At 40.5% G+C, this 243,793-nt stretch overlaps 8 protein-coding genes and 1 non-coding gene across 16 annotated transcripts; 3 read left to right on the forward strand and 6 right to left on the reverse strand.

The window, feature by feature from the left end:
• Positions 1-13,370: 13,370 nt before the first annotated feature.
• On the forward strand, positions 13,371-63,545 carry SLC7A10 (solute carrier family 7 member 10). Its single transcript, XM_067302892.1, has 11 exons — positions 13,371-13,473; positions 43,603-43,807; positions 53,020-53,171; positions 53,932-54,057; positions 55,153-55,306; positions 57,090-57,213; positions 57,309-57,412; positions 58,534-58,630; positions 61,515-61,664; positions 62,132-62,309; positions 63,418-63,545. The coding sequence occupies exons 1-11, from the start codon at positions 13,371-13,373 to the stop codon at positions 63,543-63,545; spliced, it is 1,521 nt and encodes a 506-aa protein (XP_067158993.1).
• An 8,130-nt stretch (positions 63,546-71,675) lies between these two features.
• LRP3 (LDL receptor related protein 3) lies at positions 71,676-99,177 on the reverse strand. Of its 3 annotated transcripts, XM_067302499.1 has the most exons (7): positions 99,075-99,177; positions 93,924-93,971; positions 87,682-87,820; positions 78,475-78,683; positions 77,109-78,195; positions 76,013-76,145; positions 71,676-75,485 (listed from the first exon to the last, which is right to left on the reverse strand). In XM_067302499.1, exons 1-7 carry the CDS (start codon positions 99,139-99,141, stop codon positions 74,652-74,654), a joined length of 2,517 nt encoding a protein of 838 aa, XP_067158600.1. In that variant the 5' UTR covers positions 99,142-99,177; the 3' UTR covers positions 71,676-74,651. The 3 variants fall into 3 exon arrangements, with proteins under 3 accessions (XP_067158600.1, XP_067158601.1, XP_067158602.1); XM_067302500.1 differs by lacking the exon at positions 93,924-93,971 and having other exon boundaries at positions 99,075-99,171; XM_067302501.1 differs by lacking the exons at positions 87,682-87,820; positions 93,924-93,971; positions 99,075-99,177 and adding an exon at positions 85,306-85,682.
• A 22,153-nt stretch (positions 99,178-121,330) lies between these two features.
• On the reverse strand, positions 121,331-121,404 carry TRNAT-AGU (transfer RNA threonine (anticodon AGU)). The gene has a single exon. It is a non-coding gene; the product is annotated as a tRNA-Thr (tRNA).
• Positions 121,405-124,802: 3,398 nt separating this feature from the next.
• WDR88 (WD repeat domain 88) lies at positions 124,803-141,364 on the reverse strand. Its single transcript, XM_067302893.1, has 11 exons — positions 141,251-141,364; positions 140,397-140,507; positions 137,159-137,247; positions 135,248-135,308; positions 134,602-134,740; positions 133,507-133,636; positions 130,999-131,183; positions 129,507-129,589; positions 126,936-127,004; positions 126,439-126,531; positions 124,803-124,977 (listed from the first exon to the last, which is right to left on the reverse strand). Exons 1-11 carry the CDS (start codon positions 141,362-141,364, stop codon positions 124,840-124,842), a joined length of 1,212 nt encoding a protein of 403 aa, XP_067158994.1. The 3' UTR covers positions 124,803-124,839.
• Positions 141,365-142,014: 650 nt separating this feature from the next.
• Positions 142,015-158,161, reverse strand: GPATCH1 (G-patch domain containing 1). Of its 2 annotated transcripts, none has more exons than XM_067302503.1 (20): positions 158,066-158,161; positions 154,944-155,078; positions 154,568-154,653; positions 153,936-154,096; positions 153,547-153,644; positions 153,315-153,373; positions 152,725-152,970; positions 151,738-151,885; positions 150,900-150,979; positions 149,555-149,759; positions 148,899-149,183; positions 148,354-148,532; positions 147,950-148,077; positions 147,498-147,631; positions 146,992-147,161; positions 146,070-146,271; positions 144,886-144,996; positions 144,291-144,415; positions 143,818-143,963; positions 142,015-142,603 (listed from the first exon to the last, which is right to left on the reverse strand). In XM_067302503.1, the coding sequence occupies exons 1-20, from the start codon at positions 158,139-158,141 to the stop codon at positions 142,582-142,584; spliced, it is 2,796 nt and encodes a 931-aa protein (XP_067158604.1). In that variant the 5' UTR covers positions 158,142-158,161; the 3' UTR covers positions 142,015-142,581. The 2 variants fall into 2 exon arrangements, with proteins under 2 accessions (XP_067158604.1, XP_067158603.1); XM_067302502.1 differs by having other exon boundaries at positions 148,354-148,535.
• Positions 158,162-163,973: 5,812 nt separating this feature from the next.
• RHPN2 (rhophilin Rho GTPase binding protein 2) lies at positions 163,974-194,446 on the forward strand. Of its 2 annotated transcripts, XM_067302505.1 has the most exons (15): positions 163,974-164,043; positions 173,535-173,650; positions 176,584-176,712; positions 179,709-179,784; positions 181,802-181,879; positions 182,566-182,690; positions 183,648-183,814; positions 186,120-186,307; positions 187,633-187,789; positions 188,240-188,359; positions 188,458-188,652; positions 190,078-190,154; positions 190,865-191,011; positions 191,872-192,027; positions 193,378-194,446. In XM_067302505.1, the coding sequence occupies exons 1-15, from the start codon at positions 163,975-163,977 to the stop codon at positions 193,627-193,629; spliced, it is 2,052 nt and encodes a 683-aa protein (XP_067158606.1). In that variant the 5' UTR covers position 163,974; the 3' UTR covers positions 193,630-194,446. The 2 variants fall into 2 exon arrangements, with proteins under 2 accessions (XP_067158606.1, XP_067158607.1); XM_067302506.1 differs by lacking the exon at positions 191,872-192,027.
• Positions 194,447-195,705: 1,259 nt separating this feature from the next.
• On the reverse strand, positions 195,706-200,939 carry FAAP24 (FA core complex associated protein 24). Of its 3 annotated transcripts, none has more exons than XM_067302509.1 (5): positions 200,851-200,939; positions 200,128-200,279; positions 199,297-199,346; positions 198,832-198,984; positions 195,706-198,232 (listed from the first exon to the last, which is right to left on the reverse strand). In XM_067302509.1, the coding sequence occupies exons 2-5, from the start codon at positions 200,237-200,239 to the stop codon at positions 197,984-197,986; spliced, it is 564 nt and encodes a 187-aa protein (XP_067158610.1). In that variant the 5' UTR covers positions 200,240-200,279; positions 200,851-200,939; the 3' UTR covers positions 195,706-197,983. The 3 variants fall into 3 exon arrangements, with proteins under 3 accessions (XP_067158610.1, XP_067158609.1, XP_067158608.1); XM_067302508.1 differs by having other exon boundaries at positions 199,297-199,349; XM_067302507.1 differs by having other exon boundaries at positions 199,297-199,436.
• A 203-nt stretch (positions 200,940-201,142) lies between these two features.
• CEP89 (centrosomal protein 89) lies at positions 201,143-242,224 on the forward strand. Of its 2 annotated transcripts, none has more exons than XM_013941111.2 (19): positions 201,143-201,272; positions 202,973-203,079; positions 203,885-204,040; positions 204,680-204,884; positions 207,306-207,411; positions 210,019-210,047; positions 211,291-211,345; positions 212,758-212,976; positions 213,447-213,589; positions 213,961-214,011; positions 215,742-215,825; positions 216,842-216,945; positions 218,662-218,777; positions 219,564-219,744; positions 220,680-220,847; positions 221,558-221,699; positions 223,832-223,921; positions 233,440-233,609; positions 241,229-242,224. In XM_013941111.2, exons 1-19 carry the CDS (start codon positions 201,234-201,236, stop codon positions 241,464-241,466), a joined length of 2,403 nt encoding a protein of 800 aa, XP_013796565.2. In that variant the 5' UTR covers positions 201,143-201,233; the 3' UTR covers positions 241,467-242,224. The 2 variants fall into 2 exon arrangements, with proteins under 2 accessions (XP_013796565.2, XP_013796566.2); XM_013941112.2 differs by lacking the exon at positions 241,229-242,224 and adding an exon at positions 226,762-226,894 and having other exon boundaries at positions 233,440-233,502.
• LOC136992866 (E3 ubiquitin-protein ligase RNF182-like) lies at positions 228,752-229,474 on the reverse strand. Its single transcript, XM_067302822.1, has one exon. It carries the CDS (start codon positions 229,472-229,474, stop codon positions 228,752-228,754), a length of 723 nt encoding a protein of 240 aa, XP_067158923.1.
• Positions 242,225-243,793: the final 1,569 nt, after the last annotated feature.

Here is a 243,793-nt window from a genome sequence, read left to right on the forward strand (position 1 = left end):
TGCCATTTGCAAGAAGCCCCTAGTCAAACAAAACCACTACCTAGGTCCATGTACACTTTGCCCATGTAAGGTAGAACGTGCATGAGAGATGGTAGGTCCCTGGGAGGAATGGGCAGGAAAGGCATATATGAAGATAGAAAATACTGTGACTAGAGACAAGCAGAAGTGAAATGCTAGTCTTTAGCTGCTGCAAAGTATTGGTAGTACTTAGTATTAGGTACCAAAAAGAACACACAGATGTATGCTGGTTCTTAATCCTTGGAGAACATCTAACTATGCCCTTTAAGACTTCAGGCGACTGAGCATCCTGAAATCCATGCGCTATGTGGTGCCATCAGCAATCAGTGATGAGTGAGCAAAGAGTAATAGGAAAGCAGGTGTATTCAGCCATGGCAACACACAGGTCTTCACCCAGCGTGCTTGGTTTTGGCCTTCTGCACATACCTGCAATTGCTCCACTGACACAATCACCAGTATTTCAAACAATTATCCTTGCTCCCTTTCCTTCAAGAGCTCATCCAAGCAATTGTCAAGGAAGAGAAGCAGATGTTGTTTGTGAATCAGAGGAGACTAACCAAGCCTAATAAGGAAGTGCAGCATTCAGCTACGGCCAAGTTAAGCAAGGTTCTTTGATTTGTCACTGGCTTCCCCAAAGATCTTCTCTGAGCTCGGACTGAACAGCCAACTCAGGTAGAAAAACACCTATTTGCCTGAGTTCTCAGCAGCTCCCTGAGCTATTCCTGAAACGCTTCAGGACTTGACTCAACAATCTGAGACTTTCCAGCTGAAAATAATCTATGTGCCACAGTCTGACTGCAATTCCAGTTCAACAAAGCACTAAAGCACATGCTTCATTAAGAACACTTGCAGAACAGTCTGTTCTCCTATAATTCACAGGTGACACAAAGTCTAGATTATCACTATTTTCAACCCTATACGCCATGCAATGCTGGACTTCTGTGCCTCAGTGCTTTAGAACTGGCTGCAATTGAAGACATTGCTCTTTTGAGCAAGATTTCTGAAGAAAATAAGGCCATGTTATAGGTGTGTCTGGCTGTCCACCTCTTCCAAATCTGAAAGAGGGATGGAGGTTTGCAGACAGGAACCAGAGGGTATGTAAGCACATATGCAGAGGGCCAAAGAAGGACACCAGGCAGAGCACTGAAAGGACACAGAAAGAAGGAACCAGAATTAGTGAGCTGCAGGACACAAAGGCATCCTGCAGCAATGTAGGTTTGTTGTGTAGCAGCTGGGAATACTACTGGAAGGGAGGCAAGTGAGAATATGAGCAGAGGGTGAGCTCCAGATTCTGGTCCCCCTCTCTGTCAGAGACACGGACTTTCATCAGCTTTCAAATTCCCTTTGCATTTCCTTAAACATGATGTGCAGACAGCAATTGAATACCAACACCTGGCTTAAACTGCATCTTTCCAAGAGGTTGATGCATTCACATGAAGGATGATTGGCCAAATGCACACACACAGAGGGAAGCCCAGCTGCTTTCCAACATATTCTCCTTCTCTATTGGCAAGCTGCTCCAGAAAGAAGAAACATGCTGCTTAGGAGAATCTTCTGCTTCTACTTGCGTTTGTGCAGGCTGCTCCCTGTCTGCATTGAGGGTCCTCTGCACTCTCAGTAACCCTACGGAGAGGTGCAGCCAGAAAATCTCACCGCACCCACCCGCCTCCTGAATTTTGTCAGGCAACACCCGAAGAGCCTAACCCCTTTCTAGGCAAAAGGGCAAGTAGGAGAAAAATGTGATGCTATCATCAAAAATGTTTGGGATGATGCAGTGCACAGCAAATCCCCTAACCCTGAGATGATATTGTCAAAGCCTAACATAAAGAAACAGCCTCCTGTCCCTCCTCCACTTGAAAAAGCCCACCAGTGATAATACCGAAGTATAATACAATACAGAATGAGACTGTAAGTCTCAGGGCAGATTGCAATGGGAAGGAAACATCTCTTTTAGAGATAGGCAACCAGGTCCAGAGAGGTAAGAAACTTGTCCAGGTTTACAGCAAGTACCAGTGTCTGAGCGTCGCTCACTGTAACCCGGTCTGGGGCACATAGCAGATGTGAGCAAATAGGCTCACTGGGAATTCTGCATACCTCTAGCATCCCTGCTCCCATGCAGCTTTTCTCTAAACAAAAATTATTTTGACTGGAAACCATCTGAGGCTGGCAGGCTGTAAATGGCCACCCAATACTGAAAGAAAATCATCAGTACTGCTGCAGTGCTCTTAAAGTCTCTATTCTTCGAGCAGTGCAAGGCAAGGAAGGTTTGGTGGAACTGGTCTAGCGCATGCAAGTGGGACAGATGCATAGCAGTATCCATACCTCCCTCTTGCTCTGCCTTGTGTGCGAGCAAAGCTTGAAAGTAACCCAGTCCTGTTCTGTCTGAGAGCATCTGTACCCTGCAGCAATCAGAAAGGAGGGGTGAATGGATGACATGATGTACTTGCGAGAGCCTGTCATCTCTGTCTCAGCAAATTTTGGGGCCTGAGTTTGTAATTAGCGGGGAAGCCAAGCCCAGATTTTAACCTCCTTGCAGCTCTGAGTTTTCCCTATTTACCAAGGAACATTATTTAATAAAAATTATTTCAGCAGGTTTACAGTGTAGTTTCTGTGAACTCTTTTAATAGGTAAGTACTGGAGGGGATGCATATGAACTCTAAGCACAATGCACTGGTTATTACTTAAATCAAATATACATTTCTGTCTCTAAGACAGCTCTGTATCTTGTGTGCAGATGAGCTCTTGGCTAAGACTGAGGATAATCTTATTTGTGGTCCTCTGTTGAGCCATTCACTCATGCATTAAATGAAAAACATTATGCACGTTCCAACTTTGTCACTCTTCTCAAAAACTATAGTATTGTACAGATAAGAAATGCTATCTGTTTCTTACTAGTCTATGATACAAAAGACATGCCATGCCACCTTATTAGCAAGAAAGTAAAAAAAGATTTTTTGTATTTTGAAGACTGTTATCTAACCCAGTATGCCAGACTGGTTTCCTCATTCTCTGAAGTACACAACAAAATAAGATTTTGCAAAGGACTCTCAACCCCAAGCCATTCACAGCATGCCTGTGAAGCACGTTGTGCACCTCCATCGGACATATTCAGGTGTATCAGTCCCATCCACGCTGAACAGGCAGGGAATACACCTTTGCAAGAAGATACTAACTAGCAGCTGAGATGTGACAGCTTATCACTCCTCCACTGGAATGGGCTACGGGAGTGCACCTTGTCCTTCTCAGGAAAAGCCAACAGGCTAATGTAAAGCCTCTCACCCAGGGCATGCAGTTCAGAAGCCATTTAGAAAGTTGTTCCTTACTGTTTCTCAGCTGTTAGTTAACACCTTCCAGCTGAGACCCAGTAAATGGCTGCGTAAGCACTTCTAGTCAGTTCTAGGGCAAAGCCAAACAAGTTGGTTCAAACCACTGCCAGGTGGCTCAGCTAACTTGTTTGGTTTTGTCCTGGAAGAGTCAGGAGTGCTCACAGGTCAGGAAGAGCTGAGAGGGAGCTCCAAACTCGTGGATGAAAGGAGCTAACAGATACCTCAAGCATTAGTCCTTTCAGGGCAAAGCCTGATACCTAAAAGACAGGAGGCAGTGGTCTGCTATATTGTGTCTCAGTGGTAAGTCTTTAGACTGACAGCCTTGAGCTCTGGGCAACTTTCCCTGGCAGCTGACTTATCCCCTGGCAAGCACAGAGCTGCTCTGCCCTGGTGTCTTCAGCGCAGGCCCACAGCACACTGACACAGCCGTGCCCTGGGCTGCTGTAGAAAGCAGAGTCCAGGCTACGCTGCCCAAACCGCTGCAGCAGTCCCCCGAGCGCTCAGCAGGAGCACAGCCACCAGACCCCAACTGCAGCCACGACGACTTTGTAATGTGATCGAAAGGACGCAGCGTGTATGTAGTACCAATACGTATGGTTTCAAGCAACCTAAATGCAACCAGAAACAGAATTCCAGAGCTAATGCCATTAGTAGAACTAATGTTACTAGAAGCCTTTAGAAAAGACTGTATCTTTTCTATGGATAACAGTGATAACATCTGGCCTGATCTGAGAACAACCTCCATCTAAATTATAACTCGGCCATACTCAGACTGGGAGAACACATGGCAGAATGATCCCCAGTCCTCTGCTCTTCCTATCCTGCCTTTTCATTCATCTGCTACAGACACACAAGTAAACTGCATGACAACACTGAATGTGTTCCAGCCACCCTCACAGAAATGACTCCCTTGATGGCATACTCCATAAAACTGCGTTTTGCAGAAATAAACTGAAGGATTTTTAGATTTTTTTTAAAGATTATGTGAACTCAAACCTATTTCAACAAGACTTCACAGTCTTCATCATGAAGACTTTTTACTGCTATAGTAATTTTAATTTTAAGCTAATAGGCCAAACTTTGAGAAACATGTATTTAAAATAATCAGCATAGGAGGCAACTGCGAGCACTTTGACTTAAAAATATTGAGTTACAGGACCAGATTGCCATCTACTGGGCTTCTCAGAGAATGACAAGAGCTCACAGAAATAAAGGATGATTAGAGTCGTGGTTTTCGTGTCTGATAGGGAAATTGTTTCAGTGGATAAAGGGGAAGTGTTAGATATGATCTAGTTTCCTTTAGAAACTAGAGCTTTTGACTCTGCTTAATGTGTCATGCTCAAAAGAAAGATAAGGAAATAAGAGCCAAGTGATAATTATCATAAGATACGTGTGTAACTGTTTAAAAAAATCCCTCTCAAAAAATAGTTATTCACAATGAACTGACAAACTGTAAAGAAAATTTCAAGGTGAGTTCCCTGGCATTTATCCAGGGCCCGATACGACTCACTATTTTGAGTGACCAGAGACTAAGAATTTGTGAGTGCACCTCAGCTGAGAGTAATTGCAAACACAGAAGCAGGGAGGAATCAAATTCAGGATGATCTCAACTGACTGATGCAAGATCAGGAAGACTAAATTCAACCAAATAAGTGGTCCATGAAGAAAGGAGGGATCCAAACACAGATGCAGAATGGGGAAGGACAGGGTAGGTAGCAATGCAGATGGAAAAGGATCTGAAGGGACTTTTCCTTCTGCAAAGGATGTAGAACAGGCCACAGTGAACCTCAAACTGAAAACCTGAGTCAAAAGCACAACATTATCACAAAAAAGGCAAGTCCCAAGCTGGGAGAAATGTCACTTTTAAGAAGTGGAGGTGATTATTTGATTATTTCAATCTAGCTAGCAGTTGCAATGAGTTAGGTTCAATTCTATGCACAGTTTAAGGCACCATCTTCAGAAACTGAAGCCAGTCTAGGTAAAAGCAACAAGAACAAGATTTAGAAAGCATGTCCCTTGAGGAAGAACAGAAGAAATAGGCTTTTTTGAATCTATAAAATATGAGACTAAAAAAAGTGTTCTAGCAAACTAGAGCAAACTAGAAATAGTTCAGAAAAAATAAAGGTCAGTTTCCCAGTGACCACTAAGGAAGACAAGACAGGATTATGTTAATTTCAACAAACAAAATTTAGATTGACCACTAAGAAAAGCTTTGTTACAGTGGTGAAATGCTAAAAAAAAATACTACAGAGTTGTCAGAGATCTTTAAAAAAAAATCATAAAACAAGCACTTGCTCTGAACTTGGTTATCCTTTGAGGTCTCTTTCACCACTGCTTTTCTATCTACTCTGAAAAACACACCAATTGTACAGGTACTTAACTGAAAACAGTTTCTTTCAATAACCCTGGCACTACAAACCTCATTCATCCACAATCTAGAAACAGCTCTTTACATAATCTGCTTATACTCCAGCTCCTCACAAGCTATGATGAATATGTTTTGAAGGGGTATTACAATTTGAACATACTATGGCCCATTTCATACAGCTGCAAATTTAGAAATGTGGAGATTTTACACAAATATCTAAGTGTCCAGCAGTGCATACTTGATATATAATTCACCTAAAAGACAGCAAGTACTCCGGTCACCAGAATCTAAAGATGAAAGCCTGCTGCACAAAGTGAGTTGCATGTGCAGTGAAATATCAGGCTGGCCCTGATTCTTCTCTACATTGCTAAAACACTGTCCTTTTGTAGGGGCTGTGGAGGGAGTTATTCACACTAAGTGAGCCTCCACTGGGTACAGGCCCACATCCCTCCTAGAGGAGCTCCAAATACAGTGATATTGCCTGAAGTATCCCTGAACTTCCTAAATTATGGGATTCAAGCTTCTAAATCTTGCACAGGACCATGAAAGAGTGCAAACAGTCAGCCCAGACAGGAGACCTACGAAGGCTCTTCCTGATATCCAAGGAATACAGTATCTTGCAAAAGTCAGAAAACAAACTTGTCGAATCTAACACAGATGAGAGGGCTTTGCAGAAGGCCTGATTCTCCTGCTTTTCCCACGATCACACCCAGGCCCTGTTCAGCAAGCCACTGGAACACACTCTTAAAGCTCAACCCACTTATAAGCCACTCTTGTAAGCCTGCAGATCACTATGTAGTGCTAACTCCAGCTCTCGGTTACAGTCCTGCCCCTTACCGAAGTGAAAGGGACCCTTCCCAGGAACTTTAAACAAGAGGAAGAGACAATCAAATGTTCTATTACAAACACAGACCTCCTGCTGCCTTACTGCATCCTATGGGATGTTTTTGGTTCAAGGGGGTTGCTGGATTTCCACATAAAGCCCTGTGTTCCCAGCACCCACACTAACCCTTATGGAAGTCTCCGCTTACTCTCTGGCACACCGTGTTTGAATTGGGCAGCAGAGCAGTGCTTTGTAAGGGCGGTGCACTGCCTGGTGTGAATCATCTTCATACCTGCCGATAGAGAACGCCCCATGCATTCTGGTTACTCAGCCCTCATTCTATCATTTAAAAAGGTACAAAGATAATAGGATGCCATTTAATTTTTATAAAGAAAATTGTAATAATCAGAGGATGATAAAAACAAAAGCAATCAAATATATTAGTAAGCTTATATTTAACCATAGGAATTTTCCTTATCTGCTTCAGATGCTTAGCTAGTTTGCACAAACTAATTAGCCTCTTTGACCTGTTCCAGAACTGGAACACACTTGGAGGAACCTCCTTCCTATTGCCATTATTGCAGAGGGCGATCAGAGCTTCCCAAAAAAGCCACTCTTGACAATTTACTCCTTCACTGGACTAGAAGAAAATATTCTGTCTTCCCTTTTCAAGTTCACATGTCCCCCATTTCCTTGTTTAGTTACTGGGGAGTCACACAGGAGTCACACGCTAATGTAGCTTCCTCTACTACAGCTTTCTGAAAACACAGAGGTACAATATCATATGCTACCAGAAACACAAAACACATCAGTTTTTCCCCCCAGTCCCAGACTGAACATGATAGAACAAGGTGATGGAGAATGGGATGTTTTCACCAAGTACCTGCTCCTCCAGCACCTGACAATATTTAGGGTTGCCTGCTGGGACCCACTCATTAATCCAATTTAACTGGAAAGGCTTCATATGGTTCCCTCCCATTGATGTCATCCTTTGCCTCCCAGTAGAAGGCCTTTCTTCCTGCTTGTATTACTGCTCTTAATCCTAACGAGCTACAATTCACTGTCCTACTACACAAAGGTGCTGAGGCACAAAGTGACAGCATTTGTATGGCAGTGGGATCCCACATCCCCAACTCAGCCATCAGCTGTGGGGCTGGCCAAATCCCTCTAACACGGACTTGGGACAGAGCACATCTGTAAGCACAGTTCATATGACAGCCTCCCCACTTCGTATGGACGTAACAGGTTCTGCATAGACACTATTCAATATGGCAAACTTTACTCTCAAGTTTATTATCAATTAAAAATCACTTTACAATAACAATCCCATTGCTCCTCAAATTGCCTTTTGCTAAATCAGCCAGCCCACTGCTTTGTTTAAAGATACAGTATAAAATAGTTTATCCTTCCAAGTAACAAATTGCCAACTCTTCTTTACACTGACCTCATTAAATTTAAAGTTGAATTATGTTTCTTTAACAACTATTTTCAGCAACAGACATGGTCTATTTTATTTTTGTAGGGATGCTTATCTTTTAAGACAATAACAATTTTTTTGGGGGGGGGAATACAAAAATGGAGCAAGCCTAGAAAGATCTCTGCTGTCATGGACAATCTTTACATTTCTTTAACCTACCTCTCTTCCCATATGCTTCGCATATACTAAATATTAATGACCGTATTCATCTGAAAGCTGAGTAGCAGCATCCCTTCTTAACTGGCATATTAAATACCCTTTATTATTTCTTCCCAAAATGCAATAACAAAACTGGCACTGTTTGCCTTTTTTAAGAGAGCAGAAGTAGCAATGAATGAAATAACTGGTCCCAACAACTTTATTAATTTCTGTACATTTCAGAACATTGAGAAAATGAGGACAAAAATAGCAACAAAAGAGAACACATGCAAGCTTCATTGCATCCTCTCTGTGCAGTTGCTATGCAGCAATTGCCTTCCTACAAAGAACTTTGGCTTTTTTGCTTACTAACATTTCGTCATTCAAGTAGATACAGTATGTTCAGATCCAAAACAATTTAAAAGAAGTCTTTGCTCTGAGGAGCTGTCTCAGATAACTACTAATTAGAAGGTACATGCCCTCTGACTTGCCCGTTTTGGAGCTATATTAACCATAGGACAGAATATGTAACGTAAATAAGCAGCCAACACTACCACAAAAAGAAAAGAAAAATATCCTCTCTTCACCCTCATGCAAAAAACAGTGAAACCGGCAGGCACTCAGCCTAAAAAAAAGAAAAAAAAAAGAACTTTTTTTTGGCAGCTAATGTGGGCAATCCTTTGTCACTGCTGTCTTTTCCAACAGGTTTCAGACCCACTACTGTTTTACACTCCTGTGTTTTGCTATGGATATGTGCATATCAAAAGCTCATGTTGTAAACTACCACCTGCTTTCTCCTTAAGCAAAAGCAAAAACAGCCGATATTTTGGAAAGGGAAGTCATTTCTTATGCACACACTGGAAAAAAGTAGTAGTGAATTAATATTCTTAATATGGATTTAGATAAAGAATTTATCCTCTTTCCTGGGTAATGACATGAGAAAATAAAGTATTCTGCCAAGGACCAAGACTACACTCCTAAACTAACCTTGGGTATGCCGCAACCTTTTTCTTAAGGTGAAACAGTAGTTTCTAATGCAGCCCTCCAGAACAAGCCTGTTCAGCTTTGATAACAGTTACCAGCATGGGTTTCCTGGCTGTATCTGCTCACCTGTAGCCATTATCCCACACATCATGTGCTCAGTCTCACACGGCAGAGAGAGACTGCACTGCCGCTGCACAGCAGTCATCCTCAGCCTCCGCCACCAACACAGCTGCATCCAGCCCTGCTAGCCCACTCCATTTATTACCCATGCTACTTAATAATTAAGCTAAACTTCTTACAGGCTTACTGCCTGCACTAGGAAGTACATTCTGGCAAACACCACAAATAAGCACCTATTCAAAAAAATGCTGCGCACACTGAGAAGAGGACAACGTCATATATCTTTTCTTCATCTCCCAGGGCAAGGGTACAGCTCCCTTCAAATGGACATCTGTAAGATCCCTGCTCAAGAAAACTTTTTGCTTGGTGTTGACATTCTTCAGAACAACCAGATTTGCTCTGCCATTGATGGAAACCTGAACAAAGTAGTCTTGGTGCCAGCCAGCACTCTCAAACTTCTCTGCTGCCCCTTGGGTGACCTACAGAGACAGCTTTCAGCAGGTCCAGCGGGCAGCCCAGGGGCTGGGTCCCACCTTAGGGTGCCGCTGTCAAGGCCCAGGGAGCACACGCTACCCCGCAGCCGAGGGCCTCCTCTTGTTTCTGGGAACAGCCTCGCACAAAGGCAAGGGCACGGATGCTGCCCGTGAGGGTTCTGGTCCTGAAACCGGAAGGTGTGATACAGAATATCCTGGCTGCGACACAGTTGGATGTGCCAATTCATTAACGTTTCTGCTCCAAAAAGTTTCCCTGGAATGGTGCGGAGATTTCACCCCCGAGGTTTTCCTGCGCCATCGCTGTTCTTTTAGCCTCGTTCAAAACGCACCATATGTGAGACCGGATGGGATGACAGAATGCTCTTAGGGTTCCTCTGCTTGTAAGGGTTATCACGGTTATTAGCTACCTCTCCTTAGGAAACGGTCTAGTGTTTTTCTGTTAGTTTTTTTTTTATTATTATTAGTAAAATAGTTGAAAACAAATAAAATTGCACAGTTGTGCTTCACAGCTTTTAGCAAGAAGGAACAATTACAGAACAAGGTATTTATGTCAGCAGGGAGCATGCACACATGCAGGAATATTTCTCATTTTCTTTGGCAAGAGCCCCTGAACTAGTCAGAATGTACAAAAAAAATCCTGCAGCTACAGCAGAGCAGAGTTGAGGAAGATTATTAATTAAATTCTAGTATTCATTTTCATCATCTCACAACCAGCATCCACTGTTTCCTGCTAATCAAAGTAAGAAGGCTGACCACGATTATCTACTGCGCAAAGCCACAAAGTTTATACACATACTTCAGAGCAAACCAACATTTCTACCACGGCAAAAGAAACAACTCAGTAAAGCATTATCCTTCTACACGGTCATTCATTTAACAGATTTTGTGGTTGTTCTGTTATGGTTAATTGATCCTAACTTTCACTAGGCTCTTAAAACCCAGTAACACAGTTAGTAACACCATGTAGTTCCAGTGGTTCTTGATTTTTGTACTTTCTTTGATGAACATCTTTTTTTTCTCTTAGCTTTAACAAAATCAATAGACTGTCATAGCTGAGTTTGCACAAAGTTAATCTAATAATGTGTATGTAAGCCTGCCATGTACAGATTGACTTTCAGAGATGCTGGAAATTCTTAGTTGCTACCAGTGGAAAGTACAGCTCTGAAATGACCATTTAAACCACCTAGAAGAAACACCTAAAACAACAGCCTGCTTCAGAACATCTGAACCTTCGTTTCTAGTCTTCACATTTTCCCATCTATAAAATGAGAACAGTAATACTGTTTAGAGTTCAGAACGTAGTTCTTCTTGTAAAATGCTTCCTTATAAAAAATACATGAGAATTCAATAAAAGCATCGTTTAGAGGTAGTTAATGAGGCAGTTCATTTAGAAACTACAATTCTACAGAGCAACAGATCAATTTAGAAAACAAGTCTCAGCCTCTGAAAATCAATAAGCCTCCCTATAGCAGCAGCAGCAGTACAAAGCAGCTTTATAAAGTAAAATCATTTACAATTATCGGCTTTGTAGAACAGTCCACTGATCTCCTCAAATGACTCCTCAGTTTTCAGGTCACACTTGTCATTCTAAAGTCAAACAAAATCAGACTGAAGTCACCACAGAAGCCTCCCATCTTTCTTAACGGAGGTCTTGCAATCCAAGAATTTCCTTTTCCCACTGACATCACCACACCACGTCCAACTTCTGCTACCGGCCTGGTTGTCCCACTGACGCATGCTAGCTCCTTCCCACGCCTCCCGATGCCAGACACTCTTCCACCTATTCACTTTCAGAACAGGCCACCCATAGGGGAGTCCTCCCTCAGGCCGGCAGGGCCCACACACTGAACGCAGACTGCTCACAGGGAGGTCTTCGTCTTGATTCACACGCAAGGAACTGGACCAGGGATTTCATCAGTAAATCCTCGGCGGTTCCAGTGTGAACTGAAGAGCCTAGACTCCCAAGCTAGGATTTAACTTTCCGTTTTCATCTGAGAGCAGAGAAGACATCATCCATCAACACTCAGTGAATGCAGTTTGTTCACAGAGCAAACAGATTTGTGAATGACTGTGTGACATTATTTCCTTACCTTTACCTTGGCATTCCTGTGTTCGCGCTGGAATGGAGCAGCCCGGTACTCACATATTTACCCTCAATTCCTGTGCGAGAAAATGAAATAATAAATATTTCCTTAAGTTTGCCAGCATAGGACTACAATCGCAGCTTATCAACCGCGAGCAGCCCAGAGCCCGCACCGCAGGGCACCTCGGGTGGCTGGCAGGGCTGGCGGGGGAAGGCCACCACCAGAAGGTGCCAGTGGAGCTCTTGCACACATGGGCGTTTTACAGTTCAGAGAGCAGGTTTGAAAGAAAGGGGGCAGGAGGAAGGAAGAGACGGTCAAGAAAAGCAAAGGTAGAAGCCAGGCATTTAACAGTTTCTAGTATTACCCTACTGATTTTAACTATGCTTGCTTGGCCACACCCTGCCAGCGCCGATTATACAAAATCAGAGGTTTTTTTCCTTTAAATCACTGCATTGTCACATCTAGCAAAACACACAGTTCATGGACTGCTACTAAGAAGATTCATGTGAAGTCAGAGCTGTGAACCCCATGGGCCCTAGAACGAGTAAGGTCTCAAAAGTCATCAAAAATCAGCTGCGGGTACACAAGTCCCTTTGTGCAGTGGTGGCAGACTCTCTGTTGTCTGACACACTAAAGATGTTAAATACATAATATATGTTATCTTCGGTGTCATTAACACTAAATTACTGCTTTGTGTTGCGCAGGGATTTATTTTTTGTTCAACAGTTCATAACGCTATTCAGGCACGCCATACCTCAAGCAGACTAGCAGTTCATTTACCGTGCACAATATATGCAAGCAAATGCGTGCATCAGCAATACCTCTGCATCACAGAAAAAGGCGCCTCGCGCCCCCCCGCCCCGCGCGCACCTCCCCGCCCTGACACGCGCCTCGCGCCCCCCCGCCCCGTGCACCTCCCCGCCCTGACACGCGCCTCGCGCCCCCCCTCCGCCCCGCGCGCACCTCCCCGCCCTGACACGCGCCTCGCGCCCCCCCGCCCCGCGCGCACCTCCCCGCCCTGACACGCGCCTCGCGCCCCCCCCCCGCCCCGCGCGCACCTCCCCGCCCTGACACGCGCCTCGCGCCCCCCCCCCGCCCCGCGCGCACCTCCCCGCCCTGACACGCGCCTCGCGCCCCCCCGCCCCGCGCGCACCTCCCCGCCCTGACACGCGCCTCGCGCCCCCCCGCCCCGCGCGCACCTCCCCGCCCTGACACGCGCCTCGCGCCCCCCCTCCGCCCCGCGCGCACCTCCCCGCCCTGACACGCGCCTCGCGCCCCCCCTCCGCCCCGCGCGCACCTCCCCGCCCTGACACGCGCCTCGCGCCCCCCCTCCGCCCCGCGCGCACCTCCCCGCCCTGACACGCCCTGACACGCGCCCCGCGCGCGGCGGTGACCGGCCGGGCAAGGCAGGGAAGGGCAGGGCAGGGAAGGGCAGGGCAGGGCAGGGCGGGGCAGGGCAGGGCCCCGGGTGGGGGGCGGCGCATGCGCGCGGCCGCGGGCGGGCGGGCGGCGCGGCGGCAGAGCGGCGGCGGGCAGCGATGGCCGGCGGGGACGGCGAGCAGCGCGGCGCGCCCGGCGGCCCCGCGCGGGTGGCGCTGAAGAAGGAGATCGGGCTGGTCAGCGCCTGTGCCATCATCATCGGTAAGGGGCGGCGCGGGACCTAACGGCCTCGCACGGCTGTCGAGCTTTAAAATGTATGTGTGTATATATCTATATCTATAGATATATCACGTCGGGCGCGTGTGGGGTCAAACGAAATCTAAGTTCTAAGGCGAAGTTCCTGCAGCAGCACCTGAAAGATTACCGGCTGTTTTTGCCTCAGGCACGGCGTCTCGGCCCGCAGTACATTGGATAGAGGAGGCGAGGACAGCGGCGCGCTGCTCCCTGCAGCGCACAGCCCTGCTCGAGCGGGGCAGGTGCTCTGTTGTTAAATCCCGGGACCGAGAAAACACAAATAAAAGCCCCCTTCCTCCAGTCGCTCAGCTGACTACGAAATCACAAGATTTTCTAAAATGGGATTTTTCTGTGCCTGGGCCCCCATGGCCTTTTCAGCTCTTAAGGCTTATTCAGGTTTTTTATTTCTTAAGCTTTCCCTGAACTCATGCAGGCTAAAAAAAGTTCTTCTTTTGTTTGAAATTGGGGTTCCTCAAAGGGAAGTTGGTAGCTTGGGCCCTCAGAAAGCCACCGAATGTCACGGGACTGGCACAAACCTCTGGTTTGTGTCTCTGAACCACCAGCCTGTGCAGCTGGGACCGTTTCTCAGGCTTCTATCTGCAGTAATAGAGTCTAAATTGACTTTAGGGCATCTACATCACCTGTTAGTTCTAGTTTTAGATAACTATGGCTTAAAACTTGGACCCAGCTTTTTTCAAATCCTTTCCCAGGTCAATCAGCCATATCGACTTGCAACAGAATATTTGCAACATGTTACAAGCAGAATAAATATATAACACTTGTATGAACTAAATCCTGTAAAACATCCTCTCATCTAGTCAAAGACAGACATTTGAGTAGCGAAAAATACTGACATTTACGAGAAATTCTAGTACTGTCAAGCCATTTAAGTATTAGATTATCTGCATTGCCAAAGAAAGCTTAGAAATTCTGCTGCAAATTCCCCTATATTTTGGTAAAAGAAGTTTGAAAAACAACGCTAACATCCTGTTAGGTCTGGGTTTGATTTTTGTGTATGCGCATGTGGGTGGGTATGTGAAATTACATCACATATCACAAAATCTTCCGTAGTAAGAAGTAACATATAGTAATAGCAGTGGCTTTGTAGATGATGCCACTACATAGAACGTGGTGGCCTGTAAACTGCGGACACTGTAAAGTATACAAAATTGGCTTGAAAGCCATTATTGAGCAAGTTAAATGAGAAGTCTTACTTAAGACTCTCAGCAGAAAACTGCCTGTTAACCTGAATTAATATTAGGCAACCAGTTAGTTCGCAAATTTTCTGTATGATAAAATCTAACATCTAAGTGGGAAGACTTTTTTCCAAATGATTGAATATGGGGAAAAATGGGTGCAGTGTCACATACTTTGCACTGATGACAGAACAGGATTCTCACATGGGCCATCATGCATTATCTGTTTGTATCTATTATTTTTTCCTTCAAATGTTAAGATATCAAATGCCAGTTTGTTCCATGTCAAAGTCATGTTGCCTGAAAATGTTAACAAAAAAAATCACCTTTGAAAGAAATCTCTTCTTACTCTGCACATGAGTTAAGAGGAGAATATGCCCTCTATTCTTCACTGAATGTTTTTGGACATCGTCATTGTTCAAACAGCATATAAAAACGCTGCAGATGCAGAAAACGTAAGAGGATATTTTTGCATTGTTTATCAAATAGATTTAGTTTGATGCTGTTAATCTGTAAGCATTACACCAAATTTTATGTTTTAGCTGACTGTTCTACAATTCTAATGATTACAGGATAGATATAGAGGATAATAATCTTCTAGTAATTAGTAACAGGCAGAGGGAACATGAGGGAGTATTTGGAAAATAGGTGAATATGAGACTATAAATATGTTATTAATAAGCTTGTGGTTGCCTTCTATATACTAATTCTGATTGTTTAAAATAAAGCATTATGTGATTTGCAATTGGAGGGAAGAAAAATCAGATTGCTTTCTGAGTGCTCCCTAGCATGATGAAATGAAGTGAAAGAATAGGCTCTGAGGTGTGAACACTGTTATCTGGTATACTTGAGAGTATTCCAATAATTCCATGGTCTCTCAGTATTTCATAATCCATTATAGCCCCATGAAATTTCACAATTGCGTCTGAGGGAAAGAGAATTATCTAGATACAAATATATCACTTCATCCAGCTTAAACATTGCTGTCTTCTGGCTGTTTGAGCTAAAGGAGGCGCTCCTGCATGAACCAGGTACACGTACCAGTTTGAGGATCAGCTCCAACTCTGTTACGTGACAAGAGAGACAGACACCCATCCTGACAGCTACTCTGCAACACCCAAGTCCTGTGCTAATTCCCTGCAAAATAGCTGTTCCTTTTCTATCTTCTTTCTACCTGTTGAATTATAGGACAATTTTCTTACAACTTTTACAACTGAGATATTTGTTGATACAATGAAAATTTTTATGTCATCATAATAGACTCACAAGACATCCTTTCAAATTTAGATCCTCCCTTTATAGATGTTTGAAAGGCTTTGCCCTAAGAAATACCAGTTCACATAACAAAAAATATTCAAAAATAAAAGTATACAATACATCAAATTAGGAATATAAGGCTGCCTATCCTAGTTCCATCCCATAGGACAGCCTCCCTATTTTCCCCAGCTTCTTCCCTAACTTTCTTATGTCACTTAAGACTGTCGTAACCTTAACTTTTTTCTTCTTTTTAATTGCATTCAAACAAGGGTACTCAGAGAAGAAGGCTCCAAAGGTTGTTTCATGTTGAAATAGAAAACTCCTTTCTGGGTATCCTAATATAAGTTCAGATACTAAATACAAAAACTTTCTGTTCTGATGCTTAATGACTGTAAAACCGAACACTGTGTTTAGTAGTAGTAACAAGTCTTTCTGGCAGTTTCTCTCTGCTACAGAGTTTTGGAAAGTGCCTGAGACTCACTGTAGGAGCACCCAAACTGTTCAGTCTTAAACATGGTCACATACAGGGAAAACAAATCTCTTACAGACTCCAGCTGTTAATAACTTTCTAATGCACTCTATGCTGAAAATTAAGCTTGCCAATACGCAGATGAAATGATACAGCTTAAAAAGCAGTAACACATTGTCTGCTAAATAACTTACGGATACTATGTAATTGCTTGAAAAAACAATTAGTATTTATTTAGCAGACAGACAAATCTAAGTGCAGTATTTAATTTGACAGTTATTTTATGTGTGTTCTACATAGCTGCTTATATATCTTTTGTAGAGCTCCATATGCAATGACCGTAATTACACACATATCTTTTCTATAAACACAGGTATATGAGCCATACAAAAAATTCTTATTTTGTGTCTTCAATGAGAGCTTTGCCTGTGTAGACTAAAAACAAAGCTCTATAACTTGGCTCTGCGTAATTTCTACCACATTCCACTGTTCTTTAGGAAAGTGCAAGAATTAGAAACACCAGCCTGATTAACATCTGATACCAGCCTGATACTTTTGGTCTGAATAACAAAATTCACATTCTTGCATTAGAAATGTGCATGCAACTTTATGCACAAATCACATGTATAACTTGTGGTACAAATTGAGAAGTTTTATATAAAACAAACAAAATATAAACATCTCTTAAAACATTTGTTCACTCAGCTTCCCACCTGTAAAAATTGCACGAAAGAAGCTATAGAGCCACACTCACATTTTGGTAATGTCTGTTGTATACATGGGAATGATTTTACATCAGGCTGTGTTACACCCATTAGAAAACCTACAGATTGAGCCACAACAAAATGTGTCAGCTAGAACTAAATAAATCTCCTTCTGTTGCTGAGCACAGGCTATCAAGTTATCTGGGTCAATTGATTTTGTGTTGCTTAAACAATGCTTAGAGAAAAAATTCTGCTTGCATGTAAGCTTGGTATAAGATCCCCTTATAAACAAGTTCCCAGTTCAAAGCCCTCCCACAGTGATATCAAAATTGTTATCAGATGGCCTGTGAACAATATGTTAAGTTATTGCTACGTACTTTCCACAATGCATGTGTCCACATCACCCACAAAACGCCACACACCACTTTCTTCCATAGCTAGCTTTAGTCAGACTCCTTATTGATGGTCTCAGCAGAAAGAACAAAACCTCAAAAGCCCCCTCATGTTGGAGATGGCTCCTTATGTCAGGATTGTCCTAATATGTAGCGCAAATATTGTTCCCTTGATGGATTATCATGATCTGGATAAACAAATTATTTCATTGGTTATTATTACACCTGCCTGACCTGGCATTCATTTACAAACAGTTCTGGATACATCCACAGGGAAGTCTTCATTTGCCTGAGTAGTATCACTTCCAAGGATAGCGCTTCTGAGATACCACCAAGTTCAGAGGTGTAATTGCACTAGATATGATTTTTTTCCTCCTTGCCATTCATAGAAAACTCTTTTTACCAGCCTTTTTGCATGTGGATTCACTCTCTTCTTGCAACTGTCTTTTGTCATTCTAACACACCCTACATCCCACAGGCAGTCTTTATAGACAGAAACCTACTACAGGATTCCTTAGCCTGCTATTTTAACAAAACACTAGTGAAGGAGAACACGTGGATTGAAAATAGTTTTCATACTCATGTTTCTCATAAAAAGACAAGAGCTCAAGTGAAAAATGGGTATGTATTAACACCAGCTACTTGCAGAGTCCTCTCCCATCATCTTTCATATACTACAATTGCTTAAGGAGACTGATTATTGGTCATTTAATCAGCTGACATACTCTCAGGTTCACCACTTGATAAAGTAATGTACTGAATGATTAGGAGCTCATTCCTAGACAGGCCAAATGGACATTACTGGAGTAGTATCCATGTTACAGAACTGTAGCAGAAAGAAAGATATATAAGAAAGAAAAAAGAAACCCATAATTCTTAGATGATTTCTTCCATAATTACTCAAGATCATGGAAAACAATGGTGTTGCAGCAAAAATCTGTTCTCTCTCTGATCTGTGTGTGAGCATTTCACTTTTATAGCCAGCTGAAATTTCAGGACACTTTTGTTCACTGATTCGTGACAGTAATGTAGATTTCCTCAGTGGTTCTCTCAAGGAAAAAAAAAATCATTTCTGAAAAGAGTCTTCCTTATCTCTGTTATGCACCCGGCTAACTACTATTTTGAGCATTCTGTCCCACATGGCATTTGCTGGCGTGGCACACAATGTATTTCCACAAACATGATTACATTTTTCCAGGACAATAGGACAGATCCAATTTTGGTCTGTAGAGAAACATAATTTGACATCTTGTTCTTTTCTAAACTCAAATTATGTTCAAATAAAGGCAGTAGTCAATTTTTGTTCAAGATAAATACTGTCTTCTTTAGTAGTGAGAAAACACAAAGACACTTTTGTGGCATTTGTAAAGATTTTTTTCATACAATCCAGAGTCAGTTTCATGTTCAGTTTTACTGAACATTAAATACCCAGGTTCTGTGTACAAAAAAGCTGATAGGTGTCTGTAATTTGGAATGATACCCATTGTGAAAAAGGCATTCACTGCTGAAAAAGATCAGACCCTACATTTTGAAAGAAAAATCTAGGAACACCCATCCGAAATGTGTTGTGCAAGTTACATTTATGTATCCCTGTTCTCCCAAACCCATTTTAGGGTGATACCATGTTCTAGTGTCCTTCATGGCTGTGCCAACATGCAGATATCCATCAGCATCATTTGGAGTTGATACTCACCTGAGTTTAGGGAACTGAAAACATGCTGCAGTTTCACTTGCAAGTAAAACCATGACAAAGTTCTAATTAAGCTTGATAAAATTCTAGGGAGATTGTGCAGCTTCTTTGGGCTAGAGGCTTCCCTCTGAGACTGATTTCACAGGGAGCAGGGTTGGGGGGGGGGGGTTGTAATTAGAGATTCCTTGCAGCAAAGAAGAAGAAAAAAACTACTCTATGTTTTTCTTAATCGAGTCTTGCAGTACATAGAAAGCAGTTTTGTTTGTCCACTGATGTGCCTTTCTGCCACAGTCAGTTTCTATTCAGGAGAATTCATCATGTGAAGTGCCACATGTACCATACAAAGAACAAGAGCCAAAACAGCAGCAAAAAACAAAGTAAGAAATGTTAAGATGAACAATACTTCCCATATGATCTTCAGAAACAGCAAAAAGACATAAGGAAGATGGGGGTGGGGGGACCTCAGTTTGTATTTTATAAAATTGGTGATACTTAAGTAAAATTTGTGACATTGTAATATGGTTCTGTTTCCAGGTTATTAACTGGCAGGTATGGTTTGATTTGTTGTTGGGTTTTTTTTCTTTGTTCTTCTCAAAAAGTGGAAAATTCTGATTAGGTAGAACACAAGCACTCCAATCAGAAGGCTGAAGCAATGGGCTTTCTATCATGGACATCAGCAGTTCAGATACCCTGAAACAAACTTTCCTTCTTCCTTGATAGACGAAGAAACAAAGGTAGCATCCTTCAGTAGTGTCTTACTCCTGATCCGGCAGTACAGTGCCTGCTTTCAGTAGTGCCATAAATCTCCACTCGTGTTCTCTTTTCCTGTGCCTTGCAGCTCATTTCCTTCTAGCATAATGTAGCCTTTTCTGTTGAGAAAGTCTTTTCTGCTTTGGCAGGCTCACAGCAAACAGAAATGGTTTGGTAGAGGTTTAGCTTTTTTGTGTTTGGAGCTTTTTGTGTGCCAAACTTTTCCTTTCAAGCCCCCCTTTCTTGTTGGAGTTGGTGGGGGGAGCGTTTTCAACTAGCTGCCACACTTTTTTGTCATCTTGATTGCAGCATGATAAAATGAGAAGGCATTTGTCAGAACTGAAGTGCTCCAAATATAAAACATCCTAACAGTGTTTTTTCTGCTGGTTCTGAAAAAAAAAAAAAAAAAAAAAAACAGACGTCTTCCAAAGAATTATTTAGCAGCTGCTCCACAATGAAGAATGGGGAGCCAGCAATGCAGCATGGAGTGAACATCTCAACATCCTATTTCCTTTTTAGATGCCTGTATTCCTCTCTGTATAGCAAGAAAGGGTAGAGAATACACAAGCCCTGCTCTCTTGCAGAGTAAAGCTGTATGTAATAGTAAATACATTTCTTCGCGTATCAGCCTCAACAGAATCTCTTTATTCATTATTGGCTTACTTTCCTGAAGTGTTCTTCTGGCACTGGCCTCTGCAAGTCAGGATAGAAAAGCAAGATTAGATGAGTGATGTCTACAAAATTGTTCCCATTTCAGAAACTTGTAGGTTCCATTTTTCTGATTTCAGGGTAATGGATGGCCCAGTCAAGTGTTAGTGTGAGCAGATTAAATTCCTGCTCCTGAACGTGGTCCATCATCTCTTTGGGTCAGGAGAGACAAATTCCACAGGATCCCAAAGTAAGGAAGGTGGAGAGGAATATACTGGGAATGTTTAAGCCTGAGGAAGTTCCATATCATTCAGTAACGGAATAAGCCCCTGGGCTGAATTGGTCCAATTCATGTAACACTAGAATAGTACCAAACTTATGGAAAAATAAATAATAATAAACAATCTTTAGATATGGAAAAGTTTTAGGGTTTTTTTTTTTGATTCTTAAATACCATTGTAATCACATGTCAGACATGGGGCTTCATAATGAATGGTATAAAACATAGCATTATAAATCAGTAAGACTTCAGAAGGGTTACTTATGACTCCAAGAAATAGGTCACTGATTGGATGAGTGGCAGTTTTTCTGCTTTGAAGAACAATAGCCCTTTCATCACTTACATGGAGCCACATAATCTAGATCAGACCAAACATCTTAATATAATAAACCACAAAAATTATGTTTAAATAATATGAGGACCTTATTTAGACTCACAAAAGCCAGGAAAATCAAATTAAGGGAGAAATCTCATTCTCTGATTGAATACACTGGGTCAGAGAACTAAAATCAATAATATCATATGATCTGTGACAACGCATGTCACAAGGCTGCCCATCACAAAACCTCTAATTCACCTGTGATGCTAGACAAGCTGCTGACAATGCTGCATTAACTGTGGGTCAGGTAATCACACAGGGATGAGCGGTAAGGCTAGAAAAAGCTGCCTTTCTTTTCTAGCTCTCTTTAGTCAGTATCAAGATGTATTCAGACAACAGAGAACAGAACACGAGCTCTAATGCTGAAACATTTTCTTTGTAAGTTGAGCAGTTTTTCAAAAAAGTCATTGCACTTGGATACATACCTGTGTGCATGATATAATAAGCTACTGGTTTGACAGGAAAAAGCATCATTAGTTGGCTAGTCTCTCGTGGTTCCTAAGTGTCTTCCCTCTTTTTGCTGTTATATTGCACAATCATCATGAGACAGTGAGACAATTATTAGTATATGTGATGGTCTTTCAATAGTCCCATATTTTGCTGTGAGATCACTCACTCCTGCTATGGCCCCACAAGGAAGGTTTGTGAATCCAGAAGAATATTCTTGCCTCCCCTCCAACCCATGCCTTGGTACGGCTCAATATGTGCTTCTCCATAAGCTTGGAGATAATGACTGTCAAGGAATATGAAGACTTGGGGCTTTAAGCTGTATGCTTTTATATCATAAAAATTAATCCTTGTGTAAAGCCCAAGGGATCCATTTTTCCTAGGGAGTAGCAAGGAATGGACCAAGAAGAATGAAAACAAGGGGTTGAGTTCGCTTTTTGAATTATTTTCAGAATTCCTTAACAGCTCTCCTGAGAGCTTAATGGACAGGGGGTTGTTTGCTTGTTTTTAACGGAGGGTCATCTCAAACTATATTTCATTTCCCTTTCCTCCCAAGTTGTTTTTTCTCTGCCCAGATTTTGTCCTGTTTTGATAACAGACTTACTTCCTGCATAGTCAGAGGTTCAAGCCTTGTTTTATTCATTATTTAAAACTACGTAGACAGTCCATGAAAGGGAGACCAAACCATTTCAGAAAAGGTGTTCTAGGACTCCATAAACACTAAAGAACAAAATGAATTAATAATTTTGGAAATAAATAGTGCTATTGATAGCTGATAATCCTCCTAAATGTGAAGAGTGTGGGGGAGGAGTTTTTTGCTTTGGTTTTGTTTTTGGAAACACTAGTGCTGAACTTGGACTCTGGTAAATGCTTCTAAGTTTCATTGTTTCCGATATTCAGTCTGAAAGCTTAAAAAGCTATACATTTTAAAGACATAAATAATCAGCTCTTTTTATAAGTGTCATGAAAATAGTAATAGCATTATGTAGTACAAGAGAGCAGAAAGTATCCAAGCTTGTTAAGCTTCCAAACACTGTACTTAGACTCAAGTCTATTAGAATAGCTGAATCAGTATTTTTAAGAATAAGGGAAAGGAGTAATTGATTCTGGGTGGTGTCCTCACATGCCCAGCCTTCCACTTGGAAGGGATTTCTATTTTTATGATAGAATTAAAATATTTGGAATAAAAAAAAAAAAAAGCTGACAAACTGCTTTTTTGTACTACTGCTAGTAGATCTTGCTGTAATAAAGCAATTTCTTATGCTAAACTCTGCCAGAGACCAGTAGGACACAACATCTACGTGTTTGTTCATTGTGGATACGGCTAGTTACTTAGCAACGCATTAGGGTTTAAGCAGACTATTACAAAAGGTACCAAAATCCTGTACGTATTATAAGAATGTACAGAAGGAATGCCTCCCCTTTAGCGCGCCCAGGCTCCCGATGGAAGATTAAAGACCCTTTTTGTAATGGGTGCCGAGTTCCTCAAATCTTACTGAAGTCAAGGAGAGCTGAAGACTTCACTGCTTCATGGGATCAGGCCCTAAATTAAATTAAAGCAGCTATGTATGAAGCACATTAATCCTTTATTACCCAAATAAATGAATGCAGAGTGGCAGTCATATTTCAGTGAAATTGTGTGAATAGACTGCACTGTATTTTGGTTGCACAGCCTACTGGAGAGCTAGAGGGAACAAGTATAATCTGTTCTTATTATTTAAAGTTAGAGGGGGCCAGTCTCACACAGTCCTTTTACCACAAATCTAATAACAATAATGCTTGCCATTGATAAAACGATTCCAGGGGACACGAGCTGTTGAGCCAGCCAGGCTGCCCTTTGCAGCAGCAGCCACCGTTCTCTGTACTCCAGAGACAAGGATGCCGATGCACGAAGGCTGAGACACAAAGGTGGCACTTCAGGCCACCAACTCACAGGTCCTATCTGAAGGCAGGGGTCTGCGAAAACATCATGTTTTGAAATCCATATGTTTCCCTTTGTGGCCTCACAGCCTTCTGATATAAGAACATCTCTGTTAAAAGGTTTAGCTGCTCAAAAGCACCAGAACTAAATAACCCCCAAACCAATGACAAAAAGTCTGTAAAGTGACATTTATAATGAACCTGCTTCAAGTGGCAGAGGGTTATTGTTGCAGATGACTAGTAGAGAAGGAAACAAGGCAAATCAAACATCTCCAGTCTGTGGCAAAAATGGAACAGAAAACATCTTGCAACGAGGGTCCTATACATTGCTATAGGAGGGGTGTTCAGGTCTGTTAATCTGATTTTTGCAGTACTAGCTAATTGAGTTCCATGTTTCTGTGTGCTTGTAAACAAGTTTTTCCATCAGAGGGAAGGAATGAAACATTTTGATGAAATTTTGAGAACAAAACCCCTTCAGCTGTTTTGGAGATGTGAATTGGCAAATATTTTTTAAAAGTTATAACTACCTATTTGATATGAAAAAGACAGCTTGAGCAAAGGTGACCTATACAGCTAGTCAACTGCTTAGGCCAACCTAATGTATAGAGACATCAATGAGCAACATGAAGTCTAAGTCTGAAGATACTTAGTTTCAAAAGTAGTCAAAGTATTTGACAGTGTAGGATTCATATGCACAAAAAATTTATGTAGTAATGTTGCTAACTTCTGAGATCATATTACAAAATGCCTGGCATTTTTCTTAAATTCACAGCTCTTAGATTTTAAGAAACCCAAGAAAATCTCATGTTTGTTTGGAGAATCAAGAAGTGTTGTAAATTTCTAGTTCTTGCTAATAAAATTATCTAAATGTACTTTTAAAAATAAGAGATTTAAAAATAAAGTCAAACGTTAGCATCTGATTTCTGAATACCTGAGGATAGCAACATAGCAGTGTTAGTAATGCCTGCACAAGTGTGTGCTAAGGTGATGACTATTTGTAAGTCTCATCTAAACTCAGGTTGAGCTAGTTACTAAAGTGCACTTAAAATTAGGTACAAGCTTCAAGTCAAATATCATTGCACAATAGTTGTGCACACTCCAGGAAGCATACTTAAATACTATTTTTTTGCTTTTAAATTCCATCTAAGTTCATTGACATTAATTAAGCATATCTTTGTATTCTTTGCTGAAAGAGAGACAAAGCCACTTAAAGATGTAATGATACTGTGCTTAAAAAATTAACTACACCAGGATTTGCTAACAGAAGTTTACATTCTTCTCCTTTGTTTGCATCTGGTTGTAAACTGGAGAGGCTGAATGATTTCCAATCAAGGATCTGTGAAACCTGCAAGTGCAGCAAACTTTGCTGTAGCAAAGAGCTCGTGTCATGTATACACCTGCATCCAAAATGAGGTTCTTGTAAGATCCTGGGCAATGGCAGTAGAGCTTAAAGGAGATTCTTACTCATCCTCTCATCCCAGTAATGTAAGTTGAGATACAACACACAACAGTCAGTCTGTTTGGATGGTTTTATTATTGCTGCTATTTTTAGATTCCTTTGTTTTAATTATTTATTGCCTGGAATTTTGATTTAGCAAGGCACTTTCAACATTTAACTCTTTTCTGTTCAAGACAATATTGAAAACTAGACTTTACTTTAAAGTTAAGTTTAACATGTTTAAATTCCCATGATATACCTTCAGAGATTAAGGATCAAGTAATGTCTAGATTAGAGATGCTCTTAGTGGATCCCAGGTTATTATGTTGTAGCAAGTTTTTAGATGTTATGTAAGCACTGTCCAAAATTCACTAACTGGCCTCTAAGTCTGGAGCACGCTTTTGCAGGGTTTATCTTTGTGGGGTCTGAGCAGAAGGCATAAAACCTGCTACTTTGGGGGGGGGGGGGGGGGAAATCAGTTTTATCTCATTCAAAGCTGAGCAAGTCGATTCAAGTTGCATCTTTTCTCCAGACTTGTTTGTTCTTGTAATGTCCTGCCATGAATCATCACACTTACCTTGGTTGCAGAGCCCTGGGATAAATAAGGCTCATGCATGTGTTCTAGTAGGGCATTTTGCATGCCAGTGCTAAAGGTTAAAAAGGCCCAAATGTATATACAAAGATGAAATTTTTAATCCAGAGTGTTTCTTTTGCTAAATATTGCATTAAAGGAGGAACATTTCTCCTTGCAAAAAGCTCCAGAATGCCACCCTGCCAGGTAAGCAGGGAGGTACTTTAGCAGGACTGGGGAGCAAAATGGGGACCAGAACAGCTTCCAGGCTGGTTTCTTCTGCTAGAGCCTAGATTTGCTTAACTGTTCCTTCTGTGCATTTGCATCAGTGTACTCTGCAACTCTTGAAGTTGCATACTGCCATTTCATTGCATCTTTCTAATTAGGCAAAGGGTGGTACTTCCATGAGGGCTAAACTTTCAGGAACAGACAGGATGAAACTTTCGTGCTGTGCAGCAGTTGCTGATAAATTTCCCAGACTCTTCAATTAATCTGTTTACCATGCTCATTCACAATGAGCAAGAACACAGATAGAAGAAAAAAAAAAAAAAAAAAACACACAGCATTTTCCATGACAAATTATGCTCCAAAGATGGTACAAGTATCCCTGCCATTGGACTGTGTAGTACTGAAGAATTTGGGCTGGCAAAAAGTTGTATTTGTCATAGTGTCCTTGTCTGACCCATAGTATTCCCCATCACAGCCAAAGTCTTTGGCTAAGTTATTAAAACTAGGTTGGTGAATTTTAGAGCAGCATTTTACAATTGCTTTTGTACTCGATACCAGTGCAGGTGAGGCAGGCACTGTGAGAGCTCCCTGGAGGCAGGGCTGTCACTTGCAGGATTCCCCAGCTGAAAGGACAAGCCCAGTATCAGTTTTATGGGCTGGTGTCTGCCCCTTAAGCCACTCCAGGAGGACCTCACTCTGCTATCAGTTGCTTTCCTTAAAATCAGGGTTTATCTGGTAGTAATCACTCAGACAGTGTCCTAGACAACCCCCACCTCCTCCAGCATGCTTGCAGGGAGAGCATTAGGAATTGTGAACTTCTATGTTGGAGAGACCTAATGACACATTTCTGCTATTTATGTTGAGGATGTTGAGGTCTAGAGCATGACAAAAGAACAGGTGTAGGACAGATAACAAGGGCTAATACAGCCTAAGGCTGCACTGTTTCATACAGCACACAGATAAGAGAGCACAGCACTGCACACTGCAACCAAGGGATTTTTAGGAACACTAGAGAGGGGTTCCTATATATCCCATCTGGAGCAGTGACATGTAGGCTTGGCATTCAGTTTCTCCCTGGAAATTATTGGAAGGGAGGAAGCCTTCCCTACCGCCATGGAAACACTTTCCTTTGAGGGTGACACTAGCTCCTTTATGCAGTCAACTCACACAGTCACCAGGGAAGCTCAAGCCCCAGTGCCCTCAGCCCCCCCAAACCGTGTCAGTGGTGATGCCACAGGACCCACCAGAGAGGGCTGCCAGACTGCCCTGCAGAGTCACCCTCATCTTCACCTGGCAGCACTGCCCTACCACGATTCCTGCTCAAGGTGCCTGCTCCCAGGGAAGCAAGCGGAAAAGGAAGGTGCAAGACGAACCCCAGCAAAGCTAGCTGGTAGCAAGCCCCCTACAGACACGCAGCCCTGCTGCTGTATATGCCACTTTCAGTCTGACAGTGTGCTGGGGGTGGCTCATTGTTACTCCATTGAGAAAATACCAAGGAAAACTCCTCTTAGTCCGTAGGAGGAAGCTTACCCCAGTCTCTGTCTTATCTGTGATATTCACTGCAGTACATACAAAAGGGCATGGGAAGCTGAGGTTTGCTCTCCATGGTAATGAAATGCAGCCTGCATAACCTAACACTGGCAAGAGCAGAGGGAGAACAAGTCAAAAGTTAAGGAAGTAGAGCAATCAGACCAAGTACAAGAGTCAGAACAGAGGAACAGGAAATAAAGCCATGGACTGTATGCCTGAAAAGAGCAGCTTTTTGCGGCTGGTGAAAGGATTAGGAGAATAAAAAGAGTTCCTAATTTAGAACAAAAAAATTGTATCATACAGACTTAAACTTCTCCTTTGACATAAACACATTGCAGTAGTGTTACTCAAAACTGAGTAAAACCATGCATTAGCAGTACATCCATCTTCTTTATTATTTCACATGCTCCTAAGAGGCACCGTCTCCACCTCACCATCCATCTACGTTAGTGCAGGTCTGTTGTCTACAAAAAAAGTCATCTAAACATTTGGTCTCTGTGCAGAGAAGCCAGGAGGTATTAATGCAGATGGGCATCAGCACTGACTGATGGGGACAAAGGCATGTCTCCATCCAGGCGCTAAACTCAGCCCTGCATGCAGAATATGCAGATTTGTATATTGATGTATCATATGTATGTGTGTGTGCCCACATACATACTCATGAGAAATATCAAATGATCCTTGCAAACCAGAGAATGTAATCAAAAATAGTTTTCAATGGTGTTTTTGATTAAGAGATCATTTGTCTGTAAGTACTATATTAATAACATCCAGCATCACATCTTTTGCCATGAGGTCACCAGTACCGATGTGTCCTTCCTACAGTGAAGTCAGTATCTGTCATTCTAGCCTCCTTTTAATGTTACTCATTGCAGATTATTTGGTTAAGATCATGTTACCAAAACAGAAATTCAGGACAAACTTCCTCAAGGAAGTTTTTATTTAGCCTTCTATTATACAAGAAAAGTTATTGACAAATTAGTGATAATTTTACAGAGAGAAGATAAAAGAGCATCCCCTTTCAGAGAGCTGGACATTTTAACCAGCCACATTCTCTTTTTAAGTTACTGGGTACCTTGGCAGAGGTTGAACTATTAATGCTCTGAGCAGTGGTCAGCCTTGTATGATAAGAAGCAGCCTTCACATAAACAGCAAAATCCTAGGATCCCATACATGCACCTACTGCTTTTCTAAGGCTGCTTTCCACTGCTAGTGGAAAATCGCTCCAGATTAATAGTCTTTACTAAACAGTTATTCAGACTGCAGTGTGTAAAAGCACAGCTCCTGATACAGCTTTAGCCAGAGCCCAACATGCAGTTTGCTACTTCTAAGAAGCTTTCAGATGGCCCCAAGCGTACTAAAGGTAACCAGATGCTCCACTCTTTCGCACGTGCGTTGCATGGAGGCCTGGGGAAGGGATTCAGAGGTGCTCAGTGGCACCCAGGAAGCCTCCCTGCCACACAGAGCCCTGTTTTCAGGAGAACTCAACCCTGAGCACATTGTTTTAAAGACTGAGGTTAGAAGTTTTCACAAGTTTGCTTTGATGGCTCTTCTCTAGGGTGTGAGCTTTGTATCTAATTGCAACACAGTTGTCTAATACACATCAAAATCACCACAACACAGTCTTCACATGCAAGTAGCATCCATTTGCTATTTCTGCTCATCAGTCATCTCTTTGAAATAAATCAGTCTGACTTTTTTTTAAAATATCAAAGATAACAAGAAAATAGAGGTTCTTCCCTCTCAAGGGAAAGATACATACAACAGTCTTGCAAACAGGCTGGTTCTAATAACACCTGGGAAAGCAATAAACCAAAAATATGACAGCCACTAACATGATAATATTCATTAAAATCCAAGTTAGGAATGATATTCTAGCCACACTGCAACTCCCTGAATTATCTAAATAATTCCATGCATTAAAATGCTTTTAATTCCCCGATTTTTCCCCTATCGATGTCACAGCTTGATTTTTACCTTTTTACCTCCATTTGTAAGCTCCTTCAAGAGTTAGGTAACAGCACGGACATGTACCTTCATCTGTACAGAAATAGAGGTTATGCATTTGCAAGCCTGAAGAGGGCAGTTTTGGCTGGGAGACGGGTACGCAGCGCTGGGAGAGGGCAGCTGGTGGTCCCTCTGCTCCTGACCCTCACTGGAGCTGTGCAGAGCAATGTCCCAGGTCCAGGGGCACAGCTCTGGGGGTGCCAGGGCCCCGAGCTGCTGCCAGGACTGCAGGCACCCTTGTTTTCAGGAGAAAAGAGGGAACAGGGGGAAAATTAGGGCTCCAGAGCACCCACATGCAGACCTGCTTCAGCAGCCAGGGCCAGACAACATCCTCAGCTTCCCAGCTGGCAGCAAGACCCTGCTGCGGGCACCCCAGCTCCACGTTGGCTGTAGCTGCCACTCCTCCCCAACACCCTCGAGCCCTTCTCTGGAGGGCTGACCTGTATTAGAAAGCACCAGATGACTATTTTGAGGATAGCAAGGGGCTATCCTTGCTAGTGTAATACCCGTCACACTGGCTATCGGGCTACCATCTAACAAAAAGGCAGTCTCCAGCCCAGTTTATCGTTTGAGTGATTTAGACCCCAAATTTGTCTCACAAGGTCTCTATTCCTCTGCTTGCAGCCCGTAACGTACCCTGGGCGCTCCCAGCCCCATCCTCCTTCATGTTCCCCATGTTCCCCCAAAAGCCTCGGGAAGAGTCCAGGCCTCGACAGACTTTTGCTCTTTCCTGAAGTTTCTCATTTTCAGACTCGGCACACAAGCCAGTCATCTCTCCCGCCCTGCCACAGTGCAGGCGGGTATAGGAGTTACTGTTAAAGGACTGGGCAGTAGGCTGCGATGAGAGACAGAAATGATCCTCTTAAATAGGCTTTATTCTTAGCTAGATTAATATACAACAATGTTCTTAGGGTTTTTACATTCATTAAAGGATTTTTTTTTCTTAAGTGAAACAGTCTTCCAGGAAAACTGAGCCTGACTTATGAGAGATTGTAGTTGTTGCTTTGACGAAGGGAAAATGTAATACTATAATCACCAAGCATCCTCAAATATAAGAATTAAAGTATATTGATAAGTCTTCATAGCATCTTGTGCAATACCAAAGTCTAACCATAGTACTAAAGCAGACTAGCACACTGTACATAAGACTTCATCAAGTATTATTACTAAAGTTATGGCTGAAATACTTACTTGCCTTTCAGAACTCAGTTTTTTTTTTTTTTATTTTAACCACACCTTCATTCATAGAAAAACCTGGTTCTTGAAATTCTCATTGACTAGACCTGTATTTTTGTGCTCAAAAGGCAAGTATCTTCTTTATAAATCTGTGATATGTCAAAGAAAGCACTTTTGTCTGTATTTTAAGTAGCCTAATTTTAAAAAACTTTAGGATTGGGTGTAGCATAATCAGATTATAAATTCTTAACCTAGTAAAATCCACTTGGAATGCTGGAATTACAGTTTATAATGACTGGTCATGTTCTTACTTGCTAAGAATTTTAACATAAATATTTGAACTGAAGTCAGATTTTAAGATCATTTAATTTTGTTAAATACCAATCCCAGTAGATGTTAAATTATCATTGTTATTTTTATAGCCATTTTTCAGTTTTTTCCCTCTACAAGCATATTAGCAGAGGAGCCATAATTTATCTTCCACTGGTGCAGTGGTCATATTTTTACTCGCATAAGAAATTAAATGGCTATTATTTTAATGCCAAGCTCCACAGATTCTTTTATCCTTCATCCGTTCTTAATTAGAGTTTTCTGAATGCTATTTAAAAGCGAAGAAGTTCAAGGCCATTACATGAAATATCTAAAACACTGCCACATAACCCCTAGTCAAGCCTCAATGTAAGCTTAAAAAAAAAAAAAAAAAAGCACTTAGAGTGTTCACTAAGCCTATTCTTAATTCAGCAGAGTCCCTGTATTCCAGTAAGTTTATAAGCCCGAAAGCTTTGTTGACTAAGAACTTGTAACCTACCCTTTGTATTTTAATGGAGGGGGGGCTTGCAGTCTCTCATACTAAAGGCTACACCGGGGCACGGGCTGGAGGCCACCCTGCGAATGCCTGCCCTGTTAAGCACCCAGCAGAGCTTTGGCTCATTCAGCGGTCCCGCTCCCGGAAGCGCTGTGCAGGGCTTGGGAAAGCACGGCCCATGCAAGCAGCCCAGGCGAGGACCCGGCGTTAGCTGTGCTGACACATGCTACCCATGCCTGTGTCCTTATTTAACCCTTATTAGCCTTTATTTACAGGAGTTAAGGCAGGCAGTGCGACTGCCCGTGCTGTGACAGCACTTCCAATTAGCACCAAAACTACAAGCTATGCACATTACTTCTTGGCTGGCTTTGCAGGTGTGTCATGTCCCAAGTCTACAAGCAGATACTGATAATCAAAACTGGTCACTAGTTTTCCTCCATTATGAGTGCTTAACTCCTGAAAGCCAATTAAGAACTGGCATAATTAGCTGGACTGGAGGCAGCTTAGTTTAGCAGCTTTCTGCTAAGTAAATGAAGAAATACCTGCCTTGAGTTGCATCATTGTCACTGTTGGCATAACTTACTTCACATTTAATTTGGATTTAAACAATTTGTAAAGCATGATTCCTTTCAACTAGGACTTTTAAGCAGAAATCCAAAATCTTTACAGCATTCCATATTCAAGTAAAATATATTTATTGCTTCACAGGAATAATGCAAAAGGTTCAGCACTTGTTTATAAGAGAGCTGTTTTAAGCAATGTCCTAGGCTGTCTTTCTGCTGGACTGAGCAATGTCTACCTAGATGCAGGAGCCCTGAGAAAATGGGCAAGCTTTTGATTATTCCTCCGTTTATAGCTATCAGTGAAAACCATCTCCATAGACTGTTAAGGATACAGCATACCACTATATCAAAAAAATGAACCCAAATTGACGAAGTGGGTTGGTCTCAAACATTTTATAAAAATCTCATTTTTTTAGGACTCCATAAAAGAATAACTAGCAATGACATTCTACAAGACTGCGTTTCCATTCCCCACATCAGCACTGAGAAAGGATATTAGACACGCCTTTTGTAGTGGAACCAAGACATACACTTGTACCATCTGTTACAACAGCAGGAATGTAACACGCAATAGACAGTTGGGGAATATAATTCTTAATGGTGTTGACTACGTTTGAGGAGAAAATGCCACTTCTGAAATTCCTATTTGGATTGAATAAGTGTGGGACACACCTTAGCAATGAAGCGAAGGAAGCACCACACCTGGGTAACGCAGCTTTTCACCATGGCAGAGCTACCCGCCAGATAATGCCATCATACGTCCCAAATTCGCCACTTCAGAACCTACAGCGCGCCCCAGACACTGCGTTACCTATGTCTAGCTCAGAATATATCCTCCTGCTGATCATAAACGGGACTGGGTGAAAGAACGAGCCTGGCACGATTTGTGCTCGTGAACACGCCATATACAGTTTTCAAAGAACACTGCCTGCCGCAATCCTTCACAGAACAACTAGTCCCACAGTGATTTATGTGACAGCAGCAAGAAAAGAGTGCAGAATTTCTTATCTGTTAATATTTCACTTTTTAGGGGAAAGGATTGCTTATACAAATTTCTGGTCCATATTACAGACCCATTTATAATTTCAGATGTATAATGTGTATCTTTAATGAAAAGCACAAACAGTAAAAAGGAATGAGTGATATTTTCTTTGCTAACCATACAGGAAATTGCTTGGCTTTATCAGAAATATGGTCTCTAAGTACAATCAGTGAGCCCATTTCTAAAGAATTTCTAAATACTTTCAACAGGCTGCAAGATTCATTATTTTTTTTACAGTCTACATGGATTGTGTGCTACAGATAATAAAAGATGCCCTAAGGACTTTGCATTCTAAGTGAATGCATAAAGTATTACCAGATCCCTTTATTTTATCATAAGCACCATGATATTTTTGCGTTTTCCTTCAAAATGCAGTTCATGTGCTTTAATGAGAATTCAGCTTTTGTTTAAAAAAATGAATTTCAACCCCCATAGTTGCTTTTAAAAACATCAAAACCTGGCCTCAAATGCACTCTCTAATGGTTCAAAAGCCAGAGGCAAATTAAAAACACTATATTTTTCAATAAAAAATACCACATGCCCTAATTTTCAAGTCTGGATCATGATTCTTGAATGGTTCAGGCCTGCAAGAGGTGTTTGCCTAAGAGCAAGAGTTAACACTACACATGCGAGAGTGCTTGTTGAGGAAACCCAACCAAGAGGAGGTCTCAATGTCAGAACTGCAAGCAAAGGGCCCAAGTGGAACAGAGGGCTGTTTGAATACAGGACTGAAAGTTTGGAAGGACAGGGTTTTCAGCACTTGGTTCAGCAAGAAAATCTGGTGTAGGATCCACTTCCGCTGCCCCACTGGAGACAGAACTTGACTGGTATCAGAGCCTGAACCAGTTGCAAAGCTAGAAGCTAGTTTTAGTTTTCTTCCGCGTGGTATTGCGGCAGTAACATAAAACATAGTCCAGAAATCAGCCCATGATGAACACGGAAAGAATGCCCTCCTGCACATAGGCAAATACCACCAAAGTCACAGGACACCAAAAGCATTAACATGCCGGTTTAAAATCTGGCCTGGGCAACGCCCTTAGCGCACTAGTGATATCCACTCGGTAACAATTCATTTCACCTTTCGCAAGAAACCCGTTATTATCCAGTATCAATTAGTCCCCAAGGCAGGAGCTGCAGAGTGCGGGGCTCCTGCTGCACTACAATAGCTCTTTGTTCTGACAAAGCCCCCTGGGGCTCTGTGGCACCAGCACGTGTAATTGTTCACGGTCGCTCTCGTCATTCGGTTTATGAATGTGTTTACAGAGGACACAACCTGAGCACCAATATCGAGAAAAATCCCCTACAGTGGATAACAGCACTGCATACAAAGTGTAGCTGGTAAAAGATTTGTTATATATTTAAAAACAGACCTGACACAAATTCCTATATTATATTTTTCATCTGTATCCTATGATCTGATATGCTCTTCACTGCCAGTTGCAGCAATATGCACTCTCCCATAGGCGGCACATCATTTTATCATCTCTTATAACATCTAGGTGTTTGTTGCTTTTTTTCTTTCATGATAATTCTTGAAGTTGTATCATTCCATGAGAATCTCAGCTTTTGTTTAAAGAGAAAAGTATGTTACCAACCTTCATGGTCTTCTGCAAAGTCTTCAAGATATGAACAATGACAGCTTAAAAAAAAATTACAACACAGAAGGCAAGTAAGATAGCCTGTAATATACCATTTTGAAGATCTTATGATTTTTAATCCCGTATCATGACTTTTTTGACAGTACTGAGAGTGGTTTCAATATCCCAGAAAAATGGGAAAGGAGAAGGGGAGGGGGGGGAAGAAAGAAAAAAAAAAAAAAAAAAAGCAGCTATGTCTTTTCACCCCTCCAGTCTACTAACATGTCTTGGAAGCACTGTGGTGTGAGTGAAAGCACCCCAGGGGCTGAGCGAAATTGTGCAACGAGAAATTCTGGAGCAGATCACCCAAGGTCTCACTGACTTTGGCAGTACTACAGGGGTCATCTTTTCATATAAATGAGCAGCTCTTGAGCAATTTTATGGGCCAATTTCTCTAAGTTATTAAGAACAAAAAGGCTTTTCTTTAACAGCAAGCAGACATAGCTGTGAGGTCTACCTTTCTCCTCTCCCCCATCAGAGGGCATTGTCATTGTGAGTAAACACAAAGTCACAGAATTTGTCAAGTTCAGGGCTCACAAATATCTCGTTTACAAACTCTTGACTGAGTAGAGCAGAAAGAGAATTTCATTCCAAAGGTCAGCATTTCTTACAGGGTCTCTTTTCAAGGCTTTTGGATGCCACAGAATATAGTGTTGTTTCAAAAACTGTTTCTGTCCTATAGAAAACTGATAGTTGTTTAAGGTTAAGAATTTGAGAGGGCTGAGCAAGTGATTGTCTTTGTTCCTGCTTTAACAACAAAAAAAAAACCCACACACAAACACACTCACAAATTACCATGTTCTTTTTCTCAATTAAAAAAAAAAATCTGTTCATGCTGTTTACTCCTTACTTGAAATTGTAATCATTTTTTGGTACACCATCCTCAGTTATGCTTGAGGGGTTGATAATGTCACTAAAGAACAAAGAATAGGACCTTATGAAGCTTCAATAAATAAGCAATTTTGTTTTCCCCTCCTTATATGGAAATGGTCCAAATGGTCCAAAGAGGCTTTGGAATTACCCCCAAATTGTTCTGCCCTGCCCCAGGAAGACAAGAGGGAGAGCAGACAAGCAGTCAGGCTCTAAGCACTGATCTGGAGCCCGGCTGACCCATGTTCACGTCTATCTTCCACTGCAAGAATTATGTTCGAGTCAAGGTAAAAATCCTAAGAAAGCCAAGGCAATTATCACATGAGGGAACAGGTCCAATAATGGACTTGGCTTGCTGATTTATATAAGAATTATGAGCTCTCTCAGCCTCAGTAAGGTTTTTAACTAGAGAGAGGCAAGAACACGTTTTTATTTGGTAGCCAAGACCAAGCCTCTGTGCTCTTCTCTACCTTAAGCAGATAGTGCCAGTCACAGGGACAGTGGAAGACTAGATGCCACGGACATTAAGGAAGGCACCCAGGTATGGTGTTGAGTATCCAGGATAGATGCCAGATATGTCAAACATTATTTTATACCTCTCCGAAAGAGGAGTATATGTTATACATACATATTAGGTTACACATACATATGCGTGCATCTTACACACTTGCATACAAACTATAAAGGCAACCAAAAAAAAAAAAATCTTTAGTCCATGGCAATTTTCCTGTTGTTTTGAATGACAGCAGAAGCACGCACACTGCGCATGTTGAAGGTGTCCCTTATATGCAATCTCATCACTGCATAATATCAGGAAAAGCTAAGAATAGTTCCTTTGCCATGGCTGCTACAGTAACGCATGTACTACCCTGAACAGAACAGCTTAACAAAAATACCACATTGTAATAGTCTTCTGATAATGCCCACTTTGACATTGTTTGTCCATTCTGCATAGGTTACGCCTGCTACTTCCTGCAGCGTTGCTCAGAGACTGCAGAAAGTCCTTTGGTTGTTGCATCTTTCCCTTAGATTTCACCTCCTAGCTGTTCATGCCCATTTGGTCATCTTCTTCACCCATGATAACATATCTGTGGGTAAAGCCTTCCTTTCAGGTGTGCCATATAAACCCAGCATCTCTCCGGAGGTGCAGTCCCAGCTCTGCTGCAGCGTGACAGCAGAGCCAGGCCAGCCCCCAGGATCAGGCTCATGCCCGGCATGTGGAGATGAACTTGAGTTCACTGTCAAGCTCCTCCTCCCTCGGCACAATCACTAGCCCATTTTCATGCTGCTCAACCTTCATCTGTCCTCTGCTTTCATAGGTGGTATAACACATTGAGTACCCAAAGCATGCTTGGGGTGCATGGTGCCACAGTAAAGTATATACCCACCTATCTTGCCCGAGTAGTTGTGCTGCGTAAATACATCAATCCCTGCTTAGTCTTGATCTGAAGGTGGCAAAAATGCTGCCCACATAAGAAGTTTGTATGCCATCCCTTTTAGTTTAGGTCCTGTTTACTGTGGTTACTTAGCAGTGATTTGTTGGAATGGGTCATACAACTTTCTCTGGTAACTCCCAGCTCACATCTGCCAGGCGGGGTCAGGGCTGTATTGTTACAAACAGGAATTTATATGCATTGTTCTAGAGAGCCTGTTCAGTATCATCTTTATAAAACATGGCCGTGGCCTGAAGATACACAGTTCAAGTGGTAGTTTCTTTTAGGTTCAAATAAGCAGTTCCATAGCAAGAAATTCTAGTCAAGGCCATGAAAGAATAGAGATAGTGACCATTTACAAGAAATTCATTTTTTCCCCATGTATTCACATCTGGCAAGAAAAATAAATTTAGTGAATATCGAGAGTACCATCACTAATAAAGCTGAAACAAATTTTTTACCACATAGTGAGCACAGGAATGAGAATCTCCCTGAGCCAATTTCTTTCTTACTAGAGTTGTTCTCCAGATTCCCTCCAGTGCCTGCTAAGCAGGGTTTGCTTTAAAATACCTATTTATAGGTAAAGCATTTGCCTTACTACTTGATCTTCTGATCTAAGAACTTACACTAAAAAATGCGACACCGCTAAGATTCTGCTGCTCATCAGGAAGTTTTTGACATCTAATTTTCTTTGACTATCTCAGTCTCTCTACCATATCTATTTTTAAATATGTCCTACACTGAGTGAAGTGAAGGTACTTCCCAGGCACGTTGCCACATTCATGGCATGCTTCCATAAGAACATTTTGTTGTCAGAATGGGCGTAGGACTTCCACTCCTGCTGGTACGGCTTTTGCACATGTTGCAAGAGCAAAATAAGAGGAAATTCATAATGAGTTTGGAGGAGAATTTTGCATTGTAACAGTCTCGCTCACAAAGGACATGAGATTTTTAAATATGATGGATTGTTTAATTTAAGCAAGGAATTCTATGAGCGTTTGTATGGAAGGAATACCCAGAAAACAGCCTGTTCCCTCTCTTGTCCTGTCCCTTCGACCAGTTACTTAAAGATAATGCTTTCTGGGTGTAACTAAAAAGTCATGGACTAGCCATTTCCAGTTGAATAGGGTCTTGCACATGAAGAGGACTGGTTTGGCAGTCGTGTCATAACAGGAGGTTGTTATTCTAAGATACGCTGCACCACATGCCCACACACGTGCCTCCCCGCCGCTCTTTGGGGTTGCGAGAAGAGCGACACTCACACCCCTGCGCTCAGTGCTTTCTGCCATCAAGTGCCCGGGCACTCTGCATCCCTAGAGAAGGGCATCACTAACCTGAAGCATGGAGAGATTCAGGGCCTCGAAGTCCAATGCAAGTGTCTAAAAACTGTACCAATCCGTTGAGTTTGCCTCTTGCTCCCTGGCTCCTGCACCAAGGGCTGACCATGCTGCTCTGCAACCACTGCTGCTTCTCTCTCCATTGCCCCCCTCTTCCAGTCCATCCACCGGCCCGTGCGTTACACCAAAATAGCTGAGCAGGAAAAGGCAGGCAGGCTGCAAGGCAGCTCGCACCTCCCTCGCCCAGCACAGGTCTCTGAAAAGACATCACTGCCTTTCACACTGCACTCTGCACATTTGCTTCTTTTTAAAAGAAAAAAAAAAAAAATTCTCCTCCTCTGTTTTGCTTCCAGATCAGTTTGAAGGATATAATGCTGTGTTTGGATTTTCTACATGTACTGACATAATGAAATGGTGACAGATAAGTGAGGGAGTGGAAGCTCTTACAGAGAGCTTGCTGAACGAAGGATATTTTCATCTTCTGTTTGCTACCAAAAATAGCAGCGAACCTGAGCTAAGGTAAAAACACCGAGCACGAAGAGAAGGCACATGAAGAGTCAGGGGGCTCATTTATAGGTTATTTTGTATTTGAATGATGTTTGTTTGATACTAAGGTTGCCAAAACAGGAATACCATCCCATTCCAAGGAGGAAATTAGAACCTAAAGATATGTCCTAAATTCAATATACTTCCCAAAAATACCATCAGCTCCTTCCAAAATTGCATCATTTTCAGGTACATTGATCTGTGAAAAATAGAAATAGGTATCTGTGCTGGCTGGTGTTGGATAATTTTTTTCCACATATCCTTTATAACTTAAGGCTTTCCTTCATATGTATGAATAGCATTGTTACAACTGCAGTACATGGTATTACTAGAGTGTTTGTCAAGACAGTTTTTAAGTTCCTTAAACAGTTATTTCCTTTTCAGCTTAACTTGAACGGGGCACAACTGGCTTTCCAGAAAAGCTCGATCATTTTTAATATGCTGCAACTTTTCAGTCACCAGTAGAAACTATGAATGAAGTTTAGAAACATAAATTTTATAGACTATTGTATATGCTTTAGCAATACACTAACTTCTCATCTATCTCTCTGGAAGATTTTACCACTCTTTTCCAGTTGTGCAGCTTCCCAGCAAGGAAGGCCCAGAACAAATCTATTAACACTGTGAGTAATATTGTGCGACTCATTTGGGTCGAAACACAACCATCCAGAACAAGTTGCAATGATTAATGCTGTAGCAGTGATTAGGACTGCCTGTGCTATTTCAGCCAAAGACAGACTGTATGTATTGAATTTTACCGTTTTTCTAGTATGACCTAGGCACTGAGGGCGGCCTGCTGTGGAAGCCGGCCCCAGCCCCCGCAGCCAATACAGCCCCTTGCTGCCCACACACCCGATGCCTCACCGAGGCAGCTCACCAGGAGCAGCCCACCAGCCTTTTGTTTAAGAGACACAGGAAAAAATATATATATATTGCCTGTCAGGCAAGGAAAAAGATTAAATCAGCATGGAAAAGAAAGCCATTTCCTTGCAGACATCACAGGAGGAGCAGAATTACCTAATGCTGGAAAAACCACCAATTCCAAAACTTCCACTGAAACTCAGACCCAGAGAAACCAGGCTGGGAAGGACAACTGAGCCCAACTGCCTGCTCAGCATGAGATCAGACGTGCCTGCAGCCACCCCGTCAGACAGTTGTCCAGCCTTAACCAGAGCATCTCGAGGCTCCCCAGCCATCCCACAGGAGCCTCTGCCACGGCTCACCAGGTCTCACCACCACAGAAATTTCCCCAAGCTCTACCCTCCACCTCCTGTGTCAGTTTAAGCCAGTTATTTCTGGCTTAATCTTATCTCTGCAGCATGGACATAAAAACACCCCCCCACACAGTTTATTCCCTTCTTCCTTGCAAATATTTTCTGTATATTTGGAGACTCTTCTTCCCTTGTTCGCCCCCCACCTAGACTAGACAACCCTAGTCCCTCACTCTGTCCTACATGAGGTTTTCTGGTCTCTGGACTAGAGTGAGCGCATCGTGGCCGGCCTTGCCGGCTCCCCACTGCCACTGCTCTGTCTGCAAAGACCTTTGCTCCCTAGGAAGAGAGAGCCTGCCTTGCCTTCGGCCTTTCTGCCTGCTTGCAGTAGGATCGCCACCATTACCAGGCTGTGCACATAACCATACCTCCTTCTCTAGTGCAATCCTCACTCTTTGGAGGGGGAAAGAAAGGAAAATTGAGGCAGGAAGAGCTGGGGTTTTTGCATTTCCCCTGCAAATTTCCCTGCTTCTAATCATGTTGTCCTATTTGTTCCTGTTTCTTCTTACGGGATCCACGGTGCTGAGAAGGGGCTCCCTGAGCCTGCACGCGGCTCTTGCTCAGAGGGGTTGCTTGCAGGGCTGTCCCCCTCCTGGCTGGCCCTCTTCCCCTGGAAAGAGCCTTTTGTAAGTTAATTAGGTATCTGCTGTCCTGGGCTGAAGAGTCAGCCAGAAGCTTAAAGTTAACCAGATTTCTCTATAGTATCATCTCTTTTGGGCAATCCAGTCTGTTGTTACAACAGGATGTGTTTTGGAAGGTCATGACATCATCAAAAATTCAAGTGATGAAATTCTGTTTTCAATAATCTGTGTTCTTATTGTCTGCATGTTTATTTACCCCTCAAAACAGCAGCATGTTAAGTTCTTTTTCTTGAGGAAGCAAGAACATGAATTTTAGAAGACTACTTTTAGTTTTACAACCCAGTGAAAATTGTGCTAGGGTATAAAGCAAAAGGAGACCCTTATATAGCATTCTTGCCTACCTCTACTCTGTTTCTCTGCACACACAGCTCCCTTCTGAATACAAACATGCTCCTGCCTTGGATTTTGCCACTTTTTAAATGAGACAGTGTGAGATTACCTTCTCCTAACAATTACCTTCTCCTAACTGTACTGCACCTGCGGGGAACGGTGCCACATGCAATGCGAGGGCCCAATTCATCACCAGCACAGAGGCACCCCACAGCTTGTGCTCCACAGAGGGTGTCATCTGCTGGGAGAGCATTTAAGAGCAGATTCAATATTGTTACAGGAAAAGACCAGCCAATTATAGAAGTTGCTTGCTGAGTCCTTTAACAATACGCTAGAAAGACAGATATATATATATATATATTTTTTTTTACATGGCTTTCAGGCACCATATACGATTTAACAATCTCGCTTTAAGCGCATTATCAAGATTCTGCTGATATTTAGTGTGTTTCTTAAAGTTACAGCTGTGAATCTCTGCTTTCATCTAGAAAGAAAATGGTTATAGCCTTTTTCTGTCTGTTGAAGGATTCTTAAAAAGGTGAACATAGGCTTCCTAAAAGCTTAATAGTTAAAATGAAAAGTTTAAAAAGAGTGGGGTTTTTTGGTTTTTTTGGTTTTTTTAAGTGTCATGATTTTTTAAATTTATTTCACAACTCATAGGGGTGTCTGCCACAATTTCTTTAATCTGTATCAATATTTCCTTCCTGCTGAGCTTGGACAACATTACTTTAAACCACTACACATCCAATTAAACTGCCTGGGGGAGCACTTTGTTTGACTTCGTTCAACTGCGATATCAAAAAGACTGCTTTTATACCCAACATAGGGCTAGTAAGGAGCAGTGCCCTTTCACACGCTAAGAGGTCAGCAAACAGAAGAGGCACAACATGCCTCCAGCCATCTCATCCCAGGAACGTGTCTTTATTGCATCATTTAGTCAGGTGCTTTGGTTTGCCACTGCAATGCAACACCACCCCTCATGTCCCCAGGGAACAGGTCGCATGTGGCCGCAGCCCCCGGAGCACAGGCTGCTTTGCTGCGCCAGCAGCCAGGCCCCAGCCGGGACGGGCTCCAGCCAGGACGGGCTCAGGCACGGCCTCCGCAGCTGCTCAGCCCTCCCTGCCTTCCTGCAATGCAGCCGCCTGCTTATCACTTGCAGCGAGGGGTCTATCTTCCACCTTCATTTCAAACCACAGATAGAGCATCTGCTTCAACATACGTGCTGCAAACACATAGCTACATCCGAGCACAGCTACATCAGAGCAGCTCAGTGATCTGCGCTTTCTGAAGCTGCTTTAAGAAACAGGAGGGCAGAGTTAGAGCCATAAATGTAGCAGAGTTTGCTTATGGAAGAGGCTATACATCACAGGTGGAAAAGCATTTCTTAACCAGAGGGGAAGATGAGAACTTAGATTTGATGAGACACAAGGGGGAAGGCTGCAGAAAAGTCAGTCTTGATGAGGATACTTGCCAGCTGCCAGCACCCAATGGTTTTTGCAACCACATTGATAAAAAGTGCAGTTCAACATAGACTGGAAGTTAGCCAGCTTGGTTAATACTGACTCACACAGGAAGAAAGCCCTCAGCAGGGTCCCACAACAAGGGTCTTCATGTCTTTTGGGGACTGACTGGAGGAGTACTACATAGGTATTGCTCAAAAACCCCAAGTCTGACAAAGATTTCTCCCTCCCAAATCTGACCAGCCACGAGGCTCAGAGACCAGTTTCTGCTGACCAGGAAGGCAGACCAGGCCTGGCTTCACAGGAGAGAGGAACATTTGCATTAACCAGCTTCCCCCCCCACCATGCCCAGCATGGCCTCAGCTCACATATGTATCTAGCAAAATTACTAGGACAAAGCCCACCTTGTCTGATATTTTAGTTAGACCACACTATCCATTTGCGATCTGTGGACAATGACTAAACAGTACATATTACAAATATAATTTTAATGGATTTTTAATATTTTGGACTTCAAGGGGACTTTCCTCAAGCACAAGCTTGAATCTGCCCTCATGGCAACTTTTTTTCCCCCCACCCCACAAGCACAATCTTAAATCTGCCCTTGTGGCTAGAGCTCCTCTTGGCCACAGATAACATATATACAGATAACACTATATTCTTTTGGACTCCCCTCCTCCCTGAAGATGGGCCTTATCTTGTTCAGATTCCTCTTAGGAAGAAATTAAATAATCTTCATTATAAACACAACATTTCTAACTCCCTTGGATACAATATGTGGTCCTATCAGGTGACATTAGGTAGTTCTGCAGCTGTTTGAATTCATGCCACAGAACCACTTCTTATAAACACAGATGTTATAAACACAGACGTTCAACAGCTTCTTCAAGTGCTGCAGCAGATCTGAGTACACACTTGTGTTACTTGATTTCTGATAAACTGAAACATTTTCCCTAGGGCTTAATCAGATAAAGTACAACCACACAAAACCTCAAAGAGCTTAAAAAAATGAATAAATAAAAAAAATATGCATTTCTTGCTTTCTTTCACCTCACTGCAAAACTTTTTTTTTATTCCAGGTAACATTATTGGTTCTGGAATCTTTATTTCACCAAAAGGAGTTTTGGAGCACACCGGCTCGGTGGGACTTGCGCTCATTATTTGGGTGCTCGGAGGAGGGATCGCTGCTCTTGGATCGTTATGTTATGCTGAACTAGGAGTAACTATCCCTAAATCAGGAGGGGATTATTCCTATGTCACAGAGATTTTCGGTGGGTTAGCTGGGTAAGTGCCATATCTCTTAACAGTCATTTGAAAACATGTTTATATTAAATATTTAGTGAGAAAAAGACATCTAATTCAGAAATGAAAGGGAGCATTTGTCAATAAAGTGCTTTCATAAAGTCATCATTTCTACTTGCACTAAAAATACCCAATTGCCCCTATGTAAGGCTCCTGATTCTGCCTTTTCAATGAGAGCAGCAGATTTTCACTCACTGCTCCGACTCAATAAAATCAATGATAGGAAAGAATAATGCTAGAAATGATGCTGTGCCAGGGTAATGTTCTTGCATGTGTGCCACGAATTATTAGTACCTGGTATTTGAGGAGCTTCACACATCAGGGAGGTGAGACTAGGGCTACTTGCCATAAACCAAAGCCCTCTTTTAACTATCAGTACAAAAGGCAGCAAATATTTCTCTGGCGTTACATTGCTTGATCTTCCTACATGAGAGTACAGAAAATCATTCAAGAGCCAAATCTGCCTACAGAAGTGTCCCGGGTTTACAGTGCTGGCCTGCAGCACTGGTTCATTTACCACAATGTATAAAATAACATTGTGGCATAAATACAAAGAGGGGGGACCCTTACTCAGGAAACAATTTCTCTTTGAAAATACTGCTACCAGTAGTGTGGCAAAGGGAGAAGGGACAAGTGAGAAGAGGTCTCCATTTTATATTTTACTGCATGTTTTATTGTACATTTGACAAGAAAAAAAATTAATCCGCTGACCTCTATTCATAACTCAGTAGAGAAGCACCTAGACGTTTTAGCCAACTTAGTCATTTGCAAGTAAACAGGCTGTGCAATGTGTTGGTCTTATTTGTGGGGGGAAAAAAGCACAATAAGTGAAAACCAGAAGCAGGACGCAGGGGGAGGATATTCATTCTCATCTGATAAAACAGACTGGTAACAACTCAGCCAGGCGCTGCGCTAGCGAAACGGTGGCAGGAGCAATGCAAGCAGGCTCTGGTGCACCTTTCCCATGGGCCGTCCCCCTCTTCTTGTGCTTGCCGTGTTTCGTCAGGGCTACCCCAACACCTTTCCTCTGAGTCCAGGCAGCATCAGAAAGTACACCACATGATGAGGTACCTTTCTGGCGCTTATCAGATTTAGGCTGTTACATTATATTCATTTTCATAAAAGTTCATGTTTCTTCAGACAAAGGAATCGCTCTTCTAAACTCTGTCCTGCTTTGCATAAAATAATTACACTGTCATCACAGCACAGACTAAGGGAATAAAAACATTGACTCCATTAACTTAACTGAAACTTCGGCTTGTCTTTCCCGAGACTTTGCTTGAGCTCGTTTTCCCGTCAGGGAGCAGGCTGCAGAGACACGCGTGCACCAGAAAGCGCAGCTTCTGCTCAGCGTAATAATGCAAAAACAGCTTTGCATCCAGTACAACTTCAACTTTTTTTGGCAAAGCCAAGGCAACGCTGTTTTTACGCAAAGCGCGCACGGCCACAGCATCACCCCTTGACCTCCCAAGCCCCAGCACTGCTGCACAGAAGCCGGCTGCCATGGCAGGGCCCTTGCTCCCCAGACACCCCTGCTGTCGCAAGGGGTCAGCAGCTTGCCTGCCCGCCGTTTTCCTCCAGACAGGGTCTCTGAGCAAGGCCCGGAAAAGAGGAAAGAGCACAAACTTCTGCAGACAAACAGAAGTGCTGCCCCACAAGTATGACTGTGAAGGAGACCAGAAAGTCAGTTTTCACCATCACAGTTTCACAAAAACAAATGAATTTTGCTTTCTAGGATAGAAGGAAAGACAAGTAAAAATCAAGTAAAATTAATCCTGGATTTAGTTGTTCCTCAGCTCACTCTGCCATATTCAGAGAATTTGCATTGCACCAGAGTGTCAAGCTATACACTTACTATGAAAAATGTACTTCTGCTTGTTGATCACTGCACATCATTCATCTGGGAACAGAACAACTGTCATCTCCCTAAGCAGAGGGCTCTGTCTTCCCTGACTGTAGGTTGGGTTGGGGGTTTTTTTGTTTTGTTTTTTTAACAAGACTTGCACTGCACAAGCAGCATCAGAAAAGTATGACCTTGCCATCTGAAGAAGAAAAATGCTCTAATTCTTTACTTCCAAAAATGACTTTATCTTTACTCCCAAGAGAATAAAACAATGTTGTAAGTAGGACAAAGGGTTGCCTTAGACAAGCAGCTTTCAGGTATGTTTTGGGATAACTGTTAATTTAAAAGGAATTCAGAAAGCTCTCTTTGGGCGAGGAAGGATCAATGACTTTTTTCTGAGAGATGGTTTCAATAAAGTAAGGCTGGGATTACACCCTGCTGCTCTTTGCTAAACGACCACCTAAAGCCTGCAGCTTTTGGGAACGTTTACAAGTATTTTCAGTTTTCTACTTCAAACGTGCACATTCCTCCATCAGTACCTTTATACCCAGGTCTTTGAGCTGAAAGCAGCAGCTTAGGAAGCCTCCCCTAATAAAAAGAAACACTCCATCCTCCAAAAGCTCAATTTTCTCTTCTGATTTATCCTCACTACAGGAAAGACTATCAAATTTAGCATGCCAAATGATTTTCTGAAAAGTTTTCCCAATGGCAAGTCGGGGTGGTTTGCCCTATTAACAGGGATGGTTTTTATTACAGGAGCAGGTGATGCACCTACCCAGACCCAGACCTTTCCTCTTTCACTTACCTCAACAGTCGAGCCCCTGCCCCATCCCCTCCACCCCTGCCACAAATCCTCCCTAGTTATGACATTTTCCTGTGTCAGGTATAAGAAACATTGATGCACTGGTTGATCGTAACAACCATTACAGTACTACAGGTCCCAGTTACTGACTGTGTAGATACTTGATTGCTTAAATTAAAAAAAGAAAAAAAAACACACAACCAACACACACACAACCAAAAGTTGCAACACCACTCAGGGTAATGTAAGAACATGAACTGAAAAAGCAGGATAGAACCATTTCCTGACCCAACACACTTCAAGTTTTGGCTGCAGAACAACAGCTGCGTCTCGAATCTGATTACAATAACAATTAAGGTAAAACTAACTGAAGTTTTAACAAATGTGCCAAAATCAGCAACTGCCACAGCAGCTAAACATCACCAGAACCATAGTAAAAGTTATTTATGATAGCAGCTGGGTTGGGAAGCAAAAAAGCAGTTGGATTTTATATTTCAAGGGGACTGTCCACCCAAATTTCCTGAAACACTTTTCATACAACAACAACAAAAAAATCTTAAATTCGAACAGATCATGGAAGCACTCCAGCCATTCCATAACGCTGAGGCAGAGACAGAAAGGTTAAATAACCAAAGACACAGTCAGCTTTGCAGCTCAGCTCTAGGAAATGAAGCTTGGGATGCAAGTCAGCTGCAAAAAATCTCTGATTTCATCTTCCAGCTCTCCTACGCCTCATCAACAGACCACACACAGCAGCCCCAGCCACGGAGATGCACTCTTCTCTCCTTTCCCCCTCCTTCTCCATTAAAACATTTTCAAATGTCGATAAAACCTCCTGGGGCAGGAGGCAAAGATTTTCAGACACCAGGAAGAGGGAGGCGTGCAGCCTTCACCAGCTCTCTGTGGAGAGGGGACCCTTGCCTTTGCCACTCATAGTGCTCTTTAAAAGCTTCCCGCCGGCGTGGGACGCCCAGAGGGAGTGAGACGCAGCCTCCTCCAGCTGCAATCACAGCCGTGGTCTCATCTCAAAGCAGACTCGGGACACAGGTATCAGCACAACTGACTGTATAGTTAATTCTGGATTTGGAAATCATTCTCAAAGAAAGGTTTCCTTAGAAATAGCAAAATGTCAGATGCATCTCTGAGCACAAGTTGCTGAAGAAATTAGCAGGGTGAGAGAGGCAGGCAGAGATTTTGGGGCTTGCCAAACGCTGCGAGAGGCAGCAGCGCCCAGCAGCTGTCCCAGGGCTGAGGCTGGCCGCTGGCCAGAGGAGAGGGCAGTTTGCTCAGCCACGAAGGAGGCAGCAGGCAGCACCGGAGAGGAGATCACAGCTAAGTCCTAGGAATGGTTTCCAGGACAAACGGGAGCTGGAGACACAGCCAGGGCGTGCAGGTGCGGATGTCCCTCCACGCTGGCCTTCCTTCAGCCCCACACAGACCACAGAGGCCATAAGAAGTCAGCAAGTGCTCAGAAACGGGAGGGCGAGGCAGAGCTAGAGATGCTCCAGCCACTTACGCTTCTGTCGGATGAGTGACATTTAAGCTCCTGACAAATGCTCTGGTTAAAACAAAACACACACACTGTTTATCCATAATTGCAGAAATTCCTACTTCAAAATAAAAAGAACTTCAAGGAAGGAGTCAAACGCCCATTCATGGCAGCAATGCCAGCTGGAACATCCCACCTGGGTTTTCAGACACTTGGGTTGCCTTTTGTTTCTAAAGGAAAAAAAGGCCACACAAACCCACAAGAACATTGCTCGGACTTACAGGTCTATTTACAGTCTTCACCCAACTTTTTGCTGTTGTTGGGCAACTCCTTTTCAGGGAGCACAGTTGGAAGAGACAGAGGAAATTCAGCATGTTCATCCAGAATATCAGAACCTTTGGGGTTAAATTGAGCATTACCAAAAGGCAAACTGAGTTAGAGCAGCCAAGAAAAATGCACAACTAAGTAATAACATGTCTGGTAACACCGTAGCTATGAAAAGAACATGAAAAGCAGTGGAGGAGTCTATGGTTGAGAGAAATGATAATCTAGACCTTTTCCCAAAACTAAATGAAGTACCCCTCGCTTTTCAATAAAGATGCAAATGCCAAACATGGACACAGAAGTGGGATTTGCGAGAAGAACAAGGCACTGGCACTTGTGTGACAACCCAGGCCAGGGACCAACAACCCCACTGGGAACCCTTAACAGGGCACCCAAAATCATCACTGAAAGCAGCAGAGATGGTGAAAGTAAGCATGATTATCGTGCAGAACTGACATAGTGCCTACCTCAAATACGGGACACTGGCTAGGGAAGGAAACCCCGACAGCTCCCAGCCCTTAGATAGCAGGCAGGCCAGGAGCAAATTCAGAGGGACAGATCTTGTATCCAGCAGCAGACTTCTCGCTTTTATTTTCATTTAGAAATCATCTGTGTTTTAAATAGCATTTGTATACAAGCAGACTAACTGTAGGGAATTTATCATGTCCTGTGCTGCTGGAGCAGAGTAATTGCATGCAGTGTATTTGCATACATATGGATTTTCATGTTTCTACAGGTCATAAAAAGAACATTACCCAAAATAGTAAATAATAGGCTTAATATGTGTCTTTGCAGAAGAGAATGAATAAGTTTAGCTTCATGAAAAACTCACTAGTGCATTTCTGATAAATACAACTTTCTTCTGAACGCTCAGTAATAACATTGCAACTAATGTAGCTGTTTTTTTCCCAGCAATGATTGATGACTGGACATATCATGTTCTTAACATGAATCATAAGTATTGAAGTCAGCAGAGAGCTCAAACCCAAAGCTTTGATAAATGTCACCCCAGACTGCAAGTAACACGAGTCAAGTGCACTTGTATATTCCCATTTTTTCATGCTGCGAAGTCTGAAGTTTTCAAAAACAATAATTCTTTCAGCAATGTGGGATAATGTTAATAATAATGTAATTTCTTTGAAGTAGTTCAGCTTTTTCTGCCGTAAGATGAACTGTAGTACAGTTTCTATTTCAAACTGTTTGCTTTTGTTAATGATGCCCAAGCACAGCACACACTGACTTTCTATTTTTACAAGCCACTTTGATTCCATGTTAGCTTATATATAATGCAAGATGCTCTTTGGAGCACAGGCACAACCCAAATATAGGTTAGAGAACTGTTTGTACCAAATCCACTAGACTGACTCTTTTCAAGATCCAAATCACACTATGCTGCTCGTTTCTTTCCCCAGCTGAGGAATTAGCTCACAGAGGTATTTGCATAAATCCAGCTTCGATCTGGGATGACCCACATTTCCGGTGAAAGTCACACCTGCCTAAAAGCAGCAAGTCCCACAACAGATTGTCACTTATTCCAGAGTGTTTCTAAAATGGGGGGGGGGGGGTAATTAGAGACATTATCTAAAGAACATTCAAATTGATGGGAATATAACCATTAACTTCAATGGACTTTGGATCAGACTCAACACTGAAAAATGCTGCAGAGACCTTCAGCGAGCAGACATTTACACTCATTACACATGCCACGGTTTGCTCCAAAAAAATACCCACAGAGGTCGTCTTACTGGCCCTTTTGCCATTACAAGCTCCAAACAAACTCCAGCACACTCGGACTTCCTGAGCATAAACAAGCATCACGGGGATCCTCTTCACCCGAGCACAGAGGGGAACGGTTGTGTCTCCTTTTTCTCTACTCTCAGCTGTCTCGAGCCTTTTTCTAAAGGCCCGATTGCCTCGTGGCCAGCAACAAAAGATTTAACTTCTCAGATTCTTCTAGTGCTGCAAGGTACTGAGCAATACTGAAAGCTTATCAGACAGGGTTCAGCTCCCAACACCCTCAGTTACCCCGGTCAGCCCTCAGGAGACCAGTTCCCTCACTTTCTACTTAAATAGCTGGCCAGTAACTAAGCGCGCAGCATGACTGACACTTGTCTGCTTCACACCCAGCTGTGGCTTTCCAGCAATGGTTGGACGCCCTCTGCAAGACATCCTCGTGTCGGGGACTGGCAAGGAAACAAAGCGCACCTGGAGCCATTGGGTTTGCCACGTGATTTATCAAGTTATGGATACCACTGATAGCACAGACATACGAAACCCAACTATGTCCATAAGAAGTTTCAGTTCTGTGTCACTTCAGTCAATTCTGGCTGATTTGAAACAGTTATTCTCTGCTAGGTAAACCATACTCTAAGTCTTTCTGCAAAACATATGATAAAAGGTGGGATTTTAAAAGCAAAGACCTCCTAGAAGGCTCAGGGCATTTGGCTCATCACAGGATTAACTCCTGCCTGCCAACCGCAGTAGACTCCACACAAGAGTAAATATCCCTGGCCGGAGGGGCTGTCGGCTCAGGGTCCGGCCTCCACAGCAGCTGGCAGCATGTGCCTAGGGCAAAGCACCCGAGCAAGGCACCCATGTGGCAGCATTTCCCTGCCACCAGCAGCAGTGATGCCAGTGACCAACACCAGTATCTTCTCCTCGAAGCTAGGCTTCAGCTGAAACTTACTGTAAGAAAAAAGCCTAAATCTTAGGCAAGCTCTCCTTTTTGTTTCAATGTGACCTCTTGTTTGAGCTTCCTGCTTGGTAACGTAACTGTGTTATCCTCTGCTAAAGTTCTGCATTTACTTTAATTGGTATTATCAATCCTGCATGGATTCCAATTCAGCACAAAACAAATTGACTATCAGAAGTCTACTGAATTATTCACATTTCCATTAAACTGTGTTTTACCAGATACTAACTTTAATGCACCTTGTATTACAACATAGAAGCAAATGCCAACTTTGCCTGAAATATTCTTTTCAGAATCATTCTCCTGACTGTTTTTATCTGACTGCATTTCTCTGATCTGTATAAACTCTGTCAGAAGCAGATAAAACTCACAGAAAAGGACTAGCGGGGTCTGCACGCACCATCTCCACCTCACACATGGGTGCAGGTCTGCCACAATTGCCCCCAGCTGGCCTGCAATCAAATAGAGCACACAGCTGGGGCTGTTTGAGGGCACCAAGGTCTGAACTTAAAGTCACAAAACACCACCAAAATCTTAACTCTATCAAAAAAGAATTATTTCAGTCTTTTAGTCACATTAGTCTTCAGCAACTGAACCCTGCGGGGCCCTGTGTTTTGTACTCAACTCCTCCAGCCCCCTGACTCCTGCCCTGGGGTCTTCAGAGCTACCAAAAGTGGTGACTGGCAGTAAACAGCACAGCAGCAGTCAGTCACCTGGGGAAACTTTGCTAAACCATAAATAAAAACATTAGAAGCCAAAGAAAGGCATCACTCAAAAAAGTAAAAAGAAGGAGAAAACATTGCATTTAAGGAAAAAAAAAAAGTGCCATTTGGGAAGGTAACCAACTCTTGCATCATGTCAAACAATTCTCCAAATTAACTCTATAGTAGTTAAGTAATTAATAAGCAAAAGCAAACATCAAATTTCCCCATACTTCTCAGAAACAACATAGGCAAGCAAAGCAACAAGGCTGAAGAACACTCACCAGCCAGGAAGAGGAGCACACCACCACAGCCACATCACCCCAGGCCAAGCTAACTCCAAAGGAGCACACTCGCCCCTTGGCCAAATTTAAGGGGCCAGCCCCCAAAAGGCACGCTGGCCACGAGCAGCCTTCGGGAGGGCAACCTGGGATGGGGAAGGCTGAGCATAACCTGCACATTACGTTATTTTATTTGGCAGTGTCGATTTCTGATCCTCATTAGTGCTGTGCATCATGCACACTACATGTGTGCGGACCTATGAATGAAGGGGGGTGCATACATGTATATATATGTATATACATATACACATATCTCTGTGTACGTGTGTAAGGCAAGAAGCATTTCACTTTCTTGCAACAGCTGCTTCCCACCACAGAAATGATAATATTTTAGAAGGAAACCAGAGTATTTTAAAACACTAAGTCCATTGCTACTCTTAGGAGAGAGGTGTTTTCGCCTTTTCACCAAGTGAGGACCCAAGAAAACTCACACTTTGTGTCTGCAAGAACACCTCACCTGTGACACCAGTTCTGAGCCGCAGCTGGAGTCAGGAGCACGGCTGGGCTGTGTCCAGTGCCCACAGTGCAGCGTCAGAGCTGTGGTGGGCGAGAGGTGGCCCCATGCCCAGCGGCAGGCGCTGCCCTCCATCGCTCAAATCTTCCTGCGATTGCCCCCTTGCACAGCACCGTAACCGCAGGGCCTGCTGGGCGCTGCGGGAGCACGTCCATCCTGTGGCAGCAGCTACCCTACGGAGACACTTGCAATTTGACATGCAAAACTAAATCAAAATGTTCCCAATGGTAATCATCCCCGCTGTTCAATGTATTGCTAAACTGTGCTTGGCTTAAAAATGTTTAATTTAAAATCCAAGCTGCACTGGGAATAGAAGAAAAAGGATGAGGAGAGGCACAAGAAAGTGATGGCTTAGGGGTGACCTGGACAACAGCTCTGGCCTGGGACCGTGTGAGCGGGCACGGCTGCAGCACAGCTGGGTGGCACCTGCGGCACATCCGTTTGGCACCTGCAGCACTGCTCTCTGGTGCTTTCTCCTGTGTTTCCAGGTTTTTGCTGCTCTGGAGCGCGGTGCTGATCATGTACCCCACCAGCCTGGCTGTCATTGCGTTGACATTTTCAAACTACGTCCTGCAGCCTGTGTTCCCAAACTGCATCCCGCCCTATAATGCCTCCAGGATCCTCTCCATGGTGTGTTTATGTGAGTATTTACTTCTTGAGCATGCAAAGTTTGGTTTGTTTTCACCTGGGATCAGCCAAGCAGCGAGCTAGGACCAATTCCTGCGTGGGACGGACAGATGGTCACAGCTGTGATGCCGGCAGGAAGCTCCCGGTGCCAATTTCCCCTGGCGGGTTCCCATGCAAAGGACAAGCCAGGGATGGACCGCAGCCCCTCATGAGCACATGGGGACACTCAGCCCCTTCCCCTCTCCCTGCGTGCTCGGCCCCACACACGGGCTTGTGGCATCAGGGCCTCGCGCAGCCTGCCGCCTGGCGTGGGTCACTGCCCAGCGTTTCAGCTATTCCTGGGCTTTGCTACATTCGCAAATGGGAGCGTGTAGGAAGTGCAAAACGCCACCAGTTCTGAATTAATTACTTGGGGAGCTAGCAAGAGCGAATCAGAGCTAAAAGGAATTAAGACTTTCACCGTTTCCCCGGAGAAGCCAGAAATCCCTCCATGCAACTGGCACTTTGAACATTAATCAGGCACATTTGATAGAGCTGGGGGGAAGGCCTGAATGGCAGAGCACAGAAATGGGAAAAGCTGGTGACTGTAAGGATGCCTCTCTGCAGCTGGAAATTTCTTAGGAAAAAGGAATTTTCCCTCTCACATTTGGTCATGGCCAGCCTAGAGCTCCCTGTAGAAATGTATGTGTCAGTCTATGTATTTTGATGCTTTTAATGTGTGTTCTTAAATAAACATAATTTCATTTCACTGAACTCAGTCTTTTGCTCTCCAGTACTCCTGACCTGGGTGAACGGCTCCAGCGTGCGATGGGCAACTCGCATTCAGGATATATTCACCGCGGGAAAACTGCTAGCCCTGGCCCTTATCATTACTGTGGGCTTCATACAGATCTTTAAAGGTATTCTGCAACACAGACAGCTTTAACACTGCTACGGCACTGTTGACGTACTTGACTTTGCCAGACCCAGCGTGCTCACCACACTGCTTTCCACCTATATAAACCAACGAGAACGAACCCAGGATTTCCGGCCGGGTACTCAGAGGGAGGGGGGTGCAGGCTGGCTCCCCCAGCCCCCAAAAAGCCACTGCTACCCACACCGGGCACACCCAACCCGGCCAAAAACTCACAATAAAAGGATAAAGGATTTCTTCCAAGTACAGGTGCAACCAAGATGTATCCTATAGGTGATTACAGGATACAGAGTCAGCAAAGAGATGAGACAATAGAGAAATCAGCTGTATCCTCCCTATACGAGCTACTTTCTGGGCTGCATTGCTGTTTCTGATCAAACACAGGACTGCACTGGCAAGCTGGAAATATTGCAGTAGACTTGCAGAAAATTCGTGATCAGTTGCAAGGTCCTCAAATTTTAAAGTGCTCTGGGTGTACATTGAATAAATGATATTGGGTACAGTTCAAGACAACACCTGGCTCATTTTAGGCACAGGAATAGTTCAATTTCCTTCAAAAAGTCACTTAGAAAATTAAAAACAGGCAAAAAAAAAGCCTTGCTGATTCATCAACTTGATGAAAAGCACGGAACACAAAAGGCTCATGATGTTTTTATCATGTAGATGATGAGTCATATAAAGAAAGATGAAATATGACATTTACAGGAAAGCAGAAAACTTGTTTTCTCAATGATAAGAGTCCCACAGTTTTGACAAATCACCCAGCCCCACAGATATTTTATTTTTCAGTATTTCTACTAAACAACACAAAACTCTTGTAAAGGAAAACTGCATTAAAAGTAGCTAGGACTTTGCAGCTTCAAGGAGCCATTTTCCGACAGTGACCATTGGTGCGGGGTCCAGGCTGGGGGAGTCAGTGAAGCCCACTGTGGTGCGGGAACGAAGAACACAAAGTCACTAATCTACGTTAGCAAGCATCAGGCAGAAAAAGAGAGTTTTCCTGTCTTATTTCCCGGTGTCTCTGGTAGGTAGCGGTGCTCTGAAGGGGAGGCGTAACCTCTTGCTTGTGCTCTGTGCGCAGGAAACTACGAGGAACTGACACCAAGCAACGCGTTCAATTTTTGGATGACTCCATCAGTGGGGCATTTAGCCTTAGCTTTCCTTCAAGGATCCTTCGCGTTCAGTGGCTGGAACTTCTTGAACTATGTGACAGAAGAATTAGTTGATCCCCGCAGGCAAGTATCTGTTTCCATGTGATCCAAACACTTCTGAAGCGCTGAGATGCTGGAGCCATCTGTTAATATCATTCATTTAATAAGCTGTGACAATACTGTTATGTGTCTATAGGAAAGGAGTCTAAAGGAGAGAGAACTTTTTCAATTAAACCCAGATAACAGCTAACTTAAAGAAAGACCACACTAAAATTAAGAATATATTGTACAAAGCATTAACTGAGTCAGAACAGCCCAGGGACTGAGCGTAATCCTTACGGCACTATCAAATTATATATTGCTTCTATAGTAGAAAATTAGCCATTGAGGAGATACCATACAAATATGTGTAAGGAGAGTCACTGCCTGCTATTAGAAAAAGGTTGAATTATACTGGAAGTGGTTTTGGTTTTTCACCCAAAGGGAATCTTGCACAAGCACCTGAAGGAGCAGATCAGACAGTCACTGCGCAGTGTCAGGTGGCCGTCCCGGCCACGTCCCACTTTTAGGACACATTTTGAAGCTGCCGCTGCCGCCGCCTGCAGCACAGCTGCCAGCGTCCCTCTGCTGGGGCCATCAGCAGTGGGCTGGCTGGTGATAACGTACCCGGCCATGGGCTCTGAAATGATTTATCACCAGCAGGCTGGAAAAGCCTGAGGGAGAGCGATTTTTAGTTTAGTAAAGCAAAGCTCAAATGTTTCAAAATTTCTGAGATGATAAAGTAGAATGATGAATGCCACAAGCAGCTCCTGGAGCTTCAGTTATTTCTGGGCATTCAGTGCACACAGCAATTAAACAAGGAGAATTTAAGATATTAAGCAGCCTGGATGGAAATGAATTAAAGCTGCAGTCTTCCAAGCAGCGCTACATGTGCCTTCACACAAATGGGTGGTAAAGTGTTCACACGTATGACACTGTGCATGTCCAGAAACCTTGGGGTTAAGAAAGAGTGGTAATGTGTTCCCTCAATAAAACACCAACATTTTAATGGACTGCGCGACTTCAAAACTGAATAATGAAAAGTTACCACTTAAATAAGGCATACATTGCTTCAATTGAGAAATAAAAAAGAATGAATGGACTTTTTTATTTTTTCAGCCTTTGAGGGGAAAGTAAAATATAAAAAGGTAACTAAATAACCAAAAAAAAAATTCCATTTTTACTAAATCACTTCAAAATCAAACAGGTTATAATACATATTTATTAATGTTTTCCTTATCTGACACATATATTAAAAACTGTTACTGCTTTGAATACAGAACTGTCTAAGTGTTCACTTCCAAAAAAGATCCCCAGATTGGAGATTAAGTACATTTTTAGTACTGTAAATTACTGTGGCGCGACACAGCTGAATGAGATTTACGGTACCTGACTGGCCAAGGCAGTGGCCTGGGCGACAGGAGCCGATTCCTTTTCAGAGCAGATGAAGATGAAGCAAAACAAGGCATTTCACTCCACAGCTGGTGTCCGTCCATAGCGCTATTGAGAAATGGCTTTTTCAGTTTTAAGTAACATGCTACCCTGAATCCAAATTCCCAACCCAATGTAAGCTTGTGGTATCTTTTGTCATACGGAGCGACACTCTCCAGACATGAAGTTTTGTGACAGTTTTAGCCTTCCTGAAACTGCTCTGAGTCAAACTGCCATCCAAAGCAGACGCAAAAGCAATGCTCTCGTTTAGTAGCTGCACGAGAAACAGCAGATTAAACTACCCGGGTGGAGAAGCGTCCCCAGGCTGTGCCAGGCTGTTGAGCTCTAGTTGTGTTTGACTGTAAGTTCTTATCTACCCTCCTAATTCTTTTATTAGGAACCTACCTCGTGCCATATTCATATCCATCCCATTGGTGACATTTGTGTATACGTTCACCAACATTGCATATTTCACTGCCATGTCACCCCAAGAGCTCTTGTCCTCCAACGCTGTGGCGGTAGTAAGTAAAACATTCCCTGGATGTCTAAAATACACTTTGATTTCAGTTCTGTGCTTTGCAGTATATTTCAGTTTCTCTGCCTTCTGTTGCTTTAGACATTTGGTGAAAAGTTACTGGGCTATTTTTCCTGGGTTATGCCAGTCTCAGTGGCCCTATCTACATTTGGAGGAATAAATGGATACCTTTTTACCTCATCAAGGTTAGATGGAGTACAATTTTATGAACATTATCTAATTTGGGGAGGGGCTGTTTTAATTTAATTTGCTAAAGAAATGCTAGCTAGACATTTTGGATGTTATAGAACATGACATCATGGTTGGGCATGTTGGATACATTCAGTTACGAATTGCTCTGTTTCAATCAGCAAATGTAATATTGCAGAACTGCAAATGTAATTGCAGAATCTCTTGCAAAACAACCCTTATGAGCTACTGAAGGTGTCTGCAGATGTGGAATAATTTGCAGCGAGAGTCAAACGCTGCTTTAAAATGCAACCAAAGTAATTCTACATCAATAAAGTTGCAGTAGCTACAAGCTAAGCTACACTGAGCTCAAAAAGGAGTTACAGGGCCAGGTTCTGTTCCCAATTACAGACACATCATTCTGGCACTGGAAAAATCCCTCTCAGGCAAGGTGTTTTGAGTGCACACTGCTGATAGTGTGACTAGAAGTCTATTTATATTAATTGACCCATCTGGAGTTAATGAAAAAGTTCTACATTTTTTTGAGGAAACCATCCAACTCTTAAGTACCTTGGGAAAGTCATTTATCTTCACACTTTCGCAAGTGTTGTGAGATGCAACAAATCTGAGTGCATATGTAACAGGCTATGCATTTAAAGATAAAATCTTAAGGCATGTTAAACCTTAGCCAAAACCCTTTTGACCCTGGAAATATTTTCGATTACACTTTTTATGCCTTAGCTACATAGGGTTGATCACCTCACAGCCTTGCTGTGCTTACCCTGCCCTGGATAATGAGGCCGTTCCAGTGACAGGGACGGGACAGATTTCTGTCTGCAGCCTCAGCGGCGATTAGGCATTGAAGACCAGCTGATTTCACAGATTACGTTAGCAGTTAGAGGCCTAGCATGCTCAAGGGTCTAGTTTAAATAACTTATGCCAGGTTTCCCAGGAAGTCTGTAGCGGAAATATGAAATGAATTGTGGTGTCCCCGGGCTCATGCCAGCATCTAGCAACCGCATCTTCCAAGATGCTCGTTGGTTTCTTTGGAAGATTAAGGTTAGAGAACACGTACAACTAGATAGCAACGTGGCTGCTGCCTGTATGGTGGATTTAGCATTCCCGCTCTTCTTTGCAGGCTGTGTTTCTCCGGAGCCCGTGAAGGCCACTTGCCCAGCCTGCTTGCCATGATCCACGTGGAGCACTGCACGCCCATCCCGGCCCTCCTTGTGTGTGTAAGTGCCCGCACACCACTTGCCCCACGCGGGACAGGCACTCCAGGAGATCCCGTGCCTGGGGCAGTAGAGCCGGAAAAGCCTCACAGGCCAGGCAGCTCCAGGAGATCCCACACCCCGGGCAGTGGAGCCGGGAAAGCCTCGTGGGCCGGGCCGCCATGGAAGAGGCACCACATGGACCAGGGCTCCTGCCGGATGCTCTGCTAAGCTGCTCCCCGCAGAGGCATTCATCAGCCTTTAAGTAATCTGCCTCGCTCCTAAGCGCCCTTGTGATGCCTCACAGAAGCTGTTACTTGAAACAGAGGTTTACATGCTTTTACCAAGAGTGTAGTTAGAGTAGGTGACGTTTCACACGCTATAGCATAAAAAGCATTGAAGAGGAAGGCAGCTCCTGATGCTCCAGGCGCTGCCCGCACGGCGTAAGTGAGGAAATTCCCCCAGGGCATTTGGCTGAAATCCGGGCTCCATCAAGCCGGGTTTGCCCTGAGTTGGGACCAGCGAGGACCTGGCCCCAGCCGCACTACAAAGGTGCCTGTTTACACGACTCTCCCAGCGCTTGCAGCAATTTCGGCACAATATGCCCAGACTTAATTTCACAAAATAATAACCCCTCTGTACGTTCGACTTCTAGACAAAGCAACGCCACAGCTGCCATCCCCGTGGCATCCCCAGGGCTTGGTGCCCAAGCCCCCAAATGCAGCCCCTTGCCCGCGTGGCGATGGGGGGAGCGTGCAGCCCCTCTGCCCGGCACGCACAGACGCCTCCGCGGGGGCCGCTGCGGGCAGCCCGGCTCGGGCACCGCGGGCCTTAGAAACACACCGGCTCAAATAACACGCTGAGTTTCAGCGGCTGCTTCGCTGCGAAACAGCCGCAACACGAGCAGGCTCCCTGTGCCGAGCGGGCCTGATAAATCAGGCATATGCCTGCTCAAAACGCTTTCCTTAAATTACAGTGCAAATTATAGAACCAACACTGCATATTAATTAATCACTTGAAGGTATTTTAATGCATTTCAGTATAACAAATGCTGCTGTGAAATATTAATTTCTTAACAAATAGAAATATAAAAATAATATACTGCAAACAGTTATGATAGCGAATTAGGTCAGACTTTAGGCAAACCTAATTAATACATCAGGTTCTTTTTTGTTTTCTAATGAATCACCCTAGCTTTTGCATGAAGAAAGGTGTTTTTTTGTGCAGGAAGAAAGGCCTTTTCAGCATCCCCAGTGAGTCCTGTATTTTTACTGATCCTCTCAAAAAATCAAAGCTCCAAGATAAAATGTAAAATAAACAGACTCAGCCCATCTAACCGTATTTCATGATGGGAGGTACTAACAGCAGGTGCTCAGTGGCTTTTAGGAGGCCGCAGGGGCTGCCCAGTGGCCGGGCCGGGCGGTCGGAGGGGGAAGCCGCACGCTCCCCTGCAGCCTCGCAGTGCTGCAGCGCGACGCCCGCACGGCGTGCGGCTTCGACGCAGCAGCGTTGCCTGCGCTGAGCGTCTTTGCTACCCAACCTGCCAGTGGCAGGAAAGGGTCGCGTGCATTCGTAACGCTGTGCATCTTTCGGGGGGAAAGCAGGGAAATGCGGTATGTGACACTGATGTAAAACCCTGTCCTAATTTAAATGAATTTTGCAGTGGGACTGTGCAAGATGTTGAAACCCCCCAAGCCTGTGAGGGTTGTTATAGGCACAGCTAATTAAGAGAAAGGGGCAGGAACAAAAAGAGAGCCTGGAGAAACACGGAGGCAAACAGTGCGAGCTCTCGGGAGTGGTTCGGACACGTCTCTGCGGGGCTCTGGCCACCAGCACGCGGCGTGCATGGCACCGTTGCAATAGCCCCCGTGGGGCCGTGCAGCCTGCCAGCCCGGCCCGGCTGCCCGGCACCCGCAGGGCAGCCCCTCCACCCTGAGCCGCCTCGCGGACTCTGCCAGAAGTCGAGCAAGTACAAAAAAGCGAGCTCACGCACGGAAATGCCCACCGCCCGCCTGCCGCTCCCCTGCACTACTCGTGCTCAGAAGATTGACAAGCTGGGTCGTCCGCAGCACCAGCCTTCGGCCGGCGGGGAAAGGGTGAAGCTTTCCTCCTTTATAACACACAGGGCACCTGGAACAAAGCAGCGCACTAACCGCTAAGTGGCAGTCTGCGAGAAATCCCTCTTTTCTGATGACAGACAACCTGAACTTTGCCCTAAGTCCTCATCGTAGGGTTGAGCAGCTTTCAAAATGCATAACAAACTGGTGGAGGAAGCCACCAAAAGCCAATGCCGTGAGCGTTTTGTGTGCGGGCAGCACAGGGAAGTCACTGCTGGCTTTACAGGGAAAGCGCGGACAACTATGGGTCCTGGGGGGATTTGGGGGCGAGATTTCAGGCACCAGGTTGGGAAGAGCCTGTTGCCGAGAATGAAGCGCCCGCCCCGTCCTGCAGCCGCCGGCGGGACGCGGTGCTCGAGGGTCACGTCCCGAGGGCGGCAGCTGAGCCCACGTTCACAGCCTGCGCAGGGGAACCCCCGAGGCCCCTGAAAAGCGAGCCAGCACCGTTTGCCAGCAGCAAGGGCAGCTCTGCGCATCGGCACCGCCACCACGGCGCGACCGCAGCTCGCAGATCCGCTTGGAGCAGCGCTTTCGAGGCATTTTCCATAAATAAGTCCATTGATCTCTGACTTTGGCACTATCAGAATAACCCAGAGTCTCCAGTCAGCCCCAGACCTCTCTGGCACAGTTTGGGTAGAAAACAGAACCACAGGAGGCAACAGAAACACCCAGCAGGGGCCATAAATAAAAGGAGTTTAACTGCCTTTTGCCTTTTTTTTGGTTGGTTTTATTGCTTTTAAGCTACCTTTGCTACTAATGACTCAAATAAGGATATGCTTCTCTCTTTACAGTGTTTGGCCACTCTAATCATCATGCTTGTTGGAGACACATACACGTTAATTAACTATGTGTCGTTTATTAACTACCTCTGCTACGGAGTGACAATTATAGGCCTGATTGTGTTACGCTGGAAGAAACCCAAGATCTTCAGACCTATCAAGGTGAAAACATTGAAGCTAAACATTTTGGTTCCGATAACAGTGTGAAGGGTGGGACAGTCACAGCAAGTCCTCTGTCCGATTTTGAAGAACTGTTTATTTTTGTACCTAGTGGTGATGTTTTAAGGTCTCAAGCAACATCCCAAAGTGCCATCAGTATAAAAGCAAGATACAAAGACAGACCCTGGCTAAAAGTAAGATTGCCGGGATGGATGGAAGGGAAGACAGAGGCGGAGGGAAGTGAGGCATGCAGGGAGACAGGATTAAAATTGCGCCCAAGTCCCTCAAGTTTTGGTTGTCTTCTGCCCTTAATTGTGATGGTTTAAGGCTAGCGCTTTCGGATAGGCAAGAGCCCCGGCGGTGCAGGTCTGCTGCCGCCCGTCCCATCCCGCCGCGGGCAGCCCCGGGGCGCCAGCCGGCCGCCGCGACCGCCCTGCCCAGCTCTGCTCTGCTCTGCTCTCTCCTCGCAGGTGAACCTCCTCATCCCGGCCACTTACCTGGCATTTTGGGCTTTTCTGTTGATCTTCAGCTTATACTCGGAGCCTGTCGTCTGTGGCGTTGGACTCATTATCATTTTAACTGGAGTGCCAGTGTTTTTTCTCGGAGTCTACTGGAGAAACAAACCAAAGTGTGTAAATAGGCTAATAGGTAAGCGCACACTGCGATTCCTCACTGCGGGTTGTTCATGAGTATGTAGGGGTTCGTCTTAACTCTGATGCCTGCAGCACTAAAAGAGGCAGCGAATTACCTTGAGCAAGGCTGACCACTGCTGACACTAATATACAACTTCCCTTTCAAGCATTGTACGAGGCTCTAGCGCCAGCTACGCGGGAAAACACTCCAGCCAGAACGATCGCTGCCAGCGCTGCCCGCGTTACGGAGGACTTGTGTTTCCCTGCCTGGCTCGCAATTCAGAGCCGTCAGGCGGACGCAGGTGGCTCAGTCGACCCCCTCCCTGGAACCGGGGGGTTTTGTTTTTACGGCTGCGTGGCATGTTCATTTGGGCAACCGCTTTCCTCATTTCATGGCATCTTCTGCTTCCTGTCCTGACCCTGCACATCTTCCCTTTCCTTCGGCTTACTCGTTGCCGCCTCAATCACCAGGCACACGCACAGGAGCAGAGCTTTAAGCATGCAAAGCCTAAATGAGCTATCACAAAAAGAATAATAAATGACACACGCACTCTGCTACCCTCCTCTGCCCTGCTTTTCTTCCAGTACGCTGCAAGCATATCCCCTCGCGTAACGGCAGTCCCTGCGCGGCATGATAAATGACTTGACGCTCAGAAGATAAGAAAGCCTTACTTTATCACTTGGCACGCAAAATCAAAATTGCGCACGAGGTTTTTATGCTTCAGTTGCGTTCGGGTTTTAATTGCTCTGCTCTCAGGCTAAGCACTTTGAGAGAGGCCGTCTCCCGTCCCTGCCTCCCGGGGACCCCCGGGGCGCTGAGCCCGTCCGCGCGGGCTGGGCAGGGCGGCCGAGCGGTGCTGCGCACGGACCAGCATTGCCAAGGGCGGACGGGGCCAACGGCCAGCACAGTCCTTCCTAAAGCTGTCCAATTTTAAGCTGCCCGTGCTTTGACTTGCAAACGCTCCTCTGTCACTTAAGGGAAGCAAATACGGTGAGGCGGGGTGCACCAGGGGCCCGGCCGCGCCAGCGCGCAGCTGCTCACGTATTGCACCTTCTAGCGTTGCGCTTGGGTTTAGGAGAGCTCAGGCAATCGCATTAACCACCCGCACGTTTGCTCTTCCCAGAGTCCATGACGTGCTGGGGACAGAAGCTGTGTTTTGTGGTCTACCCTCAGGGGGGAGTCGCGGAAGAGGACGATCTGCCTTCGGCCCGCTCGCAGCAGCCGCGCAGCGAGACGGCCACGAGGAAATAATGAAGCATCTCCGAGGCTCAAGGAGCTTCTTGTTTACATGCTGATTTTTGCAAAAAAAAGTTTTTCTGGAAAAAAAATGTTTTTAGAGATCCAATAGTGAAGCCCATAAAATGAGCTACGTCCTTTATGGCATCTGTAGCTTTTAGTTTTTCCCTAAAAAAAAAAAAAAAGAAAAGAAAGAAAAGAAAAATAAAATATAAAATAAGGCGCTGGTTGTTTTTTTCTGACAGCGTACTTGCTCAGCAGGGAAAAGCAGCACAGATTCAGCTCAGAAATACTGACCAAGCTGCCAGCAGGGTCTGTCAGAGACACACAAACCCAGGCGTTTCGAAACTAGGGCAGCCTCCTGTCGGGAAATCCAAATGGAGAAACGCAGAGACAGAGAGGGGACGCTGGACGCCGTGCCAGCACGAGGACTCCCGGTGCTGCCGCGGGGGGTGAACCCCCAGCCGGCACGTGCGATTCCAAAGGTACGGTCCCAAAGATCATGTCTCCACGTATTGCAAAGAGCAAAATTGCAGCTAGTCTAAGCATCTGCAAACTGAGCTCCTAAAGCGGATGGGGTAATCCCTCGGAGCAGGGACGCCCGGGGCACACGTTAGGAGTAAAACGCACGATGTCACCTCTCCGATTGTTCAGACATCATCCAGTGACATAAACCAAAAAAAAAAAAGTAGTAGTAACAAAGTCTCAAGAAACTTCATTTTTGAAATATTTTTGCAGACGAGGAATTGGGTATCAAGAATGTAGAACCTCATGACAATAACGAGAACCGTTTCTGTGAAGCTCAGCACAAATCAGTTGTCAGCGGGGAGAAGGAAAGAAATGTCCTGGGTTTTGTAACGGGTACAGCAGCGGGAACTGGAAGGAGAAAAAGGAACAAAGCCTGACATATTTCTCTTTTTCACTAGTGTGTCAGGCGACGCTTCACATTTCTTTGAAGACAAATCCTGCATTTCAAGTATGTTCAGTGAAGTAACAAGACTAAATCATTCTCACATCAGATGCTCTTTAGAAGGTGTTTTGCATATTTTATTTGTGGCAAACTGATAAAAAAAAATCTAGTTCATTATTTAGTTAATTCACAGAGATCTGCTGTTGTAGCAATATGGCTGTTTTCATACCAAAGAATCTTTTGAAAATATAAAATCACAGACAAGCTCTAGGCAGTATTTTGAATAACTACTATTCTGCTGCAACTTTTGAAAATGCAGACTATCAAATTCAGTAGCCTTGGCAACAGCCATGTGAATTTAATTTTAAAACTATTTTTCTGTATATTACAGGCCTTGGTACAAAAACTAAGGGTTCATTAATCTCTTAGTTTGTCAAGTACCATACTCTTGACAATACATTTAAGATTAGACTCAAAATATGGTGCCAGTTCAAGGAAAGCATCTTTCCAATAGAATTCATTATTTAGAAGTATCTTTATTTTTAAGTATCTATCCATCTCTCTTCAAACTCTCAGATGGTACATACTAAAAAGAAGCACAATTTACCCTCTTATCTTTGTATAAAGCTGTTAATCATAAGAGATTAAAATGTATATTTAGCTAAAGAAAAAAGTGTGTTGCTTGGGTGTATATATGCACACATTTAAAGAGAGATTCCACATTTTAAATAATGTTATGAATATGTAAAGTTTGCTAATGAAAGTCACATATATTCAGTCATTTTTTTAATTGACTGCACACCCATCACATTTATACCATTACCCAGACAGTTCACCTGTGTCCGAGGCGCTCATGGCTGAGTCTCTTACTTTCCGTAGTTTAAAATCCACTTCCTGCGGTATAATTTCTAGCAGCTTAATTTCTCCAATAACTTTATTATCTAGTGGGCAAATTAAATGTAGTATAGCACCAGCAATAATGATTGTTTTCAGAATTGCCAAACCTTGGTGTGGTTTTACTTTTGTTTGTTTAAACAATGACGCTGTGGAAATCAGCCAGCACTGAGACTTTGCAGAGTTCTTGAGACAACACATCTGTATTGTAACGAGAAAGGTAACAACAACAACAACAACAACAGTAACAATGATATACTATAACTGCTGCCATGCCTTTCCTTGGGTTTTGTTTAAGAAAATCAAAAACAGAATTAAAGGACCAATTGCCTCATAGCTGTTAACTGTTTTTGGCTCAAGTTTTCCCTGATTGTACTTTCATGCTTTGAAATAATCAACATTTGGCCTTAAATCAGAAGGCTGAATTTAGAACAGAATGGTTTAGCAGAGCTCAGCTCTGAGTTATCTACCATTCCCTGAAAGCTGTTCCAAGATGTCTTATTTCATTTTTAGAAGCAGCTTCATCTGTGCTTCCAGCATCACATAAATTATTTTTTAAAGGCTTTGCAGAAGTTAGTTCCTAATATATACAGTTTCTAATCATAGAAATCAGTGTGCAGAACCAGAAAGATAATTTTGTATGCTAAATGAAATGTAGCAGCATGCTCAACCCTGTGTATGTATGATTATTCCAAAAGATGAAGCAAAAGGCCCAAAGGAGACATACTTGCTATCATTTTAAAGCTCACCGAATAAAAGAAAAACTCAGCAGTTGGTACGACAAGTATGTCAAGAACCTTGTGCTATTTGATAGAGAAAAGCAAGTAGCTTCCAAAAGAAAGGTTGTGCTCTTTGAGACCCTGTAATTTTGATGGACTTGCTATAGTGATTAAAACACTCCTTGATTTTTCTTCCTGCAGCATTTCAGCTTTCCTTTTACTGACATATAAATCACGATAACCTGCACATAAATTCTTCTGCTCTGAAGGAGAAACCTTAAGGCAAAGAGAATGATGCACGGCCTGTACCTCAGCTGCAACAAATGCACGCACTTCTTACCTTACCACTGTCTGTTTCTGGACCCGAGTGACCCACGCGTGTTTTTATTCAACAGTATGGTTTCACAGTCATCTTCGTACAAAATGAATTAAAGCTACCTAGCAAAACTGGTAGGAAAAGTGGTGTTAAAAATGGCAGTTTAAACAAAGCTTTAAAATCAATGCAATGTATATAATCAATGCAATGCAGTTATATATAATATACTATTATATTCATATAGTTGCATATATACTTAAAATATTACAGACTATAATGCAGAAACATACTCTGTGCTGTTTATTCTTTTAGCACCAGCAATAGTACAGCATTCAGAGAATTGAACGGTGGAAAAAGAGACAATCCAAGCACTTACAAGAGTATAAGAAACCTTTAACTAAGCTTTACAGGCTTGGAAGTCAATAAAAGATGTATCTGATTATTATGACAGGCGTCATCACAGTGTGCAGGGCGCCCGCAGGAGACGGTGGTGCCGGTGGGCTGCACACGGCACGGCACGGCACGGCACGGCACGGCACAGAGCAGGCGGGCAGCCCCTCTCCCAGGTGAGACACCCTCCAGCGGGGAACAGCAGGTGGGAAAGCACAGGGACAAGGAGGCAAAGTCGGCCCGCGAAACGGTCACTGCTGGCCCAGCCACCGTCAAGCGGTGTCATAAACCTGAGAAAGAAACGGGCCGTTTTCAGTTCACACCCGTACCCAGACCGGGAGAGTTTGACCTCACAGGGTCAAGGTGAGAGACCCAGACAAGTTCAAAGCTTTCAGCTAATTCAGAAAGCGTGAACGAGTCGCTGCACGTTTAATGTTACACACGCAACGAGTTGAGCTGGAAGTACCGTTACAAAAACATATTCAAAAATACGCCAACGAGATTTCCTTGGCCAGGCTAAATCACACGTGAAAGCACAAACCAGGCCAGCCTGGGACTACGGAAGCGCCTGCGGGCCCGCGCGCCGCCTGGGGCCGGCGGGGAGGTGGGGCGCTGGCGCCCGCCGACACGGCTGCTGCGCCGGTAAGCGCCGCCGCCGGGGCAGCCCGCCTCTCCGCACTGAGCGTCCGGAGCTGGTAGAGCCGATGAGCGCCGGCGAGTCCGACCCCCGGCCGAACACGCAGCAAGCCCGAGGCGGCTCCGGCCCGGTGCCCCTGCCCCGCGCTGGCGGTCTCCCTGCAAGGGCTGCGCTCCCGCGGAGCGGGCCGCCGGCGACCCTCGCAGCGGGCGTCCTGCAGCCCCAGGGCGGCTGCGGGGGCCCCGCGCGCCGCTGCACCCACCCGGGGAGCGGCACCGGGGAGCAGCCCCTGCTCGGCGAGCCCGCCGCAGCCCGCGCCAGCGCGGTGAGCAAGGCGGGAGGGCGGCTGCCGCCGGGAACCATCCGGGCCCGGCCGTGCGGCCACGCGCAGCGGCTCCGCGGGAGCGGGCAGGGTGCAGACCCCCCTCCACCCAGGGACCCGGCGCTGGAGAGCGGTCACTCGTCCTAGCTGAGGATCTGCCTCTTCTGCATGAGCGGCGTGCGTACCCCAACCGCCACACCAACATCAACCTGTCTTCGAGACCGCCCAGCTTGAGTTGTGCAACGCCGCAATAAACACTCCTTTGGGGAAACAAACTGCCGTTGCCTTCACTTTCCCCGAAGCGGCGCGGAGCTGAGCCCGGGCCATCCCCACGAGGTTGTTTACGTCCCCTAATGAAGCCCAAGCACCGCAGCTCTTGCAGACTCTCTGCCTTCAGTTTTCCAGAAAATCATATTTCCCTCGTAATTACCTTCAAATCTATGAAACTAGCAATATGCGATTTAACAGCAACTTCTCGCTAACGTTTTCTGTGAGTTGTCGCACAGCAACGTATGCACAGTGCAGCTCCCTGCAAAATCCTGCAACTTGTGGGGGGGTTTAAATGCTCACCAGGAAAATTAGACTACATGGCGTAAGGAGTCCTGTTTCCACAGTCTGTAATTTTTGACTTCCAGTTGAGTTTAGGCTGCTCAGACCCACATCTGCAGCCAAAAAAAGGAAAAAAGCAAGCAAACCTACACCCAGACGCCAGGCAAACAGATCAGCATTCACACCTTCAGCAGACGGCGTCTGCGCGCGCCACGCATCACAGCAGGCACGAGGTTAGGGGCCCTGCAGGCAGTTCAGCGAGCGGTCGCACGTGAAGGCGAGCGGCGGGGGGCGGGCAGGTACCGCCGGACCGGGCGCTCCCGCCGCAGCTCGGGGCGTTATCCCGAAACCAACCACACGCGGGACACCCGAAGCACATCTACGTCAACGCGGCCCGTTCAAGCAAGCCCAGCCCTGCTAACGGCGATGACGTTGTGCCCGGCTTCCTCCGGGCCGGGTTTGTCCCTGGAATTGCGGTTTCCCAGGTCCTTAGCAGTGGTTGTTGCCGACCCCCGCCGCTGCCGCGGCGCCCGCGAGGCATCGCTCAGCGACGTGCCGCGCGCCGCTGCGTCCCTTCGGCACGTTCCCCTGCGTTCGCCCTTCACACGCCACGTGCCGCATCTGCTCGCGTTCACCCTGCGGCGAGCGGCGTTTCCACCAGCACACGGCTCGGCACGAGGCTTCGGGCGCCCGCGCGGAGCCCTTCCTGCCCGGCCTGCTCCCGCTCGTCCCTCGCACGGCGCGGCCTCGGGGAGCCTGCGCCCTCCCGGCACGCTCGGCCCCGCGCGGCCAGCACGGCGCCACGCGTCCCTCCGTCCGGGAGCTCCGGCAGCGCCCTGCCCGGCGCCTCTCGCTGCGGCCGGCTCGGCGCCCGGACCCGTCTCGGCGGCCGTCAGCGACCCACCGCGCCGGCGGCGTCTCTGCCGTGCTTTCAGCGTGCGGGATTCAATGCACGGGCTGCGGAAACGCGAAGTCACAGCCCTGTCGGTCTGCGTGGCTGCTACTACCCTTTTTATCTGCCATCAGAACCTTAGCAGCACAAACTGTAAATTATCTTTAGGTGAGAAACAAAAAAAAAGAAAGAACAAACGCGCTGTCTGCATCACAAATAATTTCCAGAGGACGCTGTCAAAGCATTTCTCATTTTTCACTCTCTCATTTGTGAATTTTTGAAACCTCAAAAACAAAACACATTTGCTTTCTGGCTCTTTTGCTCCAACCACAAAATGACAAGGAGTTAGCAGCTGTTGAGCTGCTGAGGAGTTTTTTAAGACATATTAAAGCATGTCGCAAGTGAAAACATTAAAAAAAGGGGGGGGGGGTTTAATCTCGTTCAGAAGCGCGTTTTTCTGAAGCCGCAGCGTTGTGCTCGGCGTGCCGCCCTGGAAGCCCCCGCGCCAGGGAGCTCACCAGCGCAGTCCCCAGCTGTCCGCAAGGGCAAAGCCTCCTTTTTTAAACCTTCTCCTCTCCTTCCACAACACCCGAGTCAGCGCTCTAACACCAGCTACGTGGGAAACAGTCTTTCCTGCGCTTGGACAAATGAAAACGGCAAATCCAAGAAAAAGGATTAAGAACAGGCCAAGAGAAGTGGTTTGTATTAGAGGCCCAAATGTATTTTTTCTTAAAGACAAGAGATAGCAAAAGAAGGGGGGGCAATTGCAAAGCCATACACAGCAGAAAATGTGTAGAATAAAGAGAGAATAAAATATAAACTTCTTCTACTCGCATCAGCCTTGGTGGTCATTTACCCTCTGCAGCCAAGAACCCAACAGCCAGAACCTGAAAGGAGAGGAACGACTTATTTAACAGAATTTGCAATGTTACCGGGCTGACAAGTGATACGAGATGAGGTTTGCTGCCGGCAGGATTCAGGTCACGGGCACATATCCACCTGCATTGGATTTTAAATCCTAACAACTGCGTGGGAGCTTAAAGCTATTTCCTGTGAAGACCAAAAGTCTTAAATAAGCAAAAGCAGTTCTTTCTCTCTCAAACAGAAGAAAAAAAAGCCCGATCAGAAAACACACAATTCCCCCAAGCTGCTCCACTGGCTCCCCGGGTTTTCCCAAGGCACCCGCCGCGCTGCCCCGGCTGCCGACGGGCGCTGCTGCCGGCACGCGGGCGTCGTTCGTCACCACCTCCGCGTCCGGGCGCCGTCTGGGCCTCGCGGACACCAGCGCCAGGCTACGGCAGCCGCGTCGGCGCGGCAAACGCTTCCGTGCGAGGCCGGGAGGGGCGACCCCGCCAGCAAGCCGTGTCCTCCCTCCGCCGTGGCTGCGGACAGCGTGGGGGGCCGCAGTCGCAAGGACGGACGCTCCCAGGTCCACAGAGCAAACCTCCGCCACCAAAGGCAGCTCGGCCCCAGCGCCCCGCCGAGCAGGGCAGAGCCGAGCGCCTTCGCCGGGAAGACGTGAGCCCAGAGGGGAGAGGGCGGCAGCAAAGCGAGCATCGCCCCACGCGCGACCGAGGGGCGGCCGTACCTCGCGCCTAGGCGCTTCGCTCCAGCGCTGCTGCCCGCCGGCTGCGGGAGGCGCGTGCACGCCTTTTTAAGGCGCTCGCACGCGAGGGGGAGTTGCCTGGGGTAGGACTTCGCATCTGCTATTAGGAGGGGTAAGTACACGCAGGGGGGTATCTGCAGGCCTACGTGCGAACCCACGCAGAACTCCAGCTCCCAGCAGAAAGCACAGCCAAGAACATCTTCCATGCCTCCGTCTACGTACTTAGCCAGGGCCCGGCGCTCAGAGGCGGGGTGGAACGAGGACGGCACAAGTACGCTTCGGGCACCTTTGAGCTTTGGTGCAGAGTGACGGTCAGTGACTCATGGCCTCTCAGCATGTGAAATTTTATTAAAAATTAATAACGAGATCAAGAGCAAAGTATGACGATGCCCAGCATCTTACTTGCTTAGTATCACTGTCCAGGAACCAGAAAACACTGGTGACCATTATGCCATACCCAAACCATATATCTGTACATACATTATGGCAAAATGTTCTATTTTGATCAATATATATAACATGTAAATAAAAAGCAAAGCAGAAAACAGAAGGAAAAAAGTTCACATTTAAGGAAGATTACAGAGTCATACACAAACTGGAAGATGACAACTCGAACACAGAAACATCCCAAATGCTTTAACAGCAGTAAGAGAAACATCCATGAGTCGGTTTTCCCTTGATGCTGCCTAGGAGCTTCCATTCTTCTTAAATTAAGGAAAAGTTTAGGGATTCTTCTTTATTCGGGGGGGGGGGGGGTTGGCAGGTTTTTCAGATTGTTTGCACAGGAGGGTGTTGTAGCACACGCGCACACACACACACACACACACACAATTTTCCTGAAATATTTTTCTTTCTGTCCATGAAAAGCTTTAAAGAACACAAAAGTATTATTAAAGTGACATAAAAATAAGAACTTTAACAAGTTTTATTAGCTGATTGACTTTAGGTCATATAGTCATTAAAAGGGGATGATATTTTCCACTCTCAATCTGAGCAAAGAAATCTTAACAATGAAATTTTCCTGTTTACATTTCTGGCACAGCAGCAGTTTTCCCCAATATTTTTTTAGAAGTTCTGAATCTAAGGAGACAACTAACATGAAACAGAAGATCAGGTGATCTTCAAGGAAGGATGCTTCACTGTTTAATGCTCAGAAGCTGGAGAAGGGTAGACATCACAAGGCAGACCTCAGGCTTTCCTTCCGGTACCGGCATTGCACGACACTAATGCACAGTGGGTCTGTGCCCACGGCACACGCACAGATTTCTGCTGCAAAACCAACAGCAACTGGGTGACTCCTCACTCTAAGGAACAGGCGTGGGGAGGCAGGAGAGAGTATTTTATTGCAGAATACAAAAGTTACGTGCTTACAAAAAGCATCAGACATCTCTCTCATTTATGCAGGGCTAGAAATTTCCATAGTGAGGGCTGTGAACATTTCTGTACACAAGCACCAAATTTTCATTAACCTGGATCTGTTTAAGTTTCTAAAGTAAAACCTTCTGAGATTTCCATTGAGTTACCAAATGGATCTGTACACAAAATACGTATATGTAAGAAATTATGTGAAGTTACACATTTTAAACTAAAATACAGTGTTAACTATCTAGAGCTGTACCCAAAATATAACAGCATTTTGAAGCACATATTTCAATTTTAAGAGCCTTACAGTAGTGATAATAATTTAAGGCATAGTATGATCAAAATGATTTTATTATAGAAATACATTTCTGTAACAGAACTAAATATACACTTATTTATAAGGTCCTTCATATCTGCACAATATTAACCTTGAAATATAATCTTCCTTCCAATTAAGTTTACTATTTTATAAATACAATTCTATGCATTTAAAATTACCTTTAGACAAAAAAAAAAAAAAAAAAAAAAAAAGACACTAAAAACTGTAGCCTTAGACACAAGCAGCCCTGGCAGTGTAATGACTACAGTACTTGAACTTTCAAAGGTGGAATGTACCTAAAATGTTTACAAAGTAAAATCTCTCTTAAAACTACACTTCCTTTGATGCAATGAATCCTGATCACAAAAACACTTGGAAAAAAATGAGTGAGCAGTATTTATTTCATGTAACTACGACTCTTATCCATCACACATTTTGCCACAACCCCTTCCTGCTATTAATGCTCTTAAAGAATTTGAATCTTCTGCTGCTGGAACACACACTATGAAAGCAATTTGCATCTGAAGAAAAAAGAAAAAAAATCAATTTAGTGTAATTCTTCCGAATTACATTTTGGTAAAGCCAAAGGCCTATTCCTTGCTCTTTGTAAGGAGCTCCCAAAGGGAGATCCAGTAAAAGACGCAGGACAAAAACACAGCCCATTTAAAGGAATAACCTCTCTGACTGACGTCAGCTTACGGCTCGGTGCGAAAGCCCATTTCCCGTGACGCCCGCGAGGGCCGTGGCCAGCAGAGCCCAGCTCCGCAGATGACGAATCCTCCAGTTTTACGAGTCCCATTAAGAGCTTCAGGCAGCCCGAACTCCTGCAGCACCAGAGCGGCTTCAGAGCACCGAGACCGTTGCAGAGGAGCAACGTCATTAACCTCCTTGCCGATTTCTGTATGCAGCATTTTAGTTTGCCGCTGCGTCCCAGGGAAATTAAAGCAGAGTCCCCATTACAACATGGCCAAAAGTGAATTAACGGCAGAGCCCCATCCGCCGCAGCGGGGCCAAGTATCACACAGCAGCATCCTGCCATTCTGCACTGAGGCACTCTTCTTCCAGCTAAACAACTTGCTTGCTTTTAATTACACTCTAAAAACCAAAAAGGCACCTGTTTACATTGAAGTGTTGCAAAGTCCACACAGTGTCAGCTTAAAGAAAAAAAATCGCACTGATCTATTTCAGTTAAAAAAAAAAAGCTGTTAAAAAAGCTGATTTATAGATCTGCACTCAGGTAGCAGATTATATTTCAAAATAAAGTATGAGTCTGATCCTGACAGTTACCAAGTGCTCAGTGCTTCCCGCCAAAGGGAGCTGCGAAGCCTCAGTATCCTTCAGGGCACACACAAAGTGGTATAGTCATAAAAGTCCCTGAAAAAAGAAGTGAAGAGGGAAAAAAAAGGGGAGGGAGAAAGTAAATAATACCTCAACCTTCACAACATCACTATGAAAATAATATACCATATGAAATATAAAAAAGAAATATTGCTGCAAATGGGGTTCAATGCACTCCACTTATACTGAACACAGATAATCTCTTATTACAAAGTTATAGCAGATAAGAAACCTGATTTCATTCTGCATATTCTATAAAGAAACTTTGGTAATAGTGGATGCTTCAAGGTACATACGGCCATCAATATTTCTGAGGGGAGGAAAGGAAGGGAGCGATTTCTGTAAGAGAAAAAGAGGAAGCTACAAGGATTTTATTTCCTTCTGAATAATTTTTAATGAAAATTATTAAATTTTAATTAAATTATGATGTCTGAAAAGACAGCAATACTTTATTTCTAGTTTAGTACTCATAATCACAATGATTGGTGCCTACCCCAGGATCCAACAGGGTTCTAACTGCAGTAAGACCACTCTGAAATGCAAAGAAACAAATTCCCTGAATGCAAAGTGAATAAATGCATGGAAGAAGTAACAGAGGATGGAGATGCCTCCGAACTGCAATAACACATTCTTGCTCTCCTAGCCCCTGATATCACCTACTGGCCTATTTCTGCCCCACTGGAGTTTCAGGAATAGCAACAAAGACAAAAGCTTGTCCCGTTTAGTCTCGTATTGTACTCCCTGGGGAATTAAAGCACACTGGTTTTAACAGACAGAGTCGAGAGCACAGACTTACCACCAACAGTCAAAGTGCACTGTCATATAACAATGGAGTTACAAAATCTACAGGGCTGGAACAAAATTTTATTAGCAAACAAGTAAAGATTCATCATCACTGGTATTGATTTCTGAGAGGGGAGTAGAGGACTCTAACATTGGCACTTCCACAGAATGGCAACAAGCCGCATGAATACCCAAAGGCTCCTCCCGATAGGAGTTAGGGCAACATCGGTTTTGTCCATCCACTTCGATATGAACATTCACAGGGCTGTCTGAATAAGCAGACTCCCACTTTTTTAAGGGTAACCTACATGGCTCTTCACTCAATGGATGACTTCTACTTAAACTACTGCCCTCTGGGACAGTCCTTCTGGATGCTGACCCTCCATGGATCGTTTCTGCAACACTTTCAGACAAAGGATCTCTGAAAGCCTTTCCTGAATCCACTTTGCTGGACTGTTTAGGCTCACTGCTAGAGGTCTCAGCACCTAAAGATTTATCAGTGTGTCCAGTCTCAGGCTCTGCATATGCAGCTGTGCAAGTACTAGATAAGACATCAGAGGGCGATGGTTCTGTGATTTCAGTCTCTGGCTGCAAGCTGCTACATCCAGCTTCTTGTAGGCCCCTGGCCTGGCCAAGGGCATCTGCCTCTAAATTAGGTCCTTCGGGGGAAGGTGGAGGACTCCGAACAGTCCCGTCAGCACGGCTGACGATTCCATCAGCGTGGTTGATGATGCCATCACCCAGGGTAGTCTGGGAAGTGCGGGCAGGTGTCAAGAGCGGGATCTGTCCTCTCACTCGTGGCCGGTGGAAGAGCCTGTTCCAGAGCCTTCCTAAGCGCCTTCGAGATGAGCTCCGTCTTGACGAGTGACGTCTCATCTGTCTCCTCATGGCTGTTCGAATATTCTGCAGCACAGAAGCCTGTAATATAGATATAACAAACTATAATTTCATATGAATTTAAAAGACTTCCCCTAAAGCCTGTTCTCTCCACTAATTTCTCTGTTTTACCAGAATCCTTAACCTTAATCCATCAACTTCCCTGTTAAATGCCTATTTTCTAATAAACTAGCTGCCAAAGACACTCTGCCCCTACCAAAACCCTTACCCTACCCATACCTCTACTCTTAAAGGGTTTTCTTTGAGTTTAACCTCTACTTGTCTGCCCAGCAAGATGCCCCACTGGTCCTATCTGATCACCACTAAAGAACCAGACTATAGAGCACTGAGTCTTCTGTCATCAGCAACACATCTAATGTGTTCAAAAGTAGCCACAACACTAAGATAAATAACTGTGGTTCTTCAACCCAAAGTAAAACATAATTTTTTTTATAGAACAACTTCCATAACACAATTTCACTACTAAAAGCATACAGTTCCAGATTGTCTTTATCTAATTTATAGTAGTTTGGCTGCCCATAGGTTCATTTGGACTCATGTCTCCATACTTGCGATGCATTGTACACAGGGAAGTCTTCAACTGGTGGGATAAGTCCTTGTGCGATCAGCTGCCCATAGGAAGGTGGAGCTTCCCGCCGCACAAACTCTGCCTCTAGTCGTGTCATCTGGGTCTCAAACGCTCTGGAAACAGAACCAGAGGTTTTTTTTTAAAAAAAAAAAAAATAAGCGAGAGAAATAACAGTCATTTTGTCCTGCTTTTCCTACATTAATGTAACAAAAGCAGTGCAGAGGAATTCAAGTAACAAGAAAAAGACACACCCTCAAGTAGGCCCAGTGAAAAATCTTATCACAAAGATGCTAAAATATGTAAAAGGAGTAAGAATAAAGGGTAAGTGTCAAGGAGTCAAACCAGCAAGCTCTTTGGTGCAGTTCCAACTTGGATTCTGTGGTTATGAAAGTTTTTCCAGTCTGGTTCTAGCTTAGGCCAGTAACAGCATTAACTTGTTCAGCAAGGATCCGAAGGTTATTTTTGGAAAATACAACATTAAGAACTGGAAAGAATCACACAACAGGGGCAGGCCTGCAGCTGCAGAGAGCTTCAGCTTTCCTGCCAGAAGCCAGGCACCAGCAAGGTTCCCAGCACAGCACTGCAGCTTTTTCTAGCTCCCTAGTCAGTCAGATTTGATCCAGGAGAGGATGTAAAGCACACTGTGCTGAAAACACAAATAGGCAGAAGCATGGCAGAGTGCTAGTGGATACGATAAGAGACAGGCGTCAGAAAGTCCCTTACCACTTTCTCCCAAAGGGCAAACCCATGCTTGCACAAACATTCAAAACACAGGCACAGAAACACACACGCAATCTACACAGCAAGGCCAGTGAGACTGGGGGACCGAGGTCAGAGCTCACACTGAGGGGCCCAGCAAATACTTACAACGCAGCATTAGCAGCAACACACACGAGAGCTGACATTCCACTACTTCTGAAAAACTAGATTACTCTTCTCCAAGCCCAGTGCAGTAACTATTTAACTGTCATCAATTCCTTGGATTAATTTCACTGTATTACCCAAATTCTCTTGGATAATATATTTAAATAAATAAAAGTCTCAGCTATTAAACATCATAGGAGTAAGATATTTACCTGTATTCCCTGGTCCTTAGAGAATATAACTTAAATGCACAGCCCAGTGCTATCACCAGCAGCAAGCCACACACGAGACTCCCAATCAGAGCAGCTGTGATGACCTTCCTGGGAACGATCACCAGACAGTTATGTTCATCGCTTCCATCCTGGCAGTCTTCTTGGCCATCGCAACGCCAAGTCTCAAAGATGCACAGATTTGTACCACAATGGAAGTTTCCTGGCTGGCAAGTAAAGCAGTTTTTTTCATCTGAGCCATCTGGGCAGTTCTTTTGGTTATTACATCGGTCAAGTATTGAGTAACAAAGCCCACTGTTTCCTTCACATGGGTATTCATTCTTCTGGCAAGCGGGACAGTTCTCCTCGTCCTTGCCATTTGGACAGTGCCACCAGCCATCGCAATGCTGCTTATCTGTGAAACATTCCTCATCACTTCCACAGGGGTGTTCCCAAGGAAGGCAATATCCTTTCACTTGATAGGTTGCATTGAACCCATGGCCAGTACTCTTGGAACGGGCATGATATGAGACAGTGAGTTGGCCCTTTGAAGACTCCACACTCACTGAATGTCTGTTGTTGTGATATGAAAATGTTTGCATTAATTTATCACCTCTCTCTCCGATGCCATCATACACCTTTACATAGTCATTGTAGCCTAACTGTAAATCAAGCTGCAACAGAACATGTCGATTATCCTGTGTGTCCACGTACCATGTGCAACGAAGGTCTGATCTGCTGTGATCAGCACGGAATAAATCTGGCGAAGCAAAAGACCCATAAAAATTACCCAGCCTTCTACCACAAGAAAGATCAGGACAATTATCTTCATCTGAACCATCACTGCAGTCCTTGACTGAATTACATCTCAGCTCATTCATCAAGCACTTGGTGGAATGGGCTACACTACACTGGAATGTTCCTGAGGGACAGATGCTGGATTGAGGCTCTGTTGGAGGGACAGTGCAGTTTCTCTCATCTGAGTTATCCCCACACTCATCCATGGAATTACACTTCCAAGTACTGGGAATACACTTTCCATTTGCACAGCGGAATTCATCTGACTGGCAAACAGCCTGACCTATTTTTCCTGTGAAAGAGGGGGAGAGGAGAAAAGTCAGTATTGAAACTTTCAGAAACATCCAATGCCACATTTTAAATGTCTACTCCTCTGTGTGTCACAATTCAATCTGTCAGGCCAGTATACTTCAGGAATACTGAAATAAAGCCAAGTGGAAAAAATGTCAATGTTACCATGGCTAACACCTTACAGTCATCAAGACAGGCACAAGACCCTTGTCAACAAATACTGTCTCCTGGTTTTGCCAGAGAGAGTATTAGTGAAGCCAATGAAACTGTAAGATTTTACCTCTAATATAAGAAAGGCGAAATCCCTGAGCCTGTCCTGAGCTTGATGCATCAGAGTGAAAAAATATCCAAACATGATCCCTTGCAGAAATGAAAGATGGAGGTATGGAAGATCCACACACTTTGTACTCCTCCCTCTTGGAAGATGGGCCAATCATCAACCAGTCTACTGCACATTTCTGAGAGTCTTCCAAATCAAAGTTCTTAAAACTGTTAGGAACAAAAGAAAACACAAGTAACAGAGAGAACACATCTAGAACAAAGCCAAACAGAGAAAAAGCAAGCTTTAACAGTTGACTTTCTGCACCAAGCAATACTGACATAAAGAGATCACATTCAAAGATAATGAAACACCTACAGTACCTTGGGTACATGTAAACACACCAGTCAAGTTTCCCCACTTTGGAAAAGCACCCATCTCACAGGCATGAACAGTATGCCAAATAACTCCAAAAGCTGAAGAGATGATCCTTCCTTCACTCAAAGCTCTTAAACAAAACTGCTTCCCAAAACACAGACATAAGTAAAAGCACAAATTCCAGTACACATTATGCAGAAGGCAGATTAAATGATTTCTTTTCCAACATTAAAAATTATGAATTTATGGAAGGGGAGGGGAGACTCCTGTCTCGGGGTGGGGGAGGGATGGGGGAACATAACAAAAAGCAAGAGGGAGCAGTGCAAAGACTCCTCAGGGGATCAAAAAGTAAGACAAAATTGGTTCTTCAAGCTATGGATAGGTGGGGAGAGGACAAGAGGAGATGAGGACAGCAAGGAGTGGAAATGGAACCACAAAATCTCTCAAACACTATTATTTTTAATTGAAAGGCTAAAATATTCCCTTCCTGGGAATGCAAGTGCAGAGTAAACAAATCTACAACCTTTTACAGTCAAACATCCAGCCTTTCCACTGGCTCAAACCCAATGGCTACTCAGTAGTAGCTTACCTAGGGCAAAGAGGTGCCCAAATTGTTTGCAGGACACTGAACACAACCAAATGATACCCATAACCTGTAGCTCAGGAACCATATAGCGTATTTGTTCAGTCTGATTACACAGATTAGATTTGCATTCAGTAATCTGCAATGACAATAGCCACGCACAGAGAAGCATGTCTCACTATGAAAGGGCACATTATCCAGGACACTTAGAAATATATTTTGGTCCTCTTCCACATAATGCAGCTGTACAAACAAGCGTGTTAGAAGTTTTTGTGTACTCCACACAAACACTTGGAGAGAATTTTCAGAAAGGTTGAAATACTCCTACGAAATAGAGGCCACCTTCCACAAAGAACTTCACACAAACAAAAGAGAGGAATTCTATGAAAAAGATAAATGTAAAGATAATTTTCTGATCTCACAGTATAGTTACAAAAGGCTGTAAAAGCCTGCCAGATCTTTCCCTTTGAAGGTGAAAGGGAAAGAGCAGCAAATACGTAAAGCAGCCAATTCATTTAAACAGGAGTTCTAACCTGCACATACCTGTAGGTTCTGCCAAACATATTGGCTTAAAAACTGTCTTAAACAGCAAGAGGGCACTAAAAGTGTTAAGTTAAAATGAAAATTGAGACATGTCCAACAACATATGTAGCGAATGAAGGCACGGACTCGAGAAGTGATGCATCTTGAGACCTTTACTGTTTGTTTCTGAGCATATTTATACTAAAAAACTAGCTGCTTCAGCAGTTTTACAGACACACTTTGCTAAGCCAGTCATCATGCAGATTATGTCACAGGTAGCCAATCATTACACCGATCACGCACGCAGCGGTCATGCCTTGTACCTTGCTACTTGTTTAGAAAAGCTGTCTTGCCCTTAACCTTGGTTCCCACTGGCTTCTGCTGGTTTATCTGTACTTTCTCAGGATGTATCATTCCCAGCTGCAGCGGTGTCCTTGGGTATGTTTATCTGAGGCTCCTGTTGAGACTCCTTGTCTGAGCTGGTAACAGTTCCTTCCAACTTAACCCTGTCATGACCCTCCACAAACATATGTGCAGGCAAGAACAATCCACTCAAAAGATGTCATTCCTCTATTCTCTCTCGCTCCCATCATGCTGTATGTATCTCACCAACTAAGAAGAAACATTCCTGTAGTGATGTATGTGGGAATAAGTGAGAGAACTTTGCTTTAAGTGATCTCATCAAGCTTCTGAAATGAACAGATTTTTTTCAAGAAGCTCCAAATGACTTCATAATCAGGATGAAAAAATTAAAGCATTCAGCTATATAAAGATAAACCAAAGAGTATCTCTGTCCCAGGTGTTCTGCAAAAAAACTTTTTAATGACCAGGAAAATGTATGAGCAGCCACTAAAACATGAAAAGGAATTACATAGAGCAGCAGTAATAAATTATTGGCAGAGTGTCAACTCTTGCAAGAGATCTGAGACAGCATTACTGAGCTACCGTGTTGGGTTTGCTTTCTGTAACTCACTTTGGCACCAGAATCAAAAAGGGTTTCTATCATCTACTCGGAGGATTATTTGTAGGGTTTTCTTGTCATAAAGACTTTTTGGATAAGCATTAGAATTATCTACCTGCCCAGCAACAAATTTTGTAAGAAAAGGGAACAGTCGCTCTATCAAGAAATGGAAACTGAGAGTTTGGGGGGAAAAAAAAATTCAACTAGAAAAACCATCTGGCTTGTGCGAGACAGATGAGATCACTTACTAGATCTTTTGATCTCTTACTTCTACTGTTATTTTACATACACCAGGAACAACCTTAAAGAACTGAACAATTTGTTCTCCTGTCCTTCCGAGTTGTCAGCACTCCAGCGGTGTCACGGCCCACCCACTCTCCCCACTCCACTGAAAAAAGCTACTATTGTCTATCACGTAAATAATTCACACATCAATATCGTTACGTAACACAGGCTGTAGACATCTAGGGGGAGAATTTCTCTCTCTAATAAGCTGTCTGCACCTTATATTAAAATGCATTTATTTCTAGAAAAAAGAAAAAGGTTAAATGCTTTCAAGATGCACACGGAGTACAGAAAAGGCAGCTACACTCACTTGTCTTGTTTTCAAACTCTTCAGCAGATGATAGGGATATATATGCAGAGCCTGCACTTGCATATAATTAACACTATCTTCTACTTGCACATTGAGAACTTCATAGAGTACATCACTAATAAAGGGTTTTGGGGGGTTATTATAAAGGGTTTGGATGAGGAAGAAGCTTTAGTCCTACTTTCCAAAGCAGAAGCACAGGCTCAGAGAGAATAATGGATTTTCCCCAGCGTCACTCGTAGATCTGGAACAGACTCAGCACAGAATCCCAAACTTCAACTCAAAACTCCAAGCTTTAGTCACAAACCAACTGAGTACACGGCCATTGAAACAGCATATACTTGCAAGGAAGCATCATCTTTGAAAGCCTCCCTGCAAACACTAGGACACCTTTACTGAAACAAGTGCCTTTGTATTAGAAAAAGGCAATACAGAATATTCACAAAAATGAACTCCTTTTTTAATAAGCATCTTAATCACATACCAGTGCCTGGAAGTTTGAAACACCACTGAATAAACACAATTTCTCTGAAATATGGATGTCCTAGTTTTGATTTAAAGTTTTTATACCCAATAGATACCACAGCAGTTATAAAAATTTCTTCTTCTAAGGGCAAAACCAAAAACAAAGCAATTTCGTTCTTTCATGCAACCTATAATCAACAGACATTTTAAACAAATTTTGCTTTGATTAAGGCATTGTCACTTCATAGCAATTCTTCCTGAGCCTTCCTGTTAAGTTATATTGTCTCCAACAGAAGCAAATTTTGTTCCATGTAAATTGATAGCGATTTCACTCCAGACCAAAAACATTATATATATTTGAACAAGGTGTCAAGCATCTTCACCACACAAAACACTCCTTTATAACAAAATACTAAACAACATGTATACATGTGTGTATATATAATTATTTTTTGCTTTATAATGCATTTTCAAAAACAAGGGTTTATGTAAGAAATATTTCTGCCATATTAACCTGGCCTTAAATAGCCCACTGATTTATTTTACCCAAGAGTTCAGAATAGTGTGTTCAACCTCTGCTATTTCACTTCTTTCATCTCCTGTAATTAGATCTAGTGTGGCTGTTACAGTCTTCTGAAGAACAATTTAATCCTGCTACCCACAAAACAGAACATGGGGAAATTTACTTGTTCAGTTGAACTGTCTCAAACTGGTATGCAAGTTTTTCTGTCCAAAGCATTAGCCCAGTAGCTGAACGATTGATCGTATAAAGTAGAAGTAAGGGAGAAAGCCTTGTGCGCCTACTGCTTGTAGGACTGTATAAACACCTTCCAAACACTCTTTGGAGATGGACTGAATAACGCCTGCAGGTATGGTTCTTGAGGGAGATCTCGGGCACTTTATAGGCAAAAGTCATAGCGTTTTGGGGGATTAAAACAAGGAAGAGAATCAAGTCACAGTGAAGCAGAGAGTACCAGGGGACTGCGTCACGCATACCTCACACAATACTTGACAGTCCCAGGGTATTTTTAAACAGTTTGGGTATGGAACTGCTGGGGTCTGGGGAGAAAAGTGAGAGGAGGCAGAGAGGCTGCTGGTAGAGAAAAGGGTGTCTTGCTCTGCCACCACCCTGCGGTGTCCGAGGGACCACAACGTAGGCCCCGAGGTCTGCCTCACCATGGAGACTGCAGCGCGCAGCGGCACTACAACTCCAGCCTTTACGTGCCTCAAATACCAGTTTCCCCATCGCACCTTGACTGCTCCTTGGGACGCAAACGAGCCCTCTGCTCGCGAGCTTCACTTACACAGCAACACACCTCTGCCCTGGCATCTTATCAGTCGAAAAATGAAGGGAAGGAGAAGTTAGCTTTCCTGAAGACTTTTTTCTGCTCTCCAGGCAAAGCCCAGCCGTAGCTCAGAGGAGAAGGAGAGGAGGGGCACTGAGGCACTAACCTGCAAGAGTCAAACGCTGGTACTGCAAGGTGCAACACCCATCGCTAATACATGTAACACCCTTTAAAACGCTTTGGCCCTCAGGATGTTCTCCCTCCTACCCACAGATCTCTAGCACAATGTAAGAATAGAGGAGGAGACCGGTGTAACAGAACAAAATCATCAGACCAAATTTTTCAGATTCTGAATACTTTTGGAAGAATCAGAAGTATTAACTCCAGTTATCATCCTTCTGAAATGTCTCTTTTGCAGCTAATTGTTAAAAAAAAAAATATTGCATACAAAAATACATGAATAGCGTATTAGGTACTGGGAACATTCAAATTCTGAGGATCAAAACAACTAAATGTGAGCCGAAAAATGCAGCACTAAATCTGTTTCTACAAAATTCTGGTAAGATCATCTAATGTTTGTCAGTGGTATGATCCTGGAAAAAGGTTACTTCCAGTACTGAGAAGGACTCCAGGGAGCTCCCTGCGAATTAGAGCATTGGCTACATATCATCTCCTGCCTCTAAGATTACTCAAATGAAGCAACAGTGGCGTACAATGACATTTTCCTACTGACTTTCTAGTATTTGCATGCTGCTGGAAAGAACTTCATTAGACCAGCTTATCACAGATACTCGTATTCACTGCTGTAACTATGAAAAAAACGTGCTACCTGCAGAACTAATGCTTAGCAGAGCTAAGCTTTTTGCCATCTGCACTGGCAGGAGCAATAGCAGCTAGAAAAGGTTAGTTCTATAAATAATGCTGGGAATTCCCTACAAGCCTCTTAAAGTAATTTAGGCACAAACAACTACAGATTAAAGCACAAAAATATGCATTCTTAATAACTGGAAAAGAACAAACAGGAGATGATAATGAAAGCAAACAAGAAATAGTAATCTGTTGGAGGCCCAGCTGATGTAAAAGTTGAATGAAAGGAAGTAAATAAATAAATAAGTGTCCAATTTGGCCCTCTAAACTCATTAAAAAATTGGAGAACAAATATTATGGGTAGATCAGTAAAGCACAGCCCCAAAATAAAACAGACCAGCCAATTAAGCAAGAGAAGTCACATCTATTTGCCAGCCTCTCACAGCAAGTGCAGACTGTGAACAACTGATGACTTAATTGGCTCATTAAAAACTTCTGCTTAACCACTGAAGCACAAGGACCTGGAAGTCGGGAAATCTATTCTATTCCCAGCTCCCAAGCACCAGCTAACTTTGTAACCTTAGGCAAGAGACGCACAGTCCATTTTTCAAAAGCTGAGCACGCAACTCTGAATAAAATAAATGGCAGTTATGAGTTTTTCCAGTCAATGTCAAGTTTTGAAACACTCTGAGTTCAGTAAAGATGGTCTGAAGCAGTCCCTTTAATTTGTCATATAACGTACTAGCAAGCCTTTACATGAACAGTCCTAAGTTTTGCACAGAATTTTAAGCTCAGATGGAATCTGAAAAAAAATTTTTTTCAAAGCCAATGACAGGCCACTTCACTAAAGTCAATGAAGGCAATTCCCCTACCCTCAATCCATAAGAAACAGCCTGAGGGTCACTAAGGAAGCAGTAATCATTTTCACTACCCTAGCCTGAATTCTGAAAATGGAGAACATTTTACTCACAGTCCCATAACTTCCTATAATAAAATGCAGTTTAACTTCTGCCCATGTCATGGTTAATTACAACAAACAGCTAACAGGACCTGCTAAACAAAGAGATCTTGATCTTCTCTCATAAGGAAACATACTCATATAAAGCTATGAAGGATGGTACAAAGGCAGTTACTGCACATCCCATCTTTATCTGATCTTACGGGATTTTTATGCAGCTCTCTGAAAACAGGCATAAAAATAGAGAAAATGAGAGCGAAAACAAGTAATTTCCATAGCAATAATTAATAGACTGGCTACCTGAATCCAGAATGACACAACATAATCCTGGAGAACTCATGTCCAGTAGCTAGCCACTTGTGCCCAGGTCTCAACAGCATGATTCTGGCAAGCAAACAAACTTAGAAGAAAGTACTGAAACATACATAGTTAATGGAGAGGCATAGGCAAGAAGAAAATATATTTCCTTTTTTTGTGAAATCTGCCCCAAGGATTTCTAAAAAGTAAACTATAAAGCAAAACAGTAAGCATGGAAGTGTGAGGTCATGAAGAAAATCTGTACAGACATATGAGAGGTAGATATTAAAACAAAGCTTCTAAAGGACATGCCCACAGGAGACAGTATCTTTCATCCAAACATAGATCTGGACACTGTTCCGTGGAAAGCTGCTGAATAATAGGTTTATAAAAAATCACTACCAACTGCAGTTTTTCTAGAAATCAAAACTACTTTCAATTGCAACTTTATCCCTTAATGACTCTTCCTGTATCCCAAATATGCGACTTACATAATATTGCTGTCTTGCTGTCAATGAGAATTCAAGATCAAAGGAAATGCATTCAGTGTAACATAACACAATTTTTTTTTTACCTTTCAAAATCCAGATCTTATCGTAAGAACTAATTGTGTTTGATTTTCCTAGGAAAAAAAGAAATAAGCTACTCTTTTTTTGCCCCATCAGCAAATTGTTAGGATAAGCAGCATCCTCAACAGTTAAGAGGAAAAAACGTTCGCATTTGAACTCCATCTCCCAGTCTGCCTGTATCATGCTGGCCTGGGCAAGTCAGCTGCCTCCCTTACGTCCCTGGCTTTACAAGGGCCTACAACCCTCTGAACGGTGTTGGGCACCTAAAGAAATCCTCAGATGCTGTAACACTTTGCATTTCATATATCACTGGAGTGAGTCATTCCAAGTGCATTTATAGTCAGAAATGTAACACCACAACACATCTGCTACCCATAAGCCAAACAACTCCCTAGGATGTAAACACATAGCTGCCATTGTCTGCATGCGTGTATGAGAGCAGGATACGGCTGTGTGTATCCAGCAAGAGAAAACAAACTCTTTAAAAAGAAATCTTTCAAAATCATTTTGCTATGCACGTCTCCAAACTGTATACACACATTATTACCAGTTTCCTCATCCTGCTTTCCCTCATTTCTTCAGGCTCTGTTACACTTGCGTTTGCAGAGGAGAATCCTAATTCTAACCAGGAGCTCCGAGATGATTTCATAGCATAAACTGCAGAGCTATTCTCAAGAGCAAAGTTCTGCATCTCATTTATGTGCCTCCTCAGAGTTTCCAACAATCTCTGCTTGGAAACCAATTCCCCAAGTCCAGTACAGTTTAATGGGGTTTAAAAGCACCTTTCTATTTATGGATCTCAAATGCTGGCAGGTATCTGCTTCCTTACTCTTGATGAGTAGTTCCTATTTTGAACAATGGACGAAGAAGCCCTCCTATTATTCCATCTGTGGCAGATTTGTTTTTAATTGCAGAGCATCTGCAGCTGAAGAGGTTTGCAGTCTTTTTAAGCAGCTGAGCAAAGAATGAGCAGATGGTGTCAAATACAACAGTACTAAAAACAAAACAAAAAAACCTTTCCTAGTTTTTTTTTTATTTTTTAAATAAGCAATTCTTGGTCTGAGGACACTACTATGATTAGCCCAAAGAGATTATGCACATTCACAGTATGTTGATATTATAGCCCAAAATTCTTATCAAACCTTTTAGAATATATTATAGTCTTTTCTGAATTGTATTTTCATAGAAAGGGCTGAAATTGTGCCACAAATTATAACTATTATTTAATTCTGTGAAAACAAAATATTTAGCAAAAAAAGCATGTGTTTTGGTTGACAAGTAACAATAAGCAATGATTATCTTCATCTATCAATTAAACATAGCACCATTTCAAGACATTATAGACAAAGCCATTTTTGCTTTAAGAATCTTAAGTAACCCAACTGAATATAGGCTACTTCAGGTTTTATAGCCTTCACCCATTCCTATTTACAGGCAACGAAGAGAATGAAGCCTATTTAATGTGAGGAAATATATCACTGTTTCCCAACCCCTCATCTATCAGAAGCGGATAAAATCTCACATAGGTAATGTGAAGATAAATATATTAAAAGACTACAAGTGACTTACACGTATAATAATGGATGTCAGAAGTAACCTACAGAACATGCTGGAACATTTCTAAAATGAGAGGAGTGCCCAACCTGCAATCATGCTTCAGCATAATCGCCTTCAACTTCCTGCGTTCAACCAGTCTACCTTCAGGTAGCTCTGACAGATGGCTTCATACTGGTATATCAGATAACAACTCACATTTTGTTTCATTTCAGCAAAGCAAGCCTTTATCTCCACAGAACATCACGAACCATACCTAATTGTTATCATGTCTCCACGATCTCCTTGAATGTACCAGCTGCAGTTTACAGCTGGAGGATAGTTTAGTGGCCAGGAGGGGCTGTAGATGACTCCCCGTCTCTCTGTGTGCTGTTCCAGTTCTCCACTGCAAGCAGCTGTTAACGAGGAGGGAAAAAATATTACTGTTAATGCTTTGCCTAATCAACAATTCACGTTAGCTACAAGAGCTTTCATCAATTTCTGGGGATTGCAGACAAATGAGAGTCAATAATTTTATCCTCTTACTGCTTTCTTTCCTGCCCTGGTTTTTAATTAAGACACCTGCTTTAAGTGTAGGTAAGCATAACCTGCATTTCAATCCCGGATCAATCAATAACCTTGCATGAATCCACCAAAGGCTACAATCAATAATACTGCACAGATCTGCCAAGAGCACGTAATACAAAAATCCTTCTAACCAGCTTTCCAAAGCCTGGGTATGTCACTCAGCAAATGGAGGAGATCCATACTCAGTGTAAAGTATCCAGAAGCTTATTTTGCTATAATACATTCCTGGATAGTTGCTCATTCTCCTAACCATATCACAAACCTGAAGAATTTTTAAATAGTTTAAAAAAAGATCTCCAACAAAAAAGGAACAATAAGTCCAGTAAGCTGGACTTCGATGTCACATGTTTTCATTGAAAATTATTAAGTATTCCAAATTCCTTCTGAACTCCACAGATAAATTTTCCAGGGGAAGGAGCAAACAGGGCTAAATAAAGCTCAGTATTTTCAAAGCACTTTCAGATCTTTCTATGGACAATAGAAGGGTAATTAAAGACAAAACAGAATACTTATAATTTGCAATTAACCAATTTGAAAATGAAAGTGAAATGTTCCAAGGACAAATGGGAAAGCTGTTCTGATGGGAAAACGTACTCTCAGTAGACTACAAGAGGGGAAATTCTGTGTAATGCAATAGCTACTCTGAACATTCTCCAAAAATATTTTTAAAACTATTTTTAAAACAAACAACTATTTAGAGCCTCACTTGTGGATCACAGCAGAATTTTCCAATTTTTCATAAAAGCTTAATTTCTCATAGCTTCAAAAGGTGGCAAAGAGAAAAAAGGATGCCTTATATCTCAAGTTTCTTCATATACATATACGTTCAAGTACACTGCACTATAAATCACAGACTTAGAGTACTGCTTGAAACGTAGCCACACAAACGCATCATTTCCAAATCAAATCAGACTTGGCTGCACGGGAGGGATGGGGTGCGGAAGCGCCAGCAAAGCTGCCTGGCTGCAGCCAGGCCAGGTGACGTGCTGCCTGCATGGGGCCTGGCCAGGGCTGGGGCCGGCTCAGCACCCCCCATCACTGAGTCCGGGCCTGGCGCTATTCAGTTTGTTCACGGTAAGCACTTCTGAAGTGAGAGCCACAGGAATATGAAAAGCATTAGATGAGTAACTTACCTGAGGCAAAACATATAAAAAGCCATTATTTTCACCCTCCAAATAGGGCATTCCACTGAAACATATGTACATAGTTCCTACTAGTTTCAAAGGCCACAAAAACATACAGAGTACATGAATACATGAAAATATCTATTTTTCAAACAAGTATTTTGCAGCAAAGAAGTTACAAAACCAAGAAAATCTCCATTGTCACGTTTGGAAAGAGAGGCTCCACACTGGACACTAGCAAAACCCTGGACTACAGGAACAATTACAGAGTTATAAAAGCAAAAGTAAGACCCACAGGACTTTTCAGCTATAGTTCTCCATTAATTTCATTATATACACCAAATCACCTGACTTGCATCTTTCGATGTACTCCTCCACACACTTACCACTGCATAAAGGTATCACAGCAGCATAAGAGGACCCTGAGCTAACAACTACAAAAAAGGAACCTGGTAAGACTGTATTTCCTAACTGCCAGATTAATAAATTTTTTCAATGGGAAAGAAAGCAGGCACAAAGCAAACGGAGCAAACACGCCATACAGCACGATCCAGAGGCTTCCACCAACAGCATGGCAAATGTTTCTGTTCCTTTTGTATCAACTACTGTTCTGGATTAAAAATACCTTTTTGACAGTACATGTATTAGAATAGACAACAAAATGATAATTATGCAAAGCTTATTTTAGCTTCCGTTCTGAGAAAGTCACATTGACACACTGGTGACTCCACATCATCACTTTTACTCACACATTCCTCACTGTGGTTAAGCAGAAACTTTATTTTCCCAAATAATTGTTTTTCAGGTTTAGGAAGTATTTACAAAAATCCTGAGCAACAGTTATTTGAAGTATTCCAGCTTTTTGAAGCAAGATCACTAGCAGCTTTTCTTCTGCAATAATATATAGCTGCTAGTTTGTAAGCAGTGGATCTGATACAACATGACAGTTCAGTTTCTCAGGGAGAAATACTATTTCTTATTAACATTGCACACCTGCTATTAGCATCTTTAGTACATGGAGAGCGCAACGGACAGAAGAAAAGATTTTTCATTTTAACAGCAAAATAGTAGCTGTGAAAATCTAAGGGCACAAGCAAGGTAAGGCCTGTACTGATATTGTATGCCATTGCAGGCAGTTCTTGCAATGTTAGTTGTTTTCAATACTTTTCGATGGCTTCACCCTTCTGTCACACAACGTGCGTTTCTGACTTAGCCTATCCAAAACTAAAAGGGCAACTGCTTTGCTCTTACAAAGGCTCCTAACTTGAATGGACCACAAATCTTAACTCGTATTACCAAAACATACTTACACTACTTTAAGGGTATGTCCATAGCCCTCTAAACCTATTGTGACAAACTGGCGGGGGGAGAGGAAGGAAACTGCTATTGTGTTTACCCAAACCTCACTTATCTGCCATATGCTTTTGACGCCTTTCATTTCCCATCAGTGCTCATTACTATGGTTTTTGCACGTCAACAGATCTGCTTCCTCATCAGTCATCTCCTCCTCCTTCCTCCTTGTGACAACTGACCGAGGGCTGTGCGCTAACCAAGGTGAAGTATTCAAGTGCTGCTTTTCAGCAGCCGTTCTTTCACCTACTTAAACAACAATTCTTTTTTTTGGAAAGAAAAACCTACCCTGAACAGAGCCCTCAGTGCTGGGAGCAAAACAGAAAAAGCACATTAGGGCACAAATCCATATCGTTGGGGTTTCAGTGGCAGCAAAGCATTCCCAACTCCCTTCCCGGCTCCTCGGGCCGCTCTCACCCCACGGCACCCCACTCCTCGGCTGCGGCAACAAACAGCTGCCCACAAAGTTCGCAGACCCACCGAACAGGGACGTGGCTGCAACTAGGTCAGCGAACGAGCATGGTTAAGCGCTGCCTCGCACAAAACACGAGATGCATTTCCTCCAGACACCGCACTGTGGAACCGGGGCAGAAACTGCTGAAGCTGGTACTATAGCCCAAGCTCCACACCACGAAACTGCACCCCTCCACCGTATCAAATGCCTTCCAGGCAGCACTTCTTATGCGGAAGAGAGACAGTCAGAAGGCTCAGTACAGTACAGAGATGCATGCATATAACATTGTGTTATTAAGTTAGGCTTCAGCATGACAGGATGTTTCCTTAAGGAAAACAAACAAATGCCTTTTCAAATCACCAAAACATCTGAAGTAAATCTCTAAACAAAAAGGCGCAATCCTGGATTCCTCACAAGGCCTCATCAGAGACAATTCAACAATCTTTTTTTTCAACAGTTGTTCTACCACTGTTTTTCCTACAGCCTTTCTGCACAAAGAGTGAAAATACAACTTAGTAAAAGCCCAAAACAGCTTACATTTTCTACGTTTAGGATTATTGAAGCAGCATAACATAAGAGAATGCCAATCCCTAGATTGGCAAAACAACACACAGACCAACAAAAAATCTTATTTTCTGAGATGCCATATTTAAAAACAGATAAATCCTGAAGACAGATTAATAATGATTACTTTATAGCTTAAAACACAAAAACCCTTTAAACAAATGCCAAGAGGTTTGAGTTCAGAGAGTTTCTGTCAAGCAGACACAAATCTTAATGAGACTCCTTCTGTAATAATCAAGTGTCTGGTGGGTTCCTTCTACTGTAAAGAGCAGTTGATTCCCCCCACCAGTTAAATACGTCACAAATACTTGCTACTAAAAACTTGCAAGGGAGTTTGCAGAACAGTGCATCAATAGGTGTTACTCCTATTTTTGCAAGAGGTCCAGCTCTACCAAAGGACAGGACAGTTTGCACTGGGGGCACTAAACTGTGCAGCAATAAATTTTAAGATGATCCCAGCATAAATCCTGCAGTTTCGCACCCTTCTGCAATACCCCAGGGTCTGTTCCAGGCGCAAGGGACACATCTCAACCATCTGCTCCAAGATGAGGGATGGTTTGCACCTGCCACAAGGAACTTTCTTCCAAAACTCAATGCTTGGCAGCATATATTTTCTCAGCAGGGTAGGCAGGAAACTCTTCCTAGTTCCCTGAAATGCTCCCTCAATGCACACATTGCTTAATGCAGACTCCTTACATCAGTGGAGAAAAAGGACTTTGCAAGGGCTCCCCCTCACTTTATCTAGTTCAACAGCAGGCTGTTTCTGTCCCCATATCAGAGCGAGCAAACGCCCAGCCCAAGGGCTCAACCTGCTAATCGGACAGAGCCCCAGTTAGCTAGCGCTTCGCTGGATCGACAGGCTGAACTGGCTCGCTGAGCAAGGGGAAAGGGGGACACGGCGAGAAGACCTCTTCCTTTCAGCAGCAGCAGTTTCTCCAGCTTGAAGTGCTGGCACAAATACAGCGGAGGTGGTGGCCTTCCCTGCGTTCTCCAGAACTCGTTATTTCTGCTATTGCTAGCTTTCTGAAAAGAAACCACACTCTACCTTATCGTAAAGATCAACTCTGTAATGAGCTGCTCTGCCAGGACGTGTTTAGGAGAGCAGGCATTCCTCCCAACTTTTATCAGGGCTCTTTAAGTCACACCTCTTGCAAAACGATTCCTGCCAGGGTCATCTGCCTTACAAATGCCTTATCCTAACGTGTAATACAGAGGTAAGAGAAGCTACACATGAACCACACTATTGCTGTGACCTTTTATGATCATTTTCCCCCCATTCTAGTTACACTGTCAAGAGACAGAGCAACTCAAAGGCGTATCAAGACAAGAAAACATGAAGGCTACCATACTCCAAGGTTTTCCACAGATTTGAAAGAATAAAAGCAAAATGTTTCATCTATCTCTTCCTGTTTCTAGCAAAAAACAGCATTAGAAAGCAGCAGAGCCAACTGGATGGAGTGTTATATATTTCAGACTAAAGTAGTATCACCAGTCTAAGCTAGCCACTGTATAATCACTCAAGTTACACTTAGTATACTCGTATACCATACAGCCAACGGATGCCAAGCTCTATCAAAAGCCGAAGAATCATTCAGACAGAACACTGACTAGGACATAGATTACAGTCTGGATTTTTTCCAATAAAAGAATTGAAATACAATGTTAAAAACAACACGTGTCCTAAGTGGTTCATCCAAACTTCCCCTAAGCTTAATTTAGGGAAGTTACCTAATCATAAAATTACTACCCTTTCCTGATTTAAATCTCTCAAAACCCCATGTTGACTTGAAAGCTCAAAGTCCCACATTAATCAACCCACTGACTTAGAATTATTTTTGTGTTTTCCCATCTCCTTTTCTCCTCTGTCTTCCATATTTGGTTATTCTGTTTTAATTTAAAAGTTGTGACCTCTTCGGGCAGAAAGTAAGTCTATCAATGTGACTGTAGATTGACAGGCACAAGGGGGCCCTTAACACTAAGGGGACCTCACACCCTGATTACAACGTCACAATAGAGCAAGCAAGTAACGGCACTGCTATAGACGAGGAAACTACACTAAGTGCTGCAATTCTGGTTGCATTTCCACTTTGACATTCATGAGACATTTTTAACATTCCAGTTTTAGCTCCCCCTGGGAATGGGCCACTGTCCCCGGCTTGACATTCCCAGGCACATTTCCTAGACACAGATTTTTCTCCTGAACGTATCAGCATGTACTAAGACCTTAACCTCAAGCTTACATTTTTTTTTCTAGCACAGTGATATTCATGGAGTCTAATAACCCCAGGAAGATTTAAAGTTCTGAACTTCCTAAAATGTCACTGTTACTCTCTTTCTCAAGCAAAGGTCACACAGTATTATTTAAAGATGTCTTCAGGTGGGGAAAAAAGCAACAACTTCAAAAGAACAATAAACATAAATAAGAAAAATATGTCTTACCTAACGAGGTGACAGCACTTTCTATTTTCCCAGTTAGGAAGAGATTCACTGTGTAAAGACAGAAAAATAATGCTCATACAGATTGCATTGGTATAAGGAGGCAGTTAGTAGTTAACCATTCCTAAGCATTTGCCATGGCGCTAATATAAATGATTTGCATTCTTCCAACAAGAACCTTGCTTATCCACACCGACAATTCACATAATCAACTATCATCCTTCACTGCAGCTATAAAAAAGCCAACACAGAATGTACCTGACAATACCTGTCAAATACGCTACCAAGAGAACCAGCTGCCAATCTACTCTAAATTGTCTTCTGTGGGTTTTTTTTTTAATTGGGGAAGACAGAAAAACAATTACGCTAAAACATTCATAATCACAGCCAGTCACTTTACCTGCTTAAACACTGGAAAATAATTATTGAGATTATTATCTCCAAATATCTCTTCTCTGAATAAAGCAAAGTTTGCTTCTCCCAGGTAAATGTCACCTTGAAAAGAAACTGCAAAACCTAACAGGATTAACTTGACTAATCAAAAGCAATGAAGTTTTCAAAAGGGTCCACTGGTAAAATCAAAGCAGGATGAGGAGATGCTGCAAAACACTTACAAATTAGTCTCCAAATACTCTTCATTTTCTCAGAAGTCTCCTCTCACAGCATATACCCATGGGAGTGATCTGATAAGAGTTGCTATTGCCAAAAAAAATATTTCTCCTATGCCATCATTACTTCGGAGGTCAATGTAATATGTATTTCCATATTAGTTTCCTTGTATAGTCTTTAAGGCACTTCTCTAATGGTTAAAGTGTGTTTCACTAACTGCTCTTATTTTTAGCAGTGTTCTATAATCTACACAGACAGCCTAATAATAACATGAGAAATGTTAAATTAAAAAGGTCTAAAAAAAACTTAATTTACAACATCCCAGGCAAACACCCACTTTGGCTTAATTTTGCATGTGTTAAATCCTAAATCTTTTTATAGCAAATCTGTCACAGCAAGCATTTAATAATTAAAAAAAAAAAAATTAAAGATGAACAATAGGAGAAAAGAGGAAGAGAAACTGTCCCTGTTCCCAACGGTCACTGGGGACGCTGCTCACTATTAACACTATTTATATACAACAGCAGCACGTATGAATGCAGGCCACTGCCTTAGACACTGTCCAAACACTACAAAACACTGACCCTTGCTCCAACCACCTTCTGGGATAATTTAAACTAGCACACACACACACACAAAAAAAAATACCTAGCACTAAAGGGGTGGAAACAGAAATGCTAAAAACAATTCCTTTGGTTTTCAGCTTGCCAGTTTGAGCCCAGTCACAGTTTTCAGTCACTTCTGGATCTGAACTTTTACCAAATCCTTGCAACTCAGATGCCTTCAGCAGTCTTTGAGTGACTTACATCTAGATGTTCCCAGTTTGGACTTCTTCCTTCCTGAAGCCACATGTCCAAGAGCTAAATATAGACTCCGATTTCAGCACACATACAGGCTGCTAAGCACCTCAGGCTGAGACCAGGCCCTCCAAATCAAAGCAAACACCGTTCCTGACATCACTAATACAGAAAATTCGAATTACTGACTTCAGGATATTACCACAGATGGAAGGGGAACAACTTTGGCTCCCTCTAAACAGTTGCAGGGTTGAACTTTTTAGTAATGTTCGAGGGAAGGAGGGCAACTGCATGACAGCGCGTGCATGCTGTGGCTTGAGAAGAAACAGGCTTGGTCTGCAGAGCTATGTTAACAAGCATTATTATGAAGGATCTGAAGAGCACCGATACTGTTACATAATTAATGTACAGAACTGCTGCCACATAATAACAACATGCTCTGCACTTAGTTATTTCACAGCACCACGTGCTCTGACTGGTCAGTGGGTCAGCCCACTTCAGAACAATGCTGGAGTCCTTCACCAGGAAACAGCTCGGATGCAAAAGTTGGTTCTGTGAACCATTTCTTTGCGACAAAGCAGCATATCCATATTAGAGAAATCTTGGATAACAGCAAAAAAGGCAACACAAAATCTTCTCACACAATATTAAAGCGCCACTATTCCTGTAACCATAGTAATTTAGTCATAAAGACTAAAAAGAAATTAACTTGTGATTAAGTCACAAATTTGATTTTAAGAAAATTAAAATATTTTATTTTGCTCCAAAGGAAAGTACACAAACATACTCTACATAACTATTATCACCATAACTTAAAGGATTGTTTGAAGATGCATTGCATGGAAACATCTGGGTCTTTTACTGTCACATTACAACCTTTCTTCATGTTTCCTACCTGAAATCTTCCAAACAGTCATAACAGACCCCTAACTCCTACGCAGGGGTTACCGCGCGTGTCTGACTAAAGGCCCATGTGTCCTTTAAAAGGCAATCACAGCGTGAAGACAAGGGGAGCGAGAGAGAGGAACGAGCTGACTCAGAGCCACATTACTTTCTTCCGAGGACTCTCAAACAGTCTTGGTTTGCTAGAGACAGATAAAGAGTTATAGGCAGCTTTGCACAGAGGGCCCGGCACATACCTAAAGAAGATACCACCCCACACACCCAAAATGTTATTATAGCCACACAAAAGCAAAACATCTGCTGGCTGGTGCGTGCAAGCTGCTTTGCTCTCATTTCAAATTCTTTTATACTAAAACAACAGTCAAGAATGGCTCTCTAAAATAAAGTCCAAATCCACATCAGGTCCTTTCCCCAACAAGCGAATAACCATATGGTTTACAGCATCTTTTTTTCCCCTCAAGACCATCAAATCAAAATGTGAGAGCACTCTAAACTAGCATTTTCTGAAGCACTCAGCTCTCAGAAGTGTCAGAGGCCCAAAAGAAATAACAGCCATTCCCTGTTGGTTTTCTCGTCCCTTGTCAAAATAAAATCTTGAAGTAAAAGTCTAGGGACATATTGGAAAGTTCTCCAGATACTCTTTTTCTTAGCAGTTGAGGGCAATTATGGGAAAGCCAGAAAAAATAGAGGCAGTTCAGTTGGCTCACGCCCGATGCAGGAAACTCAGTGTCCTTCATTTCGATTGCTAAGTAATTCTCGGGGGGAGGTTTTCAAGGAGGAAAGCAGTTACTATTTGTATCAAAAGGGCAATTTACATCTTTGCCTCTCTGAAGCAAACAACAGCTGCCAATCCTTCCCCACAGCCACGAGCTATGAACTTCACTATTTTGATATTTTTCTATTTAATAATGCCCCGTGCCCTCCAGAATTTCTCAAGAATGAGAAACAAAATGGCTTCATGAAAGAACAGTTGCCACAAACCCAGTTCGAGTCTCCGGAGCAGCAGTTTACAGCCGAAGTCGCTCACATACAGTAATGGCCAGTGGCAGTGCCTCTATACAGACACCAAACATCACAAAAAGCCTACAGGAGAGCAAAAAATGTAAGAAAGGAAAGGCTGGCGAAGCAAGAGAGCAGGAACCGAAAATAAAGACGAAAGGAAAGCACAGACAAGCAGGAAGTGAAACACAAAAATAGTCAGAGAAGCAGCACTGTATTCTTAAGGGCTCACTGAAGCAGAATACCTTAAAAGCTTCCCACCTCCTGTGTTTCTCAACCTCCACAACTGTCAGTTGTGCAAGAAATAGGAACAAAACATTCCAGCTGAAAAGAAGAGCCAGACAATGAAATTCTAAAAGTCACAGAAAGCAGAAATCTATGAAACTTTCAACTTCCCATTACCCACAGCAAAATACAAGTAGTATTCTCACTTAAACTCTGGAGTTTATATAATCTTTGAATATGATATTAGTGATTTTAAGAACAATTGTGCTACGTCTCTTGAATAAGAAAAGCTTTAACAAAAGTCAGGCTTGGCCACAAAACCAAGGAATTAAGAGACCTGGCTGAAACTTGTATCTTTAACCTTGTATACGCCATGCAGCAGACAAACTCATCCTGTGCATATCTCTGACGCTCGGTTAAGTCTCTGCAAAAATGTTATGCTGGTTAGAACTAATATTCAAACTGTTTTGTAGTTTAGGCAGCTTTTTACATTGTTTTTCCTTTAATTAACACCTACCTATCTGAAGTAATCGGAGAACTTTTACATTTTAACTTCCTACATTTTTCTAGGCAAGTAATAATGTTAAAAAAAGAACTTTTATAAAAATAGAATGAGCAGTCTGGCCACAGATGCACATTTCTGATAACTTATGTAATGAATACTATTTATTATGAAGGATTATTAAAAATTAACTCCAGTTTGCTATACTGGCAAAGCGCAGCTGTTTCAGCACACACAACTTCGGTGAGCCGTAACAGTTCACGTTTACCAAGTCTCCACCAGCACAGCTCAAATCAGTCACTGCACCCTTAACCCGTGTGCTCTTCTTAGACCGATTCTGCTCCATAGCAACCTTGTTGCAGTACGGAGGAGCAAAAAAGTCAACTTTTAGCAACTTCCAGTTTCAATATATCCCCGTTAAATGCAGGGGGCTTCTTGTCAGCTCACCCTGATCAAAGGCTGCAACATTTCACCCTGGGAGAAAACAGCCTCAGCATCAGCCGAGACCAGTAACACGCTGCATCGCGTCCCATAACCGAACACCTGCTGCGGAGCGGAGCGGGGAGCGATAGCTCCAAGCAGAAGAAAGGGAGAAGAGCGGGATATGGCAGGGAAACAGGAAAAAAACTGTTTTTCCTGCTGCCAGCCGGGGAGCGAGAGCCAGGCGGGGGCGGGCGCGGGGCAGCCGGGACCCGCGCGGCTCCGCAGCTGCTCCAGAAGCCGCTGCCGCCCGCGGCGGCCCGGAGAGCGGCGGCAGGACGCGGCGGCGACCGCTCCGCAACTTTCCCGTGTCTCGCAGGTCACCGCGGCGGCCCCGGAGCCAAGGGCGGAGCGGGGCGCGCCCACTGCTGCGGCGGCCGGCACGGCACAGCACAGCACGGCACGGCCCCGCACGGCCCCGGCACGGCCCCGCCGCTCCGCGCCGCCCGCTAGCCGGCCCGCAGGCGGCCGCCGGCCCGGCCCGGCGCGGCCCTGCCCTGCCCCCGGGCGCCGCCAAGTTCTGCCGGCCGCGCGCGAGCCGCGGAGCCGCCGGGCCGCGCAGGCCGCCGCAGGTGCCGGCGCCCCCCGCCCCGGGCTCGCCCCGCCGCCACCGCCACCGCCGCCGCCGCCCGCACTCACCCAGGCAGATGGCGGCGAGCGGCCCCAGCGCGCCCTGCCGGAGCTCCGCGGCCGCTGCCTTCTCCATGGCGGGGCCCTGCAGCGCGGGGCGAAGCGCCGCAGCTCCGGCCGGCGGCTCGGCGCCCGGCGCTGCTCTACGCCGCCTGCCCGGGGCCGGCGGCGCGGCCAGCCCGCGCTGCCGCCGCAGGCCGGGGCGCCGGGAGCGGCGCTGGCGCTGGCGCATCCGCCCGCCGCCGCCGCGCCCCCATGGCCGGCCGCGCTCGCCGCCGCGGGGCAGGTGGAGCAGGACGGAGCGCGGCGCCGCCGCTCCGCCGCCGCCGCCCCACGTGACCGGCCCGCGCGGCTGCGGCGGCCGCGCCGGAGGGCGCGGGGGCAGCGCCGCCCCGCGCCGCGCACCTGAGGGGCGGCGCGCTGCGCTGCTCTGCCTGTCAGGCGCGGGGCGCCCCGCCGCCGCCGCCGCCTCGGCCGCGCCTCCCCGCAGCGACCCGCCGCCGCCGCCGCCGCCCCGCGGCCATGGCGCTGCCGCCGGCGGGGGAGGGGCGCCTCCCGCCGGCCGGGCCGGCCGGGCCGCGGGGCCATGGCGGGGAGGCCGCGCCCAGCGCCGCCGCCGCCCGCCGGCCCCCCCTGCCGGGGAAGCGGCCCCGGCCGCCGGGGGGAGCGGCCGCGCCGCGCCGCGGCTGGCCGAGAAGCGGCCGGGGGTGGGGGGGGGGGCAGGCGCCACCGCGCTGTCCGCTCCCGCCGCAGCCCGGGGCCGCAGGAGCGGCGCGGAACCCGCGGGGCTGCGGGGGTCGCGCTGAGCGGCCGCGGCCCGCAGGCGGCGCCGGCCGGCGGAGGCGCCTCAGCAGCGCGCTGCTCCGCTGGAAAACGAAGCGGCGGCGGGAAGTCGTGCGTGGCTGCGGGCGGCAGCAAGAGCAGGGCGAACCGGGAACTTCGCGAGCAGGGTGTCAGCCCGTGACACACGCCCGGTAGCCTCGCTGGGGCGAAGAAGCTGTAGAAGGGATCAGCTCTACCTCGAGTGTTTCCTGAACTTTTTGTTATTTTCCAGTTTAGAGGTGCTCACATCCTCCCCCCGCCCCACCAAAAAAAGAAAAGAAAAAGGCACTAATAGTTAGCCTGTTTATCCAACAGCTGCTCTCTGCGGAGCAAGGCCGATGCCCGCTCGGCCGAGCTGCTCTGCTGCGGGTCCCGCAGCGCAGCGCGCCCCTCGGGCCTGCAAGTACCACTAGCAATAAAGGACTCGGCGACAACGCGGGTTCTTAGCAGCACGAATAAGGGCTCTTCTGCATGAAACCGTTTCGTCCTCCAGGGCAACGATCAAGTCCTGCAGCATTTCACTATAAACACAAGCAAATTTCTCTGCATGCTTTAAAAAACGTGGGTTTCTGCATTCTGTGGCTATACCACCTGAGAGATAATAGACTTGAAGTCTGTGAGACTCTTATTTAAAACACAAACACTCCTATCACTAAATTAAATATTGATCAGTATAATCAACATCATGGAACAATCAATAATATCCATTATTGTACCCGGTTTCCCATGAAAAGATGATAATTTCTAAGTAAAATTAATATTTAAGGATTGTCCATGCACATTAAGGTCTAACTGTGCTACTGCCCTCCCTGTGCGAAATCACCCGCGCCGGCTGCAGTACCTCAGGTCAAGCTGCAGCAGTGGCGGGTCCATTGCGAAAATGCCGACTCAATTATTCTGTCGTCATCTCAGCATCCGATCTAGATTTGGTGGAGTGAACGTATCCAAAGGGTAACGTTCCTGGTGAAAAACACACAGAGCAAGAAACAGTAGTAGCAGGAGATGGGTGCTGAAGTAAAGCTGAGCTGTTTGCTAACAGTAAACACGGTCTTTTAGCAGTACACAGGAATAAGATCCTCATAAAAAAAGATGCACCAAAATAAGCAATAGTTGCTATACATGGTATTTGAAGTTTTGTGCTGTTTCAAACTTTCAATTGTCATCTAAGTGTCAGCTTTAGATCAGGCACTACACAAAAAACAGGTTAAAAATAAATACCCATTCAAGAATGGTAATAACCCTGAGTAATAACAAACACGTATGCTGCAAGGGAAGTGCCCAGATGTGGGGAGAGCCAGGTTTCTACAACTTCATGCACAGCTAATGCATGCAGATGTGCAAATCATGGACCTCCTCATACAAAAGGCCCGTTTGCTATATACCTAGGCATACGTTCAGGCAGATATTTCATGTATTTGTTTATTATGCATGCCTCATCTACGAAAATATCGGCACAATTCTAAAAGTCTGTTTATATGGTTAAAATATGAGAAAGACATATTTAATTCACCTGGGGTGCCACTCAGTTTAAAAGTATTAATTAGAACTATGGTCTTCATTTGCCCATAAGCTCCTAAGTGTAATTTTAAACACACAGCACAGTTAAACAAATACATTCAAATGTGTCTACAATAAAACCATTCCACAGCCATTTCCTCACTAAAGCTACCCTAATGGCACTGTATCTTGCTTAAAATCCATACGCTCAGCACAAAGTTTTGTAGAGTGATTTGGCCAGGGAAATAGAGAAAAAGATCAGATAAAAATGTGGAAAAGGAAACGCTAGATAAGAAAGGAAAAGGCAGAAATGGATGAGAAGATACCAGGTCAGGCTGCAACTATTTTAGCGTGACGGTGACGGTCGATACTTTGCGGAGGACCCACCTGAGGCAGATGCTGGCGGCTGCAGAACGCACTCCGAGCTCGAAGCACAGACTCAGGTTCCCTTTTGCTGACTCTTACTTGGTAGTGAAAAATTTTGGCAGAGTGGTGAAATAGAGGGCTTTAATGCCTGAAAGCCCCACAGTTCACCAAAGGGTATCTCTCAGAATAGTGAAATACTGCTTTAAACCTTTTTATTTCAACAATATAAAGTGTGGCTATAGTACTATCTTGGGGGTTCAGGTGATCCTTATCCTCGCTGAGCTATATATGTGTGCCTTATCTTAGCCACCCTTTGATGGAATTATAATAATTGTAATTCACATTTGCCTGTCATGGCTTAATGGATGCCTAATGGATGACTGGCCAGAGGATCAATAGTATCACATCTTGTCTGTTTGGGATGAGAGAACTGAATGTTAAAATAAATAATTCGACTGTGCTAAAGATGCAGAAATAATACACAGATCAATACAAACAAAGTTGATCAGCAGGTGAGAAGGCCTTGCGAGCAGTGTGCAGGGGACCTGGATGTTCTGCCAATTTAGCCTGGTTTACAAGTATGTGTGTCTGTGCACTTTGTAAGTAGTATAATAAATTGCAAAACATTCGACAACTAAATTCTTCCTAATCTAACCAGACAATTCTTAAACCTTTAATGGGCCCATGATTGTAAAATCATTTCTGTCTGGGTTTTTGAGCAGTAATCTTCAAATTATGGGTCTGTAACAGCAATAATGGAATGTGTCATAAAAGAGTTTTTCCTCGGTGAGTCTATTATTGTAATAAAATAATGTATCTCATCACGTCTACGTTCTGCATTAACCCTTTTTATGAAAATTATCACTAAAGTGAATCTCTCATTTCCATTAAATAATATCCTTGCATCTCACTGCAATAGTAGAATATATAGGACTGAAAGCAAAGCAACAGATGCACATTCATATTTAGCAGACTCTATCCATGCCACTGAATTATGGTTCAGATATAACCCACTCAGTTTAAGAATTATTCTCATACTTCAGCATTCACGTAAGACTAACTTAGAATTCTCAGTCCTAATTTTCAGTCACGTACTTCTGTGTTTACAAAAATACCCATACAAATCTGATAACTATACGTGAAATTATGTATTAATATGTTCCGGTATCTCCTGGCATATGGTAATTCATGATCATATTACAAAAACATATACACATACACAAACACAGTGACAAGGGGACCAGTAGAACCTGTTCCAGGTTCTCTTCTTCTGAATGATCTGCAGACCATTTCAAAAGTACTTTAAAATAGTTGTACGATGCTAAATTGTACCTACAAGCCAAGTTTCAGGCCTTCAGATCCTGTTTTGGAACATGTGATATGGAACACGTGGCTCTAGGTGACTTTCACAGGAAAAGCTCCGCATTGCGCCTTCTGAAGCTACAGGCATGTTCATTCCTTTGATGCTTTTGACAGAACTGGATCACAAAAAAATCATACATTTGTAACAACAGCAATATAAAGTTCAGATTAAATTTTTACTAAGTGTAAACACACTTATAAGTTATTTTTTAAATATGCAGTAAAAATAAAGACATCAGAAAATGATATAGCAATGTTGAAAAAGAGATTATGAGTTTCAGCAGTAGAGTACTACAAATGTTTAAATAACCTGGGACCTTGTCCTGTTCATGTGAGTAATCTCTTTTCTTAGTCTGACTATGTATAGTCTTATCACATTCTCTGCTTCTGTTCCCTCTGCATCTAATTTCTGTAGCTCTTAAAAGTTTATGCGTCTGTTATAAGCATCTCTTTCTTTGGATTAATTTGGTTGAGATTTCTGTAGACAAAGACCATAATTTTGCCTGTCGCACAAGTCTCTTCCCTGCATTCCTCTTTTTCAGCATAAATCAGTTCCAAGTCAGAGGCAGCGCATACAGAGCTGTGCAGAGAGCAAGCCTGAAATCCTGGGTGTTTTAATCACCACGGTTCTCTTTCGAAACCTGGCATTAAGGACAAGTTGGTTAAAGTATATTAGGTATAGTAACATCATTATTCGTCTCACTCTGACATAGTTTACTGTCCATTTTATTTTTACAAGAGTTTATATTGCATCACCATACGATCAGTATCTGACTGGATTTAATTATATTACCTTTAGTGGTAACTATAATTTCCCTGAAAAGAAGAAAAATCTCAAGGATACTTTGCTGCACCGACCTTCACACTAGTTCTGTCTTGACCCATCTACACAGATCATTACTAAACTTAACAATGAACTAATTTTCTTACTCTTCCTTAAGAACTCGTTATTCACGTATGCGACGAAGAGCTGAAAAAAATCTCTTGTAATTGGCATTCATTTTGTGAGATGTAAGCAATGGGAGTAAACATTAGCAAGTCGGAATTACAGGAAAGCGAATCCAGATAAGAGTTGTTTGATGGATAAATACTGTAACAAATTCACCAACGTACAGGTATTTTTTCAAGGAAAGTACAAAGCTGTGATGTTCCTCTGTGATATCCTGAATGTTCAATAAGATCTTGAATTTTTATCAAGCAGACCAGATTATGAGTAGCTATTACATTAGGGCAATTGCTTGAAAAATAAAATAATTTTCCCTTGAAAGGGTTCAGTTGTCTAGCAAGACAGCATTAATTGCATCTTAATTTTTTTTTTGTACTTGTGACTTATCTTATCTTAACAAATCTGAAGGTCTATATAACCTGTTCCACTACCTAAATTAGGTCTTGTTTTTTCTTAACAGCATTACTGAGATCAGAATTTTGAAGCATAGAGTGGCATAATTACAGGAGAGGAACAGAATTGTCTTGTTTGCACAAATAATTTGAAGAAGTTTATCAAGGTTCCTTATCAAAATCCATTAAGCTTCACTTTATAAATAAGTTCCACTAGACGGCAAGTTATTCTGGGCAATGAAAAGAGATAAAGCCAGGCCAAGCGCAGCACTTTTTCACTTCTCTCTCTTCTCACCTTTAAATATTTTCAGCATGATTCATTTTTTAGAGTGTAATCTCATAGCACTGCTTTATGCCAGCAGTTATGTCAGTTGTTCCACCAGGTTCTCTGCCACCACCTGCCAAGATACACAGCTCTTGACCAGCAATGCGCTCGGCAGCGCTTGTGCTTGGGACCCTCCGAGCTTTCCAATCACGCAAAGCTGCACAGAGGCTCTGCAGTTTAAGTGAGCAGGATGAGCTCCTCGAAACTCATCTCACTTGTGACCCCACAGTAAAAAAAAAACATTTCAACAACACGCTGCATCTCCTCCCTCCCTTGGCAACTTTTATCATTTAATAAATGTATGTGGATGGATTTAAACAGTGATGATGTTAGTTTTTATTATCTACATACTGGAAAAGCCCTGCGTGACAATAGTAGAAAACCCTGGTCTACTAAGATGCTAAATTGATTTTTCTCTTCTGTCTGTTCCTTCATATCTGTTGACAAGCAGACTTTGGATAATTTAATTTAATTTATGATAAATCCTTTTATGCTTTGGTTATGTTAGGGGCTTATTCTCTCTGGTAGCTGGAGTCATTAAAGGATTTACTATTCTCCTTGACATACAAAATCTTTGCTAAATGAGGGCTAAAACTCAGAAGTGAGTCTCTTCTTGTAAATGCTAGAACAATGCCAGAATACGGCTGAATCGTGTTTCAGGTGTGTGGATGTGTTCTCAGATCCGCTTCACGTACAAAAACTGAGGAAAATAAAGACAACTTTCACCAACTTTACATCTGATTGAGCCCACTGTTATTTTACTTCTGTTCTACATGAGAGACTATCACAAAATGTCACAAACACTAGCAATACATTCTTACCCCAAAATACACCAGCTGCAGGAGTTGCCACAGACTTAGTTTAGAGTGGTGCTAGAGACTGAACTGCTTGGAACTGGAAGCAGGAATACACTTGGTCCGGATGAACACAGCACCTCTACGTTAGAACTACCTCCTAGGGAAAGGACAAATACTGTCCTTGCTCAGTAGCAGATTGGTATCAGAGCAGATGAAAATGGCAGCATCAGGTTGCTCAGCCGTGTGCTTCCAGCCCCCAATTTTGTAAGGAAAAAAAAAGAGGAGAAATTGGAAGGGTGTTGCATGCAGTCAGGCATACATAAAATTGAGCATGCATGGCAAAGCAAAACATGCAATTAGGACTGAACAGACACCTTGAAATGCGTTCAGTGACTGACTTTTGCACCATCTGTAGGAGGGCTGAACACGACTGCAGAGGGGATGGAGAGGCTGCGGAGCAGCTTCCCCGTCACGTCACCCTGCACCATTCCCCCAGCCAGCCCAGAAACTCTGGCGGGTAACGCTGCCCATTGCCTGGGAACACTAGCAATTTTGAAAGCTGTCTTTCACCCCTTCTTATCACTGGGCAGCTTGCGTAAAGACCTGAGGCGGATACTAATTAGCCAGGACAGGAGGTTCAGCAAGCTGGCACGTGAGGAGCGGCACGGCGAGTAGCAGGGAGCCGGTGCTCTGCCCGTGCCACGGACGCCAGCGTGAATCGCAATGCCCGCGGTAGGAGCCGGCGTGCTGCGCTGGTTCCGGCACAAACCGAGGATACCAATTCCACTGTACATGGCCATTTGCCTTGCAACCAATCACCAGTTCAGCAAGAAAAGCCCAACAGAGGAATAAGTATAACCAGGCTCCTCATGCCTCACTGACAAGTGAATTATTTTGCATATTTTTCCTACTACTCATTGTGCTACCAATACCTAAAGTTTAACTGCTATGGCTACTCTTTTTCATTCAGTTTGGCCCCAACACTTCCCTAGAGCCTATATTTGGTCACAGTAGAGAAGTATAGCTGGTGTTTCTCCCATCCCATGGGTTGCAGCTAACATTGATTTACAGCTTTGTTTCCTTCATTTGTCTACTGTAGAGTTACATTTTTATAACGCTCCAGTGGCATGGTTTTGAGTGTGAAGTTCTGCTAGACCCATTCTGCACAGAGCACTGTGTTTCTTATTCATTGCAATAGCCAATATATTTTTTAAAGTCTAATGATTTTACACTTTGAGCATGTCCTTTGAATCAGCTAAAATCATTATTACTAGCCTTTTTTCCACATTTTTATGCAAGTTCTTAATACATGTTCATAGCATGGTAATTTTGGGGTTCATAAAAGAGCAAATTACAGCTTATTTCCCAAATGATTGCAAAGCTCTTCTTAATATGCATAGACAGAAAACATGGCAAAATTTGGAACTAGGCATCCGTGAGGCCGTTCCACAGAAGGGATGAGAAAGGATGTAAAGGAGTGCATGAACTCACTTACAAAATTCCCCACGTTTTTCCACACAGATAATACAGCTAGACTCATAGTACATATAACATATTAGCCAGGACATACAGGTGACAATATATTGGCTCATCAGGACAATAATCAGGCAGCTAATTTGAAGAATAACTTATAAAAAGGCAGTTCAAAGTGGAAGCAATTTTAAAGCACCCGGAGACGAAGATCCCGACGCGTGCTTACATGCAAATGGTGTCTCACTGTGCAGACTGTGTGCCAATCTGAAAGCGAATGGGCTGCAAGACGTGCCAATGCCTCAGCTACCGAACCGCGAGGCGTTTCCATGCCGCAACAGCTCTGCCATCCTTCTGTGTCACGCTGAATAAATGAACACCCTCTCTCCGGCACCTCAGTGAGTCTACCACCTGTTAGCAGCAGCAGCAGCAGCAATAATAAGTATTTATTGTGTAAACACTCTATGTCTCAAACACAAACTGGAAGCATGTCATCAGGGTGGTGGGCTAATAGCTACAGATAAGAAACTACACCTGCCCGGAAAGCCTAATGATTCAAACTCTGTTCCTCACTCCTTAGGCTATTTTTTATTATTGAAGAGTGTACAAGATCTCTACAAAGTGAAAGTTGTCTGAAGCAAGGAAGTGAACTGTATACTGATTAAAATAAAGACGAGTAACATTATGACAAATTAGCATGCTAATTCAAAACATATTACTGAAAGAACTGGAGCAAACAAAACAAAACAAAAAAGAGGATAAGCACGAACCATGGAACAAAACTAATGTAAGAGATTTGCAAAGGAAATCAAAGCTGCTTCATCCTTCAATGAAGCTTGAAAACATGAAAAGTCAGATTTTTTTGGCATAAAGAGAACCAAGTAATCCAATATATCCTTTTAGCTACGACTCATTATGTGCAGCAGAGCTATGGATGCCAGTTGTACAGTCTGACCAAAGCATGTACATAAGGGCCAGCATGTGGTAAATGAGGTGAAGAATGTGCAGGAAAAATCCCCCTGCAACAACTGCGTAACAACCTGGACTAGAAGAAGAGGTATCGTAAGAAAGTATTTGGATGAAGAAGATAGCAGCCCCACAGCTTCATACACACATAGTATATAAATATGCCTGGGGAAAAAAAAAAGTATATGAGGATACTTAGTGATCAAAAACGTATTAAGAGAGCACAGCTCCTTGTTTTCACAAAGCTTTCAGAAGATTTTGGGGAAATCCTCCGAATGACTTTTGAGACCTGCATTGTGTAACTGTATGTACTGTTGTAATACAACGTCGTATGTAGATATGATGCTATAGTGAAGGAAGAGCTTTCTAAACAGAGGAGGTAAAATATTTGTCAAAAATTTAAAGAGATGAAGTCAAGGAAAATATGAGAAAATTTCTGCCCTTGTATTTCTCTTTTTATTAAGGTAGAGTCTTCTCAGATCCTCTTTCATATGCATTAACACCCCAGCACAGGACCTACGGTACTCCCCTGAGCTGACATTTGTTTATTTATCCTTGAGGGCAACCGTGGCATGGCTGCATGCGCTACTGCCCAGAGATGTCATCCCTTCCCAGAATATTTATGCGCTGTCAAAACATTCCAGTTATTCCCTTAATTAAGTGGCAGATGAAACTGCCAGATAAAGAAGCTGACTAAATTAAATGAAAAGTATTATTTTAACAAAAATAAGGAAATAAAAAAAAAAGAAAGATCAATTTAAAAAATAGTCGTCAATATATGGAGAAATAGGCAGATGAGTGAGAATGTTACAAAAGAGTGGCTACTTAAAATCACACTGATGTGTAGGTAATTTTACCCTTCATAAATATATTGTCTGTACAGAGTTCTTGGTCTGGAAAAGCTAAAAAGTAAACAGATGTTCCAACAGAAAAAAAAAAAAGGAATACTGCAACAGGCAACAATAATAATGGATTATTTTGTATATAGGTTTTTCTACATTTACACATTACATGTTTATGAATTGTCTTAGGCAGAAAGCAACCAAGCTGGTAGAAAGAGCCAGCAGAGTCACAAATTCTAACTTTAAAGTATATAACAGAAAAGTACTTTGATCTTTGTACAGACTGGAGGGCAGTTCAGGGTAATGCAATATACGTACCACAGAAATTCTCGTGATACCCAGCTTGGCATATGCATATACAACTATCAGTGTTCAAATAGCCTTCATTATAACATATTTTCCCATGGCAGCATGTACTTTGGTTCGTCAATGTCTGGGGAGGTGCTGTAAAGATTAATCCAGTTTTAAAATTTATTTGAATAGAAGAAAAAGTATTATATACACTTAAAATTTTATTTAGTTTGTCAGAAGCATTTAGAGGCAGATTATGTTGTTTTTTCAGTTACTAATTCAACCAACCAGTTGTTTTGGGAGTTCACTGTAACTAGCTTTTATGAATCTATCATTATTCACAGACCACCTTAAAACAAATGAGCAAAAATATTTTTATGCACTCACTGCTGTGTTGTTGAGTACTAAAAATTATACTAGCTCACATATAATTTATGTATATTTTAGGAAAACCTATACCTTTTAATATATTATTCTGGTATAGTAACTTGTCATAATGATTACTTTCAGTTTCAAAAATTGACAATTGTAGATTTTTTCATCTTTCTTATGCAAAATTCTTCTGTTCTAATTATAAAAAACAAATTCCTACTAGTTATGTTCATAAAAGTGGCATTATACTATCTTGGAAGTAGTGATCCAAAGAGATAATATTTAATACTGTTGTTTCATTTAGCCAACATGACATTGATCCGTTTCCATAGCCGAAGGTGCAGCAATCACAAATTCAATTCTTCTTGTTTCCCTTATCGCAGGGAACTTTTGTGTTCTATGATTAGTTTATTTGTTCTTAATCCTACATTCACTGAACTTAATGGCAAAGTGCCCATTGACTTTAATGATACAGAGGTATAAGTCACAAAGGTTTCCTGTTTCTCAAAAGTGAGTCAGGCTAGCAAATATCTAACTGCCATGCAATTCTAAATATTTCATCCCGTGACTAAAGATTTACTGAAAGTATAGTAATCCCAGCTGGAAATAATTACAGTTACTCACTGCAGTGCCACATTTAGCTCTGCACCGCTCTGGCTGTATTTGCAGGCAATGCGCTTGCTGCGCTCCGCCACGGCAGGGCTCCTTCCAGTTTGTGCCAGCCTCTGGAACAGCCAGGGTTCACTGGACAAAACGGTAATGCAAAAAACATCAGTGACACATAAATCTTGATGTGCAAGTATTCATAATTTTAACGCTACCACAACCTAGCTTTGTTTCAGAAATATTTGTATTTACTGAATAAAGTATGCCCTCTTCCTTGCGATCACTCCAGTGATCATTACTGGGTATTTCTCCTGAAGTTCTTCACAGGAAAGAACAAATACAGAGCACAGAGATTTGGATCCATTTCAGACTGTACAGTACACCCACCAACAGCTCTCCAGCCAAATTAGCTATGATCAGTGTCAGGCCTGAAGCCAGCGGTGCCAAGACAGCCCCAAATCTATTTTTATGCTCTCCTGAGGGCCCCATGTTCAGAGTGCTGAAATACAGAAACCAGCAGCAGCCGTATAATCAATTTATGTGAAATCACTTGGAAATTATTAAATCAGAGATTCAACAAGCTGGTATCAAAAGAAATGACTAAATCCTTCTCCTATTTCTGTGGGAGTAAAACTGAACTGGACCACTACATCTAACTACAGTGTTACAGGTCTTACTAGCATCTTTTGAAGAGACGCGCTAACTTATCGCAGCTTTGGGCTCTAATCATTCCAAACTTGCATTTGCAACTCCTGATTCATTAATCCCGCCTGAACCTTCCAGCTTTTGTTTCCACAGGCCTCTGCCAGACTGACTGCCAGAAGAAATGGCAAGTGATCTCACGGGAGATAATATGAGGAGCACATGAAGGTCACTCTATCCTTGCTGCCCTGGACCAGGGGCAGACTTTGGCCATGGCAACCAAGGATGCGCTTAAGTTAACTATTGCCTGAGTGGTTTGCTTTTTTGCATAGTCAGTGAACTTCATGACACAGAAACCTACATATCTTTTGGGCTGGGTGAAGTTCTTAGCTTCTTGAATTTCTGTCAGTTAGCACCTCTTCATTTTTACTTCTTCAGCATTTTTTTCCACTCAATATGCAAACTTTACATACACCAGTTTAATTTAAGGATTTTGCTAGAAATATCTTGAATAAATTTACTCAGCCAAAAGAACAGGATGTAATATGATCATGGTACCTGAAGAGTCTGCATCATCCCAACTTTCACCATGCCTGCCTGTGCAGGTACAGCGATTCAGGACACCACAGTTCTTCCACCTTCAATGACCCTCTATTAGAAAGCAAAAGAAAGAACTTTAGAACACAACTGATACAAATAATGTGCAAGAATTGGAGTTTGGTTGCTTTAAAGTTATTGAAATAATGGGATATTGGTACCCCGCTTAATTAAGATAATGCATCAATGTATATCTATTATATATAAAGTTAACCCAAACAATCATGAGAAGCACTGAATAAAAGAGCATAACCCATACTGCAGGAAAAGCTGTTTATCTGGGTGAGTAACTCTGTTTTTACTGAGCATGATGTGTAATTTAAAATGCTCATTAAAAACAAATCAAAAAAAAAAAACCCCAAACCAGTGTAGTTCTGAAAATAACGATCACTTAGAGCTGGCCAAACAGAACCGACTTAACATGTTCTTTGTCAATTTTTGTGTTACTGACAGTAAACATTTATTCTAAGAGAAAAGCCCTAGAGTCATATAACTTCTACAAAAATAAACATGCAAAGTTAATTGATAGTTTAGATATTTTTTCTACATATTAAACCAAATCCATAGTAACTAGGGATATTAGAATATTTTATTTCCAGGCTATGATATTCTTATATATATATATAAAAGCAGAAATATCAAATGAAATTATAAGTATAAATGTTTATATTATTCACTCTTACCACAGTTTCAACCATTAAATGCTACTATCATGGGTGAAAAAAAATTTAATATATATATTGTTCATATTAGAAAGCACATTTGTTTAAAAAAATCATCCAGAAACAATACCTACTCAACCCTTATGTCAAAAACCCCCTATAATTCAGATAAGAATTTTAAAATGCTAGTTGTAAAACATTATGAGAACAGCTTGGCCCTACACAGCCTCCGCAGCCAGCAGGGAAAGCTCGGCGTGCTGCCGGGCCGGGGCCGCGCGAGGGATAACCGCGCTCAGGCCCGCGCAGCCGGGGTGACGCCACGCCAGGCGCTGCAGCAGACACAGCCCTCGGGGCCGCGAGGCCGCTGCGCAGCTAACGACGCCGGGGGAAGGCTGCCCACGCGGCTCGGCTGAGTCACCCTTTCCTCCTCCCAGGACGAACCAGATTCTTTACGATCGGCTCTTCACTGAGTGAAAACCTGACTGCAGCACCGCCACGGGGAGTCTTGCCGCCGACGCCAGCGAGCTCAGGCCTCGACCACCTCACCAACTGATATTAAACACACCCTGTCTATTTAAACCCTGACCACAGCCCAGCTACGGCTGTGTGAAGGAAAGGAGGGCGTAAAGGAAGGCCCGGGGCTTCCCTTAGCTGTTTCGTTCCCTCCCCGGTGACTCCCAGCAGGAGCAGGCCGCCGCTGCCGCCGGGCACAGGCTCCCTCCCGGCTGCAAGCAGGAGGCCCCGCAGCGGCACCAGCGACGCGGGCGCGCACCCCCGCGAGCCGCGGCGCCTCGTGCCCCGGAGCGGCTGCCGCAGGGCGTCGGGCGCAGAGCCCACCCTGCGGGCGCCCGCAGCGAGACGGGGCACGGGGGCCATGGAGAGGCCGCGGCGGGCAGCGGGCGCCCTCGCAACGCGCTACGCGTCAGCCGGCTCCAGGGCCGAATGGCTCCTTGGCCTAAAGGCATGTCACGCCTAGCAGGCCTTAACGCGGAGAATTTTAGTTCATGCGTATTAACAGCACTGGTCCCTTGATGAAGTTAATTGCTTTTAAAATAGTTCTTAAGGTGAACACTAAGGCTGTATACATGTAGCAGAGTCTTAGGTGACATTTTACAGGCATTATTTAGATGTCCTTATATATATATACACACACACACACTTACATCTCTTTACTGCAAAGCCCATCTTCACACCAGCCGTGAGCTGAACCGCACTGAGAACAGGAGTCTCCTGCGATGTGCAGCTGCATCGGTGTCCAAGCTGTGATACCCCTCCGCAAAAACAGGATATACAGATCTGTGTTTAAGTATACACACATGCTTATTAATCCATTTATTCATATCTTATTGGAACAGAAATATAAGGTTAAGTTGAAAATAAATTCCATTGTAATGGCCTCACAATCTAATAAATCCAAATTGCCAAAACAGGCAACACACATTTAAAACAGGAAAGGGAACAGTCTGGGTTCCATGACAAAGGAGGTTAGAACGCCCTTAAGAGAGAAACCTTTAGAATGTGAACCAAGAATAACTAAGGAAGTAATAGGTTTCAGAGCAAAGAACATCTCCAAAAGGTACAACTGCCTCACTTATCTCTCTGGTCCTGCAGATCCCCAAATTTTGTGGCTATAGATTTTAGCCTTTTGGAAAAAAAATTCTCCACTTCGCTGTAGCCAGGCATACAGCTTCTAGTTTTGTAGATAACCTGACTCCCTGCTTGAAGAATCCTGGTTTTCATTCTGAACCAAAATACAACCAAGCTTTCAAAAATGTAAATAGAGGGTTTTTTTTCTCTATCCAGGTCCACCAATGAGCTGGGTTGACTGGAGAAGGGAGCAACAACATAAGCCCTAAATGGCAAGAATATAACTTGCTAAGTGCCTCTCCCTTACTCTCTCTGCTACTGTTTTCTGTTGTGTTTTAGTGACGTCTCTTTGGGATGTCTGTCCCTAAGTTCACAGCCCGGTTTTACCCCTGCAAAGGTCTGAGCTGTGCCTGCCCATGGCAGAACACACGAGGAACCGACCTTCTGGTGATGGGGGCAAGTCGCTTTCCTATCAGTGAGACACTTCAATGTCATTGCTTATTTTTTAAGAACTGAAAATCTCACAACAATCCTGCAAGTAGCACATACCGCTTCTGCAAATTACTTATGAGTTAAAAACACACAGCCAATTATTTTCCACAAGCAGCAAAGCAGCGACTGGAAAACATCTTTGTTTTCTCATATGCAGACTACTGTGGCCCACGCAGGTCCCCCCCAAAGCCCAGGGCTGACATCCCACATCCCGGCAAACCCCCTCCTGGCCCATGCACCCCATGCCCTCGTGCAGGCGCGACAGCGTGCAGCCAGAGACGCCTGTCACAGCACAGCACATCATGAGGCAGCGCGGCAGGGCACGCGGAGGAGCGCTCTAACAAACTGGCGTTAACGGGCAGTGCGGCTTCACTCGACGTTTGCATCAAATGTTTTTGCCCAAATCCTTGTGAATGGCGCGTACGCAGCGACGCCAGCTCTCCCGGGCAAACAACTTCCCCAGAGCCCACAGTCGCTGCTGCAATAAACAGCCACTAAACATCTGTCTGCCTCCAGCGCTTCCCTTCTGCGGGCAACTGTCCCTCTGATAAAGACGTCCCCAACATGCACATCTGCCTGCAGGAGCCACTTCGCTTTTTCCTGTTTGCAGACAGAGAAATGAAAAATTAAATGTGATCAGGTCTGTATGCGAGAGTTCAAGACCCCGAGCTGCAAATCACCGGCGGCTGGTAGCGTATTCTGGCGATGTACCACTGCGTGCTTGCCCTGTGCTGACATTCGCACCTCGGCGCGTGCTGCTGGCCACTCGTACGGAGAGGACGTTTGGCTAAACGGACTTTTGCTCTGATTCCATTTTGGTATACTTCTATTCTTACGTTAAGTGATACTTAACCTACTCGACTCCATTGAGGCAGCAGCATGGAGTCATGATGACTGAGATAAATTCTGGATACAATTTCACAGAACAAGCCGGTTATGAAAATCTTAGGAAAATTATTAGTCACAACAGCTCAGGAGCTGAGGATCTTCTGGAGCAATTTCTGCAATTTTTAAAGTGTCAGACACTGCATTTTTATGTTTTCACAGTGTTTTTTATATAAAGGCTAAGCCGTTGAGATGTTACTTTACGTGTGTATTCTCTAACAGCACCTTGATTGAATCTCAGTAGCTGAATTGTCAAAAACTGATTAGTTCTGTGCCCACAGTTTGGCTAGAAATCAATAATGGATAAAAATGATGGAGTTTCATCAGCTGTCTAGGGTGATAGCTTTTTAAAAATGTACTTCCTAGAACAACTTCAATTTATTACCCTATAAATACCTTATAAATACTGTAAATGCTCTGGTCAAGCCAAATACAACAAGCACCGCAATGTATGATCTCCCTCCCCCCCCACCTCCAGTGTTCATTTTACACACACAAGTCAAATATTAAGTGTCCAAACTATGTCGTTTAGGCACCAACAAAGGGCAAACCTGCGGCAGTAACTGAGAGCAAAGCTGCTATCTGAGTTTAGGCCTCTAAAAAGGCAGTTTCTAGGCTTTATAAATCCCTTGGCCTGATCCAGAGCTCTATAAAGCAGTATTAGTTCAATGTTTAGTTTCCTATTTCAGAAAAAATACATATTCTCATTACAACACATTTTCTGCTGAGGTAGCTGCAAGGAGACCAATGCTGTTAGACAGACAAGAAGTCTGCCTGACTGTATATTCACAGATAAAATACATTTCCTTTGGTGTTCTCTTTCTCATCTCAGTAAATTATCCACCACTGGGGCAAAACACGCAAAGCTGTTCAGACACAAAATTCTATTCTAATTGTACAGATAAAGAGATATAACATTTATTCATAAAATATTAATTTTTAGGACTCTTATAAAAAACCCAAACTATGATCTTTTCTATTCCGGACGGAAAGCTCTTTATCAGATCAGTTCAAGACAGTGCTTTCCTTGCAATTCGTAGCACAGGAGACTGTCATGGGAAAGCCAGGAGGCAGGTTGGGGCCACGGCGCCAGAGCCAGGGCACAGCTGGCTAGCGCTGCCGTCGCCTCAGCGTGGGTTTTGTACGCTTTGGGTTTAAGCCATACGAGAGCGAGTCAAAGGCAGGTGTCACATAAACAGCCACAGAAGATAAGAAGACAATATATTTCATTATAAAAACTCTGCCTTTCTAAATGGAAAATCTTTTTGCTAAAATTCAGGCAGTACTGCTTGCATGGGGCTGTAGTTACAGACTGCGCACGTGAACAGTCCAGAGCGCTGCGACCCAGTCACATACCCGCAGCCCACGTATTTTGGCCTTGCCCACACAAGCCTGAAAATCAAAGCAAACACAGGTGATGACTAAAGAAACAGTGCATTTTAGGAACCATTAGAGAAAACCATGGTTAAATTACCTGCGTGTAACGCCCACAGAAAGGGCCTGAACAGTCACTGCTCCGGAAATTAAACCACCTGACTTCATCCAGCAAGTTTTCCAAGGCTGGTGGATTTGAGCCTCCAGCTTAAAAAACAAAACAGTGCACCTGGTTTGGGGATTGGAATTACTCTTTGATTTCACCTCGTTATGACTTCAGAGATTCTTTATAAAAACTCTGAACACACTGTATGCTCTGTGCTAAGTGTCTTGCCCAGCCGCAGTCTCCTTTCTGATTTCTACCGAGTGTTTTTCTTACCATGATGTATACCTAAAAGGGCCACAATTAACCACAATTAACCATTCTAGGGATTCTGTGTCTCTGCCCTGAGCAGCTCAGTGTCCTGTCTGAGCCCCTGTCATATGCTTTTATGGAAAGTTAACTTGCAAGGATCCCGTCTTCCCGAGTGTGTTAATTTGTTCCATTTGAAGAAGGCAATGATTATGGGAATGTGTCTTAAGAAACATGGTATATATCCTTCTTTTTTTTGATCACAGCCATGTGGGTTTGCCATCAAAAAATAGCAATTTTTACAATTAGAAAAATTTAAAAGTATTTTCTAAATACTCATCATAACTACCTGTTATACTTTCCTCTTCTCAGGCAATACCAATTATATCTTGATATAGTATTTACACAACTTCATGTAAAATGTTGGGATATCTTGAGAGACCAAAAAGGAAAAATATCCTGACAGAAGAATACTGGCCTGTAAAAACTTGTATTGCATACATTTCTTTAGATAAACATAAAAATCTGAATAGTTCATAAGCCTCTTCAACAGCAAGACAAAAACAGTCTTGTGTACTAAGTTTTCAAGGAACACCTTTAGTTAAGCCCTACAAAAGTTTTATTTGCAAGCTGATTTTCTAAGCCTTCCATCAGAGGAAGCCAGTCAGGCCCCTCTTCCCAGAAAGGGTCCGAACGCCCTTGCGCGTGTTGCCAGCGCTATCACAGAGACTCGCAGCCAGCACGACCTAACTGCAGAAAGACTGAGCTTACCAAGAAGAAAAATAAAAATGCAGCTCTAATAATACTGATTTATCCAAAAACTCAAAGTGCTTCATACAACATTAATTAACTCTCCCAGCATCTCTGCGAGCTCAGTAAGTGTTATTATTATTTTGCAGATGGCAAAAGAGATGAGAGGTCTAGGGTGCTCTGTCCAGAGTCAAGTCACAACCGAGGAGCAAAGAGCAGGTCCTTCGATTCCCGAGGAAACACTGTCTCTTTCTACCTAAACAGATCATGCTTGAGTACAGGTGTATTTTCAAATACCTTATTGTAAATACCAGTAAAGTAAGGGTCAGGGGTGTGTGCACACCACTTGCTGTAATGTAGAGCAGCTGATGATGTGATTATATAAACTGCACCACCACTTTACTTTGCTGGTAATGTACGTGATGGGGTGACATTTGGGTGGGGAGTGGGGAGGAGGAAGCTTATTGAGACCACGGTAAAAATAAAAATGCAAATATTTATGTGAAAGACAGCTGTTACTACCTGCTACCTGGCAAACCATGTATATATTTTAATGCAGTTTTAGCACTACTGAAAAACCTGTAATTACAATCTTACTTTAGATGTATGTGGCCTTCACGTGGCCACAGGAAGTCCCGGGGGGAGTTTATTAGCGCTGCTGCAGTTTCAGAGCTTTGCCAAAGTAACCTTGATCTTCTCATCCTGCTGTTCTGTTCTTTGGGCTACTAAAGACCCTGCAAGAGAAAGGGATACAGAAAAGGAAAGAAAATGACACAGGGTCCATAAATAACGAGCCAAGAAAACTTCTGTAATTTAGGAAATAAATATTCCTACGTGTAAATGTAAAAGAAAAAAAAAGTAAGGAAAAAAACCCAACAGCACACACCTAGCATATACGCACATTTAGCTTAAACATTAGTGATTTCTTCAGTGTTTTTAAGCCACCTTCAAAACCAGTCTTTGTGGTATTTCACATGATGATACAGAATCTTTTTTAGCATTACTAGCATTGTGACATTTTAACAGAGAATATATTTTTATCCTATATATTAAAACACTTTAGACTATACAATCACATTGATGAGTATCTTTCTTGGGTTCCTTGCTCTGCTCTAGATAGTTATATGAACCAAGTATTACCCATAGCAGAAGAATAGCTAAGGCCCTCAACCTGTGAAACCTTTTGCACGGGAGCAGCTTCCCGGGAGCCAGGGGACTTCGCCTGCAAGACAAATGGGGGAGCTGATTTAGTGCTCAGCCAAAAGCGGGGTGTCACCAAATAGACATATTGAAAATACTGAAAGTCTTCAAACCCTGCTCCAAGGAAAGAGACTGCTGGCAAATTCTGGGAAAAAACTGTGCACTGTTATACTGCTATTGTCAGCAGAGCGCAGGATGAGCACATCTAAGTGACTTTCACATTGTTTCTTGAATTTCTTGAATTTATTTATTTATTAATGTTGTAACATAACTAAGAAATTTTAACAACTTGTCCAGCACATCAGGCCTTCACCCGTAGCCTCTGGAGAGTCAGTGACAGCCCAGTGCACTGATGAAGGGATTTACTTAATGGATATTTAAAACGTGAGTATAAGCCAAACTAAGCAACCTATATGATGCAATTATTTAGCATTAAATCTATGCAAAAAAGTATGCCACAGTTCACTCGATTTGCCTAAATATTGATTTAAAATATTAATTATTTCCCATCTAAGTATACAGATCCCCCTAGAATCTGTTACAGAAGCATGTGTGTGACTAAGCAAAGGAAAGTATGGAGCTACTCTTACGGAAGGCAGAGGAACTGGCTCTGGGCTTCTGAACCTGTTCAGATTTTGTGCTGCTTCCTCTGACGCTTTGAAGGCCACCAGTGCTCAAATAGGCACTGACCAGCCCATTCCTGTGCCGTGCTGGCTACCTCGTGGTGCCATTCTTGCTGATGCATCAAAAAGGGGTATTTTTTCATAAGTTTGATAGAAAAACATAGAAGGCCGTTACCTGAGTTCTCAAATTCACTCTAGGAAATATGCATAAATATTGGAATCACACAAGTGTTTTTTTTCTACAGATACTGTTTTATGCTGTTGAATCGTCTGCACAGCAATTAGAAAAGTGCCCGAATGGTTTGCCTTTTCTTTTCTTTTTTTTTAAAAACCTCACCTTAATTTTATCTTTTTTTTGCCTGCAGCCACAAACAGCGCTTCCCGTGCACAAGCCAAAGGACGGAAACGCATGGAGTCATGGGGCAGCAGCGGCCTGCGCAGGGAGACATGGAGCAGAGCCGCCGGGACAGGCTCCCGCCGTGCTGCCCGCGCGCCCCAGCCGAGCCAGCCGGGTCCCCGCAGCGCGGGCAGCAGCTGCGCGACCCGAGCGCCGAGCACAGCCCGGGCCCTGCGTCCCACCGCTGCGCCGCTCCAACTGCAGCGAAGCGCCAGCTTCGCTCGACATTAACATTTCCCAGCTCCAAGCAGCTCGGTCTTTGGCTCAAAATCAGCGTTGGAAAGTCCTGTCATTCTGTATCAGCTGCGAAGGTCGCAGGAACAGAAACAGCCACACACGATTTTAATTTTTGACATTCCCATTTCCTGTGTGACGGCGGATCCGAACTGCTGCCGGCTGAAAGCAGCAGGAGACACGGCTGACGCGTGTGTTCCCTGCAGCTCCCGCTCCCCTGAATAGCAATCAGCGAGGCACGGAAGGGGATGATGAAAACGGCCTCGATTTGCACTTTCCAGTCGTTTCAAATTCTAGGTTTTTGCTTTCTTTTACTCAATGACACATCTATGGGAGGCCAATCCCAAGATATTCCTAATTTTTTTTAATCATTTTTTAGTCTTACTGTTTGCAACTTGCAATTATGATTTGCTTGTATTCCTCACATGTCAAATATCATGTATGTTACACTTTACAGTAAACACTACTCCAAGAAAGATTCCTGCATGTAGATCTTATAGCCAAAGTCTCTGATCCTGGAAATTCGGCTTGTGCATTGCATTTGGGGCTGCTGAAAGCTCCATCCCTCCCACTGTGATCTGGCTGCAGACCTGAAGACTTGGCCCTGCAAATGTGCCACTGAAGCCATTTCCTCCTCTGATGAGCTGCGGCATGGGCTAAAGAAGTGCCTGAAGATGGGCCTGCGAGGTCGGGGCTTGTTGTTATAAGGCCTGGCGTATATACGAGCCTTCTGTCTCTAGGTGTGAGGAGAGACTCTGCCTTTGCTTACGCTAATGCAAATTTGGAATAATTTCACCGAACCATAATTCACAAGCCTAACTGCAGATTTAGGCCTTTGATTTTTAAGGATCTCTAGGAAGACTTTCTGTCAGTCTCCTGCCTAACTCATTATATTGAAAACTGCACAGAGAAGTTACTACAAATTTCACTTGGAAAAGCCCAGTTTATACATAAAAACACTGGGTAAGATGAAGTAAAAGAAAGGTGTTGGTACAGATAGGTGACAAATTCCATCAGACATCTAGCCAATATTGACTCAAACCACAGGAAAATGAAAGAGGGAAAAGGCAGTAATAGCTTCATTTACCTAGCTGAGAGGCTATTGGCATTTAGAGACCGGAAACAAGGAAATTAGGAATTTTCTTCGTTCTTTATGAATAAAAACCTCAGGGAAAACAAAACAAAACTAAACTCCGTTGAAGAGCTGAAACTTTTCGTCCCGCGTCCCCGTTGCACACTAATTCACACAGCCCGGAGCCCGCCCGGGGGCTCTGTCGCGGGCGGCGCGCAGGCAGCGCGGGGGCAGCGCCGCCCCCTGCCGCGCCCGCGGGAGCCGCCGGCAGCGCTCGGCCCCGCGGGGAGCGGCGGTAAAACCGCGCCGGCGGGCGGGGGCAAAAGGCAGAGCCTGCCCCACAGAGGCACCGCTGGGATTCGAACCCAGGATCTCCTGTTTACTAGACAGGCGCTTTAACCAACTAAGCCACGGCGCCCCGCGACAGGCTCTGGCGCCGCGCAGCCCCACTACATCGGCCCGCGGCGCGCCCGCTCCGCACCGCAGCGCGCAAGCGGCCCCGCCGCGGCCCCCGCCCGGACACCACGGGAAGCTCCCGCTACCTGCTGCAACTGCCTGTAACAATGCGAAAATTAGACCGCAATATGGGTATGCACACACTGTGTACGTGTGCATATGCATATTATATATATTATGATTGGTGTGCATACATAACACTAGAGTGCCTGACGAAACACACGTTCTTGCCAGTTAACTACAGAAAAACTTTTTTTCTAATTGTTTTTTTCTCAGCATAGAACTAGTTCGGATGCTGCACACAGAACTGACGCTGCTGCCAGCAAGGAATCTCGCAGGGCGCCAGGCCTTTGGCCTGTTACCTCCCCAGGGCACCAAACGAGGCTGCGCCATTCCGAGAAAACTGATGGTGTTAAAAGGCAGTAATAAGCCATAAATGAACATGGAAGCCAAGATACATCAGGAAAGGATCTTCATGAACAGAACTGATTACAGGCCTGGAGTATAACGAGAATCTGCAAAATGCAGAAATTACTTCGGCAAATTACCAGGTTTCTAAGGCATATTTAGAGCCAAATTACCAATGCTATTCCTTTAGTATGCGCGTAGAGGGGCAGCCACACTTATTTGTTCTAAAACAGTCTTCTTGCCTATCTTTTCAACGGGTGAGAGGAGGGACTGAGCGAACTAGCCGGACTACATGGGCCCAAGAGCCAGAAAAATGCAGACAAAAGCCCAGCTCTTCAGCTGTTCGGAACTACCACGTTCTCCACATAAAGCTGCAACTCCAGAAACCACCAGGCTGCTGCTGCAGGTGAGACCAGCTCAGGACTGAAGCCCGGCTGCCTCAAGTGGCACCCAGGCGCTCTGGGGGTGACGGCAATGGGCAGCAAAGAGCACCCTGAGCAACGAGCAGGCGCTGGGCGCCTCTGGCAGAAGGTGGACGGCTGCAATCAGTTGCCCACGCTGCGGTACAAGGGACTCCGGGATTCCCCAGGGAAGTGAAACCCCAGCAGAACCTTTCACCAGCGCTGGTCCAGGAGTTAGGACCACATCCTTCGACAGGGAGGCTTTATCCTTTCCTGCAATAAAAGCAGGGCCCCAGCTGATTATCTTTTTTTCTCTGGACTGCTGGACTACAGCAATGCACTACCTGGAACGGGAAGCTTTCTGAGCACAGGGACCTTGACTTAGTCCCAGACACTGCAGTGTATATGTAAGACTTGTCGTCCGTACTCGCTTCCCGTAAGAATTTTGAAATTTAAAGAACTCATTCCTACCTTTGCCATGGATTTAGGATGTCTGAAAAGGTCCATCTGAAACTTCGGCAGGCAGACTGCAGCGCTGCAGCCCAAGAGAGGAGCTCGCCCTCCCGCCGGAGACAGAGCCGCCCGCGAGGCAGCCCCGGGCTGCAGGCAGAAATCTGCAGGCGCTCAGACTTCGCTTGCCTCTGCTCCACATGTGAGGCTCTCGCTGCCTCCTTTCACGTGAAATTATAGTAACATGTATATGAAAATTAAAAAAAAAAACACAAAAATACAGAAATGAAACACAGATTAAACTCCTCTGCTCGTGTTTCAGTGCCTTTGGCGAGGAGGCAGAACCGCGTGGCATTTGACAGACGCTGGCCGTGCTGCTCAGCCGGGCCTGGAAGGCGCCGGGAGGCTGCAGTGCGGAGCGCGGCATCGGAGCCGCGCCAGGGCGACGGCACGGCCGGCAGCAGCGCCGGGAGCAGGGCGCTGCCTCGGGCCGCGCTCCAGCAGCTCTGCGGCCTCGGCTCGTGCAGCAGGTTTCCCCCAAGCCCCGAGCGCTTTGGTTCACACTGTCTTCTCAAACCTGTCTACAACCAGGGTACAAACACCTCCCAGGTACTGACCTGCTTAAATGACCTCCTACGTGTAGAAATGCTTCTGTTCTTTTGTCTCGGTCTATCACGTTGATTCTGTTATATAAGTACTACTACTGCTGACTGATTTTATGCAACCACAGTGCAAGAATCCATTTTACCGGTTTTTCGTAATTTGGGAAATAATAATAAAAAAAGATTAATTCGAAAGAAAATTTCCAGCCCATTCACATTACTAATGTAAAATGAACCAATTCTCTATGGAACGGTTGTTTCCCTCCCCCAGTTTCAGTGATTTTTCATCTGAACTGGTAAAGAGAGAGAAACAAAGAACATTCTCAATTCTAATATCATAGCATCATTTAATTATTCTAGGACTAATAATTTCAAACATATAGAAGTAAGCTCAGTATTACTAGCCACATTCAAGATGAATTTCTGCAGCATTAAAACATGCATATTTTATGTATTCCATAAAAAAATAACATCAGGGGCACATAGATGACATTTTCTTTAAGCTTCCATAACAAAACAATGATATTTAATTTAGCAAAGAGGGGGGAGAGAATGTTGGAAAACAAAGCAACTTATCACCTAATGTTTATTCAAAGCTGTAAATCTGTGTAAAACATGCCATCCTTAGGAATACTTCTCATTTAACCTTAGATTCAAGTGTAATTGTTGCTACACGACTCTCATAATTAAAAAAAGAAAAAGAAAAAACAAATCTACCTACTTATAACAGATTTCTTTCTATTCCACAGCTTAACTGCATCCCAGGCTGGCACGTGCCAAGTTCCAAGTATTTTCCCCATTGTAAGTTCCTTTTAGAAAAAAAAGGATGAAAAGGTTGCAAACACTTTTTTTTTTTTAATAGACATAAGGCTTTCAAACATTTTGAAACACTTAATCTTTTATTAATTGACATTCTTACATATAGTAATAGATATAATCCTCCCCGGGGCGCTGCTAAGAAGGGGTGGTAGCAATGCCACGCTCCTCACTGGGGCAAACCTTTCTTGCACAGAAGCAATTTGTCCTGCATCATGGCAGACATGAACTGCAACTTACTCTCATGACTGAAAGCTCCTTTACAAAATTTTTGTAAGAGGTATGGCAACAAGTTAGTAAGAAGTTCATGGTCTTATTCATGGTTTTACTCACAAAATTCTTTCTGATGGCCACTGAGAGCAAAGATTCTTTGTGTCCCATAGTAAAAATTAATGGTTTATCTAAGTAAATTGAACTTGTAACTAATATACTAATTTAAAATTGTTTAAAATTTACCAAAGGACAAGGAAGTAATTTTATATCCTAGCAGTGTAAATAGATTTCAGCTCCTAGGGGTTTTATTCTTCACCTGTTGTATTATAAGGATATGTCACAACTATTCCATGGATTAGTACAACGTATTTTATTTATCTTTATACAGAGAACCAAAGCAGAGCAAGTTCAGAGGAAACCCATAGCTTTAGATACACAGTACATAAAGATGCAAGCACTCCAGTTATATATTTAAATGTGTTAACATCTCAGGACCGCTAGATGAGTTTAAAGATCAGGAGAAACAGAAGGTGGCAATGGCAAAGTGTTTCTCACTGGAGAAGACAGATGACAGAATACACACTTGGTTGTCATTTCAGAGTCACTGCAGCGCAGGCATAAGAAAGGTTTTTCACATTCTTCACACTAGTGTAAATATAACAAAAAATGATATTTCAGTTAATCACTTGTGTCAGCTATGCATTATTTCACTCGTGGAAGTTCAGCTGTTCATACACACATATACGCAGGCCTGATTTTTCAGATGCACTCAGCACATAGAGCTGTCATAAACCTGACACAGAGCTAGTGCTGTTCTAAATTTACTCTTGTGATGCATATGTGTTTCTGAATAAAGCTGTAGTTTATGTGCACTGTGATACTAGTTTAACTAATACAGCATCATGCTTTATTTTTGGGGGTAGCTTGATGGGTGTCCAGTTTTCAGCTGTTCTGCCTTGGTGGTAATGATTGGGGGTCAGGAGGGTCCTTTGTTTACTTTTTTCCTGGCCGTTATCTGACCTAATAATTTTGACTAAAAATATATGTAGTAAGAAAAATATCAAAAAATAAAGGAAACTGCTGTATAATATAATCATTTTGAATAAAATATTAACCCCTTGTAGTCAGTGGGAAGAAGTTTTGCTGTTGATTACAAGCTGACTCAGGAAAGTTTAATCTATTTCTGTTAGAATCAACATAACATTGGTTACCAATTCACTACTCATAAGACTATTTCCAAAAAAGTTAATGAGACATATTTTTCTATTTGTTCTATGTGCTAAAATGTGTCAAAAATCATTTTTTGTACTAAACTGTCTTATCAACTGATACTTTTAGGAATGTACATCATATTTTCACTGCTGTCACATTTCTAAAACTTATTTAGAAGTCTAAAAAGCTGAACACGGCTTTTGAAAAACTTGATAACCAACAGGAAAGTCTGATAAAAACATTAGATTCATACTAAAAAAACCCCCATAAATGTTATTTCTCATTCAATTTCACTTAATGGCTGTCTACTGGGAGGAAAACATACACAGCTATCTTTCAAATCTACTATCAAAAACAGTTGAGGGGCTATAATAAAAAGCGTGTTTCAATAGCATTAAGCTTGTTAATGTTCCTCTTTCCTGACATCTATCTATTTATAATTTGTATTTTTGAAGCCAGGACACATGCAGTCTGAGTTTTGAAAAGATACCCTTCAGAATTTGTCTAAGCTGGTTTATGTCCATGAGCGCATGAATATTACTGCCCTGGGTTCATAATACTCCTAAATAGGCATATTACTTTGCAGAAGCATCAGGTGTAGAAAGTTAAAATATGTGTGTTTTAAAATTAAACATACATGGCTTACCATGTTTTCTAACAACAAAAGCACACCTGTATATGAAAATTGGTGTCCTTACCAAGATCAGTTTTAAGAAAGAAAAGAACTGTTACTATTACATCCCTCCCCTAATAAAGGATTCAAAGATCTTTTCAAGGAGAGAACAAACAAAATAAATCTGTTTTCAACTTGCAAATCTGATAGCTTTCCTCTATCATTCAAATTTAATTTCTGAATAAAGTATGAGGTATGGTTAGACAATAAAAAGATAGAACCTGAGCTGTTTTTGAGCCTCTTGCTTTTCTGTTCTCTATCACTGCAGGAATATGATCCATCTTTTCAACATTCCACAGTCTCAAAGTAGAATCCTGAGAAAAAGCATCAATTACTTTGATATGTTTATATATTACCAAAACAGTGATTTACATCATTTTCATGAAGTCTCTTCACCTATAAAACTTGGGTTATTAAACACATGCTTTAGGAAAACTTCTCAAGTGAGAGGGTTTGTTTTTAACTGTCATGTTTTTGGAAACAATTTTAGCAATTTTAACACTGTATATACATATTTAAAAAATAAAAATAAATATACTTACCAATTTTGGGGGGGGGAAATTTCTGTAATTACTCAAGATAATCACTGATTACAACTTAGTTTTATGAGCAACTTTATCATTTTTTTTTTCCTAACAAATGCTGAAAACAAGGGATGAAATCTTTAAATCTATTTATAATTTAACTCCCTAAACCATATTAGGAAATGAGCAAATACCTTTGAGGCAGAAAGAATCCATTTCTTGTTTTTGCTAATTGCAACATCCGTCACCCAGTCCCGATGACCCTACAGTAAAGCAAAATTTAACTGTGACCCAAAGAAAAAACTTTATTACTTTTATAACAGTAAAAACAACTATCTGTACTGTAAATCCATGTTGACATGCAGTGAGAAAATTCTTATCTATGCTGCCTCATGTCCAGTCATGAAAAAATGTTGCCATGAAGCTCATGTTTTCTTATATGTACCTGAAACCGGGGGCCGTTACAATCTCTGGAAAGCAGACCACCACTTGTAGCAATCAGAAGCCCTGTACCTATGTAGTTGCCATGGGTTTAAGCCCCATTTATGCATAGCTCTCTTTTTTTTTTTTAATCTGTTTGCTAAATAATTGCAAAGAGAATTGGTTTCTAGCACTCACCATCTAAAAACAGAGGCTGTTTATCATGTGCTAGTGGAGAGAAGAGTTGCGAGGATAAACAGCAGCTTCCCCCCGTCTCTAAGGAAGAAGACCAATTTGGAAAGCAGGCCATGTCAAGCAGCCCTACTGGATGTCCTGCTCCTGACACCAGCTGCAGAGCTGATTTCAACTTAACAGCACTGAGTTACCATAAGAATAGAAGCAGGTTAAAATCAGTGTATTTGCAAAGAAAGTATTTACTCCAACTAATGGAATTAATACATAAAATTCCTAGAGTTTAAGAAGGCTTAGCACCATTTTATAGACAAATGCCACACCTGAGAAATATGTAATAAAAGATGAACAAACATATCATTTTTCCAACACAGAGAAAAAGGCAAACATGCATACATGATATGTAAGTGCTTTTTTAGAGCAGAATCTTTAAAACATGCTTTTAAATTTAGTTATGCGCACAGAATATATTTATACCAAGACACAGATACTAAACTGGAATTCTCCATAGTTACAAAGATATTAACATTTAAACAGATGCCTTCTCATTTTATGGGAAACTGAATTGCTTATACTGACTGCTGTGAACTGGGAAATTTGAAGTGGTTTTAAAGCAGCTATGCTGGTGGAAAACGTGTAGCATGACTGCTCAAAAGGTTTAATCAGCACAGTTCCAGTTCAGGAGGGGAGGCAAGCTTATGTTTAAGGCAGTAGCAGTGAGGCCCAGGCTTACCAGCTTTCCTATATAAAGATGCTATCTTGAATGCAGACAGAAGTTGAAAGCCATTTTTAAGCTGAAAAGCCTTTCAAAGCAAGTGGACTTTTCCAAGATATTCCAGGTGTGTTTGCTAGTATTTACAAATTTATGAAAAACAATAGGGTTAGTTCTTGTCTAGTATATATTCTAGTCTTGTTCAGCACATATTAGGACTAAATCATTTGAAAATAACAGATTCCACCACTGCTAGGGAAACAGGGAGGACAGGAAGACTCATCAGACACAGGATTTTCTCTCCCCCTTGCACAAATGGTTACTTAGAGTATTTGTGGCTTGGAACTGATGACGACAGTTAATTATGAAATCAAAGTGAGTGCTTTCACTAAGCCTTAACTACCATATGCATTAAGTCCCCATCCCCCAAAGTTGTCCATTGAAATTATTCTTTCATAAGATAAGAAAGAGCCAAGGTTGCAAATCTGACATTTTTGACTTCTGTGAAATAAACGTTTGTAAAAAGCATTGATGTAACTTTATGAATATTGTTAATCCTTTTCTTTGACCTACATGTCTGATCATTAGTTGGAGTCTTGTGAATCGTTTCCACTAAAATAAGATATGAATGAAAGCTATTTAAATACAGCATGATATGTTTGCAAAAAATAAACTCATGATGGCACAAAAGACCTAATGAGATTAGAACTTTTTTATTTCATGCAGGTACTGCTTCCCCCCTCAGGCCTTGGGTAGTAGTACCATGGATGTGGAAGAAGAGAAGAGGCCCAGCTCCAGGCAGGGATAACTAAACACTGAATAGCTGCCTCACTCACAGAACCGTCCATCCTGGAAAGGACTATAACATGGTGGACCACGTTCCCATCACTATAAGCAGTAATACAAAACATGCAGCCGGGGGACTGAGTTAAGCCTGACAACCTCAGCACTGGTATTTACAATCTCTGGAATGTTTCCCTTTTAATATAACATTTTCTGTAGACATAGGCAAGCATGTAAACATATAAGCATATGGAGTGTGACATTGCAAAACTAATGTACACACTATCCAGTCTCTTGTTGCTTGCTGGAGGAAATAATCCCCTAAAACAGAGGCAATATAATCATTAACATCATTATCATTATCATTAATAAACAGATTCAATATAATCCTTAACTGAGCTCATTCATAAAAAAGCATACACAGAAACACAATAGCATATTAATAACTGGTTTGACAAAGAAGATATCTTTGCAAATAATTGTATAAGAATATACTGCTCTAGGAAAGTAAATCACACAAATACAGGATATATTCCTGCCTATAACTGAAAGGAATGGGCAAGGGTATTTATCAGGTAAGGAAATACACAATGTACTTATACAACCAATATATTTTGTACCTTCTCACCAAACTAGTGACCAAATAGGATTTTAGTACCTTTAAGCTTAACTTTTTACAGCCTGCATCTGTATCCCATATAGCTATAGTTTTGTCATATGTGCCAGACACAACAAGTGATGCTGAAATATAAAATCAGAATACTGCATTATTTCTTTGCTCTGTCATACAGACGAATAAAAGAGGCTCCTTCCAACAGTGAGTCAGACCTGTTAATAAAATTTAAATAATGAACTATTAGTCATGCCTTAACAAGATACTAGATGTTCCTTTCTGCTATTTGTTGTTATTGCTCTTGTTTTTGTGAATACTAAATGTAAAACTAGCAAAGACACAACTGAGTGGAAAAAACATGCATGAAAATTTTGTTGACTTATAAAATTAAGGAGATACTTTAAAAGTTAAAATGTATAATGGATTTTTAGAATTGTGAGGTCACTTTTGAATAAAAACAAAAAAGTAAAGAGTTTAATGTGGAAAGGATGCATTCAGATTCCAATATTCATAGGCCCATCTGTATAGAACAGTTTCTGCCAGGCCAGCTCATGCTACCCTGTTGGAAGTCTTCAAGCCACAGATATTTTTTTCCCCACAGATTTGCTATTTGTTTATTTGTTTATGTATTTGAGGTGGCTCTGTCTGGGTAGGACTGCAGGTTAACCAGGCGTCAGCAGTTCAAGAGTCGTCCTTACTGCAGCATTCAGATATGAAGTGGCAAAAGAAAACAGCCAATTAAATTACAATGTATAGAAATTCTTATTGGTCAGTCCCAGTAAAGAGAAGAGAAGCTGTTTCAGTACAACAGCAACTTGCAGTAACACTGATTTAATGTTTGTGGAGGGACCAGCATTTGTCTGTGAACTAGTAAAAGAAAACACATAAGAAATAGCTCCCCACTACCTCCACTCAGGTACAGGTAAACTGGAGACACCCTCTCTTACTCCCATTCACCTGCACAGCAAGTAGGATCAAGTTCCAGGTGACATTTTGTCTTGCTATAACTCATAAACATCAACAACTTTGAATACAGCAGATAGAGTTTGTTCTCTATCAGTGTACCGGAGAACATACTATGAAGTTTTTCAGAAGTTCCACACTACTGCCAAATGTTTGGATTATGAAGTAGCTTTACTTCTGGAGGTACTATCAAAGATGTATACTTTTTCCTAAACAGTCAGATCAGTACAGCATTTACTGAGCACCGTGTTTGACTAATCTTCAGTGTTAGAAGAATACCAGCAAGTGCTAAGCTAATTTTGTAACATAGTATTGTGTTTTTACTCTTTTGTGATCTTTGATTATTCCTCTTGATGGGAATATCAATCAAGCAGAGTTCCAGTTGTGTGATTAGGCAGAACACAGACCATCAGTTTCAATTTACTTATTACATGGACATATTTTGTTTATAATTAAAACATGTTATCTTGGAAATGATAAATTAATTACTTATATGAGTTAGAATGGTTACTTGTGTTTCATCTGATATGTGCTATATCAGATGAAACGGATGATGTCCTATAAGATAACTCACCGTCTTGGCTAAAAACGCAGGAACTAACAGAACCTTCACGTCCTTGGTTCCAGGAAATAGGTCCATGACACCGAAACTCCCCTGTTTTTATATCCCATATTTTTAAGGTTTTGTCCCAGGATGCCGTGCACAAGTAATGACCATCTGAGGTAAAGCAGCAGTCTGAGATAGCATTGGTGTGTCCCCTGAAATACAGATGAAGAACACTGGAATGGTGAGTTTTTGTAACCGTTATAAATCTCTCAGACATCCTCCTGCAAGCACTGAGCACTCTGTCTCCACCCAGTAAAGCATTCTAAGCACATTCTGAATTTTAACCACATGAAGACTTCTGTTAAGTGTCTGGAGTTGCTAACAACCCCAAAGCTGGCATGGGCTTTAAATGTCTTATTGGCTTAGGTCATTTTGCAGGATTGAACCCTAGTTGCTAAATGAGAAGTGACCACTTATTTTTTCTGTCGAACGCAGCTTAACAAAAAATAGTTTAATAGCTGCAACACAACCACATTTTATTAAAAGCAAGTTACTGAAAAGTCACCCATTACTCATTAAATAAACAGTATGCATCTATCGCTATATGTAAATTTAAAATCAAACACTCAGAGGAAAAGATTAATCAATTCTATATTAAAGTCTAACTTTGGAAATGGTGATATCTGTCAGAAAAGAAATTTGAAAGTCCCAGAAGGGAGTGAGGGTTCTGGTGGTTCCTGAAATCTACAGTGGGGAGAAGATTATGAGCATCTCTTACAGGAAACAATGCTGTAGTCACTGCAATTTAAAAGAAACATTATTACAATGTTTCAGATTGAATTTCCTATCCAAAGTAATTCCTAATCCTTTAAAAGACAATTTTATTACTTTGTTTAAAGGCAGACTCTTTCTGATTATTGTTTTATAATTCAAAGCTAAATTGTTTGGGTTTATTTAAAGCCATTGCTAATATTTTTAACAGCTGATTTGTTATCTCCATTGTTGCATTCTTCCTTCTTAAAATGATAACGATAGGCTGAATAGACATAATGTTTTAATGTAATACTGACTTCTATGAGAGTTATAAGGGTTTGGCATGTGAAGGTTCAGGAGCTCAGATTCAGTAAGGCTTTTGGCTCTGTGCATAACACATTATCCATAAGCGTATAAGGAAAAATGATCTAAAAAAATGATCTCTGCACCCAGAGAGTGGTCATAATTGGTTCCCTGTGAAAACGGAAGTACCCATTGAGCTGGGGTCCACAGCATCTGTTCTGAATCCAGTACTGTTTCATACTTTCTTTAACAATGTAGATAATGGGATAAAGAGCACAGTTACGAAATGAAGCCAAAGGGGGTGTGCAACTATACTGAGGAGAGAATTAAAAATCAGTATCATCTTGACAAATTAAAGAAATGATCAGGAAAATAAAAGGGTTAAAACAGTCTCCACAGGAAACAATGCCGTAGTCACTGCAGTTTATGTGAAAGATTGTTAGTGTTTTAATCCGTTATCTAACCCACGAGCTACCTCATCAGGTGAGTTTTGTCCATTCAGACGTTCTGTACTAACACACAAATAATCAGCTGCGCAACTAAAGGATGGCGATGACGGACCACATCAAAGTTCTGCAAGAACAACGTGGCCCAGTCGGAAAGATCTCAGAGATGAACAATGAGAACGATCAGAAAACTAGGAAAGAATAATTAAACATTAAATGAATAAGGATGACTTAGCCTACCAACAAGAAGACTCAGTAGACATGATAAAAGTTCCTGAGTATGTAAAAAAGTGTGGAAAAAAACAAGGAAATAATCCGTTCTCCATGTCCAAAGTGGATCTAAAAAGAAGCATGTGGACTTAAGCTGCAGCCAGAATGATTCTGCCTAGGAAAAATCTTTCTAATGATCAACATAGTGAGGCCATGAAATAGGATGTTTGGAAGGCTGTAAAGACTTCATGGAAGATCACTTAGGAACAGAGTAGATCTCCCAGTGTCTTGTGGTCACTTTGAGCCCCATCCATTTTATGACAGGCTATGGTGATCTGTTTTCAGAGCAAAACCAAAATGCTGCAAAATAGTCTGTAAGAACACCTGATAAATTATCCTTTCTCAGCATGGAGATATATTTTCCTTTTTCTCTGTATTATTTTCGCTCCACTCCATAATGCTTAAAAAACCTTCTCATTATTCTAAGTAATATTTTATGTTCTCATTTGTTAATGATTATACATTTTTCCTAATTAGTAGAAAATACAACCAGAAGTTTACACTTCAGTACCATATTGCATATGCTATCTTCTGCCTTTCCCGCTACTTATATCTAAGAACCTAGAAGTTCTGAAAATTAGCATTAGAAATGCTTACAGACAACAAAATACAATTTTTTCAATTATTTACAGCAGGAAATACTTTAGTTAAACAGTTACTGTTTATTTCCTCTAGTACAAATCTTATCAGAAAGATCACTGACTGATAATTGTAAAAGATACAACTAATCCTATGCATAATTAACTACAGTATTGTTCCTTACTCTTTAATTGTAATTGAGGTGGATCGTGTTATCATATCCCATAGTTTTATCGTCTTATCGTATGATACTGAAGTCACTCTTCGGTTATCAGGATCAAAGCAGCATCTTGTGATTGTACTTTTGTGATGACCTATACAAATAACATCAAATGAGACTATTACTTGTTTGTAAAGCTGCCTCCCTATTTCGAGTAATTACATCTGGATCTCAGAATACCAGCCTGAAAGGCAGAACTACCCATCGGCTAGTATCCAGGCATCAGCTTTATTTCCAAAACATTGTCATTGCAAAATTCCATCTTTCACTGGCTAGGGCACCTCCTCACTTACCTTTCAATGAAAGAATAAAGTGCTTCCCATTTACTGCAGATAGTACGAATTAAGAGCATGTACCCAGGCAGCTAACATACATAGCTAATATGCAGTAAGCTCACATGCTGCTCTGTAGTAACTTATTTATCAGCTCCTCTCCCAAAAATAAGTCCCTGAGTGTGGCACCATAATGGCAATGACAGTTAACTGCTTAGACTCTTAGGGGACACTTAAGCAGGTAATTACACTTATACAAATAGCCCTATTACAATACTGTAAACAAAATATGTTCTGACAGTGTCATTTTAAAGAGAAAGTTCTAATGGAGCTATTATGAGCCATTTGTTGTACATTTTATTTTTAAGCCCAAATGATTTAGCTATCAGGCTCTGATTCACAAAAGCATGTTAAGCATATGCTGATTTTACATTCATAAGATGGCTCACATATTCTGCAGGAGCGTCAAACTCCCTGACCTACAGTCCTCTACAGAAGCCTGATTGGACTGAGGTCTCATTAGTGAAATTATCTCCAGAGGGGAATTATGCTTCAAAAAGGAATCACTGCTGATCTAATTTTGACCCGCAATCTCATTTTTATAAGCCTATTCTGAAAAATTCTGGTTTTAATGTCTTAAAAGACAAGAAACAATAAGTTTCTTTTACCTTTCCCAAGTAAGGATATGTGAATCTGACTTTGAATTAACGAGATTTTCTAACTTTTTTGTAAGCAATCAAAAAATTAAAGAACTGCTCAAACAAGACGCAGAAGTTTTAAGTCTTACCTTGGACATGTGCCACCACTGTTGCACTTGCTGCATCAATAATATGTATGGCATTTTCTCTGTCTGAACCAGAAACCACATATTTACCATCCCAAGAAATATTACATGAAGTTACAATGCCTTCATGTTCTATTGTCCACTAAAGAAGAAAATAAAAGGTTTCAGAAGTATGCTTGAGGGCTGGAGATAAGACTGCTTTACAACAAATATGCTATTATCTGTAAGCAAGCTCAGAAGGAAGCCTTTTGCTATTACTTTATTTTTTGTGAATCATGGTAGATGCATTTACCTTCAATTTTTCAGTCAACTTCTATTTCTGCATTAGCAATAAACTTAAAATTAGATAAGGCTTCCCTGTCCAAACCCTAAGATGTTAAATTAATCAATCTTAAATATATTTTCTGAGAAAGGTTATTATTATTATACCCATTTGTATCTGCAATAACTGAGATATGTTTATTAAGGGACTTACCCAAGATCAAGCAATTAATCAGTATCAAATCTAGGACTAGAAATCAAGCCTACCTACCCCAACTACATTACATTGCACTGAAAAAAGAATGTTTTGTTATTTCTTCCTCAATAACAAAGCAATGAACCTGAATTTTATATTTCTTCTGCAAGATGTATTCAAAAGGATACATACAAGCATTTTTCCTGTTTCCATATCCCAAGCCTTGACAGTGTTATCATATGATGATATCACTCTAAAAATGAAGTATGTTAATAAGAATAGCAATCAGTGTTTTCACTTAAAAGAAGGTATTTAAAAAACACATGACAACATTTAATTCTGACAGTGATTTGACATCCTCACACCCACTAATTTAAAATAAATTTTTAAACACTGCAGTAAAAAATATTGCATAGCTTAGTTTAAAAAAAGGATTATTTATATTCCAGCTAGAAACTAATCATAAAAATATCACATCTTTAATTTTCAATGCAAGCAGTCAACTCATTTTTATTTCATACTATTCCAAGATATTTAATTATTCCTAACTTTAGAATAATTTTAAAGCCATTATGATGTCTTTTCTGTAATGAATGTGAAGTGCTCTTGTCACTGTGGGTTTTTTGCATTTTCAGTGCTTATGTTGCTGGGTAACCCTCCACCACAGACGCTGCTCTGCGCAGACACAAAGCCACATTATACAACAAAGCTATTCAATAAAGTTTACTAGAAACTAACAGGTCTCCATGAAATGGGAGGTCAAAATAAATTTCTCTCACACAGTGTTATTAAAATATTCCCAAATATCTAAAATAACATTTATTCTGAATGTCACAAGATAAGACAAATATTTTTAGTACCATTATGGCTTTCTGTTTTCAAGTTTTTGAGCAAGTTCATAAAATGCCATTTTTATACACTTTGCCCAAGAAACTTTATGCATTAGTATTCTCACAAATAAAAACATACAATTACATTATTTAAATCTCTTATTTTCTCCATATGTGTATATACTTCCTGCAACCAACATAATCTCTGCTCCTAAATGGGCACACATAACACAGGACACATTCAGTCTATGAACTGGTAGTAATTCTGATTGGAAAGTAGTTTCCAGAGCACTACAGAATGATATTTTACCTGCTGTTCAGCAATTTCAAAAACATACACAATGGCAACAGGCAGCTTAGTGTATGCACTATTCATTGAACAAAAAAGTCAACTTTCCGACCTGATTAAAATTGATTTAAACTATGACTTAATGATAAAATATGCCATCTAGTACCCCTGGAGGCACTGCATGACCTACTTAACCAAATGTTAATATATGCTGCAGTCGCTTTAATTATTAAGTGCACAGATTGACACCGGATAAAACGCATTTCTTCTGGAACTGACAGGACAAGGCTTAATGGAAAGGCTGTACAATCTTAATACACAATACAGACAGAAGAGAACTTTTATGAAGGTGTAAATATCACTGATGGAAGAACCTAGGCTAATTCAATGTTGTTCTTATATATAAAGTGGTATATATTTATATGCCCCTTTCAGAACATACAGTGAAGATACATTTCCAGGCCTGTATAACTCACAAGCAGTATTAGACAATTTTTATGCCCCAAAATAGGCTATAATCCATTGGACTATTCCAACATACATTTAAAGCAATAAAAAGATTCTTATGCTTTGCATTTGGTGTCCACTGAAGAAAATAAGTAGAAAAGATTTAAGAGCTCCAATACAAATTGTAGGTGAGAACAAGGTGAGATTAATGGCAGCACGTGTGGGTGAAGGAGTCTGGCAGGTTATGGGCAGCACACATAGAAGTACAAAGACGAAGAGAGAATCAGCTGGAAAGTATGGAGAGAGATGTAAGATCAAATGATAATAGAACTACTTATAGTGGAGCATAAATGTAAGGAAAAGGAGTTTGAATTTGATGTAGTAAAAGTTAGGAAAACAATGAAAGGATTGAAGAAGTCACTGATTTGTTCTAAATTTTGTCTAACGTGTTTCTGCCTGCAGTAAAATCGAACCTTTAAATCACACAAAACACCACCTCTCCCCTTTTATCAATATAAAATGCAGCAAAGAGGTCACCTTTTGTCATCGGGACTCAAATTGCACTCAGAAATTGGAGCTGTGTGTTCTTCTTCAAAAACTTGAATAGGAAAACCCTTGGCAACATCCTTGAATAAATCCAAAGGAATTTGATTAGGAAATATTTTGCTATTCTATGAAAAAATACAAAGCTCCACAAAAACAAGGTAAAGCAAAGCATGTAAATAAGAGAAGTTAGTCTAATTAGTGTCATCTAATCTGAAAATATAAATGAGAATTTATTCTTGCAAAAGATACATCTCCCAAAAATGAGTCATAAACACTGTTGTGTTCAAACCACTGCCGGTCATTCTCACCAATGCCATCAAATCAATTGCTTCCTTGCATTTCCCAGTCTGCCTGTCCCCACCTGCTTCTGCACCAGCCTTGGCTAGGTGTTGATGTCAAAACTGTCTTTTTGTTCTGTTTGCACAGGACCAACCAAAAGTCCTTAACTGGACTCCTATGTATTACCGCAATACAGATAAAAATTATACTACAAAGATTACAGCAGTAATAAAAGATAACAGAAGTAACGATGAGTTCTAGCTCATACCCAGCAACTGTTGCCTCTGCTCCTACCCTGATATTGCAGCTCAAGTGAAACTCTTATGATCAGGTTGGCTTCTTCCACTACAAATCATTCTGCTCTCCTTTATGTATGCCATCTTCCTGGGTAAACTGTATTTCTCGAGAGGAAATAAATCTCACACCAACAATCTGAATCACCTGTTCTTCATCTCTGATTTACTCTTCCCTTCCTGCCTTTGCTTTCCCGACTAATTCACAAGAAAACTGACATAATGTGTGATCCTCCCCCCGAAAAGATTGGCTTGTTTCCCTTTCATTTCCTACTCTGCTCTCTTGCCAAGCAAAAATGCAGAAACTCAGGTGTCCTTTCCACTGTCCTCTCATTTGATACAGTGACCTATCCTCTGATCTTCCTTGTATCCTATCTCTCACTCTCTTCTTGTTTTTCATAATCAAGGCACATTTTACTGCCTTCCATCCTAAAAGCAAGCAAATAAAAAAAACTTGTCTTCAGTCAAGCCCTACTTATCTCTCCAAACATCGTCCATTTCATCTCCAAGGTCATCAAACAGGCCAACTACAAGTGCTGTCTGGTGTTCGTTCTTCCATCTTCAGCATAAAACCTCTTCAAACTGGCTCGAACCCTTGTGCATTACTGAAACCACTCTCACAAAGTCTGTAGCAATTTCTTCCTGCTCAAAACTCAGAAAAATACTCTATTGTCATCCTTTTTGAAAGCTCCCTTGTACAGTGAAGATGATGCTCAACCTCCTAAAATCTTGATTTGTTTCCTATAACTCTTCTTGTCTCTTTTCCTGTCTAACTGCTCTTTATGAATGCCATTAAAGTGATCCTCTCTAAATTTCTGTGCCTGTTTCACAAAGTCTGTCCCTAATCCCCATGTCTTATTTGCTGTCTCACTTCCGCATAGCCTTTCACATACAAACAAAAAACTTATATACCAGCCCCAGAGTGACAACGCACACATCTACCTCTCTACTTACAGTTCCTTCTCTCTACATAAAAATCTCAGACTCTCTATTCCTTCTTGTCATCTCAAGACTAACATAACTGAAACAGAGTTCTTTATCTATCACACCCAGAATTCTTATTATCTCCTTCCCATCACTATCTATCCGTTGTCTGTTACACAGAGAGTTGTACATGCTTTCAGGATGGGACCATCTTTTTTTTCTACATTTATAAAGTCCTAAGTATAGTGCAGTCCTCGCCCATGACTAAAGCCTCGAGATTCTGTGGTAATACAAATAAAAATGAATCAAGTTTTACAAATGGATCGCAGTGCCTGAACGTATACCTGAAAAAAAAAAAAAAGATGGCTGCTGACATGCAGAATAACTCAAAAATCAAAATATCACAGGATCAGGCATCATGTTTTCATCCAGGTAAATAATCCTCTATGATTATTCCAATTATTTCAATAGATCTTTGTTAAAGTAAGTACCAAGAGGTTTCAGAATCTGTCTGTAATCAGGTAACATAAACTGCCTTCATTGCATATGTGTTCTTTCACTTGTTTTCAATATGTGAAGAAAATTTTGCATCTCTGTCTCCTCTTCCCATTTTTAATATGAACTGTAAAGTCTAAGATCTAGAGCAGCCACTTCTTTACAGGGACTTTCACTTGAAGGAACTATCCTGCTAAGTTGGCAGCTCTCAGCAACACTCAAAATTGGAGTGAAAGTGAATTTATTTTTCACTTTTTCACTTATTTTCTCAATGTGTGTCAATGCCCTAGGAGTGTAATAACTGACACTAGAATCATTAGGTATGTCTCTAAGATGGAAGGAAAAAAAATAGATTAAACTTACCATATGTTCTTGTTCTATTTTTCTGAGTCAGAAAAGCCTTGCAGTCAGAACTGCCCTTCTAGTCTTATCTAGTCTGTCTCTACTGTGCACCTTATTAATCTTTGTTTTCTAAAAGATGTGTGTGCACTGTCAGTGAGACACTCTGTTCTCAAGAGGAACTTCAAATGCTTTCTCAGTACACTCAATCATTTGATACCTGCTCTTTCAAGGGGAAAAAAGGAAACTCCAAAGTGAAATTGCCAGGGCCATCCCAGCCCCCACGATCAAGTCTGCACTCTCCTGAATTCTAATGGCTTCAGCTGTTTCTGCAGAGGAGGAAACTAGGCTGGTCAAGACTAAATAAAGCTTATCAAGATATATTAAAATAATCCTGCCTATAGGTTGGCATCACAAAATTCACAAGATTCAGGCAAATACTTTTAGATACATTCTGAAAAATAAGTATCACTCAAGAAGCGTTGAATAAAACTTTCTTTGATAATAACGACAAAGATGAACAAAACTTATGAGACAGACTAATCCTTCTACACTTCTGGTAAGTGGCACACTATAGTCTTTTCAGGAGAAAGAAGAACATTAATGGATCTACTTTGCTTTAAAAAAATTAATGGATTATCTTATTATTTCCAGGTCTTGATTTCAGTTCATTTACATATAAGATGGCATAATAATATTTCACTAAAAATAGAAAAATACAAATTTGAGTTCTGAGTTAATGTAAAACCTTTACAGTTGATATTTTTAAGCATCTGTAAGATATCTTTAAAAGGCCCCTAGATGAATCAGTCAGTCTCCACACCTGTATATTACTTGTTTGATTTCAGCTTTAAGATGTTCTGCTTTTGGAAATCATTGTTGTTATGTTTATAACATACCCAGAGCTTCACTGTTCTATCGTAAGAGCATGAAAGTATTTTTGTGTCTTCAATGCAAAAACGGCAGGAGCTCACAGTATCGCTGTGTCCTCTTAGAATTTTAAATTGGATCTGTAAATGAACAGAACAAAATTTAGGAGTGTTTTTCCTTGAAATTAGTTTTTGACAGTTCAGTCCACAAGGGGGAGCAGGAAAGCAACAATCCAAGCAGAAGCGTTGGCGTTCCAGTTGTCTGAGAGAACCGGCATCTGTTTCTGGTACCGGATTGGGGCCGATGAGCTGAATTGCCACCAGGCCCAGAAAGAAAACGTTTCTGGATTCGGATTTTACTTTTGTTTTTCTGGAGGGGAAGAAGATGGTGGTTGTTTTGGGCTTTGTCCCCGCCCCCTCCCCCCCAATTCTTACTTCTCTCATGCAAAGTACGATTTGTCTTGAAATTGCATCAAGTCTTCCTCGTGTCTTTCAAAAACCTTCAAGTGTTTTACTGCTTCTGGCTAGTTCCCGGCTCACTAACCGCCAGTGCTTCAAAGTCGGGGTCACGCAGTTTAGCCAAGACCGCTGCGTTTCACCTTTCATCAGAGAGGGGCTCCTGAAGCCTTTTCTGCCGGAATTTGGGAGCCTGCCCGCCCCCGTCCCACACGGAAACGCCAGCGGCGCGCAGCAGGAACTGCACTGCGCTTCATTACACGTGGAAAGCAAAGCTGAGCCGCTGGGCCCCGCTCCCGCAGACAGGGGAACACCAGAAATAGGGGCACAGGCGAGAAAGCTGGTGCGGTGGGGCCGGGCTGCCGCAGGCTCCTCACAGGTGGCCCCGCGCCACCGCCCCGGGCCCAGCCCTGATCCCCGCCACCCACCTGTGCCGCCGGCTCCTGGTCGCCCCAGCGGCTCCCGGCAGGGGAGGCCCCGCACTCAGGCTGCGGTGGCGGCCCCAGGCCCAAGGGGTCCCCGCGGCAGGCGCCTGCCGCCATGGGCTCCGTGCGGGCCCCGCGGCGGCGCCCCGCTCCCTCAGGCGGCAGCGGCAGCGGCCTGGGCACTACTCCCCCACGGCGCTGTGCCGGCCTTAGCACTCGGCCCTACACACCCTTTAAACTGCACCTGAACCCGAAGCCAGCCGGCAGCAGCTACAGCTCAGTCCAGCTACAGCTGCTTTCTCCCCATAACAGACACCATCAACCCTAAAGTTATTTCCGATCCCCCCCTCCCGCGCTGAAGGGGGCACTTCAGACCACAGGCTTCCTTGCCGCGTCTCCCTTGCAGTCCCCAAGCAGGAGCTGTCACAGCACCCTGCCAGCCCCCGGCAAGCCGCCGCCTACAGCGCGGGTTTCAGGCGAGGGCTGGTGTTCAGCACCGTGAGCAGGAAGAGTCCTTTGGGCTCCCCACACTGCTGGGGAAAAGGGGGCGAGCGCTGTGGAAGAGGGCCGGCTCCTTCAACCAGCAGGTCCCCAGTAGCTCAGGGCTTGTATTAAATAACTCTGCAAGGTGACAAGTGCCCTTTAAATGTACGGCATAAAACACACATGGTATAAGCACACCAAGTTTTCATTCTAACTGCATACAACTACACAATAATGCAAGTTACAGTACTAATCTTTTAGTATATTAGCCTTAATAATTTAACTTGTGTCAAAGTGACTGTTTATTTATTTAGATCTGCTATGACAAGTGCTATATACAATTAGAAGAAAGATAAAAAAAAATCCACATACAGCCAGAGCCTGGAAAATGGCAATATGAATTTCTGCAGTAGAGACACATTCAAAACTGAAAGATATATGCACCCATACAAATTTTACATTGTTTTAGTTTTTAATTTCCTAACTTAATTCAGAATTGAAATCTACTTTACTCACCAACTTTTTAGAGCTCTTAGTCAGTGACTTACTGCACAAAAAGTGACTGGTAATACTTAGTTTATTAAAATATCTTAAGTTTAATTTTAATTAAAACAGAGCCTGCAGTATTTCAGAGTATACTGCACAAGACGTCTTTTCAACAGTCCATAATCCATAAATTTTGAATTTATGAAGCATCTCAAAATGAACACACTTGTACTTTCAAACAAATTCAATATGAATACAGTATCCACAGCACTTTGAAGTATACAATACATTATTGATCAACCGTCACAGAGGAGATCAAAATTTGAGATAAAGTCACACACCACTGAGGAAAGCAAGCTACCTCTTCAATGCTGAAGTTCTTTCAGTCTAAGAGGGAGACAAAAAGAAAGAGGTCAAACTGAAGAATTACATACAACATCACAAATACTTAGTTACTACTTGAGCAGTTTAAACCTTAATCTGAGGTAACCACATTTTGTCTCAGAGATGCAAAAAAAAGACAGGCAAACCCAATGGCTTAGAAAATATCATCTTGTAAAAAGAAGTCTAGCTATTCTGTGCAAAATGCAAAACAACATATTTAGTTATAAGCTTTGTAGTTTGCTAAGTAGAGAAGTAGTTTGCTTTTTAAGCAAGAAAGCACAAATACATAACAAGTTCAATTTCAATGGAATAGGAGACAGAGTCCTCTGGAAGGCCAACTTTTCCTATTTGTACCAACCCAAACCACTAAACAGGCAGATCACAATGATTTTGCCAAAGGACAGCTGGATGTGATACCTCAACAAATATGTTGAGACCCCTCCTTCAGCTAGTAAGAGAGGTTCAGCAGAAGCCAAGGCAGTGACTGTTCTACTTGGAATGTGTTTTAAGTTGACTGTGGTATGTACTACCAATCAACTTTTGTTTGTATTTTATTTCAAGTGCGTGAGCAAAATGAAGTGCTCCGATTTTCACATCTGCACTAGAACTATGTTCAAGTCACTAGTTTATCAAAATGTAAGGGCACAGTCTGAATTTAGCAGGAATGCACGTAACTCCAGCATTGTTCTTTTGCTGCATTGCTTCTTGCTCAAGCACAGATTTATTTTAAACATCAATGCAGCACAATGTATCTATCTGAACTGGGTCTTTTGCTGATTATCAACAGACTGAAGCAGATTCAAAACATTCTGAAGCAGACAATACTGCTTCCAAAAGTTTCCAAGTAAGGAGGAATAGACAAAGTAATGGAAATACCACCATCTGCACTTGTTCAATTTTTAATTCCCATTCAAAATACCTTCAAAAATTTCAGTTACCTGTAACAATAATCTGTATTAACTTATACGTACAGAGTTGTGTATTCAGTGCCCTTTACCACACAAGATTTCTATCCTTAAAATTAATTATAGGGCTTAAGATGCGTAATATTTGTAACCTGTCCTAACCTGATTAAACAAACCGAGCAGTATTTTATACACATAAAGAGATGATCCGTATTTGTTGCAAATAGGTTCACTGGAATGACAATTCATATAAATGAAGTTCTAGTTATCCACTGCAAAATTTGTGAGCGTTTCAGTAAATTTTCTGTTTACCTTCTTAAAAGCTCTTTGGGTGACAAGCCTGTGGTATCCATATCACTAAGGCTGTCGCTGCTGTCTTCAGTGTCTGAGCTGCTCTCTTTTTCTGATTTTTTATTCTTATGTTTTCCTTTGTTTTTGTGTTTCTTCTGTTTCTTTTTCTGCAAAAAGAAAAAAGTCCCTTATTATATTACTTTTTCATTTTGAAAGATTTGGGTAATTCTGAAAGGCAACAACACAAAAAAGAAACAACAAATCCTGAAAAGCTGATTTCAGTGTAAACTTAACTGAGACAAAATGCTAACAATGACACCTCTATCACTACTTAGCCTGAGTTAAAAAATAAAAAACAAAACCATACAGCTCATCCCAAATGCTCAACCCCCCAAACAAAAATTTGATTATTTGTATATCTACAAGCCATGAACTATATGCAGTTTTCAGAATATGCCTCACATCTTCAGCATATAAATTCAACATACAAATACCTTTTCCTTTTTATGTTTGTGGTCTCTCTTAGTCCTGTGTTTTTCTCTGTTCTTTTTATGTTTTTCTTTCCTACTAGGTCCAGGAAAACTTGCTGGCACTAGCGGTCCTTGTTGCTGAATAGGGCCTAAAGCACAAAGCAAATGCAGAAACTAAAAACATGACAAAATAAAGGTAACTATAATATTAAATTTCATATAAATTTTAAACCAATAGGGAGTTTTACAAATCTTAGCCTTCAAATAGAAACAGAATGTCTAAATCTCCACACTGCAACTTTCCTACTCCAATTAAATACCTTCGCAACCTGTATTAAAAAAACAAAACAAAACAAAAAGCAGCAATGCTGGTCCTACAACATTACAGTTTATTAACAGCGCCAGTGTAGAGCTGCATCAAAGTTGCTACACAGGCAGAGCTCCCTGCTAGTAGATCTCAGCATGGTAACAAAGCTTTTGCCAGTGCTAGTTTGACATAGCACAGGCATTTAAGAGGTAAATTAAGTATTCACAAATGTTTTTTTAAAGAAAAATATCATGCATCTTGCATACACCTTCAACATACAGAATTTATACACTAAAAGTCTGTGGGACCTACCAGAAGAGAAAGCTGGAGGCAACCTTGGTCCAAATTCCTCTGCCACATCCAGTTCCTCCTTTGAAGCAGGCAGCAAAGGAAGGCCAGGCTCAGTTGTAGCAGTCACATTCTCTATCAAATAACAAAAACTTCTTTATTTAAAAGGAAGATAAGGTAACACTTCTTCCAAGAAGTGCTGAAGAAAGTTAAAGTGGACTTTCTAAAAACCTTTAAAAAAGCAAATAGATCAACTTCCTATCTCTCTATGGACTTCTCTGGCCATCTGGCTAGTTGACATCCCCAAACATTTCAACATATTACCTTTTTTCTTTTTCCCTTAATCAAAATTGACCTTTTTACTCTACAATTACAATTTAGTTAGTATTGGTGCATGAGCTTGCCTTCATTTAGTAATGTAGTGCTACTTCTCTGTTATTTCACATTAATGACAAACTCCACAAAATCTACAAAGTTAATAAACACTAAAAATTAGATGTTAACAGAATCAAGCATGACAATAAGTGGACAAAGTATTTCCACTGTAATGTACTAAGTATAAGGTATGTTTTGTTAATTTAATGACATCCTGAAAACATGAGAACTTGTTACAGCCAAAAGATTGGTCTTCTCCCTCTCCTGTAGAAGTATTCTGGCAATTATTATAATTGGAATACAAATAAAATGCAACTTACTGATGACTTATCAAAATTATTTCAATATTACGTTTTCCTGGAATGTCAATATTTAGAAAGTGAATTTACCCATCAAATAAAGGCAATGTATTTACTTCTAAACTTGCAAATATCCACAAGAGAACTGTAATTTATCATGTACCTTATGACTTATTACAGGAGTAAAAGTTCTCCTGTATTTTTCTGTGAAGGATGCTTCAACGTTGCATGTGTTGTTCCCCCTCCCAGTTTATCAAGCAAATTCCATAGGGCAGCTTGCTTGTAAAACCTATGCAAGACTCACAGCAATATAAATAATGCTGCAACATGCAAGGTGTTACTCAGTGCTGCATTATTCAGAATTTCTACATGTTCAGCTCATCTGGCACTGGTGGGGCTAGACAACTATGATCCTGCCAGTCCCATACTGTTCTGCTAGTGTAAGAGTACTTGAACTTCTTATAAAACTACTATCGACTCATAAATAATATTTTTTCAATACATTTATGAAAACAAACATCCATTAAGTACTACCTTGTACATTAGATGAGGAACTATCTGGTAGATCAACCTGCTTGTTAGTTTCTGAATTTATTACAGAAACAGTTGGCTGATGCTCTTCATCACTCTCGTCCTCAGAGGAAGATGATTTTTCATCTGAGGAACTCACAAAGATGGCCTTAAATAAGTCCATGGACGGTCTGCTTTCTTCCTGATCCTTGTCTTCATTAGCTGTCTACAAAACAACATCATAAATAATATTTCAACACTAAAGAAACTCTAAAGAATCTCTCTCCAGTAGGTTAAGTAATAACATACCTTCAAACATGCTGTCATGTATTTACGAAACTATCAAATATCACAATAGATATGAAGTAAACAAACTTAGAACTGTTAGCCCAAAATAGTAAAACCTTGAGACACCACTAAACAAAGTCATTTTTGTGTAAAGAGTACTGCACTTTGTGCTCTACACACTGCTGAGAATACAAGATACTATAAATTCTAATTCATTAAGTTCATTCACTTCAATTATACACTGCTAAAGGTGAATTTAAGCAAAATGAAAAAAAAAAAAAAAAACCCACACCCTTCTCCACAAAGTATGCATCCTCCTCCATTTGGAAGAGAAAAAGATATATATTCTGTGTCTGTGAGCTCAGTGGCTCTAAGGGACTGAATTTAACCCCCAGAGTCCTGAGCTACATTTTATCTTTCCTTAAGCTGCTCCTTCTAGCCATACTTGCTATGCTTGCATGCTGTACAGTTATACCCCTCACAGTTACAAATGTCACAATTCTTAAGTGCAAATTCCACCTTCTCTTTGCTCATCCTGAGTTGATCCTTCCGTAAACCAATCTTTATTAACTCAGTTCATACGCTACCCAACATTAGTTCAAGGTTAACAAAATCTGAAGCCGTTTCCCTTCAAGTTCAAACACAGCCATGTACCCACCTCACTGGGAAGAGTTTCATTTGTCTCAGTTCCACATTCTTCTGTCATCGGTACTGGTGGCTGCTGCTGAATATCAACTTTTGATCTAGCAAGACTAATGAATTCACTGATAGAATCTTTTTTCTCTTTCTCTTTATCTGATACATCCCATCTTGAAGGTTTCTTTGGTTCTAAAAAAAGTTTCAAACATTCAAATCAGTTGCATGCTAAATTATACTGCATTTCATAACCTAAGGATGATTTTAAATTACTCTGCTGCTTCAGTATGGTTTGACACTTCTCAAATCCTTTTAACTGAATTGCTAACCTATAAAGATATTTCAGGTGGAAGAAATTAGCATAATCTTACAGACTTCAGTTTTTAGGTCACTGAATTTACTTTTTAATTTTTTGCCCTTTTTAATGAAAAAATCAGGTAGGTAAGTTCATTCTCCATGACAAAGACTACAGTGTTTTCTATACCATTAACTCTTATAGTTACATGAATAAAATAATGACCAACTTACTGTTGAGATTGTTATTCTGTTGAATTCTTTCATTTGTTGCTTGAGTTACGGATGTGGTGGCCTCAGGCAGGGTTAGGAAATTGAATACAGAATACTTGTCTCGTTTCACTTTTGGTAACCCAACAATGGAAGAACTAGAGGGGAAAAAAATGTTTGTTGATTATTGTTTTCAACACAGGAAAATAAGGCCTCAAATTATCTACCACAAGCTTAAACACTTATAGCACTCCTTAAAATGCATACTATTTTGACAGGGGTGATTTCACCATGTTTAATGAGGCCAATTAAAGCATTAGCAGGTACTATGTTACATCTGTTATTACAAAAAAAGATTAAAAAAAAAAACCAACCCAAGTTTTCCATAAACATATTAAAACTGCTGGAATTTTCAAAAAGCATTTAAAAATATTTGTATTTTTTTTATATTTGTATCTTTTAATCAATTATCTTACTCAGGGTATGGATCAGGAACGTTAAATCTTTTACACAATAACTTTTCAGGGTGCCATTCGAACTTGTCTCTTGTGAGTTTGCCAAACATCTTCATCTTCACAGCAGATTCCTTGTCATCAATATCATTCTGAAAAAAGTCAAGCATTTACACCTGCTAGATGAGTAATAACTTACTGAATTGAGTATTACTGTTGTAATACTGAGAAAGGGACAAGCACAAATGTTTAAGTCTAATTAACAAACCACTGCTTTTGTATGCAATGATCTTTTTCAAAGGTTTACTAGACAGAAGGGAACACAACATTGACACTACACCTACAAAGGAGTTTTAAAGGATTTTGAAAGTCAGGATTAGAACAGCAACTGCAGTTCCAATGAACTGAAAGATTGTAACAGCAAATACCTCTTGGTCCCGAGGAACTTCCACTTTATCAACATCATCTTCATATTTAGCCCGGGTAAACCTGGATGACAGTGTTGAGTTTGAAGATTTGTAGAACATTGCTGCACGGAAGAACTCCTCTTGTTCTCTTCCTCGCTCCCATTCTGTCATACTCGGGTCTAAATAATGCTCCAACATATCTGCTGTAAATTAAGGAGAGAAATGCCTAGCAGAGCTTAAAGCTTACTTAAGTCTCATGCAGATACAAATCACTGAGATTCTTTCAAGCAAAAATAAGATAAAAAGCAAACATCCCTGCAAGTATTTAATGAGTATTTAGTTTAGGTACAGTATTAATCTCAGCTGGATTATTCCTTGATAAGTGGAGGTAATTTTTCAATACAGTAAGAACGATAGTATTTGCCAAACACAAGATAGATATTTTCAAGAACAGCACTCATACTGAACATAAAATGGAATAGGACAAAAAACGAGAATAAAGAAACAAAAACAAATTTTTTTTTCCAGAGAAGGTTAAAAATGTGAGGATTCATCTTTTTAGTTACCTTTTTGTCCTTGTTTAAGACTCTGCACAAAACTTTCGTATCTTTTTTGTTTTTCTGGATTTCTTGCAAATGGTTTGAAGTCACTAGAACCAGCATTTGCTAACTGACCCCCCAAAAACATTTGCCACTTGTGAGGAGCATCATTTGCAGAGGTTGGCTGGAATCTATTTTGTGACTGTTGAGGCAACATTTTTACTTTCATTTGTTGTTCAGATGCTTGTTTCACTTCTTTCAGTCTTTCTCTGTCTTTCTCAGACAGATACTCCAAAACAGAAGGAGCGGGACCTAAAACCAAAAGAAAGCAGTAATAAATAAATAGAAATGAAAAATTAATACAAATATTTCTGCCACTTCAGGGGAGGACAAAAGAAGCCTACCACTATGCATATACATTTGGAGAAAATACTCCTAAGCAACCATAAACAACATAATTACAAAGATGAATAATCATAAATGAAAATGTAGGCAGATATGTCAATAATTGACGTGTAGAAATGAAATTGGACCATGTCAAAGTACTCTAGCTTGACTGATTAGATTGAATATTTTTAAATTGAAAAACAGTGGTCAAGTCTAGACTAAAATTATAAAAGTCTTATACAAAACAAACTGAGGGTCTGAAACAGAAGCAAAGGTAGGGTCACAAATATCAGTACCTTTTAGAACAGTTTCTCCTAGTCGGTCCCTCCTCTGAGAGGCGTTCAGCGTATGCCTGCTTTGTTGTGTTGTGTCATTCTCAAGTTTTCCAGTCGATTGCTCTAATGCCTTCCGTAAATGGTAGTTTTCATTTCCAGCTGCTATCACAGGTCGAAAGTAATGGACCGGCCTGTAATCTCGTGGCAGGTCAGGTGGTGGATAAGTCTTCCAGGGGAAAACAAAACAAAACAAACAACAAAACAAATACAAAAATACTAAGAGAGATGCAACTTTGTATTTAACAATTACACATCACATTTCCTTCCCTGTGTAAAAGAGTTAATCTTCTTAGACATACCAATACTGTTTCATGCTTTCAGAAAAGGTCACCCAATCTAAAAATTGCTCAATTTACATAACTTAATAATAGAAAATGATATTACAAGCTACTGTGCCTTTTAGACTGAGTCAGCAAGTCAGTGGCATTGTAATACAAATTTGGGGAACAAAATGTTATATCGTCAATACATAAAAATTATGAGAAACAGGAAAAATATGTGCATCAAGCAGCAGCAAAAATTAGCAAGTCTTTGAACATGCATGGCTTTTATTTGAGAAAATGTTCTGGATATTGCCTATTAATTTTTTTAAAAACAGAAGTCATGTAAGATTTAGTAAATTAATTGGACTTTTGAGTACTTCCCCTATGCTTAACGTATTTTAATGTCTTTCAAAATCCTTCTCCCCCTCCACATGCTTCATTCAAGCTGTTACTGTGAAAGTTATCCCAATGCTTCCTATGCTATGCATTTTTATATACCATACAAATTTTCTTCCTCTCTCTTCATTCAAAAAAGGAGTATCACGCAATTCTATGCTATCTCATTCTAATTTATGCAAATATATATGGTATGCAAGATGCAGTTCTAAGAATAGGGCTAACAACATCATCAAAACAGTGAACTGGATGAAACATGCGGCCTGATTATTGCAGAACATTGGATGTTACATCTGAATATCTATAAGCAGAATATGTACATTTTTCATTTCAAAGGTAAATCAAACCAATCCTCCAACCTTATGCCAAGTAACAGTGGACAGTGTGGAAAGTATTTGCTTAAAGCCAGCACATGGGAAAGTTAAAGTTCATTCACTAGTCCAACAAATTTAACGTTTGTTTTAAATAGCCTGCAACAGGGTTTTTTGATTATTCAGCAATCTTTATCACTAACTAGCACTTTTATTTCTAAAACACAAAAAAGCATTAAAACCAATAAAATCCATACAGCTTACATGTCAATTTGCTTTTGAGATTTCTTTCTTGCAGATGTGACTCTTACTACAAGAATGTCAACATCAGCTTACCTTGCTTGGAGCTGATGACTTTGATGCCAAGGAAAAACCATCCAAGATTTTGCCTATATATTTAACTTCTGTTTCAAACCCTAGAAAAAAATTACAGAGCTGGTCAATATTCAAAAGATGTATGTTTGGCAAAAAGCTTCCCCCTCCCCAAATATTTCCCATTTCCCATTATATTTCAAGTGGCTTAATTGTATATGTTTATCTTCATTGCCTTTCATTTAAATTGAAGGGATCTGGATTTGGATTAGCATTATACAGCTAAAAACTACTACCAGAGAGAATGCTATAAGATGAACATCACTAATGGTTAGACAAGAGTGCCACTATTGTGCATGGCTAACATAATAAGTACCATTAGCTGTGCACAACTAACATCAACAAATACTCTAGAAATCACAGAAGTATTTCATGTACTTAAAAGTGGCACTAAAAATGACACGACATCAAGATAAAATGTACAAATGTTATTGTTTGAAAATATGTAATTATATCTAAAAACTTCTTTGCAAATATTGGGACTTATTTTGTAGCTATTACTCAAAATTATCTTTCTATTCCTGTCACTGGGACTGAATGCCACACCTCACAAAGCAACACACATTGTCCTCTTTAAAATACAAATTTGGGATTTACTCTAAATTGGAATTAGTGGAGAACATAAAAAATTATTTTCAAGACTTGGACACATCAATATAGAAAGAAGACTAGGTTATTAGATAACAGGGCTGGAAAACACCAGTTGATTTAAAATTAAAAGGTTTGGAAAACAGACTACAGTTATACGATATTTTTTCAACTCTTCAGATAGAACTTACTTTTTTTGGATTTACTTACTTACTTTTTTTGGATTTATACTGCTTCGGCGCTGTCCAACCATATAAACCATCTCCAGGTTCCTCATCTTTTAAAATTGTATCATATTTTGACAATGTTTCAGTTGCATAAATATCATCATCTTCCTCCTCTAAAGCTCCTACACCAAAAGCCTAAAATATATTTCAAATAATGAGAATTCAAAACCTAAAAATACCACCTTTAAGTCACATGTCACAATGCACCTATATGTGTGTATCTCTCCCTCTCTCTCTATATAGATATAGCTATATATATATACACACATACTGGGAACAATTTACTGTTTCACAGAAAACAAGTGCTAACAACGGGGGGGGGGAGGAGGCAAACACATTTCACTCCCCAGGCAGGGAGGGCCAGTGGTCTGATGACACTGTACAGACCAAACACTGATGATAGTGCTTGGTCTGCACAGGGTGAGAACGACAGCCTAATTCCACACAACAAAACTTGCATTCTGACTAAGAGCAGGTAAATTCTCTAAGAAATCTGGCATGAGTATTAAGTACAATTCCCAAAATTATATAAATTGACAGTGCTCCTTCTACATAAGAAGTATAAATATAATGGAGAGCAACAAAGCCTCTCTAACCAACAGATTCAACATTACTGGAAAGATTCAATAAAATTGAGAGAAAAAAATATTTAAGCTAAATGCATATAGAATATCAACTTTCTGTGAGCAAAATAAAAAGAATTTTCTCAGGCCAATTATTCAATGAGATGTTTTTACATTTCCCTTTAATGATGTTGATAAAATTTAGACATTTAAGACTTCTAAGGATTTGTCCACATCTTCTTATTAAGCAAGTTAAACCACAGAAAAAAGGTAGACTCCTAACCCCAATCTCAAAGCACTTGAAGTTTCCTACAATAACTCTACCATGTCTCAGTGCCTTCCACAGAAGAAAACAGAAATTTATTGAGATTTATTACACTACTAATAATATACATTAAATAATCTCTTTACCTGGCCTGTGATACCTAGTTTTCTTCCCTTACTATGTCTCAGATCACCAAGTAGATCACTTGTCTTTTCAGAACCACCTGTGAAAAGATTAAGGTGTTCTCTTCCAGATATACCAAACAAAGCTTGTGTGGGGTCCAAACCCTTATAGCCAAGTCCATGGACATCCTCTTTTGGAGTCAAATCTACAGGCATTACATCTTTCGGTGCAAACGTCACGTTCTCTGGCTGGTATTCATCCTCTTCATCCTTATACAAGGCAGAAGTACGTAACAATAAATATCTCTATATAAAAGGGGTTTGTATTTGAGTTTCTACAATATGTAGTTAATATGAGACTAGGCAAGTTTATATTCCCTAAAACATGTATGAAATTATGTATAAATTACATGTGTCTAGCTAGCAAAAGGCTAAATTTAGATACATTAATCCTTTTTCACAGTAAGCATCATAAATTTTTATGAATACTTAAAAAATAAGTAAAGCTGTGTGTTTAAAAATTGTTTTAAAACATTAAAAAAAGAAATTTTACTTGTGTGTGTTAATACACTTTTTAATTTTGAATCAACAAATAATTTTTGCCTGTACAATACCTCAGAACCCTCGGACAGTCCAGGTGGTAATGCACAACCATATACTTTCACTTGAGGATCTGTAAAAGACATAACAGCATTATACTAAATTATAATTCTTTATTCAATTCCTCTTAGATTAAAGAAACAGATCAAATAAAAGGAGTTTAAAAAGGAGGTTTTAAAGTGAACCTCTTAATAGGTCTGTGAAAGCACTTTCCATTACTCATTTCAGGAAGTTTTCTGAACATACCAGGTTTCTGCCTAAGAGGCTTTCTTTTGATTCGAGGTCCAATTCCTTGTCCTTCTTTCCAGCCCATTTTTCTCAACAGTTCAACCCCAATTGTTATTCTAAGAAGAAAACAAAATAACAAAAGAAATTACCTCAAATACACACGTTTAATATTCCTTGAGAAATAATGCACATTCATATCACTTGAGATTATGCTTTCATAGCACACTTTTTAAAAAGCAAATCTGAACATATCAGCATTTTTGTATATACTACATCCCGCTTTGTACGTGTTTACCTGGCACAAGCCTGCACATACAAAAATTACTGTAGCAAAACACTCCTTTTCTTACCACAACACCTCTAAAGGAGAGGAATTGCTTGGTTAGTTTTTATTTTAATTTACTTACTTTGATGGTCCTATTAAATCATCAAAGGCAGTTGTTCCTGGAATGGCAGCAACTACTCCTGCAATTTGTCTAGCTTTCTCTTTTATTCTATCTTTGGCTTTGGATGCAAAATCATCTGTAGTTGTAATATCTTTTGGTGCTATCCCAAATTCACTAAGATCCTGGAAAATACATACAAAATGGAAAAATTTTGATTAAAAATATTTTTTCCTCAAATGCACACTTACAATAGTGTTAAAGGAAAGAAGACAGGATATGACCTTCATAGTGGCTAAATTTTTCAAGCCATTTATATGGTTGCATTTTCAGTAACTTGAAAGGGAGTTGTATTTTAAACAACTTCAAACATCTCTTTTTGATTTGTATTTCCCGATAGAGAAATTGAAGGGTGGGTTTGTTTGTTTGTTTGAGAGTTTTGTTTTGTTTAAAATAGAGATTACAGGAGCTTCCTAAGTAAACCTAGGAAACGCCCCATTGGATCCAGGAGTATAACACTGCATACGAGATGTAATCTAAAGTTACTTCAGTTTTCACTATTTTAAGTTCTCAGATAGATTTCATTGTATCAAGAAGAGTCAAACCTTAGTCATGGCAACTATTTCCAAAAGATTTGTATTCCTTTCTAAACTTACCTCTTCATCCATGAAGTCTTCCGGCCCAAGAATGGTTTTGTCTGCTCTCTTCTGCCGTGATGATATAAAACTTGAAGGAGTCCATCCTTTAAAGAAAGCAAATACCAAAGTGAGGTATAGTAAATGTCAATGTAATATTTGAAAACAACTCAAACATTTCAACCTTACCTTAAGAGAACATTTATAAAACTGCAATCAGAAAACTCAAGGGGAAATAACTTGAACAATACTGTTTCAACTATACAGTTGATGTTTTCAACAACTTCAGTATAATGAAGAGCAGAGAAAATTTGCTCCATGACAGTTAATTTGTTTTCATGAATGTTATATTATGCTAATCAAGTAATGCTTCCCAGAAGACCCCAAAATACCTAACCTTCCTTTGTGCCGACAGTGTTGAAGTAACCAGCAGAGAAACCACCAGTAAATGCTCCATGAAAACGTTGATATCGTCCCTTTCCATCTTTAACAGTCTGCTCTTGAAGAGGAACTGGCTTTTTAATTCGTTCACCTACAATCAGATAAACAACATAGAAAGTCAGTCACGACACGCATAAAGAATGGAATCTCCACTTCTTCCAGAAACCTTTTCTTCCTTCCAATTAACAACTGGCTCAAACAGTAGCCACCTCGAAGTGGAAAGCACCAGCAGTGTGTACTTCTTTCCATTCTGCTTTAAATATTCGTACGTGCTATTAATGCATACTGCCAGAGCAAAAGCATAAAGTGTTCAAACAAAATCCTAAACCCTAACTACTTCTGACAGCATTTTTTTCTGTGGTCAAACAGCCATAAACTATCTGCCTGCTTAATGACCTAGTCATTGTATACAATATTTCACCTCTCCATCAGTGGCACTTAAGAATTATTTGATAATAATCTGATAGCCTTCTATGATGGAATGACTGGCTGGGTAGATGAGGGGAGAGCAGTGGATGTTGTCTACCTAGACTTCAGCAAGGCTTTTGACACTGTCTCCCATAACATCCTCATAGACAAGCTCAGGAAGTGTGGGTTAGATGAGTGGACAGTGAGGTGGATTGAGAACCGGCTGAATGGCAGAGCTCAGAGAGTTGTGATCAGCGGCGCAGAGTCTAGTTGGAGGCCTGTAGCTAGCGGTGTCCCCCAGGGGTCAGTACTGGGTCCAGTCTTGTTCAACTTCTTCATCAATGACCTGGATGAAGGGACAGAGTGCACCCTCAGCAAGTTTGCTGACGATACAAAACTGGGAGGAGTGGCTGATACACCGGAGGGCTGTGCTGCCATTCAAAGAGACCTGGACAGGCTGGAGAGGTGGGCGGAGAGGAACCTCATGAAGTTCAACAAAGGCAAGTGCAGGGTCCTGCACCTGGGGAGGAATAACCCCAGGCACCAGTACAGGTTGGGGGTTGACCTGCTGGAAAGCAGCTCTCCAGAGAAGGACCTGGGAGTGCTGGTGGACACCAAGTTAAGCATGAGGCAGCAATGTGCCCTTGTGGCCAAGAAGGCCAATGGTATCCTGGGCTGCATCAGGAAGAGTGTTGCCAGCAGGTCGAGGGAGGTGATTCTCCCCCTCTACTCAGCCCTGCTGAGGCCACATCTGGAGTACTGTGTGCAGTTCTGGGCTCCCCAGTACAAGAGGGATGTGGCACTACTGGAGCAAGTCCAGCGAAGGGCCACAAAGATGATTAGGGGACTGGAGCATCTCTCTTATGAGGAAAGGCTGAGAGAGCTGGGCTTGTTTAGCTTGGAGAAGAGAAGACTGAGAGGGGATCTTATCAATGTGTACAAGTATGTGAAGGGAGGGTGTTGAGAGGATGGGACCAGACTCTTTTCAGTGGTGCCGAGCGACAGGACGCGAGGCAATGGGCACAAACTGAAACACAGACACTTCCATCTTAACATGAGGAAAAACTTTTTCACTGTGAGGGTGACAGAGCACTGGAACAGGTTGCCCAGAGAGGTTGTGGAGTCTCCTTCTCTGGAGATATTCAAAACGCACCTGGATGCAATCCTGTGCAATGTGCTCTAGGTGACCCTGCTGAGCAGGGGGGTTGGACTAGATGATCTCCAGAGGTCCCTTCCAACCTCAGTGATTCTGTGATCCTGTGATTTGCAAAGCACTAGAAAGGTTTAAAATACTAAATATTTATCAAGCAATATTAAGGAAAATTTGGGTCATAAGTTAACTATACTTTTTTTTTTTTATTATTAATAAGCCAGACATTCAGAGTAAAAAAATCCCATAACTGGAAACATCAACAAAAGTAATATGCAATACTACAATTCCTCTGAGTATTAGTCCACTGAAACTGTTTGTCGCTGTTAGATCACTGTTCATCATAACACTTTTCTTAAAGCACCACCTCTGCTAATTTAAACAAAGCTACCCCCAACACTAAACATTAACCCTAGCGGTGGGCAATCCCAGGATCAGGCCCAATGCACAACTCTTGGCAAAGTCTTCAGTAGAAGATACAGACAAATATACACATATAAACGCTACTGGACTCTACAAAGCTTCAAAGCTCCTAATGACAGGACACTTATTTACAGCCAGCAAGCATGCTGTTCAATAAGCTGAATGGTATCTACCACTTTTAAACAGGAAATAATTTATTATTACAATGAGCAGCACCACATTTAACACTTTGACAGAGTAAACTAAAAAGAGCAGGGGGATTTTCATAAAGTGAGTGTGTAATGTCAGCAAAGATTATGGCTATGTAATTAGTGTCTAAAGTGCTTTGCAAATTAGAACAAGCATATTTTTGCTATGCTTTTGTTAGTTGCGATGATTAATTATAAAAGACATTATTTCAAGAAAAAAGGATCACTATATATCTGAGAAACTCAACAGCAATCTTGTCTTCATGAGGCATTACCATTCTTTCAAGTCTTCTATAAGCAACAAAAATAAAACCTCCATCTTTATTCTCAGATGTACAGTTTCTAAAATAACAGTTAGTATTTATCTGCTTTTTAAACTGGATAATACTAACACCAGTTTGGAGGTTACAGAAATACAGGAACCCTGACACTGAGCTAAAAGTTTTTAAAATACAGGAAAAGCCACTTCTAGGTAGGTATGTAAGAACCCTGGCAAGATTTTGTCACTAAAGCAGTTGTTTGAGAAATCAGACCACACATGCCCAAAAGGGAATCGGAACTATCAATTTTGGCATAAACACTTGCACTATTTTAACAATAACTGTGTGAAAGGAGCGATGGAAGCCAGAGCTGCGGACGGGTGCTTGGACAATGCTCACTTCCCCCAGGAAGAGGCAGGCGGGCAGGCCCATACCACCACAACCGTGTGCCTAGAGCAGCTACGTCCGAGCACGGCTCCTTCGGGAGCGCTGCGGGAAGGAAAGGCAGGCAGCCCCCAGCCGCAGGCAGGAGGGCGCAGGGGCAGCCCAGGCCGCACGCCCGGCGCCGGGCAGCCGGCGCAGCGCCGAGGCCCCCGGGCGGCCCCCCGGGGAGGGAAAGCCGAGCCGTGCCGGCCGCGGGGCGCCTTACCCTCCTGCAGCGCCGGCAGAGCGCTGCCGTAGCTCACCAGATCCTCCTCCTCGCTGTCGCTGCTCTCCGCCGCCATCTTGCCGCGACGGCGGCTCGCGCGGGACAAACACGCGTCACGTGGGGGGGGCGGAGCCTGCGCTCGCCGGCGCTGCCTCCCTTCAGGGCCGGAACCGGCCGGAACCGGCCAAGACCGCCCCAGCGCCGAGGTAACGGCGCTGCGGGCCGCGGCGGGCGGAGGGCTGCTCAAACAGCGCCGCGCACAGCAGTCGCTGCGCGAGTCTTCGCTTTCCTTCCCGCTGCATTTTTAGATTCAAATAGTCCAACTGCTTTTTCCTCCTCTTGGGCCTGCAAAGTCTATTATTTAGTCACTAAACACCCAAAAGGCTAAAACAATTTTTCACAGCTGCATAGTGCAAGATCTGTGCAGCCCTTTCTGTCATGATTTACATTACTACTGGCTTTTTAGGATTTTTCCTGCTATTCACTTTTTTTTTTTTAACTCAAAGGTATCAATCAATGATCAAAGGTAATACTATATTATTGCCTACCTAATTACAAATTCTGGGAAAGGAAGTAAATACAGAAGATACCATTCTCTCTGCTAAAATATCGGTGAATTGAGCAACTTGATTCACTTTTCAGACTAATTATATTTCTTAAATCCTTCTTCATTTCTCTGAATTGGTCTAGAAGTTCCTTGGGAATTTTCTGAATTTCATGTTTGAAGCATGGCTTACACAGTGATGAGCCTTTTTGACCCGTTCGTATCTTTGTTTCGCTTACAACGTAATGTTGCTGATTGCAGGGTTTGGCCGCTTTCTCAGAACACATCGCTATATCGCCGCTGCCCACCGGCGTACCCGCGTTGAAGCAGGCTGGCAGTGGTTCACGAGCGCCGTAAGGCCTGCCGTAGCACACCGAAGCATGGTAGCAGAGCTTGGCGCAGGGGGTCAAGGCCCTGTGCCAGGAGTTGTGCGTAGGAGTTGTGCAGAGGTACTATAAATGGCCACATTTTCTTTATCCAGAGAATCACAGAGCATACTAGCAACCATTTTATCCAGTCCTCATGAACAAAAAGTGGTTTTGGAAAGCAACCAATTTTTCACAAGTCTTTTGACAGCCCTATGGAATATAATAAATACGAAAAGAGCATTATCCCTCCACACACTTGAAGAGACAACTTTGGGGTATCTTTGCTTCTATTTGGGGAGTCTTATATCACAACATTGTCTTCAAATGACAACTACGTGCTAAGTCACCACAGTATAAGGAATATGTCACCGGGGTACTGCTAGCTCTTACACTTCAAGAAAACTCTGGGTATTAGGGATTATGTATCACATTCATAGCATCTGTTTACTGAAAAATGGCAGATCAGGTTAAAGTAAGCACTTACGGACAACGAGTGGGAACTGATTATATAGTATTTATTCTTTTCCATAATCATACCTTGTCACAGTTGCAAGAAACTGCTCTATATTGCATGAATGCTTAACTAGAGATATGCAAACTTTTCTGGATTTGGGTTGCTGTACTGAAGTTTATGTTAGGAATGCATTAAAATTAATCTATATTCTGGATAGAATTCATGTTTTGCAAGTCAAACTCTATAGTGATCACATAAGAACAAGTAAGTATACATCAATAAAGACCTAAGTGTTCAAGATTTGGATTTTAATTTTGCACCTTTCCCCAGTATTGTCCATGATAAACTCTTATGTTAATTTGATTTCTCAAACTTACATTTTAAGACTCAGATTCATTAAAACCACAACATATTATAAATAAAACACCACAGTAACAACAACAAAAGCACTTTATTTTGTGCTGAAGATGGATTCTGGAAGTTTCTATCAATCCAGAACTTCTATAAGCAATATCCCCAGGTCCCTGAAATCCTTGAAAATAAGTACATAAACAAACAATCTTGAGAGACTCCTACATTTAACAGATAAGATGTTTTGCAAGTTTAATGGTTTATTCTCTAATCCACCATTTGTGTTTGTTTGTATACACAGAACTGGTTTCTCTCAAACTGAAACTACCTGAGTTTCATGTGGTTTCAGGTTTCCATAGGAAATATTTACACAGTTCTATGCAAATAGGGAGTGGTCTGTTTAGTTTAGGTCTCTAATTCACTTAAAAACAATACAGATGAAGCCACAGACATTTATCTACATGCATTATCTTTTCTAATCATTACTAATTAGTAGGCAGTTAGCTAGAACATATAGTGGCAAAATGAGTCGTTAGCATGGTAGCTGTTTCTCTTTGTTTAGGAAATAATTGTTCCTGAATAGTCAAGTCTAGGTGAAATTGATTTAACACACAGACTTCAATTAATTTTTTTTGCACAGTGTTAAGAAAAAATCTTTCAAGTGTTTTGTCTATCAAATTCAAAGAGGTGGTGTAATCAAATCTTGAAGATTTTTTTCCCCTGTAAGACTCACAAGTATATATAAAGTGCAAATTGGGCTAATCAATAGATGGACTTCAAGTTTTAGTTTTCTAGTTTTCTAATTTTTTTGAATTACTGCATGAAGAAGGTGGACCAAAAAGGTTTCTTACTATATCCTTCATTATACTCTGTTCTTTAAAACTAGTTCTTCAAATAGATAACTTCTGGCTGCAGTTGCATTCATCATCCATAAAGCTACAGGTTGTCAGGGATAGTGACAACATCTTTTTCTCTTCCCTATCAGAATCAAAGTCTAATATTCAAAGCCACCAACGATTGGAAGGGAAGTATGTAACTGTGTATCTATCTGGTCCAGAATCTGAGAATCTACCCTGAAAAAACAGCACAAGTTTGATGCATACAGTATCACTTCATACAGTACTCTTCATACAGTATCACTCTGATGTGCTTTTGCTGATAAGCCTCTGTGTCTCTCTGGGACAAAAGCTGCCTGTGAAGCACCTGTTACCATCCTGTAGCCACAAGGTCTGTAAAGTCACCAAAAAGAAACATTCTCTTCCCAGAGAGCAGCAGCTGCCAGTTATTAAGTCAAACCAGGTTCATATCTTCAGTATGTAACAGTGCATCAACACAGGTCCTAGCAGGAAATGAACGTCCCAAACCGAGACCATTTCCTATTAGCCAAAGCGAAGAATAAAGACTGGAATTTCATATATTCACATATTTTTCCAAGATGGGGGCGGAGGATGGGACTGACTGAGCAACTGGTGTGACACAGACATAATAGAAGTATGGCACATAGTGTGTGTATGTGTACCTACATATCATACATACCTACCTACATATCATACATACCACAGATGCCATTGTGTGTCTGTGGTGAGGCTGTCCAAATGCCGGTCCCTCTTGCCTTGCCTCCTGCAGAGCAAAGGCTGGGACCACTGTTCTCAGGCTCGGTCATTCTGTGCTGCTTCCAGTGCGGTCACTGCTTACATCAGCTGGCTGGTTTAACTGTGAACATGCAGAAAGTCAGCACAGAGGTCTGTAAAACAAAGGGGGTACTTTTCATTTGGAGTTAGATTCATTGCTTTCCAGTTTAATATTTTAGGCACAACATACTAATTTTCTTCAGATGCAACCCCTTGGGCATCTGAGAAGAGATACTTTCTCAGAGATAGTGCCATGTCCAGTACATCAGATCATTTACTCTCTCTTAATATTCAAGGTGAATGCCAACCAAACATCTGCAGCTATACACCCCTTTTTCTGAGGGCACATGAGTGCCAGATTCCTAGTATATTATTACTCCATCTTTACAATGCAGCAAACCCTCTGATTAATATAATCTTGAGAAACTGAGAAAGTCTGTGGCATGATCCCACCTCTATTTAAGAATTCTAATAGGAAGCAAAAAGCTACTGGAGACAAGATGTTTAACCATCTGGTTAGAAGGTTAGGAACATGCTTTTTTGAGGGTAAATCAGTTTTTGGAAAGTTCTGAGCTGCAATTTACATTCCATGGTCAGGGAGCGCTGCTACCCAGTCATTACACAGTTCAGCTGTAGCTACCGAGATCATACAATCAACATGTGTCTTTTGCAAAAACGCAAATTCACTCAGAACATGAGTCTTCTTTATGCAGTCAAAAGTTACACTGACTTACTTAAGAAATACGTGATCAATCCCACGTAATCGTGACGAAGTACCCTTTATCAAAGTGAGGGAGAGGCACAGTCTAATCTGGCAATCCCAAGGGTTTTGGCAGATATACTCAGGACAGTAAACACGGAGGAGGAAGCCTCTAAGAGCTATCTTGGTCTCTCTTATTTGCTGTAGAAATTTACAGTGTATTGCACTGCTGACTTTCTTTTACTCAAAGTATCCACCAGCAACTGAGAAATGTTGTATTTTGTCACCATGATATGCTAAAAGTAAGTTATCTTTGCTATCAAACTCTGCAGAAACTTATGCAAATTGGTAATTTACACACACAACAATAGTGGCCGCTTGTCCTGTCCTTAACGTCTGACCCTGTGACCAGACTACAGACTCTTATGTCTTGAACAGCAATAGTAGCTGTACCCTTGTAATGAAATCTGTTTTCAATAAATCCAGTGAAAGCAGTGCAAGATGTGTCCAAGATGTAACAGTTTTAATTGCCAGATTGTCTCAACATAGCCTATGCTGGCAAGGTACTAATTTAACTCCCCGTGTAACTTAAACTAATTTTAATGCATTGGAGATTTGCATTGATTTTGCAAGATTAATTTTGAAATCTTTGGTGAGGTAAGTCAGTACTTTTTCTAATAGTAGGAAGATTTAAATTAAAGCACATTTTTTACACCTGCTAAATAGAAATTGGAGCAAGTGAAGCTACATTTTTGCCTGTATCTATTAACATATATTTGATATATTCACCTAATATCTTTAAGTTTTTTTGGGGAAAAAAATGTATTGCAGTGAGAGTAAACAAACTCTGAATAGATATGAGCAAAATATTTAAATCCTAACAAAAATTAATCTGACTTCAAGAGAGGCAGCATCAGATCTTTGGATCTGAGTTTCTGGGTTGCTGGTTCTGGTTTGCTTCCTTAGAAACAGAACAGGCACACGGCTGAACCAGACTGCTGTGCGTAACGCACTGGAGACGCTGGCATTTTCAAAGCAAGTTAAAGATGTAATTCCAAAGCTGCTTTTTCTTGATAACGAAAAGTTGCCTCTGCAGATTTTTTCCTGACTCCTGCAGATTACAACTACACTGTTTCTAAGGAAATAAAAGGAAGGGAAAAGGGGGGGGGGGCACAAATATGTTAGGTAATCTCACTTTAGGTATTTTGCTGTATCTTTAAATGATAAACGTTTAAATGATAACCACAGCTCTTTAGTTTAGGCCTGGGCAGTAACATGAACCAACATTGCAATTTCCTTGCCCGAACGTCCAATAAAAACATTTGCAAAACCGGTCGCACGATGGAATATTTCGGGGATAATGGCGTTTTCAGTGCAAACACTGCAGATTTCTGCAGTTTTGAGGTTCAGGGCTCAGCAGCTTCCCAGTTGAGGGCCAGGGCCAGGCCCGCCTCTCCCGCGGCCACCGCCGCCCCGGCAGCTCCCCGGGCGGGGGGTTCCCGCCGGGGACACGGGCGGGGGGCGGGGACCTTGCCGGGGGCAGCGCGCGGCGCCGGGGCGCGGCAGGCGGCGCGCGGGGGGCCCGAGGCGGGAGCGGCCGTGAGGCGGCGGGAGCGGCCGTGAGGCGGCGGGAGCGGCCGTGAGGCGGCGCGAGCGCAAGGGCCGCCGCCGCCGTCCCCCGCGGCCGGGGGCGCCCTGTGGGGCGGGGAAGCTCCTCCCCGCCGGCCGCGGGCGGAGGTGGGGCCGGGCGGCGCCGTGGGGCAGCGCCGACATTTCCCGCAGGGTCGCGGCTTTCCACGGCCGCGCTCGCCTCGCCTCGCCTGGCAGCGGCAGCTCGGCTCGCCCGCCCGCCCGCCCGGAGATGACGGACGCCCTGCCGCCCCCAAGCCGCGCGGCGGCCGCGCCGGCCGAGGACAGCTACTTTCGCAAGGTAGGAGGCGCCGGGCAGCCCGCGGCGGCGGGTCTCGCGGCGGCGGCGGGTCTCGGTTCCCCCCCGCCTCCTCGCTCGCTCGCTCGCTCTCCGGCAACCGCCACGGGCGCGGTGCGGAGCCCGGGCCGGCGGGCGGCTCGCGCCGTCTCCCCCCGGCTCCGTCGCCCGTGCGGCAGCCGCCCCAGCGACCGCCAGGGGTGAGCGGGCGGGTGCGGGGGGTGGGCGCAGGCTCCGCCTCGGCGACCACGAACTGCTCGTTTTGTGGGGAAAGCGCGGGGTGCCAGGTGGCGGCCGCTCGCGTCCGCCCGCGCCGCGCCCCCGCGAGGGTCTCCGCGCAGCCGCCGCGCTCGCGCACCCGCGCGGGGCGCAGCGCAACGCAGCACGGCGGGGAGCGGAGCGGAGCGGAGCCTCGCCGCGCCCGGCAGACCTGACCAAACCCGGTGCGGTGACCTCAGCCCGGTGACCGCGCCGTAGCGTTTCGTGAGCAATCGCTCCGTGGTGGTCCGTGCCGGGAAATCGTTACGTGTGTCAAAGTTCTGCTTATTTAGTGTTTTCACAGCCACAATTTCTGTAGTATTGCGTGCTCGCTCATGGGCTGCCTTGACATCGGGCATGCTAGCAGAACTTGACAAACTGGTGAAAAGTCTTTTTTTTTTTAAGTTAAATACAAATCGTCTGTTCCACTTTTTTTTTTTTTTTTTTGCGCTGATGAGAACTGACATTAAATAGTCAAGCTGTGCTTCATAAGTCATAAAAGGAATATACCTGCTGCACTCAGACTTAAAGGACTAGATTTCTTCTCAGTTACACTGTTCTATGTTAGGGATAAGTTCACTGAAACAGTGTTGTATCACTGTAAACTCCATATACTGGAAAGGAATGAAGCTTGTTTCTTGTATATGAAAATACTATAGTCACATCAATTTTATACCTAATTATGAGCATCTTTCCCACTTTTGAATTACCGATTTCTTAAACCAGTCCAAAATGGATAAAAACCTGGTATTAAGTAAAAGAAATCTGGAGTTAGGTGGGCCATGGTTGCAGTGGAACGAGCTCTCAGGAGACTTTTGAAAAACTCATCTAGCTCATAAATGTGTTTTAATGAAGTTGTAAACTTCAAATCAAGCTAGATGCTTAAAGCCTTCTGTCCCTAAAAGTTAAATGTAAGCAGGAAACCAGTATTCCTTGTTATACATTAGTTGTATGGTCTCAAAGATCAGAGCTTTCATTCCCACTAAGTAGTTACAGGGGAAAAAACAACACCTTCTGGAGTCTGGAACAGATTTAAACTGTGAAGTGAACCGGAGGAAATCCTCTGGACAGGATATCTTCAGTTTAGACCATACATGTACATTTGAACAGTATTCTAGATGACTTCATGTAACTGAAACTGGTGATTGAACTGTTCATGTGTGTCCAGGGGCTTTTTGTTTTCCTTCCAAAAGAGTTCCTTTGTATCCCTCTCCCCTCCCTCCTTAAATCCCACTATTTGTTTCCCCTGAAAGGATCTGAGGGTTGGTTTACCAGTTTTGTTTGTGCAGAATCACATAAGTTTCCAAGGCTATTCCTTGTGTTTTGAGATCAAAAGACACTTACTTAATTGGCCTTTTTGTCCTACAGGCTGGGAGCAAGGTGAAAACACTTACTTTGTACCAGTACTGCTCACAAAAGGGCTTCCAAGCATACTTTACTCAAGGAGATTGTCCTCCATGCTTTGCAAGAATGTTGTGCACAGACAGTGAGATTTAATATTGATAAAGTCTAACAGTTTGTACAATATCCGTTTGCTTTAGACTTTTGACAGTTTCTTGTGATGGATGGGTTGCTATAGGAAGTATGCTCAAAGTTTATATAGTGCCCTTTTGTGTATTGAGCTTTTGGAGTTCTTTAATACAACATATCAGAAAACAACCCTCATTATCCCCAAGATGCAATATCTAAACTTATTTACTTAATTTTTGTTTATCCTTTTCTGTAAGAAGGAGACCCTGCAAAACCGTGACTAGCTCTAGGGAAAGGACAATGGTCAGAAATGGGGAAACAGAAACATGATCCTGTTTCCTGCTTTACCTCTGTTGGTGCACTGTGGAGCTAGGCTTGCTGTGATGCTGCCAGGCGAGCGTCTCAGATGTGATGGGTGGCAGCTATCACTGCTTGGTCGTGGCACCATCCCACTGACTCCCTCTCTCTGTTCCCCGTCAGCAGCAGCTCTGCAGGAGACGCTTCCTCCCTTTCCCTCATCTCTCTCTGTTCTCTCCTCTCTCCTGACAAGGGCCTCTCATCTTTGCATAGGCAAAATGCAGTTTTCCTTAAACCTGCAAGATGCTTTGAGCTGACTCTGAAGCCTTCTCTGTTTCTTTTGTTTTCTTTTTTTAACCTATTTTTCAGGAAACTACTTATGCAGCCACACAGGGTATATACGTCTCTGTCAATAGGGCCCCATTCCTTTCCCCCTACACCCCCTCCCTACCCCCCAAATCCTTTTGAACTTTTTGATTAGCTGCAACCAAACTTGTGAAAAGGATTTTGTTTAAAAAAAAAAAAACTTTAAAGTTTTCTGAAGAGGATATGGCAAGGTGGAAGAGGCGCCCTATTACGGCTTTCCACCATAGAGAAGATGGAACTTCCGTCTGGAACTTTTTACTTTCTCAGAAAATAATGCCCCAGGGAACTTGTTCTGCTACTGTTCTGTTTATCTCTGCCATCACAGGCTGACAGCTTAATTCAGTATATTCCCTGGTACAATACCAGGGCAAACTATACCTGTATTCCTGGGTGTTGCAAGTGCTCTTGGAGCATCAGCCTCTTGCCTCTTCTTCCTCTAGGCAGACTTCTATGTTTTCCCACTATTGCTGGCTGCTACCTGTGAATCCACAGCCAAGCTTATCCCTTCGGCCCATCTGATTTCTGCCCCCAGTCTTTTTTCCCCTCTGAAAGAGTCCATGGCCAGTAACAAATCACGACAAGGCTAATGATAAAAACCAAAGAATGATTTGTCTTAAAAGTAGAGCAAGGCATTTAGAAAGGAGGGATTTCCCCCCCCCCCCCCCACAGTCTGGTACTGAAGTCTGTAACTGAAGCAGGTCTATCCTTGGGTGCTGTTTTGCTTACCTGAGATCCTGCTTCCACCTCTAGGGAAGTTATTCTTTAAGCCTGACATAGCCCTTTGGATTGCTTGGGCTCTCTGACCTCTTACTGTTTTTTAGTAACTTTTGAGTTATTATGGGAAAAAAAGGACTCCTCTCAAGCCATTCTCCCCCCCCCCCTTTTTGTTTTATTACTGCACACCACCCCACTTAACCAGTATGTTTTCCACAGAGTAAACATCCTAAGAAATGAGCCAATATACAGATTTTGAAACATTTATAAACCTGCGCTCATCCAGTCACAAGATCCACAGCTTGCATAGTCAGTGATCTGTTTGTAGGGCAGTGTGTGCCCTGCAAGAGAGCTGGGATTTTTGTGGGTGGGTAGGGCAGGGGCAGCGCAAGGAAGAAGGAGACTTCTATCAACTTCTGTCTAGTATGTCTTTCCCACCTTGGTTTATTGCCTTGTAACTCCATATGCAGACTGTAACTCTCAGTTCCCAAATCAGTCAGAAAGTTGCAACGGATGATAAGTAAAAGCTTTTGTCCATTTTCCAAGCTCACCCTTTCCATAGCTCTCCAAGCATTTCCTGGCACTTCACACCAGTCTTCCATGTGGCTCTTTTGGACAGCTGTACATCGTGCTACATACAGCCAGGGCAGCCCTAGCTTAATAAATCTTTACATTCTGGTCAGCTTAATGAGGATGCTTATTTTCTTTCTTTTTCCCATTCTTAAAACTGTGGCTTGATTTATGAGACTAGGTACTTACCATATAGACCAAGCTGAAGAATCAGCATATGAAGAAAAGAATGCTCTACATCTTTTAGAAAGAAAGACAGCATATATTAGTCCTCCCTGCCAGTGGAAAAGGCTAAAAACAGAAAACAAGCAGCTCTGTAAATAGAGCAGCACCAGGTTCAAAAAGATGATAATAGGCATTGTAACCTGCCCGTGAATCAGCACCTCCCTAATCAACCCTCTCTCCCTCCCCTCCTTAGCTTTTGGGATTTATTCTGAAGGGCTTCCCAATTGTGGTTAATGTATCGGTTTACTAACCTGCTACACCTGTGCTTCCACTGGGGTTTAGCTAATGTGGCTCTTCTTAGTCATTAGTAGCCAGGCAACCATCAAGGTTGGCATGCACACAGGAATATTTATTTGCCTATTTGTTCTCTTTCCACTTGTCTAGCTAGCACAAAACAATGTTGTGATGATTCATGCCCCACGTCATGCTTTATCCATTCATTACAGACAAATTTAGAAAGTCCTAAAACTGAAGGTAGGACTTCATATGAGACTAAGAATCACCCGAAACTTGATTCATCAAGAAGTAGATTCCTTTGACGCAATTTTAATTTTGCTTAGTGAGCAGTGTGACAAGACTGATTATTGTATATAAAATATGTATTTGAAATTTAATGTAACAATTGTTCTAAAAGTTTGTATTAATCTTTATGGCCAGGCACTTAGAATTGTAAAATACTTGTTCATGGCACAGACCAGCCTCTGGAAGACCAGATCCTCCTCTGTGCTCCTGCGTGTGCTACCCCCCCCCCCCCGCCCTTTTGGCTTCAGATGAAATATCAACTACTGAAAGACTTGTAGTGGGTATATAGCTACAATTTCAACACTGAACTAACAGAAACATAGAAGAAACTTTAACTATACTAGTAGAAGAAGGTACGGAAATAAACAAATTGAATATTTTAGTAGGACTTAAGATAAGTTCTAGAAATACTGGCGTGAATCATGCTATTTACAATTTCTACTGCAGCCAAGGAAGTTACTTCCATAAGTTGTTATATGCATTTTAATATCTAGAGGGTATGGCCATTTGCGTACAGTACAGGGCTTGCCAAGCAGCACAGGTCGTACTGGCTGGAAAGGAATGTTTTATTTTAAGCAAGAAGGCACACCCAGTTTCAACTCTGCGTCACCTTCAGGCAGTGTGTGGCTCATTTTAGAAGTTCAAACCACTGCTTCATAAATCATATTTATGTTAACTTCAAATACCTCCTGTGATTGCTCATTGATTGGCAAACAGTCTTGATTTTTCTATGCATCACAACTGGATTTCTGACGTTTTCTGACATTAAAAATACTTCCATTTTGAAATAAGAACTTCCTGGCAAGATACTGCCCATCAACAGCTCACCTGGCGCCCCAGACTACAGGCTTGCCTAGCCACCCTCTCTGCCTCTGTGTAATCTGCAGAATAAAGTCTCTCCAAATCCCACCTGAGTGGGAACTGGGGTCGGATACAGCCAGTCAGCCACTGCCAGCCACCTCCTAATTCTGCTTGGACCCCTGTGGCTGAGCAGGCTGTGCCTGGTCCGAGAGACGGCAAGTCACGCTGAGATCCCGCAGGCATTCATGCTACGACTGTTTGCCAAATAAATGTGGGGGGGATAATGTTTATAGACTTAAAAATAAAAAACAGTGGGATAGCCTGCCACCTGAGCTCAGGAATTAATTCTAATAAGAGATGAGCTGGAATCCTATTGGAATTGTTATCATGCTCCATTAATTCGAGGATTGCTACCAAACATGCTGGCCGTGCATAGGCCAGCCTTGATGAGGAGATGCATGTTTATTTTTCTAACATCAGTGTCTCAGTTTCTTCCAAGAAGTTGTTTAACTAGGTACATAAATAACACATGGTGCAAATATATAACTCTTGTCATATGGGTCTTGCCTTTGACAATGATACATAATAAAACATACCAGCTTCCTGATTCTGTAGTTCAACAATGCTATTCAACAAAGCGGGAAGAAATAAAGTAACTAGCTAACCGGACTTTAGGTTTTGAAGAGCTTTTATTGGTTGGGAGCTAAGAATAATAGTCTTTACACTTTAAACACTTCATAAAATACAGGTACACTCTTAGGGGGGAAGAAAGGCTCTAAAACTGATAGCTCTGAGTTTACTATTTTAATTATCTTCACAGCAAAGTTACTCAATTTACCTTCCTCCCTCCCCCCCCCTTCAAATTACATGCAACATAAGCTTAAGTCGCATTCTATTCTTGGTCATTTTTGCACCTTCATTAGTAACAAAGATTCTTTTACTGTAATTTTAATTTTACTGATAATGTATAAAGCAGGTTAAAATCCAGTTCACTCTCCAAATTGTTGTGACTCTGCAGAGAAATAAACAGTAATTAAATGAAACATCTAACATCCTGTTGGCGAGAAATGAAGACAGTAGGTGTGGAAGCCACTGTGAAGTCTGGCTGCCTGATATTCTAATGTACTGAATATTAACATTCTTGGGATTGTCTAAACTTGGAAGTTTAGTGCAAAATGCTGTCTGGGAAAGGGAAGAAAACAAAATCTTCTAGACAGAAGAAAGCAAAATTAAGCTCTTTTTTGGACACATCTCCTAAATAACTTTTAAGTACACGGAGTTTGTGCTTTACACAAGGGGGAATCTTTCCCAGACTGCATATTTCCCATAAGGTTTCCTGCAGATACTGATTATTTTCACTGTCCTCTGCAGAGGCTTCTGCCACCATTTTTTTAGCAGCAAGATTACAATAAAGAGTTTAAATGTTCCAGTGAACCCTAACTAGCTGAGTGCCCCCATCCTCTGTGCAGGAGATCTAAAAAGCAAGGTTTTTCCAAAAGGTAAAATATGAATGCCTTATAGGCCTTGAGAAGTAAATGCAAGGACTTTCGGACTGAACCTTGGTCAAAAGTCTGCTGAAGGAAACAAAACTATTCTACTAAGCCTGGTGATGTGGGAATTGGGTGCTTGATCCTCCTGAAAACTTTCCCAGAAGTGGAGCTTCAGGGCAGTATTGGAATGATGTCCTGAAGCTTGCTTGGTACGCAGGAAGGGCAAGGAGTTCTAGAAAGCAGCAGCAGCTTTACAGAGCAAATGAAGACAACGGCAGGGAAAGGATACATTTAGGAAGAATGCTTGGTCTAAGCTGTAGGGAAAGAAGTTGGAAGAAAGTATTGCAGACCTGTACGGGGGATATAGAGAATGAAAGGCCCAAGGTGAGAACTGGGTATTCGAGCTCAATGCAAAAAGCAAGAGGGAACCATTGGGAAGGTTCAAATAAAAAATGACTCATAGAATGGAAGGAGAGAGAGAAAACTTTCAACATGAGAGAAAAGTTATACAACACAAAATGAAGAAAAAGCAAAGTAGAAGGAACAGTGGCAGCCCAGAAAAAGAAACGGGCTAAGAGCAGAAAGCGATTTGCAGGTATAAAACCATGCTGTACCTTTAGTTATGCCCTGTTTATGTCTCTGAATGTGCATAGAGGAGCATAATTTTTTTTTTTAATAGTTAAGACTACTTTTAATCTTAGATGAATGAACGAGTTTGCTACACGTGCATGTCCTCTTCAGTAAAAAGTTCATCTCTTGTGTTATGTTTGCTGCCAATGTTTTCTCAACAATTAGAGTATATAGTGCCCATTCATTCTGAATTTCAGGCTTCCACTGTAACTGGTGTTTCAATGCAGAAATATTTCTATGATGAGAGTAATTCAATGTGACATGTTTTTTCAAGTTATCTAGCAAAGAGTGCTCCTAAAGATATTTACACAGGCTTCCTATCATTTTACCTATTTATTACAAACTTTTCAAAATAAAGATTTAAAATTAATAATGTTGTACTATGTGCTTTCTCAGTTAAACTACTGTAATCTGGACTGATCAGCTCACTGTTATTGCCTAGTCAATTTGCCTTTACTTGCCAACCCAAAGGAGATCTGAACTTCAAGCAGTTGATTAGAACTTCATGTTCTATTTAGATACATGCTTCTGATGTGCTAGTATGTCATTGCCTGACCACTCATAATTAGAACTTGTTGAGAAACTTCTGAATGCTGTTATTGTCAAAACCAAGTATTTCTAGTCAAAACCTAAGAGGGAGGGATCCAAAAACAGTGAATAATCTAGTAGCTGGAGTATTTGTGGGAAAACTTGTAACAGACAGATCTGAGCCTCTTTCTTGTTTCATGCATAATCCAGTAGGAACCAGACAAGCTTGGCAACTAGATAGCCAGCAAGGCCACTCAAGAGAACATGCTTCATGTAAGAGCAGGCCTTAAAACAGAGTGGTCTTAGTTGCTTCAGAATCAGTAGTTAAGGCTGTAGGGACGTGCTGGTGGGGTATGAGTGTCTATTCAACATTCAAAGACAGAAGCATTTAAAAAAAAAGGGAGAAAAAGAACCAAAAAAGTGTAAGTTGAACTTTGATCTTGTTAAAGAAAAGGTGCTCAGATTGCCTGTGCTTTCCCTTCAGAAGAAGTTGGACAATCCTCCAGTCCTGTTTGTCCAGATCTGTTTTATCTTGTGAGTGCTCACTAGAATACAATGGCTCAGTCCTGCTTGTGCACAGGTTGTGGTAGTTTCAGTCTTCTGCATGTATATAGAGATGCATATATACAGGGGTATTTTTGCAAATCCTGAATTTCATGCTGTGCTTTTTAAGGGCTTTATTTGATGAGCAGCTGAGGGCAATCATCATCTCACCCCATGAAGCTCTATTATTTCATATATAGCCATATCTCATCTTACTTGATACTGAGCTAGCCATATATAAACTTGTTCAGCCTAAAGGTAAGAAGAAAAACAAATGGGTGGACAAATCGTTGTACCTGGCACTTGAACATATACAGATGAAATAACTTATAAAGCTTATTCATGTTTCGCATTTCTTGTGCAGCATGCAAAGATGATGTTGGGTTAAGGCAGGGTAGATTTAAAGATTTGAGAGCATTCCCTGTGTGTGATAAGAAGAGCTGTGCAGATAAACAGGACTGTGCCAGAAATACATGTTAGAGAGGTTCGGAGAGGAACCCAGGGAATGAGGGTTGGGAATTAAACTGAAGGTCTGAGTACTAGCAACAGAAGAGATCCTTAATTCTTTTAAAATCTGTAAGCAGTGGTGTCACCAAAGCCTGCTGTCCTGCTTTTTGATGGAACTGCATTTCAAAGCTGTGTATCTCAGTATGAAACTCAGGTATTTTGCAAAGGTTGAGCGGGGATCATCAACAGGATTTTGTGCTTTAACAGATACTGTTTTTATGAAATCTGTAGGAACTTAATAGCACTCTATCAAATTTGGTTGTTATTGAACAATAGCTTCAAAAGATTGTTAGGGAGGAACAAACTGGCTCATGCATGTACAGTCACACAAGCCTTAAAATAAATAATCATTGCTTGGTTTTTAATGTAAAAAGCTTTCTTCACACTGTCTCTTTATTTTTAAATGGCCTAGTTTGAGAAAAGAAATACTGCCAAACAGTTGTTGTTACTGATGTCAGTGTAGTTAGTCTGTACACATACAGAAGCTGTGTCTTTAAAGTTCATTCAAATTCAGTGTTACTCACTTCTCAGAACCTTCCAACAACAACAAAAAATATTTTTCCTTACTTCCAGGGATGTAATCCTCTTGCTGAGACGGGTCGAAGCAAACTACAAAATCAAAGAGCTGTTCTGAACCAACAGATCTTAAAAGCAGTGAGACTGAGAGCTGGTGCTGAAAATCTTTTACGGTATGTGCCATCACTTAGTTGTCTGGCTAGAGCAACAAAATTTTTTTTTTTTTAGTCTCTTAACGATTGTTTTTTCCTCAGTCTGCCTAACTGCTCCCATAACGTGCCAAATAAATTGCTGCTGGATGCTTTGTGAATATCCCTGAAGCTTTTAAGCCTTAGCTCCATAGAATCATTACCTGCTCCAAAGTGCACTTTCAAAGCCACTGTATTGTAGCAAACAGGCAGAGCAGACTATCTTACACTGCCTTGTTTGATCAGTTTTATTGTTAGTGATAATGGCAAGTGAACCTTACTAAACATAGTAAGGGGTCCTTTTCACACTTTAAATCAAATAACGGTCTAATCACTATCCTATTGCCCTTTCCAAGTTTCTTTAGATCTGTGCTCACCAGTGGAAAGGAACATCACTTCCCCTATTCCATGTGGTAGTGATATAGGAGTAGCAGGATAGCACATGTCTAATTTGAGCTGTGTTACATTTGGCACCAGATTCTCATACAGTTTGAGGTATCTGGAAGGGACTTTGCCCTTTTTCTATTACGTTTTGTCCACAAAAATGTCTTATTTAACACACATTGTTTCTTACGTAGCTGTCCCCATAGAAATAACCTTACATTGACCTTGTCTTGAGGCTGTTACGTCCTGTGATTAACTGCTTAGCAAACAGTCATGCAGTTTTCCAACAATCCATCCCCTCTGTTACCCAGAACTGTGAAAATTTCCCAAATCCTCATCTGCAGTAGTCTCCTATGGTCTCTGTGTCTCTGCCACTGAAGGAATAATGGGTTTGTGGAGATTTTCAGTCTCCAGGAATAAAAATCCAGTTGATATGCTTTCCTTAGAGAAGTGAAAGTTGCTCAGATATATTTTTATTTTCTTAAGCTTAACATTAATTGATAGGTTGCTATTTCCCTGTCACCTGACTTTCTCTCCACTCTTGGCAAGAGAGGTGGTAGATTCAAAGCTTATGTAAATCACTGGTAGCTTTAGCCTCTGTGACTGATTTGATTTTGCTTTGTTTTCTGGTAACTGACTGAGGAGTAAGGCTTTAGGTCTTTTCCTTACCTTTTGTATTTGTGCCAAATTCTTATATCTGCTTTTGAAGGTGAACAGTAGTCAATCAGTAGATGATTCTGCATGTCAACTTGGGGGTGTTTCAGAAAAGCTACAGAGGCCAGTGATATCTGAATTGAACACTGATTACTCTAACATTCAGCCTAAAGGTGTCCTAAAGTTGGGCCCCTGAGATCAGTATTAACTGCTAAAATGCTGAAGTTGCTATTGGCTGGAGTGGGAACTACGCCACTTTGAAGAGTAAAGGATCAGATTTATTTCTAAGTTATTAAAAATCTAAAATGAAATTATACCTGTTAGACTATTAAAACTTGCTAGTTGCAAGTTCTTTAAGTAAGCCATTTCAAAAGTAACCTGACCACTAGATGAGAGTTCACATAACTAGATATATTTACTGTCTCCTAAGAAAAAACATAAATAAACGAAACTTTCAGATTCTGCTTGGATTTTATCAAGTTTCAAAAGCAGCAAACCAATCATTGTCTACCAAGAGCCTCCTGCAATAGGACTTGAGGAAAAACTGGAAATGCAGGTTCCTTTACTTTTGGCTGAAATGCAAGTAAATGCAAACAAAGTGAGCTAGGCTTGAAACAAACAATCCACATTGTGCGAAGACTTTCTAGAACCTCTGAAAGTCACCCACATGTTAGCACTGCTTAATCCAGCCAATGTCAGGTGTCCAGTAAAGTACAGCACAGAAAACTCACAGATAACACATTTATAATATGAAACGCAAGCCTAGAGGTGTAGCCTTGGAATAACAACCAGTTCTTCATCAAAACATTCCATAAAACTGCAGGATGTGCCAAGCAGAGATTAGCTGTGTGAGAAGTTTGTTCCTAAATATTCATAAAGTTTAATTTTAATATGAAATAAAATAAAAGTATATACAAAATGCTGCAAACTTAAGAAAAGAAAAAAAAGTATTTGTTGTCTAGTGATTTGGATGCCCTAATATAGGGTTACAATATCTTACGCCTGGATGCGGATCAATGCTTTTTATCTTAAACTCATAACTGTGACTATAGATAACAGTTTAAATCTCTTGAAAACAGCAATATTTTACAGAGAATCAGGTTAGAATTAGGGAGATATATATATATATATGTATATGCACCCTGAAACATGCAAATAAGAAATCGCACAACAATGCTCTGGGGCTGTGTTTAAATCCTAATATCCACTGTGGCAGCAGTCCGAAAAGTTGTCATGTGTTTACATGACATATGAATGGCAAAGGAAACAAAACAAAATCTTATTTGAGTCATAAAAATAGAATTATAGAAGAAATTATATTGTGTTCCACTGAAAGATTTTTTTTGTTTTTATTTTTTTTAACCTACATACGTGGTTGTAGAGTATTCTGGAATAACTCTTTCAGGAAAATTTATATATTTATTCTTCTTAATGGTACTACCAGACATCCCAACTAATTATTAAGCTATTCAATTAATAAACCAAATGACTCTATTTTGAAAAAATATGTCCTGAAATCCCCTGCCCCACCGCCATATCTTATTCAAAGAAAATAACACATAATTCTAAAATAGAGCAGTGATTATCTTTAAGATGCTTTTGTTTTGGTGATTAATGTGTCCTAAAAAAAGGAAAAGTTTACCCCTAATATCACACCAAAAAAATTAGCACACAGCAAACCATCTAGCTGTCTGCATGCCATTATCTGGAAACTATCACAGGTTCTGTCTTGACAGATTCTGAAACGTGAGATCTTGTGCCATCTCTTAAGGGAGAAAAATAATCTTAAAAATGCTGAGAATGCTGGCAAGAGGGTCAACAAAGTTGATGTACCGCTCCTGTTCCCTGGCACTGAAAAAGTTGTCTCTTTCTCTCTGCAGAGCTACCAACAACAACAAAGTACGAGAACAGGTACTACTGGAACTGAGTTTTGTAAACTCAGACCTGCAGATCTTAAAGGAGGAATTAGAAGGACTTAATATCTCAGTAGAGGTTTATCAAAACACAGAGTAAGTGAAAAGCTAAGTTACTCCATTATCAACAAATCCTTTATTTATCACTGGAAATAAAACTGTTGCTAGGTAAATGTGAATGCTGGACATTAACTAGCTGAAAAAACAGAGAACTTGATAGAGAACATGTTTGGTGGTAGATTTGTTGACTAAGGGTTAGTCCACATATTTGTCTTTCTCTTGGGAAAGGTATGTTGCACTAATCCTTAGACACTGAGCTCCTTCATGGAGGTGAGCACTGTAAGAATTGAAAGCTTGTGAGCTTTGTGGGGAGACCCATGGCACCTAGAAGAATTTCCAGTACTAGGCTGGGTAACTAGTTCAATTCATTATTACATGAATAAACCTAGCAATATAGTATCTGTTCTCAAATGCAGTGCATGCAACAATCCTCCCTTGAGCTGGAGAATAAAAGCAACAGCACTGCTTTAGAGGTCAAAGCAGACTTGAGGTAATCTTTAAGGTGTGCACTCTAGTGATAGAAATCCATGAATTAGCTGACAGAAAAAGCGAAATATGTAGTAGATGTAGTTTAAGTTGGAATTGCTCCAAAATGTTATTCTGACCTTAGAGAGCTTGAAATGAATTCCTCAAACATCAAACTGTGGAGTTAAAGATTATTAATTTCCTGATTACTGCAATGATTTCTGTCAGTTAGATGTCTTGATGCTCCTAAAACTAAGCATTTACTATTGGATTAACTTTAGCAGCTCAAGACACAAATGTAAGTGCTTCATGGGAAGGTGGGTGTAATTTTGGGTCCTTCTTATCGCTGTTCTCAGTATGGAGTTAGCTTCTAGCTGGACAATAAGGAAGTCTTAAGATAGAGGGACTAAACACATCTCCAGTGCAGCATCTTTCGACTGAATGCTGACTTAATCCAAAATAACTACATTTAATTTCCTTCAAACAAAACTTGTGCCAATTTTTTTTTCTTAATGGCAAACTTTGACACCTCTCCATTTTTCTGATGAGAAAATGCTTTTGTTCAAAATTTTACTAGTATTCACAGATGCATGTGAACATAGAGAGCAGTATGAAAGTGACAGCTGTGTGAGTGCGAGTGAGACTCCAGAAGTACTAATCCTTCTTCTATCTAAAGAATATTTGAAACATCTGACTTCTCAATGAAGGATGAGCATCAGGTCAGGCCCCAAGGCTGGTAGAACCTCGTGCCTGGACACCAGCATGCTTTTTCTTCTCTCCTGCTCCTCCTTCCCCAATTTGTTTTGAATTGTTTCTTATCTTTCTGATGCTGTGCATTCTAAGCTGCAGGTGCTTTTATGTACCACCAGCTGAAGGATTCCACTCCCTCTGTAACTGCTGTCCGGCCTTTATTTTGCTTTCATAGCAAATAACTATTAATAGTTGCTCTCTGAATCTATTGTGCATGTAGTCATCAAGATGAGGTCACACCCACGTTACTGGAACAGTTAACTGTGTATTTCCATCACTCTGCAGTGTCATATCCACCTGAAGGGCCAGCCTTTTGTGGTTTTGCACACATCTGAGTTGGGTTGAGTAGCATGACACCATTTCTATTCTGTTCTGGAAAACCAGAATCTCCTCCTTATCTGTCCAGTGCCTCCATGAAGTATTGCATGCTGACCCCATGGGTGTGACACTTTAGAAACTTAAAAATAGAAATTCAGTTTCTTTGAATAACACTGGGGTCTGCAGAAACTGTGAACTGTACTAAAAATTAAATTAGTACAGACTTAGGTTTCTTTTGCATGTGTCCCATTTCCTTTTGGGGGAAAAAAATCTTATATAAACTGCTGTAAAAGTGCTATGGTGTATTCTAAAAGCCTCATCAGAAATTAGATTATGCACTCTCCTGCAGTAGGGTTTGTGCTCCGTACCCTGGAAGCCCTTCTTGAGCTAGCACTGCTGCATTCAGATTGTGCCAGCCAGTTTCAGGATTCTTCCTTCTCTGAGGAAGCTGCATTGCTACTCCCACCTTCCCCACATGGAATTTCCGCCAGTGAGAAATTGATTTTGCTGCCTTGCTGATAAGATTATAAATGAAACACACCCATGGTATTTTGTAGTTGGTAACGGAAAGCTCTAAACAATGCTTAGACAGTGAATCAGTTGTTGGAGGAAAAAGGAAAATATCACATAAACCTAATAATTGCCAGATACTAATCCGTTAAATCTACTAAACAAACTACGTGCCTGTAAGCAATTCTGATCTTTCTTTTTTTTAAATTGGGTAGTATGTTTAGAGGAAGAGCAGTATAAGTAGCTTTTGTGTTGAAGAATAAATGGTGCTTTTTTTTTTTTTTTAATTCATAATAGCTCCATTAGATAGAGTTGTTTGCTAATACAATCAGGGTTTAAGTCCATGATACAGATGTGTATTCCCTTGAGGATCAGATTTTTATTTTTATTTTATTTTATTTGAACGTCACCATTTCCATCCTTTGATATTTTAGAGGTTGACGCCTGGAATTGTTTAGAAGCTAAGTAGTTCTCAGACTTCCTAGTCTTAGATTTTTTCGCTGTTAAATTTGGTGTACTCTGGCCCTGCTTTCCCCTGTGCTACACACATACCTTTTCTACACATGAAACCATTGATAGGATGTAAAATCCTGATGATAATTACTGGTAATTACCATAGCTTTTAATGAGGGAGATCTCGCAGCAGCTGTGAAGCTGTTTTCTGTCTCTGTAACTTGTGCAGGTGTATAAAGGTTGAGTTCTACTGCAATGAACAGCTTGGAGAGTCTCCTTTCCTTGGAGGAAAAATAGGCTCAGATGAAAAAGGCACGTGCAAGTAGCCTTCCTCACGCTCCCCTCTGGGAGTCACAGGCATTAAGCAGACTGTCTTGGGTTATAAACTATGTAGTTTTTACCTCAACACCTATCAGCATACTAACTTTCTGTCATCACATGAAACAAAAGTAAATGTCTTATCTATGGACAAATAGAAAACAAAGATTTCTGTGTTTTTTTTTTCTTTTTTTTTTTTCTTTTTTTCCCCTCTACAGAGAGACTTTCAGCATTCCCTTGGTACCTCTTGGCCTGAAGGAAACCAAAGAAGTAGACTTTACAGTCCCCCTCAAGGTAAATTTCAGAAATATGTTTCAGAATAAATAGTTAAAATGAAGAGAAATAATTTGCATTTCAGATTTTTTTTTAAGAAGTAAGCATAATTTATGTACAAAATGCCTTTTGTTTTACTTGCCCTAAAAAAGGGCTTGCGATCACAATGTGTTTAAAAATTATCCAGCAATTATTTGGGTTCTTAAACTGCGTTGTGATTTAACTTACATTTGTGTGAACAGAAAACTGGGTGTGCTTTCTGCTGGTGCACTTGGTGGAAATGAGGGCTTTATCATTTGTACCGTGCTTGATATACGCTTGTTGAGAAGCTCTTACAGTTTAAACAATATGTTGAATACTCTGGTATAGTTTTGTTCTCCTTAGCCTGCAGTGGAGCTGTGGCACCCTTTGGTGTCTGTAGGGTTGTCTGGATTTTCTGTCCATGTTTTTTAGAACTTTCTGTCAAGCGTGAAGGCCTAGCTAAAATATGCTGAATAGAGGAGCTTGAAAAGCATGTTGTTCAGAGTAAGTTATGACTCTAGGAAAAAAGTGAAGATCAATTTTAAGGGTGCTTCGTGGAACCACTTTCTGGAGACAGATAGGACGTGTAGACTAGATCCTGCGTATGCGTGTATCTCCCAGTGCAGTTAAAATAAATTGTATCTGATAAGCTTGAATACATTATTTGGCTTGTTCAAAACCTGCCATATTTAAGGTAAATTGGGTTCATGCCTTGCTTACGTAAATAGCTGACCACAGTTGAGTCCATCTATGGCAGGGCAGGAGAAGGAGGCAGTTGGCAGCAATGCTCTGTGGTTAAGAGCTGCAGCATTATCAAGCCAAGGAGCACTTGAATCTGGAACTTGGATTTGGAGCTTTGGAGAAATTTTAAGCTGCACTTGGTATCACTTGGTGTTTTTTCTCTGGAGAAAAAATGGGTTTAGACTCTGAGAGAATTATCTTTGGGCTTTAATTGAAAGCTGCAATTAACATTGAAATTAGTTATATAAAATGTCACTCAAATTGCAGTAAAATTCCTCCTCACCAATTCTTCACACTTCTTTCTGGATTTGGTAAATTCAAAGATTGAATATGATACCTAGACTATTCCATTTAACACTTATTATCAACCCCCAAATGCAGCTTCCCTTCACCATGTATGTCCCTATTTCCTGCTTGAAACAGAGACTAAATTACTGTACTTAGCCAGGACAAGGAGTCAGAAGATGTTACAAGAGATCCCACTTTGGAGACAGTAGAGTCAAACCAATAGAAAATGAGTATAAATAGGAAGAGAACAGAAATCCCTTCTGCTGCAATCTTGACTATTCGTTGCTACTCTAACTGTGAAAGGAAGTGTAAAGGTTTTACGGAACACGCAGCGGTGATGCTCCCACTTGTGCCAACCAAGCTCTGACTCGGTTGCAAAGCAGCGTTGCAGCATTAGCCCTGCTTTCTTGGGGGCTAGTTTACCTTGCCGGCTATCTGAGCCACCATCTGTGCCTCCGTGCACTGTGCCGCGTAGAGGTGCCGCATGGTAAACTGCCTTTTACATCACCATAGAAGTTGCCTCTGCTTTTACGTCTCTAGGTTACTCTCAGTGGCCAGAGTCTGCTACCTTTTATGCCACTGCAGCTTTGTTAATCTCAGTGGAATTGCACTATTATAGCTGACAAGAATTTGGCAGAGTCTCTTTCTGTTAATGAGTTTTCATGGTCACTTGATTCCCTTGTTATTTTATAGTTAAGAGGATTCATTTGTCCCTTTCAAAAGCATTAAGTGTTGTTGTTTTAAAACCCAGTGGAAATGATGTAATGGTTGTTTGGATTCCTTTATACTAAATTGGAATTTCTTGTCTCTGATATCAGATAAAATTATTAATTCAGTTGTCTTTTTGTAGCCTCATTACTTTATATTTTCATTGACAGGAAGAGAGTAGAAAATATGCAGCTCATGACTGAAACAATTTTTTACTGTCTGTAACTACAGAAAATTTTAATTAATGTTTTAGGTTAATTTTAGCAATTACTTTTTTTAGGACTTTATTCTGGAACATTATAGTGAAGACAGTTCTGAGTATGAAGATGAAATAGCAGATCTCATGGATCTGAGACAAGTAAGTTCAAGTATGGCATAATGAGGATTGTTAGATCAGGTTTTAATCTCCAGTAAAATTGTAAATAACAGCATTTGTATGGAATCAGATTATACCACTTTTACTCATAACTTACATTATTTGTACTGACTTCACTTCTGAGATATGGAACATGAATCTCCATCATCAAACAGCTGTACAAACTGAATAAAGAACAAGTGAAGAAAAGGATGAATGAAAAAGTTATGCAAAATTATTGAGCTATTGACAAAACTTTGTAAACCCAGAGTCTTATTATTTTTAAGTATTTTAAAATTAGTAGGACGAGTGGTGAAGTGAGTGTGTCTGGTAAAGGGCTGTAACAGAATGACGGTTATTTCTAATTACTGGTTATTTCCAGTATTATGCTGGAAACATAAGATTTCCTTTTAGCTTTCATAAAACACCTACAGTCTTTGTTTTACTAACTCTGAAGCTTGCCAAATACATCTCCCATGTGCTTCCTTAAAGGTTATGTGCTACCTTCTGTATAGCTGGAAAACTCTTATTTGGAGTGCATCCATAAGGCCTTAAGCTTACTGTTTCAGATTCCACACATTTCTGTGATATGCAGAAGTCCAGAGGAAGCAGAGCTTTATTCTTGGTGTTTCAGTATTCATCCGGTAACTCAACAGAATGCACTTTGTTTTAATCTATTGTATTTTAAGGCCTGCCGTACTCCCAGCCGAGATGAAGCTGGTACTGAGATGCTGATCAGCTATTTTCTTCAACTTGGTTATGTAGAAAACAGATTTTTTCCACCCACCAGACATATGGGTATTTTATTTACATGGTAAGTGTGGAGTTCATGTTTGTCTTTTGTTTGTTTTGTTTTTGCAGAATGTTGTTAATCTTTACCTGTCTTCTGTTTGATTTGAAGAATGTCAGTGCTGTTGTGTTTCCCCACCCCCCCACCCCCAATGTGTGTTGTCAACGCTTTCTTTGTATTCAGGTTTACTCTTAATACTATAAAGCCCTTTCCATGCTTAGGGTGAAGTCACTGGCTAGATTATGATCTGAGCTACAGGTTTGCATAAGAGAAAGAGGGGGAAAAAAACCCACTTAATTTTAGACAACTGTAGATGTTTCCTGGACTCTGAACCTTGGTATGTGAAGCAGACTGGGAATGGATCAGACCTTAATTCACCCCCTTCAATTTGCTGAGGAGAGCACTGGGGCCAGAAAATGTTCTTGCAGTGGTGGGTTTACTACAGCTATTAGCAAGGTTGGACTCTGAATTCAAAACCTTGATTTTTATGATGAGAAAAGATGACTACCATACAGCCAAGAAGAATCGCTAAATTTTTAATCATAACTGCAAGAAGAACTTTAAAATATGAGCTATAGAGGGTCTGACCATGCCAATAGTTGATCTTTGGCAGCGTCTAATAGTGCATGCCTAATAAAAAAGTATGAGAACATGGCAAGCACACAGGGATACTTCCCCAGTATACTGTCAGCCTCTGATATCTGTTTTATAGGAACTTTAGATATGATGTACTTACAGAGGTGCTGCTTTAAAACCCCATGAAAACTAAGGCTCAAATAAAGCAATCGTCTAGTTTGTTCTAGTTTGTGGCACGGCACATGTGTTGTACTCAGAGTACATCAAGGTGATTAGAAATACCATTATTTTCACTGTATCAGAACCGTCATTAAGAATTCTGCTGCTCTTTTGGAAAAACAGAATGAAAACATCTGTTGTTTCCATGGACTCTGCTTATCTTAACACTTTGTTTCCTTTCCAAAGGTACGATTCCTTCACCGGTGTCCCAGTGTGCCAGCAAAATCTGTTGCTTGAAAAAGCAAGTATTTTATTTAATATTGGAGCCCTCTATACCCAGATTGGCACAAGATGCAATCGTCAGACCAAGACTGGACTTGAAAATGCGGTTGACGCTTTTCAGAGAGCTGCAGGTAGAAATTTAAAAGTATCAGGAAAGTCTTAATGCAAGTGTTCCAAATCTCAGTTTGACTTCCTGCAGATCTCTGCATTTCCCACTGCCTTCCTCACACAAAAAAGGAGGAATAGGGAAGCCTAGTGAAGAGCTGAGACAAAGTTTTAATTCAAAACCTGGAGCTGCAGTCTGAATATGCTGATAAAGGCAGTGACTGCTGTGGTTAACGATTAATCAATTGTAGTTCAAAGGTCTGAGCCATAGCTCTAGTGTTAACTGTTTCATTCTTCATTTTGCCAGCATAGCAGCTTTGACCTCTGGGATATTACATTGGTGTAAAATCTGTACAAGAAATAATTTTAAGGATTGGTAAAGGGCTTAAAATACAATTTTTCATATGATGTCTTCAAAATGAATCTTACTATGTTCTCATATAAAATTAGCGATTTGTTTGACACTGTCTACATGGTTTTTCATAGATTTCAAAGGCAAACAGATTCAAAATATTCAGTGACACTCCAACCAAAACTAAGAAAAATACAAATTCTAGTAAAGAGAATCATATCCCTTAAACTAACATGTTATAGAAGATTTTGTTTTCCTTTAAATAGATTTTCTAAATTTTTGTAAATGTCATCAGTGCTACAAATACAGCTTTTAGATATTATCTATGTAATCAGTATGTACCATAAGATTTGTTGCTGCATTAACAATCTGTGACTATTGGTTTCCACTGTATGTATAGCTTTAACAGCTGCAAACCATGGACCACAGAGTGGAATTGTCATAAAACCCCTTTTGAACATACAGAAAGCTATCCAGAAACCTTGATAATATTTCTTCATGCATTTTTAAATAGGTTGTTTTTTTTCTACATTTATATTTTATCTAAAAGAAATTTCAGTACTTGAGAAAATTCTCCTTTCTGCTTCTTCCATTTTACAAATAAAATCACTACTTTTCACTTCAACAAACTATTAATTCACAAATGGAAATATATAATGTACTACTACAGTACCTTTGCAGGGCCCCAAACCGATGTGCAGAGGAGGCATTTCTTTGTACCTGTGCACGGTTCCGTAACACTGTTCATTATGTTGCTAAAGACATGAGGTAGAGCATGTATTAGCTGTTTCTTAGTGCTGAATGGAAATTGCTGCATGGAGTTTATCTTCAACAAAGCTCTTGGTGTATATGTGCTTACTACATAAGCAGAAATATGTCAGACCTAAAAAAAAAAAAAAAAAAAAAACTTTTTCTGTACTTTCAGTTCCTTTCATAAGGTAGTATAATTCATTAGTACCTTGGGTGTCTCTGACAAGCTCTTCTACAGTGCAAAGGTGCATAGAGATGGATAATAATTAAAGTTTGTGTAACAACATTTTTATAAAGTAAAAAATATAAGTATTAATATAGATGGTAAAAAAATCTCAAAAACTGGTAGTAAGGAAATATAGCACAGCAGGGCCAGAACTGAAAGTAGCAACAAGAAACAAGGCTGCAGAAGGTGGGACACTTGTAAAGCAGAGGCCTTATCGTTACACTTGTGCAGTATTATCAGCAACTAGCAAGCTAGTAGAACTCACTAAACCAGTTGGATGACGTGCATGCCGAAGGTTACATTTCCATCCATGTAACTGTTACTTAATGTTTGCACTACAGTTAGTGTTTGTTTTTAATTTGATAAATGATAGAAACAATTAACATGTTGGTGGAACCAAATGTTTGGAGCAGAATCTAATTCTACCTTATTAAATATATTGTTCTAGTTTACTTAAAGGGATGGAACAGAGCTGTCATTGGGACACTCAGTGTACTTAGCAGCATCTGAAAAGATGATTCATAATTACTAAGTTTATAGGTTTGCTTTTTCCCCTCTATCCAAAGGATCTACCTTTGCCTTCTTACGGCGGTGTAGATCTTTATTTTTTGTCCTATGTATAAGCCTATCCTACGGCCCCCATATAAAAGTCACATTCAGTTGAGCGTAGCTCTTAAGATGAAGCAAAAACCTGTTATAAGCAAATCTGAAGGTACTGTCCTTAAAACTTGCAGTTTCTGTTGCTCCTCTAAATTATAATTTTGAGAACTTTGCCCAAGGACATTTGGGAATGCAAAGAAAAACTAGGAGGTCAATTTAATGTCATGTTTACCAAGAATCCCTTCAGGTAGATACAATTCGTTTGGATAATTCCTAGAAAGTATGTTTTCAAATTTCTTGTTCTATGTGCTGGACTTTAATTAAAAATTAACTTTATTGTTGATGAATTAAGTTCACCTATTTCTCTATTAGTAATGCTGACTAAATTATTTCATAATTTCAGGAGTCCTGAGCTACTTAAAGGAGACCTTTACTCACACACCAAGTTATGACATGAGCCCAGCTATGCTGAACGTACTTGTCAAAATGATGCTTGCTCAAGCTCAAGAGTGCGTCTTTGAGCAGATCAGTCTCCCTGGAATACGCAATGAGTTTTTCACACTAGTGAAAATGACACAGGAAGTTGCAAAGGTAAAAAGAGAGACTTAAAATTTGATCTTTAAAATAACTGTTTCCAGTGCTGTGTTGCTAGCTAAAGCCTGTAGTAATGCTAACGGGTTTTGTTAAACCTAAATGTTAACAACAATTACTGAAAATAAAAAGTAACAAAGGACAGATGACAAGTTGCAACAGAGGGTGAAAATGTGACTACTACAATATGAATATGATTGTATTAGAATTTTATTAGATATTTTAATTGAGCTTTAATAGAAACATGCTGGAACACTTGGGCAGCAAACTTATCCAAGGTTTTTTTACAGTCTATTTACCATACTGCTCTTTCAAACAGTACAGATCTTGTTCATGGATTAACATATAAAAGGACAGAGTTGTTTGTGGTTCTCTGTAAGTGCTGAACACTCACCTGGGTGTAATTTCCCAGCAGCTGGAGGGTGTGCGGCTCTAAAGAGCTGGAGTCCAAACCAATAACTAAATGGTAATGTGGGGGGCGGGGGGTGTCCAGATGAGCAGAGTCAGTTGGGGTTTCAGGTTGGTAGCTGCAGTACTATCTTGAGACTTGCATTAAAAAGTGGAGAGATGGACTATGCCCCAGAAGGTAGTGTTTGTACTTGGTGGAGGTCGGTGACATCAAAAATACATGATATGAAGATGCTTTCTGAGCCATTTCAGAGTAGCGGATATATAATTGCTTCCATACTAACTAAAGTGGGCAAAGCCTTTCCTGCCAACCTTGCAAAGCCACCCCAACTTAGTCGTGAGCAGTGATCATCTGCCGGGGAGAGACTTTTGGATTCTGTCAGGTGGAGTTGTTTGATCCATTAAAGCAGTGTTCACTGCTTGAAAAGCTGTTTTATCCCCTCTGGATAAAAGATAATAGCCCAGATTTAGCTAGACCACACAAGCTTAGAGCTAGATAGGACTCCACAGTTTCAGAAGTTAAGGGCAAATCTAAAGTGATATGCTTAACCCTCTCTCTCAGCTGAATTAATATGACAAGATTTATTTTCAAATTAAAGAACTGTTTATTATATGGTATTTTTATTGAACTCTCTGAAGTCGTATAAATAGATTGACTGACTTAGTCCATCTATTCTTGTACAGAATTGATTTATTTTTCTGGGACTAGGGCAGGGAGAAGTCAGATATGGAATTTCATTTTCCCCAAACTTACTTTCACTTTTCTACCTGCCCTTGTAGCACTCTGTTCCCCCCTCTCCTTTGACATGATGCACATTACATTATCTTAAGGCTGAATGTAATATATTTTACTTGAGTAACTGAGCTCCTGATCACAAATACAAGTTCTTGTACTTTAATTCTGTGCTTTATTTTAGGTCGGAGAGGTTTACATGCTGGTTAACACTGCAATGAATCAGGAACCAGTCAAAGAGAATATTCCTTATTCCTGGTCGAAACTGGCACAAATAAAATCAGACCATTACAAAGCTCTAGCACATTACTTCATTGCCACCATCCTGTGTGACCATGAGTGTAAGAATAATAAGGTTTTCTATATATTCATATAAACAATTATTTGTTCAATGAATAAGACTAGGAGCTAGGAACTTTGGGGTTTCAATATATGTTATTTTGTAGCCATTTTCCCATTCAGATATGAAGCAATGCTTCGTTATGTCCTCTACAGAAGAATGGGAAAGTTCAATACACTAACTTTTGCAGAAACATGTGAAATGCTGTATCTATTGTACACTACTAAGTTGTTCAATTCTTACATATATGTTTTGGCATATAAGCATTACTTACATATTGCAGATGATAAAACTGATACAAGCCCCAATAACTTGAAATTTCCATCAATATGTACTTGTAAGATTATTTCTCCACCTTTGGAGAGAAAGTAGCAACTATTGCACAATACACCTAAAGGAACTAGGCATCGAGAAATGTGTAATGCCTGATGTTCTGTATCAATCATTATAGTGCAGTCCAGTGATGATGAAGATCAGCAGGAGAAAGCCTTGTCCCAGTTGTATGACTACATGCCAGAAGGACTGATGGTTCTCACCATTTTAAAGGACAAAGTTCAGAGAAAACAATTAGGTAACTGCCAGTTTCATCCAGCTAACGGATGATAGTTGAAAACTACTTTGTATTTCTTGTGTTCATGGAGGACAGCTAACACTTTCTAATTTATTCAGGGAAAGCACATTTACGCAAAGCCATTGTTTACCATGAAGAAGCTCTAAGAGTCTGTGGTCTGTGCAAAAAGCTTCGAAACATCGATGTTCTTCAAGAGGTCCTGACAGCTGCACACAAGCGCTCACTTCTCAAATATGCTCAGCAGGACAAGGAAGATGACTTCCTCAGTCTAATCCAAGCTCCGGATATCCTTCGTAAGCATTCACAGCTAGAAATCAAGAGTCTCTAACCAATAATCGGGTGCCCAAGCTAAGTCAGTAAGGGTCTCATTTTCAGAAAGTCTTGAGCTACCTTCCTTCTCTTCCCATCTGAAAGATGCAGCCTTTTAATAGTGTTTAAAGTTAGGCAACTTAGCATTTATGGCTAAACAAAGAAGCTTTTTCTGCGCATCTAAAACTGCTTTTTTCCCCCTCTACATTAACCAGCATTCGTATTTTTATGAAACAATGTTTATATGATTTGAAAATGTCTCTTGATGATTCCTTTTAAGGGATTAATAGAGGGAAGAGTCTTTGGATCATGCTAAGAAGTCAGTTTGAGGAGTACAGAGTTTTGGAAAAGACTTTTAAGAAAAAAAAAAAAAAGCAAAGCAGGGGGTGGGGAAGATGATGGACATACACCTCAGGGAGCTAAAAAGAGATGGTGGTGGTAAATCAGCTAAGAGCTGCCAGCAGCAACAGCAGTAACATGCTTCAATTTAGTATCTGTTGTGCTGCAAAATATTAACATGAAGGAGCAGAGAAGTATTTAAAAATTAACATCTGAATTATATTTAAATAGGGATTTCCCTTTATTATAAAAATTTATTTTAAATATAATTTAAATACTATTTAAATATAAATACTATGTAAGCTACCAGTGAAGAAACTTTGTGTTATTGCTATTTTAATACATCACCATTTTATGTATATTATATTTGAGATATGTAAGGAATTTGATCTCAAATGTCTATTATGTTTCCTCAATCATGGTTTAATGAATTTTGTTATAGCTGCTTCACAGTGTATCTCTCTGGCCACATCTTATTTTGGAGTAGATAACAGTGATACTACTTAGAATTCAGGGTGTGGGTTTTTTTTTTTTGGGGTGAATATCTCATGAGCTAACCTCTACACACCCACCCACCCATCCACCCACACCCACCCCCTGAGAAACTTAAAAGCTAAAATCGTAAGAGGAAATACTAATAACTGTTTATCATAGCATAGGTTTTAACTTGGTTTAAGTTATTAACTCAATTTTACTACTATTGGTTCTTCCTACCTTAGTCCGGCTGATCCAACTCTTCAGGAGCTGTGAAAAAGAGCCAGGATTTTCTTAATTATTTTTCAAAGAAAAAAGCATTCAAGAGGAGCATAGTGTAGTTTTGTTTGGTTGGATTATTTTAAGCTTTTTGTATTGATAATATGAGCTCGGAAGATATTTTTTAGGTGATTTAGAAATTTGTCTTGCATATTTCTACTTAATGACTTTTTGCACAGTCTGGTAAGAATTAAGGAGAAACTTCTATCTAGCTGGAATTTAAGAAAAAGAAGTCTGTATCTTAATTCTTTGTTTGTTACGACAGTCAAGTCATTAATGCTTGAGAGAAAATTAAATTGTTTTTCCTTTTGTTTTAGCTAAAACAGAGCATAAAGTAGAAACAGTTGCTCCTCAGTTTTCCAAGGTGAAAGTTAAAGACTTCTTTCACAGGCTGGTACGTACTATACTGATGCTTGCCAACCTTTGTCACTTTGGTAGGGAGTGTATGTTCAGTCTAATGGGAGAGAAATGACACAAGTATCTTAGCCTGAAAACATTATCCTATAATAACTGTTTTTTCAGAAGTTATTTGACAGACCACTCCTAGCTTCAGAGGTGTAAGTCAGCTTGAGACGCAAAGAATAAAAATGTTGTTTGTATATGGCATTACACAACGTGCATTCTTGATGAGCTTCATAGAAGTCCTATAAAGTTTCAGTGGATGCCCCATTTACCTCAGCGATGGGGAGAAGCAGGGGGTGCCAGGAGAGAAGCAAAGCCAGTTTTTCAGGTGGCTTCCTGTAGATCAGTGGGCAAAGGGAAATAGGAGTTCTGGTTAGGATCAGAATATCTGATGTTTCATGAATCAATTTATCTTCTCCAAAATGGAGCGATACAGGACCTTGGAGCCTGCTGCAGGCCGTAACAGAGATTTCAGACAGGTTGGCAGTGTTGCTGTTATCACACTCCCTTTGAAGTACCCCACAGAAATCATGGGATGTCTTCAACTTCTGGGATAAATCTCACTGTTCTGCATCTATGGAAGTAGCTGGGAGTTAACCTGAGTAAAACCTACATAAGATGAGCTTAAAGCGTTATAACCTAAAAATGCCTAGTTACAAATGGCAATAAACCATCACGTGCTTGCTGCTGTATAACCTCCAGGGCCCGCTATCGGTGTTCTCAGCCAAGCAGAGATGGACGGCACCGCGTACCATTCGCTTCCGCTGCGAAGCAGGAGAGCTCGGATTCAGTCTTAAAGGAGGCTCACCGGTACAGACTTATTGCCTTGATCCAGTTTGTTCTGCAGCAGTAAGTAAATTGGTGCAATATTAACTATATATTTCCAGATGGTATAATTTTAATTTGCCTATATTGGTGTATGGAGGATTTCTTGACTTCTAGTATATATTAGTACAGTCCATTCATATCATCCGTACAAGTTTTCAGTGCTATATATGCTTTAGATGTTAGAGTATCTGTGTCCTTGACATCTCATTAAACTAGAATAGATTTCTTTCTCTGTTCACATTTCATAGATAAAATCCCAAATAATACAAGCAAATATGTTATTCCCCTTCTAATTCAGGAAGTTGGAAGGGATAAAGACTCTGGAAGGTAGCAACAATAAAAAGGATAAGGATCAGGAAAGGAAGGTAGGATGTGCCCACGGAAAAAGAGGGGAAATAACATATTAGTGGCTTCTAATATATTGTTGTTCTTCTGGGAAAGAAACAAAGAGATAAAGCAATATGCAGAGAAGAACACAGCTTAAACAGAGCAAAGGCACTTAAGTACAAATAAAAATACTGAAGAAACAGAAATAAGAACTGGAGAAAATGTTTCACGGAATATGATAGGGTAGGTAAAACCAGGTTTCACTTATTTTAGGAGAAAAGTGAAAAGGATGTAAAAAGAGCTGATACCTGAGTATTTAGGCCAAAATCACATTTATCAACAATAATGCAACAAAGAGGTAACTTGTGTGCTTGAAAAAGTTGTATTTGTTGTTTTTATGCTATTTATACATTTTTGTTCCACCTGTCTGCCTAGACAGTGGTTTTATGGCCTCTAAGAGGGAAATGCCTTTAGGGCAGATATTGTATGATGACAAAAACTTCTTATACATCTTTATAATTCCAGATAATAATCTGTGCAAAATTCTTTGACAGTTGATGGGCCTAAAAGAAGGTGACTACATTGTTTCAGTTGGTGGTGTGGATTGCAAATGGCTTGGACTGAATGAGGTGCTGGAAAAAATCAAAAGCATGGGAGAGCAGCCCATTGAGATTGAGGTTATCAGTTGCCAAGATACAACAGCTTCTATGGTATGTAATGAGGCAAATATATTTTGCAGATTTGAAGGGTCAGGAAAGTGAGAAAATTCTCTCTTCAGTCCCTGATTACTGTTTTCTTTAATGTAGTCAGATATCCCATTTCACCAGTGAAAATATAAAACATTCAGGCGTGTGTTCAGTTTTAAACTGCTGATTTAAATGGGCTGAACTTGCATTATCATTTATCAAGATAAAATGCAGCTTGTATGCTTAAGAATGATATTTTGGGGGGGGGGGTAGGGGGTGGGTTTGGTAGTGGAACTACTTAGATTAATTACATTATAGATTCCAGGACATATCTTATTTTCCCCTAATTTGTCCCAGAGGGTGAAAACATTAATCCTTTTAGCATAGGAAAAGTTGCAATGAAACAATAATCAGCATCCAAAACTATGTGCTCATTTTCCATTCACCATTAACATAATCATCCTTGACTTTTGTAGTTGGTAGTCAGAGATTAATGTAACATTTTTTATTTTGGTGGACTCTAACTGTATTGTACTAAGCTGCTGTAGAAGCTTTAGACTAAGGGAAAAATGATCACAAGATTAAAAAATGTTAAGCTCTACATAATTTAAACTTATTTGTAGTGTGAGAGAACCTGTAGTTTAGCTCAGTCCAGTGCTTCATGGCTCTAGCATTTCCTGGCAAGCTTACACATTGAAATATCGTCGCCTTAGAAGAGATCAAGGCTCTTATTGCCTTAAAAAAAAAAAAAGTTAGTTTGCATTACTGAAAATAAGGAATTGCACTCCTGCCCTTCTGACACAAAAGGCCGTTACTGGCCACAAAAGGTTAGAATAAAAGCAAATTGCTTCAGGGCAGAGACAGCTGTGCCTTCCAGGGATCCCCAAAGAACGTCCTACAGTAGTGGCTCCTGTAGTAGTTGCAGCTAACACGGAACCTGCTTGTTGGGCGTTTAACAAAACAAACTAAAGACTTCCTGGACGCTGAAGACAACAGAGTCCCCTTCAGGCGATTTGTGCAAGGTCTGCATACTCCGGCTCTGCAGAGAGGTTACTGTGTATACGTGATGGCACTTACTGGCTTCTAGAATAGTTAGCTGAAACAAAACAACACGTGTAAGAGATTCACAAATCCCTTTACAATTTGCCTATCATATCCTTTATGGGCAAAATACCAAAATCTCAGCACTCTGAAGGGCCTTCTGTTCAATTAGTATGTAACTAGCACACAAAACTCTGTAGTCTGTCCTGGAACGTTATTCACATAGTAATCTTCTATTGACTTCTTTTGTTGCGGGTTTTTTGACCCCTTTTTGGTAACTTTTTTTTTATTTTTATATATATATATATTTATTTATTTTCTTTCTTTCTGCAGCATAGTAAGAGCGCAACTTATTCTGTGGGAATGCAGAAGACGTACTCCCTAATCTGCTTAGCCATGGAAGAAGATAAGATTGATCAGACCAAGAAAGCCCCACCAAAACTGCCTTTTCTAAGTTGGGGAACTAAAAATAGACAGAAAGCTGCAAGTACCCTCTGCCTTCCTTCAGCTGTGGATGGAAGTTCTCAGATTAAGAAAAAGCTTTCTCCCTTCACACTCCTGAATACAGAAAGTTCATTGTACTGAATCTTTCAGAAGGATATGTTTAACATTAAGTTGTTCTTAAAACGTATAGAAAATATATTGATGTCATCTTTATGTACACATTTGTAAATTCAGACAAGCAGAAAGATGCAGCCTTTTAATCATTGACTTCACTTACTGTGTATTTGAACCACTATAAAGGTCAGAGGCTGCCAAAAACTGTAAAACTTACATTTAAATTTTGAACATCCAAACAAAGTGGTTTGGGAGGTATTGAATAAGTTACTTAGATGGGGACTGGATTCCTTTGGAATTTCAACATATTCTGTCATAACTAATTTTTATGGCTTTATAGATGGGAGTTATTTATTACAAACTTTGATGCTGCATGGAGGATAGGGGACACTTTGAAGGATAATTTCACTGTAAAAGTTTAAAATTTAAAATAAATCACTTAAAACTACTTTAGATAATTATCTTAAGGAGAAACAGCACTGGAGAGAAGATAATGTTATTCAGAGAAACTAGCCTTGTGCCAAGGGGAGTGTAATGCAGCTGGTTTTATGAACAGACATTCTGAGATTACTAAATGGAGTCTGTTAAATAGTTGTTAATTTCACCCTGGAAAAGAATTAGAAGGCTTAAAAGTCAAAAGATCTTTAAAACTACGCAAAGCTTTGACTCTGCTCTTTCTGATCTAGGTTACATTTTTAATGCCTGCTTATTCCATTGTTAAAAACGGGCTTTATTCCAAACTTGAAATTATTTAACCTACTTAATGCAAGATTTGTATTTCATTAGTCTAGATAAAATTGATAGTGTAGAACAAATCTCAAAACTGAAGTATTCCAGTTCTGAAGTATTAATCCAAAGTACATAAACTGTGGTGATACTCTCAAAACATGAGAAAAATGTGCCTGGAAGTCTAAGAGGTAGAATATTTATTATATGGCCAAGTACAAACCTTAGAGACACAAAATTCTCCCCTTGGAACAATTTAGGAGGAATTATTGGCTACATCTATTAAAAAGAAAGGGAGGCATCAAAGGGATGTTCATACAGTTACTCCTTTTTTGAGATTCTATTTTTTGATTAATTGAAAATTGCTAACACTGTAGTGTTAGTTAAAGATGCTATCTACAGAGTAGATATATGCTGTTTGATACTCAAAACTTAAAATAATGGGAAAGTTTGTGCCTGGGTATAAACTTTTAAGTTACCATTTATTTTTAGTTTCTTATATAACAGGTGTAAATGTATTAATGACACTTATTTAAGAATAAAAATCAGATGCTGCCATTTAGTAGTGGTTTCTTGATTCTGCTCCAGCTTGGATGATACAGTACAGTTTTTACAGGTTTTCACTATTTACTGTTGTCAAGCCTCTTAAATATCCTTTGCATGTTTTTTGTAGTCTTCCTAAAAAGGCCTAAAGCAACTGTCTTGTTTGCAAGTTTATATTGTGCAGTACAGGAGTTTATACTATAACATTAGCTTCTTACAAGGAGTGTTAACACATGTTTCTAGAGCGTCCCTAGGTAAGTTACCCAAAAATGTTGAAAATGAGTTCTCTCACCTATTCTTAGTAGTAATATTTTTCCATGTATATTTGTATTAGCACTTTATCTTATATGTGCAAGCAGTAGTCAGATAATGGTATAATGCAAGAGCCTGCAGTCTGATATTCAGTGCAGCAGAAATCTACTTTGCATTTATGGCTAAAATTATGCAGCTAATGAAATCCTTAGCAAAGTCACATGAAACTCCTTCCAGCTCTTCATTTCTTTTAGCCTACCTGGACACTTTTCCTACAAATATCTTCCCCCTTAGGTTTCTAGCTGCAGAGTTAACTGCCTTTCCAGTCCCCTCACACTCTCTAGTCCTTGAGGAACAGTTTGGGGGTAGGGAGTATCCATTTTTTTCAAGTCTGTTTGGACTTGTCAAATACTGTATGAATACATACTATTTTCTGTGAGCTCATTGAAGACTTATTCTACAATGAAAGTTAGCCAAAATAATCAAGATTTAGCACAAATACTAATTTCATAGCAAGTTATACTGCTAAAAAGTTTGCTGAAGGCCCAGACATTTGTAACAAGCTTCTATCCACAAGGAATGTCTAAGGGCTGCTCTAAAACCCTGAACACACAGGTTTAAAATAGATTAGTTCAGCCTGTAACTTCATTGGTACTAATGGGTACCAGTTTAATTAAACTTTATGTATGTATGATGGCCATTTTAAGTAGTAAAAAGTTTGCCTTGCAGCATCAAGGAATAGCCACATACCTTTTTGATGTGAAATCCAGTCTCCATAGCAAAGTGTCACTGACAGAAAATGGCGAGGGGGCAAAAAAACAAACCCAAAACACTAAAGCAAGAAACAGATTTATATGAAGCTTAATCATTCCCTGTAGTAAGATAATACAGTAGTACCTTGTTCTGTAGTTCTGAAAATTCTGATGTTTACTAGTTAATAAGTTAAATATTTAAGGCCAAATTGTAAGTCTACTTTCAGCCCAAGTAAGGAATTGGTATAAATAACATTTGCTATCTGCACTAAGCAGCGGATTAGGTTGGTTATGGAGGTGCCAAGATTCTGTTTATTCTTTGCTTTTTTTTTCCGCTGGATTACAAAAGGGAATTAAAAACCCTGCTCAACTGCTTTCCTGCTGTACTGTGATCTAAAATCCAAGTAATATACAGGAGCATTTTAGACTGCATTCTTAATAGGTATAAAACAAAATACAATTTTACCCATACTAAATAGGATAAGAACATAATTTGAAATAAAGTGCAGGATGTCAGGAAAACACACCAATAATTTGCTCGCCAGATAACTCTTGAAAGGATTAATACTGGAAGAACATCATGAATTTTTATGAAAACTTTCCACATTATTTCATGTAGGATTATAATTATCCCAACCTATATTAAAAAGGGAATAAAACATGAATTAACCTATATTTTGGATATTAGACACAAAGGAATAAATTTGATAACACCCTGTGAACTGAAAAAGGAACCAAAGAAACAAGTTAGTGTAAAGTCAAAGACATATTCAGCCAGCACTTTCCAAAGAACCTCCAAAAGTAATAAACCAAAGGTACTCTAAAACATTTTATGAACAAAGTTATGGCACGGGCCATCAAATGAAGTTTAGAAAGCCCCCCCACACACACACACAACAAAGAAATAAGTACAGCATAAGCAGAGCTGATACAACTTTGGTAGCAAGTACTGTGTTATCTTTCCAATCATGTAACGAAGTAATTGCCATACTTGGCTGTGCTTGTCAACACGTGTAGAGTGCAATAAATCTATCCTTGACTTAAAAGTTCCTGAAAAGTTATCTATGCTTATCACCAATTACTTTAAATCATAAATTAGGATGATACTATTATTACCTCAATCTCAAACTCCAATGAAATAAAGCACAGTTCAGAGTAGGATGTATATACACACACAACCATTATTGCTGTACAATTTTAAGACTATTTTAATACATAATCTCACACTCTCATTAAGGAGTATGAGAGGTGTACAAAGAGCAATCAACTTTGCATGTGTGTTTATTATGTATCATTGACTGTAATAATATAAGTCTACATTTGGCAGAAATACTTTGAAACTATAATTAGCAAGAGTAATTTTTCTGAGCATTCCAGGTTTTTCTAAAAATTAGATGAAGTGAAACAGTTTCACCTTAGAATCAACTAGGAAACAATTCAATTGTCGTATCTAAACTGTAGCTTCACCAGTGTTACATGATTTAAGAAAAAATATACTTAAAAAAATTGAAGAGATATTTAAAATATTTTTATAGTAATCAGTAACATGCTAACATTGTATCAGAGCCATGTTATATGATAGGTTTCAGCTAGCATCTCTGTCTACCAACTCATTACAGATGATCTCTGGAAGGAGGGGGGGGAGTGAAGCATAGAGGCTAACTTTTTTAAATACTGCAACCCTCTCACATTTCTGGTTACTGAGAAGATAATATATTCTGTTTGAAGATAGGTGAACACTAAGTTGTAGAGTATACTCTTAAGAAACATCACCTACATATTAAAGTGTTTATTTCTGGAAGACAAAAATAAGTACAGAAATTGTTTTTCTGTTTTTTTCTGTGATCACTGAAAAACAGACAGCTTTCTCTCAATTTTTCACACAAGACAGATGCAAAACACTTGACAGCCCTTGTTCCAAGGTAAGATTACAGCTCTAACTACATGAACAGAGTAGCTATAAAGAGAAAGCAGAAAAGAAATCTCTAGACAATTAGTCAACACCCTTCAGTTTTTACCAGGATTATTAAAAACAAAATCTTAAGGGTTTACAAGGAACACAAAAAAAGTCTTCATGTTCCAAAAGAGAAAGTGTTAACACATGCATGTCAGGAACATAAGGTAAAGAAAGTATAAATTTGTTGTGCTACTGTTTGTCCAACTACTGGCTCAAGCTCTTTGACGGATGCATTACAAAGTCTGTGGATGCTTCCAAACTGTTGCAGCAGAAGCAGAGCTTTTGTTTTTCCAACTCCTGGAATTTGCTGCACTGTCCGGAACACTGATGCCTCTGCTAGCTGAGAACACTGTTTATGAAGAAAGGGGTTACTGCTGCGATCCTTACTTTGTTCACGGACCTGAAGTAAAACAAAATCATAAGTGATACCGAGTGCCCTCTACTGGAGCTTTTTAAATATTTTCATGCATCTCAAAGAGTCCAAGGATATCACTAGGAAGTTTTAAAAACACCCCCTTCCCATTGACTGTGTGCCCTTATTAAGAGTTTTCTTAATACCAACCATGAATTAAAAGAATGATTTTGTCATGTTTGATGCAATCAGAAACAGGATAAAGGCAAAAAGAAACCTGGCATAAAGAATATAGTTTTCCCAGCCTGAGACAAAGCAGAATCACAAGTCAGTTTTGACAGAGAACTTCTTAACTGAAGATAGCTTCATGCTATCCAGTGGTAATCAGTGCAAGAGAACATAAAAAAAATAAAATCCAGTTTCAAATTCTTCACATTTTGTCTCTGCTCCCAAATTAGATCTCTGCTAAACTGTGCTACCACACTACCGTTGCAGGTTTATTCCCTACATTCAACCAACAAACATGCTGAATTCCTTTAGGATCATAGGTATTCTTTTTGAACAGGAGAGATGACTGTGGGAAAACAGGTAATTCTCCTTGCCTCCTATATTTTAATAAATATTTGTCTACTAACATAGAAACTTACTAGCTGAATAATAAGTTGAGAAGCTTCTCCTTGATTTGCCACAGGAAGCAACACCATGCCAAGTTCTAGCACCACAAGCTTTTGTACTGCTAAGAAGTACTGATCACTTATCTGAGTTCTCTCGACAATTACAATTCCACCAAGACTGCTAGCCTTTATTGAAAGAAAGAAAAAAACAACAAAAAAAGACACTGTCAATGATGAGAAGATTCAGTGCAACTAAGAGCAAACTTCTGAGCAGCCTGGGAACAAATTAGAGGAAGAACAGAAGTGGCAACACTACTGAAGTTTAATACAGCATTATTGCACAGATTCATTTTTATTAGTTTTCAGGTGGAATATCTCATGCAAGTTTAGCTCCACTAGGATCTAAAAAACATGCAAGAAGAATGTTTTCAGAAACACAGGAAGAACAAATTGCAATTAGAAACTTTTCTCTTTCTCTTCCCTTTACACAGTACTTACATTCCTAAACCGAACCAATCTTCGTTTGAATTCATCCCCTGCAACCAAATCTGCTTCAGAAATATATAAAATGCAAGTTTTGTTTGAAAGATGGAAATCCACAAGTCCCAAGCCATCTTCAAAAATGAGCTTAATTTTCCCTTGAGATTGTTAGAAGACAAAAATACAGTCATCAAAAAAAAGTAACAATTACTTTAATATTTTAATGTGTGTCAATAGTTCTAGTGACTTAAAACTTTGACAATCAATCAGTTTCATACTCTTTAAAAGCCTTTATTCTCTGTCTTTTTTTTTTTTTTTTTAAAGAAAAAAGGAAAGCTGGTACAACCAATCCAGAATACTGCATGATGCCTTTAGCAATACCAATTAATAGCACTTTCAAATTACAGATTCAGGATAGCTTCTCTGTAAACTCTGAACTTGAATAAACATCACATCATCATATCAATCACATCATATGCTATTCTGAAAGCATCTTCTTGATTTAGTTTGCTGTGCCAACAGAAGACAGTATGGTCCCAGTATCCATGTAAACTGAAGGGATTTCAGTGGAGGTACATATTCATAATAGCTCCACTACTGTGGTTCTCAAGAAGCAGATAGTTCTGCTTCTTCTCTATACTGCACAAGAAGTATGCAGATATGATAGAACTGACCACAGGTACATAGCAGACATACAGGAACTTTCAGTCTACTAATACAGGATTCATCTCAAATACAGGACCAGTCAGGCACAGAGTGAATGCATATTCTAGCCAATCTAACAATACTGGGAGATGGAGGGAATGCTTTGCTTGATTTTTTTTCTTCTCCCAAATTGTTTATACTTACCTTGTAGCCTTTGGGATATTTCTGACCCTCTCCATTTCTCATTTCCGACCACATGTCCATAAGGGACAACTATAGATCCTGCTGTGACAGGGGAGCGTGCTTTTGTTGTCATTGGAACTCCTTTAACTCTTTACTTCAGTGGCACCTACAGCCTAAAAGGAAATGTGAAAAAGACACTAATGTATTTTGTAGACTCATTCCAATCTGGAATAGATCATATCTCATCCCCCAAGTTACTTTGCAGTTATGGTTAACATGTAAATATTGGTAAGAAATCTTGTTTGCTTAAATACAGACTGGAGCTTTGTAAATTCCACTCCCAAGTCTGCCAGTCGACTTGAAAAATATCCGAATTTACAAAACCACCTGAATTTAGACGTAAAAGTGGCAAACATCCACCCCTGAGAAAATCAATTACTAAGCTGACTTCAGAAGCATCGCCAGCCCTCAGCTGGCAAAACTCTCGAGCCAGACACGTCAGTTGCTGGGAGAGGTCCTTTTCTGGGTTGCCAGTTTTATGTTTTCTTCTGACTTTAGAGAAAAAAACAGGAGTCTCTGAGACTGCGCCGTCATTTCAGGAGAAAACGGCAGACGAGCGGGTACGAGCGCAGACGCCGCCACCGCCGGCGGCGGCGGTCCGCAAGAGAGGCGCGTCCCGGGGGCCTGCCCTGAGGAGACCGGGGAAGGCCCCGACGCCACCCAGAGTCGCCGCCCAGCGCCCACCTGCCCGGGAGAGATGGAGGGAGACCGGCCACCCGCTCGCCCGCCGTCCCTTCACGAGAAGCGCTGCCTCTTCCACCGAACAAACGGCCGGCCCGCCTCCGCGCGCGCGCGCTTGATTGACAACGGCAGCCGCAAATGGAGAGCGAGCGCTCTGCCAGCCGCGAGCCAATGAGAAGGTGGGACGAGGTGCGCCCCGCCGCTGGTAGGTTGCTAAGGCCGGAGGAGGGATGAGTAAGGCGCATGCTGATTGGAGGAGCGCAATCCCGCAGCAAATCCGCGGCGCTGTCGTTGCCAGGCTGGTGGCGACGGGGGAGCGTCGGGAGGGTGCGGAAGGCCGTTGGCAGCCGTTGGCGGCGGCAGAGTACCTTCCCTCCCTAGTGCCAATGGCGTTTCGTTTCAGGAGAGGCCGGAGGGGCCCCTTCGTGAGTATCGCCCTGCGAAGCGGGTTCCTCTCCCCGCGAAGTAGGGCTGGGGGGCGGGAGGGCCGTGCCCGGGCTGGGAGCCCGGCCCCGCCCGCCGCCGCCCCGCCGCGCCCGCCCGCGGTTGGCGCCGGTGGCCGCGCGGTTTGTCCGAAGTGAAAAGCGACAAACGGCGGCTCCTGAGCGAAGAGACGCAGGTGTCCAGCGCCGCTGGCCCCGGCGCTGGGCGGGCGAGGGGAGAGGGTGCTGTGCCCTCCTTCCCCTTGCGCTCACAAAGTTAATGGCGAAAGCTTAGAACTCAGTTGCAGCCTAGGAATGTAGGAGTGCCAGTAATGGCACAGTTATTATCTTCTAACGTAGCTGAAGTTAACTGGGGATTTGTTATTATTAGAATGAAAACGAATTCGTGATCTTCTGTTGGTGTCTTAGTGTGGGATGATAGCTTCCTATTACCTCAGTTACCTTAGCAGATTCCCTGGTAACTATAGTAAAACGCCTGCAGTCTTTAGTAAACAAAACGGTGCATGCTAGACCAGCTTCCAGAATAAGGAAGCGGTGCATTTATTAGAAAACACTGAGTGAAAGGACAGCCTTTGTAATGCTATGTTTAGTTATTTAATACAGTTACTTGATATAGCTTCCTGTAAAGTCAGCAATCTTTCCCAGTTTATATTCTTCAAAAGGATAACGATGAGGTGTTTAAAGAATGATTACAAAAAAATTCTCTGCAGCAGAAATATCTGAAATGCACCCCCTGTTCTACACCATAAAACCAATAACGTCTGTCTGCAGGTGGTGGACTTCAGTGTGACGTAGTATTTCTTGGTGCCCAGTGAGAGGACAAGAGGCAGTGGGCGCAAATTGAAATATGGGAAATTCAACTTAAACATGTCTTTAGTGTGAGGGTGATCCAACACTGGATCTGGCTGTCCAGAGGGACTGTGGAGACTCCACCCCTGGAGATGCGAAAAACCTGAATGGAAAAGATCTGGAACAATTTTCTCTAGCAGAGCAGGGAGGCTGGACTAGATGATCTCCAGAGGTCCCTGCCAACCTCAACCGTTCTGTGATTCCATGTGAAATAGTCTTTGTAGCGAACACTGATCAAAGTTCTTCTGAGCTGGTACTTAATATTATCCTTTTAACAAATTCCATGGAATTTTCTGATTAAAAAATCATTTGGATTTTTTTCAGACTAAATCCTTATGACTTTAGGATGTATTTAGTGACAGGCTTTTTTTCCATCTCATATTACTTTGTCTGAGGATTACTTCTGATGACTGATGGAACGATCCTTTTCTACGACAGGGGGTTGTATTGTTATTGTGATGCAGAGTTCAAATGTTTTGAAAAAAAGTTATTTTCCATTACTGCTTTTTTCTTGTGTATATACATAGAAAAAAACAAACTTCGATTCAGTAAGTTAAAACTCTACATTTGCAGATCGCGATACAGTGGGTGGAGAACCTACAGTCATGGGTCTTAAGTAAATTACATTTCTAACCTTCATTAGCAACTGTTAATACATATTAAAAAGTTATACTTAGAACCATTTCAAGTCATTTGTTTACATTAATTGCATGTAATTGTTTTTCCCTTTTATATTATTTTGCATGGTTATTTTTTGTGCATGTTCAGTTCTGTGTTTTTTTAGTTGTTATTCTTAAAGTCATTGTCAACTAATTTTATTTTAAATTGTTTAGAAACATATAGCTCATGGCCTGGTCCCTGCTGCTACCATAGCTCCTAAACCTGCAGTTCCCCGCACCCCTCCCCCTCGTAGTCCAAACCCTTCTCCAGAAAGGCCCAGGTAGGTTTTGAGTTATTTTTTTATTTTTATTTTATTTAATTTCACTTTATTACAATAGCATAGTAGAAAAGCATGATTAGAAAAATTGCATGTCCTAACTGTAGTACTTACATAAGTCTTTTCATAAATAGAATATATTTTTTAATTGGGGCAGTTTCCTTCTTTGAACTGTAAAGATACATATTTTTCTCCCTTTCCTAAGAATGCTTAACAATTAGGGCAATGACCTTTCTGAATATGTAACTTTAATTCCATTTGTTTTTTCCTCTTCATCTTAGCCTTCTGCAGGATCCCTCAAATAGGCACTTCTGTGCACTTCTGCTTGTCCTAGTGTGCAATGCTCTGGCGTTTATTAACAGCTTCAGAGGCATCAATAGAAGAATCAGAGTAGGGAATAATGGAAACTAGTGTACAAAATAGCAGAATATGGAACAACTTTTTTCAACACATCACCATTACTGTTATGACTAAACCGAATGCTAAGTACTGTAAACTGTCAATGTCAGTTTCAGGCATGTAACTCAGTATTTATTTTTTTCACTCTTTTAATTTGGGGAAAAACTGATAGGTATTATATTTTACTCTTAGATAGCTACATTATAAAAGCACGTCCAGTTTTGTGCTTTACTTTAGGAGTTAATAATTTAAAATCAGTCTCTTAATACCTTCAGTGTTCCTGATGATTGTTAATTTTGAACTTTTTGCTTTGCTTAAATAATGAAGACATTTTGCTAAAGAAAAATATAAAATATGAAGCACAGAAGATATCAGTTTTGTTTCATTGTTTTGTTCTATTTTCTTCCAGATCTGCTCTAGCAGCAGCTATCCTTGCGACAACACTAACAGGGCGTACTGTTGCTATTCCTCAGCCTCGTCAACGATCACTTTCTGAAAGCGATTCCACCTATGTGGAACAAGAATGTTTTGAACCATATGCGACAGTTGCAGAGCTCAGAATGGGGTAGCGTATACTTTCTGTTTTGGTGTCTTATACTGGAAATAAAATATGGTGGTGATATAATTTTACCCAAGAATTACAGCAAACTAATTAAACTCCTGGTGCTATTGCCATGTACTTAAACTTGATTTTTTCTCTCCAAATCATAAATTGAGTCTGAAGTCTCTACAATCCTTATTCCATTTCTCGTAAAATGATGTCATGCATGCAGTTGTCAGGGGGAGAGATTTGGATTGCACACAGTGTGTGGCATGTATTATTTCTCCCAAACAACTATCAATTATACAAGCAGTTTATCACTGAGGAATCATCTGAATTACACATCGGGTAATTCCTTTGTGCTAAATTATTATTTCAGACTACTTTGTGCTGTAGAATTAACAGCCTTTTATCTCTAGTCTGTCATTCTCTTTAAACTAGAGAGGAAAATGTAGCTCAGGCATTAATTCTCTAATTTAAAGCATACATATAGGTCAGATTCCTTGTTTGCAGCTAAAGAAGCTTAGATGTTTGTTCATGTATGCTGTTAATCTGCTATGTATATTCTCAGACTGATGGTTCTACTTACTACTGTGTCTTTTTTTCTTTTTTTGGAAGAATAAGTGACACTGAAACATGCTTTAAACTGCTTTTGACTTGCAGGCCCAACTGGAAGCTAGATGGTAGTGAAAGATCTCCTGTACATTCCCTGGAAATATCAGGCAATTATTGTGAGGATGAGGAGGACATGGATACCTATCTTTCAGATGCAGATAAAGAGGCAGAGTCTAGCTGTCAAAGTAATGAGAAGAGGGGAGAAAGCTTTAGCACCAATGCTATTTATGCTGTTCCTTGCAAAAATAAAAAGGTAGGGTTTTCAGATTGGTTAATTTCTTTACATTATTATATTAAAACAAGGTAAACATTAAATATTTGTAAAACTGTACATTTTTTTCTTACTATTGAAACATTTATTCAATTTTTATTTCGTGTGCTTCTTTTCATGATTAATTTACTCCTGAATGAGTTAGGTTTGTTTATTGATCCTCATAGATTCCTTATCTCTGATATTAGGGGCTTTTTCTTGTTAGGAATACACTGGTATTGTGGTTCTTACTATACATTTAAAGAAAGCACATAATATAATCTTGTAAAATGTGCAATATTTTATGTTGAGGGTGATACAGTGGCAGCCCAGCCGGAGGCCAGTCACCAGTGGTGTAGCCCAGGGAACAATACTGGGGTCAGTACTGTTTAACCTCTGTATTAATCATCTGGATGATGGGACAGTGCACCCTCGGGAAGTTTGCAGATGATACAAAACGGGGAGTGGTTGATACACTAGATGGTTGTGCTCTCATTCAGAGTGACCTCGACAGGCTGGAGAAATGGGCTGACAGGAATCTCTTGAAATTCAAACAAAGGGAAATGCAAAGTCCTGTGCCTAGGGACCACTACCAGCTGGTGTCCTACCAGGTGGGGAGCAGCTTTGCAGAAGGGGGAAGGGGGGTTTTCCTGGTGGAAAACAAGTTGCATATGGGCCAGCAGTGTGCCCATATGCAAAGAAGGTCAACAGCATCATGGCCTGCATTAGAAAGAGCACTGCCAGCAGGTTGAGGGAGGCGATTCTTCCCTTCTGCTCAGTACTGGAGAAACCTCATCTGGATTACTGTGTCCAGTTCTGGGCTTCCCAGTACAAGAAGGACATGGGCCTACTGGAATGAGTCCAGCGAGGGGCCACTAAGATGATTGGAGGTGATGGGGTTTGGAGCATCTGACATATGAGGAGAGGCTGAGATGGCTGGATTTGTTTAGCCTGGAGAAGAGAGGGCTCACAGGGGATCTTACCAATCTTTCTAAATTCCTGATTGGGGAGACTAAAGTATTTGGAATCAGTGAGTACTTTTCTCAGTGGTGCTCAGTGAGAGGATGAGAGGCAATGGGCACAAATTCAAATATGGGAATTCAACTTAAATATAAGAAAAGACTTCTCTACTATGAGGGTGGTCAAACACTGGAACAGGTTGCCCAGAGAGGTTGTGGACCCTGTACCTGTGGAGATGCTCAAAACCTGACCAGAAAAAATCCAGAACAACCTTCTCTAGCTGACCCTGCTTTGAGCAGAGGGAGGCTGGACTAGACTAGACAATCTCCAGAAGTCCCAGCCAACCTCAGCTACCCCGTGATCCTAAATAGGAGGCAAATAGTATGTCAAGGGTGTCTCACAGAAGTAGAATAATAATATAGTTTACATTTTATTTGAATTATTATTTCACTGGCAAATAGCTACTTGTTTATTTTGCTGAATATAAATAATGGTGGTTAAGGCCTGAGTAACTCTTATCAAGGTGGAACAGTTGTGGGGGGTGGATAGTTAATGCATTCAGAATATGTTGAGTTACTATTTTAGCCACTCAGCTACCTAATTATCATTAATTTACTGAGTAGTATGAAGATTATTAGGATTTGTTAAAAGCAGTAGGAATTTTAATTTGGTGAAAATGTGCAATGCTTACAAATGGTAAAAACTTATTGAATTACTATCACGCTAATGAGCAGAGACCTATCTAGAGACAGGGAGATTCAGAATCACACAGAAAAAGTGACCTTGTATCTTGAAGACCAGTGGATTTTTCCATGTTATGGGTCTGGATTGTCTTAACCAGCAATGAGCAGCTTAAGACTTCTAAGACACATTTAAAGTTTAGTTTGGAGCTCTGTCAGAAATGATACAAAACTTTAATGACTAGGAAGAAGAAATTGGGTAGTAGAGAGGCAATAAAATGCTATATATGTGAAAGGAATCAGAAAACACCCCTAGTTGAAGAAAAGAATGAGGAGGAGAAAAAGGGAGTGGGTGTGAAGTATGTGGAGCACTGACATGTGATTGACAGGGAAAAACAGCTAAGGTAAACAGTGTTAAGAATTATTCCTGAATTCCTCAGTCTTATGAGCAAGTTCAGATACTATACAGAACAAGTGAATGTAGGATGATTCCGCAGACTCTTTGCCCAAATAAAGTGACAAAAAGTATTGCCCTGTGAACTAAATGACTAGCATTGGTCCCTATCTCCTGTTAATTATGATAAGGATTAGATTTTATTTACATATAATTATAAAACTAAAAGGCATGTATTACAATTTATTGTCTTGAAATATTGCAGTACTATTCTGAATGTGACTGGGACATTATTGTACTAAAGGTTTCATACGGATGTCAAGACACTTGGGCATGGTCTATTTTAACAATGTTGTAATTATTTAGATGTCATGTCCTGTTTTTACATAGGAAGAGTTTCCACTATCCCCTAGTACTAAAGTTGACAAGAAAGAGGCATCCTCTCATGAAACTGAGTTTCAGGTGTTGGTGGACAAGTCGAATGTGCAAATAGAAGGTAAATAAATTTATTTTAAGGTAAAGTGTCTTACTTTTTAATATCCTGGGGAAATAAATAATCTTTAGATAAACTAAATTTAATAGTATCATAAGATAATGATATTGTACTAAAAAAAAAAAAATGAAACAAATGCTGCTAAATACTCAGCCATTTCTAATAGTTACAGGAAATTCAGACTCTGCACAAACAGGGGAAATTGGTCTATATTCACTCTGTAACTGATACTCTACTCCTCAACATCTGTTATCAGCCAGTGTTAAAAAAACAGAATAAAAGGTTTTGTGAACTCTGTCTTGCATAATAGAGCCATTCTCTACTGTGTTTCTATTGGTATATGTGCCAAAATAAATCCAGTTTATACTCTGCAAACTATTGGAGTGTTACCATGTTTACAAAATGAAAAAAAATAGAAATGACCACCATTTAAAAAAAATTAAGGACATAAATAAAAGAAAACATCTTTATTCCACTATTTTCTTTGAATAAGAAAATGTCACATCTGAAAATCAGTAAGAGCATTTTTTTTTTGATAAGTATATAGCATGATACTGGGATTATTTACCCTTATATCATAAAGTTATTTTCACATTGAATATGATATAACTTCTTAAACCAGGTATATTTTTAAAATAATAATTATTAATTTTGATAAATTTATTACTTCTGTTTATTATTTTTGTCCTTGTTATTACCAGTACCTCTGCTACAAAATATGCTTGCTATCAGAAAACCTAATCTTGAGTTGAAAGATAAACTTGTTTTCTGGCTTATGTGCTATTTTTTCTTCCTTTCATGCCTTGAGAATTTAGTAGATTAAAATTTGAAACCATTAAGCATCCAATAAAGGCCAAATACCATATTCTGTACATTTTATCCAGAAGCTCTAAACTATTTAAATAAAACTGTTTGGTATGAAGGACTTTTCTACTAAGTGCTGTTTGGTCAGTGTCTACGTTAGCTGGTAATAACAAAAGGGATATTGTATTAAGTGCTAAGGATCCAAGTTCTGCCAGTTCTGCTTTTTGAACCTTCTTCTATTCAGTTGACCACCTTCTAGGGACATAATCTTCCAGAATTCTGATTTAAGATTCAATTAGATCCTATTATTTCCTTAATCTAATTATATTGCTGAGTACATTGCACCAGGGGCTCCAACTGCTTGCTTAAGAGTACTAAGCACTGATTTATAGTGCAAAAGAGTCCCATCACTCTGTCATCATGTTTCTAAATGGAAGTGATCATTGTATTTTTCCCAGCTGTCATAGGCAGTGGGTTAGGTGCACTCTCAATGTACCTTAGGAGAGGGTTAGCAGAAAAGTATTTCTTTGTAGGATTGCAAATGACTTGGAAGTGACATGGATGCTGAACTGCTCAGCCCTGCAAAGTTGGCAACAATTTTGGGCATGCTCTGAAGGCAGATTATGAGAAGATTTGCAATAGTGGCTTTCTGGTAAACTTAGGCATATCAGGCAGCACAGAAAATGAGGTGCTGAAAATCAGTTTTAGGCACAGATAGCTATATTCTTCTCTCTCTCTCTCTCTCTCTCTCTTTTTTTTTTTTTTTGGTAGGTCTGCACTTTAAAATTGTAAATCACACAGAAAGGTTCTGATTGAATAGAAAACTGAACATGATCCTCAGTCTCAGGTTATCACTTAACCTCAGAATCACTAAGCTTCTCAAATCAGTTTTTTGCAATGATTAATTTTACTAGAGCGGAGAGCTTTTGGTACATAATTGGATCTGCCACTAAGCTATTTTCTTGTAACAACAGCAAGAATAGAATACTGTGGATAAAAAGCCACAATGAGTAAGCCAGACCAATCTAACTGCATAGGAGTTTTATTGTGCAATTGTCTTGTCTGCTCTTATTTCAGAACTGGGAAAAGGAGAAATCATAACATTTGTCCTAGAGCTGCAATATGCAGTTTTTACAGAGGATGGCAACACTATAACAGCTATTGGAAAGAAAGAAGAAGCATAACTGACCCATTTTTGAAAATATTTGCTTTACTAACTTGTACCATGTTGGATCCCAGTGTTATTTCACTGTTATTTCAGTGGAGTTATTTCAAAAGCTTTATAGAAAACAATACCTACCAAGAATGGATTGCTTTGATTAAATCATTTGGGAATGGGCTGCATTAAACTGAAGAAAATAGGATGTGGAAACCATTTCTAATGCCTCTTTTCCACAGCAGATGCTGCAGATCTTGGAAACTGTCAGATTTGCAGTTGTCTTTGTTCAGAGATGCAATAGGGCCTAAGCCCACTAAAATCAATAAAAATCTTTCATTTGTCCCTCATCCCAAATTCTAAAAGAATAGCAGAATACATGACAGGAAGATAGCAATACACCTTCATTTCTTCCACAACTGTATTTTTACCATGTGAGGTAAAGTAAAGGTCTCGCATCAGTATCATCACAGACTATGAAAGATATAATTGAAAGCTAGTTATCTAATTTGTCCTTTCTGGAGGATTTTCTTATAATTATTTATAGTATGTAATATGTATCCTTACATATCTGTATGTAGCCATATAATTTATGGACTTACAAATACTTCAATTTTTAATTTACTCAAAGATCTGTTTTTCTTTAACAGAAAATGAACGTCTTGGTTTGAATTTAAAGGTAAGACTGATATGAAGATTTATTTATGATGCATTTTGGGGGGGGGGGGGAAGCATTATAAAGAGCTGATAGCCTACAGTCACTTGGAAGAAAATTAATTTGTTGCCACCAAGGAATCTTCTTCCTTTGGAGTATAAGAAGAGCTAATCATTCATTTTGAAAATCCCACTACATAGGTATATAAATGATTGTTATATCTTCTCTTCTTCCTGATGTGAGAAAGAAACTAAGTGAAAGTGGGAGACAGCATGTTACAGCAAAAGAGAACTCTTGGTGGTTATTTCCAATTTCTGATCCCATCTTTACCAGATTTCTATCCATCTTTCCGGTTGGGTGCATCTGACTACTGTCACCTTTACTAAGCTTGAAAAGAAATATCCACAAGTTTAGTTTATCAGATAAACTTGCTGGGACATTACTTACAAAAATGGTCAGTTATTCCATTGCTAATATTGCTTTTTCTTCAAATTCTTGACCATGTATATTTTGCTTTTGAAATTGTTCCTGAGTTTGGACTCATTTGGTCATCAGTGTCTCGGTGTGTTACATCACATGGCATCATATTCTTGCTGAACTTCACTCTGTTTCACAAAATTGTGGAGAAAGTCGTGATCACTTCAAGTAAATGCAGTAATATACATTCTACCTGTAGTTCTTTTCTGATGAAAGAACTTTGAGAGTTTAAAAATAAGTACTTTTTATTAGCAAAGTTGTTGTTGCAGCAGGAACCTATTTAATCAATTTTTAAACTCAGAAAGAACAAAACTCTTCAAAAGGGTCTTACATTTTTATTCATTAGTACACAACTTCTCTCCTAATTATGGACTGACAGTTCATACCATAATTGACTATTCTAGAGTCATATTTTATACAAACTGGAAAGAGGGAGCAAGATCCATCCTGTTAGGTTATGAAGCTTTATGTCTATGTAACTTTTACATCATCTATGAAATTATTTTGAGAACTGAAAATCTATGACAAATACAGAAAATACTAACAGATTTCCTCAGGAAAAACTTTCAAGTGTCCCTGATTGACTGGTGATACTGGTAAGTGACAACATAATGTCAGGATGGGTAAATGACCAGTCATGTATCTTCAGTTTGGAATCCAGCCTTAAATTTTATTGACCTAGAAGAAAGAAATTGTTTCAGAAGTTCCCCAACAGTGATGCTGTTCAGTGTATTTCAGAAAGGATAATTGTTAGAGCAACTTTTCTCATGCTTTGTTGTTTCTCTGTTAGAAAAAAAAATCATCAGCTGAAAATCTGCTAAGTGAAAAGCCTCCACCATCCCCAGGTACTTCTGATTTCTCTGTGATGTAACTGCAAATTCTTTACTTTAAAGAATGCACATATGTGTATAAAAATAAGTTTTCCTGCTTTTACTCACTAAACCTAATTTGGGGAAAAATTTGTATTTCTCCTGTAGAGGAGGTGAAAAATGCTGAATACTCTGTGATATGTATAAAAGCAACAGTTTCAGGGTTTTTTTTTTTTAATACATATTAGGTGTTTAGGTTGTTTAGTTTCCAATATGAGTGAATTTTGAAGTCTTAAGTAAACAACTGTGAAATGAAAGTCATATTGGAACTCTCGAAACCTTTAAGTTGCATTTATGCTAGAGAATGTTACTATTATTAAGAAGTATCCCATTGCAACTGAACTGGTAAATGTATGGCAATATATGATACATGGTCTACCTTCAGCTAGTGCCATATTTATATGTTATTGCATCCATGCAACAATTCAAGGCACAGCACCTTTGAACTTTTCCCAAGGTTACGTGTATCGCATGGATGGGATATGTGCCTATCACATATTCATGGGTTTTTGAATACTTCTGTGCTGCTCAGATATCTCATGCCTTCTCAGAGGAAATTAACAGTGCTCATAAGTGCCTGTAATATGATAGTTTCATATGTTTAATATTATGTGCTCTATAAGAGATAGCTTTGTATTTCAAAACCCATTCTTGGTTTTCACATATATTCCTATACTAAGGAACTGTTCTGTACTAAGTCATATTCATGCCTACATGCTATTAGGTTATGCTAGCTCAGAGTTTGATGGTAAGGGGAAAATCTCAGCTTTTATTTTAAAAGGTAAGCTGTCAAGCCCATACAGGTGAAAACAAAAATTTGAAATTTTTATCCAGTATTACTGATGCAACAGCATATCCATGATTTTGCAGGTGATCTTAAACTTAACAGTCCTCACAAAAATTAAGTAATTTGTATTCAAGCTTCACAGGGCTTCACTTGAACCCTACTCAGTGGGGAGGAGGGCAAGGCATTAATTGCATAGGTGATTAAAATAAAAGGGGGCAGGACTGACCAGTCCATGCAGGTGCATACAGTTTGGTTACTGCAGTGGGTATTCCTGTCTCACCTCTCCAGTCACCCATGCGAGGGAGAGGGAAGTGTGCTGATGCTTTCTTTGCTCTTTAAGGAAGGAAGGTCTTCAGTGTTTGAGAAGATGGAAACTTGCAGCCGCTCCTCTTCTGGAAGCTTCCCTCCCAAGTCCACACTTTTCATTCCCTCTGGCCTTGATCTTCTGGGAAACATGAGTTGATTTATAGCCTGCATGGTCTCACTCATGCAGACTGCTAATATTAAAAAAAAAAAAAAAAAAAAGGCATTATAATTTGCTGAAAATATTGCTGTATTCATCTGAGTACCATCTAAACTCATTGTGTTGTGGCATCTACAGATATATCTATTCGGTCGAAGCAAGCATGGGAGGCTATGACAAAAGAGAAGTTCAGAGAACTAAAACAAGAAAATTGGTCTCTAAAAAATGCATACCAGGCTATAGCTGAAAAATTTGAGGAAACAAAACAGCAAATGGAAGAACTGAAGTTAAAACTGAAGAGACTAGAAAAAGAAAACAGAAGACTTAAAGAAGCTTCAGAGAGATCACACAGAGAAGGTAAGGTGGGAGAAACATTCTTCTTTCCAGATAAGCTCTTGTGAAGCTTTGTTTTATTTTTTTAATCTCTGACAAACTATTCCTGTAGTAGTAGGTTTCCACCTCATTGATTTGAGTGGGTAACTATGCAGAAGGCATTTTTGAAGAGTAAATATTTTCTACATTTGTAGAAATTTTATCAAAGAAAACTTATATGATCCTGAAAGAAAAGTTATTTCATGACACATGAGATAGAGCTGCCATTACTTACTTGGTTGTTACTTGGTTGTTTGTTTCAGAATTCAATGATTTTTTTTTTTGTATTAGTTATTTTCTATGCATTTATTCCATTACAGTATTTTGAGAGACGTTCTCTTTCTGTGATTCTAGCTTATTGAGAATTTTTTTTTTCCTTAAAATTAACAAATTAATGTTAATGTTTCTTGAGGTTTTGATTGAGCTTGCTCTTGTTGAAATTTTTTTTTTATTAGAGGAGGCTGCAGAATTGCTTTCTTTAAGACAGCAAGCACAAGAACTGGTAGATGAGAATGATGCTTTGAAAATGACTGTCCATCGTTTGAATGTAGAGCTAAGCCGCTATCAAACAAAATTCAGGCCATTGTCCCAAGAAGAGGTGAGAATGTTGATTATAAAGGCAGTTTGTGCTGAAATGTCCCATGTCCTTTCATTCACCTTTGAGTTTAAGATTGTTTTCTCTGGATTTACCCCAAAGTCTGCAAATATTTTAGACTTTTTCTGAAATTCAAAAGAAGCATTTAACTTAAAGTTGCATTAAAATAGGCTTTTTCCTGTATTAGTAAGATGCTGAAATTTTAGTTTTGTTGACTTTGTGAGCTTGTGTGTTGCATACACAACATGTAATTAGAAACATAAGCTTGATTGGGGTAATAGCTGTGAGTTGCCCACTTCTGCAGTGGGCAGTGTTTGGTGCTTCAAAAGTGGAAAATAATTTCAATTTCTTTAAAAAAAAAAAATCTCTTATAGCATCTAAAGCTAAAAAGTTTACCCATGAAAGGACCACCACCCCCATGGCTGGTAAGTAAAATACTATTTTCACTTATGTTTTGATTCCTTTATAAGTAAAGAAGCAAATTTCTTTACAGAAACCAAAATATCAAGATTTACAGGATCTTATTTAGTTACTCTGAAATATCACACCTGGATAAAATATGGTAAGCATTTACGGTTGTTCTGTGATAAGATAAGATGCAGGGCAAAACTTTACAATGAATGTGTGCAGCTCAAATTTGAGTTTATGGCAAGTCACAGGCTGCATACAGTGACCAAGTCTGAACAGTTAAATATGAAGTAAGTAGAAGTATAGGTACACTGAGAATCTTCACTTTTAATATTGCCTGGCATATAATTTGTTTCAAGGTCTATTGCTTAACTGTTAATTTTATATCATTACTATTTATATTATATTACAGTCTGTGAAATGGAATGCCTTTGTAACATGTGGAGCAACTTCTCCTTCATGTGCTAACCCGATCTTAAATTTTCCTTCCCTATTGTTAGTCAGACTTTTAAAACCATACAGAAATAGGAAAGTCCTCTCTTTGCTCCATCTTGCTAGCTATAATATCCAAGACTTGCATACATGTTTATTTGCTTTGTTTTAAATATGTAGGTTTAATGTTAAGAAAAATGTACCAATGTAATGATAATTAAGTACTGAAATAGGTAGTAAAATGAGAATGTGGAATCTCATCATTACAGGTTCAGGGTCCCAGTTCTCCATGGTGACCTGGACAGACACCTGAGTTTAAATCTAGGAAACGAGACTGACTACAGCTACAGAAACTTTGTATATGATAATATCAGATCTCATGAATTAAGGAGGGTGAATTATAATGAATATTTGGAAGTTTCTTTGGAAACTCCCAAAGAAAACTTGTTGAATATGCTACCTGCAGCATGAAATACCTTAAGTTCCTGACTCTTGAGAGTGTAAAAATTCCTTTCCCACTTACTAATTCATCTTGGCTACGTTTGATTATTATTAACTGCATTCACTGTCATGTTTTAGTTTGGTTTCATTTTCATTAGCATCCACATTCTGCTGTGTTACATACACTGATAAATAATAGCTGCTTTTTAGTGAAACTTGTAAGTGTAAATTCCATCTTCCTCCTTTCCAGTGCTTGTTCCTGAAACAGTGCTCTTAAGTGCTTCTGCAGCATAATTTTGCATAAGTATTTTAGGTGATCTGAGTACTTGCACAGACAAAAAAGGGGAATTTATGTATCAAGAGCATAAGTAATTTAAGTGAAGGATGATTAATTTAGTTGATATCCATGAAAATGAATCATACCTCCATATCATGCATCTCCTCCCCAGGCAGAATGATAAAGGATCTGCAGCATGTAAGGATGATCTTTTTCAGGTTGAAATGGCAGATTATATTAGCCAATTCCTTTTTAGATGTAGATTTTCTTCAGTATGCATTTCCCATGAGAGGAGAATTTGGTTTCTAGATTGAGCCTGTGTAGTACTAAATGATCTCCTAGAACATACTAAGCACTTTTGGGCCTCTTTGAAAGTAATGATATTTTGAATTGTGTGAGTCTACTGAAATTATCCTATGTTTTAAGGAGGTCCTGAGCTAGTGATTTCACCTTCATCTATACTTGAAGTTAATAGCAATTGAAAGCCCTTAATAGCTTGTAAAACTAGCAATATATAGCAGAAGACAACATCTGAAATATTGACATTATTATTGTTTGTAATTGATTTATATGGATTGACATGTATCTTTTTTTCAGTTGGATATGAAGTATTTGTCACCTCTCCTGTTGGCATATGAAGACAGGATAAGAGAAAAGGATGATTTAAATCTTGCACATGAGGCAAGTTACCATTTAAAAACATGTACTTTTACAATAAAGCAGAAATAAATCTGTTGAAATTTCTTAAAGGGATTTGGTCAGAGCTGTTTTGTGCCTACAAGTAGAACTGACTTTGTTTTGCTTTTGCATATATGCTTAACTGAGCTGTCTTAACTTGTTTGGTTGTTTTTGTCATCCTGCTCAGATGTACAAGCGAGCACAACACTAAAATGTACAAGAATTGTGCTCTCATAGCAGAACAGAGTAAACGTAACAGAGTCAGTGGTAGAAAGAATTTACTGTTATCACTCATAATAAGGATGCAGCATCCCTGTATAACTGCTCTTCCAGTTACAGGCCTGTAGATTTTTGTGATATGAAAATATTTATTTCTAATTAAGTAATAACAACCATTTCTTCTTGTTCTTTATAAGTACTTTTGCCACTCAATCTGAAAATGGTCATCAGTTTCTTGAGAGTCAACACAGTGAACAAAGGTTGCTGTTCTCATTTATGCCCACACATGACCAAATTTGAGGAACTACATGAGCTTCAGAGCAGAATTGCTCTATCTTTTCAAAGTATTTTATTTACTTGGAAAAATTTAGCCATAAAATAAGCAGAAAGTACCAAGGGTTTTATTACTGTAAATCCTCTGTATTGTCCTAGCATATTAAATCATATTTCATACTGAAAATGTATAGTATCATCTGGTAATTTCTTGAATTGAGTTTCCTGAATTTCTTGAATCCATATTTTAGGGATCTATAACTTGCTTAATTCAAATGACACTTAGCAAAAATATAACACAGTTCAAATACCTATAGTATTTTCAACCAAATATTACTACATTAATGAAGCAATTTAGGAGTTAAGTATGCATGTCTGAATTAAAGATGAGTAGTGAGACAATACACTGTTGCATGAGAATTAGAAAGGCAACCAGGCAGGCATATTTATAAAAGTTTTGTTGATAAAAAAGTTAAAACAAATTATTTACCTTTAAAGATTTTTATGTGGATTCCTTTGTCTTCCAGGAGGATATGAAGAACTTTAAAGCATGTGTTAAAGAATTGGTGAAGGAGAATGAAGACCTGCATGAGCAATTAAATAAAAATAGCTTTATTACCGCTACAGAATGGCAAGTCATTAACGAAAAAATGATTAGTTATTTTTTGTTGTATGCAAACTTTTAAGACTACAGATATTAAGGAAAAATTCTGTTCCCTTTAAGTCAGTTAAACTTTTCTGAAGAGTTAATAGGGTCAGGATTTTGTCTTGTTGAAAGAATGACAATTTGCAATGCCTGAAATAATTTTGGAGTACAGGTAAAATTCTGAAAGTGCAGTTTTGCACCTGAAGTCCCTGTAATTCTGTCCAAAACTTTGCAGGTTATGTATTTAGCTTTTATACTTCTACTACTGTTTGTTAGGAGTGTGCCAGTGACATAAATTTTATGCTAATACAAAATGGTATAGGAATATGACATTAGAATAATTTGATAGGCTTAAGAATTAAAACAATGAAAACCTAATGAAATTAAATAATATAAAATACATATGAGGATTAATAACAATTTACCTTTGTCAAGCATTCATCAGTTGGGAACTGAGATGTGTAAGAGACTGGTTGTACTGGTTTATCACAAGATGATTATGAGCCCTTAGAAGAAGAGCTGTAAAACACCATCACCACCACAAAAAAAAGCAGTATAGTTCTGTGGTACACTAGGATGCAGGGTGGGAGACATTCCTTATGCTTAACCCTATTGATGAAATATGATCTCAGTTATATATCCATTTGAAAATTGCAGTTTCATGTGGAAAATATACTTTGTTCTTTGATTAAAAGTGTTATACTTCAGAGACTTGTCCAGTAAAAATCATGATCCATTTTTCAACCTTAACTTCAGGCTAGATATTTTTGCTTGAGAAAAATTAAATTATATTTCTTTCAGTTTGTAATGTTCAGCATCTTATATCAGCCCTGACCTTCCTGTCATGAATAATGAGTGGATATTGAAACTCAGTTTTCACTTCGTGTTTATCCATTCAGATGAGAAGATGCAGTCTCAAGTGGTTAAACAACATTAACCTCTAACTTAAATTTTTATTGATTTGTAAGTGGCTGATGCGCATTTGTTCCCTCTCCTATGCCTATTGCAGAAAATTTCACAGTAAATGAAATAGGTTAGTTAAACTTAACAGCTCCTGTCTGCAGAGGTTTTCAAGGAAACTGTATTTATACTTGCATTCTGGATAACATTTCTCAGCTTTTCTAGCTATCATTAGAACAGCAAATAGTTTCTTAAGCTTTCATTATTATCAAAAAGACTGGTATTGGCTTCTTTGAAAGCAGAGTTAATACTAATTATAAAGCAATAAGTTCTTTGCTCAAGAGAGTTCTGTTTAAAAGTCTCTTTTTACAGGCCCATAAAACACTGGCAGTATTTTTCTGGATATGAAAGCCAAATAGATCCAAATCCTATGCAAAAATTCATCACGTTTTGAAAATTATAATACAGTTCAGGTGCCTAGTTACATAGCTGCCTCTAAGTCATCTGGTAAAGTGAGTTAGGTAACTTTCCCTCTTTCCTATGGTGTTCTTACTTTAGTTAGTCAAAAGACTAAAACATTATTTCAAATAGATATTTACAGTGAGGTTTGTGGGTTCATTCTCTAATGAGCTTACCATGGGTTCACACGTTGTTTTCAATGAGGGCTTTTGTTTGTTTTTTTTAAATGAGAGTTTCAAATATGTTTTTAAATTTAGACTGTTAGAGATCGGTTGTGTTTTTTCTTGGGACATAAGTTCCTATTTGAGTGATGGTTTATTTATAAACCAATCATCATTGCAGGCACCAGCTGCAAACTCAGGCCAAGTTAGTCTTGGAAGAAAACAGACTGTTAATGGAGCAACTTGAAATTCAGCAAGCTAAAGCAAAAGATAGTCACAAACAACATGTTCAAGAAGGTAAGGTGCTTGAGTTGCTAGTCACTTGAACTACGTCAGAGGTGGTACTGCAGGGTTTTTGCATCTGGATATACGCTTACAAAGCACCACTGAGTACAACTAACACTATTATGAAATCAAACTCTGGATATCAACTGATATTAACAACGAGTGTCAGTATCACTTATTGACACTATATAGCATACTCCGTTTTGACTTTTTTCTTCTAGAAAAAGTAACCAAAACTGTTAAATTATAAAAATAAATGTATTTAAGTTTATTATTAAGAGTACTTTAAAGTTAGTATTTGTGAAGTAGTATTTGCTTATTTAAGTGTTTAATTTAGAATTTGAAGGGCTTTTTTTCATTTTCTGCTTTGTAATCACTGTGTATTGCTTATAGTTAATGATAGGTAATAGCATTTAATTTTACTCCCTTATAATCTGATATTGCTTAAAATTACATGCATCTGTCAAATATGTAATCCATTATCTGTTGCTGTTTTATCAGAGGTTTGTATTTACTGAGTACAGCTTGAATTCAAAACAATAACAAGAGAAGATCATTTCTTGACAAAGATTTATTTTACTTTTTTTTTTTTAAACTAGTTACTCTTATATCACTTGAGCAAATTGCTTGATGGCAGAATCTAAGCTGTTAAAATACAAAATTTAAACTGACAAATCAACTGTTACATAACACTATGAGCAACTATGAAATAATATCTTACTGGTTTAGCTGGAATTTTACTAGATAATTGAATTAGTCATACTGTGCCTGTTTTTTTTTTTTCCCCCCCCAAAAAAGTTTCAAAATTGACTAAGCAGATGATAATCTTAGAAGACAAGAAACAGAGTCAAGACGAAGAAATAGCAGAGTACCAGAAGCAGTTGGAAGCTTTGCATTCTACTTGTGAAGATCTGAAAGCCAAACTGGATAGCAAAGTAGCAGCAGAGGAGCACTTTGCTTTGGTAAATGATTTAAAAAGGTATGAGTCTGCATATGATCTATAGAGGCATAATTCTGCAAAACATTCAGATCCTCACACGTGTACACATTGCTCTGTAGATAGGAAGTGACTGCAAACTTTTCCTAGTGATTTTTATTTATGAAGATAATTGGCAAAGTACAAAGAAAGATAAAGAAATACTTCAGAAAATGTTATCTTGCTTTTATAAACAGTTAAAATTATAGAAAGAAATCCCACCTCTAGAGATGTCTGTAGAATTGTTTCTACCATAGATTACATACTGCTATATATAGCTCTTTAAAACCTAAAAGAGGAGGCATTAAAAATATCATTTTTATTAAAACTAATTATCTCTGGCAACACTGACGCACATCTTTTGATGCATCTAAAAAGGTCTCATTCTTTTGCTCCCATCTTTGGGAAAATGTCTGAAGGATCCTGCAATTTTAAAGTAAAAATACTGAGTTTCTCCAGTCTTCACAATATCGAAAGAAAGATACTAAGTGCTGTCAGGCAGTATATTCTGTAAAGGTTTTTAAAAACATTCAATAAATTTACTTGCTCTCAACTCCAGGATAGCAGAAGTTGCTTGTTTCTTGGTACGATACCTTCCTGAAAAATTCTCAGATGTTCTTTTTTGGCATTGCTAATGATTTCTTTGGAAAAAAAAAAAATAGGAAGGGAGTACATTTGGACTACATAGAATATCTTTAGAATTAAATTCTATTCAGAATGTAGTCAAATGAGTTATTTGAATAATTTTGTTTGTATTATGCTTCCTTCACCATTTGTTGTGTGATCGTATTGTGATACCTCTTTTTGACACCACCAAACCTTAAAAATTACCGACTTTTTTTCCCTCATATCTTCACATGAGCATCTTACCCAAGCTTGTCTTTTTAGTGAAATAGATATATATTTGACATCTGTTCTACACTGTTGGTATGTTGCAGTCATTTACAACAGGAACGGGAGAAAAAGCGTTGTGAGATGGAAGATCTAATAGAAAAGATAGCATCGTTGCAAGGTCAAAACAAGAAACTGCTTTTAGAGAAAAATAACTTCATGGCTGACAATCAGATTCTGGAAACTGAGCTGGAAATGAAACAAAAGACAAACAGGTTTATCTCTTTTCCATTTCATTTTAATATCTCACTGTCTCAATACTTATATTTCTAAAAATAATATAGCAAAAATATCTGTAAAAGTATTGTCTCACATCCCACAGTGTGCAATTTCTGCCTTTTGCAGAGTAACTGCATTTCCTTAAACACATCTTTGTTATATCTAACAGCCCTGGTTGTTAAGTAACTTTGCTAAATTTGCTATATATTCATACACCCTTCTCTGTCTTCAAAGGCAAATTGAGACTATAGCTGTAATGATAGTAATTAAGTATAGTAATTAATCTTTTGCATACTGACCTGAAAAATGGCATTCCAGCACTTGCAGACCTTCTCATGCACCCGAGTGATTCAGAGGTAGACCCAAAGTATTTTGAAAACTAAAAACAGTATTATTGTTACAGTATTTAAGAAATCTGAGCTTGTAACTATTGCACAAATTGTTCTTATGAATCATTGTTACTGTTGTTATTCACAGAACATAAAGAAAAAACAGTCAAAAAAAGCCCAGTTATGGGCAGTGATACTTTCAGGTTTACAAATACTTTGAACCAATACATTTTTGACAGTATATTTTATTTGACAGTATATTATATGACAATATTTAAATATTTGAGACTTGCGCAAGTTGATTTGCACACATAATGCAAGCTCTTTTAATACAATTATTAATTCTGAAGATTTTCCTTTTTATATTAATTTTGTAGGCGACTAAAGAAGAAAATAGGTTTTTTGAAACAACAGTTGGAAGAAGCAATAGAAAAAGAAGTTGCAGCCCATCACTATCTAACAGACCTTATTGGTTTGGTGGAGAAGATAGCTCAGGAACGTGACCATCTTATATTTTTGGTAATTACCTTTAAATAATTAATGTGGCTGCATTTTCATTCCCAAACCATTCACCAGGTTTCCTTCTGATCTGTATTTTAATGGTCTCCTTATCTGGATGCTTATCTTTTGAAATGTTATCAGTCTCCATGTACTGAAATTACCTAGCAGAATTCTGCCAGACTTGAGTCCATAGATGCTACTGAATTGCATTTTTGATCTTATGTATTATTTAGGATGGTTTGTCCCACCCAGTTGTAGACATCCAAAGTGAGATATCCAAGCAAAAGTTAGTTACCTTAGGTACTCTGTCATCAGTGGAGGGGAAAAAAAGCAGTTTCTAGAGTGAAATATTTTCCCTGAGATTAATCCCTCCCAACTGTATAATCACCAAAGTTTCCAGCTTTTCTCAAGATTGAGCAGAAGCTGGCCATTTTGAACTCTATAGGCTTCATCTGGCCAAAACAGTTCTGTTTCCTGGATACTCACAATTTCTCTTGTGCAATCATTTTAAATCCCTATCAGTCCCAAGATGGAGAAAAGATCATTCACCCATACTTGAGGTTCCTCCATTTTATGGTCTAGATATTAAATGGTGCACAAACCTTGCTTTTTACTAATTCACTGTATCTTGGCTAATAGCAGGAATAACTCTGAGAGACAGACTTTTCCACTGAAATGTTTTAGTGTCAATAAAACCTTTGTATATCCAATTTCCCCTATATACCTACTAGAGTTGAACCAGAACCACCTGTCCCTAATTTTGATCACTGAATTTAAAACCTACCTAAGCAGAAAGTTAGACTTCTGTAGGTATCTTGTAGTCAGATAATCAGTTAAGGTTGCCTAATAGGAAGACCTAGAAAATACAAAGAACTTGATTACTAGAAACAGACCCTAATGATCATTAAGAGTCAGTACTGAGCTTGACATGTAAAAATGTTATCACTCCCCCACCTCAAAAGGCAGTAATCTTAGGTGTATTTACTCAGTTCAACTATTGCTATTACCTTAGCCTTACTCCTTTTTAATTCAGTAGCTGAATTTCTGAAAGAGCACATTGAAGAGTTGAAATTCATTTTATGCAGATTTAATCCAGGAAAACCAGGAGAGCAGAAAGGGTACAGCACTAAGGGCTAACTTATATTCTTATTTAATGAGTATTAAAAAAAAAAAAACACACAAAACCTTGTAATAACCATATACTCACAAAAATATATGGATATTGTTAAGTTTACTGTTTGCAGGAACAATGATAACCTACTGATAAATCCAGTAAGAGTGAAACATAGGAGCAACAGAATACTTTAAAACAGTTTTGATAGTAGTACAGTGATGAACTGTAATGCAGACTTAGCAGCTGTCAAAATTATTCTTTTACTGTATTGTATGATTCAGCTGCCACACAGTATATCAAAATGTTACTGACTCAGTACCGTGATTAAAGACATCAGTGATGCTAATTTAATTTTGATTTTCCGTGGAAGGAGATACGTCTCTGGAGTAGACAGGAGTGATAGGGTAGTTCACGGTAGTCAGGCATTGCTGATTCTAAAAGCTGGTTCGTTCTTTCTTGAATGCTGTTGGTGAATTTAAACCTCAGAATTTAAACCTCTTACAGTTTTAAAATTACTTCATTGTTTACAGCCTACACAGTCTTTGTTTGGTTTTCTTTTTAAATCTGAGAGACAGTGTAGTGCTTATGAAGTGATGGAAACAGTTATATAAGGCAGCAGCATTTTGTAAGCCACATGTCAAATTTCTGTCATGAACACCTGCTAATTTCAAGGGCTCTTTTGAGAGAAGATTACTAATGCAGTCCTGGAAGGATGAGTCTCAGTGATACAGATGGAGTCCCCAAATACACATCTGTAGAAAATTATACAGATTTGCTTGGATTACAACATCAGTAGCTATGATCCTTTCAAAATGAAGCTGCTTTAAGGTATGATTTTGTTGGCCAGTTAGCATTCACAGTCTGTTGATAAATTATTAAATAGTCATTATAAGAATAATTTTCAGGATTCTTTCTCTATCTTGGTTCTAAAGACTATTGGAGCTCAAAACAGAATTGCTTTGTCTTCCTCCATGTATGTATTTTGTCTGCCCTAAAGTAATGATTGCATTTAGCTATGTATACTGTATGTTTGCAGGCCAAGTGTTTGGAAAATGAGAATCATGGTGTTCTCAACAAAATAGTAGAAGGCAGTCTGCGCTTAGGAAGGTTAGAAGAAAAAGTTAAGGTAAGCAGTATTTCTAAGTTAAGTATTATATAAAACACTACTTATGCTTGAATTAGACAAATCAATAATCTGTGTCAAGGTTTTATCTGTTAACAAATCAACAATAGAGCAAAATTAGTTTCCCCTCAAAGTTGTCCGTGTCAGTATATAGATTCATCTAACGGAAGCAACCCTTCTGTTATCTTTGAGGAACACAAAAATAACTGCAATGAAAAAGCAAGATCGTATTTAGTGTGGGCTAATTTACTACTTTCCCATACTAGCACGTATTCTGAGCCCTGGACTGGTTGTGTGTATCAGACTGCATTGGACATTTTTATGTGAGGTACATACGTTGTCTTATAGTCTTACTCACATATAGAAAGTTTCAGGAAATGCATTTTGCTAGAATGAAAAATTAATAATTGAGAGACTATGCTGCTAACATTTTGGGAAATACTCATCAATATTTTTATTTTAATCACTGTTGAATTTTGTGCTGTAATAGCTGATTACATACTTTCATTCACAGTCAGCAATCAATAAAGTGACAAAATTATACTGAAGATAGTATTTAGGAAGGGTTGGAATAGAAGTCTGCAAGGCATCTTTATACTGCATAATTTAGACCCTCTCTCTGTCCCATATGTATATTCAGCAGAGCAAGAGGTGTGGTACTTCAAAGTAATCTCATTTCTTCTTTCAGAGAGAAACAAGTTCCAAAAAGAATTAGGTCTGGATATAGGAATAAATATTTCTCTATTTTTCCCTGTGCAGATGCCCCTTTTATGTCAAGAACTAGTTCTTGGGAATGCGATAAAAGGGCGTATATTTTTTTTATATAACACACAACTGAATTTTGCAGATTTCTTCGTAAAGTATTTGGGAACTACCTTTGGTGGTTGACCTAATTGCCCAATGCTCTTCGCTTATCTAATACTTGTATCATGGCATCTGACAAGCAATTGCTAAATAGGCAGTACGTTTTCTTGAGCCATACCATTTGTTTATTCTCTAATTCACAGCATATCTTTACAAAAAACTACATTAGTTGAAAGAGAAATACTTCAAAAGAAACATTCCCTTTTTCTTTCACTGAGTTTGTTTTTCATTGAGATTGGTTCCTTCATTCAGCTCACAATATAGCCCTGTAATATTGTGTCAATATAACCAGGGATGTGGTAGCTGCAGCACGGAGACAAACACGTGAAGTCAGTTTTGTTACCAAAGACAACCCAGCCAAATTACAGCCTAACACTGAACAAATTACAAATGCCCCAGCACCTAGATGACTTGGTGTGTGTGAATGAGCTTTCAAACCACACTAATTTTCTGCTGAGTTGCACATACATATCAATGCTGACTAGTGTTTGCTTTGTAGAGTTCTATCCTTTGTCACAGAAAACAGTCAGAGCCGCATCAGTTGCACAAAGTTACCATAGCTTTGAAAGACTGAACTACAAGTAATTAAGCATTCAGAGGCTGTGACAGTTAATACATCATTAAGTTGCTTTTACTGCACAACTCAAAGGAGGAAGGAAGGTATCTGGTAATTGGTTTCTATATATAGAAAGTAATATATACATATTACTTTCAACAAATGTTTTAAGTCAAGTTTTTGCAATCAGTTTATCCTAAAGCAAAGATCTCTACATATTGCGCTTTTCCCATTGAGACCTACACAGCTGTTCCCACATCAAATGACACAGATGTGCACCACTGTGATAAGATACACGCTCCCTCTGCCCATTCTTTGAACAGATCAACACATTGCTGGAATTAGCGACAAAGAAAAACCAAGTTGTAGAGGCAGAGAGCAGTAAGCTGAAAGATGTTCAGAATTTGTAAGGAGCCCTTCACAAAATACCAAAGTACATGAAACACTAACATAAAAGTCTTAGCGTTTCTCAAGTTATACCAATACAGCTATAAAAATTGTTTTAGCCATTTTTCATCCTCATTCATATCTAAATTTAAAGAACAGATCCTTTGGCAAGATAGCGGTTTGTATTCTTAAATACTTAAATTCTTTTCTGCAATGTAGTAGGTCTGTGACTACTATCAGGGATGGAGAAATGAGTTACATAAAATGAAGAATAATTACACACGCAGTGTGAATTAAGTTACATACCCTCTTATTTCTAAAGGAATGCAAAACCAAATCACAAAAATCCATCTAAAATCAAAACCTTTAACTGTTAATGGAAGTTAGAAAATAGATTGGAAATAGTTCTTACTCTTGCTAGATAGAAACAGTAAAACTTAAAACTAATATACTTGCAAAACTTCTTTGTTCTTAATTTTTGTCAATAAATTGTAAGGTTTAAATAGTCAAAAAAGACCTTAAACAGAGCTTAAAATCTTATCTACTCTTGACTAGGGTATTATTTGAACTTTGCTAGAAGCTAGTATTATTTGTGTCTTTGCTAAAAGCACCTGTAGTTTCTTTTTAAGCCACCTGATCTCCAGCCACATAATGTTTTCTAAACAGAAGCTTTATTAACTTGTTCATAAATACTTAATTGTTGAAAAATAAGCTCTTCTGTGAATTCTGGAAAGTTTTGGGGGTTCTTTTGTTTTACATATAAAATAGAAAATTAAGTTTTTTTATGTCTACATGTGAACATTGTCAAGTTTTCAGTTGGGTTCTTTTTAGTCAAAAGATTTTTCAGTCCCAATATGTAATGTAGTTCCTCAAACAGGATGGGCCATATTGCACACAACTGCTTTTCATGTGCTGTTGATAAAAATTCACGTCAATGTGAAAAGGGAGAAGAATTCTTCCTTTTGAAGATGAATGTATTGCTTCCATGGTTCACGCACTAAGGATTACACACTCCTTTCTTATTTGAATGAAATAGATTGGAGATCTCATTGGCCTGATTACATCAGCCAGGAGAATACTACTATCAGCTGCTTCAGGAAACCACAACCTGGGTTACTGAGCTGTATGCTGAGTTATGACATAACCATAATAAGCTATTAGAGTACAAGGTAAGGTGATAAGGTGTTAAGGCATGATCTGTCTCAATTCATAATAGTATTTTAAATGCACTCATTTTTCTGAAAAGGTCACAATGTTGGTGATTTCAGTGCTACACTAATTCTTATCTTAGAAAAGGATGTTTTACATTGACTTGTAGCCATCTTCAGATATTTTAGTGAGAAATACAAGATAAGAAATACAAATTATATTATATAAAGTCCTCAAATTATGATGAAGAAAAGCTTTTAGGCTGGAGATTTCAGTTACTAAAAGCGCATACAAAGTGAGTCCATATTTTTCTACTTTTTAGACATAACTGAGTAACTTACTCAAGTTTACCTTTGGGTGAACCCATTGCCCCTTATCACAGCAGGCACAAGTCAGTCCCAAAATCATGTTGCTGATCAGATGCATTGTGGAGAAGGCTGTGTCAGCAGATTCTCTGGGGCTTCTTTCACATCACTGCAAATGTTGTTTGAGGGGAGGGAAAAAAAAAGGAGTGGGTAGGGCAGCCGTTCTTCACTGGAAGCATATAGCTCGTACCCTATGGACACTGGCTGTTCAGAAAGCTGGCAGTTCCGTTTCCTTTACGTTGCTTGCCTCTGAAGTCTGTTCATTTGCGCTTTGCACAGGAAAGCGGATCTGGTCTTCTGGATCCAAGTTCTGTCTTTTTGTAAATTCTTTTGGAGAGAGCAACTGAACAAAAATCCTGCATTTTTTATTTTGAGGCTCCTTAATGAAAAACAGATCAAGATCAGACAGATCTGTTATTAAACACAGAATCACTGTGAAAGTCTTTACAGTTAAATAAAAGGTTATTGCTAAATTAAACTCAAAAATATGTAGTTTTTTTTTAAACACAGCTTTACGACATTTTTTTAAACTGTATGCTTAAAGGTAGGTAGCAAATTAAAAGTCATTCTCTTTACAAATACCATTTTTAGCTTGAGATTTAGTAGTTATTTTAAACAACCTTACATAAAAATCATTCACTGTGTGAAATTTTTCGTAGTTCTAGTTTATCAGTACAACCATATAAAATTTAAAAAGATAACAGTGGAACACTATCAAATAGGTTGAATAAACATATTCAGAAAAATAAAGTCCTGAGCAAAAAATTATTTAAGGAAACAACTTTTGGTATTTTAATTTTGAATAGAAATTAAGTTTATTTTTACTTTTATATGCTTTATATGTCAAAATTTTGCAGGCATGTTGGATTTATTAAAAATACTAAAACTTACTTAAAAAATGCTATTTAGTTTGCCCTTAAGATTTAATTACAAGTTTTTGTCTTAATTGTTGTAACTCAAAACTCTTCTGAAAAAAATCTCCCATCTGATGTAGAGCAAAATACTTAATGCAACTTTATTTCCCTTTGCCATCAGAAAAGGTTTGGCTCAAATCTAAGGGTTTTGTGTTGGTGTTCTTTCTTCCCAACTAAATCATCGTATGTAACAATGGGACTCATTTGCCTAACAGATTACACACAGAGTACTTCGGGGGGTGGGGGGGGTTGTTTGGTGGTTGTTTTTTTTTTCTTTTTTAACAATACATAACCTTCAAAAAATATTCAATTCACAATCAATGAGATAGTGATCTGAAACCAATTGTTACTTAATGAACAGGTGTTATAACCACCATCTTTTTAGTAAAAGAAAAAATACAATACCATGTTGTCAGTACCCTAAATTAATTGTGCTTTAACAAAAATACCTTTTTGCTAAGAGAGAGCTAAGAAAGATGACCAGGAAGGATTTCTGAAGTCACACTATGAAGACTTCTAACAGTCCATAATGGTTAAAGTATGTGATAAGCTTTTTAAGGTTCAGTTAAAAATCTACCAATGGATAAAATAACGCCTATCAACTTCTTGAAGAGCAGTCACAAATTCCATGGCAGAGGCGTTGACAGAAGCCATACAAAAGACATACAGTTAGACTCAATGGAACAAAACTCACAAACACAATACCTAGGGTCACTTCTTGTATCACTAGCAAAAAGATTCCAAGAGGGAGTGAACCAAAGTAAAAAAATCCAAGCAGCCATACCACTATTCTAGGTACACATTTGCACAGCTCTGAAAAGAGATCTTGCTCTAGTTGACTATGAGAACTTACAGATGCTGACTCAATGCTATGGTCTGCATCATAATCTAAGACAATACTTTGACTAGGAGTCCTCGTGGAGTCTCTTTGTACTTCCATAGTTGTAATTACTAAGCAGCTTGATGATCCATGGGAAGGACTTGAAGCAGGCAAGTTTTTTGGTGTTAAAATGACTTCTTTACTCTCAGAATTCCATGCTGTTTCATCTTTTAATGAGAGTTTGGACATAATGTTTGCATCATTAGGGAGTCCTTCAACTTTGTCTTCATGCAACTCTGTCTCACAGCGGCAAAAAGGACAGCTAATGGAGGGAGATCCATCTCCTACATGAAGTATTTTAGTTAAACATCTAGCACAAGTTCTGTGAAGACAGTCCAAGATTTTGGGTTTACAACTGTGAATGTTAAATCTTTGATAGCATATTTTGCATTCCAGTTCACTGGGTACCTTTTTCTCTCCTTCAGTGTGAGAGTAACTCATCTTTAAATTAGGCACACTGTCAAAAAAGAAGTCAGATTATAACAAGTTGTTTCATGGACTCTGAATCTCCACTTGATGTTATTTTTGCCAATAAAAAAAGTCTTTATGGAAATAAGCAACCTTTATCCTCAAGATACCTAGCATCTCCCATTTTATTGCCCCTCATTTTCATGTAGCTTTACCAAACAATTAGGCTGGCCTTAATTTTTTCTGCCATCCTGCAGTGGACTGTATTTAAACCGTAGAAAACTGTTATTGGTACAGAGAGAACATGCAGGAATTGTGTGTTTCAGAAATGCCCATAACCATTGCATAGGTCACTCTCTGTATTCCTGTAAAGCAGCTGTGCAGACCAAGGTATTTGGATGAAACAAGGGTGCTCCTTCACTATGTTCCTATCATCATTACTTTGGAGCTAGGGAAGGGTGCTTCAAGTCTAACATAAGGAGACCATAGATTTAAGTCTCAGTGTACACATGGTGGTTCTATTCACAGAGTATTCCTGCTTCATTAGAACTGCATTTTTTTTTCCATTTTAGGGTGCGTGAAGATTCAAGGGGCAGTGTAGTTTTTTTTCTGTGGTCTAAAACTGCTTCTGTGGTCTTGTCAATCCTAAGGATGGTCCTTAACCACACACAGTTTGTCCCTTATTTTCAGATCAAATAAAAATGAATAAACCTCAAGGGAGAAACGTTAAGTGCATTTGAGTCTTCCTTGGTGTTCCCTCTCCGTCTGTACTTAACTGATGAGAAGTTTGAACACCTCTGAGATGCTTTCATTTTCAGTACAATTACTTAGTTTTCTTTGACTCTGTAAATTCATCTACTTATATATTTATAAAAAGCAACATTTTTCCTCTTTTTATATCTACGGACATCAGTTTCGAAAGGCAACTTAATTATTTAATACCTGCTCTGTGTATGTTTTAATAAGGTTGGTGTATAAAGCATTTGACTTCGCTATCTTTTTTACTCTATTTTGGAAGCATCCAGTCATAGTCTGTATGACTGAAGACTGTACTTACTAATTTGCATTCTGTCCCTATAGAAGACACAGACAAGGGAACTCAAGGGAAGTACTATAAATCCCAAGTTATCAATATTGCAGTTGATGAGTTGACATGCTGTCAGCAATAACTATACGAGTCCTTTATGACTGAAGTGATACACTTAGGTCTACTTTTCCATCCCTAAATTAAATGTCAAGACAGAACTAGCAAATTATTATGTGTAGAGTAGCTTTTGTGTACTAGAAAAATATTTTTTTCTGGCTGAAGTATCTCTCATCTCCTTTCTTCCAGGGTTTTCAATATGAAAAGGTTAGAATAACAATTACTACTTTTTTTTTTTTTTTGCATTCTGCCTTTAGAAGATATGCTTACGGAAATGCGTTCTCTATGCCATATTCACTTCATTGTCCATCTAGTCATAGTACGCTCTTGCAGACTGAGGCTGGTTATAAGCAATCATTCAACGTTGATGTAGAAAAGAATCCACCTTCCTGGAATTTCTCTGTAACAATTTTCTGACCATGCCTGTTCTTAATCTTTGGTAAAACTGCAGACCTAGTGAAGCAAATGAAGCATTGCCATTAACTTCAGCAGGTCCAGTATCTCTTTCATTAACATATAGGGGAACTTGAAGTGAGGGGGTTCTGAGAACATGCATGATTTTTTTCTTTGTATACATTGACTACCATATAAGAGACATAATTTATATTTAATCCTTTAAAATTTAAAGATATGTCTCTTTTACAGAGCTTGTAATCACAAGCTAAAAAAAATCTCTGAAATATAACATGAAAATAATAGATTAACCCCCTGCCCCCAATTCTTATACAATACACAAAGTTGCCAGCAGAACAGTTGTTAAAAAATAAAAATAAAAAAATCCCCTTTTACACTTATTTATCCCACCCACCATTATCACCAACTTATGTGGCCACCTTTTTTCCCTCACACAGAAACTTTGAGCAAATATACTTTTTTCTAGATTTTTAAAAAATATCTGGCAAAATGTCCCAATTATCAGTAGAGAAATGTGAGGGCCCAGGTAGTACAGCGTGTGATACTGCAACTGCCCATTTTCCCTTCATTCTGGGATATGTTCAGCTATTGATCTTTCAGACTTTGTGATATTAGCTGAAGTATACAAAGAATCCCTAAATGAGTGTTGTAGCTATAGGTGACTGTTTTGTTTACTGGATAGGTTATTCCCCAGAGTTAACAAGAATTACAACCAGAAATGAAAGAAAATGCATTTATCTTACTGATAAGAAAACATTAAAGATAAGTATTCTATCCCTCTTTCTTACAACCAAGATTGTCTACATGTGTATTAGAGAGACATACAAGTATATGTGCCTGATTTTACTTTGGCTTTTGTCTGAAAATGCGTATGCAAGATGGGATCTCCCTTTAATATAGAAAAGAGTAAAAATTTCCTAACTTATGATAGTGTGAAGGAGGGTTTAATACAACGTGCGAGTTAGCATGCTAAGTTGACAGTGCTCGCATTATCCAGTAAAGCTAATATAAACAAGATACAAAAAAGTTTCAGTGACATCCCTTTACAATTACATATCACAGTAGTACTGTTAATATTTAAACATCTAACATTTAAACAGTCAACAGTTAATCTGTATTTTATAATTAACTATGCAAACACTTTTCAGAATATTTTAATTCATACAGTGCTATTCAGTCACATAAGTTACATGATTTTACTAATCTTCACTATTACCAGTGAGATTTAGAACAGGGCTATAGCGTGTATGGGACAGCAAAGAAAATGTTGTCAGAGGGCAGACTAGCACACAATATGCATTTATACTTCAGTCTTACATTTTGTCAGTATCATTTTTTGCACTGATGGCATGAAGGTATTTCTTGTGTACAATCTTTGTGGATTTTAACACAAAGCATACCTAAAGAGTTGCCTTAATTTTTTTTTCTGCAGCATTTTATATGGTAAAAGAAAGAAGTCCTCTAGTTCTCTGAAATAATTACAGCTAGCTCTAAGTGACTTTCTGCTCTGGAGGAACATGCTTATCTTTACCCACAGCATTACAAGTATATAAATATCTAACTCTGGGTTTTGAAGACTTCCCTGGCAGCCTAAAAGCTAAGTGATGCAATTGGTTAACTTGTAGGCTTCTCATTCTTTCCAATTCTAATGCTTCAAAATCTGTCTATAACTTACATCAAATGTCATATTCTACAGATATGTGAACAGTTTAAACATTGTTTATAATCATGATCAGTAAAAGAACAGACAATATCCAGTACCAGCTTTTTTCCTAAGAGAAGCATACAGAAATGTGGAACATGCTAACAAGCCATATTTTTCAGTTACTCATGTTCTTATGTAATTTAATTGAAAAGTTAGTTCAGAGAGCAAAGTTACTTTGTACAAAAAGTATTTTTTCCCATTTTTAAGATGAGACCAATACGTTTGGTTATTATGCCAATAAGCAAAAATCACTTGCACATCGCTGAAGGAACAATTACGTGAAGCAGCAAAATACTTTAAAATGTGAAACCAGTCTCCTCTTAGTACTAAAATTAGAGAATTAACAGAACATAAATGATATTAACTACTTTTTCATGGTATACATTGATAAATATGACTGTTGGACAAGTGGTAAGCAACATGTGCTGTAAAGTGTAGCTCTGCATCTTGGAAAATAAAACCTTTTTTTGCAGCTAATTCTTTTCATTCACAAGACACTGTATGGTATTCACTGTACACCTTATCTATGCAGAACAAAGTACAAGCACAATACCTTCAAATTAACAGGTTAAAAAAAACCTGTATTAATGCAACCTACCTGACATATTTAAGCAAGGAATCACTGATGTGAAGATTTAACTGCAAATGAGCATCTTTAGCCGTTTCTTTTGTTCGTGGCAATTGTCCTTATTTTTGCCATAACCATACATTTCCTATGATCTTTAACTCTTACAGGTATATAAAAAGAAAGCAGCTGGAAAGCTTGGAGATATCAGTCTCAAAATGACTGAGCAGAAGATTGAGTTTGCTGGGAAGACCGCTCAGTACCAGCAAGAAATGAAGCACCTCCAGCGTCTGCTGCAAGACAAACAGGAAACCCTTGATGAAGTGCTGCAGCAGAAAAGGTAAGTCAGGCACAGGCAGAAACAATCCAGTTAGATTTGATGGGTGAAAGGGGTGGGGGGAGGCAACTGCACACAGCTGCAGGCTCTTACTTATCATCAGAGCCCCATTTGGTATATTCCAGTTATCTTTTCTCACTCATGTTTTAACTATACTGAAAACACTGAAATCCTCTTCTTAAATCCATCCTTCCCACCTCCAGAAAAAGATCCTTCAAAGGAGGAATTTATTCTGGGTGACTACTACTGTTCTTAAGACTGTATTTTTTATTTTTAATATCAGGAAAGAATCAATCCACATTCAAAAAATACCAACCTGAGCTTAGTCTCTGATGATCTCAGGGTCCACAAATCATCAAGATAATATGTTAGTTATTTAATAGCATCTTCTACTAAAGGCTGAAGAGTCCCGCTTCCCTCCCCCTCCCCAAACAGTTTTCAGACTAGTAGAAAATTAAAGGAATCCAATGAGTACACATATGATGGGTTTCCTTTTGGGGGTACCTTACTGTTCTGTTAAGAAATGACATAGATTGGCTACATGCAGAATAAAAAAATAAAAAGATAAATTAACGGATTTTTACAAGATTATGACTGCCATTGTTAAAATCTCCTTTTAATACAAAGCATCCTTTAAAGACATTCCCCTCTTGTGGTAGAAGACTTCATAGCACATTCCCCATATCAGCATACAGATAAACTCCTTACAACTGGAAAGAGCTAATTAAGCAGTCATTTTACAAGTCAGCTCTGCCATTGTGAGATAATAGATTTAAAAACAACAGGAAAATAGGACTTAGTATCATATGCACTATCATATCAGAACAGTTCCTCTTTTAATTACTTTATACAGTGCCATTAAACAGGTGTGAGTAGCTGGGAATTGTATAATGAACATTTAATTACTCTCTAAAATTTGTGTGAGAAAATGGTATTTTTGACTGTCCAGATTTCTCTGGAAATAATTAAGTAGGATTTTTAACTACTTCAGAAATGCCTTTCACACCTTTTTGCTCATGTTACCTTTTTTTTTTTTTTTTTTTTTTTAATAAAAAGACCAGCTAGGTAAGTAAAGAAGTTTTATGCAATATAGGATAGAGCATAGTTCAAAGTGCCACAATATGGATCATTCAGATTTTACCTTAATAGCCCAAAGGTAGGTAAATGAGATGATGTAAAATAATTAATTGCACTTTCCATAGACCAGTTTCACTGAATCACTTTTTCCTCCTTAGTCTGGATTGACTCATTTTCTTTAATAAGCACAAAAAATTTATAAATTCAGCTAACTTAAGAACAACATCTGCACCTTAGTCTACAGTGCAGCAGTTCTTTTGTTTAGCAGTATAATAATGAAGAAAAGTGGCTCATGGAAACAATCACGAGATGAACATCATACAGACATGTCTTACATTGGTGCAGTTTCCTACATTATAAAAAGTGTAATTACTGACTTCCTTTTTCTGGTGGCAGTGAAGCCTTGACAACATTTATTAGAGTGTAATATAATGAACACAACCCAGAAAGAAAGAAATCATTTTTATATTAAATCTCTCAAGTCTTATTTTAGTTCATCTCATCATCCTCCATTTTCCTTTGATAACAATATTAAAATCTAGATTAAAAAACCAGAAATGTTACTGAAGAGACAGCTGAATTTTACAGCTGTATAAATTAGGATATCTTTTTATTCTTACAGCATTTCTTGTTTTAATTTAATATAGCTGATACTGTTCATATGAACTAGTTCCCTCACGTTCCTTTATTCATCTCAAATATTGTGGTAATACAAAGCTGTTTCCCAATAATATATTTATTGGTAGTCCAAATACATATGTATGCTGTTATGTCTATCCAACAGAAATTAAAAATCTATTTTAGTCAGCTCCACCTATTTCTGGTTTTATAAGGTTTATTTTTTCTCTCTCCTTCCCTCCACATTGTCATAGGAGAAAGTAAGGAAAATTACTTGTAGGTTAGATGTCACTAGTCATCTGTAGCTTGGCAATCAATCAAAGTCACTAGTGTCAGGACAGTAGCAAACAGATACAGATTTATTTCCACTAGCTCTGTCGAAGGAGTAAATTTATAGTCCAAAAAACTGTCTAGCTGATAATGTTTCAATCTAAAATACCTGTCTGAACACTGCTTAAGGTAAGTGGATATAATCAATACTAGTTTTACTTGTATAATAATATATAAGATTTATATATAGTCTAATAAAGTATTCTGTAGTATATTTAAACAGGAAAGCCAGTTTAATTAAACATTTCACTGAACGTATGTTCAGTGAACTACTGTTTGGATAGCTAATTTTCTTATTTTTATCAATGTTATAATTTTACTTTAAAAAGACTATAAAACAAATTAAGCTATTTTAAAGGCACTGACCACAATCGATCTAGTCGAAAGCATAATATTTAGGTCATGAGAGCAAACTTTTTCATATAGTTGCCTTTGCTTTTAGTTTTGTAATAGTGTTAGGAAATCATACTAGCTCCGACTTAGCTACCACCCTGAAATTCTTTCTTCTCATAAAAGTTGTGTGTGTGCATGTCTGTTGGTGGTAAGTATTCTTGTAAAAGAAAAGTGTCTTCAGTTTTTTTGTAGTTCTTAAGGCTGCCTTTTCTTTTTTTAACCTAAATTCCAGCATACAATGTCTGTCATTTTTTCCCAGGGGCTCTCATCACATCACGGAGGAACTCAGTTGCAATGGGAGTTCCTAAAATATTACCAGGCTTGCTGGCTTCCTGACATCAAATATTTATCCTCTTCCTTTTCTTAGCTTGTTTCTTCAGTCTGTCCCTCAGCTTAGCATTTACTAGGTGACCACCAGAAACACCTTCACAAATCTAGTCACATTCATGCTTAGCACAATATTGCACTTTTTTTTTTCTACTGTGCATTTGTTAAATCTGCAGAAACATTTGAGTAATAGTTTGTTTAGCTATATGAGGTGCAAGGCAGTAGAAAGTCAAGCCTTTATTTTTGGGAGAATTAGTAAATTAAAGTTTTGTTAAATGTTTCAGTTTCATTTAAGGTAGTATCTCAGAAATGAGTTACAAAGCAAATGTATTTATGCTAACACAGTGCGGTGGAGATCTCCAGACACCACCATAGGCTGGTTTAGCCACGTGGCGTAGTGTAGCACAGAGTAAGGATACCACTTCTGGTCTGGAAACAGCACAGTTCTGTCAGTGAGACACTTGGGTCTGAGATAATATAGCCCTGCCTTATTAATCTGAATAGGACTTACCAGATCAGGCTCTGTGGTGCACTGATATGCCTGTATTTCTATTAGGTAGAGAAAACCTGACTGATAGTGGGTCATGGTCCTCTGACCATGTCACATTACAGAGTGCCAACATGCCCAGAGGTAGTTAACTCAGATCACAGTGTGGTCTTTCCAAAGTAGAGTTTATTTTTGGACACTTGCACAGTAGTGATATTCATGTGCTTCCTCATTTTTATTTCTTCTCTCATCATTCTGTTTTTAACAAGTCTTGCATCTAAAGTAACATGAGTTTCATAAAACATAAAGAAAAAAAGTGACTTAACTTTCTCCCCTCCCTTATCATCTGTCACCTAAGGACAAAAGTCAAAGACAAAAGTTGCACTACTTACCTATTGCATCCAAGGGAACAGGAGTTTTTCACTTGATTTTCCAAAAAAAATATTTTTGTTCTCTTGGTAAAAAAAAAACTTTTAAATCTTCTAAAGAAAAGATCTGCAAATTTCACCTTCCTAGAGCTGCCCTCTTGAGCCTTCTTTTGAGAATACTGGAAATTCACAGCAACTTTTCCCCCATATAAGCTTATGAGAAAGCAATATAATTTTCTGCTCTACAGAGAGCTGATAATCATAATGTTTTTATTGTTTACAGAGTAATCTCATGAATCATCATTTTCACATACCTTTCCTTAAAGGAAATACATTGCATGTTTCAGATATAAACAAAGTTGTTAATATGGTTCCAGGATAGAAAATCAGATCCGTAAATGCCATCATGTCTTATTTATATTACAGAACACTTATCTTTATGATTTTTCTAGGTCACAGTGTATTTTATCATTTAAGTCCTATCACAAAGTACAGTACTTTGTGATAAGTTACAGTTGCTGTACTTTGCATGTTAAGTACAAGTTTGAAAGCCTTAATAATGAAACTGCCTTAGACTGTCCTTAGAAGAGGAACAACAGTAGAAAAAACTGCGTGCACAGACAGAGGAGAGGAGAGATGTCTTACCATGAGGATATATATGCAACCATAATGGAAATTGTTGCTTTGTGATAAGGTTATTTTTAGAGGATAGGTGGAATTCATTGGGACAGGAGCCCAAATGAGAGTTTGGGAGATTAAGACGGAATGAATTTGTTTCAATGAAGGATGAAAGCACTGACTTTTGTGAAGAATCTGCTTCAGACCTTCTCCTCCTGTTAACTTCCTCATCCTGAAAAAATCAGTTCAGTAATGTCATGTTGATCACTCTTAATGAGATATAAAACCTTATTTTTTTTTTTGATTAGGAGTTGAAAAACCTTATGTTTTTATTTGATTAGGGGTTGAATGGAATTTTCCATCTTCTGCTAATTTAAGTAACAACAGCCTACATTTATGAGAAGCAAACTTAAGTGTATGCTCTTTGCCAAAGACATCTGAAAACAGGACACATTTACTGCTGAATGTGCATCTAGTTTTAGATGTCAAGTGACTTAAGAGTTGTGTTTGCAGGGCTGAACCAACTCTTATTGGCACAATGGAATAGCAAGGGTTACTTGTTGGGTTGAGATCTGTATAGACAGTGCCACAGTAGTGTTAGTCAAGGATACTAATGCCTCACAGAGCTTGAAGGAATTTCTGGTGAGACAGAAAACAACATGAGAGGGGTAGTGAGAAACGTTACCCAGTGAAGTAGGAATAAGGAAATTTTGTTAAGAGGGGAAAGAAAAAAAAAAAGTTCAATACATCAGCAGCTAAAGTAAGCAAGTTGCTATGTAATCCAAGTTCCTGAGACAGCAAGGGCGTTGTGCCTAGCCAGACTAAAGAAACTCCCAAACAAGTAGAATATATTTTTAGATTTTGATAGGGTCAGAGTTTTAAAACAAAAACTTACATCAGAGACCCTTGTCTCAGGGTTGTAACTACAATTGTGTCATAACTGCTACTTCTTAGATACTCACCTAAGAAAACTGAACTTAAAGCTATATATTCTGCCATAGTGAAAGACCATGTGTGACTGTAATATACTGCATGCAACACTAAGTGCATCTGCAACATGCTTACTTGACAACAACATGCTCTGACTGCTCATTCCAAAATAAAGTCAGCAGGCAGTTCCAGATTCTACATCTCTCAGGCCTATTTCAAAATTAATCTTCAAAGAAGAGCTCAGATATACCACACCCTCCACAGGCGTGTTTCCTTGTTACTGAAGTCATTTTCAACCACATGGATATTCCAAAGCTATTCTCCTTAACCTATCCTTTTTTCTAAAATTGATAAAAATTGTTACTGAACTGAACAATTTGTAGCATGAAAACAAGCATAACAACTTAAACTGTTTGATATCTATCCCCTTTGTCAGGCATGCTGACAGCATTAAACTAAAATTCAAAATTCAAGGATCTCTGGTTTCATTTTCTCAATTCAAATTTTCTTTGTCCCAGGCTCATACAAGCATTATCAAGACAACAAATTAAAAAAAAACGAAAGAAGTCTTGCTCTTAGAAATTAGCAGATGAAATAAGCCTAGATAGTGTTTTGCACTACCATAAGGGTAAGCCAGATTAAGCACCTGCATATTCATAGTAGAACAGGAGTACTGGGCACACTGCATGCAGACTCCAATTGGAGAGAAGTGGTAGCAAAGAAGAGAAGCTTGTCCATATCAAGATATTAAAGTTAATTTAAAAACAAAATGAAACAGTGTAAATGTTCCAAGATCACAATACAAAAGGCTAGAGTGACCCAATAGGTGAAACTCAGGATGGCTTGTTAGGGGAATTCAGTCATGTCATTTTACTCCTTGTGCCTTACATCTCCCAAAATGTATGCTCAGGATAATGCTAATGGTCTTTGTAAAGCATTTTGAAGCATTTACTGAGTAACTGGTAGTACTAGTCATTCTTATCACTGTCTCAAGGAGACATATCATACTTTGTGGGAACAAAGTCTTTTCATCCACAGTTTTGGTGTTTCAAAAATGCAAGGTATCTTCACAACTGCTTTTTTGAGACTTAGCAGAATGGAAAAGGTCAAACTCATTAATGTGGCTTCATGTTCTTGGGCAGAGTCTTGGGGTACTTCTATCAACTGTACTGCTTTCCCCTGTCTTCTCTTGCTCTAATTCCATTCTTAAAGGTTAATATTTAATGATCTCCTCCCTCCACCAAAAGTTCATTCCAACCAGTATATACAAGAATGATTTTAAGGCTAAGAAAGAAAGATGAGTATTTTCCTGTCTTCCACCTGCATATCCAATCATAAGGTTAAAAACAAAATGAGCTAATGTTAGTGTTCTGGGTCAGGGTTGCTTTTCACCACTTCTTTCTCAATAGGAGGTGTTATTGATCACAGCCAACCAAAAAGTGCTGGTTATATATTTCCCAGTACCCACCTTTTGCCACAAGTGTAGTCTGATAATATTTAATCTCAAAACATTTATGTTTTGCATTGATTTGCCTCCCATTTTTAGAATGTGGTATTCAGGAGAATTTGTATAAAGGACCAGCTCTAGCAAGTGCTTCAGGTCATGCCTTGAAGTGACTGTGTTACAAAAATCTTAATGCTATAGATTTCTCTATGTGCTCACTTTGCATACAATGGCTTTACTTTCCACTTCAAATACCTTAATTTTCTGATTATTTTGATATATACTAGAAATGAGTTAGAGGAAACCCAAGAGTTTAACCTTGATGAAATATAACTTACCTAAAAGCGTGCGGCTGGAGTACACTGCATCATTAAATGGTGTTAACTACCATGTTTGAAAAATAACCTGTTTCTTGAGAGAAATACAAACAGTAAATTCATTTATGTTTAGGCAGTCAAAGAGAAATCAGCCCATGAAATAAGTTAAAATGCATTCAGGACTGTCCATCATCTTCCTCCCCCCCCCACCCCAAAATTTACACCACTTCTCAGTTTGGCCTCAGCCTTCCACAAAGAGGCATTAGCTGAGCACAGCAAAGACCTACATGCAGTTTGACCACACTTTTTTAGCCTCTCAGTAGACGGATGTCGAACTCTTGGCATCTGGCACAAGGCAGAATGGGGGACGCGCATTAGAGACACCTACCTGTGACAGGAAGCAGAACTGCAGTCGTGCCAGATCCAGATTCAGTGGGCTGTGGCATTCACAATATTTAGACCGCGTGTGCACTGTTCTTTTGTGCAGACTCAATCCAACTTATTACATGGATTCAAATCTTCTTTCTTATCTCATCATATCCTGACATAGCATTTACTGGGATTTTTAAAACATAATAGGAACTATTACCATTTCAATCAAAACTTTACAAGCATTTGAATACATGTATTGTGTAATTTGCTTAGGAACATATTGTAATTACATACTGCTGAAAAGTGTTTTTAAAACTAGCATTTGTTTATTCTTTTCCTAGGAAAGTGGAAGGTGAACTTGAAGTCATTTGGGAATCCACATCCAAAGAAAACAGGAGAATGAGAGAACTCTTACATAAATCTCTGGAGAAAAACAACATGTGGAGTACTGTCACAGTTCATGAGTCATACTTAGATGAAAATTTGCAGAAGGACCTAGTTTATGGACCTGATTTTAGCTATTGTGATGTGAAACTTTCATCACCTAAAAATGAAATTCAACAAGAATCTCAGGGATAAGAACACAGATGCCTTATGCATCTCATCCAAGAAAAGATCATCCTGGAGAAATCAAGAATTCTGTGGCTGAATTTGACTTTCTCAGCAACACAAGATGCAATAGAAGGGCATGTACCCTCTTCAAAAAGTCTCTTAGGTATTTTAATTCAAAGGCCTAACTTCAAGAAATTCAAGAAAATTACCAAATAAAGTATGAACAAAGTATGATCAAATTGGAAAAAAAAAATCTGTAGTCTGTTTTCTTGGCTGGTGGTGAAGCATCTTGACATCCTGAGATGCAAGAATGTCCTTACACTGAATTGCCTGCCAAAAATCTCTTCTTACCATCTTAAGGACAGAGGAAAAATATGACTGTGTAACAGACAGGACAAAAACATTTCAGTTTCATCTTCCCTGAAACTAAGTGTCTAATGACAACTGGTGGTGCCTGAATGCATAACTGTCTACCAAGTAGATTTATGGGAGCCCAGGAGTCAACATGTTCTCTACCATAGCTTTGCCAAGGGGACAAGATGTCAGTAGATGATGCAGTCCTCCTTGCGACTGAATGGGCCTTCCTTCTTTAGATTCAGTAGCTTTGCAGGAAGCCACAAAGATTTTTTTTTTCCCCATAGTGTTTTCTGCAGCAGTGCCAGCCTTCAGATTAGTATGATGCATATCTGTCATAATCACTGATTTTTCACAATATTGCATATCAATGTTGGACTAGTACATATTGGTATGAAATAAAGGGCTTTTATTTTGGAATTTACATTTAATTTGTTGGATCAGCTTTTTGATTGTTGCTTTGTCTTCACAACAAAAACTAAATGGTAGCAGAAAACTATATTGTTATAAAAATATCTATAACAATATAGCAGTTGTATAGCATTAGAAATAATGAAGATTCTCCTTGGCTTTGATAAAAGTTAACGAAAAGAATAGAAAATACAAGTTAAATTCCAATATATACTCTTGCTGATGGGGACTAGAAAGTTTACTGCTTTCTGGAGGCATTCTGCTTCACAGTAAGGTCATGATTCAGCAAAACAGTATTACGTAGGTGAGGGTGGGGAGAATACCTTGTATCACACCACCATTTTTAATAAGTGTTTGTGTGTAAGTATTTTTAAAGCAAGCTTCCTCGATACAGTGGAAAGTCAAAGAATCTACAGAATCTCACAGCAGTTGCAAAATCTCTAGTGATTTACCTGGAGTGTACTCAGATAGCACCCTGATGGGAGACAAAACAAAACACTAAGGTAGCTAAGTCACAAATATATGTGAATCATGAAACCAGTGGGAGTTTAACTTGTACTTTAATTACTTTTCCTGAGCTGGGAATAAAACAAATGTAACAGTCTCACCAGCTCAGAAAAATAAAGCTTCAGCATGCCACATGAAAACTTTGGCTAACAAAGTTAGAACTATTATTATCTTACTGTCTTCTCCCAGGTACTTAACTTTTAATTCCTTTGGTGTTCCTGGTTTTTTCAGCTTGATTATTTTAGAACTTAGTGGCTCACAATAACAAAACATCAGAAACCACTTTCAAATCAAAACACACTCAATATGTGTAGGGTTTGTTTTTTTGTTTTTTACTGAGTCCTCTAGCTAAGCCAGTCCTGCCTCTCTCCTATCCTCCCTGAATTTGAAAAACTAAGCTTGAAATGGAAGGTCTGAAATACCTATTCAAAGATGACTGTACAGACTTGATATAAACATACACACTTGCCAGTTTCCATACAAGCTCCACCTGAGTATTTACAGGTTGCACGTATGCTTGCAGTAACCCTGAAAGAACATCAAGGAAACATGGTTATACCCACATTGTTTTTCATGTTTTTGAACATCAATTTTGAAAATGAAGCCTTCTATGTCATATTTTCAAGATAAGCATCTTTCAAGTGTGCAAATGCAACCTGGGATCTGCATATGTAAACGATTTACATATATTCTTCTCATCTGTTTTTAACTGTCCTTTTGAATAGGTCTCAGGATTTTGAAAAGATAGAAAACTGTGCAGGGAAAAAACATTTATGTGTAATTCCTTAGAAATAGGATCGAGATTTTCAAAACTCATTCAATATTGGCTTTACTCTTCTTCCAGTGAAGTAAACTGGAAATTTTTATCTTATGCTTCTGCCACGCCTGCTTTCTGTTCTCACAGCTCTCATTTTGGAGTAGGTTTTATGTATGGTTCAAAGGATAGCACCTTGACAATGGAACTTTAACACTGAACATGTTCAGAAATGCCACACGTGCTTCTTCATTTGCATATCATTAGAACATTGTGTTAAACTTTAAATAAGCTAACATTTAATGAAATCACTAGGAGATTATCCATA

Source organism: Apteryx mantelli, chromosome 10 (assembly GCF_036417845.1).
Source record: "Apteryx mantelli isolate bAptMan1 chromosome 10, bAptMan1.hap1, whole genome shotgun sequence".
In the NCBI taxonomy this organism is placed as follows: Eukaryota; Metazoa; Chordata; class Aves; order Apterygiformes; family Apterygidae; genus Apteryx; species Apteryx mantelli.

Bases quoted from the DNA above. Each gene is read 5' to 3' on its own strand.
- LOC136992866 (XM_067302822.1), bottom strand. From the start codon at position 229,474: ATGAGTTACTCTCACACTGAAGGAGAGAAAAAGGTACCCAGTGAACTG.
- RHPN2 (XM_067302505.1), top strand. From the start codon at position 163,975: ATGACGGACGCCCTGCCGCCCCCAAGCCGCGCGGCGGCCGCGCCGGCC. The intron at 186,308-187,632 runs GTAAAAAGAGAG...GCTTTATTTTAG, and splicing joins TGACACAGGAAGTTGCAAAG to GTCGGAGAGGTTTACATGCT. The intron at 191,012-191,871 runs GTAAGTAAATTG...ATTCTTTGACAG, and splicing joins ATCCAGTTTGTTCTGCAGCA to TTGATGGGCCTAAAAGAAGG.
- GPATCH1 (XM_067302502.1), bottom strand. From the start codon at position 158,141: ATGGCGGCGGAGAGCAGCGACAGCGAGGAGGAGGATCTGGTGAGCTAC. The intron at 151,886-152,724 runs GTAAAGAGATTA...AATATATTTTAG, and splicing joins AACTAGGTATCACAGGCCAG to GCTTTTGGTGTAGGAGCTTT. The intron at 142,604-143,817 runs GTAAACAGAAAA...TCTCCCTCTTAG, and splicing joins CCCAAAGAGCTTTTAAGAAG to ACTGAAAGAACTTCAGCATT.
- LRP3 (XM_067302499.1), bottom strand. From the start codon at position 99,141: ATGGAGAAGGCAGCGGCCGCGGAGCTCCGGCAGGGCGCGCTGGGGCCG. The intron at 78,196-78,474 runs GTAAAATCTTAC...CCTCTTTCACAG, and splicing joins TCGCCTTTCTTATATTAGAG to GAAAAATAGGTCAGGCTGTT. The intron at 76,146-77,108 runs GTAAATATCTTA...TTCTGTTTCCAG, and splicing joins CTAAGGACCAGGGAATACAG to AGCGTTTGAGACCCAGATGA.
- FAAP24 (XM_067302507.1), bottom strand. From the start codon at position 200,239: ATGACAACAAAAGCACGCTCCCCTGTCACAGCAGGATCTATAGTTGTC. The intron at 199,437-200,127 runs GTAAGTATAAAC...AACAATCTCAAG, and splicing joins AATATCCCAAAGGCTACAAG to GGAAAATTAAGCTCATTTTT. The intron at 198,233-198,831 runs GTAAGTTTCTAT...GTTTTACTTCAG, and splicing joins CTCAACTTATTATTCAGCTA to GTCCGTGAACAAAGTAAGGA.
- WDR88 (XM_067302893.1), bottom strand. From the start codon at position 141,364: ATGGCGGCAGGCGCCTGCCGCGGGGACCCCTTGGGCCTGGGGCCGCCA. The intron at 127,005-129,506 runs GTACTAAAATCC...GCTTTACTGTAG, and splicing joins GTAAAAAGTTAAGCTTAAAG to GGTCATCGGGACTGGGTGAC. The intron at 124,978-126,438 runs GTTCTATCTTTT...TATTTACACTAG, and splicing joins GAGGCTCAAAAACAGCTCAG to TGTGAAGAATGTGAAAAACC.
- SLC7A10 (XM_067302892.1), top strand. From the start codon at position 13,371: ATGGCCGGCGGGGACGGCGAGCAGCGCGGCGCGCCCGGCGGCCCCGCG. The intron at 43,808-53,019 runs GTAAGTGCCATA...CTGTGTTTCCAG, and splicing joins ATTTTCGGTGGGTTAGCTGG to GTTTTTGCTGCTCTGGAGCG. The intron at 58,631-61,514 runs GTAAGTGCCCGC...CTCTCTTTACAG, and splicing joins TCCCGGCCCTCCTTGTGTGT to TGTTTGGCCACTCTAATCAT.
- CEP89 (XM_013941111.2), top strand. From the start codon at position 201,234: ATGGCGTTTCGTTTCAGGAGAGGCCGGAGGGGCCCCTTC. The intron at 211,346-212,757 runs GTACTTCTGATT...TGGCATCTACAG, and splicing joins AAAGCCTCCACCATCCCCAG to ATATATCTATTCGGTCGAAG. The intron at 215,826-216,841 runs GCAAGTTACCAT...TTTGTCTTCCAG, and splicing joins ATTTAAATCTTGCACATGAG to GAGGATATGAAGAACTTTAA.